Below are 218516 nucleotides of genomic sequence, written 5' to 3'. Positions count from 1 at the left end.
GGACTGTATTCTTTGCATTACAGTGGAACCATCAGAAAACCCCTATTTTAATGATGTTAGAAGACTACATATATTATAGCTTCAGACCTTGAAATTTCTACCCTACTGGGAGAATAAGAAATTTCCCCTGGTGATCCTAAGAAATAAGCACTTGGTCTCTGCAGAATTCAAGGTTTCAGATAAAAAAAGTACTCTTAGCACTCAGCTGTACTGAGAGCCAACTGGGAGGAGCACAAACCAAGGAAGTGCTGTCTTGGTGCTGCCACGCTGCTTCAGCAGAATGGAATTAAGCATCTCCTACTCGTTTCACAGCTGCCCTTCAAACCTTTAGGAGGCTTTGAACAAAGAGGTCTGTTATGGATGGGTCAGGTCTTCTGGGAAAGGTAGAAGGATGCCTAGAGACCATGAGCACACACTTTTTCAATAGACATATGCATAGCATGCTTCCACTTGACTGCTGGCTAATAATTTTAGGTTTTTAGCCGAAAGGTAACTGCTGGGTGTTCCCAACCTGTTTTCCAGCAACCACACAAATTTATACTGGGAACCTGCAAGGGTTCAACCAGCATCACATGAAGAGGCTGAGAGCAGTCTCAGCTTCTTGGGCTTCTGTTACCAGCCAGACCTGGGGGACTGTAGCAATAGGACAAGGGCTAATGGGTTCAAACTTAAACAGGCAAAGTTTAGATTGGATATAAGGAAGAAGTTCTTTACTGTGAGGGTGGTGAGGCACTGGAATGGGTTCCCCAGGGAAGTTGTGAATGCTCCATCCCTGGCAGTGTTCAAGGCCAGGTTGGACAGAGCCTTGGGTGAGATGGTTTAGTGTGAGGTGTCCCTGCCCACGGGAGGGGGGTTGGAACTTGGTGATCTTAAGGTCCTTTCCAACCATGACTATTCTGTGATTTAGTTTGCAAGAAGAGTCAGGAGCTTGACTTGCAAGTGTTTGAGACGAGTGGAAACTGTACCAGTCCCTGCTAGCAAAGGAAACACTACCCGCAACATCAAGTTTCAAGTAAAAGGGCCTTAAAATGGACAGCCGGGGAACACTAATTTAAAGTAAAAAGCAGAGACATAAATGTGTTGGAAGAAGAGGGAGCCAGGGGAAAGCACTGGGAAATGAGAATTGAAGGAAGAAAAAACAGAAATAAAAGGACCAGATGGGCTAAGAAGAGCAAAAGCAAAGGGTAACCCTTTAACTACATCACTTCTAGCCAAGAAATTCCTCTTTTCAAAGGATTCATAGCTTATTTGGGAATTCAGGCTCTGTGCCATAGGACTGCCATCAAGCTTACAGGACTCCTGTGAAGCAGGCAGCACAAGCAACAGATAGCATTTGTCAGAGCTGAAAGGACACCACTATCACTTTAAAAACTTGTACTTTTCTGCTTTAAAAGGTTTCACTGCTGTTGTGACAGTAACAAGATTAGGTGGAAAATGTGTTTCTTCGTGCCCTCCAGGTGTTTGTGCAGCACCTTGGGGCTCCACTCGCAGCCAGCCCCACACCGAACCTAAGCAGTGAGAACAATTAGCCAAGGCTCACCAGAAATCTCTGTAAGCTAAAGGAGAAATCCAGGTGGCTTCAGGTGATTTATGTCCTTTCTAATTGGTTCTGAAATGAGGTTATTTTTTTTCAAATGGCATCAGGAGGAAGCTTTGTTCATCCCTGAGTCGTATCCCCCTGGAAATGGGAGCTACATACACACACGTTTTTATGGAGATGTCTAAAGCATCCTGTCACAGCACAGAGGAGTTTGAAAGGGCTGGGTAGAGTCAAGAGAAAATGAAAACAGCTCATCTCTCATCACACCCGGGAGGCAGAAATGCAAGTAGTAAATAAGCTATATAAAACATGAAAACTCATCTTAAATGATCTATACAGTGAAAACACCAGCCCTGAATGTGCTGCCCACACTGGGGACATTTGACAGCCCATTGCATGTCGCACACTGACCAAGAAACTAGGTTCCCAGGCAGGCTGAGCACCTGTACCAGCATGGGGGAAGCCCTCATCCTCAATCAGTCTCAATGGCAGCTAATTAACTAATTGGCTTGATCACACCTCCCAGGTTTATAGATGAGGAATAATAAAGCCCCTGCTCCAACTCTATGTGGCATCTGGGGGCCTTTCCAGGCCAGGGACATCCCAGTGGGAGGAAGGTGGTTGCTATTAAAGCAGCTGAAATCATGCCTGCTCCCACCTGCAGCCGCTGCATTAGCACCATCATGTGGACTTGATGGGCCAGCATGGCACCACTTCACATGCTCCTGTAGCTAGCTTGCATGCTTAAGGTTTCACCAATGATTCTACACTTTTCTTCCCCTCATTAGGCTGTTTCCAGCTTCAAGGGGCTGAGCCATCCCTGCCATCCCTCCCATCATCACCCCACACACAGTCATTTAGCAACTTCCAGGCATGCCTATTAATTTTTTGAGACGCAAGCAAGAATATTAATTGCATTCCAGAGGCATTCAGGATACAGCAAATTAAGAAAAATCATTTTAGACCCCACATCATTTCTAATGGAGAAACAGAGCTGCAAAAAGCTATTATTTGTGAAAATCAAAGCATATCTGTACAGAGAGCTGTGCATTCTGTACATATTCCCAGTGTGGCTGCAACAAAAGGTAGCTCCGATCTTCTGCATGAGCTCCTATTACAAAGCAAGACCCCAAAAACTTAAGTCTTTGCCTTACTTCATTCCCACTACAGCCAAACCTCTTAACTCTTGGCTGCAAATGCTAAGTCCTTGCTACTTACATCCCCCACCCTCAAGGGAAAGGCTGTGTTGCTTCTGCATCTCTGTCACAGCATCTCACCTGGCTCAATATACCATTAGGAGGAACCGAGACGCACAAGGCCCAACAGACATGCAAGAACTAAACCCAGCCACATTGAGCAGGTCAGAGAGCTTTGAGCATTCAGATCCTCTCTTTTTTTTCTGTGCAATACCGCTTACATTTCCCCAGCCATAAAACTGATGTTTATCTTTCTGCTAACTGCCTTACAGAGATCATTACACATTGCAAATCCAACCATTTGCAGATAAAACAAGCACAAGCAGCCTGTAAACCACCACACCACCCGTTGCCTTGCCATATTGCAATGCGTTGCAACCTTTAAGCTGAAAATTAGCATATAAAGCCAAGAAACCTGGAAGTATTTGCCAGGCAAATGTTGACAACCAAGCAGAAGTAGTTCTTCCACCCACACCCTACAACACCCCTGCTCAAAGAGGGAAAATTAATTTTTAAATGAGAAATTCTGAAGCTATTTTTGTGCCAAAAAATACCCATAAACAAACAAAATCCCAGAGGAGGTTATTCTTCCTTGCCTAAAATCTCCCTGCTACAGGATGTCCCTCTGGATCTATGTCTGTTGGAAGGTATGGAGGTGACAGAAGGCAAAGAGGGGGATGCAGATGTCAAAACAAGACTCAGAAGAAACACCAGCAGCTACACTGCTGCACCTCACTGTGTATGTGCCATGAATGAGGAGTGGAGAGATGCTGCGCTCTTGTTTGGATTGGAACATGAAGCCAGGACTACTGGCTTCTGCTGATGTCCTCAGAGATTTCCATCTCACCCCACGCACCTTCAGGCTCCTTTGACTGATGGAGGGATCAAGCTGGACACAGACCAAGGTCTCGAGCAAGCGCCAGAGCGAGGAAAGCTGATAGCTTGAAAATCTTTAGCCCAGAGATATTCCAGGGTGTCCTTTTGAAAATATTGCCATCTTGTGTCTTTTCAAACACTTGAACATTGGTTGTCTGCATTTGAGACCACAGGTCTCGTTCAGGAGCTTTATTACACACAATCAGGGACAATAAAGACCCCTGACAGTTACAGATAGCTTTGCTGTGTCCTGTTCTTAGTGCTACCTTGTAAAGTTGGGCAGTAACGTTTCCCTCATTTTTTTTCATCTCAATTTATGACTTGTCTACCATGAAAAGCCACTTATGTCCTCCGCAGTTACATATACCGTATCCTTCAAGGCCAGTAAATCACAGACTCAAGCCATGTCAAATTTTGTGAAATAAAACTAAATTGCAGCTATCCTCTAAGGCAAGAAGCTGCAAAACTGGGAAAGAACAAGTTCTGTTTAAAGCCAGGAACCTGGCTGGCAGCTTCCCGTGGTGTGTGGGGACAAGAATCACAAAAAGCCCTGGAAGTGAAAGAGAAAAGCCTGGTATCAGGGAGCCCTGGGGACCCTCTGCGCCACCCCAACAAAATTCCTCCATAGGTCTTCTGTGGTCTAGAGTTAAAAGCGTTGAAACTCACAGGATTTCCCTATAGAAGATGAATGTCCAGTCCCCTGCAGCCAGGACACAGAGGCCTGGAGCAGGGCAGAGCCAGGTGCCAGCAGTGTTTATGCATAGAAGCTTGGTCCCTTGTCTGGATTTGTGCTTGGAAACAAAACTGGGGAGCTAATGGGATTCATAGCTTCTTGTTTTAAGGGAGTATTGTGCAGATAAAAGTTGGAAAAGTACTAATAGCAGGAGTTTGCTTGGCTGGTTCCCTCAAAGAACTGGGGAAACTGAAGGCAAAGAGCATAAAACTACATTGAACTGCAAAGCCACCCTTTACATTTTTCAGGAGCACAGTGACTTGTCTTTTCTCTTGTGCAGCAGAGTTGAACTTTCATGACAACTGAATTAACTTGGAGAAGACCCAGCTGCATGCAGCAGCATGCTACACTAAGAACATGGATGACCCTTACCCCTGCTCTTCTTGCTAACTCCTGTCCATGCATCCCTCACAGCTAATCTGCAGGGGGGGACTAAGCGCTCCATGCATTGCAGGTTCAACATCACACCATGGCACAGCATTCAGCCTGGCACAGACACCAGGGCAACATTTCCACCAGGTACAATCTCCTCAACAAAACCCTAACAATAAGCATTGCTATTTTTGAAAGCCCTATTTAAATGTTTGTCTCATGATCTGACCTCTGGAGTCTTCTTTGCTTCACAAGGTGACCTTACATGACATCACATGAGCCCAGAACATAAGGTCCAAGCCCTTCATGTGAAAAAGCACCTCCCTAGAGGTAAGATCTAACCTCCAAGAAAAGAGGAAAATTACTAGCAGCCATGACACAGACAAGTAAAGCACAAAACATCTTGTGCTAGATCCTTAGCTGATAAAAACGCAACATGAATAACATATAGCTTCAGGCTGGGATACACTTACCCATCTCTGAATACTTAATGGGAGCATATGCATCAGTTAATCAGCAGCACAAAACAAAGCATTTTGTACCTTCTCTCCACATGTTGTGCAATTAAAAGGATTCTCATCCAGGCACAGACAGAAAAGCCAAGGGACTTTGGCTGTGAAACATCCATTATTTAAAAGTGTATCTGTTATTCAAAGTTTTGCTTAAAATCCTACTGTCAGCTTGAAAGGAAAAAGAAGATTAGTTTGAAAGCTGTGCTCCGTTGATATTCTGCTCCAATTTTTGCTGATTGTAAGTACTAATACTCCAGACATTTTAAGGGGCTGTAGAAACCCTTGATGGCTCTGGAGAAAGGCAACACCCTGTGGGTAGCCACAATTTTTTCCCTCTCACTGAAGTTCAGCAAGCGGGGATATGGTACACCCTGGCCAGCAGCACACTCCTTCCCCAGATTGCTCAGCCACCCCAGCGTGACGCTGATGAGCATCTGTTCAGGAAAAAGCAATATCAGATTACTCAACAAGCAGTAGCAGGTACCCACCATTGCACCTGACCAGCCTACTGACACACACCCACAAGCTCAGCTCAGCTGAATAAAGCCTGGGTGGGATGCTCAACCTTCTCACAGCACCTGGCAGCTTCAGTACAGGGTGCCAGGACTAGGCTGCAGGAAGTCACACAGTAAATGAATCTCAACAGTGCCTCCCATCACTCAGATACAGGTGCAGAGGGCAGCAGGCCTTACAGAACCATTGCAAGGGAAAGCCCAGCACCGCCACAGCTCCTGCTGCAAAGGGAAGACATTGGCACAACTAAACTATGTTGCTCCAAGAGAGATACTACACAGGAGCCACCTGGATGGAGGAAGACCTTCAACAAAAACAAGCATCAATCAACAGCTAACACTAGGATATAAAAATCTGTAGCAAAGGAGGTTATTTTCTCTAGCAGCTGGAGGTCCTGAAGTGGAGACTGTTGTAAGCCCCAGATCCAGGCACCTCTGTAGGGATGAGGTGGGTCTAAAGTCCAGCTGGCAAGTCAGGCTGCAGGTCTGAACCAGATTCCCAGCAAGTGGTTCTATCAAGCACACTTAGCTAGGACTAGGAGAGCAGAGCCTTAAAATGAGAATGACTGAGCTGAACTAGATATTAGTGTCTCTATAACATAGCTCAAAAAAAGAAGCTAAGCCCCCAGCTTGAGCTTATACAGGGCCCCAGGCCCATGGGTGATGAGGCCAACCAGGGCCAGTAAAGCTTATTAAGGCACTCAGCAGCCTAGCAGGGGCTTATGGGGAGAGAGGGTAGGGAAAGGTGGGTCTCCTCTGTAGGGCTGGTTGGTGAAGAAGGTGCTGAACTGAAGTGATTTCTGAAGTGCTATATTAGATTAAGAGGTAAAGACTAAACCTAGAAAAGCAAGTCAGCACTATGGGATACTAAAGATGCTTTTATTGCTTTATCTAAAATAAACATTTGTGAGAAAAGAGCCCTTTGAAAGGCTTCTCTGTCCTTTAAGATGTAAGGCTGTAATATACAGGAATCTCTAGAGGCCTGAAGATTCTTCTACTTGGGAAAAGAAGAGTAAGAGAAGACATAACAGAGGTAAGCAGTACTCAGGGGTGACACACTTGTAATTGTAATAATACACTAAAAAGTATTGTTAAGCAGACTTAAAAGCCTGTTTGTTTAATCTTTCTGTGTACATATGTATAACTGTGGGGAAATGTGTATAAAAGGTGGAACTTCTTGTGCTGTGACCTGGAGACACCAAAGCTATTATTTCAGTAAAGCAAACTGATGGAAGGTGAATGATTGAAGGCTAATAAATGTAGCAATATGGCTGTAATGTATTGAACTACTGGGAGCCCAGTGGGTGCAATATGGTAAGGGTCCTTTTCTTTCAGCGTCACACTAACTACTCTGCTATAATAAGGCTACTGATTTTAGGTGCTGTCAATAACTTAAGAGGCAGCTTGAACATACAAAATGAAACTGTTGTTCAGTGATCTATCCTGACTGCTATCTTTAAGCTGCACATTTACCTAAAGCACAATGAGGCTTCAACAGTGGACACTTATGCACTTCTTCCAGCATTAAAATGAACTGGATGTTATCTACAGAACAGCTGTGAGCTATGGCTCACAGCTTATTTGGACAAATTCTTTGCTGCAGTAGCCCATTTTCTGCTGTTAGCAGTGAAATAAGCTTAAAAAAGCTTTCTTTTTTTCTGTAATAAGAAGCTGTGTGTAATGTGATGAATTTGCAAAGCTTTTTAAAGGGTGGATGAGAGTTAAATAACTTCCTCCAGGGTCTAAGGCACTGCAGAGCAGGACTGGAGTTGATGCAGCAGTAAAGGCATGCTAAGAAAGCCAGGAGGGTTTCTGAGGCAGAGGAAGCCTCTGTAATTGGAGGCAATGCTGAAGCAGCTTGTGTAGCCAGAGTCTATGCAATCCTGGAACAGTAGGGCACAGCTCAGACAAATTTAAGTACTGTCAAATGAAATGGTTTGACTGTTGTGTCTCCACAGTCTGTTGTAGTTCAAATCTCTTGTTAAGCTTCAAAGATCACAGCCAGAATTTCAGGTTCCTTTGGTTTGCAGTGATGCTTATGAAGGTAACAGTATCTGTAATTGCTCCTCCTGAGACCAAACTGGACTGATGCAGGGTCAAGAGCAGCCTTCTTCTTAGGCAGAAATGCCCAGGAATGTGGTGGATGAGGTGGAAGGGAGGCATGAGAGCAGTCACCTTTCCTTGCAGGTCACTGCTGAAGAAAGGATGGGACAGCGACTTCATTCTCTGTTCAAAACACGCATGTAAACCTTTACCCCTCTGCCCATGTCTCTCGTTTTGGTCCTCATTTCACATCAGACCTCTGTCAAGCTGCTAACTGGATGTTTGGTGGGGCAGTGCTCTGATACCCCACAGCAGTGGCTCCCAAATGGGGATCAGTGGGACCTGATTAGCTTTTAACAAAATCCGTCCCCACAATCCTGCCCTCCTAAGCCACCATGCAAGGAGATGAAGGAAGAACAGATCTACAGGAGGTCTTGTACTTTGTTCTGAGGCAGTATTTGCATGCTGAGTGGGGCTCAGAAGTTGTGGGTGCTGAGCTTTCAGGCGTGAAAGGCTCAGGTCTGGGCTGTTGTACTTGAGTGTCAGCTTTCAGGGAACACACTTAAAACATTAACAAAAATCAAAATTACTGAACAAGCCAAGGACCTGTCCCCCACACACCCCCACTGTGTGCACGGGGGGTTTAACCACAGGCATTGTCCCTGGAAGTGTTCAGCAGTATCTGAACCCTAAAGCAGCCTCCCCTTGGCTGCATCTTTGCAAGCAGAGCCCAGCAGGTTCAAACAGGTCAGCAGCATCCCCTGTGCTCTTATGGTTTTGTTATAAGGCAGGGCTTTTATTTCAGTGCAGCTTTGCAGATGTCCCTACTGATGGCCTTGGTAGCTGTGTCAACTGCTCTGCTAACTGTGAACATCTTCACCTCCTCTTTATCTGCTCAAGCTGTAGCTCATGCCATGGCTTGCATTGCTTTCCAGTGCCAGCTCATCTGGGGTCAATTCCAGCTGCCACTATCACCTGAGCCCAAAGGAAAGCCCACCACCCAGTGCAGTCTGCTCTGCTCAAAGAAGCAAGGAACATCTCGGGCTGGAGGCATCCAGGGGATGGATTTTTTATTTATAGCAAAAGGGAAGTTGGAGCCAGTGACCAATTTTTTTCTCTGTATGTGTTTAAAATGTGTGTAACATAGATTTCTGAAAGGGACAATACATTTCCAGCCACAAGAATACCCCCCTGCTATCAAGGATGTGCTGGGTACCACAGCTGTGCAAGGAGTGTCCCCCTGGAAAGGAGGCCTGTCCCAGCTCAGCTGCACCCAAAGCACTGGCTCTACCCCAGCACAAAGCTTTGATGTAGCAAAGTGAAATGATCTGCTAAGCAAGAATCTGCATTTGCTGGCTGTCTTTACAAGCAGAAATACATTAACTCCAAGCCATAGAGAAAATGTCACTCCTGTACAGTTGAGACAGACTGTGTAATTGCCTCTGCCGTGAAGGAGGAGTGCATGAATCAAGGCATAGACATGACTTCTGCAGGCTGTCCCTATCTCTGCCGCTGTCTCTGTATGAACATCAGGAAGTTGCTTAATATCTATGGCTTTGTTTAGTAAAGTTTCTGTATTTCAGAAGAGTGGAGAACTGCATTTCTCAGTACTGTAGCAGCTGCTACTGCAAATCCAGTGAGTTACAGACACCCCCCAATATAGCTCCTTAGCCAAGGCAGAGCAGTATGACCCTCCTCCTCCAAGCTAGAGCTGCTGCCCTAGAGCTCCATCAGGAGAGACTCACACGGACAGCAAGCTGATCTTTGGAGAGACAGCTATGCAACATCACCTGCTTGGGACACTTCTCAGCAAGGGGAATTAATTCACCACTGCATTTGGCCTGTGGTTTTTATAGTTTCTGTGCTGAACAGGTTCACCAGGAATGTAAAATTCTTTGTAGAAAGTTCATGGTGAGCAGTTTTAAAGCCCGTGTTGTATCTGTGGGGGTTTACTTTGAGAGTTGTCTTTCCTGCAGACTCTTCCAATCCGATGTTGAAATTCAGTAAGTTGGAGCTGCTGATCATGTCTCTTGGTGGCTATATCCCACCTGGATGCTGTGCAATCCTTGCCTCCATGGGATCTGCATACTTCCGCCAGTGTAGAGGGCACAAGCCTGAAATGATCTGCCCCTGCTTAAACAGATGTGCAGAAAAGCAAAGACGCCACATTTTTGACAGTCGAAATGCCCAGGTTTACGGTTAGGCTTTGTGTGCAGCTTCCTGAGCGGCTGCTGCTGCCACTTACCCTGGCTGAAACCATGCCCTACCATTGAGAACTAGTGAGGCTGTGCCACATGTGGCTGGCAGTGCCACCGCATCCTTGTACAAAGCCTTCAGGGGTCTGCCACAGCATCCCTGTACAAAGACCTGCAACACAAGTAATCCCAGGGAGAGATGAGTCTGAAGTTCTGATGAATCACGAGGTACTATTTCCTACTGTTTGGAAAAACTCCCCCTATGCATCCCACTTGGATAGTGGTGCCAGGGGAAGGGAAAAGAAGTGATCAGAGGATCACAAGGTTCTGGCAGAACTAAAGCCCTGAAGAGCAACAAAAGCCTTTTGCAATTCTGGAAAACAAATGCTCTGTGTCTTTACCTTCTGATGAACAGCACGCTCTGCTGCTGTAGCTTTAGTGCCAGTCACACCAATTACTCTGCATCCCTGCCAAAAAAAAAACCCTCATTGGATGGTGTCAGGAGAGAAATCGTGCAGTCCTGCTGTTCTCTCTGAATTAAACATTTGATTTTCCTGCATTTTCAGGAAGAACCGTGAACAGCTCAAGCTGTGTCTAGTAACAGCCTACTTACATGCAGTTAATGTAATTGCTACTTATTCCATCTTTTGAATGGAATAAGTAGCAATTACTACTCAAGCATAGCCTATGCCTTCTCCATCGAGTAGAGCTCACCACCCCTCACTTCCATCCACAACCACGATGCAAAGGCTTGGAGAGGACAACCTCCGTGACACTGGTGTGGATCTCCACCCACCACAGACGAGGCACCATGAGGCCATTCATAAATTCTTCCATTCCTGCACTTTTCTTTTCCTCTCCCTTGCACGAGCTGGGAGATTTTCGGCAGCAAAGCACCGTGTGGGCAGAAGATGGCAGCATCAGCTCAGCAGACAGCAGCAGGCTGCTTAGCTAGTCGGGGTTTCTTTCACTGGGAACACTGACTGGTGCGTTTTTGCAGAGGAAAGGAGGTATTTTCACGCCTTTCTCACGGACTTCAGAATTGCAATCAAGGCACAAGACACAATGCTTCTGGATTAGAAAACCAAAGCAGGTGGCTCAGCCTGAAGGGCTTAGTGCAAGGAGGACCATGTAAGCATCACCCAGGAGTTGAAAGATGCAGGGGCTTGAGGACTGGAGGGATTTTTGCAAAGAGCAAGGATATGGTTTCATGAGGGGAACGGTCCCTGTGTCTGTCCCAGGCTGAAGGGGGCCAGGGTGGCATGTCTGCCTGGGGACAGGCTGGCACCCCTACCCACATCACTAGGATGTCCCATGTGCTTACGTGAATTATTATAGCACTGGGGAGCATTCCAGCCTTTGGGCAGGGCTGAGTTCTTGTCCTAAACCTCTATGCTTTGGTTTTCTCAGCTTTCAGGCAAGCTTAATATTTTCTGTAGCTCTCCCCAGACTAGCATGAGCGGTCTTTGCAGGCTGAATTGAAAATGCAGAATACTTTACACAGAATTTTCAGAGAGGATGTTAAAATGTGATAATCCTGTTGGCTCTAAGAAGATACCTTAAGTGAGCCTCTGCTTCACTTGCAGTGGCCTTAACTTCCCAGTTCTTAACCCAATGAGAATTTAATACTTTAGTTCATTTTAGCCTATACTATATGCAAAGATCAGTCATCTTCTCAACAGGCCTGAAGGGAAGAGCATTGTTTTCCTGATACAACCCCTGGCAGCTCAAGATACCTGCAGTAATGGACACCCACTGGGACCTGCAAGAGGAGACAAATATGAACTCACCTCAATCCTACTGCAGCAGCAGAGTTTGAGACACCTCCCTGAGTCTGCAGTGAAGTCTGAAAAACCAAACCCTGATCTCTCCAGTTGCCACACTGACTGCTGTGCTGTCCCATCTCCAAAAAAGATGATGATGCTCTCTAAGTCAGGGGGTCTCAGTCTCGAGCAGATGAAACTGGGGACAGTGACTGGTTTGGCAATGGTTGTGTGGATTCTTCCCTGGGATGCTGCCCTGTGGTACCTGACGGAAAGTGGACAGCATGCACTGAGGAGCAGCTATCATGCTGGTAGACTTTTGTGCTATTTGGGTTGTTTATTCATTCAGTCTATGTTGACCATTACAGGAGACTTCTGTGGATTTTATCTCCCTGGTGCAGGTCCATGAGGCCCTGTGGATTTTGTCATCCCCTTTCCCCACTGCAAATTACTGGGGGGAAAAAAAAACACCAAAACCCCCACTATTGAAGAGCTCTGCTCTTTCAAGGACATGGCAAACACATACTGAATACTCTACCTTTATGATGGGGATGTATGTTGGCAGGTTGTACAAGCTGGAAGATGCTGGAAGTGACATGTGGAGGGGTATGAGACCCGAACATCATGCTGCCTTGCATCCTGGGCTTAACTCTTTTTGTCTTACATACCTTTGGTAACCTCTATGTAACCTTTGGCTGTTTGTATGTCCTGTTCTTTGTCAACTTAACAGGGATGGGACTTGGGAGATCTTCCAGCTCTGCTGCTGCATCTCTGCCTAAATATCTTGGACAAGTCAGTTGTGCAAACTCAATGTCCCCACTCATAAAAGGGAGGCAAAGACCATCTTCCCTCTGTAAAGCGGCTGGAGATGTATTGGTGAAGAGAGTTATTGTTACTGCTAATGTAGCATTTTAAGGGGCTGATTGGATAGCAGGGCTTACCCTGCTGTAAGGTGTTGCCCAGATACTACAAAAAGAGGCTGTCCCTCCTGTTGTAGAGAGCTTCAGGGAAGATGGACAGGACAGAGCAAGCAGAGAGGGGGCTGGAGGTCCTGTCAAATTCCCACAGAAGGGATTTCTCCAGTGCATGAAGCTGGTGGCTCCTGCACTGCCAGTAGTGTTTGCAGAGGGAGCAAGGACAGCAGGAGAGATCCGAAGAAAAGAGACTGTCCAGATGACTGGACCTGGAAGAGGGGAATGACAGGTTCTGGAGATGCGAGAGAGGGGACCAGTCAGGGCAGCAGCATAAGCTCTCCTGAGGAATGTGACTTGATTTACTTTCCCATTATAAAGGCATTAAATTATTCCTGGGGATCCATCAAATGCCATAAGCTTTTACAGTCATCATTGTACATGTTCTATCACCTCCTCTGAAGCTCCACTAGGTACAGCTGGGGCTGGCGGGGGAAGCAAATGAAGCCCTGCCCTGGGGCTGAGCTGCAGGCAGGCTGTGGGGAGACAGTAGTGCTGAAGGGGAGAGAGGAATGGATGGAGGAAAGAAAGGGTGTCTCAGGACTTTCCAGGCGCCCCTGTGCACCTCCCACCTCAGGCTGCAGTCTAGCTCTGCAGCGCAGCTCCCTAGGGCATGGCTGCCCATGTGGCTGTGTGTCCCCCATGGGCACTTAGTGCTGGCTGATGCTTTCAATAGAATCACAGAATAGTGAAGGTTGGAAAGGACCTTAAGATCATCTAGTTCCAACCCCCTGCCAGGGGCAGGGACACCTCACACTAAACCCAATAGTGGGTAAATATTTCAATGTTGGGTAAATATCCAAGTATCTAGGCAGATCTCTGCAGCCATGGTGAACCACACTGGTGGAGAATTCTGCAGAGGAGGATCTTTGCGTTCTAAAGTCTTGATTTTTTTGCAGTGAGAGAGTGTGCCTTTGCAGCAGCACATGGTGGTTCTCAGCAGCTATAAATGGCTGTGTGCTACCATCACAGTGTGTCATCATGCTGGTTTTCCAGATGGGGAAACCAAACATGCATGAAGCATGCAGGAGCTACGGGTTGAGTCAAAGCTCTCTGAGCCAGGAGATGAGAATCCCTGATCTGCTGACTCTCCATCCCGTGGTTTAACCACAAGCTCATCATTTCCCCCTGGGGGATCTGGTCTGAAGCTGTGCTGCTCTTTGTGCGTGATTTTCAGAGAAAAATATTTTCAGAGAAAATAATGTGCTGCTTGGGCTGAAATATCTTATAATAACTCTCTATCCAGAAGGCAGATGGGAATGCATAGGGAGGAGGAAGTATGAGACAACAAATCTGGGTTAGGGAGAAATCCATGTGGCTATTTGTTACAGTTGGGATCCTAAGAGGAAGGTCACCATACATTCACCAGCTACTGGTCCACGTGGCAGTTACCCTGTGAAGGAACAGGGCTGTGCTGTGCCACATATACATGAGGATGTCCAGCCCATGCCATGCATATCCCTTGGCACAGGGTAAACTTTGGCTAATTGTATCTGAGGCAGCTTCCACTTGGCACCAGTGATCACACCACCTGCATGTCCTTGTCTTTATCTTCAAGTGAAGCAGCACATTTGCGTGTGACCACCCTTTTTCTTGGCCTTGGGGTGAGGAACAAAGGTGGTTTCTTCTAATAAAATCCTGCAAGAGCTCTTAAGATCAAAGTGTCAGTAATGGGACTGATGGAAAGGATCTGTGCAGGTTGCCATGCCCTGATTGGAGGTCCAGCTGATGCTGCACAACGCAGAGTGCTTCACATCTGAACAGACATGAGATTTTCTACGCTATCCTTGTTTTTCCTTCTAGGATCAGCTCCAATAAATGGTAATTTAATAGCTTAGGAAGAGTGTGCCTTTCTTACTAGGGTCATGACCACTAGCCCTGGTTTGTTATGATGACATGAGGACAAGGGTGCAGGCTCAAGCTGAGCACTGGTATCATTTTCAGATATGCTGGGAAAGGTTGTTACACAGATGTCATACAGAACCTGGACTGGAGCCCTGCAGAAGGATCACGTACTGGCTCTTCTCTGGCACAGATGGTTTTTAAAGTATCAGCTGTGGTCATAGAAGATATGGTGGTGAGAAACTACACTCTTCCATGGAAAACATAGAGAAGAGAAGAAGAAAAACATCGTACATATCTACCAGATGTTCAGTATTTCTCAGGCAAAAATTTGCAAGGATGCACCAGGGACCCCTAAATGGACTGTACCTGTGGAGATGACGGGGCATTGCATACCTGGGGAATAGAGGCTTGTGGGAGCATTAGCTGTGGTTTGGGAGTTCAGGCTCCTGAAATGAAAGCTGTGTTATCTTCAGGGCAGTCATGGCATGAGCACTCTCTGTATATGCTGTCCTTCACATCTGCCCTTCCCAGACATCAGCCCCTACCTGTGAGATGAAGTGGACAACTTGAAAAGCCTTTTGCTGAAATTTGCTGCGGGGAGTCTGTCACCTCATGTCATCCATCAAGTAAGCACACATCCAGTGGTAATCTCTTATCTCTACTGTATGGGGCTGTTTGAAAAACAGCAGTACAGCCATGAAGTGTTATTGTTGTAGTATTATCTGGCCAGAAAAACAATTGCTGCTTTCCAACAGCTTCAAGCTTCCCATAAGCAACAGAAGGTCTCATGTTTAATGTACTTGCCGTAAAGGCATATGCAATCAAATAAAAGTATGTGGATGATTGTGCCACTTCCCAGGATGACCACTGAGGGAATGGACCAGTGTTTCTTGGCTAACAGTGTAGGAAACAAGATGGTTGGCACTGTGTTTTTCCTCCTCGAAGCAGTTCAGATGCAATTCAGATGAATATGAATCCCTCGTGGAACCCTCCTGGCTTCAGCTGAACTATGACACAGATGGGTCTGGCTCATTGCATGCAGCAAAAGCCTCTTAATTACAGCAGCATCTCAGTTTATTTGTTTTGGATCATCTTCATTAGCCATCACTTAAGCTTGTAATTAACAGCAGAATAGGGACTAAAAATGGTACCATCTCATACTGCTTGCCTTCTTCCTGTGCTGCAGCTGCTGAGCATTGCTCCTGTATGCTCAACACCTTCAGGGGTCTCTACCCTCCTGTACGGATGGCACTTCTGTCATCTGCACTCCAAATGCATGTTTTATCCCCAGAAAAGCAGAAAGGAAATGGCAGTATTTTTATCCTGGGATACTTTTAATTGAGGTAGAATATCTGATGTTCCAAATGCCATGCAGGCACAGCATGAATGGCAGGTATGACTCCTGGAAGGATGTTGCTGTCAGTCACTAAAAACAGATGTGCAAGTACCTACACCCAGTGGAAGGGAGCACCAAAATCCTTGCAGAGACTCTGGCAGGCAAAACAGGCAGAGCGATTTAGACCTGAGGCTCACATGGTAACCAGAAAAGCTTAGACCTTCTCTCAGGAGAGAACGCTACTCAGAAATATAAAACTACAGCATTGCTTTGATTGTGGCTGTTACTGCTGTCTTGTGGTTATAACCCTGTGTTCAGTGAATATAGAATCATAGAATGATTAGGGTTGGAAAGGACTTCAGTGGAGGCATTTCTGTTTGGGTGTTTCTTCTGAAGTGCCTGAGATGTTTTTATGGTTTTCAGTCTTTGTATCGCTCCAATGTCCTGAATCGCCTCTTTGCAACCCTGAGTCCTGGTTGCCCTCTTTGGGCTGAAGGGCTGACATGACCAGCACCATACAGCCATTTTCCATCACAAGGCAGCTCTTGCTCTGAGACTCATTTTTCTTTTGTACAACTCTGGGATTCCGACATCTTATTTTAAATGCAGCTTGAACAAGGACAAGCATGGACACGTAGCTTTAACAAGCTCTGCACTTTTACAGGGACAGAGTCCACAGCAGTTATGCTGGTATCTTACTCTTGTCACCATGACGCCTAGTTCTGAGCCAAGACCCACGATGTCCATCAACCATATGGGGCAAGCTCTGCTCCTAGGAGGTTCACAGGTCACAGGCAGGGATGCATCTCTACCCCAGCATCTTTGCAGGTGCTCTCCCTTGTGGGAGTCAGGGATGGACTTGGCTTTGAGAGCTGGCAGTTACAGGCATTGCTTCCACATGGTCCATGAGGAAATTGCCCAGACTGGCAACCAGTGCCTGTGAAACCATGAGCAGCTACTGTTTGTGGTGCTAGGTAATGTGCACCAACTGGCTGGGTCTATTCACAAGACAAGGTAGAAAGCTGGACATAGTGTTTATGTGTATGCGAACGGTTATGAAACAGCTGCCTTGTGCTCCAGAGCAATGTTTTTTTTTCCTTTATTTGTTCAAACATCTAAAAGAACAAAGGCTTAGAGAATTGGGAGGGCTGAGGAGGAGAGCTTATAAATTTTGCTCCTCTTTCTTCTGAAATATCAGCGTCCTGCAGTGCTCTTGATCAGTTCTGCTTTACTGGATGCTGCCACTGCTGCCACACTCGGATCCAATGATAAACATTGAAGGGCAATGCAGGGCAGTATTTTTAATGAAGTGCATCTCCAGGCTACACCAAATGAGGCTATTTGTGTCCTGGTACAGCCTTTGTTTGCAAACAACAGCCTCTCTAGGTAACCACACAACTGAGCACAAGTGGCTATTTATTTGCATGTCTGCTCACTATAGTAAATGAAGGGAACCCATCTGTTTGGGCAATGCAGAACAAAAATATAGAAGAGAAGCTGGATAAATTAATAATACAGGCAGCCCAGAAAAAGAAGACCGTGTTCCTGGAGATGCAGCTAAATCCAGTGATTAGTCTTTTCCCAAAGTTCAAGCCAAGTCATCTAACCTGGAGCCTGACAAGAAAAATAAGGACAAATAAATCATTCTTAACTTGTTGGTCTCATTTCTTGCCCAAAGATAAAACCCAAATCTTTTGGGCTGAACACAGCCCCGTAAATACACTCTTTCACTGACCCCATGTCCACCCCACAGCCTCCTCTGCACTGCCTCATCACGGTATCTGTTGTCATCACCTCCCAGATGTCCCAGGGACCAGTTTTATCACAAGAAAAGGACTGGTTCTAAAGCCATATTTTTAAATGTGAGTTCTGTGCCCCCTGAAGATGATTCAATTCATGAAGAGAAAGCAGGCAGGTTTATCACAGTCTTGCCTTCGCTTGTTAGAGTCAGTCAGTGAGTTTTACAGATCAGCTCTGAAGGTTGCTGGAAGCTGGTTCTTTCGTTTTAGAGCAGGAGCAGCAGAGACAAGCAGCCACTGTTAAAAAGGGAAATTAAAAATAAAGTGTGAGTCATTTGGGCTTTAAAGCCAACTCACTGCTTTGGACATGCTGAAGGATTTTTTGCGTCCGGATATTCCTGACCTGCAAGGTGAGGGGACATGTTGCCAGAGCAGAGAATTTCAGCACCTACAGCTAACTGAGAGGAAGCTCTACCTTCTTTAACAAGGACCCTGTAACAACTTGTGAGTGAGTGCCTTTCATCAGACTTCAGATACCACAGCAAGGCCACATCCATCCATCCCTCAGGCTTTCATATCCCAGAGCCCAGAGAAAAGGTATCCAGAATCAGAACTTCATATTCCAGCACCAACTTTATTTCATTTCCCTCCTTCCCTAATCCCATAAGAGTGGGGAAAAAAGGTCAGTGCTGTGCATTTCTTCACATTTGCTTTTCATAAAAGGGATGGGGTGAAGACAGATTTCACCATTAGAGCATCCCATTGGCAGGATAAGATGCTGCTATCTCAGGCTGCTCCCGTAGTCTCCTTTGTGTAGTTTTGCTTAGGGTGAGAGAACTTTTCTCAGCATTTAGAGAGAAACTGGCCAGTTTGGTGCACTTCTGACACCTTTTGCAAAGGTACCTGATGTGCTGCAAAGGGACTGACTTAAATGAGGGGGGAGAAGATATTTCCCAAACAGAGGAGTCCTGGAGTGAAGACCTCACAAGGACTCAAATGGTCATTCCTTCACCCACAAGTGTCCACAGAATCACCATGGTTTATATTTGGACCATGTTCTCCCAAGACTGAGTCATATTTCCTTCCTCAAGAGTTGCTCCTAAAAGGCTGGTGTTTTGAGAAGGGTGCACATTTCTGCCTAGTCCGTGCTATAGGCAGGAGTGGCCCTCTGTTGCATTCAGGTGGACTTAGATTACCAAGCTCATATGAAAATTAGGCCCAACCTGAGTAAACAAATATTGATCTACTCAACCTCAGGTCACTGCTGAGAACAGTATTTTGAAATAGGGTATTGAAGGGGCAGGATCCCACCAGATGATACAAACACAGGGTGAAATTGAATCCTGCTCTAGGGAGTTTACAGCCTCAGTACAATCAATAGTAGCATCTGAAAATGCTGGTCTCATTTGAGTTACAAAAATCTGTGTATTTGTGTGGATCCTCATTTCATAGCTATGTATTGGAGATTAATTAATAAACAGCCTAGATCTCCTGAATTGAGGAGAGGGAGTGATGCTAAGATAGCTGCGTTTTGGGGGCACACAGAGCTAGAAATAGATCAGGATGGGAGGACAGGAACAGTCAGTTTGAGGGGAAAGCAGGGCAGTGGGGTAGACGTTCTCAAGATAATTAATGCCGATCAAAAAGCTATCATCATTCAGGAGATGAGTGTTCATTTTGTACAGCAACTTGTGCTGCCGAACGTGTGGTCTGGTAATTTTCCAGGTACTCAACCGTTTGACTTGAGGGGGTTTTGAACACACTGACTGAGATGTGATGCCTTGTGAGCACTGGAGTGGAGGCTGCAGAGCGGATTTTTCCCACCGTGGTGAATTAAGTAGGACACGCCGCCTTCCCAAGCAGAGTCTCTGACCCTCCCTTGTCTCTGCAGGGTCACATTTGATTTGTTAACACCTTGTAGAGAAAAGCCAGGGCAAGCTGGTCTCTTCTTGATGGTCTGAGTTTTCTTCTGAAATCACGTGTGTTTCAGAGGAAAAGTCACACTATTGAGGTTGGCTTATTCAGACCAATGAAGTTGGCTCACTGCAGGCCTGATCCCCAACCAACAAAATCTCCAGTATTAATGAGCAAATTGCCATTATTTTTGCAGCTGGATGGGTTTTCCCCACTTTCTCTCCACTAGGATGGAAGAAGGACAGGAACAACCCTGTCCATCAAGGCACATTGTCACCAGCCCAGGAGACAGCGAGTGCCAAGTGTTGAGAGAACAAGTTCTCACATGTCCACATTGTTAGGACCAGTTTCTGTTTCACATTGCAACAGGCTGGCCTCGACCTGACGCCTGCCCCAACAAAGTGGGATACAGCAGCTTGAAAGAGGCTGTCGAGTAAAGAACAGCTGAGAGCTACAATGATCCTGGCTTGTGTATAAATAGAGACAGAGCTGTTATCCTGATGAAATGAGACCAGATGTTTCTCTGAAATCCCTCTTCTCTGCTAGTGAAAATTATAGTTTAGTTACAACAGGGGTAAGCAGGCATCAAAATATTTTAGATCTACTAATGTTAGGAAGTCAAAGGAAACACCAGAGGATCAATACACATTGCTGGGGCAGGGGTGCTGAGGTAGCCACCCTGTGATGCTGCAGGGGTGGATCGGGTAGTTAGAGTGCGTGCAAGCCAGAGATGCCCCTTGCTGCCTTTGTTCTGTTTGTCTGATTCCTATCTTGGCATTAACATTCCAAGTTTAAAGCCCATGCTGCGACCACGTTTGTGAGGTAGAAATTCAGTGTCAGCATATGTATCCTGGAGGCAGCTGGCATGAGATGAAGGAGGGATGGCAGCAGCAGCTAAACTGGGCCTTGGCTCTTTAATATTAAACTTTCCCCAGTGCTGGGGTTTTTTTAATCAGTCTGTGAATTATCTGCCATCCCTGTTCAAAGAGGGTTTTAGCTCTTAATCCCAGGGGTAGGGAAAGCGGAAGAGTCTCTCTGAAGGTTTCAGGGCTCAATCTGGCCTCAATTATACCAGCCTAAATCAGCAAAGAATGGCCACAATGGACTTTGCTGGGACTGTGTTAGCAGTCAGTCACGTAACTTGCCAGGAAACACCTCTGGTCCATAAGGCTCCATCCACAGGGAGTTACTAGGAGGATATAAGCACTGCCAGGCTGGCTCAGAATAGATGTTCACCTTGAGCAATAACCAGGGCCTGGCTGTGGCCAGCTGCAGATGCTTAGGAAGGGATATCGGAAGAGGGAGAGTATAAAGTGATCCTTCCTCCGGCATACCCTCCTGGCTTCCGGTAATCAGTAGTTGAGAGACTTCCTGAGCCGGAGGTTGCAGGAATTCGTGTAATCCTTTTTTTTTAATTCATTTATAGTTTTGGCCTCCATGACATCCTGTGACAATAAGTTCCACAATGTAATTATGTGTTGTGTGAAAAAGTACTTCCTTCTGTCTGCTTTAGCGTGGCTCCCGAACATTTCTCTCCATGCTCCTTCGCTCTCGTGTTGTGAAGAATAGGGAAAAAAATCATTCCAGGTCCATACCAGACCTCTCTGACCTCTTCAGACTTCTCTGTCTTTGCTTGTTCCAAGGTTTTGTTCTTCCAGACTGGAGTCTCTTCATTTTTCTAGTCTTTCCTCCTCATATTTGGTGGGTTTCTATCCCACCACTTCCACTGTCCTTACCACTCTCCTCCATGTATCTTCTCATTTTATTATCACCTTTTTTGAATTAAGATCACTGAACTGAGACTTGGTCACTCCTGAAGGCACAAATTCATTCTCCTGAAAGAAGGTCAGCTAAAAAACTTTGATTTCTCAAGTCAGACTGACGTACTTCAATCTTTGAGCCACAGAATCTTTGGCTTAATGGAAATACACACGCAGCTCTCTTCAAACACTTTGATTTAACCTATTCTGAGTAAGCCTCTAGCCCTAATTTAACTAGAGCCTGTGGGTTAACATGACAGGCACAAGCAGATCAACTAATGGGCCTGTTTTACATGAAGGGAATTTCATGTATGTACTTATATTACTGCTCATTTACGCTTGCACAAATCCTCTGTGCGCTACTTGTGGAGAAGACCCTCAGCCAGAACAGCTGAGTTGATGACCATGAAATCCTGGAGTCTCTGATTTCCAGGACACCTTTAATGGTAAAATATGTCTATTTTTGCTGCTGTCATGCCTGCAAAACCAGCCTTTCTATTTCAGACATCCCTGTTCTTTATTATTGTTTATATTGCTCAAAACCCCACGAATAAAGGCCAAATAGCTTTTGTTTTCTGCTACCATCTGAATTTCGGAAACTTCACTATCCAGTCATTCCAGACCTTGCTGTTAGTATGGCTTGATCATACTTGCAGATACAACCGGTCCTCACTTGATGGGAACCAGTTGCTAGTATCTTGCGCTGCTCCTGTCTAATTGTCATCCCAGGATTGTACGGCAGCTTTTTAAAACTCCTCTATTCTGCTTTTGGCAGTAGCTTAGCAGCCACATCCTTCCCTTGCAACACGCCAGCTCCTCTTCTCTTTCCCAAAGCAGTTTCATCCCCCCCCTACCTCCTGCAGCTGCTTGTACAAGCTCCCTGCAGCTGCAGCAGGTAAAGACCCCAGACTTATGTGCAGGATGGAAAAGTCCCAGCAAAGCTGACAGAAAGAAGGGGGCTGTGGGCAGGGTAGGAGGGGAAAATGTTAAAGAGTTTGTTTGTATTGTGGCCACTAAATGATAAGTTTAGAGAACGTGCGTGTTGTTATGTTACGAGCAGCAGTGGGAATGACAGACAATGTAGGAGGGAAAAAATTGGTTTTCCTACTGCTTTATGGTATTATTGCGTGAATTTATGCAGATGCCTGCCCTGGAGAAGTAGCCTGCATGCCCTCAGCTCCCAGTTCTTTGGAAACCATGATGCAGAGTGTGGTTTAGGGTGGGAAAGAATCAGAAGAAGTTACTGGGTGCCCTGGCTGTGCTGCTTCTGTGCAGAACTGTGCAGAATTGCCCTGTGCCTGTCACAGTGGTGGAGGGATGAATTCTTGCCAGCTGTGATCCTGGTTTAATTCTTGGTTATTGGGGTAATAAAGAAATCATGTTTCCCATGGAATTGAGGCTGACACAGGATCAGGCTCACAGGTTCTCTCTTTCCCCCAGTCCTGTGTCTCAGCTTCTGCAACCTCATGGAACGTTGAAGTTGCTGGTCTGTTCAAACAGAGGGATAAAGGTTGAAGAGCTAATAAAATCCCTGCAGAAATAATGAAAACTGGCAGTCAGGTAAAGTAGGGAGATCCCACAAGCCTCTTTGCTGACGGTGTCCACCCTCTGCTAGATAGCAGGCAATCTATGGTAAGGCATGAATCTGTAGGAAACTGGGCTACACCGGTTCTGCAAATCATGAACCAACCAAAGGTTTTGAAGAAGGATGTTTCTTTGTTTTCAAACTCAGCTTGGAAATCACAGCAGGGTGCATATTCTCACCATACAATGAAAAAACCACAGCTAACTCATCCTGTTTTAGAAAACAGGGCTCCAAACTGGGTAGAGAATGACCCAGTTGTAGGGCAAGATTCAGGTCAAGCTCTCAGTCAAGCATGAGACAGAAATGCACAGGAAATGAGGTTTCATCAATTAATCATAGGGCTGGCAGGACTTTTTTCCTCCATTGAAATAGTTGATGTATTTTCCATCATGGATGCAACCATACCAATACGAAGGTTCTCCACTCTATTTGAATCAGGAGGGCATCATCCACCGATACTTTGCAAGGCCTCAGGTCCCACAAGGAACTTTTGGGAACTCTTAAGGCAAATCCTCAGGTTTGGGCAGCTGATTGCAACCTATGAAGCTGCAGAGCTTAGAGTATGGCCCTTTCAGAAGGAAGTTACTGCTCTTCAACAGAGCTGCAATAACACACCATGTGAACCCTCTTATTCTGCTGTAGTGCAAAACAGAACAAGGTGACATACAGCATGGATAGGAAGGGGGGGAACCGCATCTAGTTTAAAGCAACTTTATGGCAGTGTAACTGCTGTAGGGCTGCGCTAATTCAATTGCTATTTCAATAAAGGAAAAACTGTTAGCCGCTTTGTACTGATGCAGAAGTTGCGTACAGAGACACAGTCTGCGTTAATGGAGATAATCACTGAATCTACATGCTTGGATGATTTTATCCTGTTCATATTGATCATGGACAGGCACAAACTCAGAGCAAGAGATTACACGGAAGGAACCCTAAGCAACCTGAACCCCTTCACTCAGCCTCCCTTAAATTTCAAGTTATAACACCATGATTTAAAAGACACTGGGATGCACGCTATGTTCACAGATATTTTATTCTGGGTTGGTAAAGAACATGTACCTTAAGTATTCAGAACTTCACCAAAAGAAAAAAAAAGAACAGAAAACTCAAACCTGGTACTCAGGCAGCTCAGTAAATGAGCATTCAGAACACAAAACCTGCAAATCCCCTGGCTGAAATGAATGTAATCAACCAGTTGTCCTCCTTCCTCTGCAGTAAACCTCCTCCTTCCCTACCTGAAAGAGGCAAACCGTGTAAGCGCATGAAAGATTTAGCAGTCTCGATTAGGCATGCTCTGAAGTGCAATGTGAACGCTAACAAAAGGGAAACCCCATCTCTTACCGCTTTTTGAGACTAAACCCATTCACTTCCCTGCGATGCTGTCAGCTAGCCGGAGAAAGGGCCGCTGTGAGACGCCTGTGGCTATTCCCCCCGCAGACCCCGGCGGCCTTATCCGCCGATTTGTACTTCTTTGGGATGCTTCCACCGAGCCACAAACGGCACTCCCAGCCGCCTTTCCCGCCGCCCCTGCCAGGCTGGCTCCCGACGGCGAGGTGAACCGGAGGGAGGGCACCAGGGCTGCAGCTGCAGTACCGGCCTGCGCGGAGCCTGAGGGAAAGCCGGGATGAAACACCCCGGGGGCCGCGCCGGGAAGCCCCGCATCTAAAATGGTTACGGGCGAGAGTGGGATGCGGAGACGGGGGAAGAGCGCTGCCGGCGCCGCGTAGGGGTATGAAGGGGTATGAAAGGCTGCTGCCGGCCGGGTACCGCCCGCCATCTCCCACCTCCCCGCTTTCCCTCCGGGCAGGGCAGGGCAGGGCAGGGGCGGGGAGGGGGGTCCCGGCTCGCTGCCTCAGCGGCCGATTGCTCTGGCCTGGCACAGCCCTGCCGTCCACCGCATGGCCCGTCCGCGCGGACGCTCGGCTGGCCACTGCTCGCGCCTGCTCTCCCGGGGTGCCGACGGCGCTGAGGGCGCGGCGGGGCAGCCGCCTGGTGCTGAGGCGGGCGGGCCGCGGCCGCCTCCTCCTCCCTCGCTGACGCAGGGGGCGGTGGGGCGGGGAAGGGAGGGAGGGATGGAGCCGCGCCGCGGCGCGCTCTGAGGCGAAGTGAGGCGCGGCCGGGGTGTAGCGGCGGGCGGGCGACGGCGCCTCCTCGTCCCCCCTCCCTCAGTATGGAGGCGCCCCCCGCAGCGGCGGGCGAGCCGGCGGCCTGGGCGGCGGAGGCGTTCTCGGAGCCGGAGCTGGGTTCGGAGGAGCTGGATGCGGCGGCGGGAGGCGTGCTGGACCGCGTCCTGCTGGAGTCGGTCTGCCAGCAACAGGGATGGGTCCGCGTCTATGGTACGGGGCGCCGGGGGGGCGGTCCCGCGCCCCACGCAGGGCCTGGCGGGGAGGAGGGGGGGGCTGACCGAGCCCGTTGCCGGCTGCGGCGGCAGGTTGGAAGTGAGGAGCGGCGGAAAACTTCCTGGCCCTAACTTCTTTCTGCTTTCCTTTATTCCCTGCTGCCGAAGCTCCCAGTTCCTCGAGTCTTCTTTAACACCCCCACACTCCCCCGCCCTTTTCCCGGCGACAGGAACCCCGCGTTCAGCCGTCCCCCACGGCTTGCCGTGGGCCGCACCAGCCCTGCTGATGTGCGGGGTGCCCCGCTTTGAGGCTGCCTGAGCCCGCACCCGCGGGGGATGCCGCGGTGTCACAGGCGGGGAGCCGCGTCCCAGCCTTTTGTGTCGCCGGGAGTCAAGTACAGGATGCGAGTGCACACTTGCCGCCTGCCAGCCCCGGCTCTGATTAGTATTAATGAGGTACTAAAGACCTGGGAGGTGCTGATACGGCGGGTCCCGTCGCCCCAGACTTACTGGTGTGTGTTAAATTGGCACCTTTATTATTTATAAAACGGATGTTAAAATCTTTCGCAGTCTGGCCAGTGTACAGGACCCGATGTTGTTTCCCCTTCTTTCTCAAACTCCCTGGTATGTAACCTTTTAAAATTAGTTTGATTTATGTGACCGGGCCTCTGGTTTGTTTAGGCTCCCAACTGAAATGCAGTCAGGCTTAATCTCTCGATCAGCACCTAAATAATGGAAATTCTGTTTTATCTTTTCCTTGTCTTCCTCTTGTTTGTCTTGGTAATCTGACAATAATTACTCCCATGGTTCAGAGTGAAGATCATTGCAGACAGTGTCTTGTTTTCCCTTCTGTAACAAATTTGATGGTCCATCCTCCAAAAGGCAGTGGTTGTGGTGTTTGCACGTGCAGTTACTATGTTACTATTGTCTAATACTGTGGACAACCTGTGAAAAACCATTTTCTTTTATTGGTACTTTTTTACATCGGATCCTGTCATGCTGCTGGTTCTCCCTGTCGCCTTCCTTCCCTGCCCTGAACCCCAGAGAGATTCTTCAGATTTCCCCTGACCTGTAAAACTAGAAGCAAATGTGCTCTGTTACCCGTAGCACTGATCTGTTACTGGCTGCATTATTCCTGAAACAGAAAGGTGGCATAAATAAGTTATCTACAAGAACTCTGCTGGATTACTTGGCTGAAGGTGGGTTAATTATTGTGAGTACCACCAGTGCTAGCCTTTGCACATATCAAATGAGGAAGATCAGGCTGCAGGTTTTCTGGAGAGCAGAGTCTGTTCAAAGACCTTTGTGTTTATTTTGGAAGCTTGAAAAGCTGGTGCACTGGGACGAGGTTGTCTACTTTCGCCTAGTGCATCAATGAGCAAAGTTGTACTTAACACAATTAATTGTAATAGAAGTTTGGGATTTTTAGTAGTTTCCGCCATGTCTAACTTGCCTGCTTCTTGCGTGGCTTGCTTATGTTACTCTCGGCCTAATGCTGCTATAAAATGCAACCTTAAAAAAAAAAAGTATCTCTGCTGTTGTCAAGGAGAGCTCCAAAGAGAGCAGATTGCCTCCAAAATGTTTGTTTGTTTAGAATACTTTCCAAAGGTAAAATGAGAATGTACTTAAGAAAAGGATGTCTGGCACCAGCCTATCTGATTGTTACCCAAGGATATATCTTGTATGAGTGGAAGCAGGAATGTGGCTTCAAAATAAGCCACAGTGAAAAACATTGCTTGTTGATAAAGTCATGTGTTGTGATGTGTTTGTAGCCTGACACTAACGTGTAGATAAAGGAAAAAATTTCCTGTGACAGAGCAGCTAGCTCACAGGCTATAAAAATCAGCATAGACTTCAAGCAGGTAAAAATACATCTCATAGCCCAAGGACAGTAGCTAATTATTCCTAGTCTGTGTTTAAAAACAAATCATTATCTCTCTCCCTCATAAAGAATCTGATGTCTTCTCTCCTTCCCAATGAAATTGCAATCGGATTAGCTAGTATTTGTTTATTTTCTCCTGATTATTAGCCTTTTTCTTTTCCATGAACACATCTGGAGAAGTTTGAGGACAATTAATCAAGCTGAATCTGTGCCATGTTTGTGCACAACTAAGTATGGGTTACAAACCTATGAGTGACAAGTGTTATTTATAGGATTAAAAGTAAAGCCTTGCACAGTTGTTTGAGGAACCACAGCAGCATGGTGAAAGAAAACAGGAGCAGAAAGCTTAGCGTTATTGTCTGTATTGTCTGATAAACAATGAGTACACTAACACTAATTATTTCACCATGAATGGCTGGGGGAGGGAAGGAGTATCTAGCACAAGAGAAGTGGAGAAGCCTATTCTAGCATGGCAAGAAACGCAGCTTTTGATGTCATGGCATCTCTTTTCCGCATGTCTTTATGAACACGGATTGCTGTGTTGGGGAGTTGTTCCAGATGAAAGATGACTGAAAAGTGTCTTGAGTAGTGGACACTTATTGTAAAGAAAAGAATTTCAGCAGCTGCTTGAAGATAACTGCTTATTACTGTGCATCTCTGTTCTGCAATGGTGTGTTGTCCGCTTTGTCTCTATCCAAGGAGGTAATTACTGGCATGAGGGAGCTGGTCTGGCTGTGGATCCTGTAAAACTATGTCTGTAAGCACAGAGAAAAGAATTTAGTAGTAAAGTACCATCATTACTGGTCTACGTGGCTTGCCAGCAGTATGACAGTGATGTGAATACAGTAGGACTTTACAATGTCTGGGATGTGATTTCAGTGTGACACTGAGGTCTCGTCTGACTTCACTATGAGATCTAAATCATAGTCTGGCTATTTTTGCATTTCCTGCGTTAGCTGCAGTAGTTCAAGTGTAGATTTTTCATTCTGGTTTGTCATCTTCTGGTTGAGTGAATTAGCAAGGATGTTATCAAACCATGGAAATACAATTTCCTTACCAAAGGACAAAGTTTGTAGCACAAGTGGTTTCCTCTAACCTGATGTTTGAATAGTGAATGGGAACAGAAAATTTGCTTTTTGGAGCAATAGGTTTAATTGCTCATGAAACACAAATCATGTGAGTGTTGTTAGATGATATTTCCAAGAACTGGTTTTGACACACAACTAATGTTTCTGTGAAATGTGTATCAACATGTGTTCTGGATAATGGTTTCCTTTCAGACTTGTGTATGTGTAATGGGTAGGAGGGAAGAGGTGTCTTGCCTGGATTAAGGCTATAATTTTTTTTATCCTCTGTACGAGAGATAACTGACTGACGTTTGAAAGCATCCACTAGTGTTTCAAGGTCTCTTTCTCTGCTCTTTGAAACAGATTTTGGGAGGAGGCGGCAGTGGAATAACTGAATTTATAGCATTCTCTGTGCTAAGTGTGAAAATGGAGCAATTATATTGCCTGATGTAGCTGACTGAACATCCATGGATTTTGCAGCAGTGAATTGCAAAGCTAGCATTGCAGCATTGGTGTTAAATGTTGCATGTGATGGGGTTAGAATCGGATTTTGCCTGACTTATAGTGTGTGTCTAAACAGGTTGTAAACTTCTGTTAAGTAGTTGTCCAATTAATTTCTAATGTGCTTGCTTTAAGCTCACTGCTGATGCTCATGCGCTATTTCAAAGCAGGAGTTGCTGAAGTATGTAGAAAATAGCAGGAGGAAGAGTCTGTTCTTGAATGTTCATCCTGCGAATAGACATTGTTGCTCTGGGGTGTTATCTGGACCAGGAAGTGTCTTTCTCTTTTAGCAGTGGTGCCAAAAGATGATAGTAGCTGTACAAACTGGCGTGTAGATCGGACATGGACATTTTCAATGCCTTGTCCTCTAATCCTGCGGCAGGTCTGGAGGCATTCCTCACTGCCAGAATAAGCCTCCTCACCCCCATCCTCTTGGCAGAGAGAAGTCTCTTCAAATACAGGCTTGAATGGCTCCATGCTTTTCATGGAAATTGATCTACAGACAGAGCTTCGCTGGCTCTGACTCTAGAAAAAGCCCTAGACCCTGTGTAACCAAACAGAAATGGCTCTTGGCTGCATTAAACCTGAGTTTCAGGCTTTTAAGTATTGGCCCTCAGAAAATAGTAGACTCATGCTCAGGACTGAACCCATGGTAATGTATAGTGTCACATGGAGGTTAAAAAATAGCTGTGGCTCAAGCACTGAAAAGCATCTCCTAATCATGTGAAATTCAGTTCAAAACCCTAAGTTCTGTGAATTATCCATTCCAGCAATCCATTGTCTACCTTGCTCAGCTCTTCTATCAATGACTCCAACTCTGTTCTTGGGGTTTTCTGGTTCTTTACAGCCTGCCTTGCTATGGTTTTGTAAGTAGCTTGATACCTAGTGATTTTGGTTGGTTTATGGTGGGTTGTTTTGTTTTGTTTTTTTTTTTTTGGTTGGTTGGTTGGTTGTTTTCTTATCTGGTTCTACTGCTTTCAATTGTACCTAAAAATACAAAAATTATCCATTTCCAAAGCATCTCGTCTTGTATGAGCACCAGCAGTCATTGGTAGCACCTTGTCATTCTCTTCAAATCCTCTCCTTTCAGCCATGCTCATACTGCTGGCCAGCTCTTTCCGAGGTGTCCATATGAGGATAGTGAGTGTGAGCCACGACCCTCCCTTGGGGAGCAGTGCCACTTCCCCGGAGCCCAGCCCGCCCTCCCGGCCTCCACCCGAGCCGGTGGAGATCCCACCAGGTGGCGGCATCTTCATTGCGGTGGTGCAGGAGCTGCTGAGACTGCCAGATGCTGCCCGAACCAGACTGGGGGCTATTGGATAGCGTCCTCGCCACTTAGGAACATTATCGCTCATCTCCAGAAGCTCGATTAAAAAGTAATCTGGAGGCTTTATAACAAGGGTTAGGTAGGAAGAGTGTATTTAATCTAAAAACTGAAAAAACTCTCATAACAAGTTGAAATGGTGAGACAGTCTGATAGTTGAGAGGCAGCTGTTATAGCAGTAGAGGGTTTCCTTCTCATTGACATGTATGCAGATAGTGTAGCTGGGCAGGGTTTTGTATACTGCTGCGTTTATGAGTGTGTACAGAGCTGTGATTCCTTGTAGGAGATTATTTGCTGTTATGAAGAGCTAACTTAACAGGAGATAAGCTGAAGATGCGGATGAGACCCTTGGAAAGCTGAGAGGGAGCTGAAGAGCTGCACAGCCTGTCTATGCAGACAGACTTGTATTGGCAAGTAGAGGTCAGTGTTAATGAACATTTCTTTCCCTTCTGATCAATAGGCTTCTTTTTAACTTGCCTAGAAAGCTGGTGCAAAAGCAAGCTTGGAAGATAAACCTTGTTGGGCCAGGAAATGTCATTTCCTGTGTATATGGACAATGCCTCCTATAGTGATACCTGACCTTATGGCCTTCAGGTACCACTGCAGCATAAGGTACAAATGTTAAATAATGAAGGCAGAAAGCTTTTTTCATTTTGTTGAGGTGATAAATGATTTCCAGTTGGTGCCCCATTGTAAAAGAAAAAGCTTAATAAAAAATAAGGTTCTAAGTCACTGCATTTATTACAGATTAAAAATGGGCAACTGTGCTGTGGACAGATACTGCTTCCCCTGATATTCCAGGGAGTATCAAAAGATATGAGTGAAGTGCTCTTACAGGTGATCTGCTCATACCTGCTGTATGACAGCTCCTCTGATAGCTCGTCTTGAAAGCAAGGAATTCTTACAAGTGTGAATTATGGGTCCTCTGTGCTACTGCGGCTATTGAATCTCTGCTAACTTTCTTGTGTATTTGCAGTAGTGATTTGGAGTTTAGCTGAGAGCTGCATATAGCCTGTTTTCTTCTTGGTTGCTTTACTCCCAAATTTTATTGCAGAATTATCCCTTTGACATTAAAACTGCTTGCCCTTCCTCTTTTTAAGGAACATTGATTTTAATTTATACATAAATCGTTTATGTAAATTTTTAGGAGTTTTTAGCTAGGCTTTTTCAGCTGTCCGTGTTGTTGCAAATGTTGCCTAGGTTACTAATTTATTAAGTCACTTAAATATTTGGAAGCATCAGTCACTTAAATATTTGGAAGCATCAACAATACTAGAGTGTGTTCGGGAAAATGAGGATGACATTATTTTAAAACATCAGTTTCCTGACTCCTGTATTTCAGTCACATGATTTATCTCTGGCCGAGCATTTTCATGTGGTGCTGTTTCCTATTTTTAAACAATAGGAGAAAAAGGGAAGATAAGAGGAGCATAACTGTGACCCATTGACTTACCATGAGATCATGGGTTCTTTTCAACTGATATTTATAGATTTTTATAAAAAATAGTTGATATTTCAGCTTTTTCTGGCATAAATACCTTTTTAGCCTCAAGGTCATAGAGTTAAGCTCTCATCTGAATTCTTTCAAAATCCCCTGCAGTCACATAGTAATCATGGAAATACAATTAGTATCTGCAAGGAAAGGAACCAAGTGGAAAAAAAAAAAACAAAAAACCTGCATTTTGGTTTGTTAAGTTCTCACAAAGTCCTCTGTGTGTTTTGACACACACAGACACCGCATCTCCCCGTCCCTCCCCACCCAGGTCTCAGAAAGCCTTTATAAAAGTGATCAGGAGGGAATAACATGTGTTAATTCTCTTTAATGAGGTTTCAAAAGGTCACAAAACTGTAGAAAGGCTCTTCTCCAAGAATCAGAATTATTTTTAATTATAAAGCAAGTTGGAGTAGTGTGAGTAATGAGCTCTTGGAGGTGAAGGGGGTCTTTGCACTTAAATAAATGTGAAACCAAGTCCTGGATTCAGATCCTGTATTATCTAAAGGGATTATTATATTTTTATATATATATATAATATATATATATAATAAATGTGTGTGTATACACACACACCTTTTTTTTTTTCAGCTGGGAATACCCTCTTTAAAAAAATTAGCTCTTGTATTGCAAGCACTGGCAGGCAGTTAAACACATTAATTCTGCAAACTGTGGGAAAACGACACCCATTTCAGCAGATGTGCAATGCTTCTGGTGTAGATTTGCATAAGAATGCGTATGCTTCTCTGTTAGTTGTTGGCTTGATTAAAACTTGCAGGCACCTTTTTGCTTCCTGTAGTGCTAGGTCTGCATTCTTGGACATTAGTGGCTTAATTGAAAATACTCAGCTTCTTATGTGTTAAGATAATTTTATTTACACAGGATTTCGCTGTGGATGTGCTTGGTGTCTTACAGACAGGCTGCTTTGCTTGCCTTTTAGAATCTGTAGTGTAGACCAGAGAAGAAAGGAAATAACAAAGATGAAAAATGGTAAATGTATTTAGAAGTGGATGGAGGATTACAAGGTAGAGTATCAGGAGATGGGTCAGGATTGTGTGTATTCAGTCCTTGCTTCCGAGGATGTGTGGGAGTGGAAGTCAGTACTGTGGTGAGAGGAAGAGAAGTGTTTAGGAACCTGTGACTAAAAATGATCACCCATCTTTCAGGCTTAATCCCTCCCAGTGTTAGGCCTTCATGTAGCAGTCCAAAATGTTCTGTAGAATCTCTTCACATTGGTCCCTTTCCTAATCTGCATGGTGTGAAAAAAGCAGAGAGAATTCTTTCAGATAGGCCATAGATACTGTAGCATTAATTCTGAGAGAGCTTTCTGTACTCTAGGAGCAGGGAATTTAAGTGGGATACTAGGAGGCAGGATATTAGAAAAGAGGACGAGAACTTGGAATTTGACATGTTTTCTGACAAGGAGAGAGAAACTAACTAGGAAACAACATTTTGTGTAGATTTTATCCACATGTGACAAATACATGCCCACCACAATGATCCAGACCTTAGGGAGAAGACATTCTATGTCAGGGGTGGTTTTAGGGTTGTTCTGGCATGAAGGGATGAAAGACAATTTAGCAGTATTCTAGACAAAGCTTAATGCTTGAGGAATGCAGGTCTGGAGATGTGCTGCCCCTTCTCTCCTGCTAGCCATGGTTTTGTGTAGGCCTGGTAGCCAGCAGAGCACTTTTGGGTTGGCCAGCACTTTAGAGAGCATTATCTTGCCAGATGAGAAGTTGTTTGCACTGCCTGCATGCAGCACCTCTAGCTTTGTCATTTTATCAGTTGCAAGGTATTTAGTGGTGTGGAAATGAGAAAGCAAGGGGGGAAATGTTCTTGCTAGGCAGCAGGGGTGTGCGAGGCTATGAGCACTGAGCCAACTTGCACCTCTGACAGCTTCAATCTCTCTTGTGAGAGGACCAGTGTTCCACAGCTCTAGAATGGCAGTGTTTGTGTTTAGGCTGAATAAGTTGGAAAGCCTAGATATCTGCCATATCAATTTTTTTTTATATGCTTTACAGAATAACTTAAAGTGACTATGTGGAATATAGCAGTGTAACTGCATTTTTCTCCTTAGGAAGCACATCTCCTTTTGCCAGTCAGGGTTTGGAGTAAATACAGGTGAGATTGGTACTTCTGGAGGGACTTTTCTTCCATGGTCTTTCCATCCTCTTGTATGGCAGATAGAGTTAAAAGCCTGCTTGCTTTCTTCAGTTTCTCATTACTTGAGTCACTGGATTGGCTTGAGATAAGCAGAGGTAATTCACACCCTCATTTAGCTGACTCTTTAGTGCACTGATACCGGTCTCAACAAGATAGGGTACAGATGCTGTGCTAGTCAGCACAATGTGTAGCATGGGGGTTTGAGGAAAATGTGTGGAAAGCAGCTGTGGCTGGGAGGGTGGAATCCAGTCCTTAAACGTCGTTAGGGAATGAAATGATCACTTTGCTTCTGTTTTGCATACCATTTTGACATGACAAATGGTGACTGCTTTCCTGTCCATTGGGGTAAAAGAAGGATTGTTTTCACTTACTTGTACCATTCATTGCCTTGCTGTGCGAGTGCATCCAAATCATTAACGATTTTATTTGAAAGTGCTGCTGTGAAGGTGAACAAGGCACAAGTAGGTCAGATAACTTCCCCAAGGACATACAAGAAACTTGGCAATGGAACTGGGATCTCCTGAGACATCTGCTGTGCTTCGCTTGCATACTTTGAGTTGCACTGCTTCACGTTTGGGATACCTTTAAGCCTGCTACTTTACTTGGATCCTCTTGTGACTATTAATAATCCTCTCAAATACCCTATTAGCTGTCAGATCTGTAGGTCAGTGGGGCAAGATGCTCTCAGAGGGGAGCTGTCATTAAGGTGGTTATGTCTTTACTCACTCCCACCCCCAAAAGAAAAACCCCCAAAACCAAAGGTAAAGTTTTGTTGACCTTCAAAGTGTAATAACCTTGTCTCATTACAGTGATAGTAGGCTGGACTGCTAGTATGAAGGGGTTTGAATAGCTGGCACCAGTTGACTTCAGTGAATCTGTGGACAGTGCCAGGTATTTGGCTATATCATTATTTCCAAGTAGGTAACTCTTCACTGTAGACTGGGGGAGGAAAATATAACCCAAATTGAGAGTGGAAAACCACAGAGCAGTGATTAAACCACATGAATCCCTAACATCCTTTCCATGGCATTTGAGACCCTGTGCCACTGTGTAACATGGTTTTGTTGGCTTTGCCAGCACTTGACTGATCCGTAGCAGTTTTCCATATTAGTTAGTACTTTATCTTGATGTGCAGGCATACAGTGCGTTCCAGGTGCTAGGAAAGAAGAAGAGACAAAAAGCTTCCTGAGAAGATGTTTATTTACATTATGAGGTTATACCTCAGGCTGTACAGACAAGCTGCTGCTTTTGCTGCGTTTCCTAGCTTGAGTATACTGGAACATGTACATCATGCACCAAAAGCACAGTATGCTTACACTTGCTAGGAAATCATTAGACTTCCTCTTCAAATAAATCTGAGCACTTGCTGTTTTGAGGTACGCTTTTGTAATTATTTTCCTTTTTTTTTTTCTCAGGATGATGGGTAGTTGATAGGTCTCCTGGAAAATAAGATAACAGGAAAAAGAATGGTATCGCCAAAAGAGAAATAGAGAGCTATGGCAAAAGGATATGGTGTGTAAAATAATAATAAAAAAAAATCATATTTTTAAACCTGATTGAAGAAGATTTATCTTCTAGATGGTATAGGCTTATGGGGTCTCTTTCTCTCTTGCTCCTTGGCAGCACTTGCTTGGGATGTCAGTAAGGTGTGGGGTGATTAATTACACTGTTGGATGAATTTCATGGGGTTCTTCCTTAACTCCTTCCATTAGCTAAGGCCTTGCCGACTGACGTTTTCAAGCTAAACTTGGAGGTAATGAGTTTTATGTCCCATATAGAAAGGTAGCAAAGAAGTTTTATGGTCTTGCCATAAATATTTATGTCAGTTTTCTTTCACGCACCCTAGGCTGGTGACTCCTCTGCTTAAAGAAACCCCTGCAGTTCTTCACATCAAGATCTGTAAGTCATGTCAGAGCAGTGTGAACTGAAGCCATTTCAAACTCAACTATCCTCATTTTGATTCCAGTCATTGTTAATGTCTGAATTTATAACCATTAAAATATTATAACCATTAAATCAAATTAAGGAAGAAAGGAGCTTTTTTTTTTTGTCAGCCTAGACAAGTTTTATAGATGGAAGTTAAGCATTTTCTGCTCTGAGGTGGGTTTTTTTTTGTTTCTTTTTTTTTTGTGGGGGAGGGGAGAGTGGAACTGACTTGCTAATAGGAAAGTCAGGAATGTTAAATAAACAGCCTCTGTTCACCAAAATGATGAATGTGTAGGAGAAAGGATGGATAATAAGAAGGAAACAAATATTTTTCATTCCAACCCAGTGCTGTAAAGGGGGACTTTGCATGCTGTAAAAATGAAAATATGTCTGAAGCTTTGGTGGAAAAAACATAAATTGAGAGGAATGCAGTAATAATAGTTAAATTGCTAAGTTGTGTGAAAAGGCATTAATCTTCCCTGTACTGGCACAACTTGCTTTCTGCTATTTCTTTGTCAGAATGCATTGCTTTTTCTGTGTTAAAAAAATAGGAAAGAGTCAAAATAGGAAACTGGAAATGAAGTGTGGCTTTCAATGATAAATATGTTTTGTGCAAGAGCAACATTCACCTGAAACCTTGTGTCTCAAAGTTATCTGGATCCTGATTTCACTGGGGTGTTAGGCCAGTTATCTCAAATTGTACATTTTGGCGATTTGGGTTTAATAGCTTATTGTACTTTTTACCAGATGCTTGGAAGGAGAAGGCAGGCAGTCCTGTATAATTTTTACATGTAGGAGCCAGTAAGCAACTGAATTATCCATGAGCAACTAGGAGGAGGTTATCTCCTTAGTCTTATATTCCAATTTGAACATTTTTTAATAATATGTATTATAAGACCTGTCTATATGAAGAATTAGAAGTGCAATAGCTGTTATTATCAGGAGACAGTAACTGTTTTCCTTGTAATGGTCTGACTTTCTTATTGGAATGGGTTTGAAACCAGATCAGCCTAGGACACAGCAAGCGCTTTATTGGGAGTTAACGTAGTTTCCCATATGAGTGGGTAGGTGTTCCTATAAACAGGTGCCAAGAATTAAATTGACCTACTTCTTCCCTGCTGAGAAACTACTTGTTGTGGGTTACATTAACTTTGATGTTTCACTAACATTTTAGGAGAAAAGGTGAGTGGACTGATGGATTCTAGTTTTCTGTGTGTTCAAGCTGACAACCTTGGATAGCTGGCTCTGCAGGATTAGCAGAGGTATCCACTGCTGTCCAGGTCATGAGACCTCTTGGTGACAGATGTAGCTGTAGAACATAACCACTGCATCTCTTTACAGATCAGTCTGTACCTAGATGGCTCTAAGGTAACTTTGAGATGAATCTTAAATAAAAACTGTGGTGAGACAGTGATGTTGATATCCAAAAACATATATCTTTGCTGTCAAGATTGCTGTTTTTGTTGATGGAGTTTAGAAGGGTTATCCTAAATTCAGTCTAAAAAAAACCCATGCAATTATGTTTAAAACTTTGTAAGAGACTTACAAAGAAAAGCTGTAGTATATCAGTTACTGTGTACTTGTATTTTATCCATGAAATGGCTTACTAGTTGAAATGTTCTAGCTGTACTTTTGATGTCCATTTATAATAACCAATTCTATAGCTGACATAGTATCTCTCCCAATTTTGTTTTCAGACTTTATTGATGTGGCTTCTTGGTGACCTACTTTCACCACTTTAAGGTTGCTTTTTTCATTCCCTTCCAAAAGGAAGTGCCTTCCATGAGAAATGTTGGAAGCTCACTAGCCAGTTTCTAATACTGGTAGGTGGAAACTTGGACCTGACTGAGTGGCCTTCCACTTACTCCCAGGGTAGATGACGCCACTGATTCTAAGGTACTTTCCTTACTAAACTCTTGCTAATAACTTTGAGACCCTGGAGGTGGGTGTTTGGAGAATGAGGGAAGGAAATGCCTGTATTTCCTTGGAGCTGTCATTACTCATGACTGAATTGGTTGGCCCTGTGACTTTAAGGGCATTGCGTTGGCCTCTTGTCCTTAAAAAGGGCCAGCCGTAAATCAAGTACTTAAGCACTTGCACAGCTGGAAGAAGGAACATCTCAGTTCTTACTCTTTTACTCATTCTGGGGTATTCTTCCTTTGCACTGCTCTTTCTGGTTTTTGGTTTTTGTTTTTCTTGTGTAATTTCCACTGGAGGTGATTCAGTTCAAGGCTTAGCTGTATCTTTCTTCAATCAGTGGTGCTTTTGCTTTTTATCTGGGGCATGAGGTATGTGCTTACTTATTTGCGGGGCCACTTAAAAAACGGTTAATGTGATGCAGATGTGCAGTTTTCAGCAGATACATATTATTTAGCCAAGTTTTATGAAGGGATTAATACCTCAAGGTATTACATATCGCTGGAAAAAATAGTTCACTTCTGTAATTTCACAAAGTGGACATACCTCACCATTTGTAATCATCATCTCATAAGACTTGCTGCTTTCCCCCCTGCACCATTTCACTCGGGTGTCATTTTGGTGTAAACACTGGTTACCCGAAAGAAAAAATCCACAGTCATTTTCCTGGAACCTTGATGGCTTTTTGGTTTCCAGCAAAAAGTAGCCAGATCAATTTTTTCTTTGGTGTGTATTATAAAAGGAGCCTGCAGTTAATTGTAACTGTGGTTGTTGCTTGGAACAGCAAAGAAAACCATGAGGGAAACAGTCTGTGTGTGTGTAAATGTCAACGGGATTTCAACAAAGGTGACGCCCAGCTCCCATTATGATCTGGAAATGAACTTGTCTTCTCTCCCCTAGTGTTGGGTATGCAGTGTCCCTGACCCTCTTAGGAAAACCTTTAGCAGAAGATGAATGAACACTTTAAATTAGCAAGAAATGTTCATCAGTGATGCACTTGAGGAGAAAGTTCTTGTAGTCAGCTGTTGCAAGTAGGAATCCTCACTTGCCCTTCCTTGTTGCCTTGTATCATGTTTAAGTGGACATGGGCATGTGTGTTGGTATGAATGTGAGGTGAAGGTATGCTTGTAGGTGTGCTGAAAGAGTCTGAGAGGCTAAAAATACAGCTAGAAGTAGCTGCATTTGAGTCACTTGCCTCAAAAGGCAAACCTAGGGCACTGGACTGAGTATCACCAGGGCTCTGAGGTTAAAATAACTGCATGTCATTGGTGAGAAAATGAAGAATTCGGCAAATGGTGTGAATGCCAGCTGCAGTTTGGTGGCAAGCTGTGCTACCCAGTAGATTGCTGGATAGGCCAGCTCTTTCTCCACATTCCTTGCCAGCAGGATATTGGCTGAAAGGGTGGTGGTGCTGTTTCTGTTGGAAGCAAGCTTAGTACAAAGGCCATGTGAGTCCAGAGGCATGGCATGTAAAAGCTTTTAGTGGTTTGAAGTTTTTTAGGATCTTTTTTTCTGTGGTTGCAATACCCAGTAGGGCAGGTGGCACCCATGAGGGAAAGCTACTAAGGCTTATACTTTGTTTTTTAATCCCACCTTTCATCAGCAGATAGGAAACAATGAATGCAAATCTATTCCACAACACGTGCAGATACGTTTTGTTGCGCGAAAGCTGAGCAGGATCTCTGATGAATTATTAGCATCCAATTCCAGAGCTCTGACAATCTGCAATCTCCTTAATATTCTGTTGAGCTATCGTGGGTATTATTCTTCTGCATTATTTTTCCTTTTGTATTCTTGAAACCCGTATTGCAATCTAAATGCTGCTGGTTTAGGATTGAAAGAGATACTGGCTGGCTGTATGGTTTGTTCAATTTTTCCTTTGACAACAGATGGGGGAGAGTGATTTTCCTCCTCTTCCCCCATACAAATGTAGACTAAATTAGAAGCAACTTTGAAAATTGAAGATTTATCTCCTGTTCTGTTCCTAATTGTGTCCCTCTCATATTAAGCATAACAAGGCACATGAGTTATTCATGCCAGGAAGGAAGTCTCAATAAACTTTAAGAAATCACAGTACTTCCAGGGGAAAAAACCTTTTTGCCTTGTAAGACTTTGAGCAACTCTGCTTCTGATCTCTGGCAAGGGTGTTATTCCAGTGACAGCTGATCTTTGAAAATAACTGCAGATTAATTTAAATCTAGCATTTAAAATGTAGTTTACTTACCCAGACAGCAGTTAGATTGAAGTTAATGGTAATGTAGAACAGCAGGATCTAGAGTAGCTCTTCAGCCTAGGGGCTGACCAGTTTTACCATCCAGCTGTTTTCCAAATGATTTATTTCATTTTCCCACTTGGTTTCTTTGACTCACCCCTCAGTTTCGGTCTTGCTGCTCCTGCTTCAGTGTGGGAAGAACAGCTGCACTTAGTAGCTCCAATAAATTACTTTATTAGAATTAGAATTGTGTCTGCATTACACTAGTACCAAATGTCTCAGTTCATGTTACAGCCTCTAAAAGAGATTGTCCCCTGGCTCCGTACAGTGGCGAAAGTGCCAACACAGACCCTGGGTAAATGGAGGTACACTGAACTATGTGCTGCTGCTGGGTGATAAGTTCAGGATTTGTCAGGGGACAGAAACGTCTTTTTCCCTACTTCTTGTATGTTGAGCATAATACACAGGTGGAAGGATATGCTTTCAAACAGTTTAGAAATAAGATGAACTACCTTTCTGTCAAAATGATGTAAAAATGTCCTTATGCTGTGTTTCTAGCTTGAGGATTTAACATGGAAACTTAGAGGAATGGTACAAATGTTATCTTAGGACGCAGCAAAACCAATGATAATCCTCCATCTCAGACCTCCAAGCTCTTTGGCTTTCCTTGCTGAGAGTAAAAATAAAGTGCAAACCCCTTATGCTTTTCACGTTTCTCAATGAAGAACAGGCTTGTGAGTGGGGAGTTGCCTTTTAGTTGTGGCGAAGGAGCTTGTGTTTGGTATGGTGAGGTGGAAACCAACTTATTATTGCTTCTCCTAATTCTTTGAGCTTTATAAAAACTGGAGTATGTACCAGATGAAATAGTGTTGTGTGCAATCCCAGGGAAGCCATACCTGCAGAGTCCTGGGGATGAAGCAGAGCAAGCCTTGGAAGTCAAAGTGAACTCCAGGATATACCTTGCTACTCCAAACTCAATATGAAAAGCCTGGAGGAGGAGGTGGTGCTTCACAGTGCCTGGAGAGGCCTCACCAACAGGCTCACTGGCTTGGCAGGAGGATTCAATTTGAAACACTGCCTCTGGGCTTCACTTTGAGGCTTCTCATCTTTTCATATCTGGCAGTTTAATGTGAGCTGCTGTTTGCATTTGCCTGGTCTTTGGATCAAGAGCAATGGAAGCTCACTGCAGAGCTCTGGGGAATTGCTGCTGGAGGAGCACTGTGCCCAAGTGTTACTTCTGAGGGTAGTAGGAAAAAACATTTCTCCTGCATTTTCTAGTTTCTTATGTGTTTTGTATGTAGCTGGTTGTATTTAGCGATTAATCTTTGTCTGTGATACACCTGCTATAGACTCCTAAGCACTATTTCTTCTGTTTCAGAAGTACAGCCCAAACAGCATATTAACAGCATTCTAATTTATTTTTTGAAGGAAGGGCTGAAAAGTGAGCAATTTATGTTAGATTTCTTGTCAACCCTTTTTAACATCAGTATTTAGTCTTTCACTGCAACATTTCCACCTTTATTGTAAGCAAGTGGATGTTTTGGGGGCTGGTAGGCGCAAGGTATGTCCTTCCATTCACATACATCTTTGCCGTTGCTTTTTTCCCCACACTTCCAATATCAGTTGTTTATTTTGTGTAGCTTGTAGGAGCAAATAGAGTTGGTAGAAGAAATGGGGTTTAATTTAATCTTCCCTGAAGTGTGCCTCTGTCTTGGAGAAAAGAGAAGTTGGTATTTATAAGCACGAGAATGTGTGTTGGTTTTTTTAAACTGTAATTCTGTGGGTGAAGGGCTAGAATAAAACCCAACAGCAGAAAGAAAAATACCAAGAAAGCTGAGGAAATAGGCAGCACCCTAAAAATCTGAACTCCTCCTAATCCCTCACATATTCTGTTGTGTTAATGCACTCTCAGGACTTCATGGGCAGCCCGCAAGTGGAGACCAAAATGCTTCAAGGGGGATTTGACAAATCCACCTGTCAGTGTCACCAGACAACTGATTTATCATCTTTGACAAGTAAAAAATTGCTTTGACTTGTCGGCAGGACAAGTAAAATTTAGTAATAGTGATGGGATATTTTAAAAATTGTCATGATCATGTAAATCCTGTTATCTCTGTAACCCAAGACCCGTGAGTCTTGGACTGTAAAATGACATTAACTATATTGAGAGAAAAAAAAAGTCTCGTATTAGCAGATAACTGGACATTTTCCCCCCTCAGTTCATTTTTAAATCCTGTTGCCTTTCAAAGGCTGACGCTACTGTCTCTTAGCCCTGTTTCTCTATAGCACTAGAATATTGAAGATGTCTTCTAAAGACAAAAAATAGCATGTAGCTACATCACATCATAAAATACAAAGGAAGAAAGTGTGCTTAATCTGACAAAGCATCAGTGTTTAGGATATAAGCTCATTATAAGGCTTGCATAGTGGGAGCTGATTTTTTTCAAATTAATTTCTATGTTATTACCATAATAAACATTTTAATAATATCCTCTCCTTCCCTCATATCCTCAGCAGCTGAATATTTGAGTAAGTTATCTGGTCTTTCATAGTAGCCTTTATCCCTATCATCCATGCATGATCTGTTTACAAGAATCCTTATAAGTATTTTCAGTTTAATTTACTGTTCAGGTTATGCTGCTTCAGCAGTTTCTCTCAGTGCAATTATGCTCGCATTTGGGATGCGTCCAGGAAATACTGGGGCAATATTGATACTTTTGTCCTTCTAATTATTTTAATTTGGTAGTAAATGCAAAGAAGTCACATATGACTATTTAAATCTTTGAAGTGCCTAGAATATACCTTTCTGTAGCTAGCATCCAGCATCAGAAAAAAAGGCTTGCACTGTAGTGTTTTGTTTGGTATGTTCATTCTTCGCTTACAATAAGTAAAGCCTCATGTTTTGCTGACTGCTGTAACTGAAAGGTTGGGGGGAACCTAGAGAGTAGAACATTGTTAAACTCCAGAGGTTGGTAGGAATTAGGGATCTGTGCAGATCCCAGAACTACTTCCAGCTTCTTAGAAGCCAGTGAAGTTTCAGGTTGTGGCACCAATTCAGTTTAGTCTTGCAGCTCAATGTTTTGCTTTTCTTCACTTGCAATTTGTGAGCAACTTTCTGGAAATGTCAAGAAAATATTGTACTGATCTAGGCATGATTGCAACATACATCCACTGGGATCATTCATTTGCATCCCAAACCTTAGTGGCTCAGTTTTCCACAGCAATCTTGTGTTCAGTACATTATCTGCAATTACCTTATCTCTTTGAACATTCCTGCTTACTGAGTTTTTTTCCTATCAGTAGCTTTGAATATGTTTTCTCTTGCTTTAAGTGTCTTTTGCATATCTCATGCTCTACCAAGCTAGTTGTCAGCAAGTGGAAGAGATGTGGTATTCAGGTCAGAGATCTGGAAAGCTGTGTATGTGAAGGCTAGCTGAGCATTTGAAATCAAATTAAAATCTCCCAGCAATATATTAGCTTAATCATGAATTCCAGTATGTAAAACTGTTTTTTCCAACCTGTCTTTTTCCCACCCTTAGTTTCTGCCCCCATCCTTTGTTTGGCTCTGCTGTTGCCTGCTGATTGGGCTTGGGGGGCGGGGGGACACCTTTTTTTAAATTAAGACGTATTAAGTGCAGTAGCTAAATTTACTGACCTAAGAAAACTGCAGAAGAATTTAATAATTGTCAAAGCCTCTGTAATAGAAATAAACTTGAATAAAATGTATGACATCTTTGTGGTGATTGCAGCCATTAGTACTGAGGCTAGACAGCAAAATCTAGATATGCTTTGATTTCACTTTTTTCTTTTTTGACGCTTCTACTTGGTTGCTGATAAGTGACAGTAATGCTGCTATCTTGAGGCTTTTCAGTGGCAGCTTGTTAAGAAATCATGTATTCCCAGAACTGCACTATTTTAAAAATGGGGGGTGGAGGATTGTGTGCAAATGAGGAAGTAAACAAAAAGGCTTTGGATTTCCAGCCTGATGCAGAGGCACATGTTTGTTGCTGCAGGAAGAAATTGTTTCTAAGTTCTTAGAACCTTTTGAAAAAAGCAGGAACAAAACAGCAATGCTGAAGCCTGTGACTTTGTATACACTTTTAAAAATGTTTCAACATCAACATGGATACAAGCAGTAAAGATGGAAGATACCAGCTAAAAGCACCTCTAGTGAAAATCCTGGGAAGACCAAAAGGAACAGGTTTTGCTGTGAAGATGAAATACTTCTTGGCCTTGCATTTTAAGCAACGTTATGTTTTGGGGTTTTTTAAAGTGTTTATGAAAAAGACAAAGATAAAGCAGTAGAGACATAATTACATGAAGAAGCTCTTCTGGCATGTCACGCTAACCGTTAAGCCAGGAGACGTGGCAAAAGTAGGTTTAGAAGGTTGTCTTGCTAAACCTGTGATGTCACTGGTTTTTGTTTGTATTTTACTTGTAATTTTGTCATTTAAATCAGTGAAGCCGTAAATGCATACAAATGATTGGAGTAGGAAGCAGCCGCTGCCTGCTGACCCTGTCCCACTGGATGGTGTACGTGCCTCATGGCCATTGTGTGGAGTTGAGAAATGTGCTTTAAAATGTCACTTTTTGGAATGCCAATAGCAATACTTATTTCCCCCCCCCCATCTCAAATATTAAGTATATTAAGTAGTTGGTCTCAGTTTTTTTGATGTTCATTTCCTGTGAGAATGAGATGTCGTCATCGTCCCACACCTCCACCCCCCTTGGTTGTGGAGAATACCATTGGCTAAAGCTAAAACTGCTTGGATTTGAAAATTGATCACCAGGAAGGAACATTTTTTGCTTATTTTAAACTATGTGACACATACTAATTCTGTGCTTTTTCTGTCCTCAGTTTCAACTTGCAGTATCTCTGCTTCCTCCCCATTTTCTCCAAATACATCCACATATGAAAAAAACAACTCTGTTATCTTTCCTCTTGCAAACTATAAGCCTTTAGTAACAGTGATACTCTTGACTATCACCAGACTGAAGTTTGCAGGGTGATGCTTAAGTGAAAAGAGAGGAATATGCAGAGTGTAAACGTATTACTTTATTGTTGTTCTCAAAGATTTTTCTCAGGTGGGAAAATAAAATGCACAGTTAAAAATTCAGTAAGCATCTGATCACCGGTATCTGTTTTTGAATATACATAGAGAGCAGACTGACAGAAAGAAGATGCACAGTATCTGCTGCTATGCCTGAGATTGTACAGATTCTGTTCACTAAACTTGGTTGCTAGGGTTAAATTTTATCATAATTTTACTTGTCCAGTTAAACATTTTAAGTTTTGGCAGCTGCCTTAATTCATATACATGCGACTTTCTTCATGTCTTCCTTTCTGCCTTGCAGCTTTGTTAATCTGATGCTTCTTTCATATGGCATCCTTGAAATACACCAGCTTATTAGGAAAATGCCAGATTTTTAACATCGCTTGAAAGATAGCCAGTGTGCATCTACTTTCTGTAGTAGTAGTGTATGCAAGCTTCCCTGTAATATCAGCTGTGGTAGATGAACTAAGAGCACAGACCCCTGCAGTTCCCTGTTGGGGCTCAAGACTTCAGTAGTGACTTACCTGAAGCTTTGCCTGAGTAATAGCTCTGTCAACATTTGCTGAACTAGATAAATTTTGATTCCTTGGTGACAGGGTACCAGGTCTGCTTTCATGTAAACACCTTTGACTCTTTATTTGCTGGCTAAAAAAAACTCCCCTAAGTAATTTACCATAACCTGGAGCCAATTTAGGCAGATATACCACACATTTTAATCCCGTCTTCATTTGAACAGGATTTTGATTATATGACATGGAAAAGTTTTAATTGCTCGGTTTCTGCTCAGTTTGTGACAGGTGAGTCACAAAAACTGTGTCATTATTAATGTGTTAAGAAAAATATTCTTCAAATTTAACTTTGAGTACGTATTTCCTCTTTTTCTTATGCTGGTCATCTGAGAGATGGAGATATTTTCTCTCCCACTTTCTTCCTTCTCCCCAAAGTCTCACTGGTTTTAGACACTGATAGATAAACAGGATATGTCAAAAACTTATCTCAGGTTTGCTTGCAGTGACATGCTGGACGTTGTGGTTGGTACTTTGTAGAACAGTTACCTGGAAATCTGTGTGCCCTCTTAGGACTGACCCACTACCTCCAAACATTTCTGGCTCACTGACCTTGAATAGTGTATTTGTAGAGCATTCATCATCTTTATAAAGCAACTGCAAATCTACCAGATCCTGCATTTCCCTGCAAGAGGCTTTCTGTCACTCTAATTCCCTTATCATAAACACAGCAACTTCAGTTGTCCCCAGATCCTGGCCCATCTGTCTCGGATTTACTAGAATAGCGTCATGGTTTAAATAATGTTTGCTTCCACAAATGGAGGGAACATTTACTGGTTTATCTGCAGAAGGAACTGATGAAAGTTACTATTTACAAATATTAACAGTATTTTACAATGGGCTTGTGCTAATAGTCTACCTGGCTGCACTGCTGTTTGAGACAAAGTGCAGGGAACAAATGAGTAAGTTGCCTCACAGCCTCAGAGGAGAGCCATCACTGCTCTATCTCTCAAAGGGACATGTTTATAAATATTGTGGTTGTTTTGGTTGTTTGGTTTGTTTGGGTTTGTTTTTGGTTTTGTTTTTTTTTTTCCTCTTTATTTGAGGTGTCTGACTTTTGAGTTTTATTTTTGTGATCAAATGTTTATCTCAACTCCTGTTCCCCACTTTTCTCAAGTGTTACTTTTTTCCCATGTGGGGAATAAGAAATGATAAGGTGATCTAGCCTGGGGATGCATATTTATTTGAATGCTGTACCATTTGATTAGGCATCCTTGATGAACCAGACCTGCTTTTTTAACCTAGCTAGCATGGAGCTGAACTTTGCAGCTTGGGAAAGATTAGAGATTTGGTATTGTACTGATTTTACAGGTAGTGAAATTTTATTTGCCAGCTTTACAAGCTGATTTTACAAATACCGGGGAGGGGGCAAAACATCCTACCGTGTAACTAGCATGAATAAGCATGAAGCCTTTTCCATAGCTTTCCAGTATCTTTTCTGCTGGCAGCTTTTCTTGTTACTGTGTTTTTTGCAGTACTTCTGTATCTGTTTTATTGCTGGCATATAGTAATTTTGAGGACCCTTTTAAATAAGGACAGTTGTTAATGTGTGTGGGTTTCCAGAGTTATTAATTCAGGCCCACTTGTATGTGCTGGTAAATATAGTTTGGGAGGTGGAGGGCATCAATAACTTCCATGGTCATTCCACATAGTCAATCCCACTGCTGGATTCCTCTGCATCCTCCAGCCTGCATTGAGTCCTCTGATCAGTTTGAGAAGATTGTAGGTCACCATTGCAAGTCAGAGTCTGTGAACATGCTCTGCTGCATTGGGAATCTTAATTAGAGGCTTCTCATATTTTTCTCTGGGCAGTGAGACAGAGCTGGACACAGGCACACGTGCTGTAGGCAGCTGCTGTGAAGGGGTGCTTTCTGAACCGTGCAACAGGAGCTGCTCTTGCATGCCTTCTGTCACTGTCTGATCCTGGGAAGAGGTGGTTCCCCAAAGATACAGCCCAAGGCACAGCCAGTCCTCCTGGAGGAAAGGTACTAACCCTGGTTTTAGTGCTGGACAAAGGGTGTGTATTTTACTCCATTCATTGATTTGCCACTCCCAAAGAAATGAGTAGTCTGTCCTTGTTGGATCACCTGTTTAGTAGCCTCTGTCCTTGTTGGATCACCTGTTTACTAGCCAAAGCTTAGGAATAGAAGGAAACAGTAGTATGTGTACTGTCAAAGTAGCTGCTAAACATTTGATTATAGGGTTAGAAAGTCATAAGACAAGAAAAAGCAAGTGCAGATGACACATGAAAATGAGGTTCTTCCGCAGCTGCTTTGGGAGCCTCCAGGAGAGCAGCTCTCCGGCTCCCTATGGAGCTTGCTGGCTTTGGGTTTTCCTCAGGTTTATAGTTTACTGACTTCTATTGCTAAAATCCCTGCTGAGGGCAGCCACCTTCTTTAGGGGAAGCAAAACAAAATGGCTTGGTACCTGTCCTCTGGGCTTTCAGAAGTCGGGAGCAAGCATAAGAGCAGGATAGTTGTACTCTCAGCTGGGATAAAAAGCAGGATGAGAAGCTTTCCTTAATTTTTCCACTTAATTTACATGTAACTCAGACTTCTTTCTGTTCTTTGCATGTCGCAGTGTTTGTGGGGCTTCAGTCTATCATTGATTGTCTCTCAGGGTCTGGGACTTTTGTTGTCATAGATCTGTGCTCCCTACCTTCCATCTCACTGCGAGCGTTGCACGAAGGCTAAGCATGACAGATACATGGCATGTTTGCCATTCCCATTTTTTGTTTAATGGGTTTTTTTCTTCCTCTAAGCTACCTTCCTTCCTTTCCCACCACCTCTTTTTAGCGTTTTAGCCACTATAACATTTCTGCTATAATTAGCTCTGAGCATGACTGTTATTATCTTTACAGAGTTTAATTTTTAAAAGAAGGTCTGGAGGAAGTAATGCTCATTTGGCTGAAATCCTTTTATTGTTCTAGCTGAGTGGCCAGCATGGTGATCATAACACACAATGGACTTTTAAAAAAGATACCTGCTTGTCTTCTTCAGGTCCTCAATCTAGGTGAAGGACCTGATCTACCTTGTCATATACAACTTAATGTTATACACCAGCAACACCCCCCTACACTCCTCCCCCCCCATGCATACACTGGTTTATTTTAGTCTGGGTTTGTATCAGTATAATTTTCACTATCTAGGTTGTCAGTGAAAGTAAGCTCAGGGTATTATACCCAATAGCTGTCAGAAGAATATAAAGCAAATCTGATTTTTGACTTGTTCCCTGCTGAAGAGTTATATGTCAGTTGTAGATTTTGCCAAGGTTGAGGCTTGAATATATGGAGGAAAGAATTTTTCCATGCTTTGAAGCTGGTGCCAATTAAGGCTGAGAGGCACTGGTGAGACAGTGTGATGGGAGCTCTGCCGCAGTGGTTCCCTGGGCTGGCATAGCCTGTGCCCTGTTAACTCGAGAATGCACAGATCCCAAGGGACTCTGCTCCAGCTCTTTTGCTTGCAGCTGCTCGTCACTATTCATGAGCTCTGCTAAGCTCCTTCCCTGTGTTCCTTTGGTTTTTAAGCAGTGGCTAGTATAGGATAACTTCTTACCCCTTTCATTCTTTTCCTGGTAGCACTCATATGAATGATTTTTGTCTCTGTGTTTACTAGTGTGAAATTAAAGAAACAAACCAAACAAAAAACCCAACAACAAAATCCATGATATGGGATTATTAATTTAGGTTTCATCTTGCACCACCGTGCAAACAAATCAGCGGCTATCATAGTGCCCTTCCCATAACTGGGTGTGGTGGTTGAAATAAAACATGTCAAGAGTACAAAGGGAACAGAGCCCTATTGTTTCAGGGCAGGCAGAAAGATGACTTCTGAAGGCTGAAGTGGGGGGTTTGTTGTGTGTGGGGGTTTTGGTGGTGTTTTTGTTTGTTGGTTAGTTGTTGTAAGTAGGATATTTGTGTTACTCTTGCCACTTTTTCTCCAGTCTTTTATTATTTTATTGATTATCTAAGTAAAGTAATTCTACAAGGAGGCTTCAGGGTCAATTGCTATAAGTTGAAGCTCATTTCGAAGTATCTGCTCCAATTTAATTGAAGAATTTCAGCAAGTGGTAGCTTAGCTTTGAAGTGTTCCCTGGCACAGAGGAGGGATTTCACCGAAGGAGAAACTCCCTTGATATTTAGCCTCAGACAAATGTTCATATCCCCTTTCTCTCTCATTCTTGCTGTTTTATGCTTATGCTTACAACTATCTCGAATTTCATTTTTAGCTTTCAAGCCAGGATTTTCCTTATGTACTTGATGAATGCAATTCCATGTACTATTCAGTGTTATACATTAAACTCAGTCTAGATTTAGTGCCTAAATAGCAAACAAGACCAGAAGGCCTCCTGTATAACTGATTTAATTTTCCTTGCTGGATAAAACTGTTCTTATTATCATTTCTTAACTGGCAGTAGTCCCAGAAGGTTTGTAGACTAGATGCTTATGCATGCCCACGTACTGCTTTGTGACTTTTTACCCATGGACAGGATCTAAAGTGTATCTGGTGTTAGCACGTTACGTCCGTTCGTCTTGGAGAGATGCTGTGTACTGAACAAAATAGTTGGACTTGGCACAAGGATGACTAGCTGAAAGCTTGAGGATTTGCGTTACACAGGAGAAAAGCCTTATGGACTGTAAGATAGTCCCTCGGATCTTGGAGTGCAAGTCTCTAGAAGAACCCTGGATGGTGGTGCAGTGTAACTAAAGATAAAAGGAAAACCATGCATAATAAAAGCATAATTTATGATTGTGGTGTACTTGTGCCAAATAAGTATATGTGATGTGGAGATAGTGATTCTCAGTAACATCAGAAATGGCCTTTGTGTTTATAATTTTATTTACTCAAAACACTAGTTGAGACTGAGTATGTGTTAGAAGGAAGTGATTTTAGGGTGTTTGTTTTCCCCCTAAAACACAGAAGAGCAGAGCACTAGCTTCTTCTTTTACGAGCACCTACTTCCACGGTATGTTGAGGTATATGAGCACAGCCCCCAGTCTGGCATTTCAGTAGATCACATGAATAACACTTGACAGTGTATAACCATATTTTTCTATTTTAAACTTCTGGGTTTGTTTACAATCAGCATTGCTCAATGTGGGAAATACAGAGTTTTCCCTTTATGACTGGTTGTTATTCCCCTTATATCTGATTTTTCAGATGTATTATTGTGTGGTTTTTCTGTCTTGTCTGTGTTTTGGAGCAAACTTGATAAAAATTTTTGATGGAAAAAAATTAAAGATAATTGCAATTCAAGTATCCTGCTTCACTAGAAACCCAATGATAGAACTTTTAGAAAGTTAACATCTCGTCAGAGCAATCACTTCAGGTTGTTTACCAAGGTGGACTAACGTTTGATCCTTCAATCTCTTTTGGAAATATAAAAATATGAATTTTAAAATCTTCCCTTCTGTTTCAGACTGAAAGCTTAGACCGCATAAAATATAAGTACACTAGAGCAGCATGTGCTAGTCAAATGAGCTAAATATTTGATGTCCTTCAGCTCTGGTAACAAAAGGACCATAGTCTGTAGAATTCCTAATGCCAGCTGTGTTGAAAGCTGCTGACTGTTGGCTGTCCACTGCTCATACAGTATTACACTTTCATAGACACAGTCCAAGCTGTGTGCAGTTTTCTTTTTTTGTAAAGAAAAACCAAACATATGCACAAATATACACGAAGAGGTATGTGAAAGATGTAAAATAAAAAGCCGGCAACAAAGCGTGTTTATTTATGAGCGTTTCTTTGTGAGTAATCTTGGTTTTAGCTATTATTTACCACACCTTCGTTTCTTTATCCCTTTTTCCTTTCATTCATCTTCACAAGTGCTGCAGCTTTGCCTAATTCCTTGAAGAGAGTGGTAATAAAGTGATGGTATTTCCAAGGAATGCAGTGTCACATCTCTGACTGTGCAGCTTTCCTCTTCTTTGACTTTGACTTCTTGGTTTCTGCTACATGCAAATAACTCTCCTCCTTCTTAAAGGGCTTTTCCTGTCCATGGAATTGAATGTAATATAGACACAAGAGCTGCTGTTGAACTTTTTCTCCCCCCCCCAATGGGTAAAGGGGAGTAATGGAGAAGCATTTCCTTTTTTCTAACCACTGTTAGAGCGATCCATAACATGTCCAGGATGCAAGTAAGACTGCTATTTGTGAAAGATCATAGCCATGCACAGGTTTGGCAACATCTACATGCTGGCTACTGAAAAAGGAAAAAAAAAGATATTGTAATAGTCTTTAGAAAAGTTAAATATTTCCCAAAATATTTTCTTTTTGTAGAATCGTGGTCTTTTAAGTATAGGACTGAGATAACATTGAATTAATCTGAAGTTGTAGAGAGCATGCAAATATTATGTGACTAATTTTGGTAAGCATGACCTGAGAAGGTACGTTTCTGTTTTACAGTATGATTTACACAAGAAAACAGTCAGAGACATGTGTTTCTCTGAAGGATGACTCTTTAGGCTACAACAGAATTTTATTAGGGGGCTCTTGGGATTAGTTTGCTCTACAGAATGCATTTCACTCATCATAATTCTCTCCGTGCGGAGAGGGATGGCTGATGGGGTTAACTGTGAAAGAGCTATTGGTCTTAGTAATTCACTGACACATCTTCCTTACTGCAGGAGAAGCTGCCTTCTGAAGTCAGAATTATTTTCACAACAATAAAATGACGAAGTGCAGGGCTGTGATTTTTATTTTGCTAATGCAGTTAGGATGCAAGCTGAGGATGTCTATCACTAATCTCCTGAAGAAAGGCAAATTAGTTAACTGATGTACTTCTAAATGTGGCCTCTGTGAAATAAAATTCTAGAATTTTTTTTTTTTGCATGATTTGTTATTCCATAAATAGGTAATTTCTTGTTGCTGATAACCACATGGCTAGTCTTCCCTTCTGCCATCACAGTTCCCTTGCAATAGCAACGTTTCCTTTCAAAATACCATTGATTGAATTGTAGCCCCTTGGGGGGCTGTATTTAGACTCGCAGTTAATAGATCAGTTCGTTCATGTAATTACCGAGCTCTGACAGAGTAGCTTCTGTAGCTCAGTGCACATTATCACTTTACATTTGCTCTGTGTGAATCACAGGACAGCCCTTTGTGCTTGGCGAGGAGTTTATAGCTCTAGAAAATGAAGAAACTGTTTTGTAGTTCCCCACAGACCTTTTAACAAACTTTAGCGAGTTCTGTTTATCCATGAGATAGTAGGAAAATATTTTCCTGTCTGATTCTGTGTCATGACTTCATTGGCTTGAAATGACACCTTTTGCTGTAAGCCAAGTGCCTTTCCTGCTGGGACGTGTGTGCTGCTGTCTTTGGCATTTGGAATAATGAGTTAACTCCTGCCTGCATCGAAAATGCTCTTCACTAAAAATCCTTGGTGAAGGATCATACGTGAAGCTGTACCCAGCTTTGCAGCTATTTTGTTCAGTCAACTGAAGGGAATACCAATGGTGTTAGAGACAGGATTTTATTTTTTCTTTGGAGGATTTTCCTGTGATTTGAGTTCCATTTCAGCATTACGGAGCGGTATGAGGAGGTGTGGAGACCAAAAGAAAGGCTTTGTGGTTTTTATTAGCAGCAACTGTGCAAGCAAACTTAATTTGGCATTCTTAAGTCTGTTGGTGTTTTTCCGACTTTACCCCTCAGCTGTTGCTAAATGCATTGCAGAGGACTCTGTAATCTAGCAATTTCTCATTGTCTCCAGTGCCTGCCATTTATAAGTGGGGATTCAGATTGCATAGCAGATTAAGTGAGCATTCCTATTTATTTTTAATACAAATATTTCCTCAAGTCCTTGGAAAAATATACCTGGCATTTACTAGCCTGAGGATACGTGCTTGTTAGCTAAGGTGAAAAAAACCTGTATGATCTTGTCCCATATGGTTTTATAGGACAGAAACAGCTATATACACTTCACTTATACTTCCTATATTTCATCTCCAACCCCCAAAACCACTAGTCTGACTTTATTATTTCTCTTTTCCTCCTCTCTCTTTTCTTCCTTCTGTAGTCCATGGTATATCTCGTCCTGTTTCTTTTGCCTCTGTGCTTCCCTTCCTTACCACTACCCCATGTGGAGCAGTGTGCCATCTTGCTGATTTTGATATCAAAATTTATATTCTTTTGATAGTTTTGTTCTTTAGGATGTTTTTTACCTTTGCTTTTTTTTAGTCCATAGGAAAATTAGAAAGGTTTTCAGTAGCTGCCACCAAGCCTTCTCTCTGTGCCAAGGGGACAATTTGCACTGTCCCCTCACATAACTTCCAAGTTTGTACTTTTATCTGTGAGAATAAATGCACAAGATTTGTGAGTTTCACTCACCTCACCCCTGCTCCCTTAACCCAATTATTTTACATAAAACCCTTTAGCACAAATTATTCTGGCTGGTTATTGACATATCAGTGACAAATTAGCATTAGAAAAAATGCCTTGGTGCCCGAACTCCCTTTTGCTTTTCATGAAAATGGTGTCCCAGAGCTGTTTTACCCTGGTGGGGAAGGCTCATCTTCCAGTAAGTACATTTTTGGCTGTGTACTGCTTCCACTGATTGCAGTCAAACAGCCTGTCAAATGTCTGACTTGCCCCTTTAGAAAATCTTGAGCAACTTCGGCATAACTCTCAGCTACACCTCGATGTTTCTCAGCCAATGTTGACTCACAGTTAAACTCACAAGAAAGCAATGAGTGGTTAAGTTAACTCTGCTTCAGTAAACAAGGCAACTGTTGCTCACGCGTAAGATATTTCTTATTTCCTTTGTTAAGAAGAGCATCTATGTCTTAAATACTCCTCCAGCTTCTTCCTTTCTTCCTCTCCAGACAAACTTTTAAAGTGGAGGAAAGAGAGGAAGGTCAGTGGGTTTTCTTCTTGCTGGGTAGCCACTAATCGTAGCTCAAACAAAAGCCCATGACTACAAGCACACAGGAGGGAAGAATTCACTAATTTTCATTGAATAATAGAACTGGAATCTGCTGTGAAGAAGTGGTTTGCTTTTTGGGCTGCACTATCTTGTAGGGTTTTTTCCTCTTATCTGCTTTAAAATACAAGTGCCTGGCCCATGTATGCTCATGTAAAGATTTTTCTGGGAAAGCAGATGAGGAAGAGTTGTGCAAAACAATTGAAAACAACTGCCTTTCTGTTCCACTAAAGGACAATCAGTTGCTTCATTAAGCTACTCATTCGGACTTTCAGTCTCCCAGTGTAGAAATCCATGATTTTTCAAAAATGTCAGTTTTGATTCCCATGATGGCATGGCACTGAAATGCTCGTTTGAGGTTTTGTGAGGAAAAATACATCCCTTTGCACGTGGCTTGCCATGGGCTTTTAGGGTTATTTCGGAGAGCAAATTACAAGATTCTCGTGTGGTTCTGAACTCTTCTGTTTTCTTTATGAATGTGCTCAAATTTAGGGATTAAGAGTGGGTTTCTGGCAGCTGTCTGCCAACTGCAGAAATGTATGATCTCTTATGTTGTTGCAGTCATTAAAAACATCTGGTCTGCAATGGGGGAGGTGAGAGATCCTGGGAGGAGAAAAGTAGAGACCAGCCAGTTTCTTCTGCTGTTCTAGAAGAGCGCCCAAGCTCCCTGGGCTCTCTCATACTGCAGATTCCTGCTGGGGAGGATAATTCCAGGTGGAGGATTTGCCCTGTCCAGCATTGTCCTCTCCAGCAAGGCTACAGTCCCTTTGGGGACCTAATCCTGAGCATGGTTCTGGTTATTATGTACTGGAACAGTTTCATAATACACCTAAACCTGCATCATTATCTCTCTGTCACTAGATTTATTTTTTTTTTTTCCCCTCTTAAACTGGCTCCAGAGCTTAGTAGTCCCTGTTTTTAAAGATTTTAGGAGGGAGGGTAGAGGGATGCTACAGTACTAAGAAGTAACTTATCTGGTGGGGTGCACAGGGCATAGGACTTTTTGGAGGAGGCAGGCTGGTGGCCATGAGATGTCTCAAGGATGCAGTTGTCTGGAAAGGTGATAAGCGTGGAAGCTGGGGAGGCAAAAGAGCTTGGACATCATGCGATTTTAGAATTTAGGAGAATATTTTAATATTTCAAGAGCCATGAGAATTATTTTAAGCAGGTGACAGGGAGGCAAATTGTGATGTGTTTAGAAAGGTTTTTTAAAAAATGGTTGTTTAGGTTGACTGACCTTCTTGGTAAAGAAAACCTTTATGTTTTTTATGAATATCTGCATTCTTCTCTTAAGATATTGACACCTGCAGGAAACCTATTCCAGATTTCAAGAGTTACCAATAAAACTACAAATAACTAAATTTGATATCACCAGAGGGTGACTGAGAATGAGGGAGATGGATACCTCCGAGTCTCTTCTACCTTGCAAAGTAGACAAAGCTCCAGTTACAGTCAGTTATTTTCATAACTGCATGTTTCGTTTTTTTATAAAGATAGGTAGTTTACTAGCACAGTAATAGCACTATTCTGTTATTTTAACTTGGCAATATCCTACAGCAAAATAGGTAATTTATCAGCATTAGTGAATTATGTACCTTTAATGTGAAGCACCAGTAAGGTAGGTGTGTGAGGTGGCGCTTAGTTCATTTGTCTTTTTAACACCCTTCGGCTCCAGTTCCTTCTCTGAAACGTGGGGCACTGGGTGGGGCGAGGTCTGACGTGATTCTCTTTGCACTTTTGCTGACAACAAAATCATTAATCTCGCTCCCAACTAAGCCAGTGGCAAGAACTGGAAACAGTCCTGTGGTAACAGCAATCAGAAGTGAGATGGATGTTCTGCAGGTGCAAGCAGCATTTCCTCCCTATGCTGATTGTAGGGTTATAGAAATACTCTTCTGTCTCCTAGACACACCCCAAAATTATTTTTCTAGAGAGATATCATGTCTGTTTCCAGCTTGTGTACATCTGTTTATACTGGGCTAAGGACCACAAGTCCTGAGTGAGAACCAGGAGAGTGTATGAAGACAGAACTTAAGTACCTATTTCTTCTGTTTTTTTCTCCCCATTTAACTGGTTGTCAATGTGATCTTTTTTTAGCTTCTTATCCTCAGTCTCCTTGACTTCCCCTTCTCTTCTTGCCTCCCTTGCATCTTTCAAATGTGTGGTTTGATTGGGAAACTGTAATTTCTTTATTGTTCACTTCATTTAAAAGCACCTTAACCTGCAGAATGAACCACTGGCTGTTTCTTGTTCAGTGTCCAATAAATTTCCTGTTTCTCTGGATTCTGGGTTATTCACTTCACACTTGACAGGGGCAATTAGGCCACTGAAAACTCCTTGCTGCTGAGATCTGCCAGGCTGGCGCACTCGGCTGTGTGTCAGCCACAAAGGCTTTCCCGTTTTACTGGCAATGGCATCATTTGTGCTGTTCTTTTCCATCTTTCAGATTTCCCATAATCTGAATTTAGCTTCTTGTCTCTTTTTATTGTCGTTGTCTGGCTCAAATGGCAGCTCAAAAGCAATCTTTAATTTGTCTTTCCTTGCACATTTATGTAGAAAATTGTCTGTTTCCCAGGGGAGGGAGGGCAGTGGGAGAGAAAGGAAGAATCTTCAAATTCTTCCATATCAACAGCTTTCATTGACAGAATTTAAAATCTCACTCTTCTTTACAGACTTTTTGTTTAGTGAACCTCAAAATACTGGATAAACTCCAGCAAAGCTAATCTGTTCATCAAGGATGTTGTGCTTGAGGTGAGGAACACTTGTCACAGTGTAGCTTATATTTTGAGGGTAATTTTTTGCCCTATGCTGGCAGGTTTTGTGTATAAGTAGAACAGGAAATTGCATGCAGCCGCAGATTGCCTATTTTGTTTTGCGACCACTTGTAGCTGCTTAGATTGCCCTGCAGATCACACCTATTCCTTCTCTAAGGACAGACATGAGATCCCATCTTTTAGACTCACTGTACTTGACCTCCACATTGCATTATCAGAGGACCTGGCCGTGTCTTACAGTTTCTGTTTTTTTTCCTTCTCTTTCCTACTATGAAGCGTGCAAGCATGTGTAAGAGAAGCTACAGGGTGAAGGGGGGTATTCCTTCAAGGGGAGAGAAGTTGCTGGGGAAGAAGGGGACAACTTGAGCTTGAGGTTTTACAAAACTGAGACAAAACAGCTCTTGGAAACCTCAGTGAGGATTGTATCACACATGTTCAGACCTCCACAGCCATGGTGAACTTGACTGTGGAGGGGAGGATGAACCTCAGCCCTGTACTGAGAACTTGCTGAGCTGCTGGTGGAAAGTTCAGTTTTGCAGACAGTATAGTTAAAATAATGGGCTTTATTTTAGAGAATTCATGCTGTTTGCAGAAAAGGGTGACTCCACGTTTGAAGCTTTTTCATAGGATCTTTTTTTTTGTCAAGAGTTATTGGAGGCATTTGGTTTTTGACATTGTGGAGTCAAGAAGACGATATATAATTTTATCAGCACATTTCTGGAAGTGTGTATGATTCTCCCCCCACGTGCTCCCTCTTACTATAGATACCTTGTAAAGCATTGTTGTCTCAGTCACAAAGCCCTGATAATGCCCACAGTTATTAATAATTTCCCTGTGCTTCAAATTTTGCTAAAGCAGCTATTGGCATTTAGATGTAGAAAGTACACTTCTGCTCCCAAATAAAGATTGTCTCTGGAGACAAATTTATAGCGATCTCCCATGTATTCTTAGTGCTCTTTTCCTCAGTTGCCTTGAGTCCTAATCAATGCACAGAGACTCATGGTACCGAAGAGGGTTAAAAAGTTGAATTTTTGAATTAGATCACTTTTCCCACATTGGACACGAATGGGCAGGGGGTGGGAGGTGGGGAACTGGTGAGTATCTGTAGAAGCAGTAGAGAAAGAAACCCACATGAATGAGAGAGAACTTTTCATTTTTTTTCCATCTCTGTTTCTTGTTGGATTTTGTGGGGTTTTTTGGTTTTTGTTTGTTTGGGTTTTTTTTTTAATGAAGTCTTTGAATGCAGACTGTGAATACTTTGATCAAAACTATTAATGCATCATTGATTTTCTCCGATGACTTACCCCTTAGATATTTAATATTTTCTCTTTAAGAAAGTGTGCAGTTTCCTGTTTCAAAAGCAGCCTCCCGCTGCCCTTTGCATAGTGGAAAGCATCTCCCGCTGGCTTTCTGTCACTTTGCCAGCCTTGAGACTTCTCTTTCAAGGGTGATTGAGCACTTTGGATTTTCCCTGTCCTTCTGCTGGTGTTGGTGGAATTGGGGAGTGGACTTCCCTACTGCATGCTCACCCTTGTGCCTCTCTGTGGCCATCCAAGCCAATTTAATCTGTCTTCCCTGAACACTGCATGCTATGATCTCGTGGCTTCATTGCCAAACCCATGGCAGGAGCTCTCTGAAAGGAATCACAGCAGTCTCCTGGAATACTCCCTGTTCTGTGTGCTTTTCTTCTGTACCTCCTTTCTCTTTATGCCAGTTGTAATAATGTTTTGTTTGACGGTCACTGGTGATGAGGTTTTTTAAATACTAACAGCTGCTATAAAAAGAATTGCCTGAACTGCATCTGTTTCAGAGAGTTCTGTAATAATTCTGTTTGTAGGAATACACTTCACGTTAAAAGAACATGAAAATGCGACATGATCAGTTGCTCTGGGGTCTGCGCGGGGACTGTGTTTTTGCACTTCTGAAACAATTTGTTAAGTGGAATGCCAGAGAAACAAAGTGATTTGACTCATTGCTTATATTTAGTATCATTACCTACAGCATTAGGTTCAGTTTTCTTTTGAGCATTAATGTTTTTAGTCAGGAAGGTCAACAGGGAAAACGCCCAGCAGAAGGCATTTTTGTGCTTATCAGAGGGCAAATGCATGGAAAACATCAGGTCAGTGTGCTGGGTGTCAACTTTTTTTTTAAGAGTCTGTAGAAGGAGCAGTGTTCAAGGGTGGAGAGAGGATGTCCTTCCTTTTTGGTAAAGCCTGTAAAATTGGAGGTGCTAGTGGATCCTTAGTACAAATGTGACCTGAATTTACGATACTCTCGTTATGGCTTGACAAATATAAGAGATCCCAAGCTTAAAATCCTGCAATCCTAGTTACCCAGGGTGATATTTTCTCTGGTTTTGAGTATATTTGTAATTGAAGCAAAAATTCTAATTACGGATTTTATATGTAATATTAAAAATATGACTGACCTTATGGTTTTGTTAGAAGCAAGCTTTTACTGCAACTTTCCACGATCACATGGCAAACAAAGGTTGCCCAGGTTTAAGGTGCTGCTTGAGAAGCTTCAAACTAAAGCATTAAAACTTGTAAGATCATTTGAAAGTCCTAGCTGCCAAGAGAGCCATAAACCTGGGCAGGCTCAGCTTGGGAAACTGCGTGACTCCTTACATTTCTGAAACCAGGTGAGGAACTGTAATTGGCTTTCAATATAGAAGTGTAAAACATACCATTAATTTGGTGTGTAACATCCCCCAGTGTTGGGGAAGTGAGGTTGAAAGTCAGAGTGGAAGAAATTGAGCGCAGTTTTTTGCTGGTCTGAGACCTGTGTGCTACTCTTCGTTCTCGCCATTCCTGTCTCTGTATGTTACAGTGTTGGTTCACCCCAGAAAACCTCTTCAAGGGGTTAAATAACTAGACTCCCCTTTTTACGTGCCCTTAGAAAGGTACCATATTCGAGACCATTTCTCTTCTCCTTATGGGATGTGAAAAGCAGCAGAGCTGCTATTGTATTTTTCGTTTTCTGAAAACATGAAGGGCTGTGACTCCTCAGAGTGCAGTTGGTGGAAGCAGCAATGTTTTCTTTCCCGCACTCCCAAGTGGTCTCATCCTGGGGCTTGTTATTTTTATTACGTGGAACCCCCTCCGTAAGCAGGCTGAGGAGCCTCTGCTGCCTGAGGTAATCACTCTTTAAACTGATACGTATTTGAGGCATCGTGCAGAGTTTTGCAGCGTCTCCTGAGATTCCCCATGATAATCTCATCATCCTTCCAAGGAGCCCCTGTTAATATGCATGCGGTAATTGTTTCAGTACTTGGCAGGGACAAGGGCGTTAATGTGAAGCCTTTTTTGGCTAATGCGTATTAAAGAAATGATTTGTGTTTTGTACTGTAGCAGTGATTTCATCACGCTTGAACATTGAAATTTTGGTGGATATGTACATAAACACTCGTTTTGAGGCAGTTATGTGGCCTTTTGGGAGTACATGAACCTTGCATTATCTGTGGATCTGTTTCCCCAGTGAGACTTGCCTGGTGTTGATGATGGTCACAAGATGAGCTTCCTCACCTCTCAGGGGCTACCCAAGAGATTCGGGATGCTCTGGCCCTATCACTGCATGTGTGCATATATATGCACATACGTATCTAGACATGGTCCTGTGTCATGGTATATGTCTACATGGCCGGGCAGTTTGAAGTCCAGTTGATGTGGACTCATGGGTTTTTGTTGGAGACAGTTAATTTTTTTATTATTTGTTTTGGGTTTTTGTTTGTTTGCTTGGGTTGGTTTGTTTTTTGTGGTTGTTGTTTTAAAACTTGCCCCATGTAGTTTGGGAAAATTCATGTGAAGTCTGTTTTTTTTAAGAGCAGCTTTCTTTTGACCCCAACCCCTTCATCTCACAGTTACATGCCTTAAGGGATAGAAGCAATTTAATTTTACTTTATGAGACTTTGGTTTATCTTGAAAGAGAGTGGAAAGAGAAGGGAAGAGGTGGACTGTAGAATCTGCTGTTGCCATATTACCAGAGTAAGAAAAAGTGGGGGATCTTTTAGTAGCCAGCTTTGCAAAGGGGTGATATAAAGGACATTTGTTGAATTGTCACAGATCTTTCAGTGTTTCAGCTTAGATGTCATAAAGCTCTTTCATGATATAAGTGGTCTTTGATAGAAAGATAAATAACATGCATCTGTCTGAAGAGGCATAAGATGGAAGCTTCTTCAGACAGACACTTCTTATCATCTTGGGAGTAAGTATTGCCAAGCTGGCAGCTTTCAAGAGGAAGTGCTGGCCACTATGTGATTTAGTTTGAGAAACCACAGTGGTTATGTACTATTTCATTAGTGTTATCAATAAAGATACTGGCTGCTGAAGATCCCAGACCAAGAACTACTACAACTTTGGTATACTTTCAGAAGCAAGGAAGAGTTTCTTACTGCTACAAAGCTACATGCATCTCAGCCTTTCCTGCTGTAGGCAGTTGGGGAGAAATCCACCAGATTTCCTGCGTTTTCCAGCAGCTGGGCTGCTGTGAGCAGAAAGGCTGTTGTGGCTGTGTCCTGATGAAGGATGGGGATGCTGTGTCCATCCTCCCTCTTTTTTTTTTCCAAGGATGATTGGATGCAGCAGGCCTCCCTGATGGCAGCAGGTTTGGAGGCCTGCTGCTGCAGCCTGTTGCAGCAGGAAAGTATAGGTAGTGGTCTGCTTCTGCCTCACGTCCTCTGCAGACCAGATAGGATGCTCTCCAGAGCCACCCAGCTTGACACAGTGTGCAGCAGGACATCCGTTAGGGCAGCAACAGGCAGAAGTGGCTGCTGCTGCCTCTCTCATGGACTCTGCTTGCTCTTGTTTATCCTCCCTGCCAAGTGCATGGGCCTGCTGGAGATCCAGTGTAGGGGTCAAAGCCATCATCATCTTCCTTTGGAGCATCTTAGGTCAGGAGAGCTCGACCTGCCTGCTCTTCTATCTGCAAAGAGCATTTGTTGCCAGTAGTGGAGTAGATGTTAAGAGCCCTCTGGGTCTGTGCAAAAGGGCTTGGTGGCATGTCTGATGCATTCTAGTGTGTGTTCTCTAGTTTGCTCTTGAGGTGGAGCTACTGTCAGTGAAAATTTTTCCATTTATTGTCAGGCTGGAGTGAAATGCCTGAAAATGGTGGAGAGAACTCACTGAAGACTAAGGGAGCCTGAAGCTGTGTGGGATGAGGTGGAGATCTCAAAAGACAGCAGGCCGTTTATAAAACACTGTCAGAGAGGATGCAGTTGACTCCTGCCTAATCTGCACACACATACACTCCTGCCATGCTGACCTTGTTCCTGAATGCTGGTGGTTGGCTTGTGAAGCAGGCCTGGTAGCCCTGGCCATGTTGTGTAACCCAGACACAAGCTAAGCATCTCTCCCCTGCTTGTTCATGGCACCTACGCTGCCAGCTGCACTAGTTGTAGCTGGTGGTGCCACTTCAGGGGCCTGTTTGTGCATCTGCCTCCCCCTTCTTTACCTTCTGTCCCTGAAGTGACACAAAGACTTCTCAAGTCTTTCATCCAGGCACTTGGAAAGCTTACGGGACGCTTCGTACTGGAAATCCAGGGGACCTCTTCAGAGGAGGAAGCAGCGTCTCCTGTTTGTCTTGAGTTATTCTGACACAACAATGGATTCAGAATTTGCCTAATTTAAAAGCTAGTTTTAATCTGATGGGAAGATGTTTGTGTATTTAAAATAGTTATTCCTTGCTGGAGCCACTCCCTTCTTTTGTCCTTCTCTGCTGGACTTTTCGGCTTCACTTAGCTAATATGCAGTGCTTGTTTACAGCAGAGATACTGGAGCATGAAGAAGGAAGTCAGTGCATTTAATAGTGATTTGGTTCCAAGCTTCCTGTGCGTGTGCGCACACACGTGTGTGTATTTTCAGCCTTGTTCATCCAGACGCTGTGCAGCCTCAGTAGAGAAAAGCCAAGGAGCCAGTGCAGACACAGGGACTAGATGCAGGCATTTTTTTTTAACTCTTCCACCCGCTTTGGTCCTGAGCAGGTTTAGGCAACGTGGGTGAAAATTCCAGTATGGCAAGCCTGGTGAGGAAGGTGCTAGTGCAGACAAAGACCTTCAGTGGTGAGTATGAGAAACATCTTGCCTGATGGGAAAGATAACTGATCAGAAAGCACTGGGTTAGGAGCCTAGGAGGAGAAACACTGCAGTGGGCAGAGCTGTTGGGTATTGTTGTTGTTTTCATCTTCCATTTCCAGTGTGATATGGCTACTAGGAAATGCCAAAACCTGTGTCCATGGGGAAGATGGCTATCCAGAGGAATGTGCTAGTTATGAGGCATGGTCACTTTTAAAGTCTGTTCTTTTGCCTGCCCCAGGATCTCTATCTTAGCTTGGCTGTATAACAGCAGCAGTCCATATAAGTATGATGGCTTTTAATTTTGGAGGTTCTGGGGGGAGTGAGGAGCTTGAAGGAGCGGCATCTCAGGAGCATAAGAACTGTTCTGTCAGTTGTGACTGGACCAAAAGATAGGTTTGAGAAAAAACAATGCTAGTAAGGTGTAGGAGGGACAATTCTAATGCTTTATTTTTTATTCTTTTGATTTGGTTTCAAGTACCTAAGTGGATTTCAGTAAGGTGCTCTCGTTTTGCAGTGGTTATGGAAATTGTCATCAGCAGTGTTGTATATTTTGGATTTTAAAATATTCCAGTAGCAGCACACTAGCCTGTGCCTGGGGTTTTTCATTAAAATTTATGGTGTTTATCCAGCTCTTAATTGTGCAAATTAGAATAATTATGGAGTGTGATTATACGTGTACCCAGCGAGTGTTTTTAAGAGGCCAACTCAAATTTCAGGAATTTATTTTATTAGCCTTGTGTCTTTCTGGTGCAAGCATCCTTTCTTTGTGTTGCAAAGCAAACATCATGAAGTGCCACAGCAGGAAACAATTTTTGCTGCGGCGTATCGGAGTGAATCAATCTGTAATAGGGCAGACAGCTCTTCAATTGCTCCGGATAATTAGGACTGATTTGGTGAGTTGTCGGAGGCTGAACCCTCCCCAAGCAGAGCAACTTCCCTCTACTCCAGGGTCCGTTGAGGACAAGCGGGCACGACTGGAGCCATGTGCGGTAGGGTTTGTGCAAGTGCCAATTTTATCTGTGTATGAACTTTAATGAAGGGTTGTTCTTGGAAAATGGGACTTTTGTGTGAGTTACTGGCTGCTGCTAATATCTCCTGAGGCTGCATCTGAGCCTGTATTTTGTGGAGGGGACAGTTCAGACACAGATGTAAGCAAGCAGTATCTCTCGTGTAGAAGCTATAGACTGGATTGCTTTGGCCTTTGCTGAGAAAGAGATCTTGTTGCTGTTCCCTTCTAGCCCAGTTTTACTAGTCTGTCTTTGCTCACTTGCGATCTCTCAGAAATCCTGAATTTCTGCTTGTAGGAAAAACAGAGATATCACTTCAAATGGAGTAATCTCCTTTATTATGTTGTAACAGACACGGTGTGAGAGATGTAAGAAACTGAAGAGGAGATCTCCCTGATCTCTCTTCAAATAACTTGGGACTTTGGGTAAATTAATCAATCTTTACAAAAAGAAACTGAGAGAAAATAAAATAAATAAATAGATAGATATTTACTTCAGAGATAAGGGGATTGGAATGATTCCTATTGAAATTTCACTTGGGGAAAAAAAGAAAAAAGAGTGGTCTGAGAATTACTGTGGAGGGTTTTTTGTAGGGAAGTCTAGCAGATATTAAATCCTTAGAGCATACATTTACCTTGCACAGATGTCTTCAGAGTTTTAGCCCATCAATGGTTGAAAGCATAATTCTGTGATGAGAGAAATAAAGGCAATAGGGAAACGTGCAGTAAGCATTCGCTTGATTAACTTTCAGCATGATTTCAGAATCTCGGAATCTCTGGAGAGCTTGGGTTTTGTGGTTATTTTGGTTCCTATTGTTTTTGTTTTTGTTGTTTGTTTTGGTGTGTTTTGTTCTGTGTGTGTGTGTGGTGGTTTTTTGTTGTCATTTTTTATTTTGTTTTGTGTTTTGTTTGTTGTTTTTTTTTCCCCCCTTAAATCTCATTATTTATGCTGTGGGGAGATGTGTTAAATGCAGTTTTTTAAATACCCGCAGATTGTTAGGAAGTTCAGGATCACTCAGGAGAGTGATACGAAATACGGTGTGGGAGGGTGACCCCAGAGGAATCACACCCACTGAAAAATTATTTGGATAGGGTGTATAAACACAAGCTCTCCTATTGTCCCACAAAAAGTGTGGGCTTGAAGCCAGTTTGGTTTCTTCATTTAGGGAGGTTGGGTGCTGAGACCTCAGTTCTACAATCCCAGCCTTCTGCACTGATCTTCATACTAGTGCATGGATAAAAGAAACTGCAGTGAGTGGTCAAATGGAAAAAGAAATGGCACAGGAAGGAAACATTATAAGGAAGCATAAAGGACACTTACAATATTTATTTTCCGGTGTTTAAAGTAGGGGGAGCAGCAAGAATATAGATCTACACCTTATTCTGTGTTATCACATGTAATTCTTGCAGAGGAAGTGTCTGCAGCAATATAGGCTGATGAGCATTTTGTCTTTTATTATGTAGGGTCTGTGTCTTATTACCACTCTTCTTTAACTCCTCTCATGCCATTAAAAAAAATCCTTTCCTTCATTCTTAGTTCCTGGTGAGAGATTTACTTATAGGCTATCTGAAAGTGATCTTGGTTTTGCTTGTTCCAAATTTGCTTAGCCACCAACAACTTTCAGCAGATTTCTGAGGTATCACGATTAAGAAACTAAGTGAGAGAGCATCAGTCTTTAGAAAGGACTTCCAAGTGGTGACTTCTCTATAAGAGCAGGTGTGGTCAGAGGCTATTTCAGCAGGACTTGTATTCCACTTGAAACTGTTGTTTGTTGTTTTTTTTTAATGACCCTCTGTATGAGCATGGTTGAGGTTCATGATGGTCGAGGACTTGTGAACACTTCATGAAGTGGTGAACTTTAAACCAAAAATATTATAAAAAAAGTCAAGGTCAAAGTAATCAAATGGCATTTTGCCAGCCTAACAAATGCTGTTGTATTTATCTCTCATCTCCCAGGATCCCTGTTACTTTTAAAATACAGTTTAACTTGACTGTCTTCTGGTCTACACTGGAGGAGAAAATGCAAATCAGATTTTTTTGCATTTGAGATAAACTGAAATTAGCTTGAGCCATGCCCTAGCTGAAAAGACATGTCAGTTAACAGAAATTGGCTGTTCTTTAATCTCATGTTTGCCTTTTAAAATATAAAAACACAAACTGTATGGAAAACTCAACACATTAAAGAGCAGCAAAGAAGCAAAAATTTTTAAGGAAGGACCTAGCTAAGCAATCTCCTTTGTTTTCAGACTGTGTGCTGCATTTCCTTTTAGTTAATGTTTAAAATGACACCCATTATTTCAGCTGCATCGCCACAAACAATGCTGCCGTATCGTATCATTTGAAGGTTGTGTGAGATGATGTTGGATGCAAGAAGCTGTTAAATGAAAGTTACAGTTGTCACATCAAAGCTCTCAAATAGCAGAAAAGTAACAGCCTTAATGGTTGCAGCATCTTCACATTACTTTCTTTTGGCAGGTAAATAATGGTAGGCTAACAGGAATATCCATTACCTCAGAGGAATTTTTAAGCATGAGGAATATCTTATATCTGGGGATGATACACTGAGGACCTTTACAGTAAATGGCCATGCATAAAATAGTACGGCTTTTAAGGATTGTAGCCATTAAGCTGTTGTGTCAGAACACCATGGCTAAAGGAGCTTCAGTATTAATTTAATCACCTGAGTGCAGTGACATTTATGCTGCCAGTTCAAGTGAGCATGCTATGGAACTTACTTACTAACAAAAGCATCTCACTTAATGAAAATCTTGCAGTACAGGTGTCAGAAATATTCTAAGTCTGGTTTGGATTTAGTAATCTGGTTCTTCTATCATGGAGCCATCAGAATCCTGCTGTCACAAAGTCTTTTATTGTTCTTTAAAATAGAAGAAAGAAAAAAATAGCTGTTTAAAAATAACGTGGCATTACCTTTTATATGTTTTGCTCTTATAAACCTTCTAGCCAAGCACAGAATGTTGTGTGTTGTTTCCTCTGCAGACAGGTAATTGCATTAGGGAGAGGAAATTGAGTAGCGTAAAGTACAAAATCTTAAATAGTGTATTTAAGTTCCTATCTCTGTTTACTGGGAAAATAATACATTTTCTTTTTCACTTTTTGAAATGGAACATTTTAGCCTCTAAAAAGCAAAGGAATAGATCACTTAATATTGTCTCTGAAGATACCTTATATTAAAAGTAAATGCTTTCCTGTTCTTTATACCTCTGTAGCTCCTCTTCACTACAAATGATCAAGGCACAGCTACAAGGCTACTTGCATTGTTCTGTAATTACTTATCTTTGTGGAAGTAAATTTGCAGTCCCTTTCTGACATGACAAAATAGGGTATTTCTTTATTCACAGAGTACAAGGCATATTCTTGTGGCAATTCTGCAGACAGTTCTAGTCCTAGCTTTGTAAGAGATTGCAAAGTTCTAGCTTTGCAATAGATTTGGGCTTAGATTCTCCACAAGATAAGTAAGAGCTCCATTATTAGTCCAGCTTCAAGACTAATAATAGTTTTTAGTATCCTCTCTGTTTTTGCTTTGAGAGTTTGATAGACAGAGCAATCTGTCAGGGGTGTTACTGAATTTTGGAGATCTGTACGTCACACAGTGTAGATATCCTGACCGTTTTGGGACAGGCTTTTTTAGATAGAATTTTTTAGATAGAATTTTTCCAGATAATTAATTCCAAACTTTATTAAGCCGTTCCAGAGGAAAGCCACTTTAATTCTGAACAAGGAAGTTTGTTAAAATGTTTTGTTACCCATGTTAAATTATCTTAATTGCTGAACATAATTGTTTTTTTTAGTGTCCCTGTGTTCATCTACCTAAAGTTCTCTGAAGCGTAGTTTTAATATCAGCTGTGACATGAAGCTATTTTGCCTTCCACTAACTAGCTCTCCACTACTACCACTATATAAATTAACACCAATTATTGCTGGTGGTGTAAACACATTTCAGTTCCCTTATCAATATATTACATTAGTATCATGATTAAATTTGCAGTCCTGAGGGTTGCTAAGGTAAGGGAGAGAATTAGTTGTGAAAATGTGATTTCTAGTCTTACTGTGGCCTGAGAGGAGATGACAAATTAGATGATGGTTTAGGTAGAAGGAAGAGTTAATTTAAACTTTGATTTCATTTAATATTGAAAAATGCTTTGAGGCTGAAAGTTATAATTAAGATAGTCAGAAAAAGTGCAAACATTGATTTTCTACTTGCTTCTCTAGATTTATTTTTTTTTAAGCTTTAGAAGTTCCTGTATGAATCTTTTGACATCACCACTTATTTTCTGGGATAATCACAGGCAGTGGCTAGTTCTCTGAGCTAAATTCAGCTTTTTCTGGAATAGGTGTTCAAAAATAACTACTCTTGCGAAATTACAGTTTTCTAGGTGTCAGTTTTCAAGAGTTCTGCATCAGTCAGCAAATTCATATGTCCAGATAATGGCAGCATTAGACCTATCTGTGTCAGAAGAAGCTGCAGTATGAGTTCTTTGCTGCGTCTGTACTCCTAGAATTCCTGAAGTTAAGATTTTGAGATAATAAATACATGTTTCTTCCTGCTCTTCCCCTCCCCTTCCTCTCTATGACATGTTTCCACTGTTATTCCTGGTTTGACATTTCTGAGCTTTAAATATAGATTTATTCTGCCTTTTTCTTTAGTAAGAAACTGTTTTGTGTGTCACTAATCTCTTTTTGTATTGCTGCATTGGTTTTTCATTCTGCCTAATTTTCCCGGTAGTGTAGTTTGTGGTGATTGGCTTCAGTTATTTTACTAAGGATTCTTGGCATTTTATTACTGCATTTAATAATAGAAAAAGAATATGAAAGCAGTGATTTCTTCTCCACCATCCTGCCAGTTTTGGTGAGATTATCCAGAAACTGCCATCTTCTGGTTCATTCAGCGACTCCATTAACTATCTAGTACAAAATGTAGACATCTTAGTGGTAAAGGAAGCTCTCATTTGAACATTCGTTTCATTGCCAACTTTAATTCCAGTATTCTTCTCATTGACAACTTTGAAAAGTGTTAAAAAGAAAATTTGTATTAGTGTTGGAATATATATGTTTTACATTAAGTCTATTGAATTGTAATTCACTTAGTCTGAAGTTGTGATTATAAGGACTTTCAAAAATGGGCTGAAAGCAGAGGTACATGTGGGTGAGCTGTATCCTGTTAACTTCAGTGATACGCAGTCTCTTAAAATCCCTATAGAACAGAATGGATATGAGCTATTCAGCTGTGAAAAATACATTGAATGTGATAAGAAAGCTTGTGAGATTTAATCTATTGGTTGCATTTGATAGTTGTTACATGGGAAAAGCAGAGAGGGGAGCAGGTGGAAAGAGTAACTGAAAAAACCCAGTAGGGTAGAAGAATGAAGTACAGGAATAAAACCATCTTTTTTTTCCAGTGAATATAACAAAAATATTCTGAATAAAGAGTTGATGTGCAGTCATCTTGGTATAAATCTTGCACTATTTCTGCAAAACTTTTTGTACTTTTGGAATTTCACTGTGCTCATTTCAGTAGCAAAAGAGGTATTTCAGTTTGAAGTATTTGTCTGTGTTTTCCCACCTTTGCTTACAGGTTCCTCAGATGTGCTACCTTAAACTGTGGAGTTGTAAACCCACAATCACCAAAGGGAAGGGTTTTAAACAGTTCAGAACAACAAAATGCTCCCACAAGTTTAACTTAAAGCCAGGGCTTCTGCAGGCTACAGCAGCAGCCTGGTGTGTGCAATAACTTTTGGATTTCCTTGTGTTTGCTTGTACTTCTGCCATCCAGGATGCACATGTAAATATCATGTTGATTTTCTCCAGACTTGTCAGTCTTAATGATCTTCCTTCTGTCAAGCTGACCATTGCAGCTTTGCAGACTTAGTTTCCGTGTACCTGAATTTGTACCCAAACCACTAAGACATGCTAAATTGCGTGCATGTTCTAAGACTTGAACAGGGCTTAGTGGTTTGGCAAGAAATATGAATTTTTGTTCACTTGGCAAAAAAAATGCTTGATCTGGGGACACTGAAAGTTTGCAAAACAGTTGGGATTTGAGTGGAAAGTGTGGGAGATCTTACACCCTATCTTGTGAGAACACAGTGAATGTGTATGTGCTCTGGGAACAGAGCATTCCACTCCTCAGTTGGTTGAGGAACATCTTTGTCTATGGACAAGGCAAGTAAGAAAATATGGAAAAAAGAGCTCATGCCTTCTTTGCACAGGAGATAGAACCTGAACCTAAACTTTACTGACCCAGAAATGAAAGGCAAGTTAAACTCAAAAGATAGCTTGTTAAAATAACCTTTTACATCTAAAGAGTCAATAAGGGTAAGTGTAAAAGTGATGGTGTATTTAGTGTAGGACAGTAAATATCTATTGCATTATCAGATCTTTTCAAGCATTTTGGTATCAAGAATTTCTTTTGAGAGCCTAAGTCAGGGTGGCAGGATACTGAATTTCTCATGTTGACATAGCTGTGTCTGGTAGATGAATATATTGTGCTCTGCAGAAGTTCGGTAAGTTATGTATGATAAAAGCCGAGACCTGGGACTTCTTGCTGGTGTAAGAATTAAATATTCTAAACTTCTTTATTGAAAGTTATTTTGGTGGTCCTAGAACTATCTTGCACACTTTTTGTCCTGGCTTCTGTGTCATCAGTTGTGAGAAGTTCAGAAGTAGGTTTGACAGGTCAGTTTAAAACACTAATACATGCATTGAAAAATCCCCCAAACCACAGCTTGTTAAAAACTCTTAAGGTGATTTGTTAAGGCTTATCTTGAGGATTGCCTTTTTATATTTAATTGCAGCAAATTATATTCCTTGAGGGGTTTATATTTTAAGAAGATAAGCTCTGATTTATCCTTTCTTTTTTTTTTTTTTTTTCCCTCTGTTCCTGTTTATTCCACAGTAATAATCAGTTTTCTTCTGTCAGTTTTTTTTAGACAGTCAGGAATATAAAATAAGGACTTGGTATGCCTGACAGCTTTTTGGAGAGGAGAAACTTGATTTTGATTTGGTTTCAGCTGTCCTCATGTCCCTGTTGCTGGAGATCCTGCCAACTGCGTGATGGTAAAAGCATGAGACTTCTCCCTGAGCCCCAAGACTGTGTGCTAATCCTGAGCCACCAGCACCTTTTAGTGTTAAGCTGTTTCTGCCTTACTCTGCTGTTTGGATGCAGGAGGGCAAAGCCACTCTGAAATGGGAGCTGGGTTTGAAAAGAGACTTATAAGTGTGCCCTGCAATCTGTACTACATTTCCATATCTGGTGTGAGTAGGAGCAGAGTTAATTGGTTCCCTGCCTCCCTCTCTCCCCCTACAGCAAGTGGGGAGAGAGTTGTTCTGAGCTTTTGGGTCTTCTGCTTCTGTCATTCCATCCCTTTTTAACCATCTCTACTCTAAAATTCTTCCAGTGGGTGACAATAAGTGGGAGTCGGCTTTTGCAGGAGGCCTGGCCAGCTAATCTGAATTTTAGAAGTGAGGAGTGTAGGAGGAGCTTTACTGACCCTAAGACCTGATCGGGATTTTCATAGTTTGAAAAAACGGATATGTGTTTAGTATGGGATAAGAAGCTGCACATTACCCGCACACACAACATAACCCCAGGCTTGTGCAGAGTTGACCTACAGGGCTTTTTCTCTGTTTGTAGCATTCCCTTTGCGATCTGACATAGGCATTGCCCTGTTCCATCCTTGCTGTGAAGTGAGGAGGGAACAGGAAGCAAAGGCCTTGTAGTCATCTAACGTGGCGGTGTTGGGAATGCTGAAATGGGAGGATTTCCTGGCCTGTTTTTGAAAGAAGAAAACAAAAATTTAAGGAAAAAAAAAATTAAAAATCCTTGTTCTGTCTGCCTCTTCCCTTGCCACTCCCCACCACTTCTGCCTTGTGCCTCGCCAGCCCAGGGTGGAATGTTTCCAGGCTCCTTTTTGAAGATATTTATAAGTAAGTTGAGCTCCATATGTTTGCTTTTTCCCAAATGATTTCTTTACTGTAAGTCATTGTATTTCTGTATAATTGATCTATGCACGGCAACTTGCATCTAGGGAGGGAAGTTGCAAATGGGTTTGGTCTGTGCTGTGCAAGCATGGAGAGAGGAAATAAAAAAATCTGTTTGACAATACCCCTAGCAATGACACCTGTGGAGAGAAGAAAGTTGTTTAAAAAAACCCCAAATCAAGTTAGAACTAACTTAGTTTGAAACAATAAGAATAAATGTGCCACATAGCTGTTAGGAACTAAAATAAAACAGGGAATAGTGGGCACAGATTTCTCTCCTAAAAGCTGAGCTTTACTTTTATAAATATCAATAGATCAAGAAGGGCAAAAGCACTTTAAGTCATGGGTATTTTTAGCAAGAAGGAAAAGCATTTTGGCGGTGTTCCTTCCCAGACGTTATGGCTATAAATCGCATTACCTTATTATGCTTCAAAACAAATCGAGATTTCAGATTCAGTGTCATCAGTATGTTTTGTTTCCCAACACAGAAGGGGTGAATTCTACTTGTTCCTACATGGTCTGAAGAAAGAGGTAATGTATGGTTGGATGTATACAGTAGGATGGGGGAAGAAAATTCCTTGCCATCTCCCATGTAAGAAGATTAGGTTAATACTGCAGTGTGGACTTAGCAAAAATTAGAAAGGATCATGCTGCATTAATTCACACAGGTCTGGTTTCTGTAGCACAATGACAAAACTAAACTAGTAATAGTCTAAAAATATAACCCTGAATAAAAGAACTTTCTCCTCCTCCTTTTTTCCTCTTTCTTCCCCTCTTTCTTCATTTCCTGCTTGGGCACCAGAAGCTGGAAACTTCAGAGTGAGTTTTGAATAGGATTTTTCTCCCTGTCACCCCCCATTCCCCATGTCTGTTGTCGTTGTTCCCCCCCCCCCCCCCCCAGTAAATAAATAAATCCCTGTTTCTATAGCTGTGAATCAGCCCTGTGGTGCCTATCTGCCTAGTGTCAGGCATGGGGCTGTCTGGGGGAAGCAGAGTATGCACATACCCAAACTGTGATGCAAGCTTTGAAATTGCACCAAGTGCACTCGTAGCATCAAATGTGCCGGATCACGCTGCGTTTCCAGTAACTGCCAGAGCTGTCTTGGCTCTGAGTGGGAAAGTGGTCATGCAGCCTGAAAAGGGGAGAGAGGCCAAATTGCACATTCTTTTGGATAATTAGGTAAACAGTAAATATGAGGAGTCTGTCTCCTACTCAAACTCCATTGTTTTATCCCAAAACTTTATATTTAGATTTGGCAGCCGGATTTATCACAGTAATTGGTACATTGTTTAAGCAAGGTCACTGATACGTGTGAGTGTTTATCTGCTTAACTACATTGCCTGTTTGAAGTAGAAATACCTCCAAAAATATTAGGCAGAGCTCTTGAAAGCTTGCATACTTGACTCCTGAGGCACATGGTCTTTATTAGAAAATAGATGCAATTATTCACATTTGGTTTTGCAGCTTAAAGTCCTGAGGGATTTGTACATAAAACTGTGGAGATTTGATTACATCCTGATTTTATGTCTCATGGGTATATGAGTGTTTCATATGTGTAAAAACCTTTTTATAAGGCACTAAGCGAAGCCGTACGAGTGCCATCCCATCTATTGCAATTGGAGTATACGTGTTCACTGATTTAGTCTAGCTTTGGTGGTTGCTTATGTATTTATAAAACCTTAAGTGGCTTTGTGTTTTATATTTTGAGCAAATTCTTCTGGACTTGTTACCAAGTTGGCTTGAAACTTCAAGATACAGTTTCAAAGTTGGACTTTATTGCTCACAGCAGTTCTGCGTCACTTGGTGAGGATGGAGCATAGTTTGCTAACAGTGCTAGTGTGGTCCGAGTAAAAATAGCAAATAACAGCTCCATTTGTCTTTTACTGTTTAAGTGAGTAAACATCAAGGCCTTGAAATATGCTCATGGAGGAGTTTGAGAAGGAAGGTTTTAATCAAGAAACATTTTGGCAATAGTTGCACATCAAGAGAGAGTGGACAAAAGTATCTTTACTGAAACTGCTGCCTCCCATGACCCTGGTTGCTTGCAGTTAGGTATTGGTGGGTCATTTCGCAGGGCTGCCAGTAATTTGTTCTGGTGACAATTAGTGGCTTCTTTCTGAAAGCTAGTTTCTTTGTAGGTGTGATGGCTGTGATAGTAACACCCTAAAGAGGCTTGTACAAAATCATCTGTGGGTTGAAATAAAAGCATTTAAGAAATGTCAGCTGGAGAGGACTTTGCTCTATGCAAGAATGTGCAGTTCAGGGAGTTTTCTTTCGGTGGTGGTTTGTATTTGTTTGTTTCCCTGGTCCCATTAAACCTTTTGGTTAAAATTTCCACTTTTTTCAGTGGAAATAATTGGGAATATAGTTTTTTTTTTTTTTTAAAGAGATTGCTGAACAGTGGCTGTCTGCTGGAAGTGCTGCTTGTGCAGACTTACAAATGGGACTTTGCATGTTCAATTTAAAAAGGATTGACCTCAGAAATAGGCAGTTCTGTCATCTGGTAAGCTAGTGTTCAGACCTAATGAAACAAAACTAAAGTAATTTTGGAACTTGAAGGAGAAGTAGTCTCTGGTACAATAATAATGAATGAAAACACACACAAGAAATTAAGTCCTTGTGCTGTGGGCATGGCGTGATGTTGTGTGCAGTTGTTTGAAGACTGGGCTTCAGCCTTCTTGTCCAGCTGACACAGACAGCAGTCCTCAGGACAGCTTTAATGGCTGGGGCCTCTGCCTGGGATGCAGTGACTTGTGATTTGTGCAAATCCCTTTTTAAAATGTTCAGATCTATTTTTCTGTCCTGTAGTGAGCAAGTGTATGCATGTGTTCCCTAAATTTGTTAGGGACAACAAATTTGTTCCCTAAATAGTCTCTCAAAAGAGAAATTATCTTCTTTACCTCTTTCCCTTCCTCCTTCCTCTCCCTTCAACAGCTGGAATTATTCTATGTCTTTCTCTTTTGGGAGAGCCTCCTCTGGTGATACATAGCTCTTATGAACCTCCTGTGGTAGTACATGTACCACCAGACACATCTTAATAGTAACTTTTAAGGGTTTTCATTTAAATTCTCCATTCAGGCTCAGAGATCACATGGTGTTATTGCAAGCAGTGTCCTGCCCTGGGCGTCTCTAATAATTCTTTTAATTACAAATGCGGGAATAGATTTTGTCAAAGAGGGCGTGCTCCTTTCTTTCCCCACCTCTTGTGCTGTTTTGGTGCCTACAGGTCACCTTGCTTCATCTTTTGGCACTTCATGCTGTTGCCAGTTGTGAAACCTCCAGCCCTGGCGCTAGGCTCGCAGCCGGTTCAGGCTGGCAGAAGGTACCTCTTCATTTCAGCACTTCATCACTGTCCCTGACTTCTGGCTTTTGCAGTCATTCAAGACTGTTCCTGACAGACAACTTGTGAAGAAAGAACTCTTCTGCTTAGAAGGTCATATAAATTTCATAAGTGCTCTCCTCTGCCCCCCACTCCTCTGCCCCAGTCTCTTTTTTTCCTTCTCTTTTGGTCTTTGTTAACTAGTTTCTCCATGTTAGTGGAACAGCAACTAGAATTTTACATAGACCTTCTTTCCAAGCTGCTACTAAACATTTTAATGACAAACTTCTGGCATTTTGAGTTACCGGTATATTTAATCTTTCCTCCGTGTGATCCACTTCTCCATTTAGATCAAGGTTTAATGTTAAACTTCTGTATGTCACTGATTTATTGTCAGTTGTTGCACTTCAATTTGCTAAGATTAATACAACATTCTGAAGGGGCTGTTAGACAGCTGTTAGGCTAGTTCTCATACAGCTCAAGGAATTTCCCTGCCTACGTTCAGAGCCTTGGATAATTCTGGATTTGTATGTTCTTCCTTCTGGTTGGTTGTATGTGCATCACCCAGTGTCCACCTCAATGGCTAATGCTTTAGCCCTGTCATGTGTGCAGGTTCTAAAAACATTGCTGTTTCTAGTCCAGTCTAGCCAGCAGCACACCACTGGATATCATGAGCCCCTGTGCAGACTGGATGTAAAGCTAACCAGCAACTCAAGTCTGTCTTTAGTGGTACCTGTCTTTCTAGATACCTCAGAAGTATGTTTTGGTTTGTGTGAGCTAATTGTTCCCTTTGTTGTTATGGACTGGACTTTTTATAAAGTTTTGTTAGTTTGGCTACAGAAACCCCCAAGCCTGCCTGTTGGCATTTTCCAGCAGTAAACCAGGCACCAGAACAGGTAAGTGTTTGGCACAGGGCATTGGAGAAACCTCTCTGCTAATGTTGTGTTGGTACCCATCTTTCTAGCTGAGCTACCACAAAGTCTTGCTACTTAATACTAACGCAGGGTAAGAGTCATGACAGCAGAGAGAGTATTTCTGTTACTTGTGGTGTTTATATGGTAAATGCAAGAATTATAATGATGGATGTTGCTGAAGTTAGTTCCTTCCTGTACTTAGTAAAAGTACACTGGTAATGATTTGGAGAGTGTTGTCAGTTAGCGGTCACCGTTTGTTACCTTAGCTGGCTTTACAGCAGGATTTCCAGTGTTTGAGAAGGCACATTTGAAAACATTGCAAAGCTAATACTGTGTGAAGGAATTGCTGAACTAAAGGTAGTTTATTCACTCTGTCGTAGAGAAGAGCAGGACAAAATGAGACCAACAGAGTTAGAGCAATTAATATTTTTTTTTTTAATGTACAAAATGAACTTGTAAGCCAAATTCCTAATATCCTTTGTGGAGACTACAATTGGTAGGTGTTATTTTTGCAACAGTCTGCACTGAGGATGGGCTTCTTTACAGTTACATAGAAATAAAGGCTGGGAAGTTTGAATATATGCACCTGCTAGTTGGGCATGGTTACCAAGGCCATTTTTGACATGTTGGTCAATTAACATGCCTATGTACTATGACTATTTTTGCTCTCTCTGCAGTGTTTAAGCTGCAGTTGTTTTGATGCACACAGAGACCACATCTAGCTGTAGAACTCTGTTCTGCTGGTAAACCCCTGCTTTAAGATTGCAGGAATAATCCCTTCCCTCCCCATCCCCCAAATACAAAGTACTTCAACTGGAAAAGGAGTGGGGTGATGGAAAGGTAATTTTCCTGCTAAAAACAAGCAGCATTTAAAACCTAAATCAATAGCTTGTGTATGGTATTTCAGATGCTGCCAAGCCCAACCTGTAATGGTGAAGAAATGGATGTCAGAGTGGGGATAAGCACTTCTTTATTTACACAGTGCTCTTGCAAATGTTGTCTGTGAGGGAGGTCAGTGCACTTGCCCGTCTTCAGGGGCTGAAGCTGATGGGGATCTGCAGCTCCAGAGGGTTTCCTTCCACCTTAAGCCTCGCTTATGTCAGTGGCTTCACAGCTTGGCACGGTGGAAAGCCCATGGAGCAGCCAGACCAGTGGGAGCAGCTGTGTCACCGGTCAGGGCTGAGGCCTTGCCTGCCTCATGAAAACTAGTAAATCTCTAAGAATTTGTCAGGCAAGTGGTGCCACTCACTACAAACAGGTCTTTTAACTGTTACGACTTTCTGTGTTGCAAAGTAGTTGTCAGGGTGTTTACCTTCAGGTTATATATTTGTTTATTTGCACCAGTGCATGTTGCTAAAATACTTGGCTGGCTCAGGGTGGCGTTGCTTGCAGCTGTGTGTGGGCTAATTTAACTGCCGTGCACACTTGGCTAGCTTTTAAATGTACATTTTTATGGCCCTTAAAACTTGGCATGAGTTGTGTTTTGTCGTCAATAACAACGAAAGATTGTAAGTGAAATTAAAGTCTGGCATCGCTGTTCTACAGGTTTATTTGTGATTTGTATTGAAATGGGGTTTTCTTGCTAACTTTTCCTGGCATCCATCCAAAAACCAGCATCTCATAAATTTATATTATCTCTCTGTTCAGCTGACAGAGCTATAGCAGTTTCTTATGCAGATCAGAGGAACAGCATGGAAGAATGAAGTCAGGAGACTTTCAAGTCAGGATTTTATAGCAGCAGAGAAGAGAAGGCTCCAGGGAGACCTTATTTGTGGCCTTTCAGTTCTTAAAAGAGGCTTGTAAGAAAGACTTTTTAGCAAGGTCTGTTGCAATAGGACAAGGGGTAGTGGTTTTAAACTAAAAGAGGGGAGATTCAGGCTGGACATGAGGCAAAAATTCTTTACAGTGAGGGTAGTAAAATACTGGCACAGGTAGCCAAGAGAGGCTGTGGGTGCTCCATCCCTGGGGACATTCAAGGCCAAGCTGGATGTGGTTCTGGGCAACCTGATCTGGTTGAAGATGTCCCTGCGCATTGCAGGGGGTTGGACCAGATGACCTTTGAAAGTCCCTTACTACCCAAACTATTCTATGATTTTAAGTTTTGCCATGGAATTAGAGGGTGGAAATCTTGAAGTTTTTCAGTACCTGCCTTCAGAAGCTAGACCATAGCAAATGCAGAGCAGAGTCAGTCTGCATCACTGCAGCTTTGCCTATAGCGAAAGGTTGGCTTGGAAGCGCAGGGCAGTGCTGGTATAACTTTTACAGCATGCCTTGGCACAGAAATTTCAGATCAGGAAAATGAGGTGCTCTCTGGCATTTAAATGTGCTGGTATCACCACTGCTGTTGCTCGTAGATGCACTTCAGTCTCAGCATAGTGATAGTGAAAATAGCATACCTTGTTGATTTATCTGCGACAGATGAGTTTTCTATGTGGTCACTGATATGCGTTGCCAGCTCAAAGCTTGCAAGATAAATGTGTCAGCTTTGCTCTTGGGAACTCTAATTTGGGCTTGGCAACTTATCTGTATTCCAGCCATGCCGATTTCACACTCCAGTAAGCCTCACTCTTCCAGTCACTCTGGAATCCCAAATGCAACAGTTTTTAAGGTGCTGTTTCATTTGTCCTCTGCACAACTTCATGCACTAAATATTAAGCATTTAAGTAAGTCAGGTGCAAGTAGTCTGTACTGAGCCAAGGAGAAGTGATATCCACCTGCAGGAAATGTTGCAGGGGGAAACAGATGCATCGTGGTGATAGGAGATGGGAAGGGGATGTTAGGTCATTAATTACTTAGCCTTGCATAAACAAAACTTAATATTTTGAAAAGTCTCTAATTTAAAGGGAAGGAAAAATCTTTCATCTGCTATGCTATTTAGCTACATGTCAAGTTGGGTCAATTGGAAGACATTTGTGATGCTCGCAGCTTTATGTATTGATTACTCCTTCATGAGATGTTCCAGTGTGGTGAGTTTTGGGCTAGTTCTGAAAGGGGAAGGAGCTAAGGGAAGCTAGACTGCAGAACTGAGGATTCCTGCCTGACTGCATCCCTTCTGGTTTGTTTGGGGAGGATGCAGGGTGCAATTTGTTTTACTTTTCTGCATCTTATAGAACTCACTTGATGGCTTGTAGTTGGGGATTTAATCTGTGATCTTCTCAGAAGTGGTGTTTTCTTCACCTGCTGTCTTTATGATTTAGAAGAGAGGACTTGGTTGAAAACCTAAGTGTGGTGAATAAATGTTTAGGTTTTCTCGTGGGTTTTGGGTTGTTTTTTTTTTTTGTTTTTTAAACTCTTTTCTGTCCCTCCTGCCCCCCTCCATGTCTTGGCAAATATTTTAAAAAATGAGAAGCTGGTAAGTTTGTGCTTCATCCAAAACTAATTTAAGATTGAGTAGTTCAGTCACAGGAGGTTTCAGTTCATCTTTTCTCAATATAAGCAATGTGAAAGATGAACTAAAATTCAACACATTGTAGTGCCTTTACTCAAGCACCAGACAGCTTTCAGAGAGCGAAGGAGCATTAAACATTAATTTTTATCATCAGAGACAGGTTCTCCCTCCAGCTGCTTGGCAACAAAGGTTTTTTCCTTTGGTTTTTTTTTTTTTTTTAATTGGCTGGTAGTATTTATTAAACAGCAGATACTCAGAGGAATTTCCAAAGCTTCATGTAGCAGAACTGGGTAGCTTTTTTTTGGAAAGCTGAATGATGGAGAGTGCCCACACAGGAGGCTGTTGCCAAAGAATTATCTTCATATGCTCAGTGAAAATGTAATGCTGCTTGTGTATATTTTATGTGAAATGTTGTTACAAAGTTAAGAAAGATTGTTTTCCCAATATAATCCTAAAGCTGAAATACAGTTCTATTCCAACATTGCAAATCTGCATATGTGCATAAATTACTTAAATATCTAGGAGTAGTGACATATATGCCGTTAAACATGTCAAATTGGATGATTAAATGACTGGATTGTTAGGAAGAAAATAGTAATTTTCTCAAAAAACCCATAATGAATGATTTGGCACAATGAACTGCAAACATTACCAGAAAAACTTCTTCTGAGGAAAATTTGCTAGCTGAGGATCATGATTTTATGCAGAAGGTATTAAAAACAGGAGATAATATTCCAGATTTTCTGAAGTTAATTGACAAGTTCCTTTCTTCCACTGAAATTATTTTACCTGCTGACAGCTAAGTGGGTGGCTCTGTTCAGTTAGGGATCTCACACAGCCAACATGTTAGCAGTCACTCCTGTAAGCTGATTTCTTTGTGATAGGGAAACCACGTAAATGCTTCCCGAGATAAACTGCTGTTCTGAAAGGGCTTGAGTTCTCGCTTGAGTAACTGGACTGCAGATCAAGGAGAATGTTCTGCTACATTAATTACTTGCTTGCCTGTTACGTGTATACAAGAAATGCTGGAGCCAAGACTGACCAATTTTATCTCCATGGCACTGAATTAGTGGAGATGAAGGGTTTGTTTGGGCATGATCTTTGTACTGATTATGTGTATGAGTAAGAGAGAGTCCAGTTTGACTCAAAGCCCAGGCTAAAATTTTTGAGCTAGCAATTTAAAAGAATTGTTTTATTAGTAGACTAAGCAAACTTGTGTATCAGTGAGTTTATGTCAATAAACATGTAAGCCTTGTATGCCTTTTTAGAAGCACTTTGAGAATAACCATTTTACCCTCTGCAGAGTACACTGAAATTTCATCTAAGTGAAGGCAGCTGGATAACTCTTTTCTTTGATCATGAAATGCATTCATCTGGGCAGTGGTAACATGAAATCAAAAGTGAAATCAGAAGTGAAGACCCTTCTTAACATTATTCAAACTTAAACTGAACTGACTTTGATGTTTCTGGACTACATTTTGAGTGCTTATTGAAGCCTGTCTTTTTTTGTATTGTTAGGTCTGTACAGAACTGTGGTCCAGCCCCTGGCCACACCAGTAAAAACATTTTTAAGTAGAAGTTAACACATAACTAATTTTGCATGTTGCTTTGTGCTGTAACTTAATACATGGTTGATCTTAATGTGGCTTTTCTTGCTGAAATGGGTGGTCTGTGTAAGCCAGTGATTGATACAATGCAAACTGTATTGGGAAGGAGGTGAAATGATCTTTCTATACAGTCAGGTCTCTGCAGGGTACTGGTGAAAAAGAGAGTTAGGAGGAGAGCAGTCCTGGTGATCATCCCTGTTCTCATGCAAAGACCAGTGTCTCGCCTAAAGCTTCATTCTGTCCAAAGTGCTGTTGTGCTAAGTCTCTGCTTCGGAATAACTTTGACACAGCTGGTGTCCTGTTATCTGAGCTGAGTCATTCCTGTTGGTCATGCCGAGTTCTCTGATATGGCAGGTAAGTGCTTTTAAAACACTGTTTCAAAACATGGTTTGTATGGATGCTCAGCTTGGTTGTTGCATTTCAATGGGAGTTAGCAAGCTGGAAACCTACAGCGAGCAAATCCGAGGATGACTTCAGCTTCTGCACTGTCTCTGTTTTCTGTCCTTTCCTGCCCTTCTGTGCTCCCAAACCAAAAGTAGATGTAGATGTGCTAGTGGAAACTTGTACAAACAAGACTTGCAAAGCTGACCAGAAACCTATTTCACATTCTCAGTTTTCTTGGCTGATTATGGTTTGTGCCATTAAGTGAACCACATCGTCATCTGTTAAATTTATTTGTACTTATTTCTGAAGTTCCATAAACCCTACTTTACCAGACTGACTAATTCAAAGCATTTGTTCAAAGCACTACTGCCACATTACTAGTAAAAGGCTCAACAAGGAAAATGAGGACTTGTTGCTGAAAGGGGTGGGTGGTCTGAGCAGGCCCACTTAAAATTTGGGTCCTCAATGCTGGTTTTGCCTCAGCCTTCAGAAAAAGACTCCCAGGCCTCTGTGCTGGGTGAAAGGGATCGAGGAGAAAAAACTACCAGCAGTGGATGAGGGTCAAGTGAGAGTTGAACCCATGAAAGTCTATGGGACCAGGTGAACTGCATCAGAGGGTGATCAACAACCCCTGGGATCAAGAAACGGAAGACAAGAGCAAGCTAAATTTTCCTGGTGAATTCTATGTCTCATTTCCACAATGGAAGCACTTGAATCTTTGCACATATTCACTGTTCCTCGTGCTTCCTTGAGAGATCATTGCTGTGGGTGGAAATTGTAGCCGAGTTCTTGTTTAGGTACATTTTATTATTTAAGACTTGCACTCTGGGCAGCATGACTTCCTGCAAAGCACAAGAGCTTGCATTGCAGTGTCTGAGCTGTTCTTGCTTCTGAGGCTATTTGTTGTGAATTCTTAAACATCATGACTTTACATAGTAGGTTTTGTTGCTTCTAATTGGAAAATGTAACTTAACTATCTGAAAAGAGAGGAATTATTTCTTGACATGATGGAGGTCTTTGGGTACTTCCATTCCTCTTCTAGGGAGCAGTGATACCCTTTTCCATATATATACATAAGTAAGGAAGTTTTTGCATCTGCAACTGTCAGGAATGTACTTTGGCTAATGGATGCAGCCTAGCTTAAAGGCAAGATCCCATAGTGGGTCAGTAAAGCTTTTTTGGTCTGCCACACCAGATTATCATTTTATTTAACCAGAGAAATAGTTTTCATTTTCATTTGATTGCCAAGGGTCTGTCAGCGTTTCCTTTATAAACCCCCTATTTTCAGGGATTTGAGTAGACTTGAGATTTAAGTATTCTGGTCTAAAACTTGGCAAGCACAATCTCAAGTTCACCAGCGGATATTTTCTTTATGAGATTTTAAAATAGTCAGCTGTTTCTTAAATTGTAGCGAAGGCGAGGGGTTTTTTTCCTCTTGGTTAAGCAGATAGGACTATTTTTTCCATCTCATTTATGCCAGCTAGATTTATAAAAATAAAACCTTATTCTCCTGAGTTTTGGGGTTTTATTTTTATTTTTTTGAAAAAAAAAGAAAAAGAGGGGGAAGAACAAGGAAAGTCTGCCTGCTCTTCTGTTTGCCAGAGGATCATGCCTCAAAACCTTCCATTTGCTTTGGTTTGTTTGGTGAAATCCTACCCACTCTCTCTGTCTCTTTTCTCCTCCCCTTTACTTATTTCCCTTCAGTGTATTTACAGTCTCACTACATTTAATTTACAGCATTTCTTTTTACTCTGTTCCTCCCCTTTGCCTTCCTCTGGGGCTTTCAGAGCTTGGTTCTCGTGAATCTGCCTGTTTTACCTCTCTCTGAAAGGCAACTCTGAGGTATTCTTAAGTGATACAACATACCTCTGATACACACTCTCTTGTGTATTTCTTTATACTTAACTATATGTACAGAGAGAGTTCTACTTAAGAACATAACATACTTAACTCTCAGTAGAATATTGCAATTTTTTAACACTTTTCACATTCTTTGCTGTGACTCAACTGAAGTATTCTCTTTCTTTTCTTTTTTTTTTTAAACCGAATCTTTAATGTGGACTGAAAAAAGTGAACTGTGATTGGTGCAGAGCACCACTGTGGGTTTTCATGGCTGGGCTCTTTTAGTCATTTCCTGAAAGCTTGGTGCAGAAATGTGACAGTGCAGGAAGCAGCAGCAAGCATAGCAAAGCTTCATGTACCGTTAGAAGTCAGTTTGCTATAGGTAAGGGTACATCCTTCTTATTGAGATGTAGAAATACTGGTTCTGGGATTGATGCTCAAGATCTTCAGGAAGAACCTCTGCTGTCTTGCAGTTCACAGTGGTGAACAAAGCAACTGGGGCTTTAAAATGGTGAGTGAGGAACTATGTTTATGTGACCATTAAGCAACAAGGGATGCAAGTTAAGCACTGAAGTTAAAGGAGTGGAAAATGAGTGCTTTCAAAAAGCACTATAGTCTTTCTCCCAGGACTTTCAGAAGATCGTTGTCAGAACAAGATGCTGGTACCTTGAAGGGCTATCATTGGTACCACCAAATGAAAAGCAAGAAGATGAATAAACAAGCGAGTCCTGACCCAGAGAAACCTCTCGGGGCATACAGGTGGCAGACACATCCTCGTCTTCCCTGGAGGATAAGCAGAAAAGAGGGCTCCTGCAGCCTGAAAGGGGAATGCAGTGATCCAAGTCTTGCCAAAAGTTCTTCTAGTGTGGGTGCTACCAGTGCTGATGATCTCCACGAAGATCCAAAAGAGATGCTCTTCCAGTCAAGGACTAGACCATTTCGGGTTCCATTCAATCGCTCTCTTTCTGAACCCGTGCCACACATTGGGGACAGGAATGCAAAGCCATTTCTGCAAGCTGTGCACTCGGTGGACTCTGAACAGCAGGGCTATTTCATCCGTGGCATCTTTTCCTCTCTCTCGAGTGGCTTTTCAAAGATAATGAATCGTAAAGGGGAGCCTGGCAGTGAGTCAGTAAATGAGGGGAAGACAGATGATGATCCAATTGATTTGAATACAGGTAATGAACTCTTTTTTGTTCTGTTTCTGTTTGTGTGTAACAGGTGAGTGCAATGAGACATTTTTGGGGATACAGTAATTGTTTGAACTGTTCTTTAACTTAGTTATATTAACATGGCATTGGCAACTCTCCGATATGCTATCTTTATTTCAAAAAAGCAACTGAAAAAGGGCCTTTCCTGATAAGGAAGTGGTGTGAGATGTTTTGGTGTGTGTTTAAAAACTTGGAGGTCCCTTTAAAACAAGCATCATCTTGTAGAAGTGGTAGCACTTCTTTCTCAAAGGCACCCTCCGTGTGTGGCATATGTAATCCTGCAAGCACAGCAGCTTCTGTGGTGTTGTAGTGCCCTGATTGAGATATCAAGCTTGCTACTGTAAATGCAGTACAAGGGAGAGAGATAAATTAACACTGTCTTTTAAGCAGTGATCAAGACAGTGGAACAGATCTAGTTCTTCATATCAGATTCACTGTTTTGTAATTAACTAGCTAAACTGATGCCTGCTCTCTTGGTGGGTGCCAAGGACAGCAGTATTGCAAAGGTTTAGCCAGCTGTGGTTGAGGTTAGCAAGATGCCAGTCTGAGGTTTCATTTAAACCTACTCTGCAGATAACACTTGTAAAGCAGGGGAAAAAAAGAAAAAGGAGCAGGGGGAGGAGGGGGAGGAAGGAGAGAAATTTGCCTTCTAATCTCTTGGTCTTTCCTGTAACTTTCTATTGGGCTACCCAACCTGAACCAGGTAGCTGACGATGCTTTGAAGAAACCTCACAAAGTTTAAATTCATGATAAAACCAAAAATAAACCTTCTTTCTCCCCAAAACCTGAGCACTTTCCAGGGTTCTCCGGATTTTCATATTAAAAGCCCAATAACATCTGGATCTAGTTGAGACAAGTCCTCAGTAGTCAAAAAAAGTAACCTTGGTAGTAGAGTAGTAGTGATAGTAGTGAAAGAAGAATATACTCAGTCTACAGGAGTATTCAGTCTTTCAGTCACAGTGGAGTGTCCCTGACAGGCTTATGTTTGCTACTGGAAGAAGTCTTTAAACCAGAAACAAATGGTCAAAGAGCAGAAATAGCTAAGAAGGACTATGTCTGTTCAAACCTAGTTGTGTACAGTCACTGACTGTGTTTCTCCAAAACCTTTCTCAATTGAAATTTGCTTTCATGACAGTTTTTAAACTGTATGGAATACGTGTTGGGGAGAGGAGATAGTAATGGAAGTACTTCCCCCCACACCTGTTGTTGAAGGCTGTTTGTTGAGGGTTGGTAGGTTTTTTTTCTTTCCTCTCCAGTCATTCACATTAGAAACAACGTTTTATGCTGCAGGGTCCTGTTGTTGAGACTTTCCGGGAGACTGCATTGCTGTTGCAGACTGTTTGGGGCAGTTTTTCTGTTTGGTCTCTTCTGCCCACTAGCAAGCTATACTGGAAAGGTATTCTATGTGATATGAGCATTTGGGATCAAACTCCTGAAGTATATGTGGAGAGCATACTGTAATTCCTTTTTTGCCCTGTTCTGGTGCACTTTGATATCAAACGGCTCTCATATTTTGTAAGTATTGTCATTTAGCTGGGTTATTGGGATGCTTTGCTTTTAGTAGCATGAAAAATGAACAGAGGAAAAGGATTATTTGTAAGGAGCCACCACTTGGTAAATACTTCGTGTCAGTTATGGGATGATGACAAAGCCTTTTGGCTCATTGGCACTGGAGAAACCTCTGTCTGAGCCTGCCAAAACTGGTTTTGCAAAGAGAATCACAGTTCAGGAAATGAGAGAAAAACAATGAGACTTAGATTAAAAGCCAAACTGTCTCAAGAGAGGAAGCTGTAGCCAGGGAGGTTCTTGGAGAAATAAGGTTGATGCAGTTACCCACAGAATTGCCTGAAATCGGCAGGTCCTGCTTGAGCTGCTGTCATGGGACCTCAGAGCTTTTGGTAGGATGGACACCTTTGTGGAATTCCTTTTCAGCCTTTGTCTTCTCAAAGGTTCAGCCTCTGATCCTCAAGTAGACAACATCTTAGTTTCAAGAAAACTAGTTCACCCTGTAAGACATAGAATCATAGAATAGTTAGGGTTGGAAAGGTCCCTCCTGGAGCTCCCCCCTGTGAGTCACTGCTCACATCAGCTGAGCTGCCGGCTCATGGGCAAGGCCTGGTGAGGGCTTGAGGCTGCTTTGGTGGCTCTCATTGCTCAGAACTGAGGCTGCTGGACGCTGTGTTTCCTCTCGCTCTGGTGTTGAAGGCTCCTCTCTGGAGATACCTCACGCTGCTATGTGGGACATAAGACAACTAATAGCTTACCACTGGTTTTATTTTTTCCTTAAAGAAGAGCTGCTCTTCCCAGGGTTAGCTGGGGCTTTTGGGTAGAGTCTCCTGCCCCACACATTACTGTATGCTGAGACCTGATAAAACAGTGGCAAAACTTGTGAACTCCTGGAGTTTAGATTTCGGGTCTGAGGGAGTAACTTAGAAAGAAAAGAGGCAAGGGAAATACACCTAGTCTGTTGTGCAGCCACAGTCTAGATGCTTGATGTGATCAAGCATCACAAGATGCATCAAGATCTAGGTGCTAAAAGTGACCAGATTTGTTCTCCTTCTGAATACCATGGGGAAGAGGTGTCACCCAATTGTCCACTGACAGTTTTAGTGCTTGAGTGTGCAAAGATATTTTCCCATGCCTACAGTCCTGGCTACTGTTCAAGGAAAAATCCAGTAAAATGGATTCTGTTTTCCTGTCCAAGGCAGGCAAAATTCAGAAATCCTCAGGCAACTGAAGTCTGTGGTAAAAGTGCTTCAGGCACTTTACTAGCGAAGAGATGGTGTGAGACATGGGGTTTCTCCTAAGTATGCGAACAGTTGAACTTGAAAAGGCTTTATAGAAGGCCTCCCAGGATTTGGACAGAAATTCATGTCACTGACTAAAACCCAAGAAGATCTTTTCTGTGTTGTTAAATACACAGTGAGAGAGGCATTGGAGTGGAATTTGATCAAGAGAACCTGTACACATGCTTTGTCTCCCTTCTGTCCAAGGAGCCAAGCCCTTTACTTCCACACATTGATTGTATTAAAGGTATTTCCACTTTCTTCTGAAATACTTTCAGATTATCAAGTTTTTAAAAGATTATCTTCCTTCCAGCAATTGCCTGGCCTCTTGTGTTTTGCTTTATCTCTGCACCAGAACTGCAGAGGCTGGGTCATCTTCATGGGTTTGTGTAGCAATTGGTGGAGTTTGCTGCTGAGCTGTGTAAGCCTAGGGAAGGGCAATCCCCTTCTTCAAGAAATGGTTACCTCCCAAAAGAGGAATTTTTCTTTTTCTGGCAACTTGATGAAGGAAGTGGGATTTCAAAAGAGAAGGGAAAAAAAAAAATAAAATCTGGGTATTTTCCAGTTGGTCTCACAGTCTAGGAAGCATGCTCAGACACTGCTTCATCAGTTCTTGGCTGTAGAAATCCCTGCTGGATGGACTCACTCATCCTCTTTGGTGATGAAAAGATGCTGAACCTTGGGAGAGCTGCCCAGAGCCTTGGCAGGATGCAAACGCTCTCTGAAGTATGTGGCATGCTTTCTGCAACATACTACAGCCTGGGTTTTAGTAGGAAGAGGACAGAGAGAGTGTGGACTATTGGTGGGAAGAGCAGAGCTCTTTCCAGATGTGCTGCATGGGTCTTCACAGGAGAAGCTTGGGCTGGGTTTGATTGTGAATGAAGTGCTTTGGTGCATAGGTGCTGACTTCTAACCACTTGTAGCACCAGGTGTTTTGAGCCAGCACTTACATTAGCATATGTAAAGCCTGAAGGTAAAATGATTTATACTTAGTATTTATTACTTATAACATAGGAAATCTACAAACATTTTAATTTCTAGTAAATATATCAGCTTGAGGAAGGAGAAGTGTCATTCTGATAAACTTGTTGATTGTGAACATACCATGTTTTCAGTAGAAACAAGATATGGGTAAGGAGCTATACAGACAAAGCCTTGGGTCCAAGGGTTGTAGGTGAGCCTGACGCACCTTTTCTTATTGTTTGAGTATTACCAGTGACCCTTCAACACTGTTGAGAATGGGTTTGTGAGAGAGTTCTTGGGTAGCACACATTTCACTGTTCTTTCTTATCTGGATCTGAGGGCAGTGCGAGTTCAATTGTAGATTGATGACAAAATAATTCTTTGGTTGAATCAATTACCTATATCTTCCCTGGGTATCTCTGTTTTGGTTTCAGGCAGATGGGTGGGGGTATGAGGGTAAACACAGATTTATTTAGTATGTTTTTAGCTTTCACAGTTGCTGTCTTTTTACGACTTTTAAAAAGACTCTTCTTCGGGATGATTTCCTTTACTTTCTTCACCTGGATAAAGATATATTTCTTTGGTCTTTTAATTTCAATTTCATGCTCTAATAAATTTCATGCTTTATTCATTTATAGAGTTGTTTTGTGCCTAGAGTGACAGAGAATATTTTGCGTCTTTGCTTTTCTGCAGTTGATTTTAGGGTGGTTTGTGTGTTTTGTTTGGTTGGTTTTTGTTTGTTTTTAATAATTCCCCAAAGTTATTCCAGCTCTGTCTTCTGTTTAATATCTTTACAGTCTAGATTCATTAATTTCTATTTCTTGTATCTCTCCACATAAACTTATTTGGAGATTTGGGTTCTTTTCGTATCTCAAAGCCGAAGCAATTCTGCACTCTGTTTCTTTCAGCAGTTCCCAAAATACAAAACCGTTTCTTCCTGTCTGAGATGGGAATTCAGTATTTATTACTTATTGGAGCAGCTTTTCTATTTTCATGTTTTCAAAAACGGTTTCTCATTTTAGAAGTCCTTCTACTGAGTCATTTTCCTCCACCCCCAAATCTCTTTTGCTCTTAAGTAGTTTATTTTTAGTGGGATTTTATTAAGGAACTTTCACACAATTGAGCTTATTCTGTAAGTGCTGTGCAAATGTCAGTTTATATGCCATCTGCTACAGTCCCTATGTTTCATTTCAAGGTGTAGTCTTAATGTTAAAACTCATTTTCCTTCAATTGACAGAACAGATTCAACATAGCTGCTTTTACCTAATCCCTGTGTTGCATTAAAATGACTGTAATTTTTTGTAGAGTTATAACTATGAAAATAACATGTTGCAGTCCAGGATCAGTCTGTCTCTTTTGAACTGTGGTATGGCTTTGTGGTAGTAAATATTGTGTTACCTGGTGTATTGAAAATTACAGGGGGAATTTGGATGCACAGGGGAGCGTTTCTGGTGTTCAGCAGCTTTGAGTATCACTTAAACACCCCACTACCACCCTGCACCACAGAGTATTTCCTTTTGCTGGTTCCTCCAAAACATTGTCCTGTTTAATGTGGGCAGTAGGCTAATACTATTCAGCTGAATATTTATTGGACACAACACAAAATAATTAGCCATAATATCTGAAGCTAATAAAATTATGCTTATCTGGATTTAATGACACTTAACAAATAGTTTCTCTAAGCAGGGAATTGTGCTCATTTTGGTACTGGCTGTTGATTTTCATTTCTTTAAACCCCAGGCCATTTTGTCTGAATCCAAAAATTAACATTCAGTGGGATGAATGTGGACATTTATATTTGTAAGAGCTATTTTCTGACTCATGAAATCATGGCAAATGAATGGCAGAGTCTTGCATTCCAGGTTGCTTTTTGTTGTTTTTTGTGGTCTGTGTCTGTCAGACTGTTGGGATGTTGTACTTTATGCTGCTGTGCAGAGGAGGCTGACAGCTGGTACATGCAGGAATATTATCTCTGATTACCTTGATCATGAGAAATTATCATGTGGGAATTACCTGAGGAAAGAGTAATTGTGTCCTGGAGACGTCTTATCTGTTTTCTTTGTAGGAAGTTGCAGCTTTGAAGAGATGCAGCTTTCTTAGAGGCAGCCAATGAGTAAAAGTGTGGAGATTAGGAGAAAGGGATCCCGGTGAAGTAAAGATTCGGAGTTTTGGTGGGAGAAGCTTTTCCTTTGATAACAGGCCAGACAGGGTCAAAAGGAACGGGGTGGAGGAGTTAATCCAGTGTTTGCTTTCCGGAGGAGGAGCTACGTCTGGAGCAGTTCGATTTGGAGCCTTTGGCAAAGCTTCGTGTTTCGATTGTTGAGTCTCAGGAAAGGGAAACTTCAGCCACAAGGCCCAGGGGCCAGGATCCCTGGGAGGGCAGCAGGAGATGCTCATGGTCTAGGGAGTGCCTGTGTCATATTGGCACCTATCCCACAGCCAAGGAGGGGAGCTGGTCCTTGTCATTTCCCCTGAGGGGTAAGTGAGCCCAGGCTTAGGAAATGTGAAAGAAACTGTGTTCTTTTTAAAGGTAGGCCTAAAACACATCTGTCAGAGTGTGCAGGAAGGGGAACTGTACCCAGTGGTTCAGCTGTCCTGGAAGACTCAGTCCCTCCTAAGCTTATTCAGCACTGGAAATGGGAACCTTAACTCTCATAGGCATGCACATTTAGGGCCTTTATCGAAAGGGTAAGTTCTACTGTGGTAAATTGTTCACCAGGCAAAGCTCCCTGGTTTGCATTTCAACAAATGTGGCCCGTAATGGAACTTGACATGAGAACAAAATTGCCTGCAGGCTTACACAAGGAGAGCTTCCTAGGCATGTTGACCCTTTTTTCCTTAAAATAACAAACACAAAGGAAAGTATTTGGGGTTTAGGTCTTTGGGGTTTGGTTTGGGTTGTGGTTTTTGGTTGGGTATTTTTTCCTCCAAATAACGCATGGTGTAGGTTTGTAATGCTAACAGTATGTGATTTAGGACTCAAAGCATTGGCATTTTAGAAGTAAACAAACATGCACAAGATTATGTCTGTGCTTTTATTTATATCATTGCTCTACTATAGAGTTATTTGATCGCCTGTTTTAACTAAGTAACTTGTATTATTGCCTAGCCGTATGCTTTCTGTGGTGATACTTTCTCTGTGGTAGTTACTCAAGAGGCTCTTTAGACTCTTCTGAAGTAAATACATCATAATCCTGTAAAATATCATTTGTTTAAAGGAAGTTGTTTATGTAAACAACAGGCTAATGCATGAAACTCTTGACATGTTAGCATTGAAACCAACTGTCCCTGGGTGGTTTTGTTCTTACTATGAGGAAAGCTGAAGTTAGACATCTGGTCTTCTGTGGGCGAGAGAGATTTTTACAAGTTACAGGACTGCTTGTTCAAGTGAAGTTAAAAAATGTTTTGTACGGAGAAGGTGAAAAAACTTACTGAAATAGCTGGTTTCTCAAAAAAGCTCATATTTTAGAGAGCAGGCATTCTCTGTCTTTATTCCTTGTGGGGAATATGCTGGTCATTTTAATGTGTGCGTTTGGTACAGGAGCATCCTTCTCAAAAACTATTTGTCTGAAAACTGGTGCAGAGGAGCCAGATGAATGTGAGAACAGGTAGTGAGCAAACGCACCTTTCCAGCTCAAATGCATGTATTTCTGTCAGCTGTCACCACACATTGCTATTCATGCTGTCTATGGGGATTAGTTATTTCTTGGTTTAATAGTTCCTTGTCTTTATAAGAGGCTTGGAATCTAGCTCTTGAGATGTGTTTCTGTTGCAAAGCTCTCCAGTTCTCCTCACCCTCCCTCTCCCCTCGCCACAGACACATCCCTTTTTCTAAAATGCAGGATGCATGAAAGTACACTGCCGAGTCCAGTGGTAAGTTGTAAGTAGACCAGTTTATTCATTTTATGTCTGACTTTAGCTTTTGCATGTTTTATAGGAACTGAAGTGCTTTCCAGCATCCCATACTCTGACAGCTCCCAAACAAAACCTTAAAGTCTTCTGAGATTATTGCATGCTTCTGCGATGATGGTATGGTCAGATTTCTAGCTGCATCTCACTCATCCTAAAATGTGATGCTGTAGATCTTCTTCTACTCACATCTGTGAATTTACAATGCATTTTCATAGAAAAAAGGCTCTTTAATGTGGTCACACATAAGAGCAATTTTCCTCAGTTATTTAGTGACACAGGTGCTTTGGCAAGTGGTATTAATGAATTACTACAAAAAAAACCTGCCAAACCAACACTTTCTTTTGACATTACTGATCAAGTATATTGGCTGTGTTCTGTGTAAATAGACTTAGTAACCAGTTCCTCTGTGAGCTTTATTAAGCAATGAGGCCTTGCATGTTTACTGTAATAAGGTGCTAGTGTTTCCGGGCTGGGGTTGCTGAGTGTGTAGTGCTTAGCAAGGGCAAGCTTCTGGCTGCAGTGTGGTTGGCAGTAGGTTTCATGTCATCCCTTCTGTAGCTTGATAAAACAAGTATGGTTCAAACCACCGAGTCTTGAAATGACAGTCTTTACTGAGATAGTAGTGCAAAGGGATACTGAGACTTACTCTTACCAAAAATTTTGAAAAGGGACAGGAGAAGAAGAGAACTCAGTCTGCTGTGACAGAGCCAAATCATTTGTCTTGATGTTGGTTTTCATGAGTTCTGACTGTCTTCCACCCCCACTTGCTTGTTTAACTGTCATGTGAAGAGCTGGCTCTTATTTACAATGTCTCAGTGTTAGAGGTGACCTGTGTCAGTAAAAGCCTTTGAATCCTGAAGACTTGTAGAAAGCATGGGGGCCTAGGAAATTGTTGAATACTCTGGCAGGGTGGGAGGTGAGGCCCTTGTGAATTTGTGGGGTTAGGCATTAAGAGTTTTATATATATTTTACTGTTAATCCATAATCTCAAGGAAATGGCTGAGCTAGTCAGGCTGGTACTTAAGAAAAGTTGGTGGGCTAGCAGTGTACATAATTAATAATAAGGCAAGATCAAACCAACATATGTCAGTAAAAGACTGTGCAAAATTTTCTCTACTGTGGTCCTGCAGAGACAAATCTTAGAATCATAGAATCATAGAATAGTTAGGGTTGGAAAGGACCTTAAGTTCATGAAGTTCCAACCCCCCTGCCATGGGCAGGGACATCTCACACTAACTCATATCACCCAAGGCCTCGTCCAACCTGGTCTTGAACACTGCCAGGGATGGAGCATTCACAACCTCCCTGGGCAACCCATTGCAGTGCCTCACCACCCTAACAGGAAAGAATTTCCTCCTTAAATCCAATCTAAAATTCCCCTAAGTTTTAACCCGTTACCCCTTGTCCTGTCACTACAGTCTCTAATGAAGAGTCCCTCCCCAGCATCCTTATAGGCCCCCTTCAGATACTGGAAGGCTGCTATGCAGTCTCCCCGCAGCCTTCTCTTCTCCAGGCTGAACAGCCCCAACTTTCTCAGCCTGTCTTCATATGGGAGGTGCTCCAGTCCCCTGCTCATCCTTGTGATCCTTCTCTGGACTTGTTCCAACAGTTCCATGTCCTTTTTATGTTGAGGACACCAGAACTGCACACAATACTCCAAGTGAGGTCTCACAAGAGCAGAGTAAAGGGGCAGGATCACCTCCTTTGACCTGCTGGTCATGCTCCTTTTGATGCAGCCCAGGATACGGTTGGCTTTCTGGGCTGCAAGCGCCCACTGTCTGCTCATGTTCATCTTGTACATGTTCAAAATCAGGCTGGTGCCCTCCTACATGCTGCTTAGGTGCCAGTGAGCACAAGTCAAGGTTGGGCAGCTGGGAGGTAACTGAGATGGGCAGCATTGCCCTGCTGCCAAGGCATTACTGCTTGGGCACTGCCCCAGGCAGCTTCCAGGCTGGGCTAGCCCTTAAGTCTATCCATAGAATCACAGAATCAACTAGATACAACACTGCTAATGACTTTCTAATTTATTTTTTTTTTTTATCCCTTTCCACATGCAGATATGGGATTGCTGCAGCCACTATTTTAGCTGTGCTAACAAGGTAGCTTTTAGCTGTCTTGTCTGCAGCATCAGAGAGCTCGATGCAGGTTGCCACAAAACCTGCCTGAAGAGCACATTGTAATGACAGACCAGTAGCACCAGCTTAAATAAACTCTAATAGCTGCAAAAGGGAAAGATTTTTTTCCAGGCAATACCTTTTTCCTTCCTCATTGTGGAGTTTCTTCTGAGCTTTCTGTGGATGCTACGTGCCTATAAACAGAAGTGAAGGCCCTTAAATATAAATGTAAAATGCCGTTGGGTTTGTCTGGAGGGAATTTCATGCATAAAGCAGGAGGTATGAATTACTTTAACAAAAGACATGAATGGCTCAAAAGTACTAATTGAGAAATTTGTGTTTGCCTAGCAACCAAACCAATTTATTATGTGCCTATGTAGCATCTTGAATTTGATGGACACTAGCTCTGCAACAGCCTAGCTCTGCTGTGCAGCATATGTGCCCAGGCTTCTGACACCTTCCTACTGTTACTGTGGAAACTATAATTTCTAACACCAGACTAGTACATCCCTGAAAAGGTTTAAACAGTTTTTGGGAGTGTGGTGGGTTTTTGTGTGGGTGGGTGGTTTTTTTCCTGCTGAAGCAAAAGGGGACAGAGTCTGCAGATGAAAGAAATATTCCTGTTCATCATGAACCCAGCTGGTGCACTGACTGATTTACATGGTTGTGTTTAATGGGGAATCACATGTTCAAATAGATGTAGATATACTTGTTTTACTTATCTCCAGGTAGGTGTGCTATATATGAGTTTAGACATACGAACCTAAGGAGATCTGTCAGAGAAATGGAAACTATAGTGTGTGGGGGGGGGGGGGGGGGGGGATCATGACTGATTCATACATTTCTGAATTGTCAAGTATATGAGAGGAAAAAAGTGACAGCACAGAGCCTCATCAGACGCCCTCCCTGCCCCAGCAGGGAATTGAAAACACATACAGCAACCTCCATGCAGAATAACTTCTGCATGGCTATATAATTTCAAAGAAAAAGGCTTTCAGGGTGATGATAGGTATTGTCTACATTTGTAATGTCTCACTTGTCTTTGGATACCCAACAGCCTTCACTTTGTTTATTCAGAGATGAGCAAACATGAAGCTGAATGTACTTTTCAATGATCAATGTAAATCAATGTGAGAAATGGAGATCATTATAAAATGTACACACACATACGTATTTAGCAAGGTTTACTAGATTGATTGCTTCTAAACCTAGAGCTTGACTCCTGTTATGTGCAGAGAATTCATAAAGAGAGAGTCATAGCCCAGGGACAGTGAAGTGTGGTCACTGATGGATAAAATAAAATTCAAGCCTGTTTGCATTTTAATGGATTTTAATCACATGAGAGTTTGGGAAAGAAAAAATAGATTGTTTCCCCCTCCTCCTTCCCATTTCATCATTGTGTCTCCTTGCTTCAGGGCTAGCAAATCTGGTGCCAAGATATCATTTTCAGTCCTCGTATTGTTGTTTCCATGATCACTATTAGTCACTGAGAACAGAACAAATAGTACTGGTCTGTAGATGTGGCAAGGAAAGCACAGCTTAAAGTTTTTTGGCAAACTGAGTAGTAAGGAGGAAATGAACAAGATGCCATGCATGGTTTTTGTCGCCAGAGATCTGCAAAAATAAGTTTGACATCCGTCAGGGGCTGGGGGGTAGGGTACCATCCAGCTCTAACCACGTGGAAGCACCACTGTGTCTTTAACAAATTAGAAGTCTTGAAAAACGGGAGTTGTTCCTTCATCTTTCACTCCTTGGTGCTGCCCCTCATATGTTTGCTATTTCTTCTGTCTGCGATAAGATCTTTGTAAGTATTTTAAATGTTCTTGCTGTGTACTGCTAGCTTGGACTAGCTCTGCCTGATTCACCAGTCCCTCCTGCCGTCTCTGCTGCTGCAGCATATTCACGCTTTATCTGCTGCTGCTTGTTCTATCTGAAACGCAGTTCCCTGTGTGATAATATTGGTTGAAATTTATCCCTCAACCCCCAGAAATAATTTTTGTTCAAGAACACCGTTGTGATGACAGCTAAGCAGGATATTTTGTGATCATACTAGCACTTATAAAACACACTTTCTATGTGTTTTTAACACACAGAAAATAGAGAAGCTCAAGTTTTTGCCCTGTATTTTCTTTTGTTATATCACTAAGTGGATGTTTGTTTCTGTTTATACTCTGATTTCGTGTGTGTTTTGAAATCTCATTGTACTCAGTGGTGGAAAATTGGCTGCTTAAGTAAAGGCATGTTAAGGACAGCTATCTACAGTAGCTGGAAGGAAATGCTTCTCAAATGTATTGTCCAAGTTGGTTCTAGTTAATAGTCCCTTGGGTACATGAACTTTCCTTACCTTCTCCACCCATCTTCTGGCAGAAAACAGAACTCTTAGTATTTTAAATTAAAAATTAATTAATTAATAAAAATCTTTGCTGCCCTTGTACATTGTTTCTCCATAGGAGTGAAATGAATTTCAGTAATAACTCATAAAATCAGTTGTGTGAGTGGATTATTCCTACTGAGGGGAATTCCACAAAACAGAACAGTAACATAAAGCAAATCCCTTCAAACTGAATGAAAATAGTTATATAAAGATTCCACTTTCCCTTTCCTCACAGTCTGGTTGGATTTACTGTTACAAAATACAGTTGCACAGCGAGACTGCTAATTAGATGTTATCAGGCCTGTTTCTGCAAGGTTGTGACCTATAAATATCTGTTTATCATTGCTGTAGGAAAGACATTTTCTCTGGTTATTTATCCTTCCTGGCTTCATTTGTTCTCCGAGGATTTTGGAGAAGACCCCCTGTGGCTTTACCCTTCTGACAAAAAGGGGTTTGGATTTGCTGTGGGAGCTTCATGATGTCAGTTTGCAAAACGTATGGTGGGGAAAACATCTGGGACAAGTGCATGCTTGTGCTTAGGGGATTTGTGACATTACCACTAAGCATCAGGTAAATCAGCTGAAAAGCAGTAGAGTAAATAATGAAGGGTTAGGTCCTCTCAAGATTTGTACTTTGCAGGTTTTAGGGAATGTAGCAGGAGTAAGGAGTTAAAATTAACTAGGCATGGGCTCTAGGGTGGAGGGTGTTTTGGGTGAGGATGTGGGGTTGCCTTTATTCTTCATAGCCTATCCTACTGCAGAGAGAAGGAAACATTAAGTAGAGGGGAAACCCGGTTGAAGAATACCTGAAATACTGCACCCTCGCTACAGATCCTTTAATTAGCTAGTCCATCATCAAAGGATGCATTAATCATGCTTCTTTGGGGTTGCCAAAAGCACAGTAAACCTGTTTCACCTGTTTTGGTGGTACCTTGGGAGCCTTGATCTCAGCATGGCTAAGATGTCCAACTGAGCTGGCCTGCAACAGTGTATTTCCCCTGACACCGTGTTACCTTGCAATTTCTCTGTCCTGGCACTGTTATTTCTTCCCATGTTGCCTCTTTCACAGTTAGTTTCCCTCAACGTCATATAAAGTAGACAGGAAGAAAGAAATCACCTGTTATATTCTGAAATTTTGAAACAAAATTATGCTTTGATTTGCAAATATTAACATTATGTGGTAATAAGGAGAACAAAGGGCTATGAGTCAGGGTGCTCCTCCTCAGCCTTGATCTGAGCCAGCAACTTAGTGTCCTGCCTTGACCAAGTTAGTGGTGACCTCTTTAATTAAAGTGGATTTTTCTCCCAAAGCCAGTTTTCCCCTCCCTAAAAACAAGTACAATAGTTGGATTAAATTACAAAGGGGAACTAACCTCATATAACTTTTAACTAAAGGTTAAAGGGTAGAGCTGATAAAAGAGGTATAACAGGTCGTTGCCTTGATGCACTAGATTAAATGTGGGACTTAGGCTATTTGCAATAAGACATGTCTGCATAAATCTAAATATAGTTCAGAATCCCGATTGCAGTCTCCTTCCTCTAAAGTTCTGTGTCTGAACCATCTTTAAAGGATGGAAAAGGTCCAGTCTTTTTTATGTTAACATTGCATTACTGAGATGCATGAAGACTTTTCAGATGTCGGAGAGAAAAATGGAATGAGGAGCATTTTACTGCTTTTGTACGGGGTTTTGTTTCTAAGTAGGTCAAATCAACAAATTGGTGTATAATAGCTGGTTCCAGGTTCTTCTGAAAACATTCTGAAGATGCCAGAAGGAAGCAGAGTGAGTCTTTTTAAATAGCATGGGGAGTACTGAAGGGCTTCTTTTACATTATATTTGAATCCCTTGAGGTGGTCCTTTACTAAGTCATTTGTTTTAAGTGGTTAAAATAAGAAAGTTAAGTTTAGCCTGTATACCTGAATGACCTGGATAATATGCAAAAAAAATGCACATCGTTATAGTAGATTTTAATGTCCTGTGAACTCTCCCTTCAAGAAGGGAAATAAAATTGTGTGAGACATCAGCGGTGGTCCCAACTACTATATTCTCTATTCCCAGAAGTCTGTTGAGGCAAAAAAAAATCCAAGCCTAAAAGTAGCATCTAATCACTCATGTATACACTCAGGCTTCAAGAAACATTCAGGCTGAAAATAGCTAAAAGAGTACAGCAGTAACAGGCTGCGCAGTGGTGGGAGGGTAACTGAGCTCTTGAAAAGTCTAAGGTATGGGAGAGCATCATGTGAGAGTTCTGTGATGTTGTGGGTTTGTTGGTTTGATTTTGTTTTGGTTTATTTAACTTTTTCATTTTTTCCTTTATTCCTCTCTCTTGACATGAAAATCACCACACATGGGGAGGGCTATTTTTTGAGACCACAGAGGCTGCGTTTCTGTAGAGGCAGGTTTAAGGAAAGGGGAATTCAGCAGTCCTGCCATTGCCAGGAGAAATTGAATTTATGGGCTGAGATTGTTCGCATCAGTGACAATGAATGTACCTGTTTTCTTGAAGGAAAGCTAAAGTTGAAGGCTTCTAAAACAAACAGGCTGCATGGTGTAATTCAAACTGCACATGGAAGCCTGAAAGGTAGTGTGTGCTTGTTTCAGTTGTTATTCTTGAACTTGTCACACTTGTGGCTCATTCTTCTCTCAGCAGAAATGCTTTTCTACGTTTACCTTTACTCCTCTCATAACTCCCTAGCTGGCAAAAGAAATCAAAAGGATCTTGCGCTCTTCAGACCAGTCTGTGACAGATGAGTATTTGGTGGTCAATGCCTTGTTGCCAAGGGTGCTGAGTAAAGCTGTCTGTGAACCTTTGGTAATGGTGTTTTTGTCAAGCTCCAGGCACTGCTTGTGGTACAGTTGTCTTTACCTTTGACTGCAAGTCTACCGTACGCTTTTTTGTGCACTCAAAAAATGCAGGAACTGAGCAGCATTTGCTTTTGTTTAGGTTTGTTGGTCTGTTGGTTGTTTTTTTTTCACAGCTGCCTTGGGCCAATGTCCTTTTTAAGTTCAGTATGCTTTTCCTCTCATCTTCTTCCTGCACTGCTGCAAAAAATGAAGCATTATGAGGGAGCAGCCCAGTCTGGATGTTTGGTGCTGAAGAGGTTGTACAATAGAGATTAGGGGCTGGTGAGGCAAGCACTACAGAGAAAAAGACAGAGGGAAGGATATAGAGCTGGGTAAGAAAAGGACCATGCATAAATTAAGAGAAAAAACCTGCAGATTTTTTTCTCCCATGAATAATTAACTTTTTTGCTATTCTCCATTTTCCAGTTCCTAAACCTCAAACCAAAATCAGTCCTTGCTCTGGGGAGAAGTATCACTTGAGAATCTTCTCAGAAGTTGGCAGCTTTTTAATAGGGGCATGTAATCTTTTATAATCCTCTCTACAGGTTTGTAATAACCATTTTTGTTTTGAGATTCCAGAGTGTTTTGTAGGCCAAGAGGGAATTTAACTGTGAGAGAAAAATGTACTTAATATTCAGGAGCAAAGATGAGTGGTCCTGAGCAGGGAAGGAGAACTGAATAAGAAGAAAGGAAAACCTGCTTAGTATTGTAGGGAAGATCACAACGACGGCTTTGAGCAACTGCGGGCTATTTGAAATCTTAGGTATCCTGGGAACCAATTTGTTTTTTTACACAGATAGCAGCTTTTGTTCTGGTGATGTCATGAGATTTACAAGGCTGCACAATGACCTGCTTGTTTGCAGACACGCGGGAGGCTGGGATGAGCATGAAGCACACCTGCACGTTTTGTACTGTCCCCACCTTGGTTGGGTTGTGTTTTCTGGTTCCACTTGTTGAGCTACCAAGTGTGCAGATGATTGCATGATTTGAGGTTCCTGGCATCGATCCATTCAAGAAGGTGCTGATGTCTCCCGATAGACACATCTTTCACGCTGTCTCTCACAGAACCTGGTTGGGTGCAGACTATGAGACCGGGGAGAAGCAGCTGAGGAAAGTGAGGATCAATTACCCTTTGTAAGTTTAGCAATCAGTTATGCACCACATAAGAAGCTTAGAGGAGCTCAGCAGCATTCAAGCTAATTGGCAGTTTTAAACTGCTATTAAGAGCTCCCACACCTTTTGCTCAAAGAAGCTGCATGGTGACAGTGAGCTAGTGCAACTTTCTGGTTTCCAGTCAGAATTACCCTGCCAGGCCAATTTTAGCTTTATGTCTAATTTTTGCTTATGCTGTTAGCTCCTTAGCTATCATTTTTTAGGACTTTGCAAGAAAGCTTGAGACTGTTGGCACACTCAGCATCTGCTCGCTAAACTACTCGTAAGACTTTAAGACTTGTGGTTTCTTTTTTTGGAACTGCTCCATGATTTTCCCTTTTGAAAAGAAAATCTTGGTGAAACTGCTTGCATGGTTATGGCCTAACTGAATTTGTGCTCTTTAGCTTCTGCAGAGCACTTGGGTACTGGGGAGCACTGAGCTATGTTAGCAAATGTTAGGGTCTGAGGGTAGTAAATGTGTTAGTACAGGTCTTGGGAAAGGTATGATTTTTGAATTACATGTGTTATGGGGAAATGAAAAGGGAAGTTTTGGCTGATTTCTTCTGTAGTCTCAGCGTTGGTGTGAAAACTACCAAGCTTTTGATAGGCAAAGTGGCAACGTTGCAAGTAATAAGGCAGATGTACTGACTCAGGACCAAGTTAAATTGGCAGAGCTGTCTGGGAGCTCAGCTGGGGGAGTGAGCCTGCTGTACCTTGCTCGCTGATGGCTGTCTCTTGTGCAAACAAGTCAAATCTCTCCTAGGGAAGGAATGAAGGGGTGGGAATGATGTCAGCGACGGAGAGGAGAGGCAACAAGAGCTCATCCTTCTGGGAGATGCCAAGCTTGTAGAACAGTAGCATTCTGTATTTTGTCTCCTGGGGGTTGTAAAGAATTAGATATTCATTCATCTGATGGCTCAGCCCTTCCCAGATAAAAATTGTTCCTTACTCTTCTTTTATGCACAAAAACTGTAGGAAGCTCAAGAGTCTGGCTGGTGGCTCTGGTAGTAAGCAAAATACTGATGCTTGCTCTTTGAGCTATAAAGGTTAATCTTGTGTGGAGGTGAGACTGCTGCATGTGACAAATTCAGAGCAGGAAGGCAACCCTTTTCCCACCCTATCACAGATCTGATCAAAGCTTTTCAGCAGCTGGTGGAAAAAAACTGTGCCTTTTACTGTTTTCAGAAGAGACACAGTCCTCATTCACAGGAGGGGGAAAAATCTCAAAACCTAACCCATAAGCAGTGATCAGCAGATACCTTCAGACTTCTCATCTCTGAATTTTAAGGGATTCATTCACCCACACTTGGCATACTGATGGTGGGGAAGTGGAAGCACACATGATAAGCAGAAAAATTGCCATAGTGATATTTCTGTGAGGGTACAGAGAATGAAAACTGCACCCAACTGAACAGTTTTTATGTGAATCTGTCTGTGGCATATAAGATTCTCCACTAGGGTAATGGAAAACCATTTTTTAGACTATGTCTGATCACTGCCATTCAATAAAGAGTAGTGGAAAGGTCTTGTGAAGAATTAAAATTAAAGGTCTTGTGAAGAATTTGTGTTGCAGTGCCAAATGCACTGGAATCTGAGAAACTCATGGCACTGGTCACGGCTTCTGCCAGCTTCTAAAGTACCATTTTTGCCTACTTAAATCTTTTTATGGCTTTGTGCAGAATGGATTTTCCAGGTAGAGTTCTAGCTGCAAACAGTTGCCATAAGAGTTTTTGAGATCTCTGAAATGTGATGGGTTTGACTAAGCTTTCTTTACCTCAGACCCACAATATTAGGTTTCCATACAAGCATTTGATTATCACTGCACACAGCTGCTAGAGGAGAGTAACTGGATTCAGCTGAATTGAGGGCTAGTTGTTGCATGTGTAATGAGTTTGAGTGCAGCTATTAAATATAACAGAAAGAATTCACAAATACTTCTGTAATAACATCCTACATAAATAGCGTGCCTGTCATCCCAAAGGATCTGCTCATGCTTTCTACACTTAAAATAGCAGCTACTCCACCACAGAGATCTGTTGCTGACCACGGAAACGTAGGTACCTCCTATAGAATGGAGCCGTGCCACGCAGTGATTTAGAGGGGCAAGTCAGCAGTGCTGTATGTCACAGTAGCTACAAGAAGCTTCCTAGAACACCTACAGAAATAAAATAGTAGGATTAATGATTTTATTTCTGTAATGTGTACTGGTCATATCTCTTAGTATGTTGTGATTTAAATAAGAATTAAGCAACCCTAAGTACATCATGTTTTCTCTGTAGCATGAGAGTCTCTGCATTACCACATAAATGGTATGTGCTGAATTTTCCTTATATTATACAATGTCATGAGTGTTGTATGTTCTTTGTTGGGAGATTGTGGTACTTCTCCATATAAACTTGGCAGATGAGTGTTCCCTCCTTCTTCCAAGTGAATTTGTTCATTGTGGTAGGTTTTCTTTGATCAGTTGTTTCTGATAGCGTCTGTCTGCAGTCCTGCTTGGATCTGGAACTTGCATATGGCTGGGAGTTGGTTTGAGACATAAGAAATGTAAACAAAAGCTATGTATATCAGCATGAAGGAAAGTGGAAGTTGTCTTGATTGTGCTTTTCCTTGCAGACCCTCAGTAACTAACCTCTGTTGTTATCTGCTCTGTGTAAATGTTGGGAGATTGGCCCTCTTTCAGTTGAGCCAGGGTTGCTCTGCCACCTGTGTCTGCTCTCAGGGCAGCAGCGCTTGAACTGTCTTCTCTTTTAAGTCCAGATCTTGCAGATCTTCATCTGAGTGTCATACAGCTGTCTGAAATAGTTGCATATACACACAGCTGTATTTCGTGTAACTGTGCTAGTGCTGTTTATTTTCACTCACATTTGTTACTTCTTTTGTGGAAATCCTGCCATATTGCAAGATGGAGGTTTAAGGGAATGAAATGTGTTAAGATGTTGTATTTCTTACTAGAAAGGTATACCATTTCTGCTCATCTTTTCCTTGAATCATGAGTTTAGTGAAGGGCTTTTAATTACTATTTGTCTTTGAAGCTTCATGCCAATAGTAAGGCTTTTTTCAGTTTCTGTTCAATTGCTTGATAAAGGTTCAAACTGATGATTGTTCGAACTGGACTGCATACTTGTGCACAGCTTCATAGGTCGAGGTACTGAAAAGCTCTCAGATGACAGCACTTATCTAAAGTTCTCTGAGCTCTGTCTCTATGGTTAAGTACATAAAACACCATGGAAACATTGACACTGAGCAAGCAGACCAGACCTGTTGTCAAAAGGTGTTAGGGCTCCTACTAATCTCTCTTCAGAGGAAAAAAATCTTCCCTGCCTACAAACTTGGCCTCTACATTAGTTACTCAGCTGCTTGGCAGCTTCTTTTTGGAAATCCTGGGAACTGAATACAGACCCTAATAAAGTTGATGAAAATTTGGCAAGTGCTTCAGTAAGTCCTTGATTTTGTCACGGGAAGAACATGGTTCAAAAAAAAAAGGAGCTCTGAAATATGCCAGCGGTGTTCTTGTCATCACTGGGGTGAAGGTTTATTTCTGTGTTTTTTTGATGGTGGGTAGAGTACACTTTTTGGCAAAAGGACTGAAGGTATGAATTTACCTTTAATGTAGTTTTGTTGCCTGATTTCTGCAAATTCTGTCCTTTTCACTAGCTCTGAAGAGGAGTGCTCTTTGGGTTGTAGAAGAGCTGTTGGGGACTAAAGGACATTGGAATGCCCATCATCTCTTGGAAATAATTTTCTGATCCTCCTCATTGCTTCCTTTTTAGAAAGTATTCTCCACTTCCGAATGCATTTGGAATTTTCAAAAAAGAGTCGTTGCATACTTGCAATGAAAGATACAGAAATGTTCCCATCTGATAGCACTAGTGCTACTCCCTAAATACTGCTAAACTGCCATCAGCTTTCATAAAATGTCTTACCCTTTCTGTGGGACCAACTTGGCACTGTCTGCTTTTCTCCTTCTTCCCTCACCTTACATCCATCAACACTTCGGTTGTGGTAGTTATGTAGTTATGACAGAAATGGTCCTTCCCCCCCCCCCCCCCCCCCCCCCCCGTTTTAAAATAAGCTCTGCACTTAAAGAATAATAAGGCACAAGTTTGGCTGAGAGAAAGGGAGCTTTATGGATATTTATAATATGCCTAATGGCATTTCAGAACCCTGAGGAAAAACAACGCCGTTTCCAGTCTTCAGCTATGTCAAATGTGGCAGGCAGGCAGTGATGCTCTTCTCAGTTCAGCAGGGGAGGATGTGCTGAGAAGGGGATTCTTTCCAAGCTGTTACTTAACCGATATTAGCATTTGAAGGCACATAAGGCATGACCTTTAATCCTGTGTGTAGACTAACTGATCTGCTTGCTTGAATGCCTCATTGTAATGATGCAGAACGGAAAGGATTGCATCAGACCAGAGAAAGAAATCTTTCTGTCACCAGAACTTGCATATTTAGGTGTGTGGCTGCATGATCCCATCCCACACGTAGCATCTGCAAACTCAGAGCTTTCAGATGCATCTGCCTGATCTCTCCTCCAGCTCCTGCCTGAAATTGCATTCATCAATGAGCTACCCTCCAAAGAACAAGCTTTCCTGTGTAAGCTGATAGATAACAGCCCCAAAATTAGAAAAGACAGCCCCAGCTTTCGATCTTTCCCAGTAGTGTAAGCGATCTTAGTTACACATGGACTTTTTGCAACTCACTTCCATAGCAAATCAAACATTGGCAGTAAATTAGTTTTATTGGGCATTAGTGGAAGATGTTGCTGGGTTTTATTACATTCACGTGAAAAGTTGGAGCCAAGAATGTAAAATGAAAACTGAAGATGAAGAGTACTGGAAAGCAGAACAGGGCTTGTAAAGTGACCGAGTGTATATGTGATACTGTGTAAAGTCCTGAAGAGTCTTCAGCCTAAACTGGTAACATACTTCAGAGTAAGTTTTGAAGTTACAGCTGTTGTGAGAGGCTCCAAAGAGGTCAACCACACAGGAGGGCTAGATGAGAAATAATATAAATAGGTGGGACAAATACACCAAAGCTATGCTGTGGTTTTTGTAGCGGTGAGTGTTCTTGTAATGCGTACTCAGCATACGTCTAGTTTGCACCATGGGCTTGCTCCATCAGCCTCAGGGAAAGGACTGAAGTTATGCGATCTGATATATCAGAAAACCAACTTGCAACTGCTCTCCTTTGTTAAAGAGAGTGCTTGGTCAGCCTGCAGGGGTGGTGGGATTGTGTCCTGATCAAAAGGATACCAATGCAAACACAAAATATTAATGCTGTGGTGTTCTCTAGTGGTGATTGACAGCTCCAGACAGAGATGACAGGTAACTGCCAGCAGGCTGTGGAAAGCTGTTCTGTAGCCAACCCACTTGGCAACTGAGACATGGCTGGCCCGCAGTGCCTGATGACTCAGTTAAGTCCTGGAGTTGTTATTGCAGTGGAAGAAGTCATTCTGTTCTTTAATTCCTTTGTGCAGCCCATAGATCAGGATGGTATTCTGCCAAGGCTGGTAGTTAGTAGAAATTATAATGCAAAAGTCTTCTTGAGCTGGGTGAGTCGTGATTGTAGATTCTGTGCTGGAGCTAATGGTCCAGAAGGGTTTTCTTTTGCGAGGAGAAAGTCTACCAGCAGTTCAAAACAATGTTTACTTGGTTATCACTTAGCATAGCAGCTGGAGGCAGTGTCTCACTGCTAGCCCACCCACATGAGCAGGATGGAGCATGCCTTCATCTTTTTTTCCCCTTGGTGATTGATCATATGCTTTCATTACCCAAGAGACTACCCCCAGAGCTCTGGTCTTCACATTTGTGTTGCACACTCATGCTAGGAGCCTGTGGCTTCATCATTCTTGCTTATCTTCCCTCTGTCAGCCCCATTGCTCATAGGTTTATGTTGCTGAGGCGTGACTAGGATTCATGTGCTGCTGTTTGGGGAAACCAAGGTCTAAGCAAGAGCACCAGTGGCTTTATTTTTCATCTGGTTAGGTTTTTGGTCTGACACCATGATAAATGTGAGTTGAACTTGTGCCAAAAATCTACCTGGAAGGTTAATGTCTATAGGATGGACAAAAATATGACTCGTGAGAGAGTCTTGTGCTCTAGGAGTTTGCACAAACACACTCCACAGAGACTGTGGTGGTTTCTCTTAATTATGCTTATTCCTAAATAGAGGTTGGGGCAATTCTGAGACACACAATGTTACTTGCTACTACTGGAAACCAAGCTTCAGTAGGAGAGGTAACAGTGTGGAGCCTGATTCTGAATTTCAGCTTTCTCCCTTATTAAGTCACCTGAAATTAAGGGAGCAAAGGTGCATTTCTCTATTATTCAGAGCAGTAGAAGCCATGCAGTCCTCCTCTTTTTTTCTTGCTTGAAGATATCAGATAGCCTGTTTCAAGCATTCTTCTGAATGATCACAAAAATCCTAATGCAACATGAGGTTGAACTGGATACTTGCTGAAAGCTGTCTTTCAACTTAATTCTCAGACTTTAAAGGTGATTTCTTTCAATGCAGAGGCAAAGTTGTTATTATATTCAGCAAAAGAGCATGAACATGTTGCAGCTTTTTAATAATTAGGGGACGTTGGCATTCACAGGGTCTGCAAGGGGTGATGCCTGTTGGAGGGGTTCATTACTCCGCGTTTAATGCTTGTGTTTGGATTTATGCTCTTTGCGGCTGAGGAGGAGCTGGGTGTTTGAGGATTCGCTGGCCTCTAGTGGTGAAGCTGGGTAGAAGCTGCAGGAAGCATCTGTGCTCAGCTCTGTGCAAGCAGGGGGTTACTACGTCTACTAGGAGGAAGCTAACATCACAAAACACTTTGAACACTCATTTTGCCTAAGGGGCTCCTGAAATAGTTGAAGGTGGTCTTGGACTCCTGTACAGCAAGTCCCTCGACTTGCAGTGTCTGTTTTAGACCTCTTACAGGTAGTCTCGGGAATCTACAGTGTGTACATTGAAAATGGCTGATTTTTAGAGTAATGCAAGTAGTTTTATGAAATCAGAGTGCAAGATAAAAATGAAACAATGTTACAAAGCAACCAGACTTTAATCTCAAAACTTGAGAAAGAGACAACTTGAATTGTTCTACATTTATGTAAGTGGCGCTATCCATAGCTCTGTTGCATACATCCTTTTTCGGTCATTCATATCACATTTCTGCCTCCTGTAAAGAGATTTTTATAAGTTGACTGCATACTTGAATTCCTAGGACAGCCTTCTTTGTACCCAGTCTTCCTGTAGCACTGACAGTGTACCTTGCGGCTCCACAGCTTTCTTTGCTTTTGGGCTTGGCTGCTTGGCAGTGAAGTCCATCTGACTGCTGCACTTGTTTGTGTGCTTTCCTTTCCCAGTTTTGCAGAAAGCTTCTTAGTAGTAAGAGGCACATGTAATATGTAGTTCAAGCCTGAGAGACATACGGGAAATTCATTAAAAATTTTAGAAGATCAGCACTGGGAGCCAAAGAAGTTGGTTTGGTTTGGATTTTTTTAGGAGGACAGAGGGGAGACTGAATTTTTGTCACTACAACAGCTGTGGCTAATTGAAAATGCTGGAAGACTCCTATCTGTCACAATTTAATCAAATAGCTTCCCTACCAGAAGATACTAGTAAGCCCTTCTCGATTAAATGCCTATCCCTTTGAATTTTTTTCTCCCTCCTTCAAGCCTGCCTTCCTTGATCCCCATCTTCCTTCCTATGTGTCTCTCTATCCTTAGCCCTGCCCCCTCTAACCATGGTTTTGAGAAGGTTGTGGAGGAAATACTATGGTTTTGTGAGAGCTCTTGATCTTTTCTTTTAATTATGTTTCAGTCTTTGACATTTATATTCATCTCAGGTATTGCCATTTTTGTAAGTCATGCTATAGCTAAATAAGTATTCATAGTGTATCTTGCATAGCACTCCACATGGGTGCCTCCCAGGATTAGCATTTTGTCTTTCAGTGTGCTGAAACAGGCAGTGCAAAGTACAGGTTGCAGGTTTGGTTTGCATCTAGCTGCAGAAAAGCAAAAGCAAAGAAGGTGGCTAATGATACATGCTAATGATTCTGTCACTGCGGTTTTCTGTTCACAGATGTAAAAGGACCACCTACACACAGACTATCCTGCGGCCAGTCCCCCTACACTGAAACGACAACATGGGAGAGGAAATACTGCATCCTGACAGACAGCCAGCTGGTGCTGCTCAACAGGGAGAAAGAGGTGAGAGAAGCTCTCGTTGGCCACTCAGGATTTTCTTTGTGGCCTTTATTGGTAAAAGGAGACCGCAGCTTTTTTAGTCTGCTCTTTATTTTGTTTATAAGTCTATAAGTGTGTGAAAGGGGTAAAAAGGTGAGCTAACCTAGTCTCCATAAGGATGTCATGGTGCTTACAGTTGTAATCCAGCTGCCACAGAAGCCAGTTGTATGGAAGAGGTGACAACAAACTGTGTGCATCCAAAACTCCTTCCTGGTGTTTTACAGGCTGAGTTTTAAGTCTGCCACTACATCTTTCTATGTTATTGCTGCTTTTAATGGTAGTTAAAGCCACCACAGCTCTGTAAACCTACCTCCTCACATCAGTGCAGACATAAAGGTAGGCAGAAATGCAGTAATGTTGGAGGGAAAGGGTGTGTGTCTGTATTGGGAATACTGGGCAGAGAAGGTGTGTGCAACCTTTACACTATACAGTCATCCTTACTGCAGTTACAAGGTAAATTGAGACAGAGGTTTGCCCTCTCTCTTGCTAAATGCAGCAAGAAAGATTGGGTGCCTCTTGGCATGGACATATAAAGCTATTGCAACTGTCTTTACCTTAATTATAAAATTATTCTCAGGGAGGGAGGGAGAGTGTGTGTACAGCATGTAGTACTTAGCATTGTGCCTTGCCATGAAGGTAATGTAAATATCGTTATAGAATAGGCATGTTTTACTTAATTGAAAGCAAATGTTCGTAATTTCCTTCTAGACTATGCTATATGTTTTTTCTTGTGGTATTTGATGTCTACAGAGCGTCATGAATATATGAGCTTTAGAAGCATTTGATAATGCTTCTGAGTTTGTTTTTTTTTGTTAATGATCCTGGTGTAGATTTACCCTGTTTTGAAATAAATATATCAGGAGGAGCTATAAAATATGAATGTCTTCAAATTACTGAAATAGATTTTTATGGTGTATAAATGCCCATAAATTTGAGTAGTACCATGGTTTCCTACATTTGGAGATGACCTGGATTTTTGTGGGGTTTTATTGATTCTTTTGAAGCTTCTGTGTATGGCTGTGTACAGGCTGAGAGTATGGGGCCTATTTCTGGTGTAAATATTATTCATCTTCAGCTGTGATCAGGTTTATTTACAAGGTCTGAAATATTTCCTTGCTTAGGGAGAGTAGGAGGAAATGGTTTAGAGAAGGACTTGAGTTACTAGAAGGGAACATCATCAATGCTAATGTGTAGGAAAGGTGATCACACGCGTGGAAAATGGAATTCCCAAATCATGATGTTTGTTTAATTCTTTTTCCAGTCTGACAGGACTGTCACCTAAGGAATTAAAGTATATATTGAAGAAACTTAAGGACATGTGAGAATTATTCCTGAAACTGTACTGTACCAGCACAGCTGGGCTGAAAGAGTGCATCTCATTAAGGAAGTGTAATTGAAAACAACACTGGCTTATATCACAAGTAATTATCTGGAGGTGGTAATCATGCACTTCTGGCTTCTTAATTTCTCCTACCACATACAATTGAAAGCATTTTGCTGGGAGTAAGATGAGTCTTTTGCTTAGATCCTGAGAAATAAATATGGGAAGTCTGATGTATTGCTGGTGTATTGAGTCATTATATACTATTTTTAAATACAGGCTGATTTTTTGTCAGAAGCTGGAGAAATTCAGTATCAGGTTATAGAGAGTCTGGGTTTTAAGTGTAGCAGTAACCCCCCAAAATGGAGCTGCAGAGTAAGCCTTTGCAATGTGCTCTCAAAGGAGCCTGCCCACACTATCACAATGGTAAATAACTTGGTTTTGGAAAGGCTGCATGCAGATGGGCCAAGCAGACATGCCTTTGGTGAAGGTGTGACTCCACATGCTGATAATGGAATTTGTTTCAGAAGCTTGTAGCTGGAGTCAAATTTGCCATTCTGATTCTGAAATAATTTGTGACTACTGTTGAGTGAAAGGAAAAAGGGAACTGCTGGCAGAGTCGTGAGTACTCTGTAGGAAAATGAAATGTTGTTTTAATCTAGTTTCTAAGTCTGTACACCTGGCAGTGTACATACAATCCCTTTCAGAAACATAAAGCATATAGGAGTAGAACTGCTAGTAAAGAGAGAGACACAGAGCTGATACTCTGGGTTTGTACCTTCTAATTTTTCTGAAATATCCCCTGTAGCTTTGATGAGAAAGGGAAGGGGAGGCAACTCAGTTCAATTTTCCTTGGCAAGTCATTCAGTGTTGAAAGAAACTTTATGAAATGTGATCTAAAAGTAAAAGTGAACAAAGGCCTAAGGCAGCGATGAGAAGAGATGCTTGGGAAGAGCATAATGGTTGAAAAGTATGTAGGAGAGGCATCAAAAAAGCCCATGGGTGGGACCAAAGGTAAGGGAGCCTAAGCAAAAGACCAGGTGAATGAGGAAGAGGGAGGTTACTCAACAAAGAAAATTAAAGATTGTGTTTAGAGTAAAATTATTGGAAAGGTGATGCTGGAGGAGGTTTTCTGTTAACCTGAAGTGAGGTGATAGGCAACAGGAGGTGAAGGTGGAGAGGTTCCTGCTCTGAACATGAAAAATGCTGATAGAGGAGGTAGGTCAGAATTTCTTTGGACTGCAGAAGAAGATCTTGAAAACAATGTGAGGGACAGAATGATACCCATCAGTATAGGGTGGGTGTGGAGGAAGAAGGAAGAGATGTTAACAGCAGAGTGTCCTTGCAGCTGAAAGGGGCGCTTGCATCATCACAAGGCTGTTGTAATTTGAAAACTCTAAATAAGCATCTCATTTTATTCTCTGTCCATCTGCTTTGTTACTTAATGGAATAAAGCTCCAAAGAGCTTAGTTCTGTGTGAAATTTAAAGGGAACAGAAATGTTTGATGTCTATAATACTTTGTAAAATCATTATGCAGGCATGTATGTCAAAGCCAAAAAGTAGGGAAAAATACACAAAATGCAAACAGGTAAATGAAAGATTGTTTCAGGTATATTGCTAAGTATGGTTTATTTCAGTTAATGCTGTTAAAATACAGCATTATGAATTTCACAGATTTTTAAGACTGAGAAATAGAATAATAAGAAAGCTCTTTTCTTATAACGTGCCACCACTATGGATTTATTGTCAAGGCAGTTTTAATAGAGTACGCGCAAGAGAGATTTTGTGCAGTGAAAGCACAAGTATAGGTTGGAAATCAGTGAAATTTTGAGGTACAGCTTGATCCAAAAATATCTGTAAGTACTTAGACAGAAATAGTCTGATTGTATCACCTTGTGCAGTATAGAAAAATATTAATTACTTGACACCTTATCAACCTTATAAAATGAAAATAGATGAGACTGAAGAATGAAGATTATTATTGAAGGGAAGAGATTGATGCTCAAAGAGTAAGTAGAAAGAAAGTGAATCCCTGTAGGTACATGAAAGATGACATAGCAAATAGAGTTGTGAGTGACAGGAGATATGCAATTACTACAACATATCATGGTGTGGTAATATCTAGCAGCATCTTCTAAGCCTAGGAGAACAGGTCTAGATTGATTCACTTACAAATCAGGTATTTTTTCTATGAAGAAGTTTCCCACTGTCAGGAAGGCCTAGATATTTTCATTGTTTGTGCAACCTGTTCCATAGGGTAAGAGCTATGAGAGCACAGCAAAACTGTCTGCAAAAATCAGTACCATTTAAGCAGGGAAAGGGAATGAGTTAGTGTTTATGAAGAGCGGTTTCAGATGGATAATTCATTGCGCAGCACTTTCATGAGGGATGTGACAAATGGCTGCATCTGGTTTGGGGCTGCTTTTTAGTTAGTCTTTGTCTGTAACTTGGCTGCTGTCCTACAGAATCTTTTAATTTTGTGCTTAGTTGAAAATGAGCACCACTTCTCACTGTGTAGGACTCTTCCTTTTTCCTGCCTGTACCCAAAATCTCATCTTTATTTTTGCATTTAGAGGTGTTTTTAATCAAGGGCAAAGGATAGTAAAGATCTACATTCACTGTGACAAGTTCTACTACTTATTGGTGCTGGTGACAGAGGCCAGCACCAGGACATCTCTGATGTATTTTCCTACTCTTCCATCTCCTTAGACTGATACCAGTAGTGGAGCAACAGCAGTGATCCCAAGAGAAAATAGCAAAACCAAACATTGATGCATGGAGCCCCAGGGAAGGTTCCTCAGAAATGCCCACTGCCAGTCTCAAAAGACATGTCACAATGGTATCTTACAGCAAATGTGTTTTAACTGTACTTGGAGTTTGTGAAATCCAAACCCAGTTGAAAGAAAATATTCACTTCAATTCCCGGATGAATTTAATTACTTTCCAAAAAGGCCAAAGAAATGTCTGTTGTTGACACTTTTAAAGTGGAGCTCTATGTCAGAATTTTAGCCAGCTTATAACTTTCTGGAAGAAGGTAAAAATTAAAATGAACTATTTAAATGTTCAGTTGACATGATTCCAAACTTCCTGACAGTTCAGAAAAGATTGCAAGTTTTCAAGCTTTTTTGCCTTAAATCAGTCTTTTCCAATCTTGAAAAATCTATAAAGAAGCTGTGATCAAAATTGTCATATACTGCCAAAATTATCAGCATTTGGACTGTCCCCACATACCTTCTTGTCCCAGACTCACATCGCTCAGAGTCCAGCCCTGAACCATCAGCTTCAGCACATCAGCTCAAGGCCATATGATTCCCAGGTTAGTGAAGACTTAGCAGGACCAAGAGCAGGATAACAAAGCTGTATGGGAGAAAGTAATAATAAAGAGCTGAAAGCCTGATTTGCCACTAGACTTGCGACTCTGCAAGGCTTGCTAATTCTCTTCGATCCTTTGCTGAACTGCTTGTGGTAATGGCAGGGGCTGGAGGAGGCTTGGGAAGATTGCAGATGTCTGGTTTGGTGTTTGCGTGGTATTTAGTTGTTCGCTTGCTGATATTTCACTGCCACCCAATCTGTGAATCCATCTGACCTACCACAGAGCAGTTTATATACCTGTTTCAAAATATGTCCAGCCTCAAGAGATGCAGAACTGCTGACCAAGATCATTCTGCATGTTCATGAAACTGTGTTTCTAAGAGCAGGCTTATCTTATGCCAAGCAATAAATACTGCCCCTGCAGTCCTGGAGTTAGTTCTTTTTTGTCAATGTAGACTAAGACTAAGGTTTTGGAAGAAAGTTACTTAAAATAACACAACACTTCAGTCTGACAAGGGGGTATCTTATTTAGCTACTTTGCTACTTTAATCTCATCAGTGAAGTTGTGGGATGTTTGTATATTTTCTAATGCAGATCAAGCTACTTAGCATTAAAATGTTGTTCCTTACACAGCTTATAGAATTACTGAGTGAAATAAGCCGCATCAGGGTTTTTTTCTCAAGCCATTATAAATACACTAGCAAAAGAATTATTTTTTTTTTTTTTTTTTTTGGCTGGTGTGGACTGTACCACACCAGCTGAATGTAGCCATACCAGTGAACCTTTTTTCATGTGCAGCCTAACCATGTTTTCCTAGTCTGGGCAAATGTTAAATACAAAAGGCTAAGTGACCCAGAATTAGGACCTGAGCTCTCAGACAGTCTTCCTGTTAATGGCTCAGTTCCTCTTTGAAGATAAATCCTATCTCTGGTATGCAAAAGAGATTTGTTTTTGACACCAACTCCGGTGTGCTGCAGCCTGTTTGCTTTTCCCAAGGACACAAAGGACAGCATGGCTTCAGTCACCATTCCGACTACAGCAAGTCACTACATCCATAGTGTCCTCTTGGCTGATGTTGCTGTTCTTTTATATGGTGTTACCAGGATGGTAGAAGGGGGTTTCTTGTGTCTTTGTATTAAAAGAATGTTTCTGTCATCCCATGTCCAAGAGCTGATAAGAATACTAAAGAGATACACTTGAAAGAAAGGACTATATTGATTTCTCAGTTAAGAAACATTATAATGGATAAATCTACCCTGCAGGAGGTGTATTGGTATAGGAGCCTTAGCAGTTGGGTGCAGTGCAGCAGGTTCACTGAGAAATGAGGGTCAGAGGATGGTAACTCAGTGCTTTTAAGGTGTGCCAAGGCAGGTGTGTAGCGTGACTGGTAATGGCCGTTCTGGACATACGGCTTGCAGCCTTGCACCAAAAAATGCTCTGAAGAAAATCGGGAGAGGCACAAGCAGTGGAGCAGAAGGGCATTTAGAAGGCGATAAGACTAAATGGAGCTTCCAATTGGAAACTGAAAATGTAAAATGTGAAATTGATTGAATGAATGTGGCATAAGTTACCAAAATTAGTCTCTGCTTAACTTCCTAGCGTGCTTTCACTCACATAGAGATTGTTCAGCAAAGGAGATTCTGTAAAAATCTACCAGCAAAGAAAGCAGCCTTAGCAGAAGAAACACTAGGGATTTGGGAAACTTGTTTTGAAAAATGAGCACTGTTTGAAGGAGACAAATAGTGTAGTAATAAATAGCATAGTAATAAATAGCATTAAAAAATGACCTTAAGAGAATGCTAAGTGCTTAAAAGTCAGGAAATGCCAGAATTAGTTTGTGAGAGCCATTGTAGTGCAGCCTGTTTCTAAAATACTACAGTATCTTGTACATCTTTTACAACCTTCAGTGCAAATGAATAATATCTTTTTGTTTGCTATTAATACTTGGTTTCCAGAGATCATTGAAGATATGAAAGGATAAGCAGCACAGGAAATATGGCAGGGGTTTCTATTACTTTAGCTGCAAGCTGTCTTTTATGTAGCTATATGAAAATAAATTGCTGCATTGCATGTATCACAGATGTAGTGTTGAAGCCAACGTCCTTATCAAAAGGGCACTGAGATGTTTTGGGCACTGAGGGATTGTGCCTGCCTCCAGCCTCTGGATGCTGCATTTCTCCCTCATCCCTGGGGTTTATTCCAGCTGTTGAATATAAGCCCTCAAGGAGGTCCCACCAAGTTTTAGGTTCCAGATAAAGTAACAGACAATAGACCAACAGCTTTCAGGATAAACAGTCTATCTCTAAATAATGGTGCAGTAGCAAGCACAGATCAGGAATATGATTATCTGTGGTGTTACAACAAGAAATGCAGTAACTCAGTGGCATAATTACCCAGACTGAAACAGCAAGCCTAGTAATTCACCAGTATTGAGCTAAACTTAGTATCTGAGCATGCAAAGACCTGCAAAACCGTGGTCATAACCATGATTATCAGGCAGACCAGCAAGAAGCTGGGGCCCAGACATCCTCTATAAGGCAGTACTGGCCACAGATGCCTACCCCTGGTAGCTGCTTGGCTGGGGAAACAATGATTACCATCAGCCTATTTAGCTTGGTTCTGGAGATGTGCTTCCATGCAGTCTCCGTCTTTGGTGACCAGCCTTTCACCACCTTGCCATATTTTATCATTTGAACAAATGTGTATGAATGTGTGCAGAACAATGTGTATGTTCTTCAGAAGAGGAGAGTGAAGGATGACTTCCTCCTGCTGGAAGCAGTGTTGTCTGTTTCTGCAGGCCAGGACAATCTGGAGTGCAACTTTGGTGAGCAGGTAGCTCTCTGAAGGTTTTGTCTGTCTGCCTTTCTATATGCAGAGTAACTAGTGCTTGAATTAACCTGCACTGATCTTGTAAACAAAATCAGGATACACAAAGGTGTCTGTATAAATTCATAAAATAGTTGGGTTCCTAGAAAATTGTGTTCCTTTATAAATTCATTCAGTAGTTCCTTATACTCCAAATCTCTTCGTAGATTTTGGGGGATTGCATTAGGAGTATATGTGGTGGGCTGACCTCAGCTGGATGTCATGTGTCTATCAAAGCCATTCTGTCACTCCCCCCTCCTCAGCTGAACAGGGGAAAGAAACATAATATGACTTACAATCGTAACTCCAGCACCTGGACCATCTCCCCATCCTTCTGCACTGACCTTGGTGTCTGCAAAGCTGTTTCTGTCCCATATTCTCACTGCTCTCTGACTGCAGTTGCTCCTGCACAAGAATTTTTCCCCTTTCTTGTCTATGTTATCCCAGAGGTGTTCCTACTGTCACTGTTGGGCTCAGCCTTGGCCAGTAGTGGATCCGTCTTGGAGCTAGCTGGCATTGGCTCTGTTGGACAGAGGGAAAGCTTCTGGTAGCTTCTTGCAGAAACCACCCCTGTTGCTGCCCTGTTACTAAAACCTTGCCAGTCAAACCCAGTACAGGCTCACTTCTTGTTCCCAGACACTGTTGGACAAAGAGGCTGTATCGCTTAGGCTTTTCTAAAGCTCTTGGCTGTTGTCTAAATGCCACGTAGCTTGTAGTGATAGGTAGTTTGTTTTGGTTTGATTTGTTTTCCTTCTAGCATAAGCACCTGTCTAGCAAAATGTAGCTGTTCATACAGGTGTTTAAAGGTAAGGTTGAGGGGGTTTGCTCCCCTGTCAAGTTCTGGCAAAGTTTCTGACAGTTCTGGCAAAATTTCAGAAAAGAAATAAGATCTTTATATATGCAGTATTTTTAAAGAGAATTGGTGTACAGAACTTCATTACTGTGAAACAGTGAGGACCCTAAGCCTTTCTTCAATCCTTCTGAGATCCCACTAGGATGACTTTGACTTAATCATAGAAGAGATCGTATTTCTCCATATGCCCCAATACGACCAGCAGAATGTCTGTTTTTATCTGACATGCTGTACCTGAATATGTGTTAAGACTGCAAAAATGCTTTAGTAATCTCAGAGTTCCTCGTGTAGCCATCTGACCAGCAGCCTCTGCCTGACTTGCCCAGCGTGGATGTGGGCAAGGCTGGGTAGCAGTGGGTCTAGTGTTGGAGGACCAGTTTTGAAAGGCACGACTGCCTTGTTAGTCAGAGGGGTCAGCTGTGTTGTGACTTGATACCTCTGGAGTGACGGTTGCTGCATACCTGCATGCAGCCCTCTCCAGGCTGCATGTCTACTAATGCTCCTCACTGCTGCGGTGCGTGCCCAGTGAGCACCGGGAATTTTGTGGTGAGGTCTGTCATGCCAAACGGCGTCTGAAAGTTACTGCCAGATAAGTCGAAAATCAAGTTCTTATCAAGACGGCATATTAGCAGCGTGGCCCAGTGGCAGATTAACAGCTGTGGGCATCCTTTTTATGCAGGTGCCTATCGATGGGGTGCAGGAGCCGCAGGCGGATGCTACCAAAGGGCGCTGCCTGCGCCGGACGGTGAGCGTCCCCTCCGAGGGCCAATTCCCCGAGTACCCGCCAGAGGGGGCCACCAAACTAGGTAAGTGGAAACCTTGGCTGCCACACGTGGATTTTGATTCATAGCTGGAAGCTCTGTCGGGGGGCACTGCGTCCCGGGCAGCATCCTTGCAAAGGAGCCTGCTGAAGCGGGTAGTGCAGCACCTAGGTGGTGGTGGTGGAGGCCGTGTGACTGTGGCATTGCTTGTAAATGTTTCCAGCAACACGGCTTCCCAAAGCCAGGATTTATAAAAACACAGTGAGGTTATTATGGGCACGAGAGAAGCTGGGCTGTTGCTGCATACAGGAAGGTTTGTAGCTGTGTTTGTAAGATTACTAAACAGCCCTGGGATTTACAACTGAGAGCTGCTGAACATAGGTCAATGGGAATGCAGCTTTTGCAAGTAACTGTTAGTGATTCACCACTATCATTTTTAGAACTGTTAGATGGTTATGTTTTACCTCACTTTGAGCCTCTATGGTATTTCCTTTGCTTCATATTTTCATAACAAGTACCAGATAACAGGGTTTTCTGTAACTTACCTTGTGCCTGTTCAGGGTGCAGTTCCTAAAAGAACCAACCAACTGCCTGCTGCTGTTGGCTATAGTTATACATGTTGAAATCTAGGGAAAGCAAAAAAAAAAAAACAACAGGCGGGTAATAAAAATGACAGACAAAAGCTCTGTTACAGTATATTCTCAAGTCTGGATTTGGCCCAGTTTACCCTCTTCATTTCATTCTATCCCACCTCTGACTGCATGAAGAGTATCATATCAACTCTTTCCAGAAGAAAGGAAGAGTGAGGGGAGACAGCAACCACACACAAGTGAACTCTTCTTCCTATTCCCAATCTATGCAAGCTTTCCTTGGCATGGTTTGATAGGACCTGAGAACAATTCTTCCTTCGTTCAGATGTAAAAAATATCAATCCTGGGAGACAGTGAGCTATGAGAAAAAAAGTAACATGCGTCTCTAAACAGAGAAGCAGCCTTGACAGCACTGTTATTAAAAGTGTGGAGCAAGTACGGTATTTTTTGTTTCACAGACTCAGCCAAATAATTTTATTCTGTGAGTGTAGCGCACAGAAGTAATTAAAATCCCATTCTTCTAGATAGCTAATTAACACGTTGCAACTGTAGCACTTATTTATTTGTACTTGCCAATAACATTATTTAAATTTTCTTTATTTGAGGAAAGCAGATAGGATTCTTTTTTGGATTTGTTTGATTCCTGGATTAGAAGTCTGAAAAGAAACAGAGCAGGTTGGGATTTAGGAGGTAAAACTGCATAGTACTTAGGGAAAAGCGACAGAACCCCTATTGGATTTGTTTGTGGAATTTCAGCTCTGAATGATAATCTTTTATTTTCTGTATGAATGAATATTTATTCTTGTTTGGGACTAAAACCAGTATTAAATATGTTTACACGGCATTATAGGCAAAGTAGTTATTCCAGATATGTGGCTAGTGATATGAAGAACCAGATCGCAACCTATGATACGCAATGAATGTTACTTGCAGCTTTGCAAGCTAGAAAGACCTTTAGGATTTAGATACCACCTTTATCTATACCATATGCAAAAATGTGTAGAATAGTTTCTAGACTAAACTGAGCATCTGAATAGCTGGAAATCCCACTGTCATGTTTTTAAATGTAATTTTGTAACCTTCATTTTTCTTGAATTGCCATACAGAATGGATGACTGTGCTATTTGGGTATATGCCTTACTGTGTATTTTGCTACAATTTTAGATGCATGTGGCATCTTGATGTATACCTAACAAGAATGTATTAAAAGAGAAACTCACATCCACATGGTCTTCTCCATATGACAGCTGCCGCTGTATTGTATATAGATGTCACAAAGTGTGTCGCTAAAGGAAGTGGGCATGCAGTGGTGGGGGGAGAGGACAGCAAACATAAGCTGGAAAAAGATTGAGCAATGACCATACTGTGAGGAAGGATAAGGGTAAGTGGGAGGGAAGGTTATGTATAATTTCTGATTGCAGCACCCTAGGTAGTTCCCTTGTTTTCACATCCTGGTTAGAAATGTCTCTTATTACGATTACAGAATTCCTGCTAATGGAAAAAAGTGGGTTGATAGCAAGCAGTGGGAATAGCTTTGTGTCAAGATGTTGAGCCAGCGGGCAAACCAGTAAAGGAAGCCACTGAAAAACTTTTTATAAAGAGAAAGAAACAGATGGTGGCAGCCAGAACGTATCACAAGCAGTACAGATAACAACTGGACTAAAATAGCCTTGGAATGGACACCAAAAGCTGAAAAGCGTAAGAGGCAGCTAAAATATCTAGCTGAGAAATTGCTATGCAGAGCTGATAAGAATATCTAGCTTGTCCTACGGAAGCATGTGCATAACATGGCAACAGCAGGCGTTGCATCTTATGATGATATCTGAAATTACTACTTGCAGAAAAGCTCCTTAGGGCTGGCTCTAGTGCAAAGGTTAAGGCATAGCAATGGCATTTGCTTTTTTCCTCTAAGCAGGATTGCCATACGTCTTGCGATTTATTGATTTATTTGTTTAACACAAACAAAACAGAAAAAGGAAAATCAGGAGATGGAACTTTTTCATGTGCAGCACTACAGTTATATGAAATGTCAAGAGTATCATATGAGGTCAGTCTTTTTGTTGAAGGAGCAACTGGAACAGTGCTTGTTCTTCAGAATCACTGCATAATCAGTAGTAGTACCCATTCTGCAAATTTTTATGGCATTCTTTACAGCTTTGTGCACACATCTTGTAGCACCATTCCTAGGAAGTGTGTGGGAGAGGAACTACCCACGTTACAGCTGAGAAGCTGAAGCAAGAGATGTGTAACTCACCAAAGGTCAATGTTGTTATGTGTGCTTTACCCAAGGGCTGTTGTAATCATTCTCGCCGTCTCTTTCATTTTTACCCTTGCTGCAGGGTTGGCTCAGCTGTTTGTGAGGCAGCTGCTGAGCCACCATGGTTTACAGTCCCACATACTAAGGCAGACACCAATTTCCACATACTTCAGTACAGTAAGCTGTAATTTGTGATGGTTCAGCAGCTGCTAGAAGAGCAGCTGAGCCATCCCTTCTGTGCAGGCAGAAACCACTGTGGTCACCCTCAAATGAGAGCCAGAGGGACGGACACAAAGATAAAACACAAGATAGAAAGTGACTTGTTTAAACAGTGAAAGCTAATAAGATCATTTAAAAACTGTAACTCTAGAGGACACTTACCATCTACTGCTAGCGTAGGAGCTTGCCCTCTGCTTGCAGACAGTGGAGAGGATGTTGAAATTCTTAATTCCTATCTGGAATGTATGCTGTACACAGAGTTATGTCAGCAAGCCAGCCATCCGTTAAATATATGCCTTGAAATTTCCTTGGTACATAATCTGTATCATTGTAGTAATATCTCTCTGTGAGTGAATAGGCACACTCTAAATGTGTCATTAACTTGCTAGGATTTCATCTTGGCAGCGTTTATTCAAGGGTGCTTCCGTTCAGTGAAGCTAAAAATGTAGCTGTAATTTCTCCCAAACTCCACGTTGACAGACTTTTTCCTTCTTCTTTCAAGCATTACTTTCAATGGGCTAATTCTGTTATGGAGTGTAATACAGGCCCTGGAGACCAGCACCTAAGTGTTATAGGAAGAGGTAAGATGAAGAAAACTCAAGCTGGTCCATCTCTATATTGCCTCCAGTTTGCTTCAGATCCTGCTCTTTTTCTAGCACATGTATTTTTTTCATGTTAGGGAGATTACATCCTTTGTAAAGGATCATTGTTTATGATAGCATATTGGAATTAATCATTCAAACATAAAAGCATGATTCAGATTTCCACCATTCATACTGTTTGACAGGCTAGTAACAGCTACTGCTTCCTTTCCCAAAATAATCCTCTTCTTTCTGACTCTGCTTCCTTCTCACCACCTGCTCACACTAAATGAGAGTTGTTAAGGAGAATATGTAGAGAAAGTTTTGATTCTGGCATTTGGGTGAATCTTTATGGCATTAACAAGAGAATTTTTTGCCTGCATATGTGAAAATATCAGGAAGGACTGAAAGTGAAAAAATGGTTGGGTTTTGGTTTGGTTGGTTTTTGTTTTGTTTTGTTTGTTTGTGGGGGTTTTTTTGTTTGTTTTTTCCTGTGCTTTGGGGTTTTGTTTATTTATTTATTTTAAAATAATTAAAATTTTCATTGGGTGTTGGATTGGATGATCTCCAGATGTTCCTTCCAAGCCTAATCATTCTGTGATTAGGAAAGAGCATCATCAAGGCGATAGTTTTTTGAGATTCTGTCATGCTTAGAAAGGCTAGTGTTGATGCAAATGGATTTTCTTTATGTATTTGGAGATGAAGTCACCTGAGAAGAAAATTAAAACCTTTTCACTTGTTGAAACAAGTTAACCCTGTTTTTTCTCAATCACACCTATGACTGCTGAATATGAACACTCTTGAGAAAAGATAGCTGAAGGGAAGCTTTGCAGCTTTTAGGAGCTTCTACTGGTCAGCTCTGCATATACAGTATCTATAGCATATTAATATCTATTCACCCTTTGCTAGATCTCTGGCTCATCTTCCAAACTTTTGTGCTGGAGTCACCTTCACTTCATCAGAGAACCAGCTTGCTTTCAGTGCCTTAGCTGTCTCTGTAGAGCATTGATAGCTGTTACTCAGCTGCTGGCCCATATCATGGCTCTGCAGCTCTTCTCCCCGTCCTTGGTACAGTTCCATCCATGCAACCTACTGTTATCCTCCATTCTTCTCCTTGGAATGAATCTCCTGTGCCCTGATGATGTTCTCTGAGTGTCTCTGTGAAGACTCTCTTTGCAATCACTAACATGGGAATGGAAAAGCAGTCATGCTGATGCCCTGTACTCAGTGCTGATGACATACTGAGAGTACTGGGTCCAGTGTCAGGCACACCACTTGAGTAAGGATGTCAAGAATCTGGAGATGGTCCAACAGAGACCTGCCAAGGTCACTTTCCTGATCACACAACTGTTATATAGTGGTCACCTGATCTGGAATTCTACTTTGATGGTAATGGTTGGATTTTTTTTCAAACCTGAATTTCTTCAAGTTAAGCACGTAAGTGAGAGGACTGAGTTTCAAAGCAACTGCAGCTGTCACTACCTTTTTCAGAAGACTGAGGCTGCTAAAATTGATTTTAGATCTCTAAACAACTTCAGGACTGTATTTTAGAGCTAATAAATAAAATAGATCTTCTGTACAGTGGTGAACTACGTGTACGGTTTCAAAATTTGGTGAAGATGCACTTTGGAGCTTCAAGCAATGCTTTTCCCCATCCTCTGGCCTAGTTGCACAGTTGATAGATTTTCATCTTAGTAAGCACTTCCTTTGCATTCCCTCAAGGTCATTTTTTTCAGAAAATATTTCCCTGGATTCAGAAAATTCTCTGATCACGCAAACATGGGAAGAAGCGATATAATTGAAGCATCAATCTATTTTGGTGCCATTGCTATCAGGTGACCAGTAAGCTGTACAGAAATCCTGCCTCTGTACTGTTTCCAAAGGTTATGTCCAGAGGCTTGGAAATGGAGTGAACGACAGAAGATTAGTTAAGTGACGTCTGGTTTCATTGCTGCCTGGTATGTACCTCTTGCAACAGTTCCTGCAAGCCACTGCTGAGCCCTCATATGTGGGGATGATGATACCAAGAAAATACACAGACCATGCTCTTCCTTCAGGTAAAAACTTGGCAGGAGAGAATAGGCATTAGCTAAAAAGATTTTTAGTCTTATTTCAGTAGCTGCTGTTTCTGAGACAAGGTTGTTTGCAACTAAAACAATCAAAGCTGAGCCTTGCTTTCTGTATATTCCAATTGAAATGAGTACTTTGTGATGGAAGAATAAACAGATTTACTCTGTGCTCACCACTCAGTTACAATCTGCACTAAGGTTTAGAATGAATACCTGAAAAGGGTTACTGCAGGGGGCAGGGAAGTGGGGGGACACAGTCTGTTTGAAGAGGATGAAGAAAGATTTTTTTTTTTTTTTTGTGACCTGGTCAGTGAAAGAATCTGCAATGCACCAATCTTTATGTATTCAGTAGAGATTTACTTAGGAAAGATCCAGGAATTTGGAATAATGGACTTTCTGTAACGTCTAACAAAACTGTGTGTTTTCACCTGCCACCACTCAACTTTGCATACAAAAAGTATCTGATAGAATGAAAAAAAAAAGCAGTTTACAGCTCCATGTGTTTCAGCTGTAGGGATTTATGATGTTTATTGATGAAATAATTTTCCCAATAGCATTATCTGCTTTCCCACCCTGTTGTTATGTGCAAAATATCTATCTCCTGTCAACTATTATGCATAGCAGGGATGCAAAATAGGGCTTTGGGTTTAGCCCTCAAATTGTTGTATATTGTTGTATAGCACTACCTCTGGCAGGAAGATGGGTTCAGATGTGCTGACTTTAGTTGTCTGCAGCTCTTGGGTTTGCCCAATTTGGGCTTGTCACGAGTGTGTTTGTATACACATGCGCAATATACATGTGAAGGAGATTCACAACCTCCTCTCTGCAGACCCAGGACTCTAAAGGATCAGATGCATCACTGTCTATTGCCTTTAATGTTTAATTTAGCAGCCCCCAAGGAGTGGTTTTGGGATAATAATTTATTTTTCTTTTTGACCTTTATGTGCATTGTACCAGAGATCTGAATTGAAAGGTCCCCAACAGCTGAAAGGTGATACTCTAATGAGGTCAGTACGGGAAACACCGTTCTGTCCTTGCGTGGTTTGATGCTGCTCGCTGGTGGCCAAAGACCTGCCTCTGTTTCAGCAAGCTGCAGGGGGGTTTTGTGCAGTTTTAGTTGCATAGCTCAGTTCTTCACTGTGCATTTCAGCCCTGACCTGACAGTCTTGCGAGAATCCATGTATGGGAGCCTTTTGTGAGCTGGTATCTGAAGCCTTTGGCTCACGTAATAGCACAAACAACAGTTTGCCAAAGACTTTATCCTGTGCCTGCTTCACTGACTCTCGTGCATTGGGTCACAATCTCCTAGTGCTGTGACTGTTAGGTAAGATTAGTAGGACTGTAGCTACTCCGAGATCAATTGAAATTCCAAAAATGTAACTGCCTTCAGATGACATGGTTTGCCCATCATGCTCTACCCCAAAATGCAAATATGTGTGAACTGAGAGTCGCATTTTTAAAAATCTTCTGTAAAATATAACTCTTTTGGGGCACCATTTAAGAACCAGTGAGCTATACAGAGAGACACTGTTGTGTGAAAGTGTCCTGCTATCTTCTGCATCCACAGAGGAGGTTAAGAAACTTTGGGAGAAGTCCTAAAATAATCTGAAATTTGGACAATATACAGTGTAATTTGCCTGCCTTGGAAAGATGAAGAATTTAGACAACCCTGCTTGAAATTAAAACTGACTCCAGGGAGGCTAAATACAATGAACAGGATGCCTGGATTTCAGTGACATTCCCCCTGGGCAATTGGAATTATTTGTATACAGAAAATTGCCAAGCTGCTATCTTTTTCTTCTATAATGGGAGTGAAGCCAAAGGATTTTGTTTTGTTCTGAATGCCACTGAAACTTGCACACAGATCATCTGTGCTAAAAGCCAAGTTTTATCATGAAGCAAATTTTATCTATTTGGATCTTAAACCTTTTTAGGGCAGAGATTACAGGGGCATGAACGCATAATCTTAACTTTCTCGTATTGACATATAATCCATTATGGCTTTTTTCCCCGTGAAAATGTGATATTACAGCCCTGCCACTACTTCCAGCACACACAAAAAATCACTTAGAGGTTTTAAAATTTTGTTATGCATGAAGAACACTTCTTAAGTAGAGTCTGTTGTGCAGTGTAGTAATTGGTAAGAACTAGTAGCTCTTGGACCATCTGGGACAGGTTTCTTGACTGTGTTCTAACCTAACCTGAGTTTATTATGAAGGAAGATATCATTTTCCTTAGTTTTCTCAACAACAATAATAACTTATTTATTAAATTCTTAAGAGAAAAGTGCCTTAAATCGTGCATGAACTTACTTGGGATTGTTAAATTTTGTAGCTTCTCTTTTATAGTTGTTTGATCTTGTGGCAAAAAGTAATTACACTTCACCCAACCATGTACACTTGCCTTTTTTCCTTCGATAACAACCATCTTAACACATAATGGAAAATTGAACTTCCTTTCCACAGCCTGAATTTCCTTAAGTCTTGTCTAGATTAATTTGAACTAAATTTTAAAATGCTGATGTAATTAAGTCTGGTTTAGACTTTGGTATTAGTTACAGAATTAGTAGCTGATCAGTTTATTGTTACTCGACAATGCAAATATTTATGAAATTGGATTAAGTGCATCTAGTTTGAAGTTTGTATGAAATTAAATACATAAAGTTCTCTCTACTGTGCAGGGGTGCATACTCTCGTCTCCCTGCTTTACCACCCTCCTTGGTGCCAGATGTATCGCATGCTTGCCAGGTGAACTGATTCAACTTCACGCAGTGGAATCATGTTCATATACATATTGTGTTGATGGGTGAGCTTTGACTCTGATCTGGTAGATACACCAAATAACCCTGCAGCCATGTGGTGGCTCCAACACAAAGGAGATGGTGGGAGCACATTGCTTAAGGGAAAGTAGGAGAGCCAAGTTGTTTCCACTTCTGTGCTCACCCCTAGTAGCAGCCTGGAGTTATTATAGCAGCTTGGGTGTAATATGAAACTGCTCCCTGTTTTAGCTTTGATCTAGCCAGTGTACTTAAGTAAGAGTGGAGCCAAGGCAGCAGAGATTTAAACAAGGGTTGTGCAAGGTTTTCAGAAGAGCTTGTGTTACTGCCCACTTCTGCCACCCCTGAAGTCTGTGCTTTTACATTCTCACAGTTACTGTTACTTGAACTGCTTCTGGTATGCCTTTGTTCATTGCAGTTAGGGCTCATGCTCTGATTTTGAAAACTATTTCATTAGGGTTGCAGATTTTTCTGTCCAAGGCACAGCCTTAAGTTCCCTATCTCATGCTAGCTATGCATACATCGTGTTGCAAGTTCATCCAATTCTGTAGCATTGTGTTTCTGTAATCTTTTTGTAGTCCAAACTTCAACACAAGAAAAATACACAATATTTGATGGACAAGCCTGTACACAGTGGGGATTACATGTATTCCTTCTGGAGGACCATTCAAGTCATGCTTCCAAGAACTTAAAAGAAATAATTTATTTTAAATAAGTGCACTATGAGGAGTAGTAAAACCATGTAAATTTTTTTTATTATTATTTTAATGAAGCTTCGGACTGTCAGTTCTGCTTTTTTTTTTTTTTTGGTATTCTTTTTTGTTTTTCTTCCCTCCCCTTGGTTTTCTGTTGTTTCTGGGAGGTTTGAATCAGTCTCTTCTTCTCTCATACTTACCCCCTTTCCCCAGAGTACTTTCTCCATGTCATGGTATGTTGGATATTCTCATAACAAGCAAATATGGACAAGATGGGTTGGCTAATATTGTGCTAAAATAATCAGCCCTCTTATCTCTAGAGTGCTGAAAAGCTGTGAATCCTTGTATTTTTGTTTTGGCATTCTGGGTTGTTGTTGTGGCCTTTGGCAGGTTTCCATCTCTGCATCCCAGCTGTCTGTGCTGAAATGTCTCTGAAGGTATTCAGTAAAAGGCTTTCATATGTCTGCATAAAAAAATGCTGAAGAACTTTTTGTGATTGCTGCCCTAGGATTCAAAGTTTGGAGGGATTTTCTTCCGTATAATTAGTTCTGGTTGAGGATGGCAGAACTTGCTAAGAAAGCTATAATGGGCCAAGAAATCCATTGTCAGTTATATATTCTGGCTTTTTTTGTCTGCAAAACCTCAGGAGATTTGTTTTCCATCAGGCAGTAGTATGCTTACCTCTTCAGAATAGTCTATGAACATGAGCTAATTAATCTCCATAATACCTCTGGGAAGTAGACAAGTAGAGTTTTTAAAAAAATAAATAGAAGAAGCAGTTTTCAGTGTTTCCTGTGCCATCTACTGATATTTACACTTCACTGGGGCAATGACACACCTCCTGTGGTGGAGCTACATTTTATCGATGCATATAAAGGTTCATAATGTATGAGGTGGCTTAGGTATTAAATTAGACTTATTCAAGCATGTAGTGGATACTTTGCTAGCTTGCTACCCCTTTTGTAAGTGATCACTCCTTCATAGCATCAGGGGAGGAAAGAATTATAACCATGATTTTTATCTGCAAAACAAACAAAGATGTTTCAGCAGCACAGCAGAGATAATTTACTTAAAAGAAAAATAATAAAGCCACAGAGGAAAAGCGGGCTATTGAACTCTGCTGGAGTTCATCAGAAACTCTTCTAACAGGCACCTCTGTGTCGCAGGCAAATCCCTGATTCCCAAAAGAAGTCTTGGAGATGGAGAAGACTGTAAGTTCTAGCAGTGATTAGTGTCCATTAAGAATCAACTCTATGTCCAGTAAAGTGCATTTGGCTGCAGGGTAATAATTCTTGATGCATATTTTAGACTGCTTTATCTTGTGCATTACCTAGTGAAGAATTGAGGAGGTTTTCTGCTGCTTTTTTTTTATTTATTTATTTTTCAACTTGGGTGGAACTGCAAATATTTCCTTGAGTAGCAACCTTTATTTTCTTTTTTCAGTCAGTTGGATGTAGTTTAGAAACTCCAGTCATCTCACTTGTTCCCCTCCGATGGTCTTTCCCCACTGTCATGTGTCATGTATGGGTGAAAACAGGTAGCAGGCAAGTCTAGAGCAGTGCCTACCAACCTTGCTGACCCAAAGACTAGCATTGTTGTGCAAATAACGAGTGATTTGCTTCTGCAGTCAGTTTTGTTACCCTTTGGCTGCAGATGGCGTTGAGGATTGCTAGTCTAAAGGCTGGGAAACTCGAATGGAGCCTCCAGAGGCTGGTTGCTTTTGTCACTGGATTGGTGCTCTGATCTTGTTTTGACAGTGAGGGTAACATGTTGGAAGGAAGTACTTAAAGAATGGGTTTTGTTGGGTTTCAGAGAGACAGAATTTTGGAAGTTGTTTTATTCCTGCCCTGGTAAAGCATAAGGTGGTGGGTTGACTTCAGCCAGCTGCTGGCTGCCCATCCAGCTGCACTCGCCTTCCGCAATAGGATGGAGAGAAAATACAAAGGATAAACTCATGGGGGAGAGAACAACAGGTAAACCACTTACAAATCACTGTCATGGGCAAGCCAGGCTTCACCTAGGGAAAATGAATTTAATTTATTGCAAATTAAAACAAGTTTGGAAGAACAGAGCTTAAAACACCACTGTCCCCCACCCATTTTGCCAACTTCACGCCTCCATCCCTTCGACTGCCTCACACTGGGGTCTGTTGGAACTGCTGGAACTGTCGCAGGGCAGCCCAGCCCCTGTTCAGAGTGAGCCTCCAGCTGCCAGCTCCTGGCCACCAGCACCAATGATGTTTCTTAGTTTTCAGATTAATTTCCAAGTCCTTTGCATCAGACTAAGTAGTGGAAACTTAGCTGAATACAGACAGCTGGTGTTCTGGATAAATAGATCTGGAATATGCTGGATATATGGTCAGAAAGTTCATTAAAATGTTTTTATGGTACTTTCTTTCCCTGTGCAATTCAGCATTTTAAAAATCTTCTGTGAGCTTGGTGGACATATTTCGTACTTTAAGTAGTTCAGATAGATCATAGGAATATAGACTTTAAGTCAGTATTTTGGCTTTCATTGTAGATGATTTATACTAAAATAAATAGATTTAGTGTTTTTTTTCTTTAAAAAAAAAGCTCCAAATCAGTTTGGAGGGTTTTTTTTTTTGGCAGGGATGTTGGGTTTGGGGTTTGGGTTTGGGTTTGTTTCTAATGTGTTCTACCCAAGTGCTTCTGCTCTGCTAATAGGTTTTTTCAGCAGCTGCCTTTGGAGGCCAAGGCTGTAGATGCCTGGTCTGAACAGCAGCAGTGGAGCTGCTCAGGAACTAGTTAAATCATTGCATTGACATTTTTTCTTCAGATACTGGTAGGCAGCCATATGTTCTTCCAATTTAACAAGCCTTTTTTAATGAGAAGAAGATTTTTAGTAGATTAGTTAGTATATTTGTTAGTAGATTAGTTATTTGAAGGATAGTCATGTGGTAATATCAGGGTTTTTTTATAATCTTTGTTCAGTATCAAAGTCTTTTGGAAACAACTTTTATTCCTAGGCTTCGTGAACTGCATTTCAGATTCCTGAAACTGGAGGATTTCCTGAAGGAAATCCTGATGGATTTCTAGAATCCTTCAAAGTACTTGTATGGTTTGCCTTTTTTTTTATCTCCCTTCTCACTTACATATTTTTTAATATCATCCTAATGCACTGTCTCTTCCTAAGTCTTTGGCAGGTGTATTTGCTTGAAACACCTCCTTCAGCATTTCAGAAAGCTTTTTCTGAGGTCAGTACAGCAAGTTTTAGGGTTGACAAAAATAGATACCAGGACTGAACTTTCCCACATCACTAAAAATGGCTTCTTTGGAAGAGATAGACAGACTGTGGCCTTATTTCAGAGCTTCTGTTTGAACCTGATTTAAAGCCAGGATTCCTAAATGACGTGAAATGACAAAGTGAAACATGAAAACAAAAAACCAGAAATGTAATCAGACAAACTCGAAGGGGAAAATAAAAAATAAAAAAATGAGGAAGAAAAAAAAAGCTGGGATTTGCCCATAAAAGCATTCAGACTCTTTGAAGAGATCTATAGAACTTTAATGTCCCAGTCCTTAATTTTTCCATCTTTTCTGTCATGCCCTGTGGTATACATGAATTGTCTGATGTTGCTCCACCCTCCAGGGAGATGCTTTTCTGTGGTGCTGCAAATGTAGTTGGTACAGTGCTCTGGAATGAAGTGTTCTATATAATTACCATAGTATTTGGGGTTTTTTTTTGTGGAGCAGGGGCAGTGAGAGAGACAAGATTGCAATTGCTTAGAAGTTGTTGCAGCTTTTCCACAGAATCTGGCTCAGCTAAGATCATGAGACTGCCTCGCCCTTACTCTTTCCAGTTATTAGACATTTCTAAGCAGCAGGTCAAACCAATTTGTCTTCTAGAGGGACTGTTTATTTTGCTCTACTGCTGTTAATGCCAGGATTTTTGGGGGGTGTCTGTTTTTTTGAGCTGCTGTTCTGTTCCAGTGCTAATCTTGGTGCAAGATTCCTCGGCATAGTTTAGTGATTTACTTTATAGGGCGAGGGAGCAATTATAATTTTCTGTTATTTATCTTGCAGTCAGTATTGTTTAAGCACGCATTCAAGTTTCTTTCCCAAGGGCTAAGCTGTGCTTTCATGCAGACTTCTCACGTGAGCCTTGGCAGGGGGTAGGATGACCAAAGCTACTGTTTCTTCCAGGGGAAACGCTGTGAGGGTGTGGGAGGTTGTTGCTTAAGAGAATGTAGAGAAGCTCATCTGAAGTAATCCAACAAGCAAAAAGGAGGTGGGTAGCATTAGCGGAAAAAAAAAGGGCTGAATTAGAGGGAATATTGTGTTGCAAACAAGTGGCAAAATTAGTGTAAAATGGGTTTGTTACCCCCCCCACCATCAAGAACTGCAGAACGTAGGAGACAACAGGCAGCCTCTTAGCTCTTCATGAGCAATTTTAGCCCATTTAGCAACAGGCTGAACAACTTTGCATTCCTCTTGTGTGTGTGCTTGTCTGCTCTGGTCCTCGACTGGCAGGTGGGATCTGCTGGGAATCAAACCGTGGACTTTTAAACTGATCCAACTTGACACGCTATTCTCAGCAGGGGCATTATAATGTATAAGGGATGTCACGATGGCAGCAGTAACCAAACTGTAGACTTTTGCTTCTGTGCCTTAAAGAGTAGCTTTTGTCTTTTACAGCAATGCTATACCTGGAAGATCAGCTCTCAGCACATCTAAAATAAAAACAGAACAGAGCTCAGGAGAAGCCTTCTGGTATCACACTTCACCAGTTCACTTTCAAAGCCACAGATCTCGGATTGAATTTTTTTTTTTTTTTTTAAAGGGCCATGCAGGAAACAGAAGGGGGAAAAAAGTTCATTGTTTCTTTAAGAGACTCCAGGGCTTTTTTGATACTGCGTATTTCTTAAGCTTGTAGAAACATTTGAAGTGGGGAAACATCTTCAGATAAGTGCAGTTTTGTCAGACACATTCAGACACAGTTTCTTGTTCAGCTGACAAAGCCATGTTTTCATCTTGATTGGCTTCCTGTAGTCTGGACAGTGTATGCAGTAATACGAGGCTCTTAAGTTTCCCTGTAGCTGATTTTAGACTTGGAGTCAGCTGCTTGAAATCCCTGAATTTTCTCAGCATGGGATGTGTTTTTGCTTAACAGGAGTCTCCTCCTGCCCACACCCCCTTCCACCCCACCCTGAGTGCTTGCGCTGTCTCTCAGCTCCCCCACCCTCCCTTGGGACAGAGAAATGAAGTGTCTGCCCATCCCGGGTAGATTATGTCGCTGTTTGCAGGGAGGACGGCTTCCATCCCATACACTGGGAGGGAAGGCGAGCGACTGAAGGGCAGCTATTGTTCAACTTGAGCCAAGGAGCTGAATAGAGAGGCTTGAGCTTGATGGGCTCCGTCTCTGGCTCTTCTGCATTCCAAACCGTCTGAGGCAGAGAAAACAGCACGGGAGAGAAGTATGCAGAGGCTACGCTGACTTTCTGGTTGGCATGGTGGCAAGACCATGGTAGAGGTATTAGGATTACCGCAGAATGCAGTTCACAGGTGAGAGAGATCCCTCCTGACACGGTCCGTGCAAACAGGGGACTGTATTGTTGCAATATATCCAGTGAGGTGGGATTGGGTATGAAGCACATAGGTATCTTGCTGGGTATTTGAAGTGGTTACATTTAAAGCAGTTAGAAACTTTAAAGATTTATTTTTTTCTGTGTTGCATGTATGTATCAACTCTTCATTATTTCAGTTTTATACATGGGTTTTTAAAGAGATATTTACATTCAGTGTGATGAATGGAAAAGGGGATTATTGATACTTTTCTGCTGACTACTGTAGAAATTACATGTTAGTTTTCAAGCACCATGTATATGCAAAGCTGGAAAACAAATTTTTGTAATGGATTTCAAATTAAAAATCTAGTTGATTGCTGCTTAAGTCATTAGGCTTACTTTTGTCCCCGTGCCTGAAAGTCTTTACTTACCTATCATAACTCAGTACATTTTTATATGACATTGGATTTCTGCATAAGGCCAGACATCATTCTTCAAAGGCACACTGTGAGAATATTTTTCAGTGTTTACTTGTGGCTGGCATTGCATGATGTTTTCAGCGTATAATATTGACAGCCTTGCTTCCTGTCCTCCAGCAAGTGACAGTAAATCAAAGCAGTTCAGGGAATCCTACAGGTTGCTTATAAAACCAAGAGGATTTGTTTTCTTTTCAATATAAAGGGCATTGCCTTAGTAATGCTGCTTGCTTTTCTAGCAGCTTTTGTCTTAAAATGTATTGTTAAGTGATAGCAAGCTGGAAAACATTTAAATTTCATGCCTTTTGATATAGTTAAACATTTTTCAGTAGCTACAAAAGCTATGAATGTTGTCCTTGGAAACCGAATGGAATCTCCGGAGCTGAATTTTTTCTACCTTGGAAACATCCTTTAATAGGTACTGATTATGAAGTCCTTCTTAGTAATTTTCTTCCTCATCTGTAGATCACAGAGAATACTAATTTGCTAACTTGGAGAGACTGTTTTTGTTAGCCTGAACCAATGAGGTTGTTCTGCAGCTGCTTTTGAATTACATGATCAGAAAATGAAAACCTTCTGCCTTAGCTGGTTTTGAACAAACATGTTTCTTTCAAAAACAAGCAGACTTTTGGCAAACTAATCAGAAAAGCTCAAAACAACAGAATCCCGATCCTTTCCAAGTTTCATTTAGGTGATTTTGTACTGGTTACTAGGAGGTACCCTTTAGAATTTCCTGTCTCTTTTGGGGCCTTTTTCATACGATTAACATGTTAATAGGGTAGTGAATTAAAAGTACGATACAAGGGAGTTCTGGAAGGCAGATGTGAGCAGCAACTTACAATCCTGCAAATTCTTCATGTTGTGCCTAGCTTTATCTGCTACTCTGTGGGTGCTCTCACTCTTTCTCTCTCTAAAATCTGTGGGGAGGGGAAAATGATGTAATTGTGACGAATACTTGAGGTGACTTCTGTCAGAAAGATCTGTCATGGCTCTTTAAAGCTCATGGGAACAAATCAGCTTCATTTGTATATAAGCAGGAGGAAAGGGCATGCTGGTATACTGAGGCTTGACCTGCTCCTTACCATTTTCTGATATCTGGGAGTAAGTATTGCACCAGCTATGTAATACTGGAAGTTAGAGAATTCTGTGATGCAGCAAAATACAGGATATGGATGGCATTTGTAAATGGCTCGCTGGCATCAAGAGACAGATTCATTTTCCAGCCTGGAAAGGTATGTACCTTTTCAAAGCTTTAATTCTCCACAAAGGGAATACTTCATTTTATCTAGATTTCTTGGCTAACTGGTATCAGACGGCACAAATGTTTTCTAGGAGAGCTAATAATGGTGGGATTTGAAACTGGGCCAGTGGCAGAAGGGAGACCTAATGATTCCCTTCCATTTAATTTTCTACTTATATGGGTGACTGCCTCTAGTAAGGGAGAAGGAAATCTGCACAAGAAGTCAGCAAGCAAATGATGCAACTGCAGTCAATGCTTACCATTTCAATAGTATTATCTCCACATGTTAAATAGTCAATAGACTTCAACTATAAATGCCATGTATTTAATGGAAAATGGCACAAAAATTGGCATGGTAAATGTAACTTTAGAAATTGTTGCGGAGTTGTGTAATAGCTGGTTAGCTGAGCAAATGATGGCAGCTACGACTAACTATGGTGAGTCTGTATAGTTTCCTTCCATAGCTTGACCAGTGCCGCTCCTTAGGCAGTGGATCTGCTGTGTTGACACACAACACTGTACTTTTCTTCTGCTGTACCTCCAGCATGCTCAGCAGAGACTTTAGGAGGGCAGTGATGTGACATGGATGCCTGACAGAGAAGTGCTGAAGCGTTTGCTCAGAGTAGGTATCTGGGCAACCTACAGAAGTGGCACCAACCACTGGCATTCAGAGCTGCAAGCGTGGCTTAGAAAGTAGGAGATGATTAATTTTTTTATTTTTTTAAAAGCTCATTTTCCTGGTTGTTTTGATCCTTTTTGGAGCAGGCTTCAGGCAGATTTTCAGGCTCACTTGTACTCAATCTGTGAAGGCTGGGTCCTTTTTCTGGAATAGAGGCTGTAATTGTCTCCACATTTGTTTGATTCCAGGGGTAATGGTTATGGGGGGGGGGGGGGGGGGGTGTGTGCAAAAAAAAGCCAAATGTACAAAATACAGCATAATTCTAATGACAGCTTTCATGGCATTCATGCTTTTAAAGCCCAGTCCTCGTATGTCTTAGAGTAAATCTGAAATGTCAGCTATATTCTCCAGGGGAGCTCTCTCCAGAGTGTCCAAGAAGAATCTTTAAGATACTGCATCAGTCAGAAATTAAGCCCATGTCCACAAGATGGAGGACTTGGTATATCCTTGTAAAAATTCCTTACTGTACAGTCTCTTACCTTGCAGTGTTTCCTTGCTTCACCACTAGATTTGGTTCCTAATTTGAAAACAGATTAAAAAAAACACTCCATGCCTTTCTTGTACTGATCTCTAGTGTTTGGAAAGGCCCAGAGCTTTGGCATTTGCTTATTTGATGGTTACATAGAGATTAACATAGTATTCCTATAAACACAGGTGGAACAGAGTAGCAAGAGAGAGTGAGACAAATGATTCATAGGCAGGGGTAGGAAATCATATTGCTGGTCATAACTACTCGTTCTTCAGAATGCTGCTGCTTTTCTGCTGCATACCTGGTAAGTGCAAGCTGCAGGCTTTCAAGCTACTAGACACTAGAAGTTTTTGTTGGTGGTTTTCTGCCTCGCTGTCTGGTGTTAGAAGTGGAGGTTATTGTGAGTTAGGTTTGGTTTGAGTTTTTTTTCCCTCCTTTGGTCTGTGCCAGTCAAGGAGAGTTCACCTCCTACCTGATGATGTCGGCAAAGCTGCGGTTTCTTGACATATAAAGGGAGCAGTGACCTCAGGGTGGAGTAGAGCTCCCTATTGGCACAGCACCCTCAACCCTGCTTTGCAAGAATCACAGGTATTTAGCTTGTGCTGAAAGCAAGCAAGTTGAACTTGTTGTGGGAGTGCTGCATACAGCTATTACCATGTACTAAACCTTGTAGGAAGAGGGTAAATAATGCTTAAGTTCATGGAATGGTGTGGCAATTCTGTGCTATCTGACCAGAACTGTAGCTGTATGGTCAGTAGAGTATCATATATTGTTCACATTTAATTGCTTCCCAAAATACTTTGAAGCTATTTGTGTGTGCCATAGGCATTCTGATTACACCAGAATGTTGGAGACTGAATGATAAGATGTTTAGTTTTCTCTCATGTGAAACTGTTTTTCTCAAAATTGTAGTTCTCTGTCAACTATGTGATCATGTCTAGTCACACAAGGCAAAAAGACCCCAACCCACCATCCAAACCCCAGCCCTCTCTAAGTTGTTCTTTTGTTTTTTTGCTTGTTGGATGGCATCCAAATAACATTTTAAATAAGAAAAGTCATTTCTGGCTGTTTCCATTCTCTGGTCGAAAGTATATGCCCAAGGAAAAACAGTAGGTCAGAAAGTAATAGTAGAGACCAACAGGAATGATGGTATTCCAGCAAAACTGTCTTAATCAGTTATTCTCACTTGATTTTTATTTTTTTTTTTTCCTGAATTTGGGCAAAAATCAGCACTTGTGAGGACATGAGTTGTGCAAACTATGTGGTCCGCAGAGTGAGCAAGATAAATTGTTTTCCTTTTCTATCCCTGACTGCCGCATTCATGGGCAAGTGCTTTGCCGTCCCAGCAGCAACCTGGGGGCAGCTTAGTGCAAGGTGTCCCCTTTTCCTAAAACTTGCCAACTTGTTTTTTTCTTTCTGACAATTCATAGCATGTCTGTATTAAAGTGCAAATGATCAAGCAGTTGAGTCCTCCAGGACAGTAGTGACAGGTCAGATTGCCAACCCTTTGTACTGTACCTGTCTCTATCCAGTTACATGACAAGCACTGGGAAGACTTATTTAAAAGATACTGCTTCCGTGGTGTTCCAATGCAATTGCTGATAAATTCATCATATGTTAAGTGCTTCTCCTTGTATGTGTTTCTAATAGAGCTCCTTTGTAATGATTTAGAACAGATAAAATGTGAAGGACCTTTAGGATAATCTAAAAAATAACAGTGGTACTGTACCTGAGCTGCAGAGACAGGGCAGGAAGAAGCAGGTGCCTGCCAGCAGCGTGGTTTCTGGGCAGTTACGTTTTTTGCTTCTTAGTATGTGGGAGATTTGGAAGCACAACCAGCAAGGCTTCCTTGCTTGGAAAGGTTAATTTTTCTTGGACTGCTACTAGGAGATGCAGGTGTGAGGGACAGAAGGAGGAAGCTGTGCTTTTTACTCTCCCCTCCCCTTCCTCACCTTTTTTTTTTTTTTTTCCAGCAAATATTTATATTTGTTTTTTGCTGTTTTCCTTCCAGTAGCTCTATAAAAATTGTATTTTTTTTTGTGTTAACTTTTGTCCTGGTAATGCTTAAGCTATGCATATATTTGAAGTTTGCATTTCTTGGAAATTCGTGTTTAGAAAACAGTGTGATGCTGATATCACTTGAGACACTGGTGATTTCAGTCTGCACAGTATCTAAGTGCAAAAAATAACTCCCTATTCGTCTTTCATACTGCTTTAGAAGATGGAAGAGCTCTTGGACTTCTGGGCGGATCTTTAGATTTGTGAAGCAGGAGATACAGCTGGGCTTGGTGGGCAGGAATCAGACCCTGAATGTTGATCTTTTTCATGTTTTCTATCCATTCTTGAAGTTTTGGCACCTGGCAGGGCTTCTTATTTTTTTCTTTCAGTCTTAGCTTAAAGTAACGCTAACATTTCTAACAAAGATGCTAGCTGAGAAATCCTTTTTAAAATTGAAGTACTCGAGGCTCAATTCATTTCAAGCTGCCACTTCAATTTTTGTGCTTGGCAAATCTGGGAAAGTGTGGGGCTTGTTTAGTTTTTACAGCTCTTGTGTTTACAGGACATTTCGAGTCTGCTGTTTGTTTTGAACACCCAATGTTTTTGGTCAGAGCAAAAGAATATAGAAGCTATTCTTCATGAACACATTCTTGGGAAAAAAGTAATCATGTGAATACTAGCATCAGAAATTAAGTAGGCTTTACACACTGCTCGTTAAATATATAGCTGGATGTATTCATACTTTAATACAAGATGTCTGTTTACATGAGGCATATGCTTCACAGTTTGGAAAGGCACTCCAGAGTGGATGACTCTGTAAATAACATCTTGGCCGTAATTTGGAATTAAATTAGCTTAATGTTTTTAGAGTAGTCATTAATAGATACTTACAAACTACCATACTGCTAGAAGCGTAACTTAGACAAATCCCTTGGCTATGCTGAGTTAACCTCAAGTTGGTTTGAGTACAAAAAATGTAATTAGGTTGGTGTGGAAGTGGGGAAAAACCCATGGTTGCTTCATCAGTGAAATCCAGCAGTTCTCCCCTGCAGAAATACTTGTGTCAGAGTTCTTGGTACTTCTGGTTAGGTCACTGTTTTATAATGTAGGCAAAGTGTTTTTCCATGGGAAAGTGGACAACAACAACAGGATGGTTTGACCTGTAGTAGTAAAACTTTCCTATTCCTAGTTCCTCTGATTTTTGGAACTGGCTTACTTAGGCTTAACATGGCCAAGAACCAAAAATCACAGTAATTTGCCAGGTTTTCAATTGCATTAATCCTCTTAAAAATCTTTCAAGACTGCATCTTTCTTGCATAGGAGGAGCATGATGATTCCTTCTCCTGTATTTACCTCCTTGGCCTCCAAATAGAGCCAAATTTCTTTCCTTGCACAATGCTGGACATTGTCTGTGGTGTGGGTGCAGGTACATGTCTCACTCTGTTGATCTTCAACTAATGATTTGACTCTCCTCAGGTATCTCTTTAATAATACATCCTGGAGGAAAAAAAGTACAGGGGTGTTTAGTCTTAAACTCAACAAAACTCAGTTTTGTGGGCAGGTACAGTCAGCAGCATAAAGGATTCACCTCCAGCCCATACAACGTTACAATCTCACATCAGTTTTGCCAGGAAAACACAATATTGGGATCTAAAGAGAGAACTGGGGCAGATGTTCTTCTAAAAAAAAGGCTACCTTGTTTATGCTGTGTTAGAATGATAAGGAAGAAAATATTATGGAAAAGAAAATGAATACATTTGATTAAAGTACTTTAAAATTCATCTCCTTAGCAAGTATCTTCATAAGCTTCAACAGCTTTTTTTCCTTTAACCTGAAAAGCATGTCTATAATTATAAAATATTGTGTATACTCAAAATAGTTCAGATGCACCAAGGAAACTCAGTGTAATGGGAGGTCTCATAAGACACAGCTTGCTATTATGGAAAAGATTTTGAAGCATTGATTAGATTCATATAGGCAGTTAAATGTATCCTTATATTGCAATGGAAGTAGAAGCCAACTTCTGTGCTGCTAAGTGTCATTCTTTGTGTCCAAGTAAACTGACAGAATTTTGTCTGAGAGGCCTATGACTAGTCTTATTTATTTAGCTATTTTTGAAGTGTTTGTGGGTAGGGGCTTGCTGCTTGTTTTCCATAAAGGTGAAGTACAATTAGTCAGCCAGGAGGCCAGATGATTTTGCTAGGGAGGCTCAGTGGGCATGGAAGAGCTTTATAACGCTAGTCATAGCGTTATAAACTTTGGGTTTAGTTTAAATTTTCATTTCAGTTGCTATCCTGTTTGTCTCCAGTGCCTTGTCAAGACTAAGTGTGGAAATAGCTTCCTGACATTATTTAAAATGTCACTTGTACAACGGAGCTCTTGCCTGTATTATTATATACTAGAGAACTTCAAGGTTTGTTTTTCTCACCTTCATTTTGAGCCTTTCTGTCCCTGTTTATCTTCACAGCCTGTCAGCAGGCACAGCTTTTGCTGCCCCTTGATTCCTCACTGCTACAGCAGTTATTATTTAGGAAATTCTTTGCTCTGCCTCCCTCCTGAGTAACCACTAGGTTAACGTCTCTGATCTCAGCTGGGTTTGGGAGGCTAGTGCTGTTCACTTTTGAAAGTAAAGGGAACTATTATCCTGGTAAAAGTATAGCATCAGTGCTGTGGCATGTAGAGGTTATCATTTTCAGCTGGATGAGAGCTGTTGAGAGTGAGTGCTAAAGATCACTGAACATGCTAAAATAACTTCATTAAGCAATCTGAACGGGTAAAATACTAGACGATAATGTGTATGTGTAGGCTGGTACTTCATCAGCATGGTTTCACTTTGCACAACAGAATGGACAGGCTTAGAGAGAGACCTGAGTGTCCATCAGTATTTTTTTTTCTGATAAAAAGGGCTTTCTGTGTACTTTGCTGTGCTTCAGCAGGGCTATCTACATCTTGTGTCTGATGTAAATCTGCTATTGACTTACACTGCAACAGAATGATTCTGTTGTGCTGCTCATAGCTTATTTGGAGTATTGGGTCATGGTATTGCACACTGGTTTTGCTTAAGTAGCTGAAACCAAAAAGTTATCCATGTCACATAATAACTGTGCATCCTTCCACTATGATTCCATAACACACAATGAGTTACTCGGCCTTGTCCACCTGGATGCTTTTGAACTAGATTATAGTGTGGTTAGAAGGGTGTTATATATCCTGCTTCTCAAAGCAAAACTACTTGCATTATAGATAGGGATTTAAAATTATTTATGCAGGAAACAGCCTTTTGCATGTAGAATTAACATTTTTAGATATCTGGGAAACATTTTAAAGCTAGCTTGCTTGTTCTGTGTTGTGGCACTGAATAGATTGGACAGTTATTACTGCTTCGCATTTTTATGGGGCAAAATTACTCAGATATTTTTTTGTATTTCCTAACAGACAGGTATAGATGATGGTAGTTTTGTCTGGTACATATGACATTGATCTGGAGTTGGAGAAGCAGAGGTTTATTGTTTCTTGTGATTAACTAGTGCTGCAACCTGATCAAGCTATTGTAATATTTCTGCCTGCTTGCTTCTTGTGAAAAAGTTTGCCCTCTCCCTACTCACTGTTTTATGCCCCTGTTTTGAAGGGAGCATGTAATTTTTCAAGTGCTCAAATATCTTGTCTTTATTCACTCCTAAATTAACTGCAGAACATTTTAATAAGAATAACTTGGGTATATAATATCTAATGTGTATTGCTGTGAAGACAGCATCTACTGACTATAGCAATATCAATCAATCAGTCTGTGAGTTTGTCCCTAATGCAAGATGCATTTTTCCTCTTCTTATAAGTGCCTCATGCAGAGAACATTAATACATTATGATTTATAATACTACTGCAATTTTGTGCTTACAAAGCATCCACTTCAGAAGGCATCTGTGCTCTATTATTTGCATATATTATGAATTATCATTTACTAAAATTGCTGTAGAAAAATCTGAGCGCTCATGCTTCTGTGTAGTTTCACTTATCAAGAATGCTAATTTTTAAATCCACAGGATAGCAAAGCTGCCGAGCTTCACACGTTTCAAAATCAGAACTGTAGGAGGGTGACGTTTCTGACAACTGCAGAAAAGAGCAGAAGCTCATTTGCTGATAATGCAAAGAATTACTAGTTGGGGATGTATACAAGTTTTAAATTACTCGTTTATGTAAGAGGTTCCAAAACATAATGGCTTGGTTTAATTTTCAGACTTGTGGACTCCTCTGCTTTTGGAACTCAGGGGTGAGGAACACGAACCCAAACACTTTGAAGGTGTTTTCTCATGTCTTCACCTGATATTTTGTATGGCTACCGCTGCTAATTTTGGAATACAGCAGTCTCTTCAGACTGAGATTAGCTGCTTCTTACTCCTGTTTTTTTGTTTTGTTTTGTTGTTTTTTTGATTCATTGGGGGGGGGGGGGGGGTTGTTATTTGTTTGGGTTGGGGTTTGGGGGGGTGCAGGGGAGTTGGGTTGTTTTGTTTGTTTGTTTTGGATTTGGTCTTGTTTTGTTTTTTTTTTTTAAATTACTACTTTGCTGATCTCTCCCGCCTTTCTATACGTTCACATTTTGCATACTTCCACTCTGGGTGACAGAGAAATTTGTATCTGTATTTGCATTGGTTCAACATTCCACTTTAGGTAGGTCTCACAGCACGAAAATAAGTCATGTTTTGAATATTCCTCTCGTGCTCATTTGCAGCTTATCTCAAAAACTGGCCGTCCTGGAAAACTTGGACAAGACTTTTTGAAAGTTTTTTGTAAGCTCTAGAGCACAAGACCTGCTTTAAAATGGGGAAAGACAAATCTAAGAAGTTATTCATGGTGTTTCTTCTGCGGGTGGCAGACTTTGGTGGGAGACCAGCACTACATCCCTGCTGCAGTTATGCAGCAAGTTTAGTCTCTGGTTCTCTTGCACAGCACAAGGTTTAAAAAATAAAGTCTAATGCTACAGAGGAATTTCAAGATACTTTTGAAGTGATTGTTTGAAACTTGGTATTCAAAGGTTGTAAACAGGGAAGACCTTTCTGATACCAGAGCTTGATAATAGAGAGTATCAAAGCACGCAAATGTCAACGAGTGCCCAGTGGCTGTGAGATTCATCCTTGGAACTAAGGAGCAAATCACTAAGCACAAGTGGAGTTAACCATTGGAACAGCTTAACAAGGGAACAAATGGGCTCTTCATGTTTGTTTATAATTGGATGTCCTTTTTTTCTGGAAGACATGTCATTGTTCAACTAGAAATAATGCAATGAATGGAGGAGTATCATTGGGTGATGTTCTAAAGGTGTTTCAAGTCAGGTTAGATGATTGTAATAATTATTTCTACTTTTAATATGATGGATTGGGTGTTTGTAAATGTCAATGGTTCTTCTTCATCTCCTGGATTTCTAATGGGGGTGTGTTGCAAAAGCTCATATTGTCAACAAATCCAGTATTTTTCACATAGACAGAAATATATCCGATGTCTTTCTGTCACTGGATTTTATATTATGTAGGAAATGTTTCTGAGTTGTTTGAGGGTTTTTTTATCACTCTGTTTATACTGGGGGTACAGGCATGTGCTTTTTCAGTGTGAATAGGACTGCTCTGCTAAGTCTTCCATGCTGCCATGGTACATCCCTCCTGAACTGTCTGTCCTGTGTTCCCTCATTAATTGTGAATACTGTGTAGCATCTGCCCTGCTTGGCAGGTGTTTTATGAAAATATCTGTCCTGCACAAACAACACTTGCTACAGTTTGTCTTAGTAATTGGAATTTTCTTCCCTGCAGGGACTTGATAGCCTCTTTTTTTAATTCGTTTGTGGGTTGCTATCTAATTCTTTGCTTTGTTGATCTAACAATTTTACTGTTGCTCTTTTGGCTTGGGGTTTAGTCAGTGGTCAGCAAGTGTCCTTGTTTGTAATAGGAATTGGCAACGGTATCAATTATTTAAAATAAAGACAGGTTCAGAAAATGGTGAACAAAAGGTGGCTGTCTCTTTAAAGAGTGTAGTTTGATCAGAGCATCAGCCCCATTCCCTGAGGACAAAGGCAATTTTGATTTGTGGGGCCCAGGAGTTCCTCACTTACCAGGATTCATCTCTGTTTGTGCATGTGTAAACCTGTAAAATGCTCTTTTGTGTAGAATAAATCATATGCTATAAATCCTGTGCAATTAAATGTGCCCCTTCATAAAGTCACAATGACAAGTCTTCATTGCAGAGCTGCGCAGAGCAAGCTTGCTGTCTAGACAGCAGAATTATTTCCCATTAATCTTTTTTTTTTTTTTTAATAAATAACCCACCGTTAGTGTTGATGACTTCTTTGAACCCCTAAGAATGCTGCCCTCCCCTTGCCTCTCTCTTTTGCCCTGTTGCAGTCGAGGCTGAAGCCCAGCGGGGCTGTGACTGCTGCTTCGTGCTGATGAAGAGGAGCAGTTCCCCTCTCTCTAATGCTGCTGTTGGCAGAAGCAGATTCCATTATTGCCGATCAATGCTGCCGCCATGCAGGAGGAGGGGAGAGGGAGGGGTGGGAGCTTCCTATTCACAGATTGATCAACCTGCCATTGCATGAACAAATTCAGTGTAAGAAAGGCTGGGGTGCTGTTATAATAGCTGGAGCAGGAAGGGGCTTGTAAACAGGGGAATGCAGGCTCTTCAGTAGTGGGAAGGTTATTTAAATTGCCTCTAAGCTTGCTGGTTTTTCTTTTAGCATAAAGCGTAATACCTGAGCCTTCAAACAAAGCCAACAATATAAGGTATAATAGGAATATATTACACTTAGCTGATGAGCTATTGTACTGACTTATTTAAGCCTCTTCAGCACCGAGATCTATTTCTCCTTTTTATTTAAACTGATTCTATTATAACCTGCTACCTCTTGGATTTTAAAACCTCTCTTTCCCCTGCTCCCTTTTTCTGCCTTCTTTCTGTTGCTGCTTGGACTGAAACCTGACACAAAGGGACAACAAGTACAGATCCCACTTACTGTTCCACTTACTTTGTCAGTATGGGCTCTCAGATGTAGGGTTTAGAGGCAGGATCACGTTTTCATGTTGTCAGTGTAGGCAACAACTGGAGTACTGGAATCCCAAGACCATCAGCTCCTCCCCACCCTTCCCACCCTGCTTCGTTCACTTATTGTATTCTGTATGGAAAAGTTTTCTGGCTGGAGAATGAGTCTTCTTTCTCCTGGTGATGCGGCCGAATGGCTGGATAGCAGCACAGAAGATGAGAAAAGCCTTCTCTCATTTCTCGGTACGGTAGGGTACTAACTGTATTTTTAACTTTTTTACATTTTACTTGGTAAGCCTTTACTACTTTCAGTGGGGTTTAATTTCTTCAGTCCTTCAGTTACCTGATGTTATTTCTTTGTAAAAGCTTTTAAGTGGTATGCAGTTGTTAATTAAACTTGGTTACAATCTCTTTGAAATAGCTGCAAACACATGGGCAAAGGTCAAGTTATAAATGGGCACGTGCCATGCAGAAAATCCTTCCTGGATTAAGCAATGTTACTGGTCTGTTTTTCTTCTCTGTGCCATTTGATGAGCTGATTGCTGTGTTCATTCTACTTCCAGTCATTTCTGTCAGCTTGTCTACAACTTAACTTCCCAACTATGTGATGGTGGTAATGAATCAGAGGAGACTGATCAAAGTTTTTTTCTTGAGAGAAATGTTTAGATGCATTTAGATTAAAAATTTCAGCCAACGGATGAAAGGGATTCTAGGCTACTTCTCTAGCCGAGAAATGAAGTCTAGGAAGCACAAATAATCCTGTAGTCTGTATCTGGATACTTAACACATTAGTTTAACAGCATTCAGTTAGTAAATTGAAACTACTCTTTTATTAGAAGTCCAGTATAAATACCTCTAAGGAGTTGAAAATATTTTAAAAAGAATTCACACACAGAAGCTGGCTATTGTTTCTTCTTTCCCTTTGAGCTGTTGCTATGTCAAACTGTTGGCGTTTTGTTTTGTTTTTCTTTTAATCCCATCTCCACAAATCATTCAGTCTCTCGCTTTAATAGTTTCTGTTGTTCTCAGGATAGTCTGTTGCCTTTCTATTTTGATGATTTCTGGGTACTGAATTGCTCAGATGGGCTGCTTGGTATGTGTGCCCCTTGTCCTTTCATGGGCTATTTAAAACGTTTGTATAATATGTGCTGTAATATCTTCCTTTCCCCTGCCCCCAAGATACCATAGTCACCACTATGGATCACTAGTCAAGAGGGTGACAGCCAATTCAAATATTATTTTTCCCCAGTTTTGTTGTCCTCCATCCAGACCACAGGCAGGTACATGGTATGGCTGTGCTCTTTCCAGTAGATGGAGTTTACACTCTTCTCTCTTCTTGCAAGAAGTTCCATTACTTAGTGGGTCTAGAAAAGTACAGAATGGTTGAGGAAAATAAGGGACTCCCACGGAGTCTATTTCAATTTGATAATACTTCATGTGCTGTGGCCTTCTTTGGGAGCATTACACCAGATGTAAACAGGGACAAGAGTACACATGGGCTGGGTGCCGGTGCTGCTCTTCAAGGCACTGCCGTTTTTCCCCCCTTACACATATGCCTCCATTCACGTTTTGCTACAAACCAAGAGATCCTCAAAGTGTCTCCTAAGTCTCACCCCACAACTCTTTTATATCTTTTATCTTAAAGAGATACCAGTTCCCATATAGTGTCTTAATGCCGAGGCCATATTTAAGGTTCAGTGAACTCCCTTGGATGTCTACAGTGCATTGGGACTTTTTGTGTCCCTATAAGAATAATAATTATTGCTCAGGGGCAAAATCCTGCTATAGTAAGAGGTACTGAAACTTAAGAGCAGCCTTCTGTCCCCATTGAGAAGAATAGGGAAGAGGTGTTGAGCTTTGATGCATACAAGAGCCAGTCACTTGTGAGAATATCCCAACAACCAGAGCAAAGGATCACATTTTAGAGAATGCCTTGATTTACAGCCCTTTCACAGAGAGTAGAAAGATTGGTTTTGAAAGCTGTGGCTCAAGGCTGTTGTTTAATAATGAGGATAATAAATACTGATGCTATACTAATGTGTGTCTAGGTCATAAACCTCTAAACAAATTACAAGTTACCATGCATCAGCTGATCTGTGTTAATTGTCTGTGTGCAATCTCTCTGCAGCAAACACAAGGTAATTTGAATTAGCAGGGGCAGTCCAAGATCATTAGGGACTAACAAGGACATCAACATCTCCAGGTTATGTGCAGTAGCTCCCTGTGCCTGCTTTTCTGTTGGCACAGTTGTCCAGGCAATTTGTGTTGCTCTGTGCAGAGTCAACCATTAAAGGAGGCTTTAGAGGCTCATGCCTCTAAAGTTTGAAAAGAGACAATTATTCCAAATTTTATATGGCCACGCGTATGATACAGAGGATATGCTGAACAGCTTATGGACGTGTATCTGTTTGATTTCTGACTCATGTTTGCAGAGCTGGAGGGTTCATTCCTCTGCCTCAAATAACAGCTGATGTTGTACTCACTAAAGGCCACATACAGTTTCCTCAGAACATTCTGCAGAAAGAAATTGTGAAAGTCAGTACTTGAAAGCCAAAAATTGTTATCTCCTGTGATATTCTTGCCCTTTCTTCCAGCCTTCTCTATGTATTCATGTGCTTTGCATGTTAGGTCTTGTCTTCCAGACTGTAAAGTCCTTTAGGAATCAATGACTTGGAGGCCTTTTAAGTGATTTAAACTGTCATTTAGGTTCCTTGCTATGCACCTTCTGAACTGGGCACAAATTCAAATCACACCTTTTTTTATATGCCAGCACAATGCAAGTGTCTAATACCAACCAAATTACCTGTCTGCAAATTAAAAATCTTTGATATTTACCTGGATCATCTTGCAAGAATTGTCTGATCGACCCAATCCCTAGTAAAGCACAGTATCTTCTTTCAAAATCCCTGCTAATGGACTGGGAGAGGTTTTGATCATAATTGGTATCTAGTGGTTGTTTGATGATGGAGTTCTATAGCCAGTGAGCTGTGCAGAGTTTCCTTTTTATTTCCCCTTCCAGGCTTGGTAGCTTTTGTGTACTTCAGTATACTGTGACTTGGTTGCATTCTCTCTGATATATCTTCTTGTGGCTTTTTTTCCCTGTCTACTTGTCTTGATAAATATGGAAAAGCTATCACTGCAAACTTCAGTTTTCTCCTTTAAGTTATACCTTGTAGAATTTCAATAATGTATTTTAGTCAGAACATGAACTTGGATTTCAGGACTTTTACCCTAAGCTTGTTACATAGGCATTTAATTAATTTTTTTTAACAGTCTGTGAATTGGGCCCAACTGTGAATTCTCCCCAAGTGAGCAAAATGAGAGAGAATGCTTACTCCAAGATAAAACACTAAAGTTTTTATTTATTTTTATATGAGGCTTCCTATTTCATTAGGTAATACTCAACTGAAAGATGCTGTTCAGATGCTTCTTCCTCCTTATGCATTTTCTAACACTTGCTATCTTTCTGCTTTTTATTACCATCTCTAGTTTTGTCAGCTGGTACGTATTTTCAGCAGGGTACAATAAACCTTAAGTAATTACTGACTGCACCCAATGAGATCTCTCTCTCGTTAGTGCTGTCACATGAGTACTCTGAAGTAAAGCTAAAGAAACAATGACAGAAAAGTAGTCTTCCTTCTTAACAGAGTTGTGAATGCCACAATGTTAACAAACATATAAGCTGTGGATATATCATAAACTGCCTTGGAGTGTGTTGAATTTTTGTACTTGTTGAAATTCTTACTTATATTGAAAGACTTTAAAAGTAAATTGGATACTACTTTTTTAATGAGCTCACACAGTAGTTTATTTAGAATGAAAGGACTTGAATTAGCCTGTCTGAATTTTCCCACTTTGATTCATGCATAGTTCACTTTTTGTAATGACATATATGTGTTAGGTTTTGGGGGTTTTGTTTCTGGGTTGGTTTTGTCTTTTTAATATGTGCATGTAAGAGGAGATGAAACCATCAGGGTCAAACAAGCACTTTCATCAGCAACTCACAATGAAAATAGTCAATAAAAATGTAGCAAAGTAGAAAGGCAGTATCTCTGTTTTGGCTTGTTTTCCTGCTCTAGAAGCTAAGAGTTTTAGTGTACTGTCTTTGTAAAGTAAGAACAAGCTCTGTAGTTCCGGTTATCCATGAAACAAATATTGAATCTCTGCTTGTCTCTCTAGTAAACCACTCAACTGGTGGTTACATCTGTGAATAACATCTTCATAAACTAGCTGCCAACAGCAAACCCATAAGTGCTCCAACTCTTCCAGCCTTAAATTCCAGCCCATTATTTCTTTTAAGTATGTTTGTAAAAGAAATACTGAGTCACATAAAGTCAAGTGCTAAAGTTTTTTATTCTGTATTTATTTTGTAGTTAATCCATAAGATTAATTGGCTTTCTGACAGAGTAGAAAATAGTGCTGAAGGAGGCCTTGAAGTCCTTGAGTCCTTTCTAGTCTGTTGCCACATCCCCAGCAGGGTCTCTTCTGTTTGTCGTCTTTGAGAGAAGCACTTGTCTTTCCCATTCTTACGAATCTTCAGTAATGAAGGGGGTATTTTTCCAAATCTTTCGCCTTTTATTTTCACCCCCTAGGATTCAGTTATTTATCTGGGGATAATTGATTTAATATAAATTTATTTTAAAAATAAAGAATTACCTGGAGGCCCATAAAGGGTATCTTATTTAATTTGCATGTCTTATTTTCTTAATGTACTTGTTCCCTCCTGTCACCCCTGAAGGGTTTATCACACTTTAATAATGTCTTGTTTCAAGTTAAAGCTGTAAACTCTTTGGGGCAGAAATGGTGCCTGTTCAGTACTCAGTCTAGTCTTGCTGCATTCTGGTAAGAGGCCTCTAGGCATTATGACATTCGAAATATATACTAACCTGTCCAGGCAGATGGATTTGTAAAATGGCATAGATAAAAGGCAAATATTTAGATTATTTGTCCACTGTGATAACTATTGCTGCATGAGTGTTACCAGGTTTAAAACAACAACAAATTTTGCATAAAAAAGGGGCATGGTATGTGTAGCTTATTGATCCTTCCTTCAGACAAGAGGCAATTGCAGGACTGCTTGATTGTTCAGCTAATGCTCTGACCAGCAGCAATTACCATTCTCTCCTGGGGAGTGCCTAGGTACCTATATAAAGAGGCTGAAAATATTTGGGTGGGGCTTTGTTGTGTTTCAGCTGGTGACATTTTAATGCAAGTGCACCTGAGAGGCAGTATTTGGGTTCTGGAGAGGTAGTTGGTAGTATTGAACTGGTTTTATATTTTCCCAAAGCCTGTAATTAATCTAGACTTGAGAGGCAGAATGAATTGATTCTTTTCATGAATCATATTCTCTGCCCCCTGTACTTGTAGACCAACGTACCATCATATCAGGATGTGTGCAGAGAAGACAAAAGGAAGTCTCAATGCCTGAATCTTAATACATCTTTTATTTTCTTAACAAGTAGATAATATACACCAGCAGTCTGCCACTTTCCTAGTAAAGACAACACAAAGAGATCAAATAAAGATATTTGGAGAATTAATTTGGGATTTTTTCTTTTTTTTTTTCCCTCAACAAAATCTATGTCTTGGAAAAGAAATATTAACTGGGGTTTTGTCAATAGTACTATTACTATTATTTTTTTTCCAGTGGATGGTAGATGTGGCTTTTCAGAGATCTTTCTTGCATGTCAGAGCCAATAATCAGTCAGTGCTAAGTCATGTGTTACTATGAACTGCTAAAAGTTACAACTGATAAAATTGAGACTTTGATTATTGATTCTGACTTTTGATTGGTTGATTATAATGAGCTGCTAACAGTCACAATTTGGTATTACAAAACATGACCAGGCTGAGAACTTTATCATAGAAATGTAGGACCTGTCAGCCTGGAGCAGATAATCTGATGTGGTTTTATCTGTGACAGAGGCTAGTACCAGCCCCTTCAGAGTAATGACAGATGGGAGTTGTTCTTGCTAATGTGCTTACTCGTTTTTTGCATCTCTGGGTAGGTCTTTATAGTAGGCTTTATAGTCACGTCCTGGACTTAAGCAGGAACTCGTCTGCAGATGTTCTTGCTTGTCCTGGGAGAGCACAGCCTGGTCTGGAAGGTGCCGCAGTCTTGACATGAGTCCCACTGAGACTGTGCAGTAGTTTCATTGCATTGCCCTTTGCAAAATCATGGGCACCCCTGTAATCTTTGTTTCCATGACCTTATTTGCCAGTTCAGTAACTGAATTCTGTCCTCTCTAACCCCTGAGGCTGTTTCCTTGTTCCCGATTGTTTTTCTTGCCCTTCTCCAATCCATTTCTAATTCAAAAAGATGGAGAAAGAGTAGCAAGCACTGCCCTGTAAAGCTGAGAGTTTTGTTTATCTTTACTTCCCCCAACCTGAGAAAAAGATCTTCACAGTACAATGCAAATTCCCACAACAGCAAGATTTTGGTTTTCAAAAGGCCAGAGCAGCCAGAAATAGGAAATTTAGATTGAATCTGAGCACCCCATACTTACTGGAGGCCATTCAGGCTATGCCATTGTGGCAGAGACAGTTGCCTTCAAAGGAGAGCAGTCATCACCACTACTCAGAGTAGTAGGTGGCACCTGCCTTACACAGACCTTCCTTCTGGCCAACAAAACAAGTTTTGGTGTTGCAGAGGGTAGAGAGTGGCGCAATATGCTGTGAAAAGAGACCTACCTTCATTATACCCTTGGGCAGTTCCCTCTTCAGAGGCATCTACCATTGCTGAGCAATTGGCTTGGCTAATTTGTAACTGACTATTACTATGCAGTGTTTAAATATTTATTTGTATAAATATTTGTTTACATAAATATTACTGCATATCACCAATATATGAGATGATAAATTGAAAGTAGCCCACAGGGATCTTTGCTACTCATTCGATGGATTATTTGATTAAGGTTGAAAATGGGAAGATCTGTCTGCCTCTTCCCACCACCACCACCCTTTTCTTCCCAGAAATTGAGAGTGGATGAAAAGGATTTCAGATTGTTTATCCACAGAAACAATACGATTTATCTATAGTGTTGGTCCCTGGGAGTGAGCAATGCAGAAAGCAGTTGTAATTTAATACTAAGCCGATGAGAGGTGCCTTGATTTTTACAGCAGGTGAAGATTATGCAGGCGTAGCCTCTAGCGTTAATTGTGAGCAGGGGAGGGAACTGTCTATTTTTTTTGCCTGGTAGTAGTGACAGCATAGATTTTTCTTTTTACACAACTCAGCAGAACTACTGTTCTACAAGCATCATAGCAGGTTGCTTTAGCTTTTGATTTCCAGTTAACGTATCTTGACAGTTTTGCTATATCTAGGCCTTCTTTTTCCTGGGGACTGAGCATGTTGTTTGCTCTTGGTTTTTTTTGCAAGGAGAAGAGAGGGAAGGGTAGTTTTAGTTCATTGTGGGCACCTTTTGAATATTTCATTTTTCCTGCCCCAACTGATACACTTCTGTGATGGTCTGAGAATGGGAGAAAACTCATTTTGCTGATGTAAATCAGTACTGATGTAAAATGAGTTGGTGGCTTATTTGCAGAGACCTGCTGGGTGGATGTGGGGGGATGAGCGAAGGCAAGGAGAGCCAAACATGTTCTTTGTTGTAGCTTTTCAACTCTATTTGGTGTAAACTTAACTTTTTCCTAAACTGCTCCTACTGCAGAACCTATTGATGAAAAGAGTGGGGAACTCAGGATCCTGTTTTCATTTATGACTCAGCAAAGTTAACAGACTGTGTTAAATTACTGAAGCAGCTTTGATGTGATTTCCTGTGTGAGAAGTGGAGAAAGCCAAACCTATTAACGTTGCACATTACTGTTCAATGTAAAATAAAAGGTGCTTGCTTTAGTCCCCAGTTTCAAGTGAATATATTACTCCCATTTGCTTTCATTGCATTTACAGTGAGAACAGCACAAGTAATCATTTAAATCCTACTTAATAGAGCTCTCTTTGGGAGAGCAGTACTTACAGGTGCTGCAGAAAGTAAGTTTCCTTTCACTGAGGCAGGGGAAAGAGGCTGGCGGTATAAGAGTGCAGCTAGATAAAACTTGCAACCTCTGCAAAGGTTCCTCAGGCAGTAGCACTGACCGTTACTCAAAACCCTTGGTCTAGCACTGGCCCTGCTCCAAGCACTTTGTTCTCTAAGGTGCCCTGACAGGGACTTACCCTCCATGCCTGGAGCAGGCGATGCCTCCTTAGCTGTAAGAAAAAGAGCCTGGTGCTGCTCATCATCTGAAGGAGAAATCTCCCCAAAAGTGGTATTGCTCTATCACAGTAATTGCAAGCTTTGACAGACCGTGATTTACTTCGTTGGAGAGAGTAGGGCTAGTGCATCGTCCTCGTGGTCGGCAGCAAGCGGCTGTGCCCTGCCCATTTTTTAGGGGTAGCTACACTGTGTGTTAGACTTTGATTGCCCAGTTCAGGAGCCTGTTCTAGCAGTTCTTTCCCCATTAGTGATTACAAGCAGATCAAGAGGCTGAATATTAGCCATTTGGGTTTTTAAAAGATACATTTCTACCGTATGACACACTATCACTGCAGAGTCCAGATTTCTTAGCTCTCACTCAGTATGCTCCATTTTGTCGTTCTTCAAGCATCCATGGGAGATGTGTATTGTAACTGGTGAAATCAAAATCCGGGATGCAGAGACATCACAAGTAATGTTATCCCTGAAGAAGGCTTTTCTCTTTTTTTTTCCCCTTGGTTATTTTGAAGAAAACACTGCTCTCGTGGCACCAGCTGGCTGTCTATCTCTGTAAACCTTTTTTTGCTGCTCTGAGTCAGGATATACAGTGAAATTTTCTGTAGCGGAGGGAAGCCGGCAGTTGGGCGTCTGTTAATAGCCTGAAAGTAACTAATGAGGATGTGCAGTCGGAGCGATTGATTGAATAGCTGCAGTCCTGTGTGTTTCTTTTTCGCTTGCTCGCTTACTCGCTTGCTCCCTGCAAGCTGTGGGAAGGGAGGGGGAACAGAGAGACCCGGCTTTCTCTTAGGTGGAAGTAGCACGGATCCCCAGGGCCAGGCAGCCAGAAATGGAAGTTTAAGCTGCATCTGTCTCTTGAAAGGAAAACGGCAGGAGTCAAAATGTCACTGTCTGGAGTCACGGTTTACTCCTTTTCTTTAAGATCCAGAAGATAACAATGGATTTTCTGCTAGGAAGTGATTTTTTTCTCTCCCTGTGTTGGGGGATGTTTTGTGGAGCTGGATTCCTTTAAGTCTGGCAATTGAGCTGGAGATGGGCAGCAGTTGTGATAAAGGTATCTGTATGTACATGTATCTAGCTATATATATAAAAATGTATATATGTACAGTGTGTGTGTGTGTGTGTAGAGATTAAGTGTGTATACTTTATTATGCTGCTATTCTAGTATTTATACAAGAAAAAGATATGTGTGTCTTTTATTAATATTTGTGCTCATCAGATCAGCCTGCGTGGATTTAAGATGCCAAAGTCGTATCTTAGTAAGGTCATATTGGCAGTATGAGAAGTTGACCTATTTTTTTTATCTGCAGAGATATATATGTCATATAACCCAGGCAGTTATGAGACTTCTGCTGGTTGCATGGTTTGAGTAAGTTGTGGGATCATATAAGACCGAACTTTGACCTTTGTAAAACTGTGTTCAGCTGTGACTAAGATTGAGCTTCCTTGTGTTTTGATTTTAGTTATGTTAGTTACTGCACTGCTTATGTAAAAAAAAAAAAGGGGGCAAAAGAAAAAGTTCTCTGAATACAATCCCACAAGCAGTAATAGAACACTAGATATGTTTTGGTATTATCTTTACCAGCATTTTTTATTTTAATCGCCTATTGCCTACAGTCAAGTCAGATTCACAACTTTGAATTTGTCTGTGGAAATGCCATTGTAATTTAGTAAGTAAACAGTATATAGAGAAATAGGTGAGTGTAATTTAGCAGTTTAGTAATGCACTTGAAACTTTGCTGAGGCGTCTGTCCTATACAACGTAAAACCTGATTATTCCCCACCCCCCAACACCCATTCACCTTTTTCTTCTCTTCCTCAGAGGTCCCAGCAGAGAGATCTCCTCGCAGACGGAGCATCTCCGGGACCAGCACCTCTGAGAAAACCAACTCCATGGATGCTTCGAATACTTCCCCTTTCAAAGTGCCAGTAAGTGTGCCTTTCCTGCAAAGGAAGAATTTTTCTCATTGAATAGGAGGAGGAGATTAAAATATCAGTGTACAGCTGAGCTCTGGGGGGTGGGGGGTGATGGAATGGGTGGAAGAAAAGTAAAAAAAGAGTATTTAGTTATATTTCCAGTTGACCAAGAGGTATTGCTATCAAATGTCATGTATTATCAATGAGATTTCTGATAGATCCATGACTTGCTTATTTTCATTGCCTTGATCTAAAGTTGCAAATAGTGAAACTTCAATGTTAATGTGGGCAGTGACCTATATAAATATTTTTGAAGTTGTCACTAGGGATTGTATTATATATTCAATTTTGACTAGGAAAAATGTTCCTTTAGTTTGGTGATAGCATGCTGTTTTTCCCTCATGCCGATGAGGTACATTGAAATGGCTTTATAGTTTATTCAGAAGCTGATGGAAATTCTGCAGGTGTGTTAATTGCTCTTTAGGTCTTCAGTTTTTGGTGTGAGTTTGGCCATGAGTCTGCATGACACTTTTTCAGTTAGAGTCTGAATTTTCTTCCTTGTGTCAGTCTTTGCTCAGTGTATTCAAGAGCACAAAGGCCTTTCTATTATTAGACTGAGGGCAAATGCTTCATGTTGAAGTAAAGTGCTCAGTAATTTTTCAACAATATTTGTTTGTGTTTCAAAATATCTAATCTGAATATTGAAAATATTTGTATACCTCTATTTTTGGCAAGTAATCTGCCTACTTTAAAACATGGGGAAAACCAGGAGAATTATCTAGTGAACATTGGGATTGTTTGTATATTTTTCTATAGACATTTCGGTACCTTAGTGTATGTGTTCTTGCTTTGCTTTAGATAGCACTCATCCCTTTTAAGCACACTTCCTACCTCACTTTGGATACAAATGTGTGTGAATATGTTTTTTTTATTAAATCCTGTATTGTGTCATTTTAAAAATACAATTTAAAAACAGCCAAGGATTTCGTAAGAGCCATCAGAATTATAAAAGGATTAAGGTTGGTCAGAGTGTACAGGATATATGGTGTTTAAAGCAACCTGTCATGATTTATTGGAATTGAAAAAGGTACCAAGGAAGCAGTGACTATACTGGGTTTCCACACTCATTCCCTTTTTAGAGTCATAGAATAATATAGATTGGAAGGAACCTCTGGAAATCTCTGATGTGTCCCCCTCTTCAGAGCCGGCCCAACTTACATCAGGTTGCTCAGGGCATTCTCCAGTCAGGTGTTAAAAATCTCCACGTATGCAGATTGCACAGCCTTGCTGGATGACCTCTTCTGATGTTTGACTAACCTCATTGTGAAGAATATTTCTTTTGTAAAGGCTTTTTTGTCAGAACGTAACTTGAACTTCTAATGTCTATTGAAAGACCATGAATCGCATTTTCCTCTAGTTCAAAAAATATCTGAAGTAGCAGTTAAAGCAGAATATGTTGCTGAGTCTTGAGAAGAGAAAACTCTGAGGGAAATTTTAGCAATGTGTATAAATACCTGATGGAAGGGAATAAAGACGACAGAGCCAGGCTATTTGGACGGAGGCTGTGAGCACAAATTGAAATATAAGACATTCCACTTAACCATAAGAAAAACCTGTTTTCACTGTGAGGGTGGTCAAGCACTGGAACAGGTTGCCTGGAGAAGTTGTGGAGTATGCATCCTTGGAGGTATATTTAGAATCAGACTAGACACTTTCCTAAACATCTTGCTCTAATCATCTTGATTTGAGCAGAGGTGTTTGGACTGGATGATCTCCACAGATGCCTTCCCACCTTACCTATTCTGTGAATCTATGAACTGTTCTCTGTCACTTCAGTTACCTGTTTTCTGTGTGGTACTTAGAGCAGGGGGGAAGAAGGGTCTTGGTCTGGTTGCATGTGAAGCCGTCGCAGGAATACTTTTGTTATGTCAAGTTCTGAGATTCTCATGTTGAGCCCATAGTCCACACAGTTCCAGGAGGGTTTCTGAAATCTAAGAGCCTTCAAGTCCTAGCTATTCTCTTGATCATTTATAAGAAATTCTCTGTCTTCTTGTCCTCATCTATAAGTAATTGCCCTTACCTTTAGATGTGTACATGCGCTGTCACAGTCTTTGCCTAATGACTGCAAGCTATGTATCAGAAGTGTTTGAATACTGTCTGTATTATTTGTTTTATATGCCTTATTTTTTTTATTTTGTTCCTCATTTTTGTAGTTTTTAGAACATTGATACTATCTTTTAAGCTATGTTTTAATGCTAATTCTAATTTTTCTCTAATACCTCTTAGCTCCTGCTCCTTTTCACAACAAGAATCTTGCAGAATGTTTCTCATTTCCCCTGGCAGTGTATTGTGCTTTTAGGATTCTGGCAAATAGGCTCAGGAAGCAGTATGCCTTTCTTGGGCATAAACCAGGAGGAAAAAAACCAAAACCAAAACTAGAAGCTATCTGTGCCACGTGTAGCTGGTATTATGCTTCTTTGTCTGCCTGGCCACCTGTATACCCAGGAGCATAATGCACCCTGCTGTCTTTCTCATAGGGACAAGCTTCTGGCATTATAGGTTTTGCTGTGAATAACCCATTTATATGCTGTTCCTTCTTAGCAGGTTGAAATGCAGGTGGGGGCTGATGTCACCCTGTTTTAAAACATGCCAGCTTTTGATCTGTTTAAGAGAGTAAGCTGCAATTAGAAGTCCGATTGCTTAAGAATACAGATGAGCTCAAGCCAAAACTATAGAAATAAAATACGCTCTTAACTTTGTGGATTGGCACACATCTAATAGGTGGATGATAAGATGGGGAGGAATCATGTTTCTTCCTTTGATTTTTATTAAGAATTTTCCAGCTCTCAGAAATAGGTAAGATGACTTGAGCACCTCATGAAAGTCTCAGATCAGTGGTCTGAGAAAGGCTTCAAGTGAAGAATGTAAGGGGTGCCTATAATGACTTTGAATTTGTGTGTGTGAGAGGTCATCTTTAAATTATTCTACATCTAAAGGAGAGAAATAATAAAAGAACTCGAGGGTTTTTTTTTCCCAAACATTAACACCTACTGTATAGGTTGGAGGGCTATGGGCAGCTGTTGTGTAGTGCTGTCTCAGTTATTCTTTCTTTGGCCCTGACTCTGTGCCATACCTTCTACTCACTGCTTGGATTTTTTTAACAGAAAGCAGCTTAAGGCAAGGGACAGCTTAACCTTTTTCCATACCGATGGAAAATTATGCTGAGACTTTCATAATAAGTTGCTTTTACAGCTTTTTAAGTTTGCCTCTCAGAAAAGCTATTTAAAAGCTATCTTCTCAATAGGACAGTGGCTTCCAGCATGCTCTGTGCAGTTGGTTTCTTTTTCCTTTCAAACACCAGGCAGTGGTACTTCCTCAGAACAAGGCATCTGTTTTTTTAATACTGCTAATTGGCATTTGTTTAGCATCTGGAATTTTGATTCATAACAGCATAATGGCCTTAAGCAAACATTTCCTTGACGAGACATTTTTTAAGTAGTCTTTTCAGTGGCAGTGGTCAGTGAAGGATTTATTTTAAGGGGCTGATGTGTAAAGTGCAGGAAATTTGCCTTCCTACCTCCCGCATGCACACTGAAGGAAAAGTCGTATGTTCAAATTTACTGTTGTGTGAAAAGTCAAATTTCAGTAGTTGCAAACATACTCTTTCTCAAGACTAACCACTACATGGACCAGCATGTGCAAAATGTTTGTTCCGGTTATGTCCCACCAAAGAGTATAAAGCGGATTTTGCTAATGCAGACACTGCACAGCGCAAGGCATACATACAGAGATTAGGGCTCTTGGTGCTTGTCCTTTCTTTTTTTGTTCCCCATTTCCCCCAAAATTCTTGCCTGCACTTGAAACAACTAGGTTCAGTTTGTTAATTGCCGTTTGACAATTTCCAAGTGTATCTGGGAAGAATATTGAGCAAGAATAGAAGGGCGTGAAAGGTAGGAAAATTGAGATGAGGAAGTATGTAAGTGTGTCGTCTCACATACAGATAGATCTGTGCTGTTTATGTACATATAGGAAAAGTAATTTTTAATAATGAATATTATTTGACTGAACAAATAGGAAGGCAGACGGAACTGGCTAGAAGTAGGCACTGTGACGCATAGGTGGGCGAGAAACCAGCTTTTCCCTTCCCACACACACACCATGTCCTGGCAGAGTGTCTCAGTCTCAGTGCATCCCGTTCCCTACTGTTGCACTGTTGAGCCCTGATAGTACTGTGGCAACCTACCATATTTTCTCATTGCTCTGCCACTGGAATTGAGGGACCAATGTAAATATGTGATTATCAAGACCTTAAAATCTCTTGCAGTGGAAGGATAGAGAGGAATTGCTAAATCACTCTTCATACTTGGGTTGCGCACTCCAAATTTTGCTTCTTTGGGGTAGGGTTGTTAGTGAGTTGTTATTACAAATAATACATGATTCATGCATGTCTGCTGGCTATTAGAAAAAAAAAAATATGAGAAAGAGGCAAAGAAGCAAGTGCAAATGAGATAGCAAAGCCAGAACACAATCTTTGAAGTAAATAAAATAAATTTTATAGGAACCCTGTGTGTGTATGATGGGAAGACTGATACATACAGATTGCCTTCCTTGGTTTGCTTCTAGTCAAGGGTATAATCAGATCTATAGAAATACTGTCTGCCTCTTTGCTCTTTAAGAGTACTGCTAAATGGAACACAAGACAATGCAGTCAGCCTAAGTGAAGGTCAAAGCTTGATGAGATCTCGTGGCTGCCCAGCCTCATCTTTTAGGCAGTCAGCAAGATTGTTACTTCTCCAGAGCACTGCTCTGCTACCATCGTGCTACCAGGTTAGGACAAGTCTGACCTTTCTAGCCATGTGAGCTGACGGCATACAAGTACATACTCTTAATTCTGCATCAGCACCAACGCAGAGACAGAAGTGTTGATTTACATTAGTGTGAGGCATCGTGGCACCCTTCGTGAAAAACTGCCTGTGCTCAGATCTGTTAATGTAAGGTTAACATTTTATCATTTGCCTGTGATGTGATGGCTTAGGTATGCTGGCTGTTATTGCACAGATTTTGTATCAGAAGGCATAAATTGGTGATTGGCTGTCACTAGGATGCTCCCTAAATTTTCATCCCTATCTTTATTCTGGGGCAATATTGTTCACAGGCTATATAAAGTTCACAGTCTTTCTGCCAAAGCAGATTTGTTCATTACATCAAACTCTACCATCGAGTCAGATGATGCGTATATCCAGTCTGTGACACTGTCTGGTGGACCTCAACAGCAGGAACATTTTTCTTATGTTCGGTGTAAACCTAACTTTATCTAATTCCCCTGAAATTAATATAGGGAAGCTAGGAATATATATAGCTTTAAACACTGGTGACATTCCTGTCATCCTTGGTTTAACAGTATTTAAATGTGTACCGACTTGTGCTATTTTTCACCTCCAAATCCTGGCTTAGTCAAGGTATGCGGAGTATAATTAATGCATTCTCTGCAAATCAGTCCTTCTGGCCCTTTTATCACTTTTCATGCTCTTCTGTTTTTAATTCCCTTCAACTGACTCTCCAAGTTCTGGTACCTAAAGTTCACAGGAATGTGTGTTATCAAGTTTCTAATTGCTCACAACCCTTTGTGTTATTCTCTGTCCTCCCTGGCCCTCTCTTCACCTTCTAATTTAATGTAGCTTAGTGTAATTAATGTGCTGTTTAACTTTTCTTCCAGATCATTAACAAAGATGTTAAAAAGAAGCAGTCATGCCACTATTCCCAGAACATCCCATTGGACCCTTTGTTCTACCTTGATACCTTATCACTTGTCATAATTACTCTTTTTAGATATTCTTGCAGCCAGTTCTCAAGTTTGTGTTACTAGTTTTGACAAAGCTCGCTTCCATTAATTTTTCTAATTAGTATGTATGTTGTATTATCAAAAGGTGTTCTTAAATGTTGGGCTGCTTACTGGCTGCCTGCCACGGGACTAGAGAGCCAGGGTCACAAAAGTTATTGCTTTCTTCCTGATGCAAGAGAGACAAAAATGCAGCTACTTGAATTGTAGTGAGGTAGCTGGAGGCCATCACTTCTCCATGTACTTCACTGGCTGCAGCTGATAACTGTAATTTAATTAAACACCCTGATAGACTCAGGTGAATGGTTTCATAAAATATTTATTGTTTATCACCATTGCATTGTTGTTCTCTAGACAGGCTTATGACATTTATTCTTTTAATTCCTGAATAGGGGCTTTTAGGATGCCCTTTCGTTATATTAGTGCCTGCTTTGGACAGCTTCCATACCGTGGCTCTGCTCCCAGTTGTGTCCATGCTAAACACCTTGCTGAATTGGGATCTGAAAAGCTGATGTAGCTCTCCCCAGCTATTGGCTAGCTCTTGTTCATTATTTTTTTTTACTAAGACTCCCAGTGACCTGGAAATTTTATTATAGAATCATAGAATAGTTAGGGTTGGAAAGGACCTTGAGATCATCTAGTTCTAGCCCCACTACCATGGGCAGGGACACCTCACACTAAACCATCTCACCCAAGGCTCTGTCCAGCCTGGCCTTGAACACTGCCAGGGATGGAGCATTTTCCACTTCATTGAGGAGCCCATTCCAGTGCCTCACCACCCTCACAGTAAAGAACTTCTTCCTTGTATCTAATCTAAACTTCCCCTGTATAAGTTTTAACCCGTTACCCCTTGTCCTGTCACTACAGTCCCTAATGAAGAGTCCCTCCCCAGCATGCTTGTAGTCCCCTTTCAGATACCGGAAGGCTGCTATGAGGTCTCCACACAGCCTTCTCTTCTCCAGGCTGAACAGCCCCAACTTTCTCAGCCTATCTTCATACGGGAGGTGCTCCAGTCCCCTGATCATCCTCTGGCTCTCCTCTGGACTTGTTCCAACAGTTCCATGTCCTTTATATGTCAAGGACACCAGAACTTCACACAATACTCCAGGTGAGCTCACAAGAGAGCAGAGTAGAGGGGCAGGATCACCTCCTTCAACCTGCTGGTCATGCTCCTTTTGATGCAGCCCAGGATACAGTTGGCTTTCTGGGCTGCAAGCCCACACTGAAGCCGGCTCATGTTCATTTTCTCATCGACCAACACCCCCAACTCCTTCTCCGCAGGGCTGCTCTGAATCTCTTCTCTGCCCAACCTGTAGCTGTGCCTGGGATTGCTCTGACCCAGCTGTAGGACCTTGCACTTGTTATGGTTAAACTTCATAAGGTTGGCACTGGCCCACCTCTGAACATGTCAAGGTCCCTGTTGTGGTTTAAAACCACTCAGAGGGCTCTTGTTCACTCACTCCCCCCCCCCTTCTTGCGCCCCCCCCCCCCCCCCCCCACTCCCGGAGGGACAGAGAGAACCGAAAAGAATGCAACTCCCATGGGTTGAGATAAGAACAGTTTAGTAACTAAGGTATAATAACAAGGGAAGAGAATACAACACCTCACCACCAGCTGGCCGATAACTTGCCCCCCCCGCCTGACCAAGCACCGATCGATACCACCTCCAACCCTGCAGTCCCTAGCCCTTCTGGGTAACTCTCAGTTACATCCTCGGGTAACTCCGGGTTACATCCTGGGCATGATGTGCTGGGTATGGAATACCTCTTTGGTCAGTTTGGATCAGGTGTCCTGTCTCTGCTTCCTCCCAGCTTCCCCTCCTCCCTGGTAGAGCAGGAGGCTCACATGTTTGGTTTGGCCAAACCAAAACATCCTTGTTATCAGCTCTGTTCCCAGGCCAAAAGTCAAAACAGAGCATTGCACCAGCTACCAAGAAGGAGAAAAATGACTGCTACTGCTGAATCCAGGACAGTCCCTCTGATTGGCATTCCTTCCCTCCAGGGTATCAACTGAACCGCACAGCTTGGGGTTGTCAGCAGCCATTATTCCTTAAGTACTTTTGTCTGCGCGTCACACAGAGCACATGCAATCTCAGGATATATTTTGTTAATGAATGCATTATCAGTGTATCCCTGTTGTAGTATCCTCTCCCTTTCCTTGGTTTTCCTATTACTGTTTTTCAAGTTGCTCATCCTATTCTGTATCCCTCCTGTGGCTGTAGACAAATCTTCATTGGAAAGTTGAGATTATTATGTGGCCAAATCTGCAGTGCTGTCCCATCAGGGGAAAAATATCTTCCTGATCCTTGCTGTTGATCAGCTTGTGTCCTGAAGCATGATAATTGCTCACTCCTGTTATTTTTAAACCTGACTAATGCAGCTACATATGTTATTCTTCCTTATATAAACACATAATCCTTTTTTAATCTTGCTGAAAAAAATTTGTCTGTATAATATCTTGTGGTAGAGAATTCTACAGACTGATTTATATATAGCATTTAGAAAAGGTCTCCTGACAATCAGTTAAATGTGCTGCCTCTCATGTAAAATTGTCCCTTGGTTTTCTTATGTAACAGGGCGCATGAGGAGTTTAGTTAATTTCCATTCTATTTGTTTTATACATCCATATAATCTCTTCTTGCTTTTGTTTCTAAAACAAATAGTTCATCTTTTAAAAATATCATTTGTAAATCCTCCTCTTCTCTGCATTTAATCAGTTTATACTTCTGGAGTTTAGTTTTATTCTAGTTTTCTTGCTGAGATGAGATCAGAAAAGAGTGGTGCATTACTGTGACAGCTATGGCAGATTTACATAATACTACTTTACTTTTATTGTGCTTTATCCTTTGCTTGTACATTCAAACATGGATTTTTATTGTTTTCTGCCTGTACACAAACCGCCTCTTCAGTGACACACAGTGCCAGGCTTTTGAGATGAGCTGATGGTGAAATTTGACTGTTGTCGGTCACTGTCTTCTTCTTTATATTATCACCAAGGTGTACGTATAGTTGCTTTCAGCTGCTTTTATACCATGTGAGTGGTGAGAGCCTTTTCAAAGGTAGTCACTGCTAATATTTTAATAATGAATGTTGCTGGGTTGGTAGACAAACTTCTCCCTAATATTGGCATTTTGTTGTTGTCCTACGGGGGATAGAAACCATGTTTGCTCCTAATTCCTGGAATATCCTGCTAGGTGTATCTTTCCATTTTACAGCTTGGTTTTATCTCCCCCTGCTTCGCTTCCCATTGCTTTACAGTGTTACTGGCACAGGAGAGCATTGTCACATGGATATGGTTTTTTGTTTTGTTTTCTCTTTGATAGCTGCTTTTAAGAAACTTGAAAAATAAAATGCTTTGTGTACTGACAACATGCAGTAGTTCAGAGGCAGTTCTATTGTTGTCCATGGTCACTTGAGTGTTATCTTTGCACCCATCCAAACCTTCCTGAGAGAGAACAAGTCTTATCACTCTGTAAATGAAGTTACCCACCTGCTGTTGTTAATAATGCATTAGAGCTCCCCAGCAAGAGTTATAGATGTTCAAGTTGCATTGCAAGCCTCCAAGAGGTAATGTGTTCATCCCCAGAAATACCTAATGGAGGTAACACCACAGCAGTGTGTGTAAGAGGAACGTTTGTCACCCGTATTACACTAGTTCTTGTGCTTTGAAACTTCCTTTATTACCATTGCATTTTATCGATGGATAATTTGTGCTATAGTTATATATGGTTTTATTAGTTCATGGCTGAATTAACCTTTCGCTTCCAAAACAACAAAGACAATCATTATTTATTATGCATGGGCTCATCTCTCCAGAATGAATAATCGGTGCGTCTGTAGGGAATAATAGTCAAAAAGTTGAGTAATTCATACTCGGGCTGTCTTTGAATTTATTGGGCAGTTCATGTGCTGCTTTGTTGAGAATAGGACAGACAGACAGTTGAGATCTTTGGCACAGAATGAACATTTCGTAAAGCTAAAACTGCCCTGAATAACAACCATCCCTGAATTTAAAATATTTGGGATTCAGAGTTTCTGTACCTTCCCTGTGCAGCTATGGAGGGAAGTTAGAAAAGCCTGCTGAATTTATCGCTTCTGTGGCGATTTCTTTTTGGCAGAGTGGGAGAGATGAGTTGCTTAACTTCCAAACGAGATGAATAGACTTCTCAGTGGGACTGAATTATTTTTAGATGATGTATCACTGGGATTTCTTACCCCAGTGTTTGATGCTTTTGGCTGAGATGATGAACCTGCTCTGAACCTGTTCCACGTACCTGACTCGGTGTGTGCTTGTGTGTTCTCACTCCCGTCTTTCTTTTCCATCCTTGTTTCTATAATCCTGTGGTTCTGAGGGGAATTTGTACTGAACTTCGTCCCACTAGGTGCGGACCATCAAATCTGTCTTTTGAAGGAATAAGGCACATTCTTCTACAGTTATTCTCTCACTGGACTACTCATAAAATACCATGTTTACACAGTACTGATCCTTTTGCATCCTAGCTGATTTATCCTACCAGATATTTAGTACTTTTTTTTTTTATTAAGAACATAGTCTCATAATTTCTGGCAGTTTGGATAAGAAGTTTACTTCTCTTTGTCTGAGGATGTTTGCTTAAGCAGTAATATTCCCACTGTCTTTAAAATTATAATTCTTAAAGCTCAGACACTTCATTTCAGTTAAATATAAGAACCAAAGAGCAGTGTATTTTGTGTTGAAATAAGTATTTAAGAGAAATAGCTAGGCAGTAACAAAAGAAGAGTAGTTTTGTCTTTTTAATGATAAAAGCTACAGTTATTGGCATTGCCAGGGCTTTTTTCTCTATAAAAGTAGAAGGAAATAAAACTTCCCATTAGATGGTATTGTTTCACCTAGGAATTTATTTTTCATCACTACATCACTTTTTATATCTGCATTCGGTATTTAAAAGCACGTCCTTTGGCAAATGGCAGTTGAAAAACTCTGCTCGGTTCTGGCACATGTGAATTTTTCATGCTGCTCCCAGGTTGTCCATCTGTAAGAACTGGCCCTGCGTGAACTGCTAGCAAGGTGCAGAGAGCAAATACTGCAAATGCTTACAAGTCTTTTCAAGATGACCAATAAGTATGCTCTGTCTGAATAATTTTTATCCTTAAGTATGTTCTTCCTTTTTTTTTCCTTCTTCGCTTTTTGTGTGTGTGTGTGTGTGTGTGTGTAGTCAATGCCTGATAGCCTCATTCAGCCCCTGATAGCAGATTTATTTCATTAGGGAATAGATTATGTTCAATTAAACCAAGAACATGTTTCAGTAATGTTAAAGCAATGCTAATTTAAAATTGTGCATGCACACAAAAATGAATATTCACAGTTCCTCTCTGACTGGGATTTGAAATGATTAAATATAAATATTTTTGGACCCCTGCTGAACTGGGTCAGCTTTGTCTCATTTGCCCTTAAGGGGAAAAAAAAAAAGTGTTATTTCTTTTTTGCAATTGGAGTAGCCTGAGAGGTACTGGAATGAAGCCACAGTCCACCAGATCTGAATCCCTGTAGTTGGGTTTGTTACCTTTTATGCTGAGAGGTCGAAATATATGAAAGTGCCTTTGAAAGTGCTATACATCCTCTACTTGAATTCCAGCAATGGCCCCAAGAGATGTCCAAGAGCATCTATTGATTACAGGGGTTTTTTCAAAGGCATTTTTTCAATACCAGGACCAAGAAAAATGCAGGAACATGGGTAGAGTTTGAGTGGCACACACAGCTAAAACCACTTCTTCCCTATTGACAGTAACTTTCCCCTCAGCACACTATGAAGATTTATGGGTGTTTTTTTGCAGTAGCTAGATATCAGGCCTTTTTCTTTCCACTTTATTTCCTATTTCAAGAGCATATAGCAGCTTTCACCACAGAGAAGCCTGCTGGCTAGTGAGCCTCAGAAACTGATGGGCAGCTTTGAATGTAGCTCTACCTTCAGATGCAGAAAACAGATTCCCTCTTCCTCTGTTTCCTGCAGCACTGTCCGAATTGGCATCCCAGTTTCTCTGTGCTGCCCGTGGGCAAGTGTGTGTCAGGCTCTGGTGTGAGAGCAGGTTCTTTCCTACAGAAGTATTTGGGAAATATGCTGCATGTGTTGGAAAGATCCTACAAGCAGCATCAGGTATGGGTAGGCTTTTAGTAATATATCACCATCCAAATCTCAATGGGCGAGAGCAGACAGGCCATCTCGCTGCATTTACAAATGTCATGGGTATAGGCCTGAGGAGCTGTGGATTTGGTGGGTCTTTTTTGACACCTGACAACTGAGCAGGACTCACTTGGACAAAAAAAACACAGCTGTTTCTTTTGATGAATGACCAAAAGAAACAGAGAGCCATCAAAAGAAACAGAGAACAAGTGTGAGGAGTGAGACAACCCACCTACCAGCGTGTATAGAGAGGGAAACTGTGTGGTTTCAAGAAGGGTTAGGATGCAGGAGTGAACTGTGTGGAAGAAGAGGGACAAACTGAATGTAAAAGGAGCAAGAATAAGAGAATGAAGAAAGGTAAAGGGGTTGAAGGGTGTGCTTGTTTAAAGGGAAGGGAATACATTTTGTTTCAAAAGGAACTGAAAGTACAGGAATATAAAGGCAAATGTGAGACTGGAAATTTGGCTTAGAGATGCTTGCAATGTATGCCTTGACCCTGAACAAATGCAGGCTTTGCTGTTTGGAAGCAACTTCTTTACCAGCAATTTAGCATCCACTGATGAGAAGAGGGTAATAGGCCTTTCTTTGGAATACTGTACAATCATGTAGTAGCTCAGGTTGGAAGGAACCTCAAAAGATCACCTGGTCAAACCTTTTGTGGGAAAGGATGTCTAGAGGAAATTACATAGCACCCTGTCCAATTGTAGATAAACCTCATTTTCTTCCTGAAGAGGTAAAAAAGATGTGAGTTTTTTCAGACTAAAAGATTATAGATAAAGTAGTCGTTTGTTGTGATGTCCTGATTCTTATGTGAGAGGTAAGTCACATACTTCAGCCTGGGCGAGTCATCTGAAGCCAATAAAACTCTTGCTTTCCATGGTGTTCTCTATTGTCTCCAATTTGCTGATTTCTGTATTACAGGAGGCAGCTGTGGGCAGTGTCTGTTACCTGCCCCAGTTGCAGCTTGCAGAGGCTTGGCGTGCAAATAAATGTGTTCAAAATTAACTGTATTCAACTTCTATCTTAGCAAAACACGGACTATGGGAGAGCGGGCTGGCCCCAGCTGGATGTCACTGTCACTAGCCGTTTACTAAAGTAAGGCTTTAGACCTGCTGGTTCAGTATACACCAAAACATACTCTGAACAAATTCTACCAGCCTGTAACCATTCTATAATATTCATACAAGCATGGCTTCATTTGGTTGGGTTTAATAGCTCTCCAACAGCAGTGCACAGGGTAGAGTGGCTTTGTGCAGCTGATCTGTGAAGGAGCAGAACATATCTGGCCAGTAAAATGTTGCTTAATCATAATTGATTAAGCACCTCTGTGTTGATCATGCCAAAGAATATATGTGCATGTATGTCTGCAAGCCCTGGAAGTATTTTGACACTGTATGGCTTATTTAAAATGCATATTATACTCTGAGAAATTTAAAGGTCTACAGAAGAAAATCAAATGTGCAGGTTTTGAAATATTTCCGTGATTCCCCACACCTATAGAGACGTACCTGTCTTTGTATTTCAGTGGTCAGATGTACTCATGTTTCACTACTTGTAACACAACAGTGGGTCCTGATGGCATCAGTAAGGAGAACTATTAGAAACTGAGGACTTATCTGGGAAAGAAAATTCTAAGGAGTGATATAAGACAGCCTACTGCAATGGAGAGGGGACTTACAAAGATAATGGAGCCAAACTTTTCCCTGCAGTGGCAGATGCTATAGTCGGGCAGCAGCTGCAGATTGTTGTTTGGGAGGTTTTTATTGAACACAAGGAAAATTCTTCTCACTCAAAGGCTAATGCAGCACTGGACTGAGTTACCTAGAGAGGTGGTAAAGTCTTCATCACAAGAGGTTTTTGAGACTTAGCTAGGCAAAGTCAGAGTTAGGCTGACCTAGTGTTGGCAGTGCACCTACATTAAGCAGGAGCCTGGCTGGATGATCCCCAGAGGCTCTCTCCAACTAATATGGCTTTAGTCTGTGATTTTTTTGGTGAACAGTTGTATTTCAGAACATAGATTATTTGAAGATTTAGTATTTTTAGATCATAAGTAGATTTTTGAGTTGAGCTTTGCTTCAAAGCCATACCAGTACTAGTATCTGAAGTCACTAGTACATGAACTCTTTTGAAATTTTCAACTCTGGATAGTTCAATTTTGTATTAAAAATACAAATTATTGTAAATCTTAATGTGCTATATCTAAATTAAAAAGGAAAACCTGGGTGTAACTGTGGGTGCAATAGCAGCTCATAATAAAAGGCATTTTGTACTTTTAATCTGACCAAGAATTAAAAATGTATCATATAAAGGGGAAGTAGGAACAAATACTGACAGCTAAGACTACTCTGTTGAATGATGGGGGGGAATCTTCTTGTGTAATAGTTGGAATTCATTGAAGTGCACCTGTAATATGAGTAGTGCTAATTATTGCAATTTGAAGCTATCACATACTGGAACTGTCACTGGCAATCTAGCCCTGCCTTTCTGCTCAAAGGAATCCCAATGCAGCTTGTTGTCAGCAGGAATCACTGCCGAGTCTGGACTCAGTGACAGTGCACTGATTGATTTATTACTGGAATCAGCTTCCCTGTTTCACTTCTGCAACTTCTCATTTTAGGGCTTCTTCAGTAAGCGCCTGAAAGGGTCCATCAAGAGGACAAAGAGTCAGTCGAAATTGGACAGGAACACAAGTTTCCGACTCCCATCTCTCCGCAATGCTGATGACAGGTAAGGTTCAATGCATCACCCAAAACAGTTTCTCCTAATCCAGAAGCACTTTGCAGAAGCTGCATGCAGAATGCGTATGCACTCAGAATGAGAGCAAAGAATGGGATTTATTGTTAGACTCGCAGATGGGTGGGGTTTTGGGCTGAATCCAGTACATGTTAGAAGTTACTTAGTATACAGTGCACTACTGACACGGGACTAGAAACTTCTGATGTTCGTAATATCTGACAAAAGGTTCAGGTTAAGCATATGGATTCAAATACCTTTTTCTGCATCTGTTTTAAATAATTTAAGACTTTAAATTTCATGATACAAAGCCATTGGATTGACCAGCTTTAGAGAAACTTGCCTTGATGAATGCAATACTTACCCGCAGATCAGTGCCGATATGAGGAATTGTGTCAGTGAGAGCAGATTAGTTCAGCTAGCACCAGCTAAGCCCAGAGATGTGTGGTGCAGTTCAGGCACATTAAGAATCCTTGCTAATGTCAGTCGATTGTATAGTTACTGTAGTGTTATTACAGTGAACAGATGGTCTATTTTTCAGAAAACAGGAAAACTCAGTAACTTCTGACCATCTTAGTGCTCCATTTGGTATAGTGCTTGTTTAGTTTTTGGCTGGCAGTTCAGGCTGGAATGAATTGTAGATGAGGCAAGCAAAAGCACTTACACCAGTTTTCCAAACAATTTGTAAAATCTCTTGATTGTTTTATTAAACATTACGCTGGTTTACATTACACAGTAGCCCAGCAGGAGAACTACATTGAGTGAAAAACAGGTTGCCCTGTACTTAAGGCCACGGCAGGCTTCTGTGATTCTGCAGTTTAGTGCATTTTCCCTTCTCCTTTAGCTGAGTTAAATTCAGTAGTTGAATCTGTCATGCTGTGCTGCTTCAATCAGTGGTGCTATCTTCTCCCTCTGAAAGGCAGAACCATAAAATCATGGAGATAGCAAAGCTTTCGATGTTAGAGGTCTTGTTAACTTCTTGAGGTACAGAAATGACTGCTGTTTATCAAATGTGACTAAGGATGTGGGCGATTTCTACAGTCATAGTAATGTCCACTCTGTTTTGAGACAAGCTTTGTTATAAATCTGTATTTTCAGGGAGTTACAACATAGCTATAAAAAGCAACTCAGTAAACACAAACATGTTAAATAATACCACCATGTACATAAAATACCTTGTACTTTTACTGTTGTTTGTAGCCAGTTTTGCTTGAAGTTTTGTAATGCAAGAATCTCTTTGCCATAAATAATATATTTGTCTCTCCCTAACTTGGTACTCTCACACTTCCTTTTGCAGTGTAAGGGAAATGCTGTTGTACTGGGAAAGCCAATAAATTTAGCTGCAATTAATCCCTACAATTTCGGTTTAAGACATAATATTATACACAGCAAAGCTCTCTTCTTGTTAAAACCAGATTCCCCTCTACTTCTGCCAGTGTGGGCATGAATTGTCAACTAGACTTGAATGAAATGTGGATTTTCTTTGATGGCTTGCAAAGCATAAAATCCATTGCATGCCGTGATAGCGTTAAGCATAGCTGGTCTGTTCTGTCAGTGCTTTTATGTCTCCTTGGCAAGGATTTAAAAAGGAGGATGCAGGAGCATATGGACTGAGAAGTTCCAGTGACAGAATCCATGCAGAGGTCTGGAGGAACAAGCTCTAGAAAGCCAGTGATGTGCCAGATGTTAGACAGGGACAAGCTGGTGGTTGCTCTTTACGTTCCCTCCAGTCATCCTCCCCCTTTAGCCTTCTATAGTAGTCTTATAGCAAAGCATCCTGCATCTGTAGGGCAGGAGATGGAACAGTGTTTTGAGGATTTTATGACTTGGTATGTTTATTTGCTACTAATGGAATGAGGCATTTTTTATACCAGTCTGTGTGTCCTTCCTACTCTGAGGTATATATGCTGAAGTGAACAGAGGGCACAGTTTGGAGGCAAGGGAGATCACATGAGAGTAGTCAAGCGATGTGGAAAGCTAGCTGAGATTAATTTTACTTGAAGATAAATCTTTGCACAAAGGAGTGTAGATGTTGAAAAGCATGAGCCTCACCTCAAGCTCTGTTGAAAGCCTTATGCTGCCCATGAGGGTCAAAAATTGCTGATGAATTGGGGTGGTTTGGTCTTTGGGTTTGGTTTTGGACTTTTTTGGAAAGAAAGCGTAACAGCACTACTCAACCTTGTAGTTACCTTTTGCTGGAAAGATCTGAAGGTTTAAAGGAGCTGTCTTTGCATTTGTGGTCTAATCAGACAGTCCAATTGGATATACAACTTTGAAAGTTTATGGTTAGAGCTGTTACTTTTCTAATGCTATTTTATAAATGAAGCCATAAAGAAAACAGTTCCACTGTAAAGTGAAACTTGCCAGTAATTTCTGCCTTCCCTCCCATGTTTCACTCTGTATCTGGGGGTGCCTGTAAAATGCAACTGGTGGGTAGAACAGCAGGAAAAACAACTCAAACCATGTGGGAATGAAACACTGAAGATGAGGAACAGATTAGTATTCTGGGAGTATATGGGTTGGAGGAAAGAGTAGGCTAAAAAGATTGATTCGTGTTTTAGAATTATGCTGTTGTTTGGGATTTTTTCCAATAGGACAAATCAGTGACAACTGTTTCTGCCTGGAAGAAGATAATACAGAGCATCTGACTCTTAATTCATGAGAGGGAATTGCTGTTCTCTCACCTTCTGCTCTTCCTGCTTTTTCTAAGTGTCTTTATCTGTTGCAGTAAAAACTTTCCTGTCCTACCCTGGTGAGTCAGCCCTTTCCCATTTTAAGCAGGTGGTGCTAGTTGATGTCATGGTGTTATACTGGTTTTCAGGGCCAGATTGACTCGATATCATCAACCTTTTCTTGCTCTGACAAATTCAAGAACCCTGTCTCAAAGAAAGTATTATACAACTTTATAAATTACAACCCTGCAAGGATTAGAAGCAAATAGAGGCTGCTGTCAAGTTGCTTTCTCATGCTTTTGTAGTGTTAGCTCCTGTTAAGAAACAGGATATGTTTATAGATAAATACCTATAAAATTCTGGAGTAAGGAAGATTAGTTATCCTGGTGCGCATCAAGATTTGGAATACTGTAACGCTGCATGCCATGTCGGATGGTGACAGAGGATGGATGCAGTTTGTTCAGAGTTGATTTAAAATAGAAAAGATTCAGAAATGCTGTAGGGAGGGAGTGGTGGAGATAAGTTGCATATTTTTTTTGTAATCAGATTTTCTAGTTCAGCAGAAAGCAATTGGCCAGCCTGCTTTGCTGGCTTTTAACTTAGAGCGTCTGGGTTAGTGGATGGGGAGAGGACAGTGCTACAGCACCCCTCCAGAAACAATCCCACCATGGGTCAGCATCCAGGGGTCATGTAGAAATCCACAATCTCTCAGTCTGTAATTCTCATCACTTCTGCTACTCCAGCTTCAGATTTTTTGCTGGGTGGTCTGTTGTACTTGAAAACTCGTGTTTTGTCTTCATGTGAGAAGACTTAGGCTCTGCTTGGTTGTGACTCATGCCAGATGTGAATGAAGCTCTTCCAATATGTGGCCAGTGCAGCATCTCACCAAGTTAGCAACAGCTCTCACCATGAGGCTATCTGGCACCACATTACTGTCTCATCTTTCACAGCTTTTCTAGCCTGTTTCCCACAGCATTCTTTGAGCACTTCAACCCACACGTTTGTCTTTAACATTTTCTCAGTGTCAGTAATATATAAAACATGTTAAAAAGCATGAGAAAAGACTTAAGGAAAATTACATTTGAAAGGAGAGTCCAAATTAATATTTTCAGTTTGCAGCCAGGAATTTAAGAGTATTTCCAAGTAGACCAACAGTTCTTGCCTCAGTTTTGTTTATGGTGAGGAAGCAAAAATGGTTGAGACTGGCTGCATATGGTCTCAGCGACTGCAATAAAGCTCTGCAGACAGCTGGGAGGGTTTTGCCCTGTTGGGATTTACTGCCACGTGGGGAATCCTCCTGCTTTACTAAAAGTCATTTTATGGCATTATCAGATAGTCGTAGACGAGCACAGGATCCATTGTGTCCTTGCTCAGAATGGACTCCAGCAGGTTGCAGGGAAGAGGGTAGCCATGGCTCTGGGGTTCATGGTGAAACGGTATCGGTGCTCAAACGACAGCTTTTTCTACTTTCGGTAAGTTCTTGCTCCTTCCTCCTTACTGGTTTCTTTGCAGTATGAAAATAGCACAGATCGCATAAATAATAGAAACAAATCTTGCCATGTTTTTCATACTCATTCATTATAATTTAATGCTGGTTTTCAAAAAAAAGGTGGGTGATTTTTATCCTGATTTAGATGTAAGGATAAAAATCTGTGTTACACAATATGTTGCTAAGGCTTGACTCACTCAGAGCTTGTATTCATTCAGCAGCTCTGCTACTGGAGTATAGGGAAAGGGGAGGAGTGGTTTGTTTCCGGAGAGACATCTCACTCCTGTTTTGATGAACATATTTCTTTCAGCCAGTTCTTTCAGTCCTTATGCAGTCATTTGTTTTTCAGTGAAAACTGAAAAAGATCTCACTGTTAAGCCTATTTCTCCTTCATCTTCACATTAGACTGCTCTGTCCCATCTGCAGGCTCACTTGACCCCTTTATAAAAATATACTTTTTAATGGCTGATGCTTTTCTGCAAATGCTGGGCTCATCCACACAGCACTCACCCATAAATTCTTTGTGAAATGAAACCAAGTCAGTTAAGCATCTCTGGTTCAGCAAAACAAAATAATTTGAAACGTTCATAGCAGAGACCACGGTTATAGTAGCGTGAAGAGAATGCTACCGCTATGGAATTCAGCAGCCTGTTTGGATGCACCATATGAGATGTCTGTTAGACAAGCTGCGATCTGTAGGGAGAGCATGCAGGCAGGGGAGGGCTTTGCAAACCCAGGATTCAAAGAACACTTCGGGTAGGGCCTTGCAAGAAAAGACCAGAATCTCAGTGGAAGGCTAAAGCAGTATGCGCAGAAAAAGCCAGTGTTTAACTGCAGCTGAGCAGAACTGGAATCTAAATAAGTTACTCTAAGTTTCTGATTTAAAAGAAAAAATTAATAATGGAACTGGTCAGACTTGCAGAATTGTTGACCAAGTAATATGATGTTCTACTAATTGGCAGTTGGAAAACAAAGCGGGGTGTGGTGCCTGCAAAATGAACACTTGAACTGGGAAACCTGATGCTGCAGCACTGGTCGAACACACCTGTATATTGCCGATGATGTTGTCGACGTTAGGGTCCAGTTCAGCAGGGCTGGGATTTTGAATAGCAGCGCTGAGCAGAAAGTTCACTACAGTCCAAGCTTTCTCCTGTGACTTTTCGAGTGGCTAAGTATCGAATTCAGATTTCTGATCTTGGGGAGTGTCTCTAAACACACGGGTATTGTGCTGGAATTATTTGAAGCATGCAGACATCCAGTTTCTTGTAAGACTGGTGGAGATGTGGCTTTAGCTGGGTGCTTGGGCTGAAAACACTTCTCAGAATTCTTTGCCTTCGCACCACTTCAGTAAAAGAAACAGACTGTGGGATTTGTTCCTTGGTAGTTCATTTCCATACTTTTATTTTTTATTTTTTTGGATATGGATATCCACAGGCTTGTTTTCCAAGCAATATAGTGCTCTCCCTGGAAAGCTCAGTAATTGAAAGTGTTTTGTGCTTTGCAGGTTGGCTTTTAAATAGGTCAAAATCAGCAGGAGAGCTTCATAACCAGAGCAATTAAGAGTTTAACCCTTTATCCTACACGCCTTATCGACAGTAGAATGTAATAGAAGTCGGATAATAGGCTGCTTTGTGCCATGGGCGGCCACTGAAAGCCAGAGGTTTCTAGTTCCTGGCTTACAACTGAGATCTTCCTGTAGTGGAAAATTACTGAATGATGGTGTGCAAGGACAGAGGGTCAGCTTGGGGTTGGGCCAGCAAGATGGTGTTGTTGAAGAGATCTATTTCAGTGGCAGTTGCATGCTGCTGCCAGGTCAGTGGTTTGGGGCATTGGCTGGGCTGATTTAGAAGGGAATCATGCAGCTCTCAAGACCAGTACTCCAGAACATGTAAAAAGAGGTGAGACGTTTAAAACGTTCCCTGATATGCTCCTCCTCTACCTGCTTTTCTTATTGGAAAAAAAATATGGAGAATACCTATGTCAGAATTGTTTGGTGCTATTGCTAACTATTTGCTCTGAATTCCTAAGTCATTCCTTTGCAATCTTTTTGTCTTTCTATGTAGTAGATAGAAAAAACATCAGGAAAGAAGCTGATCATTGGAAGTTAACTGTTATTTAAAACAGGATTTGTGTTGTTAATGGAGCTGTTTAACAGAAACAGATTTGTACAAACAACCCTTCCCCCACCTTTTGCATGTGTGATCTTCCTGTTTACAGTAATCTGCTTCTCTGGGATTACCTCTCTCCTAACAGACAATCTAAGCAATATTAATTTTACCAGTAGCTTCCTACCTAATACAGGAAAGACCCTGTTAATCCAGCCCATTTGCTGGACATTGGGAAGTAAGTCAGTGGCATCTCTGAGGCCAAAAAATGGAAGCCAGCAAGTAATTTTCTTTCACTGTACTTACAGCATCTGAATATCAGATGAGGTGTTAAAGCATAAGAGAACTATTATTTCTGTATAATTGTTGCCTGTATTGATTGAGATGCTGCTGATTTAAGCACAAGTCGATGATTTGCTTTGCAAATCTATCAATAGATGAAATGAATACCATAGTGTTTACAAATGCATGTGTTTGTAAATGCATGTGGTTGCATCGGACCGACAACTTTACTCTGGTGTTTATGGACGACAAAGTGCCAATTCTAAGCCACTTAATCAGTTTATTGAGCTGTTTTAAATACGGTAACTTCAAGGGATTGCTGTAACAGATAGACTTCCTCTGCCCCAGGACCATGAGTCAACAAAGCTAGCCATGCTCTGGCTGATCTGCAACGGAACAAAATGTACAAAGCTAACTAGTTAGAAGAGCAGTAAAGCAGAATAGATGCTACCAAAGGATTTAACTTGCAAGATTGGATGTGGAGGCATGGAGTAGAGTTGCTGTGTACCTGCATTTGCCCTTGTCCTGTCCCCAAAGGCTGTTTCAGAGGCACCGCGGGCGATGCCTGCGTCTCTCCCACTGTCTTTAACAGTCCAGGTCTCATTAAAGGAAGAGGAGGGACTTCTTTCTTTCTGGAAAGGTCACCTTTGCAGCTTTTAAGCATCACAGCCTCCCCGCGCCTGCTGCCTCTCCTGGCTGCCGGCTCCCCCTAATCTCCTTACAGGAGGCCGCTCCATAGCAACACGCACCCGGGAGCCTCTTCCTGGAACCCGCGGGGCCGGGTGGGAGCGCAGCAGACAAGGAGACAGATTTCTTTACCGGTGCGGCTGTGACTTTTCTTCTTGCCCCAGCGTATCTGCCTGGCATGATGCTCGTCTGAAATCTGTAACCTAAGGCTTGAGGAAGAGTTCCTCCTGGATTTTGGTGCCTTTCTTCCTCTCCTGGCAGGATTTCTTGTCTGAGATGTAGCGCAGAGCACGGAGTTTGAAAGGAAGGGCTGTGACATGTGGCACCGCTATGATTTGGGGATGCACTGCTAAGTGGCTGTATAACTGTTTCATGTAGGTGTGCTCTATTTGTCTTACTCCAAATGCAGCCTTTGCTTAACTGGGATTTGTAAAATCTCTTTTTCTTTCTCCTTTATTTGGCAATTATTTTTATTTCCCTCCGCTTCCCTCTCTTTATGCCCACTCCATGATTTCATTCTCTGACGAGGAGCTAAGACGGGAGTTGTCTGCAGGCTCCCAGCCAGCTCCCCTGCATCATGCACTGAAGTACTTGGTTAGGACTGGAGATGCTGAGAGTTTGGGATAGGGACAGAAGCCAAGTGACCTCAGCAGTGCTTTCGTGAGAGAAGAAATTAGAGAGGGTTTTGCAGAGATGATATTAAAGTGGTGTATTGTGGTGTGTTTATTTTAGACTTGCCCTACCTTAACTGCAGCAAGTGTTCAATTATACATGGCTGTGGTTTTCAGTTTGCGTTGGTACAGCTGCTGCTGTAACCTGTTATAACAAAGCATGCACAGTGCAGCCAACGCATTTGTACCAGTGCTGTTGTTTTGCGTTTGAAATCAGTGTCTTTGTAATATCCCTCTGATGAAAGGTTTTTGCTGCCTGCTCTTAGGTCATTCGATATATTAAATGGGAACAAAGTTCTCTCTTACTGTTTAATAAATCTTATCATACATGAATCTACCAGAACACCTTCAGCATTTCATTTTGTACAAACGAGCAGTCAGATGAACTCTGCTTGTTGCTTTACATGTATCCTTCATGATACCAAGTTACTGTTAAGCAGCTTTAGAAGTACTGAAGATGCCTCTTCCAAATGGTGGTGGGTTTTTTTATCTGTGTTTCTCCATAGAGTTGCTTAAGGGTAGAAGGAATTTGATTTTGCTAAGGATACAAAATGAGGCTTTTTGGGGGGATAAGATATGTGAGGGAGGTATATAAAAACTACTTATTTTTCAAAATAAAGGAGGTCTTAGAGGTAGCTGTGCTTTTCACTGCTCCATAAATACATTTTAAAACATTTTTCATTTGATACTAAGCCTTGATAAGGGAGATTGAGTAAAAGAGGAACTACTTTGTGAGAACAAACACAGGTGAGAGAGCATCATTTCTGAGCATCACTTTTCTCTGAATAATGTACAGACAACTGGTGCCTTTCTACTTTCACGTCTGTTCTTTGTGCTCAGTGACACTTGGCGGATGTGCAGCTGTATTTATGGACAGACTTTCATGGATCACTGAACAGGGATAGGGACCAGCAAGAGCTTCAATATTTTGGCAAAATCTGGACCTACCAGGTTAACAGCTCCTTTTCTGCTAAGCTGGAACTCTCTGCTTTTCCTCCTTGTTCATCATCTGTGAAGGCTTTGACTGAGTTACAGCTAGAGGAAAAATGTGTGCGCAGTGTTTACCTTCTGAAGTAGAACTGCTAGTTGTGCCTGAAGTATCACATGACTTCACTGCAGAAGCTTACAGTTCAGGTGTCAGTTTGGAGTTAGAAGGAGCACAGGGGGAACCACCATTACCTGTAAATTGAGCATGTTTTACAGCACTGACAGCAGAGCGCCCTTCTATGCACAAATGTTACATTGAATTGGGAGTATACAGAAAGTGTTAGAGCACATTTTATAATGTTGCAGTTGGTTGCAAAAAGCCATGGAAGTGGAAGAAAGGATATGTTTTTGAGGACTAATCAAGAGCTGATAGGGGCAAAGAGAAGATTGCCTTGATAAAAAGGTTCTGTGAGTTTGGGAGATGCTAGCTCTGGTAGAGCTCAGGGACTGAAAAAGAGAAGTAGTATGTGAGTGAGGGGAAGTCAAAAGAAAATGGAGGTAAAAAAAAATAAAAAAAAAACAAAAAAAACCTTAAAACTGGAATGAGCAGCTGAAGAGGAAAATGAAAAATGTAGGAGGTTGACTTAATCATTGTGAAGAGGGAAATAATTTTCATTTTTTATTTTATTGTAAAGGCTTTCATATAGTAAGAAAAAGCGTATTGGGAAGGGTTGTCACTATAATGAAAGTAGCTATCATTCTGCATTAGTTTAGACATTTAGAGATTGGTGTGCTTCTTGCTGTTGATGCACAACATTGATTTAGTAGTCCAGATAGTAGTAAATATTTTCAGCAATATATTCAAACCTATAGTTTTTTTTCAAATTTCAACAGCTAAGTGCTGAACTTTGTTTTACTGCTTTTCTTTCACTTACGTCTCAGAAGCTACAATTTCTAGGTCAGTGGGGATGAACTTCCTAGGCTTGTGTAGCTGAGTATTTCCTTAGGAGTCCGTAAGGTTTACAAACTAATTGTAGAAGTTGTTCTGAATAAACACCAACAAGCTGCAGCTTTCTCTGAGATCTCGCCAACTCTTTTGGTAATTGTGAGGAAAATAATGTTTCCTTTCCCCTTTGTTCTCCTACAGGTCACGAGGATTGCCAAAGCTGAAAGAGTCCCGTTCCCATGAGTCTTTACTGAGCCCAGGCAGCGCTGTCGAAGCCCTGGATCTCGGGTCAGAAGAAAAAGTCTTTGTCAAGCCACTTCACAGCAGTATCCTTGGACAAGACTTCTGCTTTGAGGTAAAGCGTGCCTTCCAAACACACGGCCAATTATATGCTGTCGGTCTGAACCCTTGCAGTATGCATTTCTGTGACTTTGTAATTGGAGAACACATGAGCAGCCACTGCTATCCTGAGGTTTGGGTGGGGGCTGCCTAAGCAGCACGCAATTCTAAAGTCTTTGAGACTAATGGCATCAATCACTCAATGGAGAGAAATCTTTTCCAATTACTGTATCTTCTAGTTGAAAAATCTCTTTAATTTGATAAATATCTAAGCAGTTGTAGTTTGCATGCAAATGTAAGGTTGAAACATACTATTGTTCGTAAGCTGTGTATTCATCCTCTCCAAATTCACCTGAAATTAAATTTAGAAAGTATACTGTAACTGACAAATGTGATTTCCAGTCAGAGCCCCTTGCATTAGCTCAGCCTGTTCTCTAGTTGCTAAAGGAGAAGCTTCAGTAACCGCCGTCATGTCCATTGCACCATGGAGCAGGATGCAAAGATTCTCTTGCTGTTTCAGCACAGCCTGCAGCACAGCACTGTATGGCTCCTAGCTTTGCTTCACAAACAGGCTGTTTGTGTGAGCACAGTCCTTAACTCACAGGACCAACAGCATATTCGTGTGTGCTGTTTGGATGCATCTAAGCCCATCATAATCTGTCGTGGTAGGGACGGGTGACAGTCTGTCTTCAGTAGGATTAGTCAGATGTGTCTGAACTTCTGGAACAAAGACCTGTTTACAACCTGGAAAACTGCTCTGGCAGAAAACCAGCATATCAGGCTCTTCTCCCTCGGGATGCATCCAGGAACTGTTCCTGTTTGCTTTGTCTCATTCTTCTGGTTGGAAGCGCTTTCCAGCTTCAGTTTGGGGGGTTGAGTGAAAAAACTGGCAACAACTTAGCTCTGAGGCTGTTGCCTCAAACTGCTTCTTAATTGTGTGCAAAAATGATTAGAAAGAGTGAGCAAAGCTTGTCAGGCCACGCAAAAATGAAGGAAGCCAAGGTAGTTCCCTCCTGCACTGAAACCACAGTTTCAGTGTGTATGGTATTGAGCATCAGGGCTGGATCAGAGCACAGCTGCTTTGGTTGCTGTATATATGGACCCTTGGAAATATTTTTTATTTCCTGAAGACACCATTTCCAGTGTGTTTTGCCTTATATTAATACACTGTTTAGTTCTGTTGGCCTTTATGCTATCCACATCATCTGCCTCTGGAGCTTAACAGGGAAAACTGCAAGTGTTTAATAGCTGTGGATCAATTAACAAGTTTAAAAAAAAATTAACTGGTTGATTAAAGCCTTGTTTTAAAGTCTTTAAGAGAAGCTTTTGGTGCTCCTCATATGTTTCTTTAGTCTTATATTAATTCGAGCTGAGGGGTTTTTTTCTCTCTTCATTTTGTGGGCCTTTTAACCTCTCTGCCTTCTAGGCTCCCATATTGTTTTCCTGGCTTTTTAGTATTTACTTTGTTGCTCAGGCATTGCTTATCTTCCTTGCTTTTTGCAGCCTCTTACATGTCTCCTAGGCTTGCCTGAACTCAGCTTGTCATTCATACGTTCCAGGTAACCTACTCCAGTGGCAGTAAATGCTTCAGTTGTTCCTCTGCAGCAGAGAGGGACAAGTGGATGGAAAACCTACGCAGGACAGTGCAGCCAAATAAGGTAATAAAAACTGTGGAAATAAGGTTACTGGGGAATAGAGGTGGTACGATTGGATGTACCAGGGCTTCACACAGATGCATTAATTTAGTCTGAGGAGACATCCACTCATCAGTGTATCAGAAAGCTGCTGTGTACTATTCTAGTAAGTGCAGTAGGTCAGACCTTTAATGAATTAAATACGTGTCAGCGTGCTTTCCGATACCTGCCCCAGACTGTGCTTATGATGTTTCAAACTGGATTTCTGATACCGTGTACCTCAGAAGGATAGAACTTGTCTTCATAGGTTTCATGTTTCATGGGGGCACAGTTGGGGGAGGGGGGTGGTGGAAACAGGACCAAAAGGAATTTGAGCCAGAGTGAGAATGGGGGTCAAGTTATTGATCAGCTGGAAATATCTGATAGGTCACCTTCATAGTTGGCATACTACCTTTGAGGGACAAGCTAACAGTTTCCTTATTCACAAGAGTAAACAATACAGTGTGCCACACCAGTCTAGCAGCTTTGAAGGGCTTCTATGTGGAGTGTTTGTTTTCTAAAGCATTTCAGATAGAGCTTTTTAAGAAGACAGATGTTCTAGTCCCCACCTTTGGCAAACAAAAGACAGCCCTTCGCCTCTGTTTTAGAAAATGTCTGATTTTCTAGAGGTTCTGAAGATCAGAGAATCGCATTCTGAACTCTGACCCTGTCCCTACCTTGGACATAAAAGGCAGCCTTTTGCTACTGCTTTAGAAGACAGAATCTTCAATTTGTAGGGATTTTGAATCCAAGCTGAGCTCTTTCTTCTGCACAGGACAACTGCCGTCGAGCTGAAAATGTGCTCCGTCTCTGGATCATTGAAGCAAAGGACCTGGCCCCCAAGAAGAAATACTTCTGTGAGCTGTGCCTTGATGACACTCTCTTTGCCCGCACCACCAGCAAAACAAAAGCAGATAACATTTTCTGGGGAGAGCACTTTGAGTTCTACAGTCTCCCACCTCTTCACAGCATCACAGTTCACATCTACAAGGATGTGGAGAAGAAGAAGAAAAAGGACAAGAACAATTACGTAGGCCTGGTCAACATTCCCATGGCCAGTGTAACCGGTCGCCAATTTGTGGAAAAATGGTACCCAGTCAGCACTCCTACACCCAACAAAGGGAAATCAGGGGGACCTTCCATTCGGATAAAGTCCCGTTATCAGACCATCACCATCTTGCCCATGGAGCAGTACAAAGAATTTGCAGAGTTTGTTACCAGCAACTACACTATGCTCTGCTCTGTGCTGGAACCTGTGATCAGTGTAAGGAACAAGGAAGAGATGGCTTGTGCTTTGGTGCACATTCTTCAGAGCACTGGGAGAGCTAAGGTAAGAACAGGCATCTCCTGTCAAAATGATTACCTCTCACTGCTGATCAGTGATACCTCCTCAGCTAGAAGCTAGGTAGCCTGTGACCATAAGCAACAGCAGGAGGCACTTGATGGGATAAGGCTGAGAAAAGGGTCTCAAAAGTATATCTGAAAAAAATTGGGCAATTGAATCTACCAGGAAGGCATATAGCTAGGCATCCTACAAACAATGATTAAGAGTTGATAGATTAAAGATGCTGCATACAAAGTATAAGCAGGAGGACTACAACTAATGTTGTCCTGAAAGGTTAGGGCCTGTACTTGAGTCTTCAGCAATGTTTTCTGTTTTTCTAAAATCATGATACAGGATAAGAGATAAATAAGCAAGAGATTGGTAAACCGGGGAATTACTTCTATAAATAAGTCTCTGATACAGTGAGCAGCAGGATGCCATTGTTGATTCAGTGCTAAGTCAGCGAATCAATGCTTACATTGACTTGGTCAGCATTTGAACAGCCATTTGGGGAATCTATACTCAATTAATGGTGATCCCAGCTGCCTCAGGGATGTTATTAGGACTTCTGGGTGCACGCTGATGGTTCTCTCCAAGGCAGCAGTTGGAGTGAGCCTCAGTTTCTTAAAATAGATTGTGGGACAATATCTTGTAGGTCTTGGGAAAGTCTGAGAAGCATTAACAAGCATGGATTTATCTGGATGCTGCCTGCCAAGTGGGTGTGTGAGTAGTACCAAGCTGTAGTACTGCCACAGTACCCTGTTCTCCTCTGGTGCTCTGTGACACTGTGTGAAAGGAACACAAGGTTGGTTGTCTGTTCAAGAGAAGCTGGTAGCTTGGATAGCTTCTATAGGATTGTGCTGAAATCCTGCTGGAAAATAGGCTCTGGATTCCTGCAGTGCTAGCTACAACAGGTAGATAAATTAAGTATTAGAACTTTCCCTTCCCAGCACCTGAATGTTTGAACCTCTATTTACTGGAAGCATTGGGCAGCTTAGGCTGCCATAACCTGAAGCTGCTAAGAAGGTACATTTCCAGTTCACACTATGTGGTGGTGATGCAGCCAGATACTCCCAGTTTGTGCCAGGTGAATATAATTCTCTCCAATTTTGCAGAAAAGAAACATCAATAATGGATTGAAAACCAGGAGTATTTTTAATGTATTTTTGAACTATACTTAGCATACATAATTTGTTTTGTGTATTTTACACATTTACAGTGCATTATGGCTTTTATATTGTACTTAATGCAGTGAACCTTACTACAGCACTCTTTGAACTGTTGGGGGATGCTGCTGTTTGCATAAGAACCAGCAAGTCACAGTTATCGCTCAGTCTAACTTCCATTCTGGATTTTTAAATCCAAGTTTATATGGAATATTCAATATTAAAAGATAAATGTGATATCACAGTTTCTTTCAGCAGACAAAGCCACTGATAGACTGGTGAAGGGTTCTGCTCAGGATGAAACACAAGCCTGGCCGTAAAGGTTTTCTTTTAGAGATTTTTGCTTTTCCCTTTATAACTTGTGATCTATATAATTTTATAAGTATAATAAGCCCTAGAGGAGCTTTAGCTATTTCCTTAGCCCATACTACATGTAGCATCTGCAGCTCTTGTCCCAGGCTGAGCAATTATTTTAGTAATCTTCTGGCTTCTCTGTTTATCCTCCCTTCTTGGCTTCTGCAGTTAGCCTGGCATGACCAAATATGTTTAAAATAACCTCTTGCCATTTGACCTTTTCCTTCAGGACTTCTTGACGGATTTGGTGATGTCTGAGGTAGATCGTTGTGGGGAGCATGATGTCTTGATCTTCAGGGAGAACACACTTGCTACCAAAGCTATTGAGGAATACCTGAAGTTGGTAGGGCAGAAGTATCTTCATGATGCACTAGGTAAGAAGGTGCCTGTCACCTCTGTGCATTGCAGTGGCTAACCCTGAACTGTCTGCAACATGACCGAAGCCTTGTGCATCTAGGAATGCGGGGTGGGAAGAAACTGCCTCAGCACTCAGCCAGGTGTTTAGCATCCATATGGCAAAATACATGCTGTCTTACTCTTGATGCCCTTCCTACACACAGGAAGGTACTCTTTGGTGCCTGCAGAAGTAGTATTCAAGGCAAGGCAAACTGGATTTGATACAGCTGAGTCTCACTTAATTGCTGTATCCCCATGTTATGTTTTTCTGGGTAACTTTCTTTTATGTCTCTAGTTGCGATGAAGTGCTGTAATACTGCAGTTTATTTGTGGGCAGTGGTGATTGTTCCATCTGATATATGAACAAGCTTAAAAAACAGATTTTTGACACATAGTTTAACAGCAGAAATTGAGACAAATACCTAGTGTTGTGGTGTCAGGAGTGAGTCTGGTGTTATGTGCAATGCAGTTAGGTGAAGATTTCAGAAAGGGTTATGAATGTGAAGCATATATTTCACTAATCCACACAATCTTTGTTACCCATGATTGCACAATAAGCCACCCATCCCCCTGTTGTTTTTTTGGATGAAGAAAGCTTTGGAAATTGATACAAGGAAAACACGATCAGGCCAAAGCCAAGTCCCACGCCACATCCTTTCACAAAAAGAAAAAAAAAAAGGCAGCTTGCTTTCCCAGCAGTCTTGCTTGTCCTCAGCAATCCCAGACACTGGCAAGTCATCAAGGAGATAGTTGGCTAAATTAGTGCTCCAGGGGTCAGGATAGTGAAGTCTGTGATTATGCTCATTTTGGCCATTTCTTAAGTGTAATGAGCCTCTTCTGGTTGTCTTATTCTCATGGGTGGAACCACTGAGCATAAGTCACAGTCCTGGGCTCTCACCTGGTGTGGAGAAATGAGCAGCATATTACTTTGTGCTATGCTTTGCAGCAGACTGAACCATCAGCTGTGGGACCAGTATATTACATTTGACTGCAAGCCCCTTAATGTGCAGTAATTACATAAAAATATTTTAAAACTAATGACTTCTAATATATATCATTTAGTGCTGAGTGATAAAACTGTAAATCATAGACATGAGAGATGGAAAATCCCCCTAAGGTCATCCAGCTGTCTGTAGCTCAGGGCAAGGTTGCTTATGACAATATACATCTAATTCATTGTCAGGTTTTAAATGTCATTTTGCTCAGATGCTGTGTGCTTTGAAAGGATTAACATTACGCTTGGTGTTAGCTATTTAATACATCTGTAAGTACATCTTAGTATGTGATGAAGCCTGGATCTTGTAGACCAGAAAGATTAAGTTTCAAATATGTTAACGGAAAAAAAATTATTCAGTAAAGAGCAGTTAAAGCAGAATTGGCTCAATAGAAGTGAGAGTTTTGCAAATAAATCTTCTAGATACTCTCAGCAGAAATTTTTTTTGGACCCCACCAAAAAAAAAGAAAAGCTTAAGAAGATGTGCTGCCTGCTTTGCTTGCAAGAACACTGCTGACTTGAGATTTGGGGAGGGGGTTGGGAGGTGTTTAAGGGTTTTTATGAAAACAAAGACAAAAAACCCTTTTGCACAAACAAGCCTTGTGGTGTTAGCTCAGAGCCAGCAAGATCGTCTGAGGAGATGAACTTAAAAGACATTGAATCATTAAGAGAATGAATAGTTTTTCTTAGTGAACAACAGTTTAAAAAATCACTCGGTGTGCTAATATGTAAGAGAAAAACCAGTATGTCAAAGGAAACTTCATCTGGTTTTATGTATGTCTGGTTTATGTTTCTGTTCTGATGCTGTAAGAAAAGGATAACAGAAATTCAAAGGATTTTGAAAGATGCAGGCTATAAAAATGTTGTAAGGTGTTAATAAGAGGTTGAGAAAATTAGATGTATCTACCTAGCACTTGAGTATTACTCTTATTCAACAGCAAGGTGACATTTTTAAAAAATTAAAGAAAATGTAAATTTAGAAATAATAAAAATAAATATCATTGTCAAGTGCATTTCCTGTGGAAATTATGAAGATGAATAGCACAGCGTTGTTTCTAAGACTGTGGATAATTTTATAGTTGGTAATACAATTTGAATACAAAGTCAAATCCTGTTCTTTAGGCTACAAGTGAAGTGTCTGCAGGGTTTGTAAGCAAAGCCATCCTGATACTGTACCTATATTTGAGGACAGCGAGGGCACGGGAGTCCAAACTCCCATGGGCACCAGCCATCTAAACTGGCACATCAAGTGCTCTGTTCTAAAAGACCTGGAAGGAGTTGTATCCCCAACATCTGGTGTCTGGAGGCTGTATTGCAGACATAGGGAACAGAAGAGGCAGTTGCCAAGGAAAGACATAAGTAGGATTTAAAGGTGTGTCAAGAAGGCTTTTCATGTAACTACCCTGGTTTGTCATCCTCTTCCCTTTGTCCAGGGGAATTTATCAAGGCTTTGTATGAATCAGATGAAAACTGTGAAGTGGATCCCAGCAAATGTTCATCCAGTGAATTAACAGATCATCAGAGCAACCTGAAAATGTGTTGTGAGCTGGCTTTCTGCAAGATTATCAATTCTTACTGGTGAGGCATCTTCCCTCCCCTTTTCCCCCATTAGGTCATTTGCTTAGAGGGTGCCCGTTCCTCCTCTGAAGACAAGAAAACAGCAGTACGGGAAATAGCATACAGCCATCTATCTTCTGAGACTGACTTAGTTTCCTTTCCTGACTGCCTTACTACGTGTGACACCATATTGCAGGTGGATCTTTTGCCCAAACTGAGGTATTCCAGTCCAACACACCGTACCTGTCAGGAGCATCTGCTGAAATACTCTGCCAAGGGAACACATACTGAGCTGTGACTCAATATGAAGGGAATAAAGTGAGAAGATAACAGCTTAGCTTGAACTTGGAATAAAAAGTTGAAAGTTTTGATGTGTATAAAAACCTTTTAGACCATTTAAATCTGTAGAATTGAACAGGAAATCACAGGGAGGAAATGTTGGCAGAGAGATTTCTATTAATCTGTGTTTCTGAGTAGCAGTGAAAGAAGGGCCTTTCTGCTTCAGAATGAAGCACATGCGAAATATTGGGAGAGATTTTGACAAGCAAAACAAGAAATTCAGTTAGAGAGACGACTTCAGTTCAGTGTGTTTTTAATGTTCTCACACCCTGTTTGCTCCATGGTAGCAATGGATAAGTTCTTAACTTGCAAATCAGTGTGTCTGAAAATGGCTTCACTTAACATATATGAGCAAGGCATGCTTTAAAGAGTACTTAAGTACTATCGGATTAAATGGGAATCTAAGAATAGATGCCTAATGACATTTCCTACCCCACAGAGAGAAGGTGGGGGGGAAGATAGGGAACAGCTCACAGATAATTATTGCAGGTGATTGGTCAGCAGTTCAAATTTTTGCATCTCATTGCCCATGCAATTTTATTTCCTGGTTTATTGTTTTCTAGTGTGTTTCCTCGTGAGCTGAAGGAGGTATTTGCATCTTGGAAGCAGCAGTGCCTGAGCAGGGGCAAGCAGGACATCAGTGAACGCCTGATCAGTGCCTCTCTCTTCCTTCGCTTCCTGTGCCCCGCTATTATGTCCCCCAGCCTTTTCAGCCTCATGCAGGAGTATCCTGATGACCGGACATCTCGCACACTCACACTTATTGCTAAAGTCATTCAGAATCTTGCCAACTTTGCTAAGTAAGTGGTGGCAGTAAAACTGAAATCTGTGCCTCTAGGGGTGCAAGTCCCTGCAGGTTACTATGGAGCAAGAAAAGCCCTGCTTGGTAGTCATGTTTGCAGGCAGCTGATTCTCTGGCAAACTGAAGTCAGCTTTAGAGAAGGAGGAAACTTCTCACTTATATGTGATCACTGTTCCCCTTGAGACACCTCAGTGTTGAGCTAGATAAATTCTCCTTTTCACATGCAGATTTGAGCTGTGTTGAATTCAGTAAAGGGGACACAGTATAAGACCAGGAAGAGTCATGCATTGGCATGTCAGTGTGTATGCTATTTCAAAAGAAAAAAAAGCCTGTTCCCACCAAGGATCACGATTTTCCTCCTTTCTTCCTCCAAAATTCCTATCTGAATGATACAAAGGGGATGGCATTTCTCTTAAAGGGGAAGAGATGCAGAAAAGGGAGAAGAGAGAGGGTGAGAGGGAGGGGGGGAGGGATGTGTTGAGTCCTTGATCATAGTATGAACACTGAATTATTAGTATTTAAGTAAGTCAAAGAAAGCAGTGAAACTCTTAAATTGTCCTGTTTGGGTTTTTTTTTGTTGTTGTTGTTTTTGTCTCCCAGCACAAATCTTTGGAAATGCAGGTTTAAAGTTAAGCATTAAAGTAATTGACTGTAAGAACTTCTACTCTGTATTTGGTGTTTAGATTATTGACTGGGGTTTGCCCCCATCCCCTGTTTTCTTGCAGGTTTGGTAATAAGGAAGAATATATGGCCTTTATGAATGACTTTTTGGAACATGAGTGGGGAGGAATGAAGCGTTTTCTCCTGGAGATCTCTAATCCAGATACCATCTCAAACATGCCTGGATTTGAGGGCTACATCGACCTGGGCAGAGAGCTCTCAGTTTTGCATTCCCTCCTATGGGAAGTTGTGTCCCAGCTTGATAAGGTAAAGCAGGCTGGAGGCCCAGGAGGGTGAATCTGGCAATTGTATCGTAGCAACAGTAAACACTAGGAAACATCAAGGGAGCAGCTGAAACCTGCTTTTGGGAGAATTGCTTTTGAGAGGAATGTTTGACAGTGGTATTTCACAATTGTTCTTTCCATGATTTCAGATCTGGGCGTGTGAAGTGGTTGGGCTTCAGCAGTAAGTGCAGTTTGCAGCACCTTAAGGAAGGTTGGGTGTCCAGTGTGGAGAGGGCAGCACTTAAAAGTAGATCTGGAATTCACTAAGCAGCCAGTCCTTTCTCATAAGTGAGCTGGAAAAAAGGGAGGGTGTTTGGACAGAAAATGAAAATATTGCAGTGCCCTTTTTGATGCTAATGGAGGTGCTTTGCTGCACACTAGACACTACTTTGCCCAGCTCTGATGGAGTAATGTGTTGGCCAGGCAGACTGTTTTCATGAAAGACCTGATTCAAAGTCTACTGTGATGTTCTCATTTCTGTAGTCTTCAGATTAGCTTTTATTATACAAGAGGATGTCATGTAAAAACCTGGATCTACTCTCAGTTTCATCCTGTAACAAAAGCAAGATGCTTTCTGTCATTGTGCTGGGGTCATATACATTGTCCAGATTCTGTTCTGCTGATTGCAGTAGATACCACCAACAATAAACATTGCTTCCATTTAGCTATAGAAGGAGAAATGGCAGTCGTTTGTTCTTCCTTAACTTTGCAGGATTCAAAACCATTAAAACCTTAGATAGCAAAGGTAGTTGATAAGACCCAGAAAATCTGAGCTGTGAGTCATTATTTTTTACAAGTGCTTGGAACTGTTCCATTTTCACCTTTTAGAGGTTGCATTATTTTGTCCATATTCCATTTATGTTATTCTTTCTTTTGAAACTGGAGAGGTGAGGTGAATGGCAATGTACTCTTAATATTTTTATTGCATTAAGGTTTGCCAGCAGTTATTTGTTGGGTATCTATTTTCTCACAGTACATCATTTAAGACAGAAAACAAAAAAAAAGTGATTTTTTTGCATCAGAGTAAATTGAAATGTCCTTGACTCAAAAAGGCAATATATATTAACCTTAGTTAATCTTAGTTTGATAACAATTTATGTTCTTGTTTTTCCATTTCCCTCCTACATACACACAGTGTATATTCATAATGTCGTAGGCAGCAAAGTCAGCTGTAAAGACAGTTCAGCAGCCTTAGGAAAACAAGCAAAGTGAGCACTCAAAAGACCAGATCATCCCCCATTTTCTACAAAGTGGGGTAAACCCACAGTGCAGGGCATACTGCCATCTCCCTCTAAGCTGCTCAGGCATTAGGTGAAGACAAACCCAGCTCCAGTCTTTAGAACTGCAAATGGATCTTCAGACTTGGTGTTACTTACTGTGAGCTGCTCTCTGAATGCAACAGTCCTAAATGTCTTGGGCTGCAAAAAGATGGAGGAGCCAGGCCTGGATAAACTGTCAAAGCAGATCTGCTTTGCCCTTTCTTGTAGATCAGATGCATGGATCTATCCTAACAGTCCTTTGGGAGCTGGTACAGTGGTTTGCTAAAAAGAGAATTGAGGGGTAAAGTTACATGCAATACTGCTTTACTGTAGGTAATGACTGGGAAATGATGAGAGAAGTCACCTCAGAGATTTTAATAGACACAGAAGAAGTGCTATGTGAAAGTGTTGCAAAGAGACCTTTCTTTGGAGCCAAACTATCTGAATACCAGCTTACAGGAAAAATAAGGATATCTTTGAAAAGAATATTGTCTTTGTAGCAGAGCTTTGCTTTTTTCTAAATCTCCAGCACTTTTCCCTTGTTCCTGCAGTCCCAAGAGCCTGAAGATGCCCTGTAGATGAAATAACCAGCAGTGACCCAAAGAGGGGAGAAAGATACAGAGCCTGAATGAGCAGACTTCCTTGCTGGAAGGTCAGCTGCTCCTATCCTAGGCCTGGCCAACACTGAGCTAACATGTAATCGAACCAGAAGCTACACATATAATCCCAGGCTGATATGATAATGTTGGGATGAGGAACATTGATGTTTTCATGCAGTTATTTTTCACTTTTAGGTAGGAAGAATGCCTTAATTGTTGATAACAGGGTGCTACTGAAGGTGGCATCAGTGTAGGATGCCAAAAGCAAAAAGCTTACAAAATGAAAACTTTTCCTTTCTCTCCATCTCCCTCAACCCTCGCAATTCTCTCATGATCCACCTGAATGCCGCATCCCTTTGTCTGTTGGCATGCATTTCCTTTACCACATGACATCCTTTGCCTGGAAAGCCCCCCAACTAGCTCAATGTGTAGTCTTTGAATGCACTTTAATGAATAGATACCATAGTTTTCACTTTGATCTCACCCATCCTGGACTTAATTTGCTTTGCATGATAGTTTTGCATTGGAATGGCAATAGTTTTGTTTTATTGAGCATGATTTTTATTTTTGGGGGTCAATCCTAATTTCTGTTCTATTTCCTTTTCTTTCCTCAATGTCTGCTGCACCCCGTTTCGTCTCCTCCATCCATCTCGTCGCCGTGGTTACGCTGCTCCGTAACACTGCATTACGGTCCTGCCACACCCGCACACAACCACCCACCCTCCTTCCTTCCACCTCCACCCCTCGCCTCTGTGCATCGTTATCAAAAACTGGCGGATGTCGCGGTGCTTGTTGTCCAATTAGGGTGAAAATTCCTTCCTACAGGCGACCGTGGCAAAACTGGGACCTCTTCCTCGTATTCTTGCTGATATCACCAAATCAATGACCAACCCTACGCCAATACAGCAGCAGCTGAGGCGTTTCACTGAGCACAGCTCTAGTCCAAATGTCAGTGGCAGTCTCTCCTCAGGGCTTCAGAAGATATTTGAGGACCCCACTGATGGGTATGTAACATCCAGAGCTCAAGGGAAGATGTGGGATAAGGGGGTTGTTAAGCCTGTTAAGGGTTGAGTGCTTCATCAGCTGAGCTGTCTGCCCAGGCCAGCTGTGGGAAAGGGGAGCTTGGGCCTCTGTCACAGGGAATACACAGTCCCAATAAGAGTAACAAAAGGTGGCACTAGAGACCTGAGGCTTTTCGCTTACTCAGGACTCAAACATGTCTGTGGGTGTCAATGACTTCAGCTGCTAAAACACAGTTTTGCAATTTACTGCTAGTCTTAGTGTCCGGATGCATAGTCAGCCGCAGTCTTTCCTTCTGGTGATCAGACCACTTATTTACTGCTAATAAAAAACATGGGCTGTAGGTGGAACTTGTTATGAGGCGAACAGCAAAAGTAGTCCCTCCTCTGTTCAGTGCAGTATTCTGCATACTGTAATAGCTGTTCATCCGAAGCAAAAAGCTGTGACATGACAGAACTACTAAAGAGCTTTGATACTGTGGTCTTAGAGTAGTTTCTGTCTGAGATATGAGGGCTAGTTTTGTCAGGTATAAGAGCCAGTTTTGTTACATGGAAATGTCTGCCTTCTGAGCTTACATCTAGGTCTGCAGGTACCTGCACGCAACTCCTGTTGAATTTTCAGACCCCAGCAATACATAATGCTGGTAAAGGGTTAAATGCGATCTGAACTGCTCTGAAGTCTTGCTGAAGACAGAAGTGTCTAAGGGGGGAGGATTTGATGGGAATGGTTTGCATTTCACCTGTAAAAAAAATGAAGATGAAGCACTTCTTGAATCAAATGTAATTCTCAAAGATAAGTGGTAATTAAGGAAGAGTGTGTTCTGACTTGAACACAAAGAGCTCATAAAAGGAAATCTGGTTCCTTGAAGCTTTCAGATGGGGGGGAGGTTAAATGAGGTGGAAAGACTTCTCTGGGACAGATCTTTAAGGGTCTTGTCTGCTTAAAAATTAACCAAATTCCATTCTGCTTCACAGTGACTTGCATAAGCTGAAGTCTCCAACCCAGGAAAATGTCGATGGATATTTTAGGGGCAAGACCTTACTGTTGGTTCAGCAGGCATCCACCCAGAGCATGACTTACTCAGATAAGGATGAAAGGGAAAGCATCTTGCCCAATGGACGTAGCATCTCTCTCATGGACCTCCAAGACCCTCACACGGCTCACACTGACCATGCTTCTGTTATGCACGATGTGCCTTTGCGCTTAGCTGGCAGCCAGCTCTCTGTCACACAGGTGGCAAACATCAAACAGCTGTGGGAAACTCAGAGCACACCCCAGAGTGCTCCCCAGGTGAGAAGGCCTCTGCACCCAGCTTTGAACCAACAGGGCAGCCTCCAGCCTCTGTCGTTCCAGAACCCAGTTTACCATCTCAACAACCCAACCCCACCAATGCCGAAGGCCTCTGTGGACTCCAGCTTGGAGAACCTGAGCACTGCCAGCTCCCAGAGCCGAAGCAACAGTGAAGACTTCAAACTTAGCGGACCCAGCAACAGCAGCATGGAGGACTTCACCAGGCGCAGCACGCAGAGCGAGGACTTCTCTCGGCGCCACACAGTCCCAGACAAACACGTCCCCATCGCACTGCCCCGCCAGAACAGCAGCAGCCAAGCACAGATCCGCAAAATGGACCAAGCCGGACTGGGTGCCAGGGCCAAAGCACCGCAGTCCTTGCCGCACAGTGCTTCCCTGCGGAGCACGGGCAGCATGTCAGCAGTGTCCGGGGCCATGGTGACTGAACCCATTCAGAATGGGAGCCGGTCCCGGCAGCAGTCCTCATCCTCTAGAGAGAGCCCTGTCCCAAAGGTGAGGGCAATTCAGAGGCAACAAACACAGCAGGTAAGGAAAGCCTTTTTCCATGTTCTTTCTGCTTTGATGTTTAGCCGATTGATGCATCAAGCTTCGAAGCTTTTGACCTTTGAGTTGAATTGAGTTGAATCAAGAGTACTGGCACTTTTAAGTCAGTGGCCAGTAGCAAGTGTGTGGAATAGTCATGCTTTGTTACTCTTACAAGCTTGGCAAGCCTAGCCTACCTGTTATTTTTGGATGCTTTTGTACTAAATATTAAAAAAAAAAAATAAAGTTTTCCATTGCCTGCTGAAAGAAACAAAACTTGGAAATTTCCCTGAATAAAACAAATAGAAGAAGCTTTGTTCTAAATTGGAGCTAAAGGTGCCACGTGAGACTGCATTTGCCCTGTGGTGCTAATTTAAAAGGATAGTTACGTAAAACCAGAGAAATAAGCAAAGAGAAAATATCATAAACTGCTGCCAAAATAATAAGTAAGTACAGTTATCTTAAGTGTGGAGAAATCTGTGTTTCACCATAATGCAACAATCTATTGCTGGTTCCCAAATAAGTACTTCTTTTGCATTAATCACCCCAAACTATGAATAACGCAAACACTTGCTGGAAAGCAGTGCTTATATGTACCAACTCCTGAAGCACTTTATCAGTTCTTCATGGGCAATTGTAAATCAAGATTTTCCTGTCAAAAAGCCAACATTCCTTTACCTTTAAAAAAAAAATTCCTGTTGTGAGTGTATGAAAATCTTTTCCTGAATTAGTTTACTGTTAAATAGAAAGTGCATGTTTAAATGCTTGGTATTACAGCAAAGGTAGAAAATGTCTCAGTCTGTAGGTCTAAGGGAAGGTGGTTGTTTTTAGGAATGTCATGTAAGTGCATTCAGACTTATCAGCTGGGCAAGGTGAGGCTCTTGAAGACGCCACCCATGCTGTTCCTCGGGGTTAAGTGTTTTCTTCCTGGTCACTGTGAGGGTAAACATGGTCATGTTTGATTAACCTAAGTACAGAAGGAAGTTTTTTAAGCTCCTGCTTTCCACAAGACCTTCTATGAAGGACACTAATCTGCAGACAGGCATGAGCAAGGACTTTCACTCCAGAAAATTGCAGCCCCTGTGGTTGGGACGGCACCATGCTGTTGGAGAAGGTATATCCGCAAGCAGTAGGAGGTTATGATCCTCCTTGCTGATGTAGCCCTGATGGCAAAACCTCTGGTGAAGACATGATTATGCAGGGGAAACACTTGTAACCTGAAGCTGGCAGAACTTAGTTGCCAGCCTGAGCTCCTCATCTGCCAAAGATTTTACTGGTATCACTGTTGGTGTAGCTTTCCTGGCGAAGTCCAGAATGTTACAGATGTAAGGAGGAGAATCTGGATGATGATGCCTGGGAACCCAGGGCTTCAAAATTACTTTGATACCTCAAGTTCATTAAAGTACAAGGAGAACAGATAACACTGAACCACAAAGCAAAGCTTATTATGCCAAGTTAGTAATACTGAAAAAAGTAATTGCACATTATTTGAAGTGCATATGTTTGTGTCCTTTGGAGCCTGTGTTTTTGAGTATAGAGGGGTTGATAAGTAAAGTATTTTGAATACAACTAAGCCTAGTGTGGAGGTGGTAGGAGTTTTTTAGGCGAGTAACAAGGATAAATTTGAAGGATAAACTCCTTTGCATTTCTCAGGCATCCAGTGTAAACCTGTATTAAATGATCTGATGAGTCTGATTGTATGCTTCTGTGCAGTGTCCTAGCCAAAATCCTCAGGGAGCTGGTGTCATTCCTCAGGGCTTCTTGTGGGAAGTGTCTACACAAATTCACAAAGAAGGCTTTACATCGAAGGTGTTAGGATAAAGAGGGGAAAGTACAGGTGGCATGTCTCCAGTCTTTGTGCATACACCTTACTCGGTTGGCTCCTGCACTGTGTGTATGAACAAGAAGCACTCAGCTGTTTGCAAACCTCTGGCTCTGCTCATCTTAGATTGCTGCTTACCCAACTGCCTCCCAGTAAATCAGTTACCTTTGCTTGCTTAGCAACACAGTGACTCTCCTCTAGCTACTTTCTACATTCGGCTTTATAGATGCCTCTGACTACGACTGGCTTTAGGGCAGTCTTCTTCCTCTCTCTTACAGGCAATGTGCTTTCACTTATTTTTCCACTCTACTTTCCATACTAATTATTTCCACTGGATTCATTAGAGTACTTGCTCCTACTTTATTCAGATGAATCAATTTGTTCTTTACTTCCCCACACCCTTGAGAAATGTCTTGAAGTATACCAAATGGAGTGGCCAAAATTTTTTTGAGGCGAATTCTATTGCATCCTTTTAATTGCAAATTGTGTTTTGGAATTTTGTTCTTATTTTTAAAAGAAAAAGAAAAAAGTGGAGTTGGGCATGTTCTTTCTAGGCATGCTTTGTGGGCGTTATAATTATTAGACTCTGTTCTCTACAAGTCCCATTTGTTTCTGAATATAGAGCTAGGCCCTTTGTTTGCTGGGAGAGGTCACTTTTTGCCTTCCATTTCCATTTAGTAGGTAGGTGGGAATAGAAATGCCAGTGTGTTCCTCTGGAAGAGCGGCATAGAGGGGAATTAATACATTTTCCTAGCAGGCTTTTCTTTTTTTTGCCCTTTATTAGAGTATACCTCATAACCCATTAGCATGTGAAGTGCTTGCAATCCACTTGGTCTTCGTAGGCTCTCAGAATTTGGCTGCTGAAAATATTCTGTCCTACAGCTTGCAACGTAGTTTAGCAAGGTTTGCCACTGATCAGTCTGTTAGAAGGCTGGTGATGAAGGTTATAGTCACCCTTCTGCTATCTTAGTCCTCTGTAACTCCAGTGAACAATGACACTGTTCATCCATAGCTGTTCCTCATTCCTCCAGCAAATTCCCAGAGCCAAAGTATTTACCTTCAAGAATGGCCCATGGCAGGGCCACACACACTTCACAGTCTCCCTTGCTATGGCTGCCTGACAGCAAATACCGTAAAAAAAATCTAAGGAACTTTGCCAGGCTGTCACACTGCACTTGGAAGTGGCTATTAGCCTTTCTGCGCCGAAGGCTTCCTCCTAGAGAAAAGGTCTCTGCCAAATCTAGGGATTTTTGCCTGATTTCTACTCCTTTCCATTGCCTTTATACCCGTTCTTCCTGAGGATTCTTCCAGTGCTGGAGTCTTCATCGCTGCTCAGGATAGCTGAGCCATTGCAAACAGAGTCTCTGGCCAGAGCTGGCATAGAGTATACACAGCATGCACCAGCCCTGTCCTCATGAACACGAGAAACAAAAATTGAGGTTGACATGATCCCTTGCCTAGTCATGTAAAGAAGCTGTTACTCCCGTACAGAGCTCCTGAGACTTCAAATCCCTCTGCCAGGGAATGTTTCACTTTGGTATAATACTGAAATGCAGCAGTGAGCTGAAGAGCTGCTTGAGCACAAAAAGAAGCTATAGTTGGGGCGAGGGAAGTTGATCTTTCACATTTCTCAAAAAGTTAAGACAGTGTTGCTCTTTCAGGGATAATTATGCTAATTCCTGTGCTTATAAACTTGTCTTTGTCCGTGAAAATTGCTTGGAATTTATAGCAAGCCATATTTTCCCCAGCCAGGCAGAGTGCCTTGTTTCTTTTCTTGGCTTGCTTTTTCACATTCCCTTAAAAAGGGTAGCCTCTGATGATGTTTTACAGTTCTAGTAAGCACTACTGGCCCTGACTTCCTTTCCCAGCCTTGTCTGGGTGTATATGCTACAACAGACCATCTAAATCTGATAGGCACTACAGTGATAATGTTACACCTCTTTGCCACTTTTAAGTACTGCTGTGCTGTCTCATATCCAAGTCATGCTCTATTGCCAAGCCTGGCTGAGAAAGCTGCTCCCAAGTCAAGCTCCTCTGTACTCCGAAGAAACCAATCTGGCTTACCTGAACAGGCTGCCAGTGAAGCTTTGTCACTCTGTTTTCTTTGTGAGAGAAATCACAGGTTGAGAAAGCTCTACTGAAAATCTGGCAGAGGGTGGGTGTGAACAGGATTTGGAAACAAGAACTTTTCCAGAGAGAAACTAACTTAGGCAGAAAAATTTCTAAAGTTCATTGGTTTTAGAGAGGCTCAAGTAAGTACTCCCAAAGTCAAGGGAGGATGCAGTATCTCTGCAGGAGAGATTTGGGGGATTGAGACTGACAGATTCGTGGTAATTTTTCTCCTCCAAATAAACTGTATTTTAGAGCTGATTTGAATGTGATTTCCCTGAAAAATGCTTACAGGTATCTCTGCTACAGGTTCAGTCACCTGTGGACTCTGCCACAATGTCACCAGTGGAAAGGACAGCTGCGTGGGTTCTCAATAATGGGCAGTACGAAGAAGTAGAGGAAGACACAGAGCAGAATCCAGATGAAGTCAAGCATGCTGAGAAGGTAGATTTTATTCTGTATGCAGCCAGCTCAAGGGCTGCCACTGAGTCCTGTGCACCTTACAGCTAAGTTCAGAATGGCTTTCAGGAGCTGCTGTGACAGTCATGCTTTCAAACACAGGTTGTATTGTCATAACTTCCTGCTGTACTTGCTGTCACACTTAACTGTAATACAGTATTCCATATAGTAGATTAGCCCACATACAGGCTGTAGCATGTCAAATGGGTGCAAACTGACACAGCTGAGAGTTTGTACGCTACAGGCTGGCATTTGGCACTTAAGCGCATTGTGAGTCACACCGCCTAAGTATATTAGATCCTGTTCAAGTTATTATTTTTTATGACAACACTATAGCTACAGCATACTGCCATTTTGCTATGCTTGTAAAGCACTTTAGTGATCTTTAAACTCCAATTAAAAAAAAATAATGATTGTTAACGCAACTGAGTATAGCTGAGGATATGCTAAGTGATTGTACAAAGCTATGTAAAATGCAATTCAGTCATCATCAGTAGTTGCATTAAAATTTTACGTTGGGCTTTGCCTGAGCCAAATGCCTGTCATCTAGGTAGTACAGTGTTTCTGGGCTACACAGAAACATCCATGATCTTTTCTTTTTTAAGCATATTTATATCCAGGAGTAGATACTATTTTTCCAAATACAGTTACATCTATATGCTGCTATGGTGATGAAGTTTCATAAGAGGTTTGGTATTTTGAGAAGGCAGGAAGTGAGGAGGAGGACATTTGGTGGACAAGAAACAGGAACACATGATTGTTAGGAAAGGTAAATGAACCCAAAAAAAAGTGGAATATGTTGAGATCCACTGAACTATTGCAGAAGTGATTGTCCATACAGGCAGTAAGTAGAGCAACAAAACCTCAGCCAGGTAAACTCACAGGCTCTATTCTGTAGTGAATGATTTGCTCTCTCTTCACACATGGTTTCATGCCTTGATTAGGAACTGAAGAATGAGTTATTTGGGTCCTATACCAGCTTGTTTTGTAAATTTGGTCACCCCAGTTGAGCACTATTAGCTTCTGTCTGGGAACTGCATGAGTCTGGAGTCACTGGGTATGTTAGCGGTCAGGGCTGTGGAGCCATTTCAGAGCCCTTTGACTGCTTAAATTGTGCTACAGAATGACATCCTACAGTGTGTGAACAGCTTAATGCCTTCAGCGGGAGCCTGCATGCTCCTTGCCTGTGGTTACCCACAGTTGCTTGCTTATCATTTCCTTTACTTCTGTCAGTTTATTTTTCATGGAAAAAACACGTCCTCTGAACAGCAGCAGCAGATTATAATGATGTGATCTTTTCCTTTTTTCCTCTGCATCTGATTCTTTCCTTCTTTCCATCTGCAGTATGAACAAGAGATAGCAAAGCTGAAGGAGCGCCTGAAGGTGTCAAGTCGACGGCTGGAGGAGTATGAGCGGCGCCTCCTGGTGCAAGAGCAGCAAATGCAGAAGCTACTGATGGAGTATAAGTCTAGGCTGGAAGACAGTGAGGAGAGACTGCGCAGGCAACAGGAGGAGAAGGACAGCCAGATGAAAAGTATCATCAGCAGGTGAGGCTTTGGGAAGTTTGGGACTGTGTGGGTCAAGCAGCTCCCCTGTGTCATGTGTTCTCATTGAGACTAAAGAAGGTAGTGGCATGGGCTTCTTAACATTTCTGGACTGATACCATCCTGTCTTACAGACGAGGAAACAGGGATGCATGTGTGGAAACTTGCCTCATTGGCAGGAGAATGAAGGAAAATATTTAGGAATTTTTAACCCTGGTCTCTGTTGTACTTAAACCAGGTCTTTTTGCTTTGTTTGGAATATGTACTCAAGGCAGACAACAGTTTCTTGAGAGTTGCATTTTTGGCACTGTCCATTTTGAGAACAAGGTTAGGTGATTGGGAGTATCAGGTGGATAGATAAGCTTTTCCATGTGCAGCAGAATTCTTTTCTTGCAGAGCCAGGACATTCAGAGAAGTCAGACCAATATGCCAGAGCACCTGAAACACTCTGGAATAGTATTAAACCATCCTAATGTGTACCTCTTTTTGCTCATCAGACTCATGGCAGTTGAAGAGGAGCTGAAGAAGGATCATGCAGAGATGCAAGCTGTCATTGATGCAAAGCAGAAAATTATTGATGCACAGGTAAGGAGCTCAGGATCTCAAAGAACCAAGTGTTCTGTTCATAGAACCCATTGTTCTCCCCTATCCTCCTGCCTCAGCATTGTTATCTAGCTCCGAAGCCGCTATTGGCCCATGGTGTTGCACATGGGACTTGCCACCTTCTAGGAGAGAATTGGGTTTTTTAATTAGTGAAAACTTCACTGCGTGACATGAGGCTTTGAGACAGCCTGGCAACAAATCACAGGAGCGATCACTTCTCCAGAACATTTCGACTTTGTGAGATCCCAACTGGGTAAAGGAATAATCGTGCATTGTGTGGACATCGTTCCAAGTGTGGGCCTGGGAACTCTGGAAAAGCTGCGCCTCATACCAGCATAGTTTAATTGCCATGTGCATGCATCTCAGCTATGCAAGCTAAAAGCATGGCTTTGAACGTTCAAGTCAAGAAAAGAGAATGCTTGCAATGGAGCATTGCCCTGTATAATGTCATATGTGGCATTTCACCCCATCTGACTGTCCCCTTCAGTCCTGGAGAAACGCCCACTTTGCCACAAACCTGCAGTGCTTGCCCCAGGCAACACAAGTTAGACGTGGAAAGTGGGGCCCAGGGGGCAATGCATGTTGGGTGTATTGTGTGGGATCATTTCAGCTTTTCTTCTGTGTCTGTGCTGATCCCAGAAAGCAAAGCTTGTACAACAGAACCTGAGACTGGTTTGATATCTGCCTGCCATGTTATGTTTGTGATAATTGCATTTGGAGGACATCTTTCCTGCTTCTCGGCTTTTCAGTAGTTCCAGCTGTAAACTTTCCTTAACACATGATCTTAAGAAGATGACCTGTTTCATGAATAACCCAAGCAATTTCAGGAGGTTGTTTCTGTACATAGAGAGGAGTGGGAAGAGGGAGCCTCAGTTGAACATTGTTAAAGATGGTACTGCCATATTAGAGTGTAGGCATTGGGAGCACAAAAAGGCATACCTGGCTGCGGTTTTTTCCTGTTGAATGGCCAACAATAATAGAAATGTTTGAGCTGTCCTGGAACTTTAAGGAATATATGAAGTAAAAGAAAGAAAAAGTTTGTCAAAGCCTCCTAACACTGGGAGCACGCTTATAGCAGATTTCTTTTTGATAATTTGAAAAGTTCTGGTTTTCCTGATACCTCTGCCCATATTCCCACAGTTCTTCAGAAGGACTGTTCATGAAAGCTGTGGTTTTGGGTCCATGCCATCTCATCTGAATAAATCACTTGTGTACAGAGACATGGCGCTTCTGCTACCTAGCCTTGCAGAATAAGAAGAAAGTCCTACTGGAATTATACCATGTAGAGTTCCTAGTTATTGCGAAAGATACTCTACCTGGAGACACTGGTGTAGTTACCCTTGCAAGATGCAGCTCAAGATTAAATCCTTTTTGTGAAGACTTGCACTCAAAATGCGAAGTGGGAGAGTGCAATGCTGGAGAATGAACAGGAATGCAGTCAGGCACTGTATTTTTTTATTAGTGGTGGGGGAACAGTACAGAAGCCTCCAGTCTGATCAGAGAGGGCCATTTTTTGGAGATAGGCACAGTCAGGGCATCTTGCTGTTACACTGATGGAATGGCAGCTCATCCAAAGAGCAGCCTGTTTTCTGAAGGAGGTGATGCCTTTCTCATCTGTCCCAAGAAGGTGAAAGGGGCGCTGAGCAAACTCAAAAAGTGATTTTTGGAGGGAAGGATTTGCAAGACTGTGGCTGAATAAGAAACTTGCTTTTGCCTTTGTTAGCCGTCTATGCTAGTAGGCTCTCAGCATCAGTGTGAGGTTACGGACTAGTGGACCAGGCTGGTCGCTTTCTGTCACCAGCTGGCAGATGGGGCTGCTGCTGACTTGTGAAAGCTTCAAACCCTCAGGGCTGGAAAGGTGTGGTCCTTGATCACACTTGATCAAATGATGCAGCATTTATCACCTGCACTGGAAATTGTTGGGGAAAAAACAGTATCAAAACAGTAGAATTAATGATTCCTATTTTAATCTGGCACTTTTTTCTTCTGAAGTAGCTGTTGCCTACTTGGGCAAACAAGGTCGTCAGCAAACCTTAACTGCTTCAGTGTCAGTCAGTACATGGGGGAAAGCTTAGTTGTCATTGCCCTGTCATGGGTTCCTGTGCAGAAGAGGAAACTGGTGAAAGAGTCAAACCAGACATACCGGAGGAGCCCAGCCGTTTGCTGGATTCTGTAGCAATCCCTCTAAGTCGCATTTGGAAGATTTTTCTTAGCCTGTGACTCATTTGGCAAAAGGATAGAGCAGCAGCTAGAAAATGAAAGGTCTTTTTCATGTGAGCTTTATGGAGTGGAGCAGGAACCCAGGTTATGACACCTGCTTTGAAGAGTTAAATGGCTGCTAGGAAACAGCAGTAACCCAGGCTTCTTGTGCTTAGTTACATCGACCCAAGATGCTTTTCAGGATCTGCTCTTTTGTCTTATGGTCAGGTGCAGCACCCAATACTGCACAGATGCACAAGGACAGCCTTGTTCTCAGTGCTGTTCACACTGGCTCTGGGCAGCGCCTTGTGTGCACTGTGGTTCGTTCCAGAGGTTGGCTCTGGGCCTCCCTGACTGGGTAGGGGCTAAGTCTGTCTTGACTCTCTCCTTGGAGCAGCGGAGCTGCAAAGAGTACTAGCCCAGTTGCTATTGCAAGTGACATCTCCGCTGTGTTAAATTACAGGTCATAAATGGGGATGAGATAATTCAAACAGGCAAGTAAACCCAATCAGTTCTCTAGCTGAGCAGTACCCAGTCCTGGCCCAGTGCACTGACCTCCTACCCATTCCAGCTCCTCCCACTCCCTGTGCCCAATTCATGTGTGTTAGAGACATGTTAAATGCTTTTTTTTCGTTTGAGTGAGAAGCTCACACTTCTAACACTGATTTTCCAAGTGTAGATTTCCAGCTGTTTTGCAAACTGGCATAGTGAGCGCTCATCAGTGCCAGAAAATAACCAGCCTTTCATTTTTAACTCTTTGAAAAGCTATATTCTTTGGAAAGAAATTTTAATTTTAAATTATATATTCCAGGTGAAATGTAGTCTAAGGAGGAGGAGCTTTAACTTGCTGAAGAAAACATTTCTGCTAAAGTAGGATTTATTTCAGCACGGGAGGAAAGACTAATGCCTTTAACTCCTCCATTGTCTGTTCTCCTTGCTTATATTAATTGGATCAGGGAAGTGCTAGGGCAGGCTACAGCCTGCCTTGCTGTTTGTTGATTTCTCATGCCTCCTCCCCCATTTGCTCTGCTATACAGAGTTTGGCCTTTTTCAGGGCTGCGAAACAAGCAGTACTTAAATTCTGCTTTGTTTTTGCACCCTAACACTTAACCCTGTGGGGAAACCCGCTGAGAAAAGCAAACATTACCACACAGCTGATGTGCTGGATTCAAGATCTCAAGGGGCTGTTGTAGCACTTGGGTCTCCTGAGTAGTGTGTCTGAATTATCCCTCAATGTTTGTGCCTTCTGTGCATCATTTTTCCTTCCATTTTGTTTTTCAATGGGCTGGACTGGGAAGAGTTCTGCAGGCAGCTTTTTTGGTTCCAGTAAATTAGACATTTTCCTTCTCAAATAGAAAAGCCATTCAGCTGATAGCAGTGAGAGCACACTTACCTTGTGCCAGCTCTGTTGCTGCTTTATATGGCTGGATTTTTTGTTGTTTTTTGTTTTGTTTTTTTTTTTTTTGAGGGAAGATGGAAATTGTCATTTCTAATTGTGCCACCAACTCTTTGGCTTGACCCCCAGTGCTTTATCTCACTGCGGATAATCTAGCTCTTGGTAGGCTGGGTTTTGTTGATGGGGCTTTTATTTTTTATCAATCTCGTGCATATCCTTCAGCTTTCTGCTGAAAGTGGAGGCAGGCACTTTCTCTGCAAGAAGAATCAAAACAGGCATGTGCAAACCCTGGATTCAGCGGAGCCCGGGAGCCCCTCTGAGCTGGAATGGGTCTAGGAGCAGTGTGTTCAGTGTTTGTTCTTTGTGTTCTGTCGATGGCATCTCCCCCTCCACCCACACTGCCCTCTTCCCCTTCACCTCAAATAACCCCTTAGTTTTAGCTTTTGGCTGCTTTTTCTCTATGTTGCTATTGCACCCTCATTCCTGCTGGTGACTGCAGGCTGCCATTACCTGCTTATTTTTATTTATTTCAAGCATACCATGAGTTTATTCTGAGCACACTCCATCCAAAACACAGAGACAATGGCTGTTAAATACCACTTGCACTTTCCTCTGCCAGATAAAACTCCGCCACTTTTATTTTCTGCTGCCTGTTTCTGTTTTTCTAACACATTTAAAAAAAAAGAATAATAAATTGGCTATTGTTGTTATTAACTCCAACACCCTCCATCCCCGCTCCCAAATGCTGCATTTCCGTCTGCCTCAGTTGGAGGCTGTCTGGATAAAGCCCATGTGACCGGATCAATTCACCAATGTAACTGACTCACTCTCCCCTTCCATCGAGCAAAAAGGCCAGGAGGGCCTGTGGCACTGAGGAGCCACGTTACCCAAGAAAACAGAAAGAGGCAGACATCCCATCTTATCAGAGAATGTTAGACAAGCTGCCTCAGTCTAGAAATCATCTGAAGATGCTGTCACAGCCCCAGGTCCTGGAAGTTCCCCGTAAAGCAGGCTTGTGGGGCAAAGGAATTTCATTTGTGAAGGAGTTCTGACTTTGTGGGATGTTTGTTGCAGGAGAAGCGGATCATGTCCCTGGACTGTGCCAACACACGGCTGATGAGTGCCCTGACGCAGGTGAAGGAGCGCTACAGCATGCAAGTCCGCAATGGCATCTCCCCCACCAATCCCACCAAGCTTTCCATCACGGAGAATGGTGAATTCAAAAACAGCAGCTGCTAACTGGGCAGATGCTGCCAGCCATCTCCCCAGGAGAAGGGCAAGAGGGAGCAGACTCAAGAAACCTTCAAAGTAGCCCCCCTTCCCCTTACAGGTTTACATAATGCTGCTAAAAAAATGGAAAAGAGAAAGAACTCTGAAAGGTGGGCTTCAATTCCCCACTCAAGGCCAGGAGAACCGGGCTCCGGACAGCAAGTCCTTCCATATCACTGTGTAAATAGAGGGAGCTCTTGGGTCATGTACAGAAAATGCGATGTAATATACCAAAAGGAAGTGAATACTGTAGATTTTTTTAATTATTGCTATTTTTATTATTATTATTTTTCTCTGGTTGAAAGCACTGCAGTCCTTGGAGGAGGAAGAGGGGAGTGTGAGTGCATGTGTGTTGTGGGTGAGAGAGAGATGAGCAGTGGGTTACATTAGACAGCAGCTCTATATATCAGGCTGACTGATACAAGTACATGAGTGGAGTGAAATAGTGAAATGAATTCTGTAAGAAAACTCATTTGCTGGTTTTATTCCCCTCTTCTCTAGCTGTTCTTTACCTGAATGCAAACTCAATAGCAAACATTTTAGCAAGAAAATTGGCCCTTGCTGGATCCTGTACCTAATTTTGGTAGGACTCTGGCAGAAAATTGTCAGTCTTTTTGAACAAGGTAAAAACTCAGAGCAGCAAGCTTGTTTCCTTGCATTTGCACACAGTCAGGCTTCCCATCAGACAGAGGGAATCTGCAGTTTTTCAAGGTAGGATTCTTTTCTTTTACCCCAGATCTAATGCAGTTTTATATTTTCTGTTTTGAGAATTTATAGACCTGTAAATACTTCTTCTTAAATTTCTATCCAGTCCCCACTTTATGCACCACGCAGTGGCTCCCTGAATTCAGTCTCTGCGCTCCACCAGGAACAGTCAGGTTAGTGCTCTGAGGAAAGGGCTAACCAGCGGGTGCCCGTGCCCAGCAAAGTAGGCTTCCATATGCAAAATTTCCTGTTTTCCTAGAGGATTTCTGTGTTTTAACTCCTGTTCAGTTTCACTATTTCAGCTACAAGCTTAGCCAGTCTAGTTCCAGCGAAAGATTCTGCACATTGCATTAAAAGATCTTCCATTTACACTGACTTTTTCCTTTCTCTGGATACTTCAGAGGGGGTTTGGGGAAGTTCCGTACACGCCATTTTTTTCTTCAGAAGTTTTGACCAAGCTTTCATCCCCAGTTGCTTTCAGTTGTGTTTTACAGGCACATACTTCCAGGCTGTATGTGAATGCATATGTAATTACAAAGTGACCTTCTCGTGGAAAATAATGACATTGCAGACTGTAAAAGATGAACAGTAAATGACACAGTATTGTCAATTCTCATGATTTCATCAAAGGCTACAATATTTAGTCTGAGAGGGTTTTTTTAAACCCCAGATTCTAGACTCAAGTAATAGGGTGTAAAGCTTCACTTTCACTCTTTGGTGTACATTTCTAGCCCCCAGGCTATCAAAGTAAACAAGGTAATTACAACAGCAATATACTAAGCGAGTATGATTGACCTTTCAAACAAATTAGAAACTGGAAGCATTGACTTCAAAACAAGAGAAAACCTTGAGAGGGCACCTCACAGGCTGCAACTAGGAGCAAATTCATGAGGTGGCTGGGGGAGGTACCTGGCTGAAACAGTATAGCTTGTGATGTGGAGAAGGTCAGAGCTGATGATCTGATTATCCTTTCTGGCCTTAGTTTCCAAATCTCTAAAATTGTACTACATTAAAAACATAGAAGTTTCTAAGCCTATTTCTTGACCTCCTGAAAGTGGCCCAGGTTGCCTTTAACATGAAGGATTGGCAATACTGAGAAACCCATATTCAGTGTCTGTTGTCAGGTTTGTTCTGTGGAAATGAATTAATCTCACTTCTGTGGGCAAATGCAGCTTGTGGCAGAGTATGTTATGTTAACTGTTCTGCCTGGTGATTGTGTTACAATATGTCAGTTAAACATCATCACACAAGTATGTTCCATTGCTAACTATGCATAAATACAGAGACCACGTCTTCTGCGTTGTTGGATGTATAAGAAAAATGTATATGTATGTGTCTCTCCTAGCAAAGTCTTCTAGAGAACACTTGTCTGCAGCGAGTTGGGATTTATATTTAATGCTTAGTTCTTTCAGATCAGAGCTTCTCTGGCTGTTCGAATGTGACTTGTACTACAGGCCGAGGAGCATCCCTGTCCCATCTTGGTTTATCATAGCCAAGTCAGCAATGTCTGATGCACCTGGGGTTGTGCTCTGCATTTGCTCAGTAGCAGTTACTTTTCCATACTTCCCAAACCATCTTCCAGCTCTGGGTCATTGCTGACCTCTGATATTTTCTTCCTCAAACTGTGCCTTTCGGTTCCTCCTCCTCTCTTTTGTCCTTCATGCACCCCAGCCATAGGGAGTCTATTGAGTTTGTATTAATCTGTCTCGTGAGTAGCTCTCTTTTACAAGAAACCTTTACAAACAAGCTTTGTGTTGAGCATTTTTGTGTGATCTTCATCTCCCCTTTGCTATATACTGTAATTACAGAGCTGCATTGTGGAAGAGTTATTCCCCAAGATAGCCTTTTCAGATGGGCACATGTATTGCTCGCTTATTACATAGTGTAAACAGCATAGGTGTTCTGCGACTGAGGCAGGAGAGCATGTGGTCATAGGAATACGTTGACTAGAACCAGGCAGAAGCAGATGTGTCATTCTGGTAGTGTGAGTCTAGCATTAATTTGGGAAGTGCATTTTGCCAGAGCTCCCTGGCTTTCTGGTAATCTATCAAAGACCACTGGCTGAGCTGCATGGTTTGATGCTGAAGACTCTGAGGTGTCCACTTTGGTTTCTGCAGAGAAATGCAATAGGAGCAACATTTCAGCTCTGATTTTTAGAGGGGAAATAACACCTACCCCAAGATTGATATGTTTTGGTGAGGTATGCAGTAATGTATCATTCTAGTGATGAACCTTCTCCAGTGTATTTCTTAAGCTTGCAGAATACTTGTAGGAAAAAGTTGCTATTCTAAAAGAGTCTGACCCATGAGTATTGTCCTCAGAGCTCGTTGCTAGGCTGGTTGTTTCTCTTCTTTTTCAGCTTCTACACTAAAGTGTATTCCTGTAACTCCCACTGTAGAGAAGTTGCCTGATGACCTAAAAGGGGGTGAAGGTTGCAGACTCACAGTACTGCAAGACTAAAATTGATTAGCTGCAGAACAAAACGCTGTGCTCCTGACTTCTGCAGGCAGCTGTCTCTCCTCATTTGTTACCAAGGAGCTTTCTAGAGAAATTTTAAGCCACCTCAAGCTGATAACATGTGAAAATGCCAGCTTCTGTTTTGTCTAGTCTGATAAAACCACGTGGCAGCCAAAAGGTCGATCTATTTTGAAGCAAGAGCCCTGACTGGGCCCAATCACTTTTGGTTTAAGACTAGTAGCCAGTGGGTTTCTGCAGCAAAGGCAGAAGTAGTAAATAGCATGAGGTCTCATGATGAGCATTATAGACATTAGGTTTTGGTTCATACTTTAAGCAACTGCATCGGGCTGTGTCTAATGATGTTGCAAGGAACTGCTGCTCTCATTTGGGAACAGCTGTAGTACAGGAAAAATTTAATCGCCTGTAGGAGTAATACTCTTGTAGACTGAAACAAGAAACTCACCCATCCTGGCATCTCAGTCCTTGCTGGCCATGTTACTCAATGCTGTTCTAGGATGATTCTTCCAAGGTTTCAGAGTTCTCAGTAGAAGCTCACAGCCAGCAGAGTGGGGCAGGGAAATGGAGCAGTGTTTTGTAGCACTGTGACCTTTGACTGTGTTGTGTGTAGTGTCTGCAGAGTGTGTGAAGAACAGAGGCGACAAGAATGACATGGAATAGACACTAATGGAAAAGGGAGGAAGCACAGCCGGGGAATGACATCCTGTAAATGCCTGTTCTTTGCAACTCTAGGAATTTTGACCTGTTGGGGCTTTTTTTTTTTTCTTTAAGGGAAGCAGACGGATTTCATGTTCAGGAATTACCAAGTGTTACTTCACTGGTGTATTAGAAATGGGCAGCTATGCATGAAAGCACAGAGTCATACAGCTACACATTTTGCAACATTGCTCTCCAGTGGCATAACTCAGGCAGGGGATCCAGAGGAGTGTGGAAAGGGATGTGTGTATTTTCTAGTTAGAAGATACGAGGTATATCCAGTAATAAATCTTGTATCCATCTAATGAGTTGTCCAAGAAATGGGTTTTATGTTCTTGCAATTGCTTTGGATTGGCTTAGACTTTTTTATACATGATAGATTAATTTCATGTTTTAATGCTTGGTTAAACCCACCAGCTTTTAACTTCATCTGAAAACTCAATGATTGAAGTCCATCAATTTTACAGCAGTGCCCATGGAATGTCTCAGCAATACTTATCTGCTAAGGTCACCGTGTATATATGAATTCTGTTTGTGTTCTCTGTTGTTCCTGAGAATGATTCCTGTCAGGATTGAACTGTTAAATGTATTTCCATCAGTGATCAGCATGGTCAGCCACAGGTATCCAGCTGAGCCTGACAGAGCAAAACGGGTTAAATTCAGGCTGATGCTTTTAGGTATTTCCTTCTCCACAGTAAGTTAACTCCCGTGAGAGTGAGCATGTCATTACAGATCATGCCTGCCAGGAATCCTACCTGTAAAAATAGATCTTCTGTCTCAAGGGCCTTAAAAAGAGTGTTACTGCACAGAACTGTTTTACAATGATAGCTCTAAATAATTTATTTTTTATTTCAACAAAGTACACCTTAGAAAGTAATAAACTTGTTTTTCAAACCGTATTTTTATGCTAGTAGCACTGGACTGTTTGGTCTCTGAGATCCATTTCTGCATTTCATTGCCTGGGTTTGTTCTAAAGAAGATTTATTTTTGTTCTGTGAATAATTTTTGAAGGTTCTTGTAATATGTACAGTTATAGATACATTTGAGGTCTTTTATTGATATTCATACAAAGAATACAAATAAACTTTAACTTTAAACAGTTTTGACTCGGTAAACCTGCAGTGACTTAAAATTCTGCTCTTCTGCTCTCAGGTTGTGCTTGCATCTTGTGTAGCTTCAGAGGGTGGAGAGAAACTCGGCGTAACTTCATGTCTGGGACAGAGTAGCTCCCAGTTGGCATCTGGAGCTACCACGGGGGTCTGGGCAGAGCGGCAGAATTAATTCCTTTCCCCGCCTCTGGGGAGTGTCCAGCACAGGTCCCAGGGCTCTGTTCCGGAGCTCTGCCTCCCGGGCCTTTCTGAAGCTGTCTGCTTGCTGGGAAATAGCTGGTGTTGTGGAGTGAGAGAGCGACAAGGTGTGGAGACACGGAGAATTGCTCTCTGCTGCTTTCAGGCGTGGGATTTCTTGGATAATAATAACCTCTGAAGTGGTAAAAAGAGAGCTACCATGTATTAATTAATGTGCTTGTGCCTCTCATGCCAGGCCAGTGAATGCAATCAGCCCAGTTTTCATGTTCAGTCAATTCCTAGTTTACAGCTTCTCGTGCACCAGCCCAAAGCTACAGTGTTTGAGGCACAGGCACACAGAACTATTTATTAACAGATTCACATAAAATGCTGGTTTCTAAGCAATTTATATTTATTCTTTATACATGTATGAAATCTTATATATAGCAAGTGGGAAAACCTTTCACATTGAACTTACTGAGTATAAAATCTATACTGCAGGGGATGTTCTGCTTAAAGTCTTTTATTTTCATTTCACATTAATTATTTTTTTCCATAGCTTTGAAGCCTGCAAAATACACACAGCAAACATTCAGTTGTTAACTGTGTGCCTCCACCCTGGCCCTGCACTTTGTTCTGTTCAGGTCCCCTGCGTGTTCTGCCTTGTTCTTGCTTAGGCTGTAAGTTTTTCATGCCGAGAGTTGCCTTCCTGCATGTTTGTACAGAACACAAAAGAGCCGGTGCCTGATGCTTCTGGCAGCACAAACGGTGCCTCTGAAGGAGGTGGATCCGTAGATTCCCACACCCATGTTCTGTCCACACTCAGTGCCTGCCCAGCGGAGTCACTTGTTCCTCTGTGGCAGTGCTGAGCGCTGCCAGATGTGAATAGACCAGGCAGAGGCAGGGGAGAAGAGGGGCAGGATGGGGTGTGGACCTAGCAGGCAATGTGATCTCGGTATCGTTTGCTGTATGGTTTTGGGAACAGGGGTGGAAGGGGATCTAAGTGGGAGAAAGCAGGGTGAGAAGGGAGGAGACATAGCCAGAGAGTGTGCTGACTTGAAGCAGAGGGAGGAAGGTGAGGTAGAGCAGGAGCACTGCATAAATAGCACTGGCACTGGAATAGTACTGTGGGAAGTCCTGTGTGACTGTCCTGAAGCAGCTGATACTCAAGTGTTCTATTCTGATGAGGATGTTGAATCCCACTTCACCTTGGATGTGCCTCCTTACTTCCTCTGTGTGAAACTCCACTATGTAAGAACATGTAAATTCTCCCATTTCCAGCCATTCTGGACAAAACACGTGGGGCTCTGGAGCCTATCCTCATTGCTGCTGCACTTCGTCCCCTCCAGCTGGGAACTTCCTCTGGAGAAGCTCGCCTCCAAGAGTCTTTCTGCCCAAAGGATGCAAGTGTAAGATCTTTGATGATTTCTTGTATGCAAGAATACAGCAGCTGCTGCTTAAATCCATTAGCAGATGGAATACCAATTTGCTTACACTGAGATACGAGTCTCATGAGAAGAGAGTCCTTGCTCTGACTACAACCTGTCTCATGTTGCTGTCCTTCACCTTTCTCCTGGTCCCACAGATTAAATATCCTCATGTCTCGAGGAGATGTATTAAATTCCTGCTTTTTGCTGTGAGAGGTAGATCAAATATCTTGACTGTAGGCATGAAACCTGGCTACCTGTCAGTTCTTTCTGCAGGGAGTATGAACACCTTGTCCTCACTCAGCTCCATAGGAACATGTAATCCTGCTGATGTGACTGGAAATGTGAGTTCTGCGGTGCTGGACCCGCTTTTCAGTACACCCACTTAGCCCAGCTCAGTAGCAGAGCAGCCTTGGCTGAAATAGAGGAAATTATGATCAATATTGCAGACTTCAGGGTAGCTTCCAGGAGCAGGGCACTCAGGATAGATGTTCCTTGCAGCCTCCAGGTTCTTCCAGCTTTTATGTTATACTACAGCCTAAGGCCATTCATTGTGCTGCTGTCTGGGAGAGGGGGATCATGAGGGACAGATACCTAGTGTTGACACCAGGAGTAGAGGATGATACAGTGATGACAGAAGCTAATGCAGAATGAAATGTGATCTGCACAGAGATGAGTGACATTTCTCACCCCCTTTTCTATGCTGTCCAGGCTTCTATTTGCAGCAGGTTACAGATATCAAGAGCTAAGTTCTGCTTAGCAAGGAGGAAGTCCTGCATGCAGTGAAGGAGGAAGACTTACAGCTAAATTGCAGCCTCCATTTGTTCACCCTTTGTTGCTTCTTTCCCTACACTCAGCTCACCTAAGCCAAACAACATGCAGGTGCCATGCTGGACACTAATGGAAATTACTGATTTGTAATTTCCAACAGTACTGTAGGAGTAGCTGTTCTATTGATGGGAACTGCTTCCTGCCCCCTGATTTACCTGCTGGTTTATGCTCTCCTGTTCTTCAGACTCACATGGGCGAAAATCCAGTTTCAGAATTAGGACCCCAGTATATTTACAAGCAAATATGAACACTACTGAACATAGCCAAACAAATGCAGAGTACCACAAGGATGTGGTAGTTGTATGTGCAACGCTAGTGTGTAACTTGTTAAGCGCTAGAAGGCTCACAGAGGTGGCTGCACAGAAGTGCTGGCTTTGAATGTATAGGTGCAAACTAAACTTGTTGGGAAAGCAAGCTGAGCACAGTAAAGCTGTGGTAGATACCTGCCTATGAGATGGTTGTGTGGAACAATAGCCTGCCATCTGTGCAAAGTCCGGGCTGGAGGTTCAGCATCAGTGCCGCTTCAGATGTTATACCCCTTCTTTGCATTGGTTGAGGTAGAAGAAAGGTTCATCTCTTCGGGAGTTGTAGAAAAGAGGAGGTTGAACAAGACCCCATGTAGCAGAGCACAGAGTAGATAATAGGGTGGCAAGAGCTCATTAAAGGCTCAGACGCTTCTGTGACCCCTTGGCAAGATAGGGGAGAACAACTGGCTACCCATCCTACCTGCAGTGGCTGCAGAAGCAGTTTCCATCTAAAGAAGCTGGGTTTGTCTCCGTGGAAAGGTCTGTGTAGAAATAGCATGGCTGAGTGCTTGGGTCAACCTCCCTGGATCTGGGACCTGGCACTGGGAACAGAGGGAAGAGAAATTCACTGGCTGCTGTCTTCCCCTTCCTTAGAGGGCAAGCCTTCCCTGACAGAGCCGCAGGCGCTGCTCCCCTGCTCTGGCAGGTAGCCTGACTGTGACACCCTCTGCACATTCAGCAGCTGACTTGTGTGCAGAAAATGGTTTTGCAGAGCCAGCATTGTCTCTGTAAGGGGACTTGTCCTTACCAGGGACGCTAACTAGGAAAGTCCTGTAAAAACCTACTTTCTAAAGGCCTTGAAATGCCACTGTGTGGGTTTCAGTTCTCATCACAGTCACAGAATTGACTCTGGCCTCCAAATTAGCTGAAATGCATGGGAGCACACATCCCCTTTTGCCACAGGGCCTTGCCCTTTAGCTCATACCTCAAATGTGTGTCCCTTTTTCCCTTTACCTCAGGGGTGGTTACATCGTTTGTTTCACTGTTCAAAGCTTTCCTTTCCAGCAGTATCTCTGTGTGCGCTAGTGCCTTCAACACCTTCAAAGGATTCTGTTCAGGACTTGGGACTTCCCTGGTGGGAAGACAATGAAAGAGGAGGAATGACTTCCCTTTCCCGGTTAGTGATAGAAGCCACTGCAAAATTTTCTTTCATGTTGCTGGATCTTTTTAGGATCAGGAATCACTGCAGAACTTAGACCTGATCAAGACTCTCGTAACTGGGAATTAAGTGGAGCTCTGCCTTTCAGCTTTTTCTCCATCATTGGGAAACTGAATGGTAGCTCCCTGCTATGCCAGGATCTGTGCATTGCTGGGGTGCATTCAGAAAGTCATTGCTACAGCAACAAATAAGGCTAAATAAAAGCTAATAAAATACACAGTGTCTCTGCTGGGGTTGACTGAAGGTCAGAGATTGTTGCTCCTTCAGTGACATCCTTCTTCTTGTGAGATTTATTTTTTTCTTGAAAGAAATACATTCCCTGTGGGCAGGCTCCAGATTGCGGCTTTGGCGAAACAGGGAGCTGAAAGCGGAAAGTCCATCTGCCCCAACTGCTGACTTGACAACTGTGATGCTGGAATAAGCTGTGTGCCAAAGAGGGAAAGATGGACAGGCCTAGGAGGCACACGGCCCCGCACGCAGTTCACCCCTGCGTGTGCAGCAATGCTCTGTGCAGTGCTGGCTGATGTGTTTTTATGAGGCTTCTGCCGACGCAGTGGTGGTGTAACAGCTGCTGGGAAATATTCCTGAAGGGCTGGATGGGTTTTTTTGCTGTAATGACTGTCCTCTAGAGAGTTACCATAATATTGCAGGCATTAATGCTCCCACCTGTAAGCGAACCTTTTCCTACCCTGGTCAGGGACAGAAGCCGAGTGTTAGCTGGAATGCCTGTGTTAGCTGCTAGAACGTGTTGGCGCTGGAGGAGTCTGTGAAGAGAAGGCATTGGTTCTCTCAGAGGTCAGAAATCCTGGCTAAAAAGAGCTGTTTACCATCCCAGTGCTGATAGGAGCTTTTCAAGTGCCATTCAGAACTACTGAAATTGCCCCATTGGCCACTGGCTCCTGGGACTCCTGAGTGCATATGACATACACTCCTAAAATAAGCGGGGTGGCAGTCCCAGACCTGGCTTACAGTGATGCTTGTGTCACGTCACCCAGCTCTGGTGGGCAGCACAGCTGCTGAGCTCTGCTTTCTCAGCCCCAGACAGGAGTGGCTGCAGTGCTCTGGGACAGAGTTGGGTGGAATGAGCTGACAGGAACACATCTGGGGACCCGCACCTGCCTGCACCAGCAGCGATGGGCAGGTCCCTCACACTGAGGGTGTCTGTCTGCCCTGAGTAGCAGCTATTGCATTCAAAGACAAAAGGTCAGAAATGAGACCATGCCCATAGGACCGCTGGGGTTTGTCCCCTTGGCTGGTGCTTGGCTCAAAAATACTTGAGCATCTGTGGGTTCATCAGAATGGCAACCCAAAGCTCTCACACCAGGTGATAATGAACACGGAGGAGTCCGATGACGTGGAATCTGCTTGACTTAGACCTGGTTCCAGCCCAGTGTGTGGCGAGCTGGCTGCTTTCCCCATGGGAAACGTCACCCCAGCAGCTGGAGGGAAGAATTTGGTGAGTCAGGAGTCTTGGAGCTACTATTTCAACTCAACTGCAGGTTGAAATTCCTGCATGCGAGGATTGACATTTTCATTGTCAAGACTCCACATGGAACTTGCAAGGTTTTGATTTCATTTAATACACAGTAAGTGGCTGTGTGGGTACATACACCACTGGTGCCCCGTCATATGGCCATTCTTTCCTCATTTCTTCAGGTTCCCACTGCATTTTCTGGCTTGCAAGGGCCGCAGCTATCAGAAGGGCTTCTACTAGAGTGAATCTGGAATGAATTTGATAAATGAATCTTACGCATTCATGACACAAACACACTCATTGCTACAGTTGTTTCTTTAACCACTGCTCCCTTATCAGTGTGAAAAACAAGTATGTTGAGTATGTTGGGCAAATACACTTGTGCAGATGCTGGGAGGAGAGCTACCCATCTTATCAGGAAAATGGTTCAAGGATAACATTTGCAATTCAGTTCGCTTTGAATTGCTGTCAGTAAAATGCTCATCTGTCCTGAAAGCCTTAGGCCATCCGTGCTAAGCCACCCCTGTCCTCTCTGAGACCACATCAAGATCTGTCACTGTGACGAAGTCCACGTAGACTTCCAACACACACAGCCCTCTATATTGTGTCCCGAAGTGGTAAGATCATCAGAAGGACGCCAAAGCAGATGTTAACTAAATAAATAACAACTCTCTCCTTCCCACCCACAGACCAGTCTGAAATACTTGTCTTACAGAAGTGGTATTTATTAGGATATATTAGCTAATGATTAACAGCTGTGCAATAATGCACTGCTGATGTAAATAGCTTAAAATGAGGAGTGCATGCACAGCAATGATAATAAGCTTTCATCATATCAGTGTGGATGAATTGGACAAACCATACTGAGAATTAAAGGGCACTTTGATCCTTGCTCTTACAGACAGCAAAACAGCCCATAGCAGCAGCAGCAGGCTTTTGTGTAAGGGAAGCACATCTAGTAGGAACTTTGATGAAGGATTGTTCTTAGACTGGCAAGTAATGACAATACAGTGCTGTGATTTCCAGTCACTCTGAACTTGGGCTTTTAGGAGCCAGTAGATACCCAATATTCACACCAACCTCCCTTTTCCTCCCACTTGGCTTCTACTCCCCAGCTCTTTTGTGATGTTTGAGGAGATATCCTAGGGATAAGGACAAATGGAAAAACATGGATAGAACCTGCATGAAACTGGGGTAAAAGATAAAATAAAACAACAACAAAAAAAAAAACCTGAGCTTCCCAACACCAGCAGTGCATGTCCACAAAGAACAAAAATCTCCTAGAAACACTGCACGTAGAGTGGCTACATTAGGAAGAAAGATTTTCTTGCTGTGGGAGATGAAGGAAGATCTGCAAGCATCACTGTCACAATTCCAATGCCTAATCCAAGCACAATAAAATGCTGCGCCACTGCAGGGAAAGCAGCCACAATCTTTAATCTCTGCTTCATATCACTGAGAGGAATTTTGAGTGGGCTTGAACAGGTCTGTTTAGATGGTCCCTGGATGATGCGGCGCCTCCTGGGCGCTCTCGCTGGGCTGGAGAGCTGACCCACAAGCGTAGGAGCATTTGTCCCAGGGACGCAGCACACTTACCCGAGCTGCTTTGTACGCTCCTTTCTTGCTGATACTGGAGAAGCTGTGCTGTCCTCCCAAGGTGTTTGCTGTATTTGATGTTATAATTAATGATCAGCTTCGCAGAAATGCATGATGGAATCCCAGCTGGCCTATCAGCCACCCAACAGTAGGCATCGCGAAGCTGTTCTGCACACAAACCGTACTGGAGCTGTGGGAACATGGTGCAGTTTGCACCTCCTCTGAAGGGAGGGAAACTTGTTATCCCTACTGGATTCTTTAATTTCTCCTGTGTGCTCCAAGGAGACTGAACTGCACAGTCACGCAGGCTGGATTATTTGCTCACTGGAAACGGGGCTAAAAAGAGAGTGGGCCGACATTTTGCAGGGTGCCGATTGCCCTGGGAATGTTATTTGCCTATTCAGGTACATTATTGAAAGGGGGCAGGATCCTGTGAAGATTGGCCCTTGCAGCTCAGTCCAAAATGTGTGCTAGGCAAGCAGGACAAATCCAGTCCTGCATGGAACAAGTTTACCTGCATCTGAAGGCTTTAATAGTATGTATGTTCCCAGCAGAGGCTTTATGGAGCCTACGTTTACTTCACGCTAAGCTACAACACAGTGACATCCACATGGGAATTTGGTATGTTCGCTCCCTCCCGAGGCTCCCAGTTTGCCAGGAACAGAAAATCAACAGAGAAGCCAAACTTTTGTTCGTGACTGTAGGCTGCAAATTGTGGAGGTAGGAAACTGGGTAAGACATGCACCTTCCTGAGTCACTGTCTTGCCTGCTGGTGCCTCTGTTGTTAAACACAGGTCTCTGCATCTAGAAGAGCTCCCTGCAGAGTTGAAGGCAGACATGAGTAGTGCTGTAATAGTGCTCCAGAAGAGCCCCGTAAGCTCAGCTCTGACTGAGATATTAGTGGTTTTAAAGCACAAATTTATCATAGCCATCAGAGCACGCAGATTTGAGATGATGTTAGCAATCCAAAATGATACTACATTATCCTTGCAGCCTTGAGCACACAGCTTTGGCTGCTGTGAGTAGAAAACCTTTATGTTCAGTTCATAGAATCATAGAATGGTTTGGGTTGGAAC

General features: G+C 41.9%; 1 protein-coding gene across 14 annotated transcripts; it reads left to right on the top strand.

Moving 5' to 3' along the window:
- The first annotated feature begins 24955 nt into the window (after positions 1–24955).
- Positions 24956–210461, top strand: RASAL2 (RAS protein activator like 2). Of its 14 annotated transcripts, none has more exons than XM_061452029.1 (19): positions 24956–25228; positions 108982–109109; positions 118177–118303; positions 154881–154987; positions 169592–169701; positions 179688–179841; positions 181385–181483; positions 182274–182828; positions 184572–184716; positions 187166–187310; positions 188192–188428; positions 189156–189357; positions 192037–192236; positions 193227–194088; positions 198311–198460; positions 199820–200022; positions 200517–200604; positions 203285–203315; positions 205292–210461. In XM_061452029.1, exons 1-19 carry the CDS (start codon positions 25063–25065, stop codon positions 205432–205434), a joined length of 3852 nt encoding a protein of 1283 aa, XP_061308013.1. In that variant the 5' UTR covers positions 24956–25062; the 3' UTR covers positions 205435–210461. The 14 variants fall into 14 exon arrangements, with proteins under 14 accessions (XP_061308013.1, XP_061308016.1, XP_061308014.1 ...); XM_061452033.1 differs by lacking the exon at positions 24956–25228 and adding an exon at positions 62891–63082; XM_061452027.1 differs by lacking the exon at positions 24956–25228 and adding an exon at positions 83862–84735 and having other exon boundaries at positions 192058–192236.
- Positions 210462–218516: the final 8055 nt, after the last annotated feature.

Source organism: Pezoporus flaviventris, unplaced genomic scaffold (assembly GCF_033815535.1).
Source record: "Pezoporus flaviventris isolate CSIRO_AGI_PZ_B2104156 unplaced genomic scaffold, CSIRO_AGI_Pfla_v1 ptg000013l, whole genome shotgun sequence".
In the NCBI taxonomy this organism is placed as follows: Eukaryota; Metazoa; Chordata; class Aves; order Psittaciformes; family Psittacidae; genus Pezoporus; species Pezoporus flaviventris.
This window is presented reverse-complemented; position numbering and strand designations above follow the sequence as displayed.

Coding starts and splice junctions, on each gene's coding strand:
- RASAL2 (XM_061452024.1), top strand. CDS start 84,147: ATGAGTGCTTTCAAAAAGCACTATAGTCTTTCTCCCAGGACTTTCAGA. Junction 189,358..192,036: donor TTGTGTCCCAGCTTGATAAG/GTAAAGCAGGCT, acceptor TTGTCCAATTAG/GGTGAAAATTCCTTCCTACA. Junction 194,089..198,310: donor AGAGGCAACAAACACAGCAG/GTAAGGAAAGCC, acceptor AAATGCTTACAG/GTATCTCTGCTACAGGTTCA.